The sequence below is a fragment of the Lagopus muta genome, chromosome 7 (assembly GCF_023343835.1).
Source record: "Lagopus muta isolate bLagMut1 chromosome 7, bLagMut1 primary, whole genome shotgun sequence".
Lineage (NCBI taxonomy): Eukaryota > Metazoa > Chordata > Aves > Galliformes > Phasianidae > Lagopus > Lagopus muta.
The window spans coordinates 32781531-33069888 of NC_064439.1; the positions used below are offsets into that span (position 1 = coordinate 32781531).

Consider the following 288358-nt stretch of genomic DNA (forward strand, 5'->3'; position numbering starts at 1 on the left):
TCTTTCTCCAAAGACTGCTGCAGGGATGCCCTTGGGGCTTGCAGGGTGTTACAGGGTTTAAGAATAAAGTAGAAGCAAAGTTACCTTGGAGGATGAAGTCAGCCTACCATAACAGCTTCCCCAGATGGCGTCTTTCATAACTTGAAGAATGAAATGTAAAGGGTTCATTTTGCTAAATCTTCTAAAACAAATGGCTCAGCATTTGTATAATTTTAAAATCAGTGCTTCTTATCTCATTTGTAAAATCAGGACAGATCTCTAAATGGCTCTGAACAAGTGAGTCTCAGAGCTGGATGATTTCTCTCCTCCAGCTGCCTGGCTGTGTTTCTTTCAGGGCTCCTGCAGGTTACTTTGAAGCCACATAACAATTTTGACATGTATAGAGTACAAAATCTGGGACAAATGTGGAAGGTTCTACAGATTCCTCATTGCAGCCAAACAACAAGGCTAGAAATAGGAATTGTTATACATTTGTTACAACTTCCCGGTATGAGTTATATTGATGACATTATCATTTAAATACACTTAAAAGTAACTTCTCCCTGCTGTAAATTAAGAGCAAAAGCTCACAAGCTCTATTGCTATCTAGAGTGATGTCTTTTGCAGCAATTATCTGACAGGAAAACTGCAGGGTGAGAAAGCAGTCTTTGTTTTCTGTGGTTCACGCAGTCTCTGTGCTGGATTGCCCCTGTAGGCACCCCGGGATCCCGCATTGCAGCCCTGCCCACGGGAAGAAAATCTGCCCGCACTCCGCTGGAGGGCTCCTCTTACTTGATCGGGCAGGTCACTGTGAGCTCTGCAAAGCATTCCTTTCCCCTTGGATGGTGCAGGATATTTCCCCTTGCTAATTCTAGCCAGTCCCGGAGGCTGGAAGTGCCAAGAGAATGCAAGTGCAGATATTGAAGCCAGCCTTCTACTCCAGCAGCAGCAAAACATGGTCTGGTTGAAAAAAAAAAGAAAAAAAAAAAAGTTATAGATCTTGAATAATTTCTTAACTTCCAACTTTCTATCTAATCTGTTCTTTAACAATATGAATTGCAACAGTGTCATGCCTTTTTTCTTTCTTTTTTTTTTTTTCAGCACATTGCCATCCAGAGGTTTAAAGGCACTGTACCAGCAGGCAGCTAGTGTTACTCTAGCTCAGACACCTGCAGTAACTCAGGAATGGAGGAATGGGGTTTTCTGACCACATACAGGCATCTGTGTGGTATCCAAGGTAATCCTCCAGGCATCTTTCAGACCTAGTAGAGAGAAAGTGGCACTTATAGCTCACAGTTCCTCTCTTTGCAACATAGATGTCTGCATCAAATGCATTGTTTTCATGTGCCTATTTCTCTCCACTGGTTATGGAGAGACTGAGATGGAGATGCTGAGGATGCTTGAGGTCAAGTTGTTATGTATGCATCATACAGTGCAGAACTTCTCAAATTAATATGCGTGAGCAGATGTAAGGTAGGAAGGAGCACATCACCTCAGCAGAGTTTTGTGTGTAGTGAAAGGCATGGCAGTTTAGCACAGGAGCAATGCCATTTCTTCCAGCATATGCGTGGGTATCTCTGTCCAGCTCTGCATGGTGCCATGTACATAGGCATAGTATTTTGTGTGGCACAGCTGAGACATATGCTTGGCCAAGGCATAATGTTTGGAGGCAGTGAACTTAAAAGCTAGCGTGTGATTTTACATACCTATAGGCATGTTGTTAAATCAAATACTTTCTCTCCAGGGGGCAGGAGTTTTTTTGCAAAAGTAGATAGTACACTGGTAATTGTCCTTCTTCCCCCAGGTGGAAAATCATAGAATGAATTGGGTTGGAAGGGACTTCAAAAATCATCTACTTAAAACCTCCTGCTGTGCACAGGGTTGCCAACCACTAAATCAGGCGCTAGATGAGGCTGCCCAGGGCCCCATCCAGCCTGGCCTGGAGCACATGCAGGGATGAGACATCCACAAATGTCTCCTTTCAAGTTGGCAGAGGACAGTTCCCCTGGAATGATTTTGATATAAGGTGTAGGCCTTATTTATCAACACACCTCTGGGAAACTATAAGATCTTCCCTCTTCTCCCATATCAGTTCACATTTCTCTCGAAGTAAAACTTTATTTTAAACAACTGGTTTTTATGGAAGAAGGTTCATGGAGCTGTTATAAAGCACTTCAGGCTGTAACTTACACTTGTTTCTGAGGCTTCACTTTTATTGCTTCAAAAAATTCTCATATGAGCTCATTTTAGAATTGAGTACTTCAAAGGTTGTTCGGTCCATGTTCCTTAGAGGCTGCCTGTGCAGCCCTATAATTTTTTCCCATGTTCTATTCTCTCTCTCTTTTTTTTTCTTTTTTTTTTTTCCCCTTTCATCCTTATTAACTGGAAAACACCAAAGGGATTTTCACACACCAAAATGAATAGTCTTGCAATATTCTAGCAAGGTTACTGTAAAATCACAGTCCATAGTGCATATGCATTTTCATGTTCATACTCTATCAGGAGGTCCATGAACTGGTCTTGCTAGCTTAGCTCGCTTGCTGTAGATCTGCAGGTGGAACTATCTGATAAAGCCCTCCAAAGGGGATTTGAGCTAAATGAGAAATAATTATTTTACTAACTGTGATTTATCACACAGGTAAAGTCTCCCATCAAAAACCACAGCCTATAGAGTTTTTGAAAAGGAGTGAAGGAAAGAAAGGATCACTGCCAGTCTGTATGTAGTCTGATAATTTCTGTTTCCTTCTCCCTTTCTACCAAATATAAGGGCATATCTGGTAGAGTGATGGGCTTGATCTCTCTAATACATCTTGCAACTGGGGTCCTCACTGCGAGGTTCAACTGCCTGAGTTGTGGGACTGCATTATCTGTTTGGAAGTTGTGCTAACATTGCCTTATCAACTCTTGCAAAATGGATTTTGCAGTCAGTCTTGTCACATGTGTGAACAGAAGAGCTAGTATGGAATTATAAAATTGCCTAAAGTGTGCATTGAGAAAGAAACCTAAATATTTCCATAATTCTACACTTACACAATAACACAAACACCATCCTCAAAGTACTTTTTTTCCTGTGGCTTCAGTTTATTTCCTTTTTTTTCAGCAGTGAAATAGGAGTGAAAACTGAAAAGAGGTTGCCAGAAGAAGTCCGTAAGAAAAGAGGATAGGAAGGTCTTGATTGAAAAATTAAGTATGTGTGAAAGCAGTAGTAACTATCTGAAACTTCACAGAGATAGAAACTTCACAGAAATTTCTCTCTGTGAAGAAAACCTAACTTTTGCCTAAAGACTTGGATAGTAAGTCAGGGAAAATTATGACACGGTTATAATGGCCTTCATGGTATTAGCATGTACTTGGAAAGACGAATCCTTTAGTAATACAGCTTTCTGAGAGGAGCTCCTGACTCTGATCTGAGGCAGGTGGTGCACTGTGAGGATCTGTTAATCTCTTAGGGTGAAAGTGTCTTTCCAGAAGTGCTCTGCATTTCCAAGCACCAAAGCCATAACCCATTAACACTTGATTGGAAGCAGTCATTGATACTGCTAACTGATAAAACCTGCCTTTGCAGGAATTCAGCTACCCCAATAGTATGGTTATGTTGTGATGATGATCACTGCTGTAGACTGGGTGCTCTGAGGTATAAGTAGACCTGTTCAGTTGATACAAGATGCCTATAGCATGTCTGTTGTACAGGCAGGTAAACTGTAATAAGTTTGGTGATGCTGTATGCAAATATTATTATTGGGTTGACTCTTCAGGCTTTCTGTGTACTGGATTATATTATCTATAACATTAGAAGATGTTAACACGTTCTGATTAATTCTGAAATAAGGGTATTTTTTCACTGTTCTGGTATAAATCTTGGTGAATTTCTCATCCTCCACGAGAGGTCTAAGGAATTATATATGCATATGTTTACTAGACCATCAAAACAGCTTATGTAAGAAATACTCATTTTAGAAACTGAGGCAATTATATGTTGAGGTAGCTTTTTTAAAAAAAAAAATTCTAACTTTTCATACAGAGAATTCATTATTCATGACTCTCAGTAATTGAAAATGAGATAAATTGTATTAATTAAAAATGCAGAAATCAGAATCTGTAGCGCAGTCCCAAAAGAATGACCTTGCAGTTACAAGTTGCACTGTGGATATAAATACATATGTGTTTATTTCCTGGCTTTTCCATCAATTTAGCATGACTTGGGATATATCATGTCAGCTGGGATTTTAAACAAGAGGCCACAGGTATAACACACTTAAAGGTCACTGCAGTTAGTGAGATTCTGGGTATCTCCAGACTGTTTAAAAAATTTAGACTTCAAATTTGTTGTCTTTATCTTCTTGTCTGTAATTTCAACACAATATTACATCTGTGTAAGAATCCTGAGAGAAGAATGAGCGGAATAACGTGCATGTGTCTGACTTTTCCTTATTTGCTTGCTTTCTAAGATAAATATTCCCTAAAGGGATATGATGCGAAGAGGGTGTGTGCAGCATAGCTTGAAATTGAAGTCCTTTTAAAGTATTTTTGATTGGACAGCTGAAAAACTGGAGGCAGTCAATATCACTACTTGCTCTAGGAAATCTCAGCCAAGATTTTTTCATTTTTCCCAGAAGAGCTATGGCCAAGATGGCTGAGGCTTGAAAGCTGTGTATTTACATAAGCGCAAGTTACAAATCTGTGGTTTTTAGGGATGTTTGAATTTCACCGCTTTACACTTGCAGCATGTTACAAGTTGCTGTGAGTTGTTCGCAGATTGTGAATGTACAGCCTGTGGAGAATTACTCCTTAACTTGACTCCTTCTTTTTAGGAAAGTAATAGTTTTTCATGTGCGCTGGATTGTAGTATTCTTATTTGAAGTTATGAATAGGTCACTGCCAGAAATTAGTGGCTGGGAATTGTTTCATCTTGATGCACTGCCTCCTTAATGGAGACAATAATCCACCAGCCAGAAAGGATGCTTTCTTTAATGCAGTGTGGCAGTCTTTTTCAAGGTGGTTTCTGGAGAGTTTCATCCTGAGACATACATCCTTCAGGATGGAAAGAAATGTCAGGAGCATTCCCTGCTGTTTGCATGTGCACTTGCCTGTTGGCAGGTGCTGCTCAGTTGATTCTGAATAGCATGGTCACATCCCTGCCTGTCTTGGGGCTTCTCTGAGATGCCGCTGCTTGAACTGCTGCTTATGGGTATGGATGCAGGCAGGTTGTTGTTTCTCACTTTCATGCAGCAGATGTTCTGTAGGGTGCAGTTTGTGTCACGGACTTGAGGGATGAACACCTCACAAATACCTCTGGGTGCTTTTTCCTTTCACCTAAGTGGTGGGGAAGGTTGAGATCACTGCTTCTGTGCTCAGGGCAGGCAGACACATGAGAAAAAGTCAAGGACCTCTTTTGGACTCTCTTCAGTGGTAACCCTTCTCTTGGGTCCAGACCTCTTGATTGACCCAATGGTTCAGGCACTTCTGGGATAGACACCAAACCCAGGCTAGAGGGTCTATGGGAGGGGGAGCAGCTCAAAACACTGCTTTGTTTTTCTTTGTTTGGGATGCCTGCCAAGCAGTCTGTGGGCTGCCTCTCTCCTGGTCAGATGCATGAATTACCAGGGCACAGCCCTCAGGTGGGAGGAGAGCATCAGTGTGGTTGACAATTCAGAACCACTGCTGTGCATGGCTCACTTATGACTCCAGACCTTGGTGATGGCTTCTGCTTTAACAACACTTCAGAAGAAATCAAAGATAAGCATGGCTTCCCTTCCCAGCGATATGTGCAGCTCCCAGGGGACTGCAAGGAGCTGTGTTGGGGCCACTGTTCCAGACTCAGAAGGCCCATGTGTGTCATTGAGCTCCTCCATAAGGAACGTGCTGGGCAGGTATCACTAGCTCCTAATGAGAATGATCCTCCTCGGGAAGCAAAGCATGTTTCATACAGTTGTGGTTGGGCAATGCCATCTCGATAACATCCAGAACAAGCTGAGAAGGGCCCAATTTGTTGATGGTATCTGCAGCAGATCCTAATTTGTTAGCCATACCTGCAGTGCACACATCCCTCCAGGTCCTCCAGCAGATGTAGACTAAAATACTTGGCCTCAAAAAAGGCTTTGCTTAACTTTTTTAAGCTGCACTTCTGGTCCATAGTTATAGTTGTTATGGCAGAGTGTAAGGGCCACTAGAATACAGGAGCGCTCATTTTAATATCTGCAACTTCTTTGAGTATTTTTTTTCTAAGCTACTGATAAGTTTGAGAAAATCCTTGCTTACTCCTTATGGCCCATTTAAAGTCTAGTTGTGTTGTGCTTGTGTGGGAGCTGTTGAGTCACGGCCTGAACCACTGATTGACCACCTGAGGCAAGCACTGAGTCAGCCATAGAGCACAGGTGAAGGCGATTCAGCTGTGTGACCAGAAGGGGTGGAGCCTGGCTGCATCTCTCCTAGACCCCATTTAAGGGCTGTCTGCCACTAGGAAGGGTCTCTTTCTGGAGATCTCTCCTCTGTGGAGTCTTTTCTGTGAACCTACATTTTGGATGCAGGTGAGAGTTCTTTCCCTGCTTGTTTCTTTTCCCATTTTCACCATGATAATCTTTCTAGCTGTAATACCAACTGTAATGTGTGCTACATAAGGATGAGGTGGAAAACTTAAACTTGAATACAAAATTCAAGAGCCCTTATTTTAACAGTAGATGACTGCATCTTTGTGTTTGTATAAAACATACCTAAGAGCTTAAATCCAAATGAAACTTGCCTGAAATTGGTTGTTAAGCTGCTGTCAGTAAATGTTGTTACAGGATGGTGAGAAACTAAGAGTGTCTGAAGATAAGGGATACGTAGTGGAGATTTCCAGAAGTAGTTTTGGACATTTGGAGTTTGAAGTGCTGCAGATCAGCTTGCCCTTGATTGTTAGGACTGTAGAGAAGAGTTTTCAGTTTTTAGCGTTTCTTGTGCCGAGTGCTGCCTGAGGGGGTGTGCAGGCTGCCAATGTTCTCAGCAGAGATTTGTTACACCAAAGGATTTTATCTTACACTAAGAACAGTGAATGTTGAGGCGTGATTCAGGAGTTTTGGTCTTTTTGAAGAAAGAGAAGTTACCAACTATAAAAAAAAGCTTTACAAAATTTAATTATAAAAGGGTGAAAGTTAATAATTAACAGCTTGTAGCAGAGTTATTAATGGCCTCATTTTTCTATGTAATGAAAGTCTTAAGTTGTCCTGTGTGTTAGTTATGAAGCCAAAAAGTAAAAAGTGAGATTGATCTTAATTTCAAATTATTTTAAATACACAGAATTGCAAAATTGTATCTATAAAGTATGAAAATTCGGTGCACAGAGTTTTAGTTTAAGGATTATTTTATATAATAAAATGGAAGGAGAATTTGGGCTGGCAGAATTTTCAAAGCCCGTGTTAAAGCCCCTAACTGCTTCTGGTATGAAAGTCAGCTAAGCAGCTTTGTGTTATTGTTTCCCCCAGGATATCTTTTATGCTTTCTTTTTTTCTTCCTTCCCTTTGGAAGTCCAAGTGTTTATTTGCATGCAAGGTAGGTGAATTCTTTTATCTATTTGTGTATCATAAACCAAAGCAATTAGCATACTGCAGTTACAGTATACTTAAAAAACAAAACAGCCCTTCAAAACCCTCAGTCAATATTATTCCTGGAGGGAAAACTCTTAATTAAATTGTATGCAAACTATAACAATAGGCAAAGTTGTTTGGTGTTTTATAATAACTGTTGGGGGTGGGAGGGGGGGCGAGGGGGAAAGAGTGAAAAAAGTAACTGTAGCATGGAGCTTTGCATGCCATTAACCCAAGGATAGAAATGAGGTCAGCCTTTGAAGGGACAGACAACATGCTTATCTGCCAACATTGGAAAGTCCCAAAAGATTAGCTTATTTGCCAGATGTTACTGGGAGTTCATCATTGACACCCTCCATTTCACGGGCTTCATTTCTCACCACAGTTGCAGTTGCCTTTTCTGCCCTTTATAGGCTTCCTGTAGATCTTCTCCAGTACATAACACTTGCATTTTTCCTCAATTGTTGTGTTGTTGTTTTTTTTTTAATTTCACTTCACAGCAATAGACATGATGAACCATCTTAACTTGAGGAGATTGATCTGCAGACTCTGTTTTCCTTTCGTACATCCACAATAAAGCTCTTGGTGTAAGAACTACTGGCAAGAAGCATAGCAGCTTCCACAGTGCTGGGAATGGTGTTGTGCTTGTGAAAGGGTTTGCAGAAGACAGAGGACCCACTTCACTTAACACTATTAACCTTTGGGAGAGGAGTGAAAATTGGGACAGGCTGACAAGCCATGCATTTTCTGATCCGTCTTTTTCCCCTTTTTCCTGGCAAATAGCTGTATATACAATTCTAAGCATCCTGTACGTAGTGATTAGTAAATCACTAGGGCATCGCATATTGCACTGTAGTGGCATTAAGTTTGTAACCCTCTGAAACCTAGTAATGAGAGAGCAGGTGCAGTTAATAATGTCCGTAAGAGTCTGGAATGGAGTCCTCTGAGTGTATCTTCTCCTTTAAATCTTGTGTTTGCTGGTAAATATTGATTTCAGCTAATGGTGGTTTTAACTTCTATGTGCATGTTGTGTGCCTCAAGGGACCATGTCCCAAACAGGGAGAAGCCAAGACTTGCTCATAAAGGAAAAAAAAAAACAGAGCAAATACATTTTTTCCTTTAAAACGCTAGCTCTTAGTGTTTGTCTCTTGAAACAAGGTTCCTGCCACTGCTGTTACTGCAGTTTTTTTTGCAGTTCTCTCCACCTCTTTGTGGAGGACGATTTGAGATGGACGATGACTTATGTAGAGAGAGGGTATCATCACTACTCTGAACAACCAATCAAAGGTTGGTTGAACCTTTGAGATTGTAGAGTTTTCTTCAGACCTTTTAAGGTGTCTTTTTGAATCCTGTTCTAAGATTTTTCTCCCTTTCTATCTTTTTGCTGTTCCACCACCCACAGCAGTCTAAATCTTCTAGCATAAGCACTTAAGTTGAATACCTAATGGGATAGTTGTTAACATTGGGATGACTGTGAGATTGACTAGCCATAGACACTTGACATTTTCTTTAACATTTGGCATGTTGAATCTGTAGACTTAGATTTTGGTTTTACTTAGCAGATCTGGGTTTTTCCAACAGTAAAGAAGCTAGCAGAAAAATTGAAAGTAGGTAAAATGGAGAAGTGATATAGATGGTGTTTCCGTCTGCTGGTGTGTGAAATGTTCATTGTCAAATAGTGACTCTTCCTTGTATTGCCTGTGTTTGTGGCTATATTGCTACAGCCCGTGTTGCTGCTGCTGCATGTTCTATGAAGCAAGCGTCTGCATTGTCAGCAAGGTTGTAGTCAGGTCTTGTGCTGTTTCAAACTTGTAATGAGAGAAAGCAGGTATTAGGCCTGTTCTGCAAATGACATCAGTGGGGGACAGTTGCAAAGCTACAAGCCTGGAAGGCTTCCAGGAGAGGCAGTCCCTGCTTGGTCAGTTGCAGAGTGTAAAAGAACCATAATATTCCTTGAAGTGCTTTTGCAGAGTTGAAGTAACAGATATCTTTCCCTATAAAGATCTGATTTCTCCTATGGAATATTTCTGTGCTGAGATAACTTTCATGAACTTAAAGTGCTTTTTTTTTTAAAAAAAAATTTGCTCTCCACCTTTGTTTTCTTATTTCCTTTTATTTTGTCTTCTGTTGCTTGTGCTTAATAACCCCATGGTTATTTTCATAAAACAGCAAATCCTCTATACCAAGAAAATCCATGCCAGTTTTCACATACTGATGTGGAGAGCCTAGGCGATGTGTATTAATAATCTAAACTTGTGCATCTTCTCTAGACTTAAGATAAATCTCATCCAGTGAAGAGGACAAATTGTGCACTCTACCAAATGTTCCTGTCTTGTGTGGATGGAATACAATGTTGGATTCTAACTCTGTTGTATGGGAAGGCAGCAGGTCATCTGCTCTCTATTTTGAGTTTCTTTTTCAGAAGAATCCTTTTACTTTTTTCCTCTTTTCTTGGTTTTGTACACAGTGGTCTGCAGGCCTCATTTCCACTTTCTCCATCTCATTTCCACTGGTGGCTCCCTGTGTCCAGCCCCTTTGGGGTGCTGCTTTCTCCCAGTTCCCTTGCTCCTTGACCCTTGAGTTTTTCAAACTTCATTCTTCCTCCCTTTGGAAGAAACTTCCTGCCTTTGTTTCCCTTTTCAGTTTGGTTACTCTCAGTTCTACTTATTCTCTCTTTATAAGAAAGAAGAAGATCTGCAAGAGACAGGTATTAGGTTTTCCTTGATTACAGAAACGGTGTTTTACGGGGCCAAATACCGAGTGGGAAAGCAAGAACACTTCTGCCTCTGGTCTGGAGACAGATGGGTATACCTGGAAGAGAGAGTGACGGGGAGAGCCTTTGGAATGTTGGGAAGCCTTCCCAGCACTGGGTTTTGTTCATACAGGCAGTAAACAAACTGAGTAGCTCTTTAAAAAGAACTGAGGTATGCAAGCTTGAAAATGCAGTATTTTTGGTACTCTGTCTTCAGCTGATCCTGAAGCATGCTGCTGGCCAGCACAGGTGGCAGGGGACATCAGTACCAGCAACACACCCTGTGCCACACAGACAGTGATCTCTGCTGCCAGCCATGGGGATGGAACCCAATGTGGCTCACTGTTGGGGCAATTCACACATCAACCACTTTTTGAGAGTGCTCTGCTCTGCCTGAAGATTTATGGGGCTCTCCTCTTTTAAAACAAATGAATAAAGGCCCAAGCTGAGTGTTTTTCCACATATAAATGTCATAAATGTAATGACAAAGACTTCACTGGAGTACTAGTGGGGGCTTGAGCCCCAGCTCAAATGTGTATCACATTAAAGGCCTTCTTGGGGACTCCAGACACAAATTACTTTCCAGCATCCAGAACCATTTGGAAATGTTTTAATTCTGAAACGGGGGGGTTCTAATGGAAATGCTGACAGACCCTCTGTTGTAGCAGCTGGAGCAGGCAGGGCTGTGATAATGAGCCCTGTATGTGTGCATGTGGAAAGCATGATGCTAGCCTCAGAAAGCAAGCACTTCCACTGGGTGCTCCATGCAGATGAAAACACCGTGCACCATTTCAGCACAATGCTACTTAACATTGGTTTGCTCATGCAAGGGCATATTGAGAGCAACTGTAGGCATTAACCCTGCATATGCTATGCTTCCAAAACCAACAAGTCGTAATAGCATTTGCAATAACCCTGTAATTATCTGTAAATAGTCCTGTGCTGAAGAGCTGCCACTAGCATTTTAAAGCACTGCATGTGTCCAAGGGTTTCTTTGATATTCACAAGTGCACCATAACTACATTTCCTCTCACTTCTCGTGCATTGTGACCATGACCCTAAGAAATAGGTGATGCTTCATTTATTGCTCATGTCTCTGCATAGTGGCTGAGGATTTTGTGCTTGTGTTTGGCAATCTCGGTGACCTCGGTCACAGCAGCCTGAAGAAACCTGTCCTGCAAATGTGCCCAGGTGATTAATTTCAACAAACAGGTTGCTCGTATGAGCATAATTACTCACTCGTGCAAATGACAGGATTGGTGCTCTGACCTGTACCAGGCACATGGTAGTACACCTCCCCACCGGTTCTTTTTCACTGTTAATCAGAGGACTGAAAAGCTTGCAACGTTTAGACAGCTTGAGGTTGGAGGCTGAAATGTCACTTTTAAAAGAGGGTTAAAAAGGTCGCACAGCTGCAAATAATAATAGCCCAATGAAAATCAGACTCTTACTGCAGCCCACTTCAAGAATAACATTGAAACAGGAAACAAGCCTGCTTGATGTTTTTACCAGTAAGGCAATAAGATTACTGCTGAGTTTAAAAAGGGGGAGAGGGAGTCAGAAAGGAGTGTGCTTTCTTGGTGTCCATTGTTAGAGGTATTTTTCTGATCCAGAAGGGACAGTTGTGGGGTTCTGCTTGAAGAGTGTGAGAGCACGGCATGCTTCTCCTGGATGCTGCTGGGAAGGAATCTAACTTGTTGCTGCGCTCTGAGAGTGGTTTTGTTTCTTCTGTTTGCTTTATATTTCTTTCTTCTCTTCTTCCACGCCTCACTGCAGGCTTCAGCTTTATTATTTACAATAAAAATGTTTAGAAGCATCTTATGCAGAAGTTAAGAAATAGAAGAACACGTTGGCTTGCTGCAGTGCTTACTTCCTCCTAGATGTGGCATGGCTTGGAGAAATCTTTCTACGTTTCTTCTATATTTTTATTTATTTTTATAGCTGGAATACCTTAGCTGCTTCTGAGCAGGGTGATGTTTCAGAAGAGTGGCAGGCTACAGCAGTGTAGCAGATTTCCTCACTTCTACATTCAGCCAATAAGGCTCTTTACATGGTCACAATAGGGCAATAAATGCTGACAGATGTTGTTAACATCTCTATTAAAATTCAACCCCCTTTTCTGCTGCATTAAGCATTCATATCTATATCTATTGTTAATAAAACCAGGACTAATGTGGACAAATCAACATTATTGCTCACTTATGTTTGTAACTCTTTGAAGAGGCCGTGCAGTTGAAATAGGCTGAATTATCAATAACATGAATAAAAATAAGGCAGGGCAATTCTTAACCTTTTCAGTCATCACAGATTTGCCTGATATTCTTTGTGTGCATTCATTGTGGCAGTCAAGTGAGTACTGTGGAAGGTGCGTGAGTGTAACTTGAATATTTAAGACCCTGAAGGTTAATAAGCACCTTAATTTAGATGGAAAGGTTGCCGTGATTTATTTTTATTAGGTGCAGTAGATATGTTGCCATTGCTTGCGTGATTTCCTTCGTACATGCTGAACCACCTGCAAGGCTGTACAGAAGGAAACTTGCGTTGTGTGGCCCTGCACGCTTTCTCTAAAGGCAGCAGGCAGCTTCTTTCACTCATTTATTCTTCTAAGTGATTCAATGTGATTACAGCCACAACTACAGTGATGGCATTAGATATGAATATGAATTCTGCATAGTGCAACTTGACTTGAGGGCATCGCACTATCTGGTAACTTGTTTTATGGATCACGTCACACAAGGCAGTATCCCGGAGGGCACACATGGTAGGGCCATTCTGGATTATTTATTTTGTTATCTTTTTCTTAATGCTAGCCTCTAAAATAGTCTGCAAAGAGCGATTCTGGGGAACCAGCAGTTGCTCATACATTTGTTGTGAACAATTACTTGATGTTGGATCTGACACTTTCTCAGAGTACTGGGGATAAAATCCAAGTCCATGTTTTCCTCAGTCAATTCCAACATTCTGGATGCTGATGTGCACCATGTATTGCTTTGGTGCTTGTCCCATATTGTCTACCTAGATAACCCTGGTAATTATATAATTGTATGTACTTATGGATTTAGGGATTAAGTCGCAGTGCTCAAAGAGAGCAGGGAAGTCTTACATGTTCAGTACTCAATTAGAAAACAAAATCCAAATAATTTATGGCAACATATTAAAATTCACTCGGACGCTTGGGACCAGAATTGTTGTTCTCTGTTTTCTCTAAGTACCATCCATTGTTCTGCTATTGAAAATGCAGTTGTCACTGTCCCCTGAGGAGGGGAGGAAGAGGTAACATAAACATTTGGCAGAGCTTCAGTTGCAGGAGTAATTGAGATCTCAGATAAAGCCTTTTTTTCCTTTTTATTCTGTGAAAAGGTCTTTAGGAAAGACAACATTGCAGGGTCACATACCATAAATAGAGGTGGATTTAAAAATCAAACTAGCTGGGGTTTTGTTTTTGTTTTTGTGGGGGTTTGTTTGTTTAGTCAGTTATCTCTCTGCTTGCTGTTTCTCTCAGGCAGGATAGCATTAATTCAGAGAATTTTTATTGCTTCACCTCAGAAGAGCCTGTCTATACACAGACTGGAACTGAAATAACTGAAATTAGCAGAAATTTAACACTTTAAGTTATTTTAATGTAAGTCTTGATGTAAACACGCTCTTTCATTTCTGATTATGAGTGTCCTATTTCAGTTTAACGGAGATGTAAGTTAAATCAAAACAGGATATGAATAATTTTAAGGGAGTAAATCAGGTACAATTGTAGCAACTTCAGTTCTAGCCTGGTGTAGCTGGATAGCTGAGCTGGGGTCTTTCTTACCACCTGACTGCATTTGGTGCAATGAATCGTCTGTCTCAGGCCAGGATTTAGTGGAGATGTTTGTATCAAGAAAACCAGTTGGTGCTAATCAGCACCTTGAGGGGTGGGATCCTTGTGGAGGTTAAAGGTGAAATGAAACAGGAATGGGAGTCAGTGAAGGTGGTAAAGGAAGCTCTGTTGCCTTCCTTTTCTTTTTTTGGCCATAGGTAGGAAATACACTCTTAGTCCAATGCTGTTCACTGGAGTAAACTATATTGAAAAGGAAATGGTCATCATCTAAAAGTTTTGTTTCTACAAAAAACTTACATTACTGAAGATAATCACTGTAATTACAGGTCTGGGCTGACATTTGAGTTAACAGTGCATTTATTGTTTGCTCTTGGAAATAAAGTCTACCTAAAATTAAGATTAAGTGTGGTTAAAATATTCCTGATAATCTGAAGTGACACACTGATTTTAGAAATTGATGGCAAAATAGAATAATTTCAGTTCTTGTACTGCACATTTTTGTTCCCTTAGGATCAAATTCTGCTTCTCTACTAGGGTATTCATTTTTGTTCTACAAGAGATTCACACAAACACAACTCTAATGTTTGTGTAAGCGTGGTTATGGCAAGACTGAATTTTAAGGGATTTAAAGCCAAAGTTGTAGATGGTGCTGTAAGGTGGGTCAACTACTTCCAAATCACGTTGCCAATTGTAATAACAGGCTCCAAAGATTCAGCAAGAAGAAATTTGTTTATTTTAAGTCCTAGGCTGTTACTAAGAAATGATTTTTGCTCACGCTGGTCAGGGCCACTCTGGGAACATTGACCCAAATCAGCCACATTGCTGTGTTCTGAGGGCAAATGCTTTCCTCCTGCCTTATTTACTTAAGACCCAGGGGCTCTTCCCCAGGCTTTGGAGCTTAATTACCGGGCTGTGACTGCTATGGTGAAGTTGCAGTTTTAATCAAAGCTTCTGGAGCTCCGTAGGACCTAGTTGATCTTTTAAAGGGTGTTGATGCGTCTTAGTCTGGTGCATATCCAGGCCCTGCATATAATACATTTAAGTTATTAATATTGAACAGTATGGACAAAGAACTTTGAAAAGTGGGCTCGTTCTCAGAAATAACCTAGACGTCTGGTTTTAATGTTGTTCAGGAGGAACTGAAGAAGGAAAGGTAAAAACCCTTAATTCGAGATATTTCTGAGCAGACACGGTCTTATCTAATAACAACACTGAACATATGCTTTTTCTCAGAGGTGGGATTTCTGCTGCTAAAGCCTAGTGAGCATTTTTTTCTTTCTTCAGAGTAAATGTGTGCTCAGGAAGGAGTAATTAGAGCTTAGACTTAGAGAGCCTGCTAAATATTAGCAAATGCAGTACTGTAAGGATGACACTTTGCTCTGCTTTTTTTGGGGGGCTTTGAAATGAAAACAAAAACTGTCAAGATTGCACATCGCATGTATTCGTGATGTTCAGAATGTATATATTCATAGGTTCCCTTTCTTTCCCCTTCCCCCTTTTAACATGTAGATTTATGAGGAATCAAAGATGAACTTGGAGCAGGAGAGGCCTTTTGTCTGCAGTGCCCCAGGCTGCTCACAGGTGAGTGGAGTCAGCGGTGATATTAATTGAGTCCTCAGCACTAGCTCTGGCTTGCATGCCTCCTGATATATTAGCACATGTCTAATAATAATGTGGGTTGTTTTTTTTTTTTAAGTCCTTTCTGCCCCTCAATTTCCTCCTTGCTCCACATGATGTTACTAAAAAATATTTAAGGCAGACATAACAGCGATTTAAGACTGAGTTGGTAGAACGCTTCTCAAGCTTCTGTTCCTTCCCTTGTCTCATCCTAATGTTTCAAGCCAGCTATTGCAAATTCCTTAATGGTTAGTATGAGGGGACACACTAAGCAAGATGCGTTTGTCTTTTTTCTGCTCATATGTGGATGCAATATGTTATATTTCATACTATGTTGATACTATATTGATATTAAGACTCTCCTGATGTCTTTAAATTCTTAAATACAATGCTACTTTTTTTTTTTTTTTTTTAAATCTTTGAGAGATTTACTCTACTAAATATTCTCCATTGAAAGCGCAGCCTATAGATGAATTCTGCCCCAGGACGCACATGTGGGATTCCTGTTGGCTGGCAACCTGCCATGTGCTTCTGAGGATATAATCTGACCTGTAATGTGAGATGTTTTATTTAAAAAAACCCAACCAAACAAAAAACCTGAAGTGACAAGGATTTAAGCTGCTGAGATGTTTAATTGGACTTAAGAGTTTCTTCTGCAGCACCAATACCATCATCTCTTCCTGTTCAGTGCCAAGGGAAGAAGTTCCGTGTGTGGCACTTCCCATCCTAATTGGTTTAGTGAAGAGCTTGCAAGGAAAACTTTGAGGCAAGGACATATTTTGTGCTTTTGCCACAGGCTTCCTGTATGCATCTGTTTTAAGTGATTTAGCTTACCCATTTCTCAGATTCCTCCTCTCTTAATGAGGGTAATATTTCCTTCTATGTTTAAGGTTTTCAGCTGGCTCATATTTTTACAATCCCATAGGTTCTTATGGTGGAACAATGGGCTAACAAAGTACTGTGTGAGTATCACCAGAATGTAGGCGTTTCTGTCAGCAGCTGAACTAAGAAAAAGGAGAATTCTGAGAATGAAGGCTGAGCAGCTTTGCTGCTCGTCTAAGCAGGAGCCTTTCTATAGATGCTGGAGTGCATCTTTCTGATTGTCCCTCTGACCAAGGACTTGTGCCTTCAGCCCTGCACAGCCAAAGTTAAGCTTCCACTGGACTATTCTCTCACAGAGATAGTATAATAACATCTGAGTCTTACGGTCAAAATTGAACTTTTTGTTGAATTCCAGAACAAACTTCCACTCAAATCAGTGGACTTAAGTGTTTTCAGTCAGTGGTGGGGAGCTAATCCTCCCAACAAACTCATTTATGTGCTCAGAGACACTATTTTGTTGTATGCAATTGCAATTTGGGAAGGCATTAAGGTTTAAGTTCCCACTCCAAAGCATGATCTCTGATTGCCGTGAATGTGGAATTGACACAAGTGTGTTTTGTAGCAAGATGCCTGATGGCTTCTCCACCAGTGAGTGTGGATGCCTGTCCGAGGATGTTGATGTTCTGCATAAGAAAGTAGTTTACAAAAAAAGACACAAGAACCTGGGCTGGAGGAATAGCTTCTCCTCATTCACACAAAGCCCTCTTTAAGCTTGGCTGCTTTCACTCTGGAGACAAAGCATGGTGTTCCATGAAGGGAAATACTTTATTTTTTGTCTCACAATTTCATTGAGCAAAGTCTTTCATAAATTCCGTTTGTTCTTAACATAAATTTCTAGTGCTGCATTTCTTCCAGATGAGTAAGCAATGAACCAGGATTTCACAGTGAGGAAAAGGTCTTGGGGATTTTTTTTTTTTTTTTCCAGGGAACTCATTTCCATTACTTATGTTGCTTTGTCTGTGGGCTTAAAGTCTCAGAAGGTGTATTCTACTGCAACTATTTATACCATAGCCACAAGCAAAGTCACTTAGCCAAGAATATATACTGTATTTACAGACTTATGTCACTTTAACTCTGTCATTGCTAGTTTTTGACAGTCACTATGTACCTGTTGCTTTAAAAATCTGCTTTTAATATATAATATAGCTTAGACACACACGTGTGTGCATATCTATCTATCTATCTATATATGTATGTATGTATGTATTTTTTTTTTTCCCAAGCTATGGTGAAACACCTCTTGGTCTTTACTAGTCCTGAACTAACTCTGTTAAAACTACTACAGTAGTTCTGCAGATTCACTTAGTGAAGGAAACTTTACTGAATTTTAACTTAGCAAACTATGTATTCAAGTGTTCCAACATCTTTTCAAGCTTTCTCTCCTTTGTCTTGGTCAAAATGAGCTGTTTGTTGTAAAATTCTGCTGTCAGAACCTATTAGTACAGCTATTAATAGCATAAAAAAACAGAGCACTTCTCTGCGTGACAAAGGGGAGGAAGATAATTTACTATTGTGAAGGATCACCAATAATTGTAAGGTATTGAGCACCTTTGCACCAACAGTTTGATGTCAGTGTATTGGTTTTCCACAAATAAAGAAACATTTTTGCCTGAATGTTTCTAGGTAGGGAAGAGCTGGCTTTTGTGACTATTCATAGGAGTTCAGGAGATAGGTTGCAGAAAGACACAAAAGCAGAAAAATCCAGTGAAGTGATTTAAGATGCGCTCATTACTTTGCATTTGCCGTGGGCTAAAGGCATACACAATAGCAGTTATCACAGTTCCTCAGGCGTGTGGTGACTTGTGAAGCTCTGGTAGTGGAGCCTGTGTCCCAGACCCTTAAAACCCAAACTTGATCTTGCTACATTTTCAAGCAAATATGTGAACCCTTGCTGTTTGTAACTCCAGTGAGAACTTCTTCAAATATATTTCTAAGGAGAGTACTGATGTTTGTTACTTACGCTCACATTTACAAATTGTCTGTGGCTGTTCTTGTGCCATTTGGACACAATTCTAGCAGGATACATTTCTTTCAAAGTCTCATTTTTAAAATTCTGACTAATGCCAAAAGTTTATTAGAGAATTAAATTCTTTTTTTTTTTCTTCCTCTCTCTGTTTTTGCCTGACAGCGTTTTCCAACAGAGGATCATCTGATGATTCACAGGCACAAACATGAAATGACTTTGAAGTTTCCTTCAATAAAAACAGATAATATGTTATCAGGTAAGAAGACGTGAATTCAAGAGTCAAGAGAACTATTCAGATGATGTTGGAAGTATGACTTCTACTGGAGAGCTAGTGGCAAAATACCTCAGAGGTTGTTGTTTTTTTTTGTTTTAAAAAGCTCAAATGAAACAACAAGTAGAGGTAAAATAATCTAGAATGTGTATCTTTGGACAAAATGACAGCTGCCATTCTTATGCCATCCCCCAGGTATGGCAAGAGAGGGAAAGAAATTGTTAAACCTCCACCATGCTGGTAGCTCTATCAGTGACTCCCTTGTCAACATGACAATGAAATATGGGCACTTAAGTGCATGTCACCTGGAAGCCAGCAGTGAGCGTGTTAATGAAGTGCATTTGTGCCGTTCCTGTAAGGCTCACTATTTTAAGTTTGACAGGCTCCCTTCAGCAGCTGGAACAGGCCACATCATGTGAATCACCTTTATAAAGGCCTGCCCACTGTAAATAGCTGTAAATCCTTCAGCTGAAGAAAGGTAAATCAGGGGGTAATATCCAGTATTCTTTCTCCCTAGAATTAAGTCTCTCTCTCATCACTTCCCCCCATCGCACACAGACGTTATACAGAACTATGTTTACGTACAATTACAGTCATTAGCTTCTTAAGTGCTTTTCTTACATTCTGGTCTGAGTAACCACACAGTGGTTGCTTGCTGACAATCAACAACTGCCAGGTAAGGTCAAACTAATGTTAGTCTTACCATTTCTTTCCTCACCTATTCACTTTCCTATTGTATATTCCTTGAACTATCATAACAAATCCTTAAGAATAACATCATTAGGATTTGTCAGGCTTTGAAGTAGTTGTAGAGAAAGACTGCAATGGACGTGTGTGTGGATGTTAACCCTTTTTTTTTTTTTTAATTTCTTGTTTGAAATAGGTTTTTCAAGGTTAATTGTTCTTATCGTAATCTAGGAGTGTCTGCTTAGCAAAAATTCCTCCATCTATTGTCATTTCAGGTACCTCCTGTATCATGATTAAGAGGTTCTTCCTCACTGGTTGATTAAACACTTAATTTTTATGAAAATTATAGTTCACTAGTGATGGTTTGCAAATATTTGATTTGGATTTTGCTGGGGACTTTAGGTACCTGTGAGAAATCAGAGAACTAATCCCAAACAGATTTTAGCTTTTTCCTTATTCTTGAAGATGCCATAGTGGACTAAGATTACTATGAACCAGAACTCAGCACATGGAAGAGCAGGGCTTGTGCAGCAGGTGCATAGCAGTTGTGCCCACAGAATCCTGTGTTTGGTTGGCAGCACGAATGAGAAAGTGCTGCTCTTGCACTAGACAGTGTCCTCTGGCAGTGAAACTGCTTGAAAACATCTGTACTGTGAACACGTTCGCTCTGTGAAAGTGCTTAGTTTTGTTAGAACTTTGTTTGGCAAGAGTTGTGCTCTAGGGCAGTTTCTAAAGAGTATATTTGGTCCCCTGAGTAGAGTAGTTCCATTTATGTTTGGTAACTTCTGTGATTCTGCTCCTTCCAATGGATTGCTTTCCAAGGCAAAATGCATGAACTGGTTTACGCCACTGCTACCAATAGTGAGGGCCCTTTACATGCAGACAGCTAACTAAGTATGTACAAGTGCAGAATTTTGTGACCATTTTGGCTACAGATTGTTTCTGAGGGATGTATTGTTTGTGCTTTGTGTATGAATATCCTCTGTAATAATGAGAGTGAAAAGCTATATGTGTTCTCAGAGATTATGGCAAATATGTCAGCAACTTGATACTTTGTGTATGGCTTTTTTTTTTGTTCTCTTGGTGGATTTGTTCGTCATTATGCAGTCCTTGGTATCGAAGCATTGCAGACCTCCTCTCTCCAGAGAGACACTGAAAAATGTTTGTTTTGTTACCCACCTAAACCCCGGGGAAATCTACATACCTTAAAGTTTAAGATGTTTTATTCTTAGATTGCGTAGTGAACAATTAATGGGGAACAATTATATGGGGAAAAAAGAAACAGGCATCTTTCTTAAACATTTGCCTTCATCTTCCTGGTGTTTTTTTTTTTTCTTTTTTCTTTTTTTTTCCAGTTTTGCTCATTCTATTTTATTATTTCTTTTTTTTTCTTTAAATTTTCTGCCATTAGTAATTTCAAAGAACTGCAGCAGCAATTGCCCTATAATAAGCAAGATGCAGCATTACTAACTGATGCTGCTTTTCTTTTTTTATTTCTTCCCTTTTTAAGCTGTGTAGAAGTGAGTCTCTTCTTTTTTTTTCCCCAGTTGTGTACTATAATTTAACGTGGCACTTCGTGTTTGATTCCATTCATTATTTCAGAAAGAATGTGAAAAAAATTTGTACGTAATTAGTGCATACAAAATAATGGGCTGCATGCTTTCAGATAGCCATTACATTATCGTCTGTGCTTCAAGACGTAGTTCATCACCCATTCTGATGGTTAATCTCATATCAGTGATACTTAGTATGCACTAAGCACATCTTATCAGAACCATTATTGGCAATATATACTAAAAAACCTTGAGGGGTGCTTGATCTTGTACCAGCACAGCATGCAAACCAAACAAAATATGATTCAGGAAGTAGGAACATGTTTCTTATGTAAAATCTGTTAAGATCTGGAATATTGATTTGCAAGTGAAAGTTAAAATTATGAGCTATATATAAAGGTAGATATTGTTCTGTAGGTGGAGTCAGCATTTAATAAAAACATTTCCATGACCTAATTGAAATTATTGATTCTATTTTGACTCATTTGGTGTGTTTAGCAAAGAGCTCACTATGTTATCAAATAGCTCCACTACATTTACTTCAATTCTTTGAAGTTTTTGCTGGCTGAAGAACAAATTTTATGGTATCTGGCAATTTTTGAACTAATTCAGAAACTTCAAGTACATGGACAGAATCACACAGAATCACAGAATTGCAGAGGTTGGAAAGGACCTCAAGAGATCATTGAGTTCAACTCCTCTTCTAAAGCAGATACCCTACAATAGGTCACACAGATGGGTGTCCTGATGGATCTTTGAATATCTCCATAGAAGAAGATTTCACAACTTCTCTGAGCAGCCTGTTCCAGTGCTCCATCACCCTTACCACAGTTAAAACAGATTTATGTTCTCTGATGTTATAAATGGATAGAAGGTCCTTAAGAGGCATTTCATTATAGTCAAGAGATTCTTCTGTTGGATAATTTGATGTTCATTTAAAAAGACAGGAAAAAAAAAAAAAAAAAGTAATGTTATTTATTATTCCTTCTTGTGTGCATTTTATTTTACAACCTTGCTGTAGTGAGAGCCATGGACAGTTTCCACTTGCAGCTTTATTAGCCAAAGGAGAGCTGTTCAAGTTAACATGGAATATCTTGTGTAACTTTTCTAGGTTAGTCATTCCTGTAGGAAACTTTGTAGTTAGGTTGACTGAAATAGACATCATCTTTGCTGTTGTGCTAACTGCACTTTACATTGCTTTGAAACTCTGTAGTTTGATGTGCATGTCAAAGCTTTTTTGTTTTTGAAATATTAATGCCTGGTGACAGATTGTTCCCTCCAGGTAAGTTCTGGCAGCTGTGTGGGACTGAACTTTGGGAGGGAAGGACACTGAGATTCCCTACATATCAAATTTTAGAAGGGTCTGAAACCCTACCACCTTTGTGGAGGAGAAGGTCTCCCTCAAAATGCTGCTACCAGATGTAGGCTAGGTTTACCTGTATGGAAACTTTGTTTTATTTCTGAGCTTTTGGTAGTAAAGCCCACTGTACACAGTCAAACACAATCAATCTCTAGATAAAAAAGAGGGTATGCCAAAGGCAGTGCAAATGTATTACTTTTCCAGGTAATGCCCATGCCAGTGAGGTAATTTATGTCTTCCTTGATCAACTCATCTTCTTTCTCATTGTGATTTACGTGGGGAGGTTTATCTAGAATGAATGTAGTAGAGTGCAAAATGATTGGATGTAAGGAAATATAGTTTCATTTGATTGCTTGTACTCTTCTTTGTCCCTCACTTTGCCTAACAATGAAATGTCAGTTGCACTTTTTTCTTCAAAAACTCACATGAGCAAGCTCTGAGAAAAGATTGAAGACACGCTGTACATGTTATGTGCACCTTGACAGAAAGTCCAATCAGCACTTTAAATAGTTTATCTTTTAGCAGTAAAGTTCATGGGGAGCCTTCTACTGTGAGGGTAGTTTGGCCAGGTGCACCTGGGCCCACTTCTTCCTCTTCTACTCTTGTACTTGTCACTTACTTGATGTCTCATGACCTTGAGCTTCTTAGTACACTTGGGTGGTAGTTTGCTGCATCAATGAAGAAACTTTACTGAATTTCTCAGGACATTAGTCTTTCCTTGTTGCTGCTTGATGGGCAGCCCTTCAAATTTCATTGCTAGTGCTGTTAGTCAGACTTTGTTATCATTGTGTGAAAGTATAACATGGGTAAGTATATAACTTCAACAAAGCCCACAGCTGAACAAGCCAAATGGCTGTTATTACTGCACATCAGACTAAACATTTTTTTTTAAAAGATGAAGAATCAAGTTACACTTTGGAGCTGTGCTGTTAGATTGCTTTTATTGAGGATGAATAATGTTTGCAGTAGTTTAATGTTCAATACAAACTCTGAACTTTCGAAGTTTTTCTTTTTCCTTTTTTTTTTTTTTCTTCTTTTTCTTCTTTTTTTTCTTATCTTTCAAATCAAAGCTTGTTTCACATAGCTTTCCTTTTGGTTCTTCAGTTCTTTTGTTAGTGGATATCATGTTTTAAAGTTTTCATTCATGCTTTGAGAGGTAGAATTCTGGGATTTGATGGTTTTACAAAATGATGATTTACTTGATGATTTAAATGAACTATATGCTGCAAACTAACATGGCATTTCCTGGGATGGTACTTAGAAAGGCTGTTATTTTGAAAGTAAAATATTGAGACTGAGTGTCCTTTCTGAGGCTGTTATCTTGGTAATTAAAATGAAAACAAATCAACCAACACACACATGCACACAGACTCAACCACACAGACAAACATAGTGAATACCTGAAGGATTCTTTTTCTTTACTAAGTAAAAATTTCCTATTGCCTTACAGTGTATACATTCAGTGTGCTCAGAGAACAAAGATGCATCGCTCCAAACACTGAAGACATATTTTTCAAAATGTTCAGCAGCCCAAATATATTCTGTGTGTGAAGTTAAAGTCAAAATCTGATTGCTGACCTTTCTGCTTTAAGAAGGCATAGGTTACCCTGGGATCTGCATAGACTAGACCTCCTGGTCTTACATTAACACTTCTATGTATCTACTTACACTTTTTGGGCTTATTTAAACTTTGTTTCTTGCAGCTTTTCTGTCTATGATTACGTTATTAGAGAGGCTGATGGTTCATCTGAGTAATAGGCTGAACAAAATATTTATTGCCCAGTTTGAAGCAGGATGGGTTCTGTGTTTAAGCTAGTGGTAAAGGCTAGATAGAATTAACTTGCTAAGTAATGGGCTGATGGCACATTTAGGTAGATGAGAAACCTGAAAGACAAGGAAATGATTGCTGGCAGCAGCTTGGGATGGAAAGACTTTTGTTTAAACAATGGGACCTGATTGGGATGGCCAGTCAATTTAGCAGCTGGATATCTAGGGTTAACCCTGAGTGAGCCAAATCCCAAGATGCTCTCAGTTAAAAATGCAGTTTGGGCCATTGAAAGTCAGGCCTGTGTGGATAACACTGTGCGTGCAGGACAGCTTTGTACAGTAATGCATGTCCTCAGCAGGAATGCTGAGTGTAGTGCTAGCTATGTCTGAGTTTTAGTCCAGATGGGTCTGGCACATCCACTTGCTGAATTACAACAAATCAGAGCCCTGTTCTCAGTGAGCCTTCAATAGTTGTGGGCGCTAGTGATAGCAACAAAAGGTTTGTTTGTACCAAACAGGGAACAGTGAGGTCAGGCACAAGCTGTTGGAACTATTAATGCATTTTTAAGTGCTGAGAATTAGGAATATTTTATTAATTCTAGGAGACCTGAATGTGTAACTTATGCTAGGGTCTCCTTTGTAATATTCTTCCCAATTAAAACATGAGGGCGCACCTAATTTGTGCTTAAGGGTAATTGTAGTGTTGAGTAAACTCTTCTGCAAATTCTTCCATCACCTAAGGAAGAGCTTGTTTTCCAGGGGCTGAATAGTTGTGGTAGGAGCAAACAAAGTCCAATGGGTTTGGTAGATGTGAGGTCTTGAAATAAGTGGATGCAGTATAATTATTGTGCAAAATAAAGTCTTGATGCTTTAAAGTCTGGATCCTCATCAGTTTTGCTGTCGTACAAACACAGAGGTTTCATGGACTTCTGGTTTCTACAGATGCTGAAGGATGAACAAAGCAGAAAGTTGTCTCTTGGTTTATATCTCGCTGAGCTGTCTTCCAGGAGGCTTTGTGGCTGGAGTTAATGATGGTACTTTCATGGTATTTTTTTCCCTCTCTTGACAGAGAGGAGAGGAAAGAGGGACAGTCTGTTTTAATAAAATCACATTTAGAATTCTTGCCAGTCTGATTTTTGAATCATAGAAGCTACAGCGACTGTACAGGAAGACTGATGTAGTCATTGAAGATTACCATGTCAATATGTTGGTGATCTAAATAATGTAGTTCAACTACCAGCTTTAATGCTTTTAGATAATGAAGCAGTTAATTGATAAGACTGGGTGTAGCCCACTGCAGATAACAAAACAGAGCAGATTATCTCAGTCTGCTTGTGATACAGAAGACACACTCTTCCTGCACATAGAAGAAAGCAATATGAAGCCTTCGTATGTTTTCTCTGGATGGTTTGTTTTCACTGTTAAAATTATTTATTTAATGGAGAACTTTTTTCTTTCTGTCTTACATTTATAGAATAGATGCTGAACAGACCAAAAACAATTATATTGGTTTCTGTTACACATGCCTTATAATCAACTTGTTACCCATTAATTTGCTGATGTAATCTATTAAAGTAATTCCTGATTTCTTGAACAACTGTACATCTTGATGAGAAAAAACGAGACCTTATTCATGGTAAGGTAGATACCCTGCACCTCCTTCCCCTTCGTCACACAGAAAAAATTATGTATATATGTCTGTATATCTGGATTCAAGCAACTACAGAGAAACTTAGGATTTTTAGTTTTGATGAATGTGGTGCTATTGGCTTGTTTATTGTGAAACCCTGGTTTCTCATCTCAGTCATGAAAATGATACCTTGCTTATTTGATATGAATATGCCACTTCTAAAAATAAGATGTTTCATGTATTTGCCTCACATTCAAATATCTACGTGCCTTTTATGTCAGACTTGGCAAAGATTATTTTTATATTTTTCTACAAGGTAGTCATGTTTTTTTTGCTAAAGTAATACTTGGTTTATCTCTCCTTCTTTTCAGTACACTTCACTTCCACTGCAAATTGCAGTCCATAGTCCAAAGGTATTCCTGGTGAAACTGTACTGAGATCAGTAAGGTTACTCCCAGAGAACAGTTTGGCACTTCTTGTTTAGGGTATGGACCTGTACAGTGGCAAGTGCCCTCAGGCTCCATAGTGTCAGCAACTCATTGACTTGGCCTCTTATGCTGAGTTCTTGTGAGATTCTTGGAAAGTCTTGTGCTTCTGCCTGGTAATACAGTAATCAAAAAACTGTGAAAACTAATAGATAAATACGTGCACATTCCCAAACACTTGAGTTTTGTTTCCTTTACGCTCACAAGTATAATGCTCAAGCCAAAAGAAATAAACCAGAATTTTAACATTAAGGATTTGCCTTTTGTGTTATCTCAGTTTGTTCCATCAAAAATATAAATGCAAACCCATGTGCTAGCCCGTATATTACTTAAGAAAGTCAAGCCTGTAGAACTATGCCTTCTACAGGTAGAAATCAGCTTCACTGTGGCTTTTTGGGGCAGAAGATGGATTCCAATTGCTTATTTTTCAAGTGGAAACTGCATTTCTTCTCGAATGCATTCATTTTTTGCTGCTTTTTGTTTAGGGTTTGCTGTGTGTTTCTATTCTGATCATGTGATGTTTATTGTGTCTGGTAACTATTCCCTGTCATGGTGAAATACTGGATCTAAATTGAACTTAGCTAGGTGCAAGATACTAAATTTTTCTTCCAGAGTTCAGCTGAAGTGGGATGCTTTCTTCTGAGGTCAGAATTGGCCCGGTATAGGCAATGGGATTAGTATGACACAGTTTTCCTTCTTTAAAGAATGAGTTTCAGACAATAGAGTAGTTGTCTATGAGTATGCAGAAGTTGATTTTTCAAGACAGTTCAGTCTTTCCATAAAATTAGGTACTCCAAAGCAGTTTGAGCTGGAACATGGAAGTGAGAAAAAGAAAGTGCCACGCAAGAGAAGGTTTTGTTAATGTGGTTCTGTACTGTAGTTCTGGGAGGATGCTGATGTGCAGTAGCAAAGAACTTGCCCCAGAATGAATGGTGTTGCCTCAGAGCTGGTCTTTGAAGAGACGATAGTTCCCAAGTTTGGGCTTGACTTTTCATTTAATGGACAAGGACCAGCCAAAGTCATTGCTTAAGCAACACCCTACAGAGCACTTTAGCTCATCTGTCCTGCAGGTTTTTGAAAAGAAGATGAAAATCTTGTACCTGCTTGAGTTCCTACAGCCTGTGAGATTCAAAATAATCTTGCCCTACCCTGGGTTTTTTGAGAGGGCAAAAATATTCCTAGAGATGCAGAAAACTTAAAAATCTTTTTAGTCCAGATCTCATAGTTTATATGTATTATGAATGACTTTTAGGTATAAAACAGATATGGATGCTTCTTTGGGGTCAGAGTTTATTTTTCCTTGATGCTGTTTCATTTCTTTGAAAATTGCACTAGAAGCAGAACTTCATACCGTGGCTAACACCCCATGTGTTTCAGAGACGTGCTCATTGGAGGTGTTTTTTCACGCTCTGAAGGCATGAGTTAGTGCATGTCTGCCACATTTACCTGCATGCTGCAGTGTAAATGTGCATTATAATGCGGTCTGTGCGCTGTTTTGCACGCAGCTATTATTGGAAGTTTATGCATAGTTATAATGACCATTTCCACATGTGAAGGATATACTTTTGTGTTACATGCTCTGTGAAAATCTGGCCTGTTTTCTTTCTGGTTGAACGATGACTGCTGCCTGCTTTCAGACACTGCTGGCAAGCACTGTCTGTCTGCAGTGCACAGTGTCAGACTTCAGTGCTGTGTGGTTTGCTTTTAATGATGGTGCGGTAGGAGTGGGGCAGCCTGGAAAGGTTAGCTAGAACCTCTTTCTTTTTTTTCTTTTTTTTGGCAGACTGTCTCCCTTTACTTCAAATAGTAAATATCAGCGATCGTTTCTTTTCATATTCTCAGATCAGACTCCTACACCGACACGCTTTCTGAAGAACTGTGAGGAAGTGGGCCTCTTCAATGACATCGACTGCTCCTTAGAGCACGAGTTTAGGAAGGCACAAGAAGAAGAAAACAACAAAAGGGTGAGTTTCACCAGGCAGAACCTTTCCTCCCCTTAACAGTCGTGGTGAAAGCAGACTGAACTCTGTTACCAGCTCGTAACCTTTGGGTTAGAAACTAGGTGGCACTCTAAGTTGTGACATGCTTTTCAAACGATCCTAGCAGTTGACAAAAGAAACCCCAAACCAACAAAAAAAGCAAGCATTAAGTTTCTAAAAGTGTGTAATGTGTTTGCCAGCGTTTGATTCCAAGTCTCTGCTTTTAAGTAAACTATAATAAAAACCACACACCTCTTGAGGGAGAGGCTTGGGAAAATTATATCATCTTTTGAAGTGAGGATTGCAGACTTGCTGAAATACATTACAGGGAAGTGCGAATTATGAGAAGACATTTAGTTTAAAAAGCAGTGCTGATCTATCCTCTGCATCACAGTGGATCCTTGGATTTAGCTGTCATTGCTGCCAGCTTTGTTGTGCGTCTTTATTTATCACAAAGTATTCATGCTGGGGTTGGGGATGGGAATTTAGCTTAGTAGATAATGTATCAATTTTGCAGTAGTTGTTCTATTACTTTTAGTGTTTTTAAATTCATGTTGAGTTATATAGGCCACTCTTTACCAGATTTTGCATGTTTGTGCGTCTGAAGGTTGTTACATTGTTTTGTGGCATCCTAAAGAGATGTTAAAACTTTCAAGGAACTGTGAAATAGCTCAATACACTACAGAGCAAAGAGGTAATGCATGAAATTTTAACTTTTCAAATATGCATCCAGTGATCTGGTTGCTTCTGAGAACTGAAACACATTACTGAACACATTCTGCAGTACTTGGAAATTCATACGCTATGTCCCCTGCCATTGCGGTTCTCCGCCTATTGGACATTGTGTTGTTTGACTTAACTCTCACAGTAATCTGTTTGTCTAACTTGAACATTAACTGGTACATAGGCTAAAAGTATGGAAAGAAGATCACACAGCAGCTATGGTGCTACAGCCAGAAGGCACTTCTCCTTAGCGCATGCCTCAGCGTTAGTTTCATGTGTCTGTGTCTCCAACTGCAACTGCTTCCTATATAGGTGTTGCTTCTTGTAGCTGCTGTATATTGCATCACTTGCTTTGCTGTCCAATTCAAAATTCATACATGTGAGACGTGTGCCTGAGTCGATGCTTGGGATTGTGAAATCTGGAGGTAGCAGCATTTAGGGATCTTTGAAATACTTTGATGTCTGCGAAGTGAAGGCATTAGAGCACTTTTTGGAAGAAGTGGGAGCACTAGTTGCTGAGATAAAGAGAGGAAGAGCGGGGATATAGAAAGAATATGGGAAGAGAATCTAGAAATTTGTGGCTTATGAGGAGGAAGATGGGGGAAGATACAAGAGAAGAGGAGAGAGACTGTGACATAGTAAAATGAGCAAGTACAAAGTCCAAATATGAGAGTCCAAGTTGTGGTCAAAGGCTGGGAAAATATCCCAGACTGACCTCTGATCCTCACAGCTTTACGCATATGATGAATGTGAGGAAACAGAATTATAATATAATAAATGTATCTAATTGTACGCTTTAGTTGTTTCTTGTGTGTTGCAGAGGGGAGAACTGGCCAACATCAAGGGAATCTATGTGTTCCTACATCTCTGCAAAGTATCAGTACTGAAGAGGATTCTTAGGTGGTACTTTCTGTATGGCACTTGTTTTTGGGAACTGGAAATATGTAGAAATCTACTGATGTGAACTTCTGTGCAACTAGTTGTAAATTATGAGGTTTGGTGTTCCAGAGTCCACTTCAGCTCACAAAAAGTAGTTGCATAATGTGATTAAAGCCTACGAAAGGGCATCGGGTTACCTGATGATACTAGGTGTCTAGTGACCTCGGGATGTCTTATTCTGCACTCCTTCTATCGATCTGTTCAGCTTTTCAGTGGTGATCTTAAGGGTTCAGATGGATGACAGGAGGAGGGAGAAATCATTTAAATAAAAATTTAAAGAAAGGTTAAATTCACACTGGTTACCTAAACCTGTAACATTCATACTGTGTTTTCAATTAGTCTGCTGTACGTTCATTCTTACATTACCAACTGACAGGTAGGATTTTGAAGTGGGTCCCAGCAGGGCTTTATGCAAATGCTAGAGACAAAGGCCACAAAAGAAAAGGGACTCCTCTATAACTATTACTAACAAAATGCTTCTAGCAGCCTGTACCTGGAGTAAGTGCAAAGTAGTATTTTCCTAATGGACCTACCAGTGCTTGGAGATCAATACCAGCAGAAAACTTACTCATGGCACAGAAAGGTCTTGTGAAAATATTTTTGTCAGGTTAATTTCTTTGCACTCTGAAAGAAAGTTTTGTTTATTTTAGTATATCGCTGTGGCTTAGCACACAGCATGACACTGAAATCTTGTAAGAGAAAAACACTTCTTTTTTTTTTTTCCTTTCTTGGGAGTCATCATTTGAAAACTCAAAAGATACAATCCAGTTAGCCTCTTTCTCCTTCTTTCCCTCTTTATTTATTTATTTATTTATTTATTTCAAGAAAGTGGGAGCCTGTGGGTAATCTATGAAAATTTGTTGCAATTACGCTGGTTAAGTGGGTTGGTGACAACCCAAATTAGCTGTGAAGTGCTGAGAGAACACTTCTAGGAACAGTATGTGTACCTGTAGCAGAAATGCTAATGACTCAAACCAGTGATTGAACACCTGGTGGGAAGGCAGAGCCAACTCAGGGGAGCTCAGGTGTAAGCAATGCACTTGAGTGAGCCAGGATTTACCTCTTCCCAGACCTTATTGAAGGGTAGGCAGTGGAGGCAAGGGTATCTCTCTGGAGATCACTGTGTCCCTGAGGTCAGAAGGTAAGCAGTTTCTTTCTTTTATTTCTGTGCCTGTGGCTGTTGCATTTGAGCAGGTCTTTATTTGCTGTAGCCTGGGGTCGTGCTGCTGTGCTGTCATTGCTATGCTTTCCAATTCCATTGCTTTACCCTTCTGGGAAAGGTAGTACTGAGGTACTGCATGTGCATTAATATCCCAGTTGTTTGACCTGGAACAAATCACTGTCTCTCTGTGTAAAGTGAGAGTAGTGTCTCTTTCTGCCTCTTATACTTGATGTGTCTTACCTGCAAAGACTGTAAGCTCATCTATGAAGGGTCATCTTCTAAAATACACTTGGATTAGTCTTCTTGGGGACTGAGTGGACTTAATAATGATGATGATGCCCTGGACTTGAACTGAAATGAGAAAGACAAGAAGAAGCTTTTTACAAGGGTCTGTAGTTGTAGAACAAGGGATAATGGTTTTAAACTGTAAGAGGGGAGACTTAGATTAGAATTTAGGAGGAAATTCTTTACTCAGAGATTGGTGAAGTAGTGGCAGGAGCTGCCCAGAGAAGCTGTGGATGCTCCATTCCTGGAGGTGCTTGAGGCCAGTTTGGATGGGGCCCTGGACAGGCTGATCCAGGGGAAGATGACCTTGCCCACGGCAAGTGGTTGGAATTAGATGGTCTTTACATGTCCCTGTAGCCTTAAAAATTCTATGAAATGAAACTATCAGCTTGTTTGGTCACTTTGATTACCCATACCATTAAATATTAGCACAAGGTCTCTTCCAAGAATGACCCAATGCTTGACAGCAAAGAATGCTAGAGATTAGAAAGAAATACGCTGGTAATCCTATGGGAGAGGTTTTCTGTATCGTCTTAACAGCACTCTTCCTGACACAAACTTGTCAAACTCACTACCAAAATTAATATAGGTAAAAGCTATAAAGTTTCCACTTTCAGAAGAGTAAATACTACAGCTCTTAGGAACTTGAGGTTTGCAGCACTGACAGCTCTGCCATAGGCAAAATTTGCAACCCAGGTCAACAAAGTAGAATATGCTGGCACCTTTTCGTGCTAGCTGTATGTTTTAGGCTTTCAATGCTCTGAGCATTTAAGTATCTAAGGAACTTGTGATGGGTTATACCTGCAAATACGGCCATTTCTGCTGCTGGATAAGCCCTGCTGCCACATCATGCTTTGAGCATTATGTTTGGGTCTGAGGAAATTGTCAAGGATGGGAGGGGTTAGGATTCATTTCTGAACAACTGGACCTGCTTTATTAAAATGCATCATGCCTCACTTTCCTGCATGGAATAAGACAGAATGGAATTACGCTCAGTAACATGTAGAATATCACATAAAGTAACCTTTAGAAGCAGTGAGTTGAATGTTTTCAACATGAAAGTATTTTTAAAATAATAACTCCTGTTGGAATTTGCATGCATTGCTTGTGAAGGCATATCCTGTCATTTTGAAATCTTCTAATCAGTGTTCAATGCATCAAGATAATATGTAAACAATTACTCACATCTAGAGTCCGACTATAATGTGGGAAGTTCACGACCAGTTCAGAAAGCTCATAGCCAGCAAGTTCTCTGCTTGACTTAATGCTTCTGTTCTAGGCATGCTGTTCCACCATAGGCACCTTTCTGCTAGAAAAGTATCAGCAAAATGAAATAGTCCAGTGGAGAAATAAATTATGGTCAAATATGTTCATGTGATTAAAGTGCAAAACACAGAGTCGTGTTTTAAGAACATTTTTTTTCTTTCTTTCTTTCTTTTTTTTTCTTTTGCTTCAGTTTTCTAGTATTGCAGCATAAGATATCTGCAAGTTGAACTTGAGTATGGTCTTGTGAGAAGTAGTGTCAGTGCTGTAGTGTGGTGATGAGGAATGGTATAACTTCCGAGCATGTGCCCTGCCTCTACAGCAATCCTGTTAGCTTCCTTCTTCCCTTGAAAATATGCTAAACCTTAGGGGGCTGGTTGAGGTGAAACAAGAATATTGTTCATGTACACGTTTCAGAGACGAGTGTTTAGAAACAACTGTATTTCACTTATGAAATATTACAAACCAACGAACTCATAAGCAAGTCTTCTTCCAGAACGCTTTTCAATCCTCATTGATTGGCATGTTGTACACCCGAAGAAAACAAAGGCCTGTGTCTAAATACTACTTAATAGTTTTTAAATTATGCAATCATAAACACACATGCACACTTATTTAAACATGTCAGAAGAATCATAGTTTTTTTCAAGTCAGGTTCCTTCTGACTGCTTATTCTCCTCTTATGACTGAATGTATTATGTGGTGGGTTGTATAACAGAAGAAAAATAAGACTAAGAAAGATTTATGTTAATATAGTACTTAAATGCCAGGGTACAATTGTATTTTTTTTCCTACAATTCCTACAGTTGTAGGAATAGTAATAGCTTCAACTGTTGCTTTATCAATCAGTTAAGCTGTTGTCAATAACTCAAAATTCTAAAATTCAAAATCCAAAATATTACCCCAGACTCAGATTGAAGTGTAATAGTTCTCAATTTTTGAATGTAACATCTGTATGTGTGTTGAAGTATCTTAATTTCATAGCATTTCTTTTGCGTGGTGTATTCAAGTACTGTAAAGATACTCTATCACCCTGTATCAGAAGTTCTCCAATGGGTTGAGTTTTCATATGTGCTAATTCCATCAAGTTAAAAAGTCTTTCTCATCTACTTTTGGGCTTACAGTTGGTTTATAGTCACCTTTATCTAAATTAACTTTTGCAACATTCTTATAGAGAAGGAGAATGCTCTTTTTCTTATCTTCTAAGGAAAAGGAGATTGCAGAAGATGCTGTTTTCCAGAACTCTTTCATAGCAGTACACCAGGCTCCTGAAAGAATTGCAAGCATTGAGTGATATTTCCAAGGGAGTTGGGTCCTTTCCACTGTTCCACCAAGCAGTTTTCTGTGTCTTTCGGTTCCTAAAATATCTTTAGCACTGTAACCCCAAAAGATTGATAGGGATCTTCAAAGGCATTTTGGTGTCTTGCTCTCACTGAAATAAAGCAGGAGCAAATCACTGAGCTACCATAAAGGATCTGGACTCAAGTGATGTGCTAAAAATTGCAGAGGAAGTCTGTGGCAGAGCCTCGGATTGATTCCATATCTCCGCAGTCTCAGCACAGGGCATCGCGCAAACCATGTGTGTTAAAGATTTATCAGCTGTTATTCAGCGTTGCTAAAGACAGGAAGAATGCTCTCCTCCTCTCTCCAGATGGGTAGACTTGCTATACTTCAGCTGCTTTTCTTAACTTGTGGTGCTTTCATAGTAGACATGTGGTGATGCATTTTATATAGGAATTCTGCAGTTGGCACTTTGGTCCAGTGACTTTGAGTCATGTTTTGAGCATATATCTGTAGTTGAGACACTTATTCCAGGCACTTTGTTAGCATGCTGAACTGTTACAGAGCTGTGCAGAAAAACTTTCAAGACAACAGAGTTCATAACATGACCTTGCAAAAATATTTGGAGGAATGGGCTTTAACTTCACTTGTTTCTGTCAGTACATTTTATTTTCTGCTGGCAGGCAGGTCTGTCTTATCTTCTTCTGTTGCAATGGAGCGTATTTGAATGGATTTTTGTATTTAGATCCTCATACTCTGAGGGAAGGCCTGAATGCTTTTCCAGCCTATATTATGCAGAAAGGCAATATTTGAGGGCATACGTTTTTGATTGAGCTAAATCTCCTTAGCCATAATCCTTCCATGTTCTTCTGAATTCCAGCTGATGAATCACCCTGCAGAGCTCAGTCAGGGCAGTCCACTTTCCTTCTGCTTCATATTGTCTCTGTCCCAGTGAAGTTGAGTCACTCTCCTGTAATGTTTGGGTTTTAGTTGTGTTTTGTATATTTTGGCTATCCCCAAAAAAGGAAGACTGCCTGATTTCATTCTGATATTTCGTTCAGAACAACATTGCATAGCTGTTGTGTGTTTTGCCTTGGTCTTCCTATGGATGTTTTTAATGGCACAGCTTTCTTGGTACATGCTTAGATTACAGCAGCATGGACTGGATGGCATCTGATGAAGGGATAAACCTTGCTTCTAGTAGTGTTTTCAGTAAGTCTGTCTTTTAGGTAAAGCCTGTAAATCTTGGCAATCTCCTTAGAGCTTACATTCTGCTATTAAATACAAACTCTGGTCCCAAGAGCCAAATTTTAAGTGGACTGCAGCCTATTGGGTTGGTTAGGTAATAAGATACTGCTGATATATTTCAGAGCAAGGTGCACTTTTATTTTATTTATGAAGATAGACATGCTGGTTGAGGGCTTAATCACAGCTGATAAATCATTTTAAGAAAGTCTATTAGAACCATATGCTTATTCCTTGTATTAATATGGTATGTCTGTTTCTAGTCTAATAAGTCAGGGTCTCTTCCCCTCTTCCTTCTCCCTGCCTGGTGTGTGAACTATTTATCTGTTTAACTGATATTGCTTGCTTGGGGGCATTTCTGTTTTTAAGAGGTATCATTAATAAAAGGTGAGCAGAAGAGAGAGAAATTCTCACTCTCCAGTGAGAATGGGAGAGCTGCACGTTTTCGGTCATCTTTGTGTAGGAGGAATTTCAGAGCAAAGGTCCAAAAGCTGAGAATGGGAAACCTATCAATTAAAGACTGGAGAACCATGGCATGGCCTTCACTCAGCATAAGGTTGTCATTTTGGCCCAGGTGGTTGCAATCCTGGAGCTCCAGGGCTGTGAGGGGGTGGGTATGCAGACATTTTGGTTACCTCACCTTTCCCTCCCTCAGAAAGGGCTGCTGTGGGAACAGGTTCCATGGCCATCTAATGAGATCCACATTGGCAGTTACTTTGTGCCAAGTCCTATTTATTATTAATTGGTGGTTCACTTGCAGATCTTTCCTATTATTTATTGATTATACCTCTATATATTTATTATTTTGCCAAAATTCAAATGCTAATAATTTCCTGACTTATTTTTTGCTTGCAAACTTTGTCTGCTGTCAAAGTGGACACAGTTATAAGATTTCAAAACAGCAACGAGTTTTAATGTTGACTGGATTTCTTTCACATTTTGCACATGGCAGTCATCTATTTATAAACCTCCATAGGGACTCCTAAACCTTTACAGTTGGGTTTCTCCCCCTTCACCCCCTTTTCTCCCTTGCTCCCCCAAGGCAAATCTTGTGTTTTTGGCATAAAGACAATGATGGTGATTGTTGTATGGATAAAATATCTACACGCTAAGTACTGTGGGTAAGGTTTTTTTTTTTTTTTTCTTAAATTTGTACCTCAAGCAAAATAAATTGGAAGTTAGAAGCATCCAAGAGAATAAGGGTATTTTAATCGTAAAGTAGGAGGTCCTGGTATGAGTTTCTGGTAGCCTTTAGTGTTACAAAATGAGAAATAAGAAACTTGCTTTACAGCAGTTGTGTAGCATGACCCTTTTCCAATACTGCACAATATTATTCTCTTACTAAAAGCCACCAAACTTGATCATTAGAACTGAAGTGCTTCAGAGTAACTGAAGGAGTAGTGGTTAAGAGAAGCCAGAACAACTGAGCATGTACTACAGTAGTTAAACGATTACTACTTTTGGATGCATCATTTCATACCTTGTGGGGGCAGCTCCACTGACCCTAATGGAATTTGAAGTTTTTTTAGTCTATTGCAGCTATGCAAAGATCTGAAGGAAGAATAAGTCTTTCCTCAGAGATGAGAAAAAAATCTCAGTTCATGGAGAGATGTGAAGTATCTGATTACTTAGCTGAGATCCTGCTAATATGTCTGGCTCTTTTAAAAACCATACCAGAGATGCAGAAATATACATTTTAACTATTGTTCTTTCTCTCACATGCTTCTTTACAGAAGTTGCCAAATCCTCTCTTATCAAATAAATATCAGTTTGCTTTCTTCCTTGAAATGTGTGTGGCTTGCTTGGTCCCCGGGAGGATAACAGACATTAGTTTGCCACGTGAATGTACATGTCAAAGTGCAGATCTGCCAGCCAGTCTGGGGCTGGGCAAGGAGAATGAACTCAGTGTTACAAACAGCCTCTTTTGAATTTCTACAACCTATTAGTCACAGCAAGCTGCCCTTATTGATTTTGGTAAGAGAGGTCACTTTTAATCCTCTAAAGTGGAGAGAGCTACATGCACTCTCCATAGCATAACATTAAAATTGACAGAGCTCTGCATCACTTCTATGAAAACGCCCTAAACCTAGATGGATTATTGCCTTGCTTTTCAATGGCTACAAGCTGCTAAGAAGACTGTGCTACCCCAGAATTTGTATAAAAGATTCAAAGTACTTGATAAGGAAAGCCCAGCCAAAAAAAAAAAAAAAAAGCTGAGAAAATGTGAGCACAATTTATTTAAAAAAAAAAAAAAAAAAAAAAAAAAAAAAAGCTGTCCCTGAAGAAAATGGACATTAGTCTTAAAGTTTAATTCACCTTTAAAAAAAAATAATTAAAAATCAATAGAGAAGTTGAGATTATCATATAAAAGAATAAACAAGAACTGACTTTATTTTATGATTATGAGAGGAACTTTTTCTGGTTGATGGCCCTTGCCAGTTTTGTTTGTTTTTAAAAGAACTAAATCTTTGAATACAATGCATGTAGTCCCACTTGAATCCTAAGGGTGCCTCAAAACAAACACCAGAGGTGAACTCTCAGCAGTTTTCTTTTTCATCTTTGTTATCCCTGTCCTGACCCTCTTTTTCCTGCCTAATGATTGTTTGCAGCGTACTGTTATTAAGTGAAATCATCTTGAGGGAAAAATATGCTCAGTGGGGATAGAAAAATTGTTGTGCTTCTGGAGAAGTCTTTTTTTTTCCCTTTCTTTGGAATTCTGGAAAATGACTACTGCCCCTCTTGATTTTATGCCAGAAGTTATTTGGAAACTTTTTAAAAAATGTTTTACTCATTTTCTGAGTCTCAGTAAAAGACGTACAATGTAAATTTTAAGGAAACTTGTTACCTTGTCCTTTAAGCTTTGTATTCTCTCTTTTCATTTGTTGTGGCTTTTTAATCGCTCCTCCCACTGTAGCAAAATGGATTTTGTTTTGACCCTGTTCTCCAACAACAAACAGCAGTTGGTCTTTTCTGCTGTGCATCATTTTTCTAAAGGAGGTCTGTTGATATCAACTGAAAGAAGCTGTAGTTCAGGTAGAAGTGCCCAAGTTACAATCACAAAACAAATCATATTCTGCATGCAAGCATGTTTTCCTCCCTCTCCTCCTAGAAAGCCTGAGAGATGAGTGAGAGGCGAGGTTGGTAAAAACCTGTGATGCTGTTCACCGATGAAAGACACACAGGCTCTAGACTATTTGCTTCTCACTTAGAAAGGGAATTTCTAACCTGAAGAGACAACTGCAAAAGGAAGTGCAGTAAAAAAAAAAAAAAAAACAAAAAACCAAAAAAACAACCCTGAACAAACACAAAAATAGTTCACCACCAATATAAAAAGATGCACATTAAGGGAGTACTGCTCAGGCAGTCTCTGAGCCATACAGGCTCCAAGTGTAATGCATATAATGATGGAGGTTCTTGACTTCCATGCCACAGCACCTTTCAGTTGGCTAAAAGTGCCCTACAGTCATTAGCTAATTAGGTCACTCAGTTCCTTCTCAACAGACATTAAAGTAAATGTGTGTGTGCAGTGTGGCTTGCCCGCTTGTGTTAAGAGAGATTTGTTCTTTCTCCTCTTCTTCCCTTGTTTGAGGAGAGGTTTCTCTTTATTTTTTGCTTTGTTCTCTGTGCTTGCTGTTGGAACAGAAAGGAAGCTGGGTATCTTTTGGCTTCACCACTTCTCACTGAGAAGTGGTATGGCAGTGGCACATGGAAGAAAGCTGCCCCATCTGCTCATTTTGTGTTTTTATCAGCAGTATTTTTTTTCTTTGTCTCAGACCTCATTTTTTTCTAGCAATTAGGAAAATAAAATATATTACCTGTCATTCCTACTGATGGTAGAGTCTGATTTTGGAGTCATCCCTCGTGTCCTAACACTGTATGGGAGAGAGGAGGCAGGAAAGTATGGGTTGCTGAAGGGGGGAAAGGTGTGAAAAGAAGTACTAATCACCAATACTTATATAAGAGTATATATATAAAATACTTATTCCTGACCTGAAGTCAGGACCTGGTTAGGAAAATGAAGGGGAATGTTCACAGTGAAGAAGAGGAACAGCAACATCAATTAGATGGAGAGCTGAGGAGTATCCATCGAAATAAGAGTTTGAAGATCATAGAATCATAGATGCTTTGGGCTTCTCTGTGATGCTGATTTTCACCTGTTTCCCATTCACCAGCACTGGCACAGTTTTGCCATACTTCACAGCTGCTGCTTTCTTATAGTTCATTTCCAAGTAGGCCTTGTTCATGGAGTGGAGCATGATCAGATTGCTCACTTTGCTGAAGGGCTGCACGTTTTTTTTAAGGTCCTGGTCTGAAAAGCCGCTGTCTAGTAAATTGGGTGTCTGAAGGACCTTCCTACAATTCAGTAATTCCTCTCTCAACAGCCAGATATACAGAGCAGCCTGAGGACTGCTGGGCACTGCAGGCGGATGATTTGATGATGAAATTATGCCTTGTGGAAACTGAGTCAGTTTCTCCTCTTAATGTTGAATAGAGATGTAGAGCTGCATCCCTTGACAAGAGCAAGATGGAGATGTTCAGCTGATAAGTATTAGAATATTTTTCTGAAAAAGAGAGAGAGAAGGGATATTGTTGTTTCTGCTTTCAGTTGTTTTGAAATGTATTTGATTTTCCTCATACTCTTATCTCAGGTCTTCATATCCCATGGCATGTAATATCTCTGTAAGGCTTGTTTCTCTAATGACAAGTAGTTACCATAGTTCCCATTAATACTATCTTTTAGTTCCAATACAGTAAACTCATGCACATGTGCATGCCAACATAGACATTTCATGAAAACTAGGAAAGGCATTAAGTGTATTACGCCTTAGCACATAAGTTCTTACTTTGTGGATTATTGTTTGGCCTGAATCTTTTTCAGGTACACTTTCCCTATCCCAGTGCCTTTTCTTTGCTTCATCCATCTCAGCCAGTTAAATGTGTATATCAATGCTTTTCTGAAATGAGGCCAAAGACCATCTACTTAAATAGTTCTTAAACATGTGGCTAACTTCAAGCATGTGTATAGGGGCTTGTTGAAGAGATGGTTTGCTGAATCAGGACTTCCCAAATTGCAGCCAATCTTCTGTTTTAATGCATCTTTGTTACTGCCTTGTATAAAATATAGGTAGCTATTGTTACTTGAGCTCTGTAGGTGAAAAAAGTTGCAGTTTAGTTGACGGTTGTCTAAGAATAAAAATAATCTTTCAACTGCTCTTCTGTTACAACTTTCTTTTTTAAAATCCCTTCTAATATATTTTTTTCCATTTGTGAAACATAATTAATTGCAATTTCATGTTGTGATTAAAAAACTTATTTTTCTAGTGAAATGCTCATTAACCTGGTCCATTAAGAAAGTAATTTCTTTCTACTTTCTTTTCTTGAGACTTTGTTTTCAAACAAGATGTGGCACAGAGGTAGTAGTAGATATGCATTATTATTGACTAAATTAATGTGAAACACATGTCTAGTCTTCTGCATAAATTTTTGTTATATCCTCAGAAAACAGTTTTAAAGAACAATAAAATTAACATCTCACTGACTTTTCCATTCACTGGCATCCTTCTGTATTCAGATGAGATAAGGATGCCTGTCCCATGTTGTTTTGGTTTGTTTTCTCCATCCAGGATGGGAGGTAGTGTGGGGTGAAAACAGGTTCCGCAAAGCAGATGCATCTGTGAGAAGATGAAGGCAAGGGAAAAGGGGCAATAAGGGATATGTTTCAAAGTGCTTCTTAGTATATTGTTAGCAATGGAGGGCTCAAACCGGCTTCCTGGTGGCAGTCTGAGTAAAAACAAGACCAAACACTTTACTATTGTAGTTGAGTCACTTAGTAGTGTTTCACAACAGAGTGCAACTTCCCTTGTATTTATGTAAGACGGTAAGACTCAAAAAATATAATTGGGCTTTCCTTCTTTTTCCTCACTGCTTTTCAATATTCGCTTCCTCACATTCCATCTTCAAAACAGTTAATCCGTATCCCCTTCTTGAATAGCATTATCGTGACAACACAGCAGTGAAAAGAACCAAGGCTGCGGGACTTCTAACAATACCAGAGGAACAGGAATGCCCTGAAAAAAATGTGCTCTCATCCAGCTGCCCTTCATATTGTTGTCTCCCTATCCAATTTACTAGAGAATTTCCCACTGGCTCTTGGCTTGTTCCCAAATGAGAATGTAATCTTTTAAAGATTACACTCCATAATGCAGGGACAAGGAGCTCTTTATTAACTGGGATGGGGAGTCACTTGCTATTAGGAAGGGGAGAGGGATGGGCTGTAGCAGTGTTTTGTGAGCTCTGCTTGCTGCCCCTTTATGTTTCCTCAGTGATAGGATGGCAGGTTGGGAGTGGGAAACTGCCGCAGCTGCACTGTAGAAAAATAATTGAATGTAGGTTATGATTATGGCAATTACTTTTATAATGCAGGGGATTATACCATAACTATTACATTGCCAACAAGATTAAATTACCTAATACTGCAGCATGGTTTGTTGTTTTTTTTTTTTTTTTTTTTTTTTTTTTTTTTTTAAAAAAAAAGTAAAGAATCTCTGCTTGTTCTGAAGTTGATGCATTTAAAGACTAGTGATACAGTGTAAAAGAGCCTAGAAACTAAGGAATTTGAAGTGCTGCCTGTACAGACACTGTTTGGATCAGATTCCCATCTCTTCGATTTCAATGAGCAACTCTAGCTAGACACCCTCATCCCCCTTTTGCTGTGTGAAGCAATGTAATACTCCAGTAATTTTAAATGCTCCCTTTCTCTGCTATCAAGCAGAGAGGCTTCCACCATTTACAGTTAGTTCAAAGATAATTAAAAGTTTTACTTGTAATAGAGAATTTTAAAAACTTCATGAAGGGACCACGTTTTTCTCATGTGGACTCACTGAACTGATTGGAATGCCTCAGCAGCAAATTGTTTTCACATTATACGCTCCTTTTACTATGTATTTTAAAGATGTGGTTTAATACAGAAGGTATATGTACATAATGTAATCGGTGCTAAGTCACTTCTAGCATGGATTGAGTTTTGCTGAACCTGGTAGAGTCTACATAGTGTGATCCATGGCTGCATCCATAAAAAGGTTGTAGATGAGACTGTTTCATAAGAGTAGTGTGGATATAGCCTTATGCATATATCCATGCTGCTTGTGGTAGTATGCACTCGTGGTAGGAGTATAAGCTACGTTAATTATGCAGCAAGAGCAGTTTCCCTTTGTTCATCATCTGGAAAATGAGTAGAAAATTAAATTTTGTAGACATCAGAAATATATCACATGTTGGTCATTACCAGAAAATTAAGTGGTTTGATGGAAGATCTAATGTTCTGATTCTGAAAAGAAATGTAGGTGAGCAATATTTTTCTATATATACATTGATTTTCTGTGTTATGTCCTGAATGATAACTTCTGTTGTATACACATTTAAGTTTTCTCACATTTACTGTGCCTTACAAAAATACCTGTTACCACACAAAACTAGTCAATATGTTGGGAAAGATGAGATGTACATTTATAAATCAACTCATCCTCCTTTTATTTCCTAATGATGACCTAGATTGTGGATAACAAGTTTAAGTCAAACAGGAATGGTTTTACTAAAATATAGCTTTCAGTTTAGTCTGGCCCAAAACTGCACATATCTGGGATAAAGTAGCCCAAAAAGTTAGCTTATTTTTTTCTTCTTTGAAGTGCAACTGGTACTGCAGATAGTCTTAGCTTGCCATAAATATGAAGGAGAATGCGTTTTCTTAAACCATCAATACACAGGGAGAAAAGCACGTAAGGGTCAATTACTATGCTTTACTTGATGGACAGTAGTTTATTAAATTGCTGTGACACAACTTTTTTCAATAATTTGTTTATCAAGTTGCAGTGAAACATATTGAGGAAACTTCTGATCTTGCCAGCAGTTAAAAGAACCAGATCTCATGAATCTTTCTCGTGATGCAATATGGACTATAAAGTACTTGTGTGAAGTATGGTATTTGCTGCCTGTCTGCAGACCAGTGTTCTGATTCCATCTTTAAATAACTCTGTAATGCACAGAACTCCTAAATTATGAGCCTTATTTTTACACTGAATGTTTTCAGTTGAATGATCTTTTTGTTGCTTTGAAACAATACTTATTTTTGTACATGGGTATAACTTAGAAAAGATATTGCAGTTTCCTTTCAGTGATTTTGTTGGTTGATGTAGTGACATGGCACTAGTGTCTAGCAAGTGAATCCATTCCTGTGGTGTTTTCAAAAGCATATGAGAAACCATATGTTTTCATAGGAAAACAGCTGTTACCAAGCATATGCTTTCTTAGATAGAGTGACAGTTATTAAAAGAGCAAGATACAGCCATGACCGGCCTTTTAAGTCAAATAAAGCTGGTGAGAACTGTTGCTTTGAACGTGCAGTGGTGCTGCATGTAGATACTGCCATGTAGAGTTGTAACTGGAAGGAGAAAGAGAGATTAATGTTTGTAGTCTGCAGCTTGGAGGAGACAATATAAATCTCTGTCCTGCTTTGAGCTGTGAATGCCTCTGTAGGAGTTATAGTAACAGACAAATTAGCATAATGTAATTGGTTGGCAAGGTCAGCTCCTCTCTAGGAGCATTAGTAATGTTTACTGCAAGAAGAAACATACCAAGTATTGTAGGGTAGTGCGTTGTCTGTCCTTTTTGGAGGAAGAATAATCATTTTGGACTCCCTACATCAGTCTGTCCAGATCCTAATAATATCTTATTAGAATTCAGACTATCATATTTCTGCCTTAAAGCAAATATTCTAGGAGAACAATATTCTCTACTATCACACAATTTTTTATTTATTTTTTTTTTTTTTTAACTTTGAACTTTGAGTTTACATTTCTTTTATTTCTCTCTATAATGGATAGGTTTTCTTTGAATGATTAACTTATGCATCACTGACAATACTTAATAAATCTTACTGGGAGGGTTAAAGTTTCTGGGCTTACTGTGTGAGACATAATTCTTAAATATGAATAAACTAACTGACTTTTTTGTTGGTATTTTTTGAAAGCATGAAACTAGGTAGAATTCTGGGCCAACTCAAGTAATCCAACCTCACAGGTTTCAGCTTTGCAAACACTTTCACAACTGCATGTCAGAGACGTGAGTTGGTGCCCCCTTTTAGAGGAGACCTTGTGCTGAGTCACAGATAGAATTGGCTTTTAAGCTTTTTGATCTTGAATCTGATAACTTGTGCCAAGTATTTGAGAAGAGTTTAAGCATTCAGTTGTAAGATATTTGGGAAATGACTCTTGCAGTATGACATTGGGCTTGCATTACCTTTTCCTGTATGCTTATTGCTGGCAATGCTGAAGGCAATTATATTTAGATGCAATCTTCAGTTTAAGTTTTTATAATACTGTCTGTGATGAGGCTTTGTACCACAGTAATTTTCCTAGAGACAGTCTAAAACATGCACAGTATCACCTTCAGAGTGCTATCTTACTAGAAAACCTATTTCCTTATGCTCAGACAATGGAACCAAATGGATTTCCAGAACATAGTCCTTTCTGTGGTCTTCTGATGATGAAGAAAAATCCAGCAGCAATTCTTGGACTCCACAGCACTTATACTTTGTGCCCTGTGTAGTGATAACTTCTAATCTTTGGTTAAGTAGGTTTACAATGAGTAGGCTTGTTACTGTGTTCTAGGGTAAGATGTTCTTTAATGCCAGCACACTCTTATTTAGCCATTTGTAAGAATGGGGTTTTGGTGCTGCTTATTCCTTCTGTCCCTCAACTTTCAGCTCTTGAGTAGCTTCAGTTGTAGACATACCACTGTCCTTCTCTTTATAGGCAAAATCTGCTGCGTGGAGAAAAGTGTTCAGGAAAAATAATGTTTCTCTGTGGTCTTCAAGTATGAATTCTTGCCCCGTTTCTTTCATGGCTCAGCTGAAACTCCTGCTTTCCATCATTTAAATTAAGTTTTGCCTCCTTGCACAATGCTGTCTGTCCAGCTGGATTACATCATTACAGGTGGGCCAATTACTTAGGAAAGGAAGATGAGCATTCTGGCTCCTCAGGTACAATGAGGCCTCACCAAAGCATTTCAGAACTGTGTGATACTCTGAAGGAACTTGCGTAATTTCCCCAGGATGGCTCCACACCGCATTTAATTAATGTGACTGGAAGCGTGTACAACTGGATGATTGTCTGGTAGCATTATCAAATATAGTGCTGCTTGTTTGTCGTTCTCTCTGTTTACTCCAGTCAAAAGGGAAGCTGAGCAAAATGTGTCCTACTTTGAGACGTTGGTACTCCACTACCACCAGCATGTAATCTCAGTAAGATTTTTTTTTCAGTCTAGAGGACTTGTGATTTTTATTGCCCAGATTTGGATGTAGAACCAGAATTACTTAAATTGGATACAATTTTCTGCAGATGATCTGTCCTCTGTAGAATAGATCTTGCAATGCTGCCTGGATGCAACATTTTTTACATGTCATTCTCTGTTTTCCCGTTGCTAATCACCAAAGAACTGTTGTTTATTTTTGCTGTTTTGCTTAGGTATTGGTGTCTGGGTTATGATCTTATCATTTCTGTGATGCTGGAATTCAAATGCATTCTACTCTGAATTTTTATGGAGCTGTGTGTACTTGTTTCTTTGCCCCTCAAAATCCCCTCCATTATGCAGCTGCTGTATTATTTTGCCTTTCTAGGTATACTGTGCGGTCTCTAAAAGCTTGTCACTTCCAAGCGCTCTCTAGGTGAAGATACTCATCTAGTTTTAGATGTAAGTCAGAAGAATATGGAGTCATTTGAAGTTATGCAGAAATTCTTGTAGAATGAGAAAGATGGCTCTGCTGTTCCCAGTGTTCCTGACCTGCAGAGCACCTCTGGAGCCCAAAGAGTTGCATTTCTGATCTCTTTCTCTTGTCCTGAGAAGATTTCTAGCTTCGCACCACCTTGGTCACTAAGTTTACTTGCTGTAACTCCTCTTTCAGCAATCCCTGCAAGCTGTAACTTTCAGACCAAAATTGCACACCTTTGCGGACAGTAAACCCTGCTGTTTCCAGGACCCTTGTTGGTTTCTTGCTCTTCTGCTCTTGTTGGTTTTTTATCAAGTCTGTCTGCAGCTGCAGGAGGTAACTGCCTGAACTGCTTCCAAATAATGAGCCTAGTTCTCTAAATTCTTTTGGACCAAGATCTAGACTGCACTGGTTCTCATCTCCTGAATGTCAGCTGAAAGTTGATTGAAACAGTTATGCACACAAATGCACGCTTGCTTTTGTCATTACCTCCCAGAAGGTTTGATGCATTAACTTGGTTAACTTGGCTTGATGCTTTGGTGTTTGTTGTATAATTTGCACTGACCAAAACTATTTGCTTCCTGCCAGTTCACTTGCCAACCCAAACCACTGGTAGGACCTATGACACGTTTTATGAAGCAGATGCTCGGTCTGGATGTTTTTTGATACCAACATTGACCTTGATTCCTGGGCCTTTCCTGGTAGTTTGTGTTAGTCTCTATGTAGAACTAGCCAGCCAGGCCCAACATAACTGTTGCAGTGGATGTGAGTTAAAAGAATATTTTGGAGGTGTATTTTATTACCAAGGTAGCAGCATTTCCACTTGACTTCTTAGCAGAAAAGTTAAGCCTTCTGGTTTTCTGCTTGAAACTGCCTGAATGGAAAATCACTGGCTGTTTTGTTGCTACCATCCCTGCTCTCCTTTACCAAGTGCTCTGTCTAAAAAAATGCTCTAGTTATTGAATGCAGTCAAGCAGCCACTGCTGTAACTCATGCATGATGCCAATAACTTATGCCAGTGAAATCAATGATGAGAATTTCAAAGAAGCTTTAAATAAAATATAACAAATTTAAATGCCAAAGTGCTGTCTCTGGGAATCTGCTATTAACAGATTATAAATGGTTTGCATAATGTTGAAAAGCCTAGTGCATTCAGTTAGTGTTATCAAAGGCTTGTTTAAAGCAGTTGCTGGAGGACTGCTGCCCTCCCCCTCAGCTTTCTGTTTCATGATGGATAAAAACAAAAAACTCCTTACAATAAAGAAAGGAAAACCAGGTTTCAACTACCCTCTGACTGGCCTCCAAATCTGGCAGCTGCTTTTGGGTGTCTAATTGCCTCTCCTTCAAAACTTGACACGCACCTACTTTGAGAAAGTTCTTTGAGTACCTATTTTATATGGGCATTGTCTCTAATTTACAAAAATTAAATGATAAATCTGAGTTGAGCTTATAATACTGTTGCTGACTTTTGTTTTTCCTTAGAAACAAACAAACAAACCACAAAACACTACCAACAACAAAACAATTTCCTTCTTTCTGAATCTATGGTCAAGTATTAGACATAGAAAAACTATGTAAAGTAGTGGATAAAACATTTAACTGGGAGAAAGAGCCCTTCCATTGACTCCTGAGTTTTGGCTATGCATATTGCTTTTCCCTCATTTCTCTTTCTTTGCTCTTTCTCTGGACTGTAAGGCTTGTGTGCAAGTATAGCCAACCGATATGTCTATACAGATTTCCACACAATAAGGCCTTAATTTCAGTTGAGGCCTCTAGGAATTGCACCTAGTATGTGTACTAGCAAATCTCTTCTACTTTCAAGGTTTCTTACTAGTCCTTCTCCATTTGAATTCATGGCAAGCTCACTTGTTTAGAGCAATCTAATGGGACCATAATTGGGTCCCCAAGATAACATTACAGATATAAGCCAGTTTTTCCTAAGACAAAGTTCTGCAGAGAATGTATTTTCTTCTAAACATACTTTTTATGAAAAGGTTTGCTGTTTTGTGTTTATTGATGTTCCGTCTGTTCTAGAGAGTACGTTTGAGAAAAACTAGCTCCAGCATGGCATATAATGTTTCATTAGCAAGCGTAACTTTGTTTATTTGTTTTTTTTTTTAAATTGTATTTAGAAAAGGAAATCAGTTTGCACCATTGACATGCTGCCAAGTTCCTGTTTATAAAAGTCACAATAGGCAACTTGGAAGAAACAAAATAGTGAGTTTATGGCTTTTGCATAAAGTATGACAAACTATATAGGGCTAAGCAGACAGCTGTGATTCACCTATTTTGCAGCTTTCCAGTTAGCAGGATGGGATGTATTGTTAGCAGTGCAAAATGCCCCAAGTGACCCAAATGAGGCTATAGACAGTATTACTGATGCTTATTTAAGCAGAAGAAGCTCTTTGTGCTATAATGCTTAAATTGCTATCTTGGCCAATTAATTGTATCTGGAATGAGCAACCCTGAGGAGAATGCAAGATATTTGTAGGAAACTTCAAGACATAAGCATGCAATCTGATGTCATCTTTTCTCACAGAGAAACTATTTTCTTTCAAACTCTGGTGACACCAGTCTTCCAAAATTTCCTTCTCCCTTAAAATATGCTCATTGCATTTCCTTTATATCACACTTTTTTTTTTTTTCTTTCCTCTGAGTGGTTTATCATGGATACATCTGGTACACACCACATATTGCTTGCTGCGTGTGTAAAGAAGGCCTGGTGTGTTAAAAACTCAGCCTGAAACAGTCATGATGAAGAGGGCATGAGGAGGATAGTGGGGGAAGAGGGGAGGGAATCCTGGAAGACAAGGGTCATCTTTCAGTATTCATTTCTTCTGGTAATTAGAGGGCACCACTGAATGTCTGTAATTAGATCATGTCACAAAAATTAAGATAAAAGACCAAAAATTCTAGATCCCCTGCATTTCGTTCATAATATCAGAGGACTCGGAGCGTTTGTTTAAACTGGCAGTCAAAGTGGTGGATAGGCAGGGAGGCTTAACAAGACTCTGCAAGAAGTTCATATGCATTTTCCTCAGAAGGTGGAAGGAAGAGAGCAGTGGAGGTGACTGTGCATTTCAGGTACTGAGGGGCAGAGGCAAAGTGGAAAGGCACATCAGAGGTCAGCTGCATTGCACTGACTTTGTGCAGGGCTGTCACTCGTGAGGCAATGGTCTGAAGGGGATTTGTAGTACTTACATGGGCCCTGTGGATTTCAAGGCATGGTGGTGACTGCCGCAGCCTTCAGATGGCTTGGCTTAGCACTTCATAGGCTGTCCTGCATCTTGTGCCATGCTTCTCAGCGTCACTGCGTAGTTTGCTAGGGATTAGTGGGCTGAGATAGCATTTGAATCACTTAGTGCATCTCAGAACGTCTTGCTGATAACATAACAGCTATCCTATCCAAGGAAATAGGATAAAAAGAATGAAATGTTTTTTTATAAAGGTTTTTTTTGTTTGTTTTTGTGCCTCTTTAGCAGCAAACGTCATGTCTACACTAGAGAATAATTCATATTTACTTAAAAGAAAAAATAAAGTTTCCCTGCATTTTTGAGCGTAGATATTTGGATAAAATTTTACAAAATTATCCACTGTGGCTTTTTTAAAAGAGCATTTTTCAAAAAGGACTTGGGCTGCCTGAGTCCATAGATGCTTTTAGAAATGTTATCTTTGTTGTCAGGAAATTCTAGCCACGGTGCTCTAAAGCAGTATGTGGGCAGCGTTTAAACTCTGGCCTGTGAACCGCTGGTGGTCGCAAAGCTGTGGTAAGTCATCTGCAGCTGCTCTGTGGAGTCATCTTGCCTTAATTACACAATTTATGATAAGAGTACGGAGTGGTCTGTGAGAAATTCAGCGGGTTGACAGAGGTCTCTGATCCAAAAAATTTAAATCCAGCGGCAGAGACTGATAAGTACAGATTCAAAGCTTTATGATTTCAGGGAGAGCAATGTTTCCCTTTTTCCCCCATCTGCCTGTCATTACTTGTCACTTTTGAGTAAAGAGTTTAATTTCTCTTTAAATTTTTTACCCCTAAGGAGATCAGCCTGATAACATTTGACTGAGCAGTGCTTGGGGTTACTCTCAGTGCTCCTGCCCTCTGCGTCCCTGCACCGAGGGGACAGCGAGCTGTGTTCAGTGTGGGGGGAAGCAGCAGCCAAAAGAGACCTGGGGGCGGGGAAGAGTTCTGCGTATGTCATGCCTGCTTTATTTTTGTTTGTTTGTTTGTTTTAAATGTGCCATTTCTATCAGGTAGCTGCTGCGTATTTGCCTGCCTTTGGAGTGTTTTGAGAAGTAGATCCTTTGGCATGTGTCACCCTCATTCAGTGACTTCGTGCCTCTCGCTAAGTGGGAAAGTTAAATGGGTTTTAGTACTCTGTGATAAGATCTTCCTAGTGCTTTGTCCCTGTGCTTAGTGTTATTACACAGTGTTTTCCAATAGTTCTTTTCTGTGTCCTTTCCCTGCCTTAGTGCTTTTTCTCATTCAAGCCATACAGATGTTACAGTTTAAAAAAAGAATAAGTATTGCATTTCATTCTCCAGCAAGCTTCCTCTCTTGCACAATGATCCTTCTTTTTTTTTAAATTTACATCTTCAAAATACATTTTTCCCCCTCTCTATAATACTTTATCTGCTTTAGTAACCTGAATTTTGTTCTACCTTGTTTTTTTGTTTTTTTGTTTTTCCTCCCAGATCCTCTGCTGTGTTTATTAGTGTTATGTGGGCAATGTGCTTAGTTTTATACTTAGGATGGTTGGGATACTGCATATTAGTAGCAAATGAAATAGTGAAATAGTTGTGATGAACTGGTGTGAGGATGTTTTCCATTCATATTGATTTAAATAATGAGAAAATTGGTGCTGTTTCTGAGAAGATTTGGTAATGTTTGCTTTGTGATTATCTTTCTCTTTTGTCAGGATAGAATTCATGAAGGATCATTAATTTTGACAAGAGTCTCTATGTGATTAAAATAATTTTGAAACAGGCTATTATTTCCCATATTCAGCCTATTTTCTTTATTACTAGGTCATAAATTTGATTCTATTTCTCTTGAATTATTTAACAATATTTAAAGTTGCTGCTTGGGAAAGCAGAGGTAAATGATTTTTTTCCAGGAAAAGGGCAAAAATGTGCTTTTGTCTTTATTCAGATCAATTGGATTATTTCTCTTTTTTTTTTCTGCAGCAAATACCTTCTGACTTAAGAATTTTTATAATATTCTAGAGAATGGGCTTTATGTATTATTGGTTTTAGGTCATGGATCCATTTATCAGAGAACTTTTAGAACAAACCTAAATGACTTCTCAGTTTGTATCAAAGTGGTATTTATAACTTCCATTAAACTTCATTAAGAAAGAATCATCAGAGAATATAAGGTAGCTTCAGAAACTAGCTCTGATAAAAACACAACAAACAGTCTGAAACTCAGAATATTCCAATGGATAGTAACAGGTTTTGTTTCCATTTTGTTCATCCTGTGCCTTCAGGAGATGGGGATGTGTGATTATGGGTGATGTTGTAAAATGGATGGATGTTTCTCTGGAAGAGATGGGGTTCAGCAGAAATGGTGACTGCCCAGAGCCATAGGGTGTATTTTTGCCTATGTCTACAGAGCCATCATTTCTCTGCTGCGCTTGCCAACAGGGCGTGTGTTCTTGTGGAGTGATGTGTAATTCTCTCCATGAGCACATGGAAGCATGACTTTAAGAAGTTTTTATCCTTAAAAAAAAAAAAAAAAAAAAAAGCATTGCCTATCCAAAGTTAAATGGTTGCATGTGGGAGAAAAATGCTTAAATGTTCTCTTGATTGAAGCTAAAAGGAGAAATACTCTCAAAGTGGTGAGAAGTTAAGCTGATGATGATCTATTCCTTTTCCTCTTGCAGTTGGAAAGGTTGAGAATGAATACAGCTAAACAGTTTGTGGATGGTTTTGTTTTTTTTTCTTCATATTATTTATTTTAACTTGAATGTTAAATACTGCTGCAGAATACAGCATAGGCACACTGGCAAAGGCAGCATTTCTATAAAAGTTCTTTAGTGTCCTAATCCTAGTTTCTGCTCCAGAGGGAGTGGCTGGGAACTTTGGTATGGTGTGAAACTTAGTCCAAGAGGAAATAAATTCCCAGCTCCTGTTGTGAGTGGCCTGTTCTCTATATGAACACTTCAGGCCACTTGTAATAAAATGAAAAATAGTAGTAAGCCCATATGACCTCTTCTAGAACAGTTGTGAAGGCCTTTGAGAAAACTCCAAACGTCGTACTCTCTCTGAGTATGCACAGGCCTCAGTAGTGTTAAAAGCAGGAGGAAAGCTCTGTGTCACGACTCCTGTTGACAGCTCCTCCTCACTGGTGTGATGGGAGCTCCCCACCTTGTAGGAACTCATCTTAACCATCAGCTCAAGAGCTGGAAGAGAATGAAAAGGGCAGTTAAAGTGACGGGTTATCCATGGATATCTGGTGGAAGAGTACGTAGAACTCCTTAAAAGTAGAAGCAGCCTTAAAAGTAGAAGCAGCAGCTGTTTAACTATGATGGTCTCTGTTTCAGTCAATGCTGCTGAATTTTACCTTCTTTTATAAGAGCCAGAAGTCATGCCTGCACTACAACGTCTATATCCTCTCAGAACTCATGTGATGCAGAAGACTGTTTCAAGAATTTTGAAAGTCATCTGCATCACGTGTGCAATGGTTTGATGTGCTGGTGGCATAGCGTCTTTTTGTGTGTTGCGATCCATGTGACCAAATCAGACAAGCTTAGGGTCAGAGCTGCTGTGCGTTATCTTCCTGCCATCTTTCAGAGTGTAGGCCTTGTCATTTAGGTATGAACTTGCTTGAACTCCTCTGCGAATTTACAAGCATCTCACCAATGTAAATTGTTCTGAGTTTGCCAAATCCCTCTCCTGTGAATGCAAGAGTCATGCGGAGTTTGACATTTTGTTAGGAAATCTTTGGCTTTCTTTTAGCAACTCTGTGTATACTAAGTATAGTTCCTACCAACAACAGCACTTGCACTACGAAGAAGAATGGACATGTGAACACACTGACGAGCTTTTACTTTGTTTTTTCTTCCAAAGTTCAGCCTACTTGCTGAAGAAATAGTGTATTGGAATTGGCTAAAATTTTGAGGTAGCGTCACAAGTGTATGCTTGTAAGCCAGCAATTATAATGTCTTAAGTGCTATCAAAAGTTTTCATACCTTTGTAGCTCAAACCACTCACACTTTTGAGAGCTCTGAAATCATAGGCGAAACAGGTAAAAATAAGGAAAAGAAAATGGGAACACTGAATCTAGGAACTGGGGAATGTGAAATCAAATCTTTAAATTCTGTCAGTTTTGAATCCTGAAGTAGATGTGGCTGTGATTTATTTTGTTTGGGCATGTTTGTTTGTTTGTTTGTTTGCTTTTGTTTTTGTTTCCCCCATCAGAAAACACAAATCCATTCGAGACATTTTTATAGGAATGTGCTAGGTCAAGGGGAAAACTTATTTTGGAAAAGATTCAATATATTGAAGTTTATTACTACCTGATGGTCATAATATATTACTGGGCTATGAAAAACTGTAGTTAAAGTCCTTGGTCTGAATTCCTCTTGCAATCCATGCTCCAAAGTGAATACTGGCTATTCTCCTGCTGGACCTGATTCATATTGTGTAAATTATTTACTAGAACAAGAGCTCAGATGGGTGAGTAATCTGGCTGTATGGCTGTAGGCAGTCTCTCTGCTTTTTTATTTAAAATCAAACAGCCAATCCATCAATAAATCAACCCATCTATTTATCTAAAAATGAATTGGGAGATAGGAGGATGACAGCTGTGGACTTCCATGTGTAGACCCTTTATTTATTGTCTCCTTTTCCATGAAGAATGTCATTTAAAGGGCTTACTCTTGTTTTGGTTCAAAATCCAATCTTTTGTTTAGCTATGGAATTCAATATATTGTTTATCTTGCTCGTCCCCCACATTTGAGCAGAGATTTGAGTTTCATTTTTCACCAGCTTTTTCTATCACTATCTTGTGTTTTGTGTGTTTCCGAAACACACTTTTTCTGAATGAAATTTAACATTTGTTTTCAATCCTGATTATTACAGTGGTCAAGAAGTGAGCCTTGGTGGCAGAGTGTGAGTGTAGAGATGTGTTGGGTTTTTTTTTTCCTTATCCTCAGCCTTGCATTTGGTGGCAATGGAAAGTTTCTTTTCTTCTTGCTGCTAGAAGTCCACATGTTGATACCTGATAGGAAAAAAAAAAAAAAGGCATTAATATTGCTGTATTTTTCATATGCATACACTGTGGGTTATCTCTGGCTTGAGATTTTTGTTTGTTTTTAAATGCAGGCCAAGTCAAACCCTGCGGTTTAGCAACAGTGTGTATTGTGTATGTAGGGATAATAAAAGACAAGCTTCATTCCAGTGTTCGTTCCTTAGTATCATCCTGTTCTCTTGTGGCTTGTTCACTTTGAAGATATGAATTATCTGTGATTTTTTTTCCTAAGAACTTTTGAAGAGCTCATAGCTACCTGAAGCAAAGGTTAGACATGTGAAAATACGGTGCTATTATTCTAGACCTTTGGAATATTATTGCTCTGCAAAATATATGTAGGCTATTAGAAATGGCTGTTTCATGATATACCGCACGCTGCTTGTTACTTCAGGACTATAAAGCTTGATCTGCTTGTCAGTCTAAGCAGACCTAGTACACAGTAAACAACCCACACAGTAAATCAAAGTGCCATGCACTCACCACAGAAGTCATTTTCAAACAAAACATATATCACATTGAGTCAAAAGAATGTGTGTTAAATATCCCCATTATAAAACATAAGTCAAAATCACAGAAGAGTGATTAGTCAACTTGCAGGTATTTTTCCATTCATATTGCCCAGCAAAAGTAAATAGTTATTTTTCATTACTTTATAGTTGTTTATTACAAAAAGATGTATTGATGTGGGATTTGCTGGGAGTCAATAACTTTTCATATTGTTGATGCTTTCAGATTTCTAGTTGTTCCCTGGTAGGACTCACAGACAATGTACATTTTGTCTGCAATCTCCCTTTTTCCTTCCTTTCGCAGAATATCTCCATGCATAACGCAGTTGGAGGAGCAATGGCAGGACCTGGATCTCACCAGCTGACAAATACAAGGATGCCGAACCACGACACCAGTGTTGTGATTCAACAAGCCATGCCATCTCCGCAGTCCAGTTCTGTCATCACACAAGCACCTTCCACAAATCGACAGATTGGGTAAGTCTGTTACCTTTCTTTTCATTTCTCCATTTTTCTGGATCCAGCATTTGCATGCAGTACAAGATGTTGTCCTATTGGTTTTGCACTTGATCCTGCCAGCATACAGCAAGAATCACTTCAGTATACATTCCTGTGGGAAAACAGCCATAACACGACATCTACTACAGACCCGTCACTTTGATTCAGCAGGGACAGAGCGCAGTACTTGTAGGAAAGTCCTACTTTCTCCTATGGGAAAAAAAAAAAATAAAAAAAAAATTGCTTACAGTCAAAGTTCCTGTTCCTATAACTGTTCTAAACAGGCAGATGCCGAATTTCAGAAGCTGATCATTCCACTTTTTTCAGCAGGAGTTCTGGGTGTAGGTACTTGGTGTGTATGAAGAGGGCTACCAGGAAAAAAAACAAGTTCACTAGGATAAACAGTTTGGCACAAGACCTCTGAGCAGTTTGTAACCATGGATCTGAATTTATTCCCTCAGATTGACAGTATGGATGCTCACAGTTTTGGCTTCAATGTCTACTTCCAGCAGACATGAAGTCTTCATAAATCATGATAACTCATTTTTAATTATACAGAAACTGCCCAGTTTGAGGGTGTTTTGTTTTTTTTTTGTCACACCATTCTACGAATTTAGACTTTTTTATGCATGAAAACATGTGGATACGAAGATAAATCAATGGACTGAGAATGAAGCAGTGGTCTAGATTCATTAACTGTCATTTGTAACTTGGTCACATCCATTATATGATAAGTGCAAAAGCAGTCTCCATCCCCAGTCATTGTCTGAATAATTGATGAGCAACTTGCTGTTTCTTTGGAGTAAGGCTGACAAGTGAAATCCTGGCATTGAAATCTCAAAGTCCAGTTATTCTTTAGTTTTCTTTCAAGATTCTCTGTGTCTGGTGCAGAAGATTGATTTCAGGCTTTTCATTTCTCGGTGTCCCGGTGGCAGGGATGGGCTGTGGTGCTGACTGCTCCAGAAGTGTTACACACAACAACATTCCCATCCACAGTTCCAGCTTGCCAGTACTCTTGGCAAGGCTCCTTTACTTCCCCTTTTCCTATTGTTTCAGGATTTAGTTATTAATACAGAAATCAGCTAGTATCGGTGTAGTAAAAATATCTGATAGTTGTGCCTTCATACATGTTATGTATCAACAAAACACTGTGTTCACTGCAATAGTTTCACTTGTGAAACTGTAAGTTTTTATCTTACGCGTGTCCCGCTCTGTTTGAAGATGGGCTGACAGAAGGGAGAAGTAAGGAAAGTTTATTTTCCAGTATTAGAAAGAAAAACAGCTAATTCCATTATCTGGTTAAGGTTGATAAAGCTGTTGTTCTAATTGTGAATTAATAGGTCTAGTGGTAATAATGATCCTAATTAAAAACAAAAACAAGAATAAAACCCAACCAATTTTTAATACTCAGTAATGAGGTGTTTTATATAAGACTTTGTTTGGCTTCCAAACAGTTGTTTCTATATAATGAGGAAAAAAACTGCATGTGGTTTTGCAAGACCCTGCCAGTCAGGTTTTCAGATTGCATTGTTTCAGGGCCATGGTGATTAGAATCTCCAGAGTTGGAAGGATTGAGGATAAAAAGGTCTGTTTCCTAGTCACTGGTGAGTGTCTCGTTTGGGAAACTTTTGTCATGACATATCTTAATTCTCCATGTGACTGATTCCCACAAATGTTTCCAAACTCTGAGTCTAAAGCTGCTCTGTTAGGAGGCAGTTGTCAGTGTTTAGTCTCTGTGTGAGCTGGTGTGTGAATGAGACTTATGGTATGACCTCCAGCACACTCCCTTCCCCATTCTTGCCTCTTCCTAGGAGGCTTTTTTTTTTTTTTTTTTTTTAAGTGGTGTGTCCTAGGAGATAATTGCTGCATTTTGGACTTCATCTACTTGCCAAATTGTTGAGCATCCCTGTTTGCCCTCTTTTCCTTCAGTCTTTTCCCTGTGGTGTCTGCTATGTTTGCTGAAAGAACGTATCTTGTCATTTCCATTTATCTTCATCTTATCCTTCTAAATATGCTAAGAATTATATCCAAGAATCATTGTGGGGAATAAGGGCTTGACAGTGGTTCCAGTATTAGGCAATTGAAGATAAATCCAGATGGATTCAGAAAATGTTTATGAGTTCTGCAAAGTTCGGTGGTTTTAGTTTGATCGTCTTTTCTTTTTTTGTTGTTTTTTAACAAGCCTAAATTCTGAGGTGCTCAAGTAAGTGGTTTTGGGTTGGGCTCTCCCTCCTTTTTAAGACATCTGAAGTTGCCCCAAAGGGTAGATGAGTCTTTACCATGGAGAATTGTGCCAGGGAATGGCCTTTTTAATGAGCAATAAAAACAGCAGAGAGCAACTGGAGCACTGAGTTCTGTAAGAGCAGGATCAAGCCCTAAAGGTTATATAGAACCATCTTGTAGCAATATTCTGATTTTTATCACAACCACAAATATTTTAGTGTCAGACTACGGCCAAGCCACCTGCAAATGTTTGTGATGGCCTTACTCCAATGAAAACAGGGAACAGCAATGAAAGTCTTCATTGAGACCTTGCTCATAGACTGTGCTCCAGTAACAAAGAATGGAACCCACCTGTGCCCCCACACAACTTGCTTCATGGGGGAGGAGTTGGGTGAGTTTGCAGCAGCTGAAGTTCCTGAGGGATGTCATTTCCCCTTCCTTTCTCCTCCCTCCGTTTCTCTCCATACCTCTCTTTTTCCTGTCTTCTACTCTGCCTCTGAGGGATTGCCTATAAATGAGATATTGACACAAGGCATGGGAAAACATGACAGAATGAGTGCTGCTGGGCAAGCCTTACTGGCACAGTGCATATACACACATTGTTTCAGGTATTAAACTTCAGCTACTACTGAGCAGGCATCCAGCCAGGTTAATCAGAGAAAGGGAAGAGCATGAAGAGTAATAACTTAAAAAATGAGGCAGGGTTCAGCCTCACTTTCCTCTCGCTATATACCTTATGGAGAGCAAGCAGCAACATTATTGTTGCAGCAAACTGGTGGATAGCCATAAAGGTCTGAGATAGCATTTACACAGCGAGGCAGCCTCCTGGCTACCCCTCCTCCCTCCCCCACCAAGTTTTTAGCATGTGGGAGGAATGCTGCAACTAGTAACTACTTGTGCTGATGAAAAATCAGTTGAGGAACACTTTGCAGTGAAGGGTGTCTCTGGCTGATTAATAGCACATCATTTGGAGATAAGATACGTGGAGGAAAAGCAGTAAGGCATATGGAGGAAGGAGAGAAAAAATGATATGAGACATGCATTTGTCAAAAGTATAGAAAGGTAAGCCGAATCGGCTCAAGATACCGGACTCTGAATTAGTGTGTATGATAGCTATGTTTGTCTCTTTAAAAAAAGCAAATTCATTATTTTCAGTGACAAAGCATTCAGCAATGGATCTGAAAACTACGGTTAGACAAATTAGCCAGTGCAGCACTCTAATTGTTTTACTTGAGCGTACTTTTTGCTAGCCAAGGTATCTTGTAAACCTGTGAGGGCTTTCTAGCTGTTGCAGCCTAATAGATCCACTTCACTGGAGAAGGTAAACTTGCTGCTGTTTTTCAAGTTAGTAGCAGACATAACTAGTAATTGTTCCAACTTGAAACACATTGGTACAGTTCTATAGCTAAAAGGAAACGCAGGAGGATTCATGGTTGTCACAGATCCAGAAAGTTGTTAACACTGTACTTAAGGCAGAGGGAGATGTGAGTCCAGCTTCAATGAGCTCAGACTCCAAAGTGGACATAGAGCATTAACCATGTGATGCAGATTATCTTTTTTCAAAGTGGTGCAGAGCATTTTAATGAAGATAAGATGGTCTTTTGGCACAGCATAAGAAGGAAAAAATTGCAACCACATTTGATGAAATGCAAGCAGGTAGGAGAAGGCAACAGGAGGAACTTCGGAGATGCCTTTGGTTCCTTTATGTACTAAGAATATGGTACCAATAGGAGGGCAGCCTTTTAGTTCCATGTGCAGCACGGATTTTAACACCTATGCATTTCCTTCTTGTTCCTCTCCTCTGTCACGCTGCCGTACATCTCTCTTTGTTTCCAGTTTATAATCCCAGGAAGCCTTGGATAAATGCCTCTGTTCCAATTCATGTATATGGAGATACCATAGTACGTTGTGAGATGAGAAGAAAATGGGAGAGATGAAGTACTAAGTGTTCTCTTGACTATTAGATCAAGTCCATTCTGTAGCCTTGGTTGTGAAAGTTGTAAGAACAGCCAGCAGATCAGTAAAAGGGGAGGAAAAGGAAAAAGTGGGAAAAGGAAAGCATCTAACAGTGTTATTCTGTCCAAGAATATATATATTTTTGTCTTTGTACTGGAGGTTGGAGCTATATTCCCCATTTAAATGCTTCTGCATTTTTTAAATTGTTTATTAGTTTTTTGTTTATTGCTTATTATTTTATAAAAATCTGTTGTTTATGCCAATAGATTTTTTTTTTTTTAATCGTTCTTTTTACTACACTGGCCTCAGCCAACCTTACCACAGAATCCTATCATGCTACATGTGCACAACAGCCAGAAAACTGTGAACCCCAGGGCTTGTTTCCTAGGAAGCTATTACAAGTGAGCCATTCACAGAAACAAATTGTCTCCTACCTGATGGCTAGTCAACAATGATGTGAGAGAAAACACCTGGGAGATAGATCCCTTTGAGCTATTTCTTCCCTTTTGGCTAGCTGCTGCCCAGGGCCACGTGTTTACCTGCATGCTTAGCTATGCTGGTCTGTGTGTGACATTGGGAAGCTCTGTTTGCTTCTTCTCAGCCTCCCCTGCTGTGTACATGGACATGTTCAGGAGCTGCTGACTAAATCTCTCCTGACACTGCTGAGTCAGGAGGAAAAAAAAACAACAGCATCAGTGTTTCAGACACAGCACAAAGGGGTGATTGTTAATGACGTCTCCTATATCCCAAAGTGCATTCTCCTATACAAAACCATGACACCTCCCAAAAACTTTCTTGCTGTAAGGACTGGGGAGAAGTTGGAAGTACTGATATATATCCAGATGACTTTCAGGGGACTGAAAGGAAGATCATTAGCTATGTAATAAATAGCCTGTCAGCCAGGAATGGAGGCAGTTTAGTGTGCTTCTTATTTGACTTTTGAAGTCCACTCTTATCCTGAGAATTACATGCTAGTTATACATATTGGTTAAATCTATTAATGCATGAGGTATGGCGTGCCCTGTGCTTTCTGTTTAACAAAAGTCTTAAGCTGATTAGAAATATTACCTATTCATAACAACAGTAAAAACTGTGTCAAAGATATTGTGTGACTTCCCGTCCGCTGATGCTTTGTATTATCATCTTTTGCTGTGAAGAGGAAGTAGACATCTCTCTCTCCTGATGGTTGTTTCAGACAGGTAGTGATGCCACATTATAGAGAATTTCTATATTATTGTTTTCTAAGAAATGGATCATGAAAATTTGTCCAACCCAAGAACCATAGGGAGCAAAGTCAGAATAGGTGACTGCGTAACTGTGACTGAACAGAAATAAGAAGCTTTCACAGGCACAGATTGACTCTTGTATCAGAGTAAATCATAGAATCATAGAATGGCTTAGGTTGGAAGGGACCTTAAAAATCATCCAGTTCCAACTTTCTGCTGTTGGCAGGGCTGCCACCCACCAACTCGAGCTGCCCAGGGTCCCGTCCAGCCTGACCTTAAGTGCTTCCAGGGTTGGGGCACCACAGCTTTCTGGGCAGCTGTGCCAGTGCCTCACTACCCTCTGTAAAGAATTTTTTCCTAACATCTAACCTAAACCTCCTCTCTTTGAGTTTGAAGCCATTACACCTTGATCTATCACTGTCAGACCATGTGAAAAGGCACTTCCACCCTTAATTATAAGCTCCCTTCAAGTACAAGAAAGCAGCAGTGAGATCTCTACTGCTCCAGTCCAAGCTAAACATACCCAGGTCCCTCAGCCATTCTTCACTGGAGAGGAATTCCCTCAAGATAGGACTTCAAAATAGGACTTAAATATGATATACAGAGAATATCATTTCTTAGTTTTAGTGGTTAGTATCTCTTATGTACATACCTCCAGTGTATATATATATATTACACACAGTGTATAAATCTTCTTTAAAGGCGTCCTCAAAATTTATAGTCAGATATTCTGATTTATATGGCTCTTTGAACTGAAACAGATGTAAAATCATTTTGGGATAGAAGAGGATCTCAGAGTTGCAGTGGGTTTGATGCAACAGATCAAGCTTTCCTATACCAGAAATGATCATTAGAGTTCTGCACAGCCGAATCACATAGCTCTGTTCTTCATCACAAGTTTGCACTTAATCTTCCCTGATGCGTGGTTCTAGTGTGTGTTTTATCCAAGTGTCAGCATGTTTGACAGGTAACTAAGCTGCAATAAAACACTAACTAAAACAATGCAGACCTTGTTAGGTGTAAGGTTTTATTTTCTTTTTATTAAGAGAATAATGTTCAAGTTCCAGAGAAAAAAAACTTCTTTAGAGATGCTCCATCATGCCATGTCACTTCAGCGAAGGGCTTAAATGTTTGGTGAGGGTGGCAAAATGACTGTGAGTGACTAAAAAGTGAAGCACTTTATGTGCAAATGACTGTGATAAATGTCATTGCTCACTAACAGGTGATAGCTGTGTGTGTTTCAAAAAGGGAATTGGTATCGTTGTGGTAAACCTCAATTTTAAATGCTTTGTCTTCTATGTGTATTTTTTGGTACTCTTTCAAAGGGATGTAAAACAGTGAGAAATAGTGTTAATGATTTATTATTTTTTTTCTTTTTGAAGCTGGAAGTTTGCTGAAAAGCAATGGCAAGTGCTTGTGGACAAACACAGAAACTGTTAAACTATGCATGTAGACGATTTTACTATCTGTGAAAGTAGACCTCCCTGTTAATTGATGAGTTGAGTTTAGAAATCAATGGTATGGTATATATTTTGAGCAATGTTTTGTAACAGACTGCCCACATCAGCAAAGTGGAAGTGGTGATTAGGTAGAACCAGCAGGTAGACTGAGAAGTGTTCACTTTGAGTGCAGGAAAAGTGTTCCTTGGAATAGGAAATAAACTAGAGAACGTGCTTTAGAAACATTTACTGTTATGAGCATCTGTATTCTGCCAACAGAGACCTTTATTCTGAGCTCATATAAATGAAGTGGAATTTTGCCAGTAAAAAAGAGGGAGTTGTGTTAGACGAGTTGTAAGATCCAGGTCCTAATTGGTTTATGAAACGAAGGGGGCAATCTTTGAGCTATTACCGGCTTCCTCTGCTGTAAGTGAAGTGAATCCCAGCTGTTCTGATAGGGTCCATAAAAACTTGGCAGGGTAATAAATGTTTTTAGTGGACAGTCCTCAAACGATCAGAATCCAAATCTCTAGCTTATTTGACAGTCTTTATAGAATTGCATATACTTCCTGGGGAATTCTGATTTATATTTATAGCACTTTTATCTAATTCATTAACCATAGCATCTAGGCTGACCAGTGCTGTAAACATTAGGACACTGAGTAACATTCATGGCTTCAACTACAAATTGAAGCACAGTGTGTACGTATCACAGATATGAGAAGAAGATTGTGCATGTTGTTTCTTTTCTCCCTTCCCTTGCTCTTATTTTTTTCACTTTGTATCCTCATCTTTTTTTTTTTTTATTTTTTGAGATTACAAAAAAAAAAAAACACAGCATGAAATGGTTCTAGATACATTTTTTTTTTTTTCCTCTAATGTTTCTAATCTTATAATTTTATGCAAATGCTAACTTTCAGGCTTTGTAAATTTTCTTCAAAAAACTCGCAGTTTTCTGGAGCTGGTTGGATATGTCAGTCCTGACTTCTCAGTAGAGCTGTTGTTCTGAACCATTTGTTCAGCTCCTGGGGGGGTAGAGTGTGTTTATTTACATCTAAGAGTCAAAGATACCATTCCCTGAAGATGCCAGGCACAGGCTCAAGTCCAAGCTGTTGTTTTTGAAATTGTATGTATTGAGGAATTCACCATTTTCCAGGAAGGCCATTCAGTGGTTGTTTTGAAATCTGTACTACTTCTTGCCTTTGCTGGTGTTAAATATTTTTACTTAGCGGCTGGATGTCTTTAAATATATATACTTTTAATTATTCCCAGAAATGTCTAATTTTCCAGGCTAAGATAAAATGATTCCACTTTTAAAAGTAAGATGACTTAAAAATTACGCAGATAGCATCGTGAGAAGTTTCTTAAAGAATGAAGAGTTGGGTTTCTGTGTTGGCTGGCCTTGGAACTTATGAGTGTCCGTTTTCATATCTGTATCTGGGTATTTATACAACATACTGAGTGAAGTTTCTCTCTGCATGTCAGTCCTTATATGCCAGATGTTGCTTTTAGATGTTGCTTAGACTTCTGTCTCTAGTGTCTAGAAAGCTGCCATGCCACTGCACTTCAGGTGCAAGGTGATGTCTCTGATGCCTCTGGTATTAAAGGAATGCAGCCAGGAAGAAGGAGAATATCTATCTCTATCTTCTGACAGGTGGTTTCTCATACCATATGTTCGTGTCCTGTAACATGCTGTAAGGATGTTCGTGTATTGCATAGGAAGAGAGATGAACAGATCTGAATGGTGCTGTCATGGAGCACCTGGACAGAGCTGCTCAGGGAAAGCTTCCCTGACGTGCTCATGGGTGATGCTTTTGTTTTCACTAAGTGTTTTTGCACTACTGCTGGCAACTGCAGCCGGAGACATGAGCAGCTGACTGTTCCTGAAGGACACTCTTTTTAGATAAGCTGGACTTCATTAATTCGTTATCACTGCAAGTTGTTGATGCAACTTCTTAGGGTGGCACAAATAATTAAGCATTCTGAAAGTGACAAAAAGTATCAGTAGTCTTCAAGTATTCAGTCAAACAAGAAACTCGGTTAAAATCAGCAGGCTGTAATGGATGGCTGACTCTGGATGAGTTACTGATTCGAAGAAATGAGCTGGAACTGATAAATAAGACCAATTTTGAACCAATTTCCTATAATTTCTCTCACATAATACTCTCAGTTTTTGCTTATTTCAAGTGGTTCCATTTGCCGGAGGTTACATGGCACAGGTATTAAACTAAGTCTGTACTGAAGATACATGGTTTGAACACGTGAAATCAGAGCTGGTTATTGTGTCCAACAAAAGGAAGGGTCTTGTGGAAAACTTTACTTCTTTAGAATTTCCTCTTTAGTGTTGTTTAATTTCTTTTTTCCGTGCAGTCCATTCCAGGCCCACAGAGAAAGGAGACCTAGAACGCCTTTGAGTTGTTTGTGACCTGTGGGAAGTAAAATATGAAGCTGAATAATATTTTTAATGTGAATTAGTGAAAAAAAACTGGAAGAATGCATTCGCTGAGTTCCCTTTATGCCATACTAATTTGATGTGGAGAAAGATAGGGATTCTGGGCTCTGCAACAGGGAAGAATCCATTCTTGCTTCCAGATTTTCCCCTGGCTTCTATATAGTTCTGTTGTTCCAACAAGAAAGTTGTGACTCAAAGGATTTATTCTAAATCTGTATAAAACACAATTAGCAATGTTCATTCCAGAAGCCATCAAGTGAAAATATATTTCTCCATGGGGAAAGCTGGGGTCCCTTCCAGTCTGATCTTTTTCTGTATACAACCTAGGGGTGTGGATGTTCTGCTGCATGTTAATGCAATGTCAAGGGTTGTGGGCCCTTAACTCCTATAAAGCAGATGTTAGAAGAAATACTCAATCAAAGCAGAACTCATGAATGTAGAGAGAAGCAAAAAATTGTTATACAAAATAAAACAAGTTGGGAGCAAAAAAATAAAAGCAAATATATATATATATATATAAAAAATATGTATATATTAAACCTCAAAGGAAAAAAGTCAATTTTTGATTTAAAAGAAATATCCATGGAATACTCAGTGTTCCTTATGACCAAGTTGGGAAGTTGCTAAGATGTGTCCTTGATGACAGTGTAAATGACTCCAAGCCAGAAAAACTATGTTGACAATAAAAACTTCCTGCTCAGTGTACGTTTCCTTCTTGCTCCTTCTGCTTGTTCATTATTTGAACAGAAAAATGGAGACGCCCCTGCCATGTTTACAGGCCCTGCCTTGTTATTTGTATGATGTACAGAGAGTTGAAAGCTGAATAGCCATCACTGTATATTGGAAAAACCTGGAACTAATTAGGGGACCTCATTTGTTAGTGCTTGTGTGTTCGGTGGTGGAAATAACTGGAGAGAACAGTTCCACCAATGAAGAGGAGTGCTTAGTAATGGAACTATAGGAAAATGAAAGAGGCAGCAAGAGTTTTGGGGCATTGGCATGAAAAATGTTAACTTGATGAAATGTATTACATTGGTTTGTAAGGTTTTTTTCTTTTGTGTGTGTATGTGTGTTTTAGTGGGGATAAGACAATTCAATTTGTCTGAAATAGGTAACGGCTTGTAATGTTTTTACTTGTTAATGATTTACTTTCTTGACTGAAACTTATGAATTGCAATGAAAGTTTCAGTTAAGCAATTTTCAGTATTGGGCTATATCATTGTATTAGTGTGTCTACTTTGGTCCTTTCTGTGACATTTTCTTCAAGGAATTATGAGAACTATGTATCCTTTTCATGCTACTTTTTCAAATCCATGCTGTGCATTCCAAAACCAAGAAAGCAAGCTAGTCAAGCAAAGGGGCTTTTTTGCTACTCCTTTTCTCCCTACAGTTCTTCTGAGCTGTCTGCTTAATGCTGAATTTTAGCAAAGCTGCTCCCACAAGTTGTGATAGGTTTTTGTTTACATGTTGTGTCACAGTTCAAGAACATAAAGTCCTGTTGTATAGTGCCTTCCTTACTGTTGCTAAGATGCATTGTAGTTGTCTGGGTGGGAAGCAATAGTAACGTCACTTCACTCCAGAAAGGCATAGTTGGTGAGTAAATGAGAAGTCGTCATTAATGCAACCCTATGTATTGTGTAAAAAACAAACAAACAACACAACAACAACAACAAACGAAACAATCAAACCCAACAATCTGAAATCAGGTGAAGATCAGTCTTGGAAGATTTCAGGTTTTGTTGTAGTTTCTGTTTGCGGTTCCTTCTGTGTCCTGTACCATGTCCTGGATACGTTTTTTTGTCTGACATTTGATGTGACAGCATAAGGCATTTGTGTGTATGTGCACATGCTCCTGCAAGTTTTTTAAGATACGAGAGCACTTAAGGTTGTTCCTAGATGCTCATCCCCTCCAGTCCTCTGGTTTTGCAGAGTTTCAAGGGGAGGTGATTTTTTACTAGAAGTTGTGACACTTCCAGTTCAGTGGTGGCTCCAGGGTTCAGGCTTGTAGCCTCAAAATAAACTAGACTAAAGGGTCATTACTGTCAAGAATAAAGCCATATATTGTAACTGAGAGTAATCAGTTTGGAACGCATTTGCAGATTCTTTGTATTAGCTTTATCAAGTTGGGCCATCAGAGAGCAGATAGACAGGTAAGACCGAAAGACCTCTGAACCCAATTAAAATTGTACCACAAAGAAATCAAATTCATGTGGTTTACATTTCGGAAAGTTACATTTGGTGGGCTGTACTTACTTTTATTCTGTAACCTAATGCAGACCATGCAAACATTTGAAACGCTTTTAACAGTTAAACCAGCTCAAATAACACAGAACCAGAGCAGCAATAAAGAATGAATTAAGACTGATTGCAACTACAGCCAATTTTTTTTTTTCTGCTTAAAGAAATATAAATGAATGATATATTTAAAAACATTATATATAGTAATTTTGTCTTCAGGTTTTAGCACTGCAATAGCCATTCTCTTATCTTTTAAAGCAAATGTTTTGTTTGAAAAGCAATTCTAAACCCACAGGCTTTTATTTGTGGTGTAAGAGTAAGTCTGGATGTACAGTGGAACCACTGCTATTCCCACTGATGCACATAGTTTGGGGATTGGTCATACTGCTCTGAGATAATTCTGAGGAGCCGACATTTAAGATACTTGGCAAAGCAAGGCCATGAGTATGCGAGGATAAGAAAATAGGTGTTTTATTTGCAGTCCCTTTTGTGAAAACCAGTAGACATGTTCATTCACGAACACTCTCCGCTCGCTGACATTAGATAGACGTTATGTATGGAGCAAGCCTTCAGCTGGTGCAGTCTGGTATGTGTTTAGTTCCTCTGTTTTCTGAACAAAGACTCCTGAAGCCTTCAGAATATTGGGCTGGAGGTGCCAGTGCCAAGTGTGCCTAAACACTCCTTCTAAATTCGGGAGAATGATACTTTGCATCCATGGGGAAGAAAATGGCTGGCTTAGTTAGCACTCAGACCATTCAGTAGATCAGTCTTCTCATTGTTTCCATCATAACAACAATTTTCCAGGACATTGGGAGGTCTTCCTGGCATTGGGGAAGGCGATCAAGCCAACAGCTGTTGTCTGTGTTGCATTCTGTCCTAGCGGAAGAACTTCCTAGGGCCCCAACCCTTTCCTTGCATCTCCAAGACACTGAAAAGCAAATCCCATGCCATTCTGCTTTTTTGGCACAGAGCCACCTGGCTATCAGCAGCTGAGCCCAGCTTCCTGGCTCCATCCTACAACTGCTATCCTGAGTGGATACAGCTTGTTTTCCCCAGCAGCTGTCCTGATGTGTCCATGCAGCAGCTTTCCTCACTGTTTCTAGTGCAGAGCTGGCCGCTGTGTCATCTTTGCAGTCCCTCTTTCCCAAAAGATTTTAGGGCTGATGTGGTGGAGAGCATGTTCTGGCATGGGGCTCTCACCTGGCCTCGCTGAACCCCTAAGGCTGTGTATCATTGAGATTATTTTTGTGGCTGCTCTTCTTTCCATGGGACACGGAATTCAATTAGCGTTCAGGAGGGCTCTCCCCCTCTCTGGGGGGAACAGCTTGAAGATCTGCTGTCATGATTGCTTTTCAGAGGCAGATCATTAAAGAGGAAAGATCTGTATTGATTTAAAAACAAACAAATGAAAAAAAAAAACCAACTATTTTTAAAATCTTAATTGAAGGTAATGCAAAATACTTTTTTTCTTTAAAGAAATATTGGCTATATAACCATTTCTAATCAGTGGCTGATGCACTGCTCCTGCAGTGCAAGCTCTTTTAAGGTGTTAGCATGGGGAGCTTGGACTGCTGTGGCCCCTTCTCAGAAATGGTGGGACTGGAAGAAAATCTCCAGCTGAACAGATATGTAGACATTGTTCTAGAGATGGGAACCAAAACTGTCAGAATGGAGAAGAGTCTACTCCCTGCTCTCTCACTTTTGTTTTATGAGCTTGGCAGGTAGTTCAGGATGCTTGTGCTGATTCTCCGGGAGAAGTATCTCAGTCCCAGCAAATATTTTTTTCCTATTTTTTTTCTTTTCCAGTTTTAATCATGTTTGCTCTTGCTGGAGAGTTGTTGGTGCCTGTAGTTGAGATTTTTCTCTGAATGAAAGGATTAGAAAGATACTGAAAAAAGGAGATAGGCAGGAGGTGCAGAAGCATAGGAGCTGGGACTAGTAGCTATTCCAGTGTTGTTCTCTTTTGTCTGTACACGGAGGAACAACAGGCTTACTTTGAAAGGAGAAAATCTATGTTTTGTATGGCAGTTTGTGGCAGTTATTTTCCTTCTGAAAATAACAAGATTAATGAAAGGTTCTAAACTCTGTTTTATGCTTTCATTGATACATAAAGAAATGACTCTTCGAAGTGTCTGTATAAAACAGATAGAAGAGTGGAAGCGGGGCTGGACCCAGGCCCAGAGCATTGAAATGAGAAGGCCACACAACTAGCCATTCAAGTAACTGGCAGCGAAGTGGAGCAGCATTGCAGCCTGTAGTTGTGAGCTCTGTATCCACAGTCCTGTGGCTCTTTCTAAGCACTATCACTTCTCGTGTACCCATGCTGGTTTACTATTTCTGCACAGTACATAACTAGACAATAGACAACACTCAGTTGTATTGTATTTTCATGTGTGGGCTTTGTTCAACTATTGGCAATTTTACTTATCCAAATATAATAATAAATAGTGGGAGTCTAAATGATTAATAGCAGAGCTTGTTGAAACACAAGCGATGTTAGGAATTAGTGTGTTTTCTCTCTCCTTATAATGATCCAAAATTCAAGACTGTGACAAAAAATGAGCACAAGGGATGATCTGGCTCGTGCCTTCCTTTTCAGCAGATGCATCCTTGGGGATAGTTTAAATATCATATTTCATCCTTGTTCTGCACACAGAGTGGAGTGGAAAGTAACTGCTGTTTTTGTATCGAAGGCAGGGAATATGATGGGAGAATAGCTTTGCTAATCCTTCATTTCAGCCTAGCTGAAGCTTCCTATGTCTGTGAGCACAGAAAGCACCGTTGCCTGGTTCCCACACTGAATGACCTGGCTCTCTGGGAAATCTTTGAACTGCATCTCTTTCAGCACCTCTCTGACAGTGCCTTCTGGCAAGCTGTCCTGACTGAGACCTAATGTATGAGAAACATTGCGATGGGACATGCAGGTTCCTATGAAGGCAGAAGGCTTCCTTCTCGCCTGGATGCCTGAGCTCAGTGTCTGATTTTATGTGGAGGGAGTGGTGATAGGGTGGAGGGTGAGAACTGATAAATGCGTTGACTGTGAAACATTTGGAAACACTTGAGCATGAGCGCTTTTCCATTCTTACCCATCTGCTGCTTTCTCTGAGTGCAGGGAAGTGATGGGTGAAAGGCTAAGATCGATTCCTAAAGTTTCCACTTAGCGAAGATGAAGGGTCAGATCCAGGGAAAGCCCAAAGTAAACATATTTTTCAGTTTCTTTCCCTTTCATTTCTTTCCCCTTTGTTAGACAGTTTAGTAATCACTCCAAACTATGGAAAGAAGTTTGGCCTCATCTTTCTTTCTTTCTCCCAACACAAATCTATTTACTCACTGCTAGTCTGAGGGAATGGTTCAGTCCCTGTACTTTCCATGCAGGGGCCATATGCCCCATGATGCTTAAAACTACCTCCTGCCCATCCCTCTGGAGAGACACAGGGGCAGAGCGTACTTTCCTTCTGGGCAGTGATGGAGAGAGAGCCTTGTTGCTCTTCCACCTCAGGAGCTGGTGCTTGGCTTGGTGTGCACAGATGGGCATCTTTCTCTTGTTTGAAAGGAGCAAAGTGCAATTCACAACATTTGAATTTTTACTCAACACATTCATCTTACTGCGGGAGTTAAAAGTTCACAGAATCGAAACTGAACTGTCAGGTAGTGTGTTTGCTTCAACCTTGCTATTTCTTTTCTTTTTATTTTTTTTCTCCTTTCTTTTGCATTGTCCTTTCGCCAAACTTTAAAGAAATACTGTCTGCTTAACAAAGCAGCATTTCATTCCTAGTGTTGTAATACATACAGCAGTCATGGGCAGGCAGATACAGGATTTTAGAGACCCTCAGGGAAGGAAGGAGGGCTGCACAGCCAGCCAGGTCTATACTCTCTGCCTCCAGAAAACTTAATGCAGAAGAGGTTCAGAAATTTCTACGTGAGTATATTTGGGGAAGTCGTAAGAAGACAGCAGACTTCACAGGAAAGCCAGGGTCCATGCTGGTGCAGAATATCCCCTCCTTCTCAAGCCTAATGTGCGTAGTCCGCACTTAGATTCACTCCAAGCCTTGGTAGGGAGCTTGAACTTCTTGACCTGCTGGCCCAGAGATGAGCGTGCATCTAAGTGAGTCTGACAATAAACAGAGAAACTATTAATAAAATTTAGTCTCTGGCACAAGCGATCCCAGCAATGATTTTAGATGAGAGGATGCCTAGTGAGAAGAGAATAGTGGTGACTAAGGGTTAAATAAATGTGGACTGGGCAGGATCCTGCTACGTGATTCTTTTCCATTGTTTGCTGATGAGGTGCAGACGCTTGGCTGTCTTTAAGTGACCTGGAATCTGGAAATACACTGCTTTTAAATGGGGAAAACTGATCTTCAGCGAGATCTTCCTTCACAGCTTCATTTTTGAATACTTAAAGACACCTGTATTTTATGTAATATCAGTTTTAATTTGAGCTAAAATGTGATCGCAGAACCTCCATGAATCTGCAGTAAGTGGAGGAAAAGGCAGTGGTGCAGATTGCTTGTTTTAGCAGCCCTCAAGAAAGCAAGCATGGAGCAGGGGCTGGCAGTCACTGAGATAGAAGCTGGCATGAAAAACAAGTAGGTGCTAAAGAAGGTTCTCAAGGTAGTGCAAATGCTGTGCAGGCCATTACCTGTCCAACCAAGGGCACCTTTGAAAGGATGCCTGCTGGGGTTGGGACAGTACCCATTCGCACAGCATGCTTGGTCTTGTTCCTAGAATAGGCAGCATGGTATTCCATCTCTAATACTGGAAGTCAAGAAGGGCACAGTAAAAGCTTGTTTCTTGGAGGTAATCTACTCTCCTTATATACATAGTGTCCTGGAGGGACACCCAGTAAAATAGACTGGGCAACGAGCAAAGGCAATCTGACAGCCAGCATGCCTGAAAGGTCAGATTAGATTGAACACTTAGCCTTTATCCATTAGCATAAGCTAATAAATCAGGGAAACCAGCAGTGGCCAAGAAATAGCTGTGTCTTTGTAACATAACCATGTCTTAAACCAGATGGAAAGGGCTCCAGGAAATCTGAGGACTCTAGATAATACTCTAGATAATTTGAGAGCTGCTTCTCGGTGACCTCTCTGATAACCTTCACCACGTAAGGATGTTTGCGGGCTAAGATGTTTAGCTATGCTGAGATGACAACTTTATGGGGTAAGAAAAATAGCACAGAGTTTTATTGTTGTTGTTCGGATGTGGGTGCAGCTTTGAAAGGTTGCTGCAGCCTGTCAATAGGGCTTCTTGGAAATTATGATTTTCTGGTTAGGCCTTGGGCTGCATTAATTGTTTAGAGGGTGTTAGTCTTCATCTGTTGTTAATAGGTTGTTAAAAATGAAAAAGACGTGTTCATGGAGCAATCTGTTCTTCTAGTCTAGGAAGTGCACCAGGTGGAAGTTATTTTACGAAGGTTTTACTTTGAAGGGCTGCTGGACAATCTAGTGTTTGCTGATGTGAGAGCATTTGCAGTGCCTTCTCTTAGTCTCTAAACGCCTTTCCAGCTACCCCTTGAGGCCATCACACTGTCCACTAAAGGCCATGGAATTCAGTGAAGCCTTTCCATTAGGGAAAGTTAGAGGGAGTTCCTGCTGATCTACATGGAAAACTTTATTCTCTTCTTTTTAAAAACACTTTGTCTAATTTAATTAATCTGCATGGATATGCCTCCAAAATTCACAATGGTAGAGTCACTTTTACATACTGCAAATTTAACTTGTCCCATGGAAGGAGACTGGTTAAGTGTATTTTACATCTGTTGCACAAGCACTACAAACACTGGCAGTATTTCATAACTTTCCATTAATGAAAGGAATCGTGATGGAAAGCTTCCTCAGATTCTGTTTGCCAATAAGACAGTTTGCATAACACAGTCTAGAGAAAACAAGGAAAAATGCACAGAATATGATGAATGAATCAACACCTTCTAAAGAGATAGAAGAAAGCATGTGATAGCAACGTTGAAAACAAGGGAAAGTATTGTAGGCTTGTACTTCTCTTGATATGAAACTCATTTTCTGAGCATTTTGAAAAGAATGGAGTCTTGATTTAGAGTCTTTTATGGCTAGTGTATTAGAAATAATGAACCCGAATGAGGAAAAAAAAGTGAAGCCTAATACTGTACTGTAGAATAATAATACAACTGTAATCTAGAATAAGACACAAATTTTAATTACAATGTTAATAGGTGTCCTTTTCTGTTTGACATCTGTTTTTTGATCCGGTGGGAGTATGCTGAGGGATGTTTTCAAGCCATGCTGCTAAGGTTTTCTCTGTGTCTGTGAGGGCTAGTAATGTCAGTTTTCTTTTTAAATGGAGCATTAAAGTCACTTTTTTTTCCAGAGCCACTATTGCAAGAACTGAAAACACTGTGAGGCTCTTAGTCGTTCAGAGTCAGCAGATAATAGTGGGAGGAAGAAATGGTCTCTTATGATTGTGGCAATATTTTATTCTTTCCTCTCTCTACTGTAGTTACTTTCCAGCTCTGCTGTGCGGCTTCTTAGATCTTTTACGCAGGTGGCAGAACCAAATGAACTACTATAGAAAAATGGCAGAGAAAATAGATAGAATGACATGTCTCTGAGATGTCAGAGTATCAGTCTGTAGTTTTGGTGTGGACCTTCCGGTGGAGTATGTGCTTTTGCTCTCGCTGTGGCAGCTGTCATCTAAGGATGCCTGGTTTTACCAGGAATTACATGTAAAGGAAAACAGAGAGACTTCTATTTGTGATACAAATGTTGGTGCCTCTTAATTACTGATATAACTGTAAGCATAGGATGTATATGTATATATTATTTCTCTTCAAAAGTGGTAAATTGCCATTGGAGAGGTTAAAAAAAAAAATAATAATGGTAGCTATTGTCAAGTACCTGTTTGCATCATCGTGAAAGCTAATTTGGGTACTTCTTGTTGTTGCTCTTACCTGCTGCAGTTAAGCAGCTTTCAACCCACTGGAGATGATAGAATGGAAAAGATAGTGACCCTGCTTTAAAATGTGCTGTTTCAAAGAAAAAAACTACTGGTAGTTAATCCTCACTCTGGCACAGCTAGCGTGACAGCAAGCACACTCTGCCCCTTTGGGCAGGGAGGGACGCGTCTGGCCGACGTGCTGGCACTGGCAGGCTGCTGGGGACCTGTGTCCAGCCCTCCTGGGCTGAGGGAATGTGCTATGAGAGTCATAGGGCCTTTGGGGATGGGTGGGAAGAAGGAACTGCCTGCTAGCGAGCACATAGTAAAAGACTTGCACAGCTTCGGAAAAGTCTTGGAAAGCAAAGTCCCATATGTTCACGTCATACTACATGAAGTACAACAAACTTGGCTGTGATAGAAATGAATGCTTCTTTTAGTGAACGTATATGTTGATGAAACTTATACAAAGAGTTTGGAGAATAACTAACATGGGCCTAATAAATATCTCAGCATTATGTTGAAGAAATGATTTGGAATTTCAATTGGTTCTTAGTCCTAGTGAAGCTATTAGCAAAACTTTTATTGGTTTCAGCATAACTAAGACATCTCCATTACATACTACATCCTTGATATGTAGTATTTGCACATAAACTTCTTGCAGAAAAAGTCACAACAGACACATTTATCCCAAATGTCCATTTTTGTAAAAGCTGAGGAATGGCACGTGCATTTTATGAGGCATTGCATCTTTAAAGAATATTTTGTGCTGAATTAAGTTAGTTTTTCTGTAATTACTTGTTGTGTTAGAAAGATCACAGCATTCTTTTTCACAGCATTCTCTTTTTGGTTCTTTATTTAGAGTGTGCTCTATGAGAACCCAAATCGGCACAGGATTTTCTGGGCTATGTCACTGGTTGAGAACATTGTTTATCTGACATTTCTTCCTCTTCTATGCAGGTTTCCCCGAGCTCCCTCTGCTTTTCTTCTCCATTCTTGTCTGCCCTTCCTCTTTAGGCTGGATCTTCTCCTGTTTTATTTTTGTTGCTTCTTTAAAGGTGATAGGTATGAAAATCAGAAAGGATGAGAATGTTGATATTAAGCTACATAAGGTGAATTATTTATTTAAAAAAAAAGATCAATTCTCAAAAATTTAATGATTTTGATAAACACTACCCAATTTGGGAACAAAAGAAGCCATTAAAAAAAAAAATTACACCAGAGAATTACTTTTGAACTGTCACTAAATTTACCATAGCTGATTTCTTCTGCTTGCATCATGTTTCAAATCTGTTCTCTCCCTTCTCCAAAGGTCAGGTCAAGGACTGGCATGTGTGGTGCACGTCAAGACCTGTGTCTAAGGATTGAGACTAAGCCACCTCAGCACTTCATTCTTCCCTCCTCACTAGCTGTATAACACCTCTTCTCGGACCTTAACTGTGCCCACTGTTTTGCCACAAAATCTGTGACTGAATCTATTCTCTTTGCTTCATATCTTGCTAGTCAAAATGTTGGTGAAAACTTCAAGAGAATTTTGTTACGGGCTGAAATTTGCCAGAAAAGAGGGAGCAAATGAAATGTTGTAAGATTTAAGTCTGAACTACTTTTGAGGTCATAAGAAATTTGTCTTATGGAGACTTTTTCTCTCCAGGCTTTTACGAGGCAGGTCTGTGTGCAGGTCTGATGCAGCTGAAATAGGCTATGTCAGTTCCAGTACACTGCAAATCTTTGGGATGTGCAAACTTTAGCTGGTTTTGCTGGCTGTGCAGCATGACTTACGTGCTCTTGGTGAAGCCCAAGCTGAACTCACTGAAGCTCAAAGCTACACCCTACTGTTTAGCAAGAACTCAAGATGTGCAGACTTACTTGATTAGCATCATTGCCACAGGTCTTTCAAAAGACTAAATTGGAGTATATTCTTGAGAGGTATTTGACAATTTAAAGAAATTTATCAATTTCACATAGAATTGACTATATTCCTAAATAAATTCTGAAAATGATTGTATTGAAGTCTACTGAACCACGACTGCTCCTTTGTTTATGTTATTTGATGAGGAAGTAACCACATTACTTCCACGCAGGCAAACACAATGCAGTTAAAATTACTGTGACAAGGGAACTGAATTTAAGTCAGGCAGCTGCTTACTACCTCCCTTCATGTAATGATAGAAAGATGCCTTGGCCATGCCAGTGGATTGTGCACCCAGGTGTCTGCGATGGCACACAGCTGCTGCAGAGCACCGTGCCCTGTGCGGGAAGTGCTTTCCTCCCCTCTGCTGTCCTTGCTCTCCCGATAGCTGGATCAGGCCGGCGCGGTGCAGCGTGCCGTATCTCACCCTGCCAGCCTCAGCCCAGCAGTCTCTGACCTTTTGCAGACCTGATATTTGTGAGCTGACAGCCGCTTAGGCCCAGCTTGTGCCAGACTGGTTGTTTTGCCCTGTGATGATGGATGAAAAACATGATGCGGCTCTGATCTGTATAGCGAGCGACATGGCTTGTCAGAGGTCTGGTTTGTAAATAATGGCAGCAGTACTAATAGCAATTAAATAGTATATTTCCTGCAAATCTGTCTTTTTTTCTTTATTTTTCTTCCTTCCATCTCAAATCAGAAACCGGTTAACAAGTAGAACAGCAGATTTCTGCAACAGCACTTCTGTCAAGGAAACATTCTATACCTGATTTAACAGGCTTTAAGGTGTTAGTTGCTGTATGGGTTATTTGGATTTGTGGCATCTATTGGACTTCTTTAAACACAACCTGTGTCAAAATGCCAGGTTTCTCCTTTTGCCCTGCAGCCCCCATTGGAGTAGTTCTGCAGGGCTATTGGCTCTGTGCAGTAGAGCTGACACCTGGGTGGCCCCAGTCCGTGGCTGTGGGGCTTAAGCTGGAAAGTGGGATGAGGGTGTCCTGGTGGCAATGGCTGGGGACAGAGAGCTGTGATGCGGCAGGAGGAGGACGCCAGGGCTGGCTGTGGCCGCGCTCCGTCATACCGCAGGAATCTCTGCCCTGGGTGACGGTCAGTGCCGATTAGGAAAAGGGTAAATGTCAACATTGTTCTGAACTGCTAACTGGAAATATTCCAAGAGCATTTCAGACATGAGACTTTGGAGGTTTTCTCCTCCCAGGCTGCTCTCCCTCCTCCTCCTCCTTCCCCCTCCAACTGCAGTAACTCATTCTGTCAAGGCCTGAGTGCTGTCCCTTCAGACCTTCAGATAAATCCTTTACAGCAACGACTCTAAAAGCTGCCGTAGTGTCTCTTTCTGTCTGTCTGTCTTTCTGTCTTCCCTTCGCCTTCGTTAATTTATACAGGGGAGAGTGTCAGCCTGGTAAGAGGATGGCAGCCCTGTGTACAAGGTGGGGGGAGTGGAGCGGGGGCTGAGAGCCCTGCTTTGACACATGGGGCTTTGCTTTTTTGCAGAGGTCATTAGTGCTCTGCCTATTGACCACAGCTTGATTACGAACACTGTGGAGTGGTGACACTGTGCCAAACCGTTTGGAGAGGAGGCCTGTGTTTTTGCTCCCCTTGTCTGATTTGTTTTAAAATATATTAGTACCAAAAAAGATTTAAAGAAAAATTTATTGCTAGCAAAGAGGGAACGAAGTCCCTGGGGTAGAATAAATAAAATAAAAACATGAGAAGTGCATTTATAGTCCTCCTGAAAATAAGAGTGCAGTCTTAAAAAGGTTTCCTTAAAATGAAAAATGGATGACTGAGTCGCCAACTGCTACTAATCTCAAAGTTAGTGCTTTTGATAGTGACGGCTGTGCTGCTAACTCTTCGTTAGCAAGGGTATTTAGTTGTAGGATAAGAGGGCTTTAGAAAACATTTGCTCCCCTGTGGTTTAGAAATTAGCTTGTGTGTGGAATAAGTGAGCGAAGATGGAACGTATTTTCCATTGCCCCAGTTATTCCTATGCACGTGTGTGTGCTGGTGTGCTTTTGCATGTGCGTGCACACACTAATAGCTTTGCGGTGATGATGGAGGCGATCAAGATGATATAGAATGGAAATACTGTGTGATTTTCTGGAGTCAGCCTTTTAGGACGCCCTTGAAATGGGAAAGGCAATGATTTCTGGAAAGCAGGTTTGCCAGCAGGCTGCAGTTAAGATCCTCAGATGGTATTTACTACAGAAATGCATGTTACTGCGATCTGTTTGAATCTGGAAATGCTTTTTCCCACAAGGGAGAAAACACCTTGTAATAAAACATCTTGTACTTTACTTGTTTATTCAGTGTTATGTCTTTCTAATAAATGGTGGGCTTAGTCTTGTTTGCATTTCTGCTTGTGGAAGATTTTCACTTGACTTCTGTCTTGTAAAATCAGCATCTCGCCTCTAACTCCGATGCCCAGTGTGAGATTTACCATACAAAGCTCAGATGGGTATCTCTGGTAGTCAGGGGGTGCAGCTGTTTATCAGGCGATCTGCAGAGTTGTGAGTCCCAGCAGCAAACGTATAAAACTGTTCTTCCATCTTTAATTGCTGCTTTTTTGGCCCGCATCATACTTTGCCTGAGGGATATATCCAGTGGTCTCCAGAGAGCAGGAACAGAGACACTAAGGTAGAATTACACCAGAGCTGTCCTCCAAGTCTTGCAGAGAAGTAATGCACACCAGTGGAGTGAAGAGCCAGGAAACCCCATGGGCAGGACTTTGCAGCTCAGCTGCCGGATCTGGTTTTTTTTAAGAGAGGCTGGTGATGGGGAAATGAGGCTTTTGAACTGATGGGGGTCCTGCTTATACTCTAGAAAATTGGACTATTTATGTCTAACTGTGCTCTGCTGAAGGGAGTATTGTTTCCTGTTCTTTCCTGGGAGATGTAAGAGAAATTCCTTTTCCCGTATTGTTTGTTGAGCTGTTCTCTCTGTAGGTGAAGTCCTTTGCTGTGACACTGTATGCTTAACTCACCTCACTGCCTTTTGTCAGCTGTTTATGCAGTGTTGAACTCATTAGTGGCTTGTGCCCCTGAGCAATTTCTCAATGCTATTAATAATAATCCTTCATGCAAAATTTATATTTCTAAAACTGAGAGTGCTGATACTAATTAAGCAAACCTCTCATTAGGAACCACAGCAGCATAGAGCCTCAGGAAGAACAGGAGGAAGTGCCTTGAAGTGGAGAGTGTAGGGTTTTAGTCAGTCACCGTATGTCGATTTTAGTTATTTTGCCTCAGAGTAACGCTGGGCATCCTTGGCAGAACGATAGTGCAAGCCTTAGTTGTTGAAACCCCTCCCTCCCAGCACTGTGGCCATGAGAACACCCCAAGTATTTTAAGTTAGCTACGTAGGTCCTATTCTTAACTTTTCATCTCAGCAGATACTTTTCTCATTAGAGCTCAAGAGCCTTCCCTCTAAGGTAATGATGATGTATGTTAAGCTTCACTGTTCAAGTCCCAGCTTGTGCATTTCTAATGTGTTATGACTGTGATCCGTGCAATAGCTGTGCTCAAGTCTTTTTGGGCCGTGTGACTTAATGGCGGTTTTAATTTCCTTCTTCCAGTCCTGTAGCCTGTTCGTGTGTAGGAAATTACTTTGTTTTTCATGTTAATTGATAGCATGACCTGTTTCAGCAATTCACCATCTCAAAGGTATGTCTGAGATCTCCGAATGACTCACTGACATAAATGCACATGAGCTAAAGCCACTTGTGTTACAGAAGGGCCGAAAGCCAAAGCAGAGTGTCTTGCTTTCCAAGATAGCCTTTTAGCCTGTAGGACCGTGAGCCCCGTGGCCCTCTTTGTTAATGACTGCATTGAAGTCTTGTGGCAAACGGTAGGTTGTAAGAGGCGGCCTGCAGGAAGAGTCATGTTAAATTCATGGCCTCTAGCTCACTTGATCAATTGCGAGCTGGTAGACGTTTATTTAAAATTTATACCACATGAATGTCTGAGGTAATAGGTGAATACTGTAAAGGGTTTATTTAAAAAAATATTTTACCAGTGGGGTCTTTGGAGATCAAATATTTCATTTTCAAGGGTGTCCTGAGTATTCAAAGAAGAGGAGGGGGAAGTAAAGAGGGATTTGGATAATGCAAAATACCACATAAAGCAAGATTTTCCAAGGAAAACACCAGGAAGCTTGGTATGAGCATTTAATGTATGCTCGAGTTTTTAAAAGGAAACATTAATGGTGAAACATGCCCTCAAAGGACAAGCCAGCAATAAATTTTGTGTCACAAAATTACCTGTCAGTGAGATTATGTTTAAATAAAGTGGAATTGTTCCTGCTTCTTGAGGGGTTGGGAGAAACTTCATGGGAGAGTGTTCAAAGTATTCAGAATTATGTGCAGAAATCCCGTTAACAATAATGGGATTTGTATGTTCAGCCCAGCTCAAATGGCATTGAAAAATGTGACTGTTGCTTGTTCTTCCCCAAAGCACAGAGATAACAAGGGAGAAATGAAATCTATAATATTTTTCTCAAGATTTTTTTTATTACCTTCCAGACACACTGTATCTCACTAGTAGCCTGCATGTACTTCATCATGATGAAAGCCTACCAGCAATTCTTTCTCACTTTGTTTTTTTTTTTTTCCCTTGGTCACCCATAGGGTGGGAAATAGGAGCAACAACAAAAACCATATAGATTTGACATGTCTGTATTTCCAAAATCTGTGACAATGGGGAATATTCTTGCATACAAATTCAATGAAACAGTGAACATTTTGAATCTCTGAATACCAGTAAAGGAGGTTTGGTGGTTTTGCTTTGTTTATTGTTGTTGTTGTTTTTCCTAACTTCCTTGTGGACTTACTTAAAAAATCAGATTCTGTGTTTTGACATAATGTAGATGAATGAAAGTGAGCCCTTGTAAGTTAGCAAACAGCATAGGGGAAGAAAATCCTCCAAAAGTGGAAGGCAGAGGAAGAAAGGGTAAAAATGCACAATTAAGGCTTAAATATGACTGAACATGTTGCCATGGGATTTGATCTTATCCTATTTACAAGAGAAAACTTATGACTCATGAGTGCTAAATGATCAAGCCATTACTCATGTATGGAGTAAAAAAAAAAAAGGATACCTTTTAAGGGATTTTTAAAAAATAATGATTACTTCCCCATATTTGTGAATACAGAGACATGCTGCAGTTATAAAGCTTAATGCATGCTCAGCTTCTGTGCAGACTTTTTGAAACATGTTTAGCAGTCACTGATTTTTTTTCTTTGGAGCTTTATTCTCTGTCTTTTTTTCTTATTGACCACGCTGACTTGTAACTCTTATTTCACAAAATCACAGAGGTAGAGCCAAAGGCCAGGTAGGATCCATCTAAAGAATCCCTAGTGCCATTCAGGAGGAACATGTAAAAGGTCTTTTTGAGCCATTTTCTTTCCAGTTAGCCTGGGAGGGCTCTGCAGGACCCCAGCACGGTCTGTAGCCAGCGGTCTCCTGTGGAGATCATGATGCCGCTCACCACATACATTTCCTATTGAAGATTTTCAGCTGTGCTTCAGGAGCCTAAAAGACATTAGCCTGGCCCTGCACCCTTTCAAGACACTCTTGACTCTGCGTTATCACCTTGAGGCTATCTGGTCCAGCTTTAGTGCTCTTTTCTCCTTCTGCTAATTACAGTTGACACTTTTATCAATACCACTGCGCGCACTCACAGGGTTATTAAAGGGTAAACACCTCAATATTTTTTTGAACTCTAGATTTTTGTGCTAGGAAGGATCGATGCTTTTATCACGGTATATGTAAAGCTTTAACCTTCTGTACTGCTTACCCTCTGTGGGTTTTAACCATCAGTGGATGTAACCATCAATAGGAAAGAGGTATCTGCATACCAAGTTGTAATCTGATTCAGTGATGGAGGAATCTGCTTAAGAGTTTAGTGTAGACACAGTCACAGGAGAAAATGGCTACTCTTTGTGTAGTAGCTGGGCAGATGTACAAAGATGCATTCATTGAGTGGGGAATGCTATTTTTATTCCATTTGATGCACACTTTCTGTAGTACCACATCTCCTTGGGTGGTTGGTAATTTTATGATGGCCTAAATTGGATTCTGACTGAGCTTAAGATCAGGGGTGCTCAGGATCCCTGAGGTCAAGCCGAATAATAAGCTTTGCATTAGAAGTTATTCATGTTTATCTGAGGTAGCATACGTGAAGTTGTGAGGGTCTGGGAGAAGTGAGTGCCACATTCAAATATTGAATTAAATCTACTTACCATTACAGTGGTGTTTGAATATCCTTTCTCTTCATGCGTATGAATGCATTTCCCTGAAAATCAGAATCTACAAAGAATTCATGGAAATCCTGAAGCAGTTGACCATACTATATTTCCAAAGCAATACTTACATAACTCAGAGAGATGAAACAGCTGGAAGAGAAGTATAAGATTGGTATGTCCATAGAACAAAGGCATCCCAAGATATACAAAAACGCACAGGATGATTTTTTAGCCAAATGAATGCCAGAAGAAAGTGGTCCCCTCTTTGTTGTTAATTTTGCTTCTGTGCCAAACTGTAAAAGTATGTGTGGGAGATTATGGCTTTTCACATACTGGGCAATAAAATTTAGTGTTTCACTTGTTATGATTCTATCTGGCCTATGTCATCCTAAGCATTACAATAATATTCATACATTTCAGTGGTTGCTTCAGTTCTTACAGCCAGGCAAGAAGAGCTACATGCTGCCTCTGACTCCTTGAAACTGTCACACTTAAAATGAGAGTCAGACATTATATTCCCTCCTTCTCTGAATACATGCCCATATTTCTTTGGATTGCAAACCCTAGGGAATCCTTTGAAGTAAATGGAAACGACACAAAGTATGACACATTTGTAGAAAAGCAAAGAATTCTTGCAGCCTGACTTGAATAGAAGATGTATGAGGCATTAATGGAGACTTACTACAATACTACAATTTTACTCTCAAAATTCTGTCAACAGTGTTCTCTTCATGGGGCACATCTATTATCAGTTCTATCAGATTTTTGCTGTGCTAGGAGAAAAAATGTCTATTACTCAACCAGAGATTGTTGCACTTAGCACATGTAGCCCTTGTACAGTGTATTGTCCTTACACCTGTTGATGCTGCAGATAGTTTCCTATGGGATTATGTTATGCTGTTCTGTTATCACAGCAGGTCTGACCCACTTATCCAGAGAGCTCTGCTGGCTGGTGATCACATTGCATTTCTGAACACAGGATTCTAGAGGAGCTGCAGAATCTCTGTTAACCTTTAGGTAACAGGAGCACATGAGATGGCATTTAGGAAACAGTATGGGAATCAGTTGCATTGTGGGAGTTCAGGAGACCCACAATTTTCATGGAGTAACTTCACAGTGGGAGAGCCATGGGACTTGGAGATGTCACCCAAAATCCATTTGAGATCAAGGGGCTTTATCGGGATAGAAAACATTGAGGGAGCCCCTTGTTCAGTGTTGGCAGAACATCACTATAGCCGTGTCATCTGTAGATCAGAGGCCATGAGAAATTATTCCTTAGCAAATGCTTTTTAGTTCTAGTATTCTTTTACTGTGACTACTCAGTACTCAAAGAGCTTTTTTGTAAGTAAAAGAAGCATTAAAACTTCACACATGCTTTAACTTGAGGATGTGGAGAGAATTGTGGATGGCTGCATTGTTCCTGTGAATGAAGCCAATAAACTATTATCCAAACTGTTCTGCTTTGGTGTTGTAGAAGGAAATCAGCCAAACTGCTGGACTTATCTGGCCGTATTGGGTGTCAGCTATGAACAAAATTTTAATTCCAGCTACCAGAGCCATATCTCGTATCTGTTTTCAATGAGTTAGATCAAGCAAGCTTTTTTTCTTTTTCTTCTTCTTCTTTTTTTTTTTTTTTATTTAATCACTCTGCTCTGTGCAAGTGAACTAATGTTAATTGCGTTCTGGATGGCTGTTGGACCTTCCAGCTGTAACAACAAAAAGTAAGATTTTCTTTTTAACATCATACTTCAAAAGTTAAATTAAAAATTCTCCTGCAAAAATAAGAGTGTAATAAATAGAGTGTGCATCAATAAATGTACCAAGGAAGGTCAGTCTGCACCTGATATAATAAAAGTATTTCTCACAAAACCACAGTTCAAAGAAATTCAGCATTTTGTAGTGATTGGTAACTTTTCTGCAGAATTTTAGAATTCACCTATAAGGGTGGAATTTCTGATATATTAATGTCCCATTTACACCACTTCACCTTCATAAAAGGTGCTTACATATATATGAAAACCTGGCCTATTGAAACTTTTGTACACTTAAGATCAGTTATTTATTAAGTTTTACAGGGTGCCATAATGTTTAGGTCTAGTTCTATAGAATTTAGAAGTTTCAATAATTATTAGTGTAAATACGCTAGACACCTGTTGCTTTAATTAACAGCATTTAACACTTTCAGCTGTGTAGTTATGTCTAGATTTATGCTTCCAATTATACAGAAAGCTGCTAAATTACACTGCAAACACCTGGCAACATCTGAACTATCTTCAGACATACTTCTTTTGGGTTGTGATAATTTAACAGGGCAGTAAAATCACTGCCTGATAAAGGACAGCACTCGTGATAAAAGCATCTTGGCCTTGAACTAAGCTGGTACTGTAAGCGAGCTTTTGTTTTCTTTCTGTCTCTCCTTCCCTCCTTGTAGTTTTCTAAATGCTTGTATATAGCTCGTCAGTCACAGATAAATATGTTCTAGTTTACTGTCTTTTAAAAACACTCAGGTTTTAAATTTATGGATCATGTGTATGAATGATTGACTATTTTGCACAAGATTTCTATTTCCCTTATTTCTGAGAAATTTTATATTTCCTTATAAATAAATACATTTTGTTATTATAATTCTAAGATGCTAATATATTGGCTACTGCACCACAGTCTATTGTGAACAAACTGCATGTGTTTCTGTTACGTGATTTCAAAAACGTCTTTGTAGAGTGAATGAGGTGTTTTGGATTTTGAAAACACACATGGTTCTGCAAAGCAAACCAGTAGGATCTAGCAACTTTTAATCAAGAATCACAGAGCAGTCATATGCAATAATTGCTTTGTTTTGGCTATTACCAGGTGTGCTGCGTTGTCTCCCATAGCAGCATTAAATCGTGGAAAACAAAGATATAATCTTGATGTGTTGCAAAAAGATGTGCTTTGATAAGAGAAATGACTTCTCGGGCATCGTGAGATTTGGGTTCCAGTTATCAAACTAAGAATGATGGAGAACTATTGCCTCTACCTACTGATATTGCCCAAGTGGTAAAAAAAATAATAATAATGGATATGCTGATTTCTGCCCCTTAGACTGGAACCATTGCTACAGAAGAGGCACAAAAAAGTGTGAGGTTCTGCTAACTTGAAGTAGATTATACACCATCTGCTAACCCTTTGATGTGCTTGCAGTCTCACTGCTGATCTTGAGAGGGCTTTTTTTTCTTTAAGATGAGAAAGGTAATTATCTAATTATCTAACAGGCACAGAAATGGGTGATGAAAAGCCATAGTCTATTGTCAGAATTGGAGAGATTGTCCACTGCATCTCCCATGGCTCCTGCCTGTTATGACCCAGCTACTGTCACAGCATTGCCTCTGTTAATCCCTATATTTTCAGTTCTAGTGGAATGTAGTAAACTTCTGATTTATTTGTTATTATTCTTATTTGTCATTATTATTCTCTTTATCTATTATTACTACATCTGTATCACAGAAGAGCAAGACACTGCTCAAGAAGAAGCCAGTTTTCCTCCCCTCACTTAAAGATTTCTCTGTCCTTTGTCCATTTTCTGTGTCCCCAAATTGTCGTGCTGCAAAAAAAAAAAGTCTTCTGTCTACAGATACAGCATTTAATTCAGGGTGAGGTTTACTTCATAGCCTAAAAATGGCTCATACTCCTTGATCTGACTCACTGTTGTAGTACAGTCGCTTATAGATCAATTTATTTTTAGAGCCTTGTAGACAGCTTCTATGAGCAGCATTTGTTTCTGATCAAGAGAGGGCTCCAAACTAAAGCATGCTGCTGGAGGGAATGTCCTTTCAGCTTGACCCCTAATATAAGGACCCTCTGACAGTGGTTGGTTTTTTTGCCTTTTGAATGTCTGTTACACTCTTGTGCAAACTTTTTGTGATCAATTTATACAAAAAAAGGGCTTATGTGGACACTCCTATGTCCTATGAAATGCAGGAGTTTTTTTCTTGCTGCTTTGGATGGGGTAATTTCATTAGAGGTGGAAGATTTTGCTCTTCCCTTGGATTTTTTTTTTTTTTTTTTTTTTTTTTTTTCTGAGAGGAGAAATGGGTGTGTGGGGAAGAATTTGCATCAACAACCACGTCACCATCAAGTCATCACTTGGTGTTTAGCAGCTTCGGCTAGTTTGCTAGTTTTGAAAGTGGTTTCCTTTGTTTTCCACCCAGAATTAGAAGGGTTAGAAGCGCTGCTCCCAGCTCTGTACTCACTCAGCCCAATGGAGCAGGTGAATTAATACTTCTTTGTGCATTATCTGACATTTATTGTTTTCTCGATTGGTGGTAAATACTGCAAAGGGTTTATATTGGCATATAGTCACTATTACCTTAGCATGCTTTCTCACAGTTTAATGTCAGATTTAAAATGTTATTCTCAATACATATGGGGTTAAGGCCAAGACAAGCTAATTTTACCTCTTCTTGTAGAAACTATTGCTTCAGCCTTGAACTGTGAACTCTTTTTTAATTCACGGGAGACACCCAGGAGTCAACAGCTAAAGCTGTTGAAGAGAGAAAGGGGAAAAAAAAAAAAAAAAAAAAAGTAACAACAACAAAAAAAAAAGAGGATGAGACCATCTAGAAATATAACCCCCACAGAAACTCTTCTTCCACATCTTCTTGGTGAATGGCTTTGAGTTGTGCTTCTGTCAGGGAGCAGCAAAAAAATGAAGCTCTTTTCAATTCAACAGCTTTTCTATATGGGTTCAGTCTTCAGGAAATAACCTAAAAAAGCAACACTTTGGGTTAGCTAGAAGTTAGCTTAGGAATGTATTCTCATTGTTGCTAGGCATAGCCTGCTAGTGATGAGTGAATCTGGCATGTCCTTTAAAACTTACCAGCTTTCAAATAGAGATTAAAGGCTTTCTCTTAATGGGACGCTGCCTTGCAAATCTAAGTCATTCATAAATGGTCTGCACCAATGAAGATTAAGAACGTGAGATGCTAACATGATATTTCTAGAATTACATGGTTAAACTGTAGAGGCTGTCAAAATACTGTTATAAATTGGACAATATAAATACAGAATCCTTGTGTGATAGCGTATCAGTCATCATCAACAGTTAATTGATTCCTCACTTGTATTTTTATGTCAGTGAGAATATCAGTGATTCTGTAGATCATTTGACTACCTATTAAGTGACCTGAGGATGTAAACTTGAGATTGTTAGTGCCTAGAACTCCTCGAAGTGCTGTACCTGCAGCAGTATGAGGATTGTTTCACTGCCGTTCTGTTTGGCTGACTAATAAGATTTTGAATGAAAAACTGAAACCAAAATTGCTCTATGAAATGTGCAGTGCAGGTAGTAGTTTTTCTTTATGATGTTTTTTGGGCACGCACACGTTTTTAGAAATAATTTCTTACAGAAGTCATTTATTCTTCTTGGGCCATTCTTTTCCCTCATGCACACAACTGCAGAGATGCATGAGCCTTATAAATATAACTTTGAAAGCATTTGTTTCCTGCAAAAATCCATATAAAGATAAATATGTTAGAAGAACACATATAGATTTGCATTCTTGCATACTGTCGTTCTGTGCTACCTCTGGCTATTGCAAGAGCTATTCCCTCCCAGTTTTCCTGATACTAAGTACTCAAATGTTTGGACTGAGGAATCTGCTGGGGCTGCCCCATGCTGACATGCAATCAGTGAGGTTAGAGTGAAGCACTTCAGCATCACGCAACACATGCTCCACAGATAACCCACGAGGAATTTTGGCTGAGTTAGGGTTGTGCTTAGGCTATTCTTACAGCATACTCCCTATACTCTTTTCAGCTAATTGTGAGAGATAATGCTCTCTCCAGACTTTTAGTCTTTTTGTGTATCCCCATAAGAGAATCTAATTAGTGCCTATTATAGTATTGCCTCTGTGAGAAGTCATTTAAATCAGGCTATCAATCTGCTGTCCAGCTGTTAATGATTCAAGCTGAATGTAAACTGATAGCATAGTTTAAGAAGAGCTGTTTATCCCTTTACCAGTTTCCTATGCATCACTTTAAAAGTGTGTGTGATGATATATAGGGTTACCAAATCTGTATTTAGGAACTTGACTTCCAATGGAGACGAACATCTGCAGCTTTCATCAAGTTGTGCTGAAACTGCAGATAATGTCTCTGCAGATCAAGCCCATCTGAATTCTTGAAACAGAATTTCAGATATATGCTCTATGGGCAACTACTACCAGGAATACTTCTTGATCACCTTTGCTTCTCACATATAGCAATGGGCTAACCACAACCACCTTCTTCCTTCTCAATTTAAAATGGGAACTGATATCCCCAACAAGCAATCCAGCTTCCTCTTCAGATTACTAAAGCTTCCTTGATGCGATGGTTGCATACTCAAAGAGTAGTGTGACCACCTTCCTTCCTGACCACACTTCATTAAGGACTCTTTTCACATACTACACTCATTTTTGAGTGAAAAGGAAACTCACAGAGGTTGAGGGAGGTCAAGGCTGTAAGCCAACAATGTAATAAATTTAACTCCAAGCAGGGGCTATGGGAAGGAGATCCAGTAGGAGGTCAGAAGTAACTGGGCAATGGAAAGCTCTTTGAAGTTTGAAACAAATTGATGTAGTTACAAATTTGTCTATATTTTGACCTGTAGGTAGTGGGAGATGGAAATGGAGGTGAACAAAGTATAGGAAGCATGTGAATACCTTAAAAAAGATTTTGTTCATTCCTAAACAATGGTATTTTTAATGGTCATAATTCAGCTACAATTCATGTGCTAGTGCTTCAAGTATATGGCATTTGTCATTTGCACTGATCCATTTTGTCATATCCATTATATTTTCTGTCTGTAATGTACTTCTTGGGTTAAGCTAATATGCTATGGGAATTGCTGAGGAAAAAAAATTTTAACATCAAGCCACAGGCAGCTACTGAGGCAGTGTTGGTGATTTTGGATTCTCATTACTCTGGCTGTGATCTAAAACCTGTTGAAGTGAATGGGAGTCTTTCCACTTTCTTCAATACATTTTAGATCTGTACCCCTCCCCTGTAAGTTGTGTTATATCTAAAACACTGACTATTTAGAAGAAGATAGCAACACAGCTTACATTTCCTAGCTCTGGAGTTTCCTTTAGGCCAAAACTTGTCTTCAAATTCTCTCTCTGCAATGTGTATTCCCACAAAAGGAGATAAAGCTCTTTGTTCCTCTAGAAGTCCCTAGGTGACTAGATTGAACAAACAGAGCAATAATGTTCCCACTGTTTTCCATCACCTACTAAAGTGCAGAACCTTCTGCCTCCCCCAGCGTTTCCATTTCCTCTACTTCCTGTCCTTGCAGATTGAGTAACAAATGCTGAATATTTCCTGAAGTTGACTAATGACAGGACATTGATGTCTGCAGCTGAGCAGTCTGGTTAATGCTGGGGTGAATTCTTGACTGAAAGGAGGTGCTATGGTTGTGTTTACACAGGCCAGAAAACCCCAAACCAACAATATACTTGTATCATTTTAATACCTTTAGTTTATTGAATCAGCTTAGTCTAAATGCCCTGAAGCAAATACACTTCAAATGTCTTTTTATTTATTTCAATATTATTATTGCCTTAACAAAAAGAATGTTATCGTAGGCCAACTCAAGATAGGGTACTGTGATTATAAATTCTTTTTCTCATGTTCTGCTCAATGAAGACCGTTAATGATTGGGAAAATCCAATATTTGAAATGAATGACCTTTAAAATTAAGAGGAGAAGAGAACAAGATCTTTTACAGGTGTAATTAGATTGGGTTCGGTTTACATAAAGTAAGGCTATGCATGCTCTAAGCTAAGGATGTTTAGAACTGTGTTTCTTCAGTCTCCCAGCTATCTTTTACATTGAGGGTGTAACTGCCAAAAAGGGAAAAGAATTGCATGTATTTTAGATTATAGCTTAGGCTTTTCTTCTGAAATGGCTAGACCGTCTCTCCTCTTGGCTATGGGATTTCTTTCTCATAACGTCATTAAAACTTCAATGGCCTTCATTCCTTTTGTGTTGACTGAGATGCATAGATCTTTGTTTCTGTATGTATCAAATTATAATGAATTTCTATAATAAAAAAGTCAAGTAGTGTTATCACTGTACATCTCAACATGATTAGTAATGGTAGTGATGTGATCAGAGAGGGTCTGGTAACAAAGGAAAACAGTCCTACATATTGCTTCCTTAGCTATGCAATAGCTAAGGCTATTGTTTCTTTTGATTCTTATGTCCTTGAGCGCTATCATTTCTGCTTGCTTCAGAGTTAGAAACACCTCTTCGAAGCTGGAAAAAGACCAGAAGCCAAAAAAAGTGGTCAACTGAAAAAATGTAAGCTTTTGAACATGGAAGGGAGAAAGATGGGAAAGAAATTAGTTACGTATTAATGTGATCAAGGAATCACTCCCATGTGATAACAGTGCTATATGAATCTTCAATACAAAATCAGATTCTTGTTTTATGTGTGAATTTAGTTGAAGTGAGCCACACCCAAATGCATGAATATGGCCCCTGGAAAAAAAAATCTCAAGTGGGATTAACTGCTGACACGCTTCAGAAAGCTGTTTCTTTAACACACATGCTTCCTTTGGTGACACTTGCTTGTTTTTGACTAAAATAGTGCTTTATCCTTATTTGGTAAATGAAAGTAAAAGACAGATGTGGGCTGTTGTGTAAATAGTGAGGGATGGAATCCCTCTGACTTTGTGATACACGCAGAACTCTTATGACTACTTCTGGAGCCTATTTTTACTTGCTGTAATCACCCATTATTTCAAATTGAATAATGTGCTTGCCTTTAAATAGGTGAAATTTTTATATGTTGAATATTGCAAAACTAGGAAGAATAGACAGTTTCAGGGAAAAGAAAAAAAAAAAAGGAAAGAAACCAAAAAAGCAATGCATCAAACATACCACATAATCCACAATTCTTTCTTTTTTTTTTTTCTTCTTTTTTTTTTCTTCTTCTTTTTTTTTTTTTTCCCTCAATCTCTTCCATTGCTATTATTATTTTTTCCTTCGCTGTTTGATTCTCCAGTGTGGAGACTTTCAATTGAAAGTTAACAGATGCTATTCCATATAATCTGACTGCTCCTGTGGGGAGCTTGTTTCCACCAGACATTTACAACATCTGTTTGAAGCTGACTTCTTGCTCCTTCTGTTCCATCTCAAATTGGTAGTCCCGATGAGAAGAGATGAGAAGGTACACGTACCCAATGAGGGCTTTGATCCATGATGCCACACACTGACTGACATTTCCACTTACATTGAAACACGCTGCTCTCAGATATATGGTAGTAAACAGAACTGTTCAGCAAGCTAGCACAGATTCTGTTGAGACAAGCATTTTTTTTTTTCCTAAAACTCAGAAATATTTTAAATTGTTTGTACAGCCTGTTGAATCTTCAGTATTCAGTATTTTATTCATCTACAGCATGAAACTTCATGATTTTATTAATATACTAGCACTCTTTTCCCATTGTACTTACTAGAGTTACTGGAGTGAAGCCAGTAGCTTCAGGATTTTTCTCTACACCCAGTTTTGTCACCTCAAATTTATGATATTATAATGTGCATATATAAATTTTTCTTTGTTAACCTTTTTGTACATATTAAATTTTGTCATCGTAACAATTATTTCCATTCTTAGTTAAAAACCCTTCCATTTTAAATGATAACAATTAACGCTACCTCTTTAAATTATGAGGAAACAAAGATCTGTAATTTTCAGAGGGGGGAGGATATTGCATACTTCATCATATTGCATATTGCAATATCCTCCCCCCTCTGAAAATTATCTGAAAATTACATATTGCATACTGCATCACTTTCATAATTTTTAAATAGCCAAAAATAGAAAAAATGCAGAAAAAAGAAAGGATTTCATTTCAGTGACACATAACAGTAATATCTGAAGTTAACTCATATATTTATCTGCTAATACTGATGAACAGAGTCCTCTAGAGCTTTCTCTCCTTTTTTTACTGTTCTCTTTTGTATGCTGACTGATGAAAATAAAGTCATTTCATGCAGCAGTTACAAAGCTTTGATAAGATGTAACTTCTTTTCCTTTTTTCCTCCCTGAAAACCATGTTGGTTTTAATCTGTAAACAGAATGCTATAAAAATGTGGTGAGAAACTTTACTTCTAGACATATCATGTAAAGATGCTGAAGGTCCATAAGAGATTATATACTTTGAAAACCTTTAGCAATTGTACCTGAAGACTTCTCCCTGGCTACTGAGCATGTTGTCTATTCCGTACTGGCTCCTCATGGTTTCATAAGGTATTGAATGCGTAGTCCTCTGAGACAGGATGTTAGAAGTAAATTGGGTCATCTTTCAAAGTAGTTGTGTTCAAGTAATAATTTAGACAAGATTTTAGTAATCCTTCACAAGAATCTGTAAGTCTATATTGAGAATGTGGTTCTTGTTCAAATTAAGTTTGTAATGCTTGAGATAAGATGTAAATGCTCTTTAGGACAAGAAAAAGTAATTGGAGGAGAGAGTACTGTGTTATCAGAGTCCGAGCTTTAGGGATACTTACAGATACGTCATAGCCATCTCAAATATTTTAGCTTCTTAAGATGCATCAAAAGGAAAACACAATCTGAGACTTTTTTCTTTCCTTCCTGAACTTGATTTATCTGGAATTTAATTTGAGATTACACAAAACATACAGAAAATACTAATATACTACTTTTGTTTGTTGTCCTTACTCTTTTTCTAATATTGGTGATTTTCCTCAATTATAACCTGTACTGGTTGCTCTGAAATTAATGTCTCCTGCTTACTTCCATGGAAACAAGTTACAAAAGCACAGTAATACTACTTGAAAGTTATCAGCTACAAAATGCCATTTTTCAACAGCCACCACCATTAGCTATGCAATTTCAAGGGTGATGAGCAAGAGCCAACATTGCCACCATTGTGTCCAATGAACTGAAGCCAATATTCAGCAGTGTGCACACTTCCCTGGTTGTAATCTAATGATTCACGTGGATGAGCTGATTGTGATGCTCTTCATTTTTTGGTATGACAGCTGGCATAGCAGTTCAGAATATGGCTTGCCTTTCACACCGCTGTCACCACTGCCTAAATGCACCAGCCACCACCTCACTGTTCTGACATCACATTCCATAGAACAAAGCCTACGTGAATTTCCCTGTCCTCTTCCAGGCATTCTGCATAGCATCATAGCATGGCAGAGAGAAAGCATGTACTTTTTTTTTTTCAAGATTCAGCCTGTACAACTCGCAGCTCCTTCCCTTTCTAGAAGGTTCCCTTCATGAAAGCTTGGATGTTTAGACAGTCTGGTCACATCCTTTCAGATTCATGGTGGTAGGTCTAGCATCAGTGACATGGATGAATGACTTCAATAAAAAAAGTACAGTGGAACAGTGGAATAGCATCTTCCACAAACCTATTTGTACCATATGTTCTGCCCCAAAATGCTCTTCTAGTAGAACACCCAACCTTGGGCCTTCTGTTTGTTATTAGTAACATTTGCTTTCAGTTCCTCACCATTTTTTTTTTTTTTTTGTGGAGGGGGGGAGGTGTGTGGAATATCTGAAAACAATAACTCTTGTTCATTGACATAAACCGGCTGTCAGTTCCTTGTGGGACCTGGGCTGATAAAAACCAGGGGAAAACTATTTTATTTGCAATGTAAGGAATTTTAGCCTGTGGAGATTTTTAGTTCAACAGCAGTAAAGGTAGGGACAGCAACCCGTGAGGCTGTTAAAGGTTACATTCCCTTCCACCCTCTTTTTTTCCCAGTCCCCTGAGTCATAATTAAAACTCCAGAAAGTGAGAAGCTGTTACTAATACTAACATACAGTTTGGCACAACAGAATCATGCATTTACTGACTCGTGTTTTTTATTTAATTTCATTTTTTATAGGTCATGCTTAAATTTTACTTTACTATTTGGTTTACAAAGGGCTTTTCTGAATCTGAAACTTTTAATTTGATTTGAGAGTTTCCCAGGTATAACAATTATGGAAAAAAACACTTTGTTCAGCTACCTGACAATAATTGTCTCCTAGTGGAACAATTAGGCATTTTAATCAGATGTGCATTTAGTGCTCTCAAACTGAAGATGTTGGAGATAATCTCTTGTGCTTTGTACTGCTTAGGATTTTTCCCAAGAAGTTACCTGGACACAGACATGATCTGATTACCTTTCGTATCTTTCTGAGAGTGATCCAAATTTGAAGAATCTGTTACATAATAATATTTACATATCATCTTTTCCAGCATTTCAGTCTCAAACCCTATACAGTGTTAGTTAGAAGACCCCTAATCAGAAAATAGCTATTGAATTTGGTGGATATAGGCTGAGAATCAACCATGTAGTTCATGCTCATTTGTAAGAAGGACCCTCTGTCAGCATAGGATTCTTTTGGGTATCTGTGGTCTCTTTACAAGTCTGTACCCACTCATGTCTTAACTAACAACTCGTAAGTCTTAGTAAGCCATTCCTCACCAAAAGATGATCATATTTTAAAGATAAGTTGAGGTGGAAGAGACAGCGTAAGAGCTTGTAATTCCCATGTACACGTTCTATTGAGGCAATTTAAACTGGCCAGTGAAATCCTTGGAAAGTCCCTCAGTGAAGGAGAAAGAATTGTTGGCACGTGTTGAATTGCCATATCTTAAAATACACAGCTCCTTTTAAAGTCATCTGTTTAACTGCTGATTACCCTTGACCTTGCAGTCCCATATGATTTCAGCCCAAAGTAATATGAATTGATAAATTAAAAAATAAATATCTCTCATTCTGCAGATACTTTTCAGTGCTTTATAGCCGTTGGAGTTCCTTTTCTTCCTTTCTTGTCAGTGTTGTAACAACACTGAATCTCAGAAAGCCTGGAAAGATATGAGCGTCAGTTCATGTGAGGTTGTACTGTACTCTATTTTTCTTGCTAGTTCTCAGTTTTTCTTCTGTACTGAGATCACAGCGTTTAGATCAACCATTCCCTCTTTCCTGTTTTGATGTTGGTGTGCAAAATATGGCTTACTGTGAAGCAAGAAGTTTTCTGGACTTAACTTCAATACCTCTTGTCAGTGCAAGAGACCAGACAAAAAATGAACATCTCTTGAAAGGCAGCTATAATCCTATAATTCATTGGCTTCTGTCCTCACAGTATTTCCTGGTGCTGCTGTCTGTCCAGCACAACATAAGAAACATGAATTGTGCACAGAACTTGCTTTGCTTTCATCTGAAGAATAGCACGCAAGTGCTAAGTCTTCTGTATAAATTGCAAGTAACCAAAGACTATTAGATCATATTTGCAGAGAACAAGATGATGTAAATTGTCAAAATCAAGTACTTTCCTTCTAGATAACATAACAGAGTATATCTGTTGCCATATTTAATAAGGTAGAACTGAAATTTTGCATTCAGTTACAAGAAAGAAGCTTAAATATATGTGCTTTTTATTGCCTTAGCCACTGAGATTGGAAAAGAGAGTAGAATTACCTGAGAAATTTACCTATCTGTTGCTTCCTGAGTATACTGTTTTTATGCTCATTTTCTACACTATCCAAGCATTCATTTTTAGAAAGAGCAAAATGCAGACCAAGATACCAACTTTGTATCTTCAGCTGCATTTTCACTATCCCGGGGAATGTTTATTTTCATTTGAAAACAAAGTGAACTTCACTAATATTTTAAATTTAAGTAAGAAAATCTTGAGTAGTGTATTGACACGATGCACTTGTTTCTAAAACCTCAGAAGAAATCAAATAAGTATCCAGACTGAATAAACAGCTTATTTACTTTCTGAGTATTTTTAGTTCCTGCTTCTGCCCTCTGTTTGATCTCAGGTTTCTTGATTATTGAATCCTGAGGGTAGGGTCAGAGAACCAGATGTTCTCTCTCTCACTTTCAGTCAGGAGTTGGGAATACTTCCTTCATGTCTTCATAGTTTGTGACCTGTAGACATCACTGTAACATAAGTAATAATAAACACAGTGTTGTGTGCTTGACTGGACTACTATATTTATACTTATTTTAATATAAGGTAAAAATTAGGTTGCTTATCTATCTTAGAAACATCCTACATTCTATATGTATGTAAATATTTCTAATATCTATGTTGTTTTCAGAGTTGTTCCTACGGTGCAGCTGCAAGAGCTTTTTTTACTGGTTTTCCTGTTTGTCTGTGTCAAAAGGGATATTTAAATGTATGCCATCATGAAGGAGTATTAGCAAACCCCCTGATACTGCTGAGCATCTTCTTGTTTTGCAGTGCAGCGCCATTATAGATGGTAGTCTTTAGAGCCATTTACAGTACTGCATCCCAAGCTCCTAGAGCTGTTTGTCTACGTGGCGTGACAGGAGATGGTGCTTGGATTGACATTCCAACACCTTTCTTGTTCATACAGCAAAGCTCCAGCACTGCCAGCTGACACTTTCTTTTCACACTGGAATCCTGTAGTTATAACTCAGTCTCTTTGCACGTCTCAGTTTCTATTTTTAAGCCCCACTAATCCTCAGCTAAGGGCCAGCCTCCATCTGGCCTTACAAGGTTGTGTGGTGGTGAGAGAGGTGTAAGGAACCTTCCCAGGCCTTGTGCAGTCTGCCCCAGAGCTGGGAGCAATGGCTGCCTTAAAAGCAGGAACATCTTGCTCAGTCTGACTTGAATGCAAAGATGATGTGTTGCTGGAGAAAACATCCTCCATGACCTACAAGTGCAGGAGAGACTATGTTCCCTCCCTGAAGAACACTTCTCAAATGGCAGTGTGAATCAAGCTCTCCCTTCCACTCAAGCTTGGTCTGAAACGTGCAGCTGAACTTTGAGGCTTTTAAAATACTTTGAAGGCCCTTACTTCATATGCTTGCCTTCAAGTTAATAGTTGACAGCTCAATCATGGAAATTAGGGCTGTAGTCGCTGCAGCCTTGTGTTTCCCTAAATGACAGGAAAGCAGTGATAATATTGTGGAAGTCATGTTGTGAGCTGGGCAGCAGGCTGAGCGTGCTGAAATGGGTGAGGAAACAGACTTCTGCCTGTTGGAGGAATATTGTTTCTGTTTAAACACTGGGGACAAGGAATCGGGATACCGAGATGGGGATACTTAAGCAAACAAAAAGTTGTTCGTGGAGAGGACTGTCTACTGGCTCAGTGAGGAAGTGGAAAGAGACTTTTCTACTGCAGATTGCTCTGTCTGCCCTGTTGCACCCAAATAGACCATGGAGACTGTTTTACAATCTTCTGAAATAGCTTGCTTATTGGAGCAAGACAGGATCGAGCCTGTTTTCTTATTGCTCTTGGGAATGTTGAAAACCATCCTGACAGCATCTACAGATAAAGAATTATATTACATTTTCCAAAGAAAAGAGGGTTAGCACGCGTAATCACTTCCTGTTGAAGGCTGTTAAATAACCAGCAGAAATATGAGATTTGTGCCCTGGAGAGGACATGGTTTCATGATGCTTTTACAGTCAACGTAGTTGAGAGTGATGTGGTCTTGGGGGATTTTTATGGAACTTTTATTTGCTTGAAAATCTTTGCTCAAGTGTTGAGTAAAGGATTATCAGTTGAATCTGTCTCCTGTTATGTCTGTAGGCAGCCCATCTAGGTCCTGAGCAATGCGGTCTTAGCAGGGTAAGGCCTTTGGCTAACAACAGTTGCAGGAAGGATGGTGGCTTGGAGGCCATGTAGAAGGAAGAGCTAACCCACGGTGGTAGTGAAGGATGTCAGTCTCCTAAGAGGCATGGTGGCTTAAGGACATCGGACTGCTGTGCTGAAAAAACCTCAGGCAGTTTCCATGCCTCTAGGTTTAAAACCCTCCATCCGTTGCCATTAACATTTTGCACAAAAGTAAAACTCAGTTAACTCTTTCTTTAATGTTAAGAATTCACAATTTAATGGCTTCTCATCTCTCTATTTACATCTGTTGGGGCCCACTTTATATCTCATTCCTGTCTCCGTGGTATCTTTGAACACTAGCTGGGGAAGTCTTCTGCAATGCAATCTCACATATAACATATTATATGCAGTCAAAATTGGAGGGCCAGTATCCTGTGCTAGTTAAATTAGGTTTGTTTTCCAATGAATATTTTCCATCAAGCACCAAGCAAATAACTTGAGAGACTCCAATTCTGTATTCAATCACTTGCATAGATACTCAGCAGGAGGGTAAAAGCACTTGTGTTGATGTTGTTTTGTTAAATTCATTAGCTTCAATTACATTATTTCTTTAACTAATACTAAGCTTGTATGAAACAATGAAATATTAGTATCTGCATCAAATTAATTTGAGCAGTGAGTAACAAACTGTGTTTTGGAAGCATCAAGTATTTTAACTCGATTGTTTTCATTTTTAGCAATAGAAATGAGAAAAGTAAATAACTGAAGCCCTGTGTATGAAGAAGCTATTAACAGTGTTTTCTTTTGTTTTGTTTTTTATTACTTTTCTTTATTACCAGAGAATCAAAATACACTATATGTTTTGTATTTCATAAAATTATGTAGGCAATAAAACTTTATGCACAAAGAAACACAGTTTGCACTAATTCCGCAGCATTTCTGTTTCATTTTATGATATACATTTTTGTTTTGCTTTGGAGAGTACTTCCACTGAATTCATGGAACAGTAGGAAACCCACCCACCAGCTAATTTAACCTCTAAAAATTGTCATTCTGCAAGTGAAATAAAAAAGAAGTAGCCTACTGACTATTTTATAGACCTCATTTCTGTTTCCAAGATTATAGTTCATATCCTGTTGAACTTTGATTTTTCTTCTTTTTATCTGTTTGATTTTATAATTCTGCTACTACCCTAAACCAGGAGTGAAGTGCAAAATGATTTATGTGCTTAGAAAATTGATGAACATCTTTATTAAAAAAAAATTTAGACATATCCAGAGGTGTGGGATCTGTTTTAAACAAAGTAAAGAAAAGGCCAGCTTTTCTATTACAGTCAAACGCAAAAGCACAAAATGAGATGGAGGATGCTATAAACCAATGTATATAGTCACTCACAAGCAGCAAGGCTTATGAAGGGCTTGGAGAATATGCCCTAAGAGGAGTGACTGAAGGAACTGGGGCTGCTTAGTCTGGGGAAGAGGAGGCTGAGGGGGAAGACCTTATTGCTCTCCTCAAATACCTGAAAAGTGATTGCAGTGAGAGCGGGGCTGGTCTCTTCTTACTGGTGACAGGTGACAGGACGAAAGGAAATGGTCTTAAGTTGCTCCAGGGTAAGTTTAGGTTGGATATCAGGAAAAACTTCTTTACAGAAAGGGTCGTTAAGCACTGGAATAGGTTCCCCAGGGAGGGTGTTGAGTCATCATCCCTGGATGTGTTTAAAAACCTCTGGATGTGGTGCTCAGGGACTTGATTTAGCGGAGGGTTGTTAGAGTTAGGGATAGTATTGTTAGGTTGTGATTTAAGGTCTTTTCCAACCTGGCAATTCTATGATTCCATGATTCTATTTACCCCTGTGCTTGATCTTGAGGAGAGTGAGACTTCATTGATATGTCTCCTTATCTAGGTAAGGCATTTTGATTTGGCTTAATTACCCTTTTACTTATTGTCTTGTGATCTGTTTTTGATCAACTAAGTCTATTCTATAGAGGTCTTGCTTGATGCTTCTCATTTAGAAAGCCTGACTGGAAGGTGACTGTAATCTTTTATTTTACCTCGTGATGATTTTACTCAAATGTTGGGGTTACTTCTTCAGAGCAGAGTTTCCTCTATCTGTTTTCTTCATTCAGTCACAAATAAGGAAAAACTGAGCAAAACAATGAACTGAATTATTTGAATCCATAAGAGTTTAAGTTTTGTATTTTTCGACGTTTTTATACGTCCCTTTTAATTACTGTGCTTTAGTCCTTGATTGCAATTCATTTAATTTAACATAAGAAAAATACTTTTTGCCCTTGTTCTGCTCCTCTTAAGCACACACAATTTTAAGGCTCTGAGCCTTCATGTTCTTTCACATTATTTATGAACTGAAGAAAACGTGCCTATTTAGAAACAAATACTTACGTGAACTAGACAGCAAAAAGTAAGTTGTAGAGACAAAAGCATTCTGATTTAAGAAAGGATATATCTAAGAGGATATTTCATTCTTGAAAAATATATTTTCATTCTTCTCATTCCTGAAAAGTTCTCATTGTTGGGTTAAATTAAAAAAAAGTTTGTGACAGCATATAAATGTGTGTCATTTGCATATGCAGTTACTTTGACCATGCCAACTAATTTCTGTCTGTGTTTGCACTGAAATGGCGAATAAAAGTCTGTATTTATTTATTAATGTATGTGTAACAGGTGGAGTCTTGACCCAATCAATTACACATGTGATATTAATACAAGCTGGACCCTGCACTGAACTTCTTACAGAAGTTGGGGATTTATCTTTGTGATAAAGATGTATTTCAGGGTGAGTTATGGCATGGTTCCTGCCTAGGTTTTATCTTTGCTTTTATTGTGTGTTAGTCTTCTTCCTTTTGCTCTCCAGGACAGCTGTGTAGCTGGCCCTACTGTTTTGACTGTTCCTGTTTTCAACCCCACAGTAAAAGTTCATATTTTGTTGATACTTGAGTGTCTGGCCTGGGGCATGACAGAAAGAATGATATTCTCCCTTTTCCCAGCATTCTGCCCTGGGCTTGGGTCAAGGCTTAGGGTAGCAGCAAAGGAGCCTTACAGAAAAAAAAACAAAACACAACAATCATCTGCTACTCTTGCACACAAATTCTGCTGAACACTGAGAGATTTTGTATTTGAGTTTTAGCTATCCACTCTATCTGAATGTGTGTAACTTATTTTGTGCCCCAACCTTCATCTTCATTCCCTTCTATTCTAGTGTTGTATAGAGGAAGCCCTGTGTGACTTTTCTGTGGCACGGCAGGTAGTGGATCATTCAACATCAACACTTTAAAATCTGTGATTAAAGGCAGTGTTATATTTGATGTACTTATAGAAGAACTGTGTGAACAGAAAAAGTTATGTGAACTGGTTCTTTACATTGAGAATCAAGTTTTAGTTCTTTGTTTATGAAAAATGATGGAGGAGAAGCTCTCAGTGATGTGATCTTCATGTGTAATCTTTCAGTGTCCTGCCAAAGAGCTCCAAATACCAATACATGAACTGGATTTGCAGTCAATTGACATCCAGCCAGTTTTGACTCAGAGGGTACAGTGCTACTAACTGGATTGTTAACACTGAGCAGTTGGGTTTTCCTAGGAGGCCACTAAGCCAAAAATGTGATCTTGCACAGCAATGCAGTACCTAATGAAGCATGATGAAATCATAATTTTATATGCTGTGATTTCCTTGTGCCTGATCACTTTTACTACTTAGTTGGCCATCAGATCTGGGCTAATTAACTATGCTTCCTAGGCTATGAATTGTGATGATTGCAACATTTGTTTTCTCACTATTTGCAGCTGTTGTCCAACTATGACTGTTATCTGTGGGCTGGGAACATCCATTCTGCAGCTCGTGTTAGCTTCTGCAGGCTGGCTGAGCTCCTATTTCCCTGCAGTCTGTGCAGCACAGAGGTTGAACGAGTTGAGGTTCAAACTAACTTCTGCTGTCGTGACTATGTTGCTTACGGAGCTTGGCCAACATTGCGTCAAACCAACTTGGCATACATAGGAACTTCAGTCAGTGCTGTAGAGACTTAATTCATGGCTATCTGCAAGAATCCAAGTTTAGTATCAGTGTAGCCTGGTAGCTCAAAATTCTCTTTTAAAACAAAGTGCATTGGCTTTGCCATGTCTAAGCTGTTTCTTTACAGACATTCTATGATGTGGTTTTTCAGTCAGCAGTGTACACGAGGGCAATGTAGATGTATTATATACTGACATATATTCAAGTATTTCTTCCTTTTTACAAAATCACTGCAGTGCAACCTTTTTGGCAGCTCAGGCATTTTTCCACACTATGCTGAATAAATAAGTAGTATTCAGAATCAGCAGAACACTGATCTTCAACTACAGCTTGCCAGATCTAAAACAGAGCCTAAACTCCTATCTCCTGCTACTTTCCCCTTAGTGGCCGGAGGTCTGCTTTGGATGGAGTATCTGTCTCATGTTATGGTGATAGGGGGATAGTTGCTGATATTTGAGGATCTCTGTTTTTGCCTGTATAATTCATTTTACAAAATTCTGGCTGGTCAGTCTCCTGTGTAATATAGTGGAACCAATCAGCCATCTTAAACTGGCTGGTTAGATACATGGAAGTACAGCTATTATGCAGTCACACACTCATTCACTGGTGTATCTTGGAAGATATTTTTATTGCTTTATTATGTTTGTAAATCTCTTTCTTTGCACACACTGAACAGTGATTGAGCAGAATGATCAACTGCTAGTTATTATTTGCTGGCCATTTGCTGAGCAGGCATAATAGCCTGCCTAATGCTTTTAAATCTGCTACTGCTGGCATCACTCATTCTGCACCTATCACTTCTTTCATGAAAAATAAGGCACCAAATAAGGGATGTGGACAAGACCATGTCATGTGCAGCTTGAACACTGCCAGTAGTTCCTGCTAATGACATAATACTTGATGCCAATTTTCTGGCTTGCCACCAGCTCTGTAGGCAGTTTTCCAGAGACATGCTTTCCTGTACCCAAATACATCGATTATCTCATGCACTAGAAGTCCAAAAGCAAGCCCAATTTCAAAGGCTGCACTGGAGTGCTTTTCAGCAATGGGTAACAGTGGCAGCCACATTCTATATGTAACGCTTTGGCGAATGTTACTCAAATATGCCTCCTCATCACATCTGGCTCCCGATTGCTTTTTGCTGTGCACCTAGTGTGTGTGTATGCATTTGAATGCATCTTTTCCTCTCTGTGCACTCTGTATCTTCTTTAAAAAAGATCATTCAGATCTCACAGCTGTGTTGAAGGGCTCCGGCGTGTACCAAAAAAAGCACATCTGCGCTGATTCATACAGAAATGTAGAAGACGATATCAGATTGACAGCTCAAGGAGGTCTACCCTGCTGGCCCACATGCAGCTCGCAGTGCTCCCAGGAGAACTTAGGCTGGGTTTCTCAGGCTCCAAGCTGATTAAAACAAGAGGTAATGCTAAGGCTATATCAAGTCTCAATGTTGGGGTTAGGGAAAGAAGCTGACAGCTGTCTTGCAACTGGAGGTAAAAGGGGCACAGATAGCAGCCGCAAGTATGGGAAAATCAGCTATAGGGAGAGATATTAAAGAACAAATTAAATCCTAGTGTTTTAATTCAGGGCATACATAAATTCACAAAATACACATTAAATTCTTGAGTAGACTTCAAAGGCCAAAATTAAGTACCAGAGCACAGTGCTTACTGTTTCTCTAAACAGGGCATTTCCAGTTAGCTAATTTTGGGTGTAATTATTACTTATGTTCTGAACATTATGAGTGCTCCCTGCCATAGGAAACACTTGATATAGACAGCTGCTGTCCTAAAGAGCCAGTAGCACAAGCAGCATCTAACTTTAAACAAGCAGAACTCACTGGGAATAACTAGGATGCGTACTTAGGTGTATCAGCGTTTGTTTTTATACTTGTATAATTGTGTTTAGGATTGTCACAAGTGACCATTTTGGAAAAAGTAGTCTGTGTGGCTTGTCCTTCACTGTCATGTAAAGGAATCGCCTCCTTTTGAGCAGTATGGCTAAAGATAAGCAGTGTGCTGGGAACTAGAAAGAATGTACTGGTATGTGGAAACAAAGGGATTCCAGCAGGAAAAGCAGGCTGAATCTCAATGCCATTGGTGTATCATAGAGATAATTGTCACATCATCACATTATCGCAACAAAAATCTCTTCAGTTTGCAAAATTCCTGTTTGAGATTTCTTGAGGTCTTTTTTGACCCAAACCATAGAAATTTTACAGCAAGACGCAGTATTTTTGTAATGCCATTTCTTTTCCTAAAATGTTACTGTTGCCTTGCAAAGTACTGCAGAGCAGTTTCCAAAGCTCTGGGCAGAACTTTAACCCTGTCACCAAAGTTTGTTGGAAATGTATGAGTAGGTTTTAATGCCCAGTTTAGTTCATATTAAGTCTTGTAAGATCAGAATCTTTTTGAGAATTTTTAATGCTGAATCTGAGGAATGTAGGAAGTTCAGAGCCTTTTAGAGAAGGCACTGATTCTATAATATAATGTAAAGCTACTAAGTCATGTTTGTCAAACTTCACAATTATGCACTGTATGACAGAGTCATCCCTGACTTTAGTCAACAGGACGTGAAATAAACATTAAAACAACTCAGAATTTTTTGGTCCCTTTTGGGTTTTTTAGTTTTCTTTTTTGTTTGTTTGCTTTTCCTTCTTAAGAAGTTGGTAATCTAACTTTCTTAGGAGCGACAATATGGTATAGGTCCTCCAAATATTATGATGTTTAGTGTGGTGATAAATTTTTTGAATGTATTGTTTATTAACTGTATTTTTCAGTGTCCTTTAAGTTGTCCTCTCTGAAAATTGTTTTTGGTGCTAATTAGGAGATTGTGTGGCTTTAGTGGGTTTACTGCACAGTTTGCAGTTAAGGAAGGGTTGAAGTCACTTGGGCTGTAGCCCTGAACTTAACATATCACCCATACAGTCCAAGTTTAATTATCAGAAAATTCAGAAATGCATGGCATATTCTATCACCTTCCTTAATTCCTTGCCTGTCCTTTAGCTGGCTGTGTAGTGGAAATGAAGAGGAATATCGATTGCCACCTCTTTCCAATAACCTCTTGCTTATAAAATGAAGTGCCTTAAGATACTGAGAGTGAATACAACAGCTCGAATGTCTTTTGTAACAGGCAGATCAGTAACTGCTCTTAGGTTACAGGGACTTAGAGCAATGCATAAAATACTTCTTTGTCCGTCATCGCTAAAATCACACTGAATTCTAGAGTCATTCCACCAGTAATTAAGCAAGCTTCATGTCAACCCTTCTAAAAATAAATGTATTTTACAATAAATAAATGAATAAAATTCCATAATCAACCCATAGGACATATAGATTAGTTGCTAGTTATTAAAAGAGCAAAACTATGCTTTGGCCTGATTAGTGTACAGATTTCTACTGTACTCTGCATATGTTTCTATTATGTACTTCAGGTTCTAAAATACTGTCAGTTTTGCATGCTTAATTTAAGTTCCCTTTGACACTGAAGTAGAAGCAATTTAGTGATGTAAACCCAGTTGTAGTCTGCTGTTAGCATTATCAATGCTCCAAAACAGCATTCATGACTGGTAATAGCAAACTCAAGTACTAACATAAAGAAGTGTTAGGAGAACTTCTTCTAGGGAGTATAGTTTCCAGGGAGTTGAGTGTGGGCTATGGTATCAACATGGGTGTCCCAGAACAGTGGTGTAATAGTGGGTTCTGTCTCTGAAAAAAAACCCATGTTTTTAATATTGTTCAGATTTTTTATTCTGATTTTTATTTTTTAGGAATAAAATAAAGCAAAAAATGTTAATGGGGAATATCAGACTTCTCTTTTTAAGCACCACAATATTCCACTGTTGGTTTTATGTTGGACTGAGAAAATAAATAATGATATTCTCATGGAAAACTTTTTTTTTTTTTTTTTTTTTTTTTTTTCCCAAAACTGAATCACAAAAATTCTAGTTTTTCAAAGCAAGCTCCTCTCCCAGATTTGGTAAAATATTTTTAACTACCCCTCACCTACACTTATTAATATTGGTGTGGGTTATTTAGAGATCACAGATAGACTCCATGGCAACTAATGGACAATGTGGCTGAAATGCTCTTTTCCCCCTCTAATTTAATCTCTTTTCTGGGAACTTAGTATCTTTCCTGATATTGTGTTCTGAAAGCACACCAAATGTTTCTGCTGAGTCTGTGCATGTATGAGTCTGATTGATGTGGCTGACATTTCTGTCAGAAGCAGATTTGAGGAATGGGAAATACTGCAGATGAGAACTGTTGCCGGCAGGGATGAGATGCATGTATTCTGGGGATAAAGGAGTGGCTAAGCTGCTTCCTTAAAAGGGAAAATATACCTCCAGAGTGATTTTTACAGCTGTCATCCTGAAAGGAGTCATGAGTCATTTAGAAATTGGTCTTTAAAAGCAAGAAACCTGGGGGAAGGTCTATGCCTTGGACTGTACAGAGCATTTAAGAAACTGAAATAGGCTGAAAGACTGAATGTTGCTTGAAAGATCTTGGGACTTTTTGTTACCAATAGAACTTCTCTGAAGGCTGAAATAAACCTTCTTCTGAAGGCCGGTAGTAAATCTGACATAATTAGTTGAATCTAGAAGTCTACTGAAATCCTGAAAATGCGGTGCTACAAATGTGGTCTTATTTAATTAGCAAATACTTGGGAATAAGAAAGACCTTTCCCCTTTACATTTTGCACACTGACATGAGACACACTTGGGGGAAAGTAGTTAGTCACATTGTGCTATAGGTGTAATTTCACTGTAAAGTTCAATATGAAAAAGTTGTCCCCATTTCTTTAAAACCAACAAGTACACTTGGAGTTGTTTTGTTTTTTTAAAGGTGCTTATTTTAAGAGGCATCATATGTTGAATTGTGGAAGCATAGTCATTGATTCACTGGTGTGTAGTTGGTCTTGTACAGCCATATTGTCTGCTTCTACATATGCAAGCACTGTTGGTGTGCTGCCCCTATTGCTTTTGCAGAAGAGCAGGCAGTAGCATTCTCACACATGAACTCCATCACTGTAAGCATGAGCGATTGTCTGCAAAACCACGGAGGCAACATGGGATGCATACTTACCTGGCTGCCTTGGCTTCTTTATGAATGTCAGCAGAGGATTTAGTCAGTATGATGAGATTACTCTTCTGACTTCCCATGGCAGTTCCCATGGCAATTGTATGTTCTGATGTTGTTGGGCATTCTTTGTGCTTATTTTGAGGATTTTTCCCCCTCAACAACAAAAGGGTAAAGCTATTCTGCAGGACTAATTGCATAAGTGTTGAGAGGGAGGAAATTAGTTTGAGGATCCATAAAAAGCAGAACATTATTGAAGTGAGTTTGTGTAACAAGAAAATAAGACCTTACCTTACAACTTCTTGTTGTTTTGTTTACGTTAATAACCAACAAATTGATTTATACTTGTGATTACGTTTTGTGCTGTCTGGATTCTATTTTTCTCACTAGTGTGGCAGCACAGGTCATATTTTTCTTTTGTCATTTTTGAATTGCTACTTATTTTGTGCTACCAAAAGCTTTCCAAAGCGTGTGGTAAGATAAGCGCTTTGTATTAAAAACAGAGGAAGAATCCCACATGCATGGACGTGCATATAAAACCACTGAGAAAAAGAAAGTTATGAGCACATGATAGTTGCCCCTGAAACAACAGGCAAAGCAGCCAGCTGTGAAGGAAACTAACATGATGTACTAAAGCAGAAACACAATATAATGGGGAAATGCGGTTCTTTGTTCAGATCCGTTTCCTATTAACACTTATAATGTTATGCTTGTGCAAGCCATCCCCTGAGGACCACTTGGTCAGCCTTAAATGAATAACAGTGGAATATGTAAAAACTGCTAGATGCATAAAACTTCTGTGCACCCATAGTTTGTTGTGTGTATGTGTTCCTTTAAAGGAAATCTGAGTTATTTATTGCATGGAAGTTTGAGTTAAAATACTGTTGTGTTGCCAGAGGCCAGCAACTAACAGTGATTTTAAAAGGTGAGAGCAGAATGAGATGAGGGCAATTTGAGCATGATACTTAACGTCTCTCTGGCTATTAATGAAGGAGAAAACTTTTTAGAATCAAGGAGGGGGAAGAGAATTTGACCTGGTGCTCAGCTGTCTGTAGCAGCAAGACAGGCTTCTGTGAGGGGCTGCAAATGGGATGCCCTGTTGAAGTCATCTGTTTCTGTGCTCTGTGGCATATCAGGTGCATGATGGAAGTTCATGGGGAAGGTTGTGATGAAGCTCTCCTTCCTGTTGATAAGGAGTTGAGGTGGAAGATTTAAAATAACACTCTGTATGCCAGATCTCACATCCTTTGGCTAATTTGGGGGTAGTTTAAGCCAGAGGAGCAAATGTTAGTGATTTATGAAAAATATTTTCAACTGAGGAGTGTGGGCATGCAAACAAAGAAAAGATACTGTGAATAGATTGGCTGGACTTGATGATCTTGGAGGTCTTTTCTTACCTAGATGATTCTATTGACTACTTATGTACATAACTTCCTCCGTATAAAGAGATCGTCGTTTCAGGCATTTAAGCATCTATTGTACTTTACTACAAAAGTAATACTGTATACAATACTGCACAGTAAGACTGCAAAATAATTCTGAACAAAGCTGAATGTAACAACCCAGACTGTCATTGACACAATTAGCAATTACATTCCCAAGAAGTAAATACGTTTGTTAACTGACACCTGGATTTCTACACGGTAGGGATGTTTCACTGGCTATGGACTATTTCCCAACTTTGTTCAAAGTTTTTTTGGACTATCCCACTCAGAGCATCACCAACACTGCTTGATACAGAGCTGTGGATCCTAAAGACCTCTGTCATCAAGACAAGTGGATATAACACCAATGATCTGAATGTAAATTGGAATTAAAAAGAGAGATTTTTTCTTGTGTTAGACAGCTGTATGACTTACAAGAATAATTGCTGGCCTTTACATTTGGATGAAGATGAATTCATAATATACTCATATAATAAAGTCTCTTTGGGCAGTTCAGTCCTATTCTGGTGAAGAAAGGGGGCCAGGAAGGGAAGGAAAGCATTAAAAATGAAACAACAGACTCTTCTTGGAGAAACAAACTGGGTGTATCTGACTCCATAAGAGCAAAAGAAATGCATTTTGCATCTCAGCTTTTTAGCCATCTTGTTTATATTCCTCCCAAAGCACAGCTTCAGTGTGGCTGTAATTAAGCAGAATTATTCCCTTCTACGACTCTATTACAAGACGTTGTCTCTGTGCATAGTATTTCTGAACACTCATCATGTCCGTTTCCCCACCCTGAGGTCTGACGAGAGGAGACTGATGAAGTCTGAGCACAGACTTCGAGGGATTTCTAATGGGATGATCAGGAGGTGCGTGTTGAGCTTCAGCACATAAGTCATTTCCAGACTTCAGTTGTTTTAAATCCTAAAGGGCACCTTAGGATTTGTGAAAGATTAGTGAGCAGGGCCTCCCAAATCTGTGCTAATGCTCTTTTTTGATGAAATTGACAGCACCATCAAGAACCTGTCGCGTAAGAGAGATAAATACAATGGAAGAGCAAGCATGGGGAGAAAGCAAGAACTTCTGTGATAACATATTCCCCCTAGATGTCATAGACCATGTACAAATAATGAGCACACTGAAAGAAAGACAGAACCTGGTTAAGTATTGTGTCAGGAGAGCCTGTGATCTCAGGCTATTAAATACTACAGCACTCTTTCAGAGCATCATAATTCAAAAGGAAGGTGACAGTGTGGTAGCTGTGGGCTGCCGCCTGCACGAGGCTGGAATGGAGGGGGGACGTGATCAGAGCATGCTTTGGGATGAAAGGAGGTTATCTCATTTTCATAAGGAAGATAGCTCAAATACCTGCCTTGACCTCTTGTGCTGGAACATGAATTTCAATGAAGGGATAAATGGTGACATCTCACCCGTTCTCCAGTTTTAAGGCTTGGTTTGTGTTACATTAAATCGTGCTTGGAAATCTCTGGTTAATACATTTAGAGAAACAACTCTCAGGAACATCTACCTCCCTTCCTTCCTCCTTAAAACAGTAACAAATCCAAATTGCTAATAAAACATAAGAGCTCAAAGATGTTGTACACAGACCATGTTTCTGGGCTGGTTATTTTTTTTAATGTCAGTTTTCCCACAGCTGTTTGTGTGTTACAGTCATTAAGGTATCAAAACTGTCGAGCCAAGAAGAGGAGAGACTTTTTTTTTTTCTTTGCAGTCTTAAATTGTTTGAATATTTTGTTTAGCGGGGCTCCATTCCGTGTTGCTTTCTGCACAGAAAGTAAAGCTTGTAATCTATCCATACCGTAAATCTCAGTTAAGAGCCATTCATTGAAGAATAAACTGTGCCTTATCCTGTGAGGCTATTTTTCTAACAAATCTGATGATGTGCCTGCAGACTAACAAAGGCGGTGAGCAGACACATGTAGTCATAACTACGCTTTGAAACTCCTTTCCTAAATAGTAGAAAAGATGCATTTTAAAATTTTCACAAGGAATCTAATTTTGACAGCCTTTTTCTGGTTTGAGTCAGTTTGCTAAGTAAATGCGGAGGAGCTGTATTTTTGTTCTGAATTAGAAAGGGAATTGTGGAAGGGAACAGCAGTGTTTTGAAGTAGATATACGTACTGCAGGAAATTAGGTCCTTTTCTCTTGAGCATGGGAGCAATCAAACGACCAAGGATGGCTTCTTCTTCACAACCCCGGGTCCCTGTGCTCAGCGTCCTGACCCCAAAGCATGCTTTTTCTCAGGGTCACAAGCCAGTCTGTGTTAAACTTTCTACCCCTTATGGGTAAGCTGCCTATTCGTCTCTTGCCAATATGGCAATGATCTACCCCAAAAAATGACTTGGCAAAAATTTTCTACCCAGATTATCCAAATTACTGAGGAGTTCTGTGCTGTTTTTTGACTCTCTATTCAGAGGAAAAAAAAAAAAAAAGAAGAAGAGAAAATGGAGGGGAAGTTTCAAGGATATTTAACCTGAAATTCAGCAATGTATTCTGTGAGGCTATGTTAATCTTTAGCTTTCTAGAGCAGAGTGTAAGAGGCCTTGTCAGCTAAAGGGTTGTGAACACTGCAACTTCTGTACTAAGGAGACACTCAAAATGCCTACAACTCTGCCGCTCAGTAGGTTGGTGAGGAAACTCCAGGAAAAGCCGGTGCATTTGCTGAGGTTGTGTTCACAGTTCAGAGAAGGTCTCTTTGTCCCTTTATTATCTCTTTTTTAAATAAGTAAAAATATGATGTGACACTTCTCCAAACTTAAGTAGATTCTTCATCGTTTGTGGCACTGTTTGTTTGTTGATTCAGATGTGAAACTCAGTTTTTTTCTCTGACTTTCCACTGAAAGAAGAGTTCAAAACTCTGGTTATGCCTCTATGGAAACAAAAACAAAAATACCCCCCCCCCCCCCCCCCCCCCCAAAAAAAAAAAAGATCACAAAATTTATTTTGCATAAATTTTTCTGAAGTGTGTAATTTTAGCTGTAATTCCCCTAAAATACCAGCATGGTTTCCTGACAATATCAAATGTGATGTATTTTAAGATTTATTTTTGTTAGGTGTGGACTGGGAATGTTATTATTTTAAACTTGATACAAATAGGAAGAAATCTGTAATACCAAAGCCATAAATATTTTCGTTTCATAAAAATGATGGAACCACTGAACTATATAGCTGCAGGGGACTTCAAGTGTCCATCTAATCCTCTACCTGAAGTAGAATTAAGTAACATCTACATCATTTCTGACAGAAATATCTCTAATGTGTTTTTGACAACCTCCAGAAATGGAGGGCACACATCCCAGCATTCAATTGCTATACTTAACTGCATTTACTTTGAGATAACTTTTTCTTTGATTCTAACCTGAACACTCCTTGAAGCAAATATAAGTTCATTTTGTTTTTGATTCTACTCAGAGTAAATGGGAAAAAATATTGTATTCCTTCTTTCTGTCTTCAGCAGCCTGTCGTGTATTTGAAAACCTGTGATGTCCGCTCTCTGTCTGGTCTTCCACAGTCTAACTAACCTGCTCATTGTGTTCTTGCTCTCTTTTCTGGACTTTCAAGTGTTTCTCTGGAGAGTGGTCTCTGGCTGTGGCCCAGTGTTAACTAGGAACAGTGCTTAAAAGTGGATATGGTGCTTCGATGGAGCTACCAGTGCTGAGGCAAAGGAAGGAATTCGCACACTGAGGGAACTCCGTAATCACTTTGTTTAATAATGTGGGTGAGAGGCAAAAAATTTGCTGTGTTGGTGAGGACCAAAAAGTACAGCAGCGTTTACACACAGTTCCCATTTGAAACAAAACATTTGCAACTGAAAGACTTAGAAATAAATTCTGTCAACTTCTCTAAACTAAATGAGCTCTGCAAAAGGAGGACTGTGCAGCAGTGACTCCTTTTATTTTTCTTTCTTTTCTTCTTTCTTTATTTTTGTTAATTGCAGAATCTATAGCATCCCTAATAAATCATGACAGTGTGACAAATGGCCAGTCTCAGCCTGAAATCCCATTTGGTTAATTGTGTTGCACCTACCAACACTTCCCTTGCAGTTGCTTCGGTGCTGACTCCAGGGGAAGTATGCCACCTACTGAATCACCAGCTCTGCTTCCTGAAGCACCCTGGGATTTCCTTGGAGAGCTCCCAAAAGCATTTGGCCAAGACTAACTCTGTTTAGCTTATGAGAGCAGACCAGATCACAGCCTGAGGCTGTTATGGCTGCTAGCCATATTACTCATTGGGGATGTTTAGTCATGTATCTCTATGAAGGGAAACCATATTGCATTAAATGTCTCAAGTTAGTTCTGCATATATTGTTTGTAAATTGCTTTGTGACCCTTTCTGAGTGGAAAGAGCTACATGTGTATAAAATATTAAGACTTAATGGAGTGTCTATAACATGTATGGATACTTTCAGGTCATTTTTATAATAACCTTTCATGTTATAGCTATATGATTGAAAATGTAATAAAACAGACTGAGAAGGCAGCCTCTTTAAAGTCCTGCTGTTCTGGTACTCAGTTATTCTGATTTCATGGTTGAAAGTCTGTTTTTGATACTTAAATACTGGTAAATCTTCACCAAGGTGGTTGCTTAACAGTAGTGAGCACTAGGATCAACATTGTCCAGCCAAAATGAAAAGTAAAACATTTGCCTGCAATAAGTCCTAATGGACATTTTAATATTAATACATTTAGAAATGGCAGATGGCTTTAGATAATACACCTCATTTTCTCATCTGAGTTCAGACCTCTGATAGGTAGCTTCCAGCAATACTGTGCACATATTAGGAGGGGTTGTAGCTATACTGTATGAGGAATTTACTCCCTCACACTAATATTCGTAGAGGATAAGATCTAAGTAAACTAAATTGGTAGCTGAGTATCCTCACTGCAGGCTGAGCTATGAGGGCTGCTCCAAAAGTAATGCCTCCTATTTTATATGTTGGCTCATAACATCAGAGGTGGATGTTGGTATTATGGCAGTAGAGGTTGAACCTTCCCACCAGTATCCTATTGCATTTTGCTTCTGTCTGGCAGATGGCAGCTGAGGGGCAGTCTGACAAAATGGTATCTGGCATGGAAGTGTGCATGAAGCAGAGGTGTGTAATTGAATTTCTCCACGCAGAAAAAATTGCTCCCACTGATATTTATTGATGCTTGCTGAAAGTTTATGGAGATCAAACAATGGATGTGAGCACAGTGCTGTGCTGAGTGGTACATTTTAGTAGTGATAGGGACATAAGCCATGTTCTGGATGGCTATGAAGATTTTTATGAGCAGAGCATGCAGGCTCTTGTACATCATTGACAAAAATGCACAGCTAATGGTGGTGACTATGCTGAAAAATAGTGTTTTGTAACTGAGAATTTTCTCTATTGAACAGTGTTATTGTTCTCTTTGAATCTGATGTAGTTTGCATGAAAAAAGGTGGCATTAGTTTCTGAGGAACCTACATACATAGTTGATCTGGTTTCAAACGTTCAGACAAACCCTAAATGACCACAGACTGACATGCCTCATATCTCTGCACAAATACCTCAATCTTTGTCTTCATTTTTCTTTTGAAGGTACTATTATGTATGTGGGATCTTGTTCTCTATCAGGTCTTTGATCCTGGCATTAATGCTCCTTATGAATTTACTGCCTGAAGTCTTTTCCACATTGTACCACTGTTTTGAATATATAGAGAAGTGAAAATAAAAAAGCATTAAAGAACTGCTGGCACCTTGTGGTAAACGTTTGAAAAACATTTTTAGTAAGTTTATACTGTAAAAAAGAATTTTCAATTTACTCAGCCATTAAGACTATTTTGGTGAGGAAAAAAAAAAAAAAAAAAAAGGATTCTTGTTGTTTTGTTCTATTTATATCCCTTTGACCTGTGGTCTATTTTCAACCTGCTGCCTGCAGTGCTATCTGGCTAAAAACATGTTTCCTAAAGCAGTTTGTAAAGATGCACTGGTCCTGATTATTTCCAACTGAGATAATTTTGTTAGCAAGCCTCCTGAACAAAAGGCATGACTCCTGAGCAGGAGCACATTCATGTACAGGTGAGAAAGCTTAGCTCAGTGGAAACATGTTTAAACAGAGGAGATAACACAGATGGTCACTTGTGCTGGTTCTACTGCTTGTTAGCTCTGTACAAATAGGCAATATGAAGTTTGTGAGCTGATGGGATTTGAAGAAAGATAAGTTGTGTTGGAAATTTCTCCTCTGAAAAAAGAAATAGCTATGGGCTGGTATTTTTACTGGACAGGAAGTGATAGGGTAGAATGGAGCAGAAGGACCAGGGAGGTCACAGATGTAGCCTGGAGAAGGCTGAGTAAGTGAGAACAGGAAGAATAAAATTGGTATCATTGACTGGGAGAGCCAACAGATTAGATCAAATGTATGTGTGAGAAGACAAAACAGAAAGCTCTTGTATGAAAGCGTTTCTTGTGAATTCGCAGAGCTGAGCTCCAGACAGCATACGAGACTGTCTCTCATCTGTGCTTCTTTCTAAATTCACTAGCACTCTGCAGGTTACAGACCTTTTTCTTAGTCCCTATAAATTTTTTATAGAAGCTGAGCTAGCTGAAGTGAAAAGTAGAGTTGTTTTTCTAAGGTGCATGATTTAAAAGCTTTGCGAGAAAACTTGTGGAAAACATAATTGCCCTAAACAAAACAAGACTTTGAAAGACTTCACCAAATGAAACCTAATTTCTATCAATACCCTCTAAAGCTTTTTTTTTTTGTTTTTCTTCAAGAGGACTGTTTTCATGGAAAAGTTCAACTTTTCCCAGTGTTTCTAAGTGTAGAACTCTTTACGCTTTTCACTGCCTTTATAAAAGACAGAAAAGTGGTTCAAAGAAATATTTTTTAAAATATTCATTATCTGGCAAAGATTAGGCCTTCAGTATTTAGCCTAAAAAGGGAACGCTTTGGAAGGTTTCAGAAGTATCTTTAAAAAAAAATAGAGGAAGGGTTTAGAATGAAAATGAAGATGCAACTGTAAACATAAACACAAATTTTAATGTCATTCATCCTCCAATATTCTTTTAAGTCAGCTTTATCTTTTACATAGTTACACTTCTAATAAATATATAATGCTTTCTGTGTGATAATATCTATTATCTCATTGTATGCTTGTGAGATGCATGCCTGTACGTATGTGTATTATCAGCATAACAGCTAGGTAGATGAAATCACACCAGTGATCCTGGAATTAATTCTGGGTTTGTGCTGTGTTTACCTGATCAACTACCATTTGACTAAATCCATGAGGACACTTTTGGGTACTTGCAGCTTCCTTTTTTTTTTTTTTTTTTCATTTAATAGTAATTGCAAGTAGTTAATACCTTTTGTTTGAACATTATGAAAACACTAGGGAATCAGATGAAACCAAACAGAGATTTCATACACTGGCCTCCAAAGTGGAGAGGAACAAGAACCATACTGATAGCCATTAGATGCTGACTTTGGTGGCTGCCCCTGGCATCCTCACATCTCCTCAAGCTGGAGATACAGAATAGGCAACACTGACAACCAAAGTGAAATTAAAACACAACAAAGTGAAAACATATTAACTGAACCAATAAAAATAATAACATTAATGATAATCAAGCAACCCGACTACAGATTGTGCTCTGAACCTTGCCAAATTTGGGGCTGCTGGCAGGCCACCAAGAACAGCAAATACAACAGACAAGGGCCCCTCATTTGAGAAAGCCTTGCTGCAGTCCCTAGAGAGCTTTTCCCTCCGAACTGACTGCAGAGCATCCCAGCTGGTCCGAACAGACACTGTGGAATTACAGCATGAGATTTCTGTGAAGTAAGATTAAGCTAAACTTGAATCTTGTGTGAATTCAGATTAAATGAAGGGACTCTGTTGTTATTTAGCGAAAACAGTTTCCTTAGTAACCTCAGAGTAAATTTTACTCTGTTGGTATGATGTAATCAGCTGGTTTAACATTTAGAGCTAGTAAAACATGTGCGTATAATTTTTTTTTAGAAGGATGTGTCTAATCACTTTCATTTTGCACTCACTTAGTGCAAACTCAATATTAATAGTTTGCATTGGCTGAGGATTTACAAACAGGCTATGGAGTGTAGCAGTCGGCATGCGATGGCCTGAAAGCTGAAAGGATTGAAGTTTTGTCAGAGTCCTAGATCTTTCCTCCCACACACGCTGGCCACCAGATAAATCATAATGTGTGAGTTTATAGTGGAGTTGGTTCTGGATGTTAAGCAACACCCAGAAGTGAAGTTTGTGAAATAATTTCCTGAGAAAGCAACAGTAGACAGATCGCGACATTAATCAAGTTAGCAAACCATCCATTTTTGTGGCATTCCTGAAAGCTCTTTTAGGAACACCAAAAATTCTACAGAATGATACTTCCCAGTAATGAGGGTAATCAGTACAGAATGGCATGCTGTGCCTTGGAGGGCTTCTTGGTTCTCCAGGGCACAGATGCAAAGTTCTAATACAGATGTGACAGTTGCTAGACACCTGAAATATGTCTTAAATGTTTCAGTAGTATTTCTGATTTTGTGATACTTATTTACACTGTAATTAAAACATTTATCTTAAAACCTTCCAGAAAAGTTGCTTATCCCATTCTACCAGCTCAGAAAAGTCTTAAGTATGGGTGCTTCTTGAAATCTCAAGAACCACAACTAACATGGGGGAGTCTCCTCTAGGAAGCAGGGCAGATAGGCTTCGTTTAGCATGCTTAAAATGAAAGTACAGGTAGTGGAAAGAACCGGGATAGGGTTGAATGGGAAGGTTTTGGGTTGGAAGAGGTTACTTGTGGAGTTTCATGAAGTTTCAATGCAGATCCAGTTTTGTTTCATGTTTCATTAATGACTGTAATGCAAGTTTAAAAAGTGCTGATGATGATGCAGGGTTTGGAGACACTGGCAATACAGAGAAGGACCTGGATATTATACAAAAAAATAAAAAAAAAAGAAAGAAAAGGAGGAAAAAAAACGACCAACAAAAAAAACCTGGATGATCTCTGAGTACTGAACTAATGGTAATGGAATGAAATTCAGTATTAAAAAATGCAAGGCTGTGCCTGGGGGAACTAATAAAAATTTCTAGAAGAAGCAGCAGTTCATCATCTCTGTGCCGTGATGCAGGAGGAGGGCTTGTGAGTAGTTGTAAGTGGTGATGGGCTGACAGCAAACTTCTGTGATGATCTGCTTGCTTTCAAGGTACAGGCACTCTTTAGTAACGTTGGGTCAGGAAGACAGCTTTCCAGGGGCACTGAGAGGTGTTAGGTTGGCATGGTGGATTGATCTGTTAAGAAAATGTGCTGGGGAAGGTGTGGGGAGGATGGTTACAAGAGTCTAGAAAATGAAAGAAAACAGCATCTCAGGAGGAAGTTCCGACTGTGCTAATTAAAGGACAAAGAAAGAGCTGGCACGTTCAAGGCAAAGTGTTAGAAAAATGGTCTTTGCAGCAGCAGTCTGGACAGATATGAAAGAGGTAAAATTGCATTGGTAAAAGCCAGAGAAAATGATGTTGCAACTATTGACGTGCAGGGTGGTGAGACACATGTTCCAGTTATGAAGCAATTACAAGAATATATAAGCCCTGAAGTGGTTTCAGGCTGAATTCAGATTGGCATCTCTGTACAGAATAATTAACATGTGGAAATATGAACATGAGGGACAAAGGCAGCAGAAAGTTTCAAAACCCTGAGAAACTAAGGAAGGAGCAAAGGGAGTTTTGGGGATACGGGTCAGAAATGGTGCAGTCTCAGGGTCTGGAAGGTTAAACACATAACATCCCAGTTAAGCTGGGAAACAGATCTAGGTGCTGCTTTTTTTTGCATCAAAGCCATTCAGACACATTCACAGAAGTTTCCACTCACACTAGAGGGAATCTTGGGCCGTAAGCGAACTCTGCAGGTTCTCAGATGGGTTAGTCATCATTGTTTTAATTTGTTTATCCTGTTTCCATAATAAATCTTTTTTTCTAATTTAAACAAATTAAAATCTAGTTTCTTGGGATTTATAAAATTGAGCTGACTGTTGTTCATTCTTTAGCAGAAAGTTAATCGTCTATCCTTATGTGAAAAATCACCAGGGATGCCAGCGTGCCAGTGCGATTTTTCCAGTACAGAATTCACAGGAGTGCCTCACTGACATGGACTGTGGTCACTAAAGATAAACATGGAGAATTTGGGTTTGCACAGTAGGTAGGACTAGGCTAGAGTCAGAAACTGTCCAAATAGATGCCTGTTTCCAAGTGTAAATTCAGTAGGCACAGTTTGTGTGGAATGCGCTCTTACTCACTGCGTATTTCCATGTACGTGCATGTTTTGTAGTTAGATTTCATTGTTTTTCACTGCAAGACTGGAAAAGTTGTTCATTTTGATTCATAGAAACTGGCATTATAAGTAAAGCAGCATCCTGCACCACCAAATGGAGAAGACAGAAATATTTTCTCTTTCATTTATCATCAAGGCAAAACTGATGGTGTAACTCTGGCTCTGAAGTCAGTAAATGCAGATACTTTCCTTTTAGAGTCCTGAAAGATGTGAATGAGTGTGTGAGAAGTCTGTTTATTTTGAATATGTTCAGAGATAATAGATGGTCATTCTTTTCCAGAAAAAAAGCTTTGGAGGATAAACATTGCATGTAAATCCTAAAAACATAAGTGAGTACAGATGGACCTCACTCACTTTCAGAAAGGATCTCTGAGATAATGAATCTGTGACTGGAGAAGTTGCTATGAAGGAAATTGAACTAGTATTTCCTGCTTAACTCTCATTACCGAGAAGAATGCACCATGAAAAACAGGAAAAAAAATATCAGAAAAGACAACAATTTTTCCCTTTTAAATAGAATGTCTATTCAGGTAATAGCTTTATGTCATCAGCAATAGAATTTTAATTCTTGTGGCTGACTTCTTACACTGGAAACGTTATGTTGCACTTCAGTGGGATCCTGCAGAACAGGAACTTGCAGGCTGGCCCTGAGTTGGGACTCAGTCTCCTTGTTGCAGACTTCTTTGTTTTGTAACAACACATAAAAATTCTAATCTTTACTAAAAGAAGCTGTAGTTTCGGTCTTGAGATGCTGCACATAGATTAAATTCAGACCTTTGGATGGAGCCAAGTTGCAAATGGTACCACTGCTATGAGTTCTCAGCATCCTGACAGCAATTGAATGGTGTTAACTGTGTACCTGAGGACGAGCTGGGGCCAGCAGGATTGCTCAGCTACCTGTAATTCACGGGGCTTCAAAACTAAAGCCAATTTGTCCAGCAAGAGTCCAGCAAATATTTCCCAGTAATCAGATACAGCTGTTTACTTTCATGAAGGACATATTGAACTGTCAGCTGGATTACTAAAAAGAAAGGAGTCATCTTTAGGAACAAGTGACCTTGTGTACATTTCTATGAAATAGCATTGTAAATCAGTGCTGCTGGGTTGAGGGTGATCTGAGTCCTGGAATTCTCCTTCTCCAAATTCAGCTGGGCCCCAGAGCTTTGCCTATTTTTAAAAAGCTTTATTAGAATGCTGGTTATTTTTGTCATGCTGGAAAAATAAAAAAGAGGCTACCAAAACAAAACAAAACAAAAAAAAAACCTGCATGAAGATGATACAGATGATTGTATTAGAGCTTATCTGTACTGTTATTCAGTGCTTACCACACGGTTCTCCACAGCACAAATTTCATTTTGGCATATGAGTTTGCTCTTTTAATCCATACTTTGCAATTTCAGCTTACTTTTGTGGCTTTTAGAAACACAACAAAAAGAACATCAAAAACCAGACCCTTTCTCCTGCTACAGGAGTTGAAATGCAACTATATGGGAAGCAAGTTTTAAACTAGGTCCAAGATAAAGCAAGCCTAAGATAGATAAAACATAATAGATAAAGATAAAACATTAAATATTGAGATATCTGAGATGGGGGATCAAAATATTTAGGATACACAAATGACTGGGTCTTTATGCAACACTAAAAATAGTGATGGCATCATTCTTCACCAAGCATGGACTAATTATCCATTAGAGTAATCAGAATCACACTGGGGGAAAAGAATCTCCTTTTCATTATGGGTGAACAGTACAGATTACACAGCATTTTTAAAATAATTGCAGCTGTTTACTTTTGTCCTTAGTCAACATCTCTTCTCCTCTGTGCTCCTATGCGGGTGGCTGGCGGGCTGCCATCGCCCACGTTAAGGGTGATTGCATTGCTTTACTTTTTATGGCTTGCCTGGGAGGTGCTTTGGGATCTTTTAGGGCGAAAGGTTCTATAGAGATGTAAAACATTATTTATTATTTTGCATAAATTGCTGCGTTATTTGTCTATGGTATTTGTGGTTTACAGCTGTAATAAAATAGCTGGCTCCTTGGACTGGATGACTCATTGGTACATAATTGGGTACAGAGCTCTTCACTTCCAGGTCAGCTGCTCACTGCTGGCCCACAGCTCTTTGGTGAAGGTATATAGGCAATGTTCCATCTATTTTCTCGTGGCTTAATGTCCCAAGCACCAAAACCATGATCCCAAGTGGCATTAACCTGCTTCAGAGCATCACCTGAGAAGAAGTTCTTGTCTTGAGATTGTTCTGGAAAATTTTGGTTAAAATTCATTGCATGAATGTGGAGAAGTCTTACTGCGATACTGTGATACTCATTGCACATATGCATGGTTTGTGGCAGAACATTTGTCTCCAGAGCTTTTCTATCCAAAATTCTCATTCTTTTTCCTTTAATATTTTCAATAGCGCATTTCTAACCTAGCAGTGCATTTGGGCGTATAAGTGAGAGGGAGAGATCTTTGTTCCAGGATTTGGTAAGACTTAGAATATAGAATCATAGACTATCCGGAGTTGGAAGGGGACCCATAAGGATCACTGATTCCAATTCATTTTATTACAGTGCTTAAATGCAGGAGGCATGGGGCAGTTCTCACAAAGCACAATTCTGGATACTTTGCATAGGGCATGGAAAAACCTGCTCTGCTTCTGCCACATCTCAGTGCTGAGCACTTGGGAATGAGTGTCCTTGAAGGAGAGCAGCTTTTTCAGAAGCACCTGAGTGACTTGGTAGTACGTGTCCCACTGTCACATTAGCAATTTGAAAAATGTGCTCATTTCTGAACTTGGTGGATCTCTGCTTTCTTACGTCCTCGCTGGTGACAGCTGACAGGCTCAGAATCCCCAGCCTCTCTGTGTAGGCTCTTGTGAAGATGGTCCCTCTGTCCACTTTACAAACAGGGGACACCCAAGTTGAACTGAACGCTGAGTAACACCACATGGGTTTGCAGTGGTCTGTAACTGAAAAGGTTCACTGGAAGCAATTTGCAAAGAAATCCTTAGGAAACCACCTGGATGGTTATTTTAAATTAAAAAAGGAAGAGATGCCACTTAAAAAAAAATAATTTTTAATACTAGGTTTAAGGTTCCATACATATGATAGTCATTAAAGCTTGTTTAACCCTGAAATTATCTGGCCTCTTCAATTCCACAGGGACTGTTAGGCTCTTGGTTTAGAAATGAAAATGAAAAATAATGTCGGAATGAAAATGAGACTTTCCTGAATGTAGGACCATTATTACAGAATATTTTCTTAATCAAGCCTCTTTAAGAGTGAAGGAGTGGGGAGAAAAATAATCAGGCTACGCTGCTTTCATCCCCAGGCACCGTCATAGTGCTTTGGGCCACTGATCAAAATAGGCACAGGTCAGTCCCAAATGCTGTGTGTGACCCACTCACCTAAAATGCACGTATAGCTGATGATTTGTTCACCAGCCATCTCAGCTGCAGTACACCCAGTTCCTTGCTGCAATATGCTCGTGAGATAATCCCAGTGTGCTCTGACATTTGGGCTCTCGAAGTTCAGAGCTTTCTGGTTGTTCAGAGTGGAAACTTTCAGCAGGAGCAGTGATTTTGTGGAGTTTCTGTTACACCAAACATCTGTGGTGTGCCCCACCACCCTTTCCCTAAGGATGAAACATGCTGCAGGGAGGGTGTTGCAAGCATTCCTGAACCAGACAGCTAAGCTGGAGTCATAACTGTGCTGGCCAGGGCGCTACTTTGAAGAAGGCTCCCATTAGAATTAAAACATCCCACAACTCCCATCACAACAGCCCTATTCTTGAGTGTGGCTGAGCATGGAAATTTAAGGATAGGGGCAGAGAGGGGGGAGAAAGAAAAGACAGAAGAGTAAACAGATAAAGAGGGAGCTGTTGAATGCAAGCGGAATTTCCTTTGAGCACAGGGCATTCTTTATCATTAACTGGTCTGTCACAGGAAGGAAAATGGGAAAACAGTGTTTCCTGTTAGGGGGAAGAAAAAATCAATAGGCCTTGGAAATACCTGCCTGGAAAGAGCCTTTTGTATTCCCACTAGCAAGCACAAATAATTTTTAACTCCTTTGGAGCACAAGCTCTGTTTTAAAGCTGTATGCTTCTTGAAATGAGTCTTTAGTGTAAATACATCATTTAGAAATTACAGGCAGATCAGGCTGTTCGGATCTTTCTCCTTCATGTCAGAAAATGCCTAAATTAAAAAAAACATGTTCTATAATGCAGGGACTGTTTTCTAGGTGCTTTAAGTCTGTGTCTTAAGTTGTTTAAGTTGTGTCTATGTGACCAATAATAATCAAAAGGGCTGTTACCCATACAAATCCAGTCAGTCCTGTAATATGTTGATTAGGATGCTCACAGATGGACAGTGGGTCTGCTCTTGATGATGGTAAACAAAGTTTTCTTTTGTGAAGGGCACATTTGCCAGAGAATTGCTTGAAGCAGGGTGGTAGTACTGCATCATCTTTTGGATTGCACTTTCAATCCAGCAGGCTGCTGGTTGTATGGGTCTTCTACAGGAGTGAGAAGAGGCTGGTTCATTACTAAGGGCTTCAGAAGTGGATGCTTATGGCCAAGCAGAATAACCTCCACCCCTCAGGGCAATAGTTTTTCTCTATGGTGGCAGCTTCCTTCCTTCCAGAGGTGGGCCTGGTGATCTATGTTTGTGGATAGGATATAGCCATATTTCCCATCAGTTTGAAGCTGTTCTGAGCCAGGGATCTGTCCTGAGCTGATGAAAAACTTCACAGCAATGCTAGTGGCGTAAATGGAGGATGAATGCTGAACCTAAGCTGAGCAGTTCGGCAGTATAAAAATAAGAAGACAAAATAAAAAGAAGAGGGAGAGAGGGAAGGCAACCTCCTAGACATGCACAGAAAAAGGGCTGGAAGTCACCTTTTTTTATAATGGAGAGGGAGAAGTGAGCTGAGCTTGAAGCAAAACTATCGGCAAAGCTGGAATTAAAAGAAAGCTTTAAGAATGATCTAACTTTTATTTTATTACATTACAGAAGACAAAAAATCAATAGCTGGTAATTCAGACATAAATGAGTTATACGGGCCATTGACACAATGGACCAAACTTTATAACAACCACATCTGATGCTGTCAAGCCACAGGCTTCAGTGGCGCCAGTAATAATTATGGCCGATCACCTCTAATTCAGAGCTGCCTTGCTTGATAAAGGTGTCACTCTGAGTGGCTGCAGCATCAATATCAATTGAGGGTGTCACCCAGCAGGTCAGTCTGCTGCAGAGATCTGCTCTTTTTTAATTGAATAGGAGAAACCCTTCGTTTCTCTCCTCCTCTCTATCTTTGAAATTCATATGTACCTTAAACACAAATCATTGGAGTTCATGGCTGAAACTACTTGAATTCAAGACTGAACCATGACTGAAGCTAGCCATGCTGATCCATAGAAGCACATTCTGGAGATAATTTATAACCCTAAGAGCATCTCGGGGAGGAAACTTTGCTACTTTACAATAATCTCTTTGCCTTGCTGTATAAGGAACATTAAATCACTGCTGGGATCAATTAACGAAACCTTCCCCACAAACTCTTGTTGATAAAATGCTGCTAGGCAATAGAAATTACTTTTCTGTAAATTCCATCATTATAAGGAAGAAAACACATTGACTGATATGTTTTCCTGTTGTTTTATGAATGTGGGGGATAGATGTTTTCACTGACTGCTCTAAAACTGAATTTCTGAGACAATGGGTGAGGCGACTTTGTAAAATATGCTGAAATTTTTGATCTATAAAGCAAGGAGCCGCTTTTAAACACCTCTCCAGTATTTCAGATGCCATTAATGCATGCATCTCTGTAGTCTGGCAATACAAACTGATATGCATATCAGCACACGTATGGGTATTGAGATATTGTCATGTATTGCTGTTATTGCTCAGGCTTTGCATTCTTGTGCAGAACTGCCACTTTTTACAGTTGAATACAATTAATTGTAAGTAATGAATGGTGAAAAAACTTCTGTGAGAGAGGACACGTGAGGCATTTCAGCTATGGTTGCTGCAGTGTATACCATTAGCAGGAGTTGGACTCTGCCATACGATGCTGAGCAGTCAGCACCACAGTGGCTGATGCCAGTGCACGTGAAAGCTTTTGTTTTCAAAAATTTTTCACTGGTTCCACTTAGAAACATTCTCTACCCTTAAAAAAAAGCCATGCATGTCAAACTTGTGAAATAAACACCAGAGAGGGATTGTTTCAGATGCGGGGTAAACAATAGCAGCACTGCAGCTCGTTTGGTTCATAAGTTCACAGTGCTGTATGGCTTGAGGCTTTTCTGCTACTATTAAAGTAGCAGAGAAAGTGCCTTGCACCGGTAAGTCTACAGATGCACTAAGAAACAGCCCTGTAGTCCCCATTCAAAAACTCAGGGCTCGATTCCAGGCCTTCATGTGCCAGCTCTGTGCGGTTAAGGGGGGAGAAAGCTCAGTGCAGTGGCACAACCTGCAAAATCAGTGCTGTGCACTCTGCCGGACCTAAACGAACATGCTGTGTCTGCTTCAAATCTTCTCTGCTGCCCCCCGGCTCTATCTCCTCCTCTCCCAATTGCCGGATCCTCTTGAAGCCTGTAACACGCGGGCATTTGAGCACGAGTGCGTTTTGTGTAGGATCTCCCGGTCAGCCTTGTCAATCAAACCAGCCCCATCCCTGGGCTTCCCTGCAATCCCGCAGGCAGCTGCGCAGGCCGTTCAGAGGCGGCACTGTTTCTTTCTCTGTTTACTCGTTTCCAATGGCAATTGCACCACCAAGTCTCAGTACGTCTGGAACTCGGCCTGGGGCTGTTTTGGTTACATTGAAGTTTTTGCTTCAGCTCTGCCAGATTTAAATGGTGACTTCACCAGCACTGAGCTAAAAAGGAGAAAAGGGGAGGAGGGAGGCAGAGCAGTGAGCGGGAGCGAACGAGGGAGAGGGCCAGCGCATTACATCATCATTTGGACGGGAATCAAATGGGAAGGATATGACTCACTCGGGCTAGTTAAGCTTTGGCTCAAGTTCTACATACACTCATTCCAGGGCTCTCATGTTCTGCACCTCAGCAGGGAATTCAGGCTCAGTGATGTCCATGAGGTTTGTTTTTAATTTTCTTTTCCTTTTCTGATTCCTATATACTTTTTTCCCCCGTCGCCTTCCTCCTCCTCTTCTCCTCCCCTTCCTCATCTCCCTTTCCCACTCTTCCACTTCGACAGAGTTTGTTTTCTGGTGTGTGTAACCCCGACTGTTAGCAGCAGAAGCTGATTCTTAACCCAACCAAACCCAAACAAGGAGCGCAGCAAACTTGAGAGAAGTTTTTATTTTCTTCCTTTTTTTTTTTTTTCCCCATCATTGTGTGGCTTCTAATCGGAGGAGACGGGGAGAGAGTTAAAATGCAGGAACCAATCGTTTCAATGGTGATGTAATGCTGGAACTGCAGGGTTGTTAAGTAATGTGAGAGGAAGGGGGTCAGGGTTGCAAAGCATTTACCTGCTGTCAAGGGGGTTTAAGTTTATTATCAATTGCAATGACTGTAACTGGCTTCAGACTGCACTCTCTAATTATTCACAGACTCCCCTTTTTTATCTTTTATTATTAAAAGTAAAACTATATCACAGTATTTTTAAAAATGTGATATTATCACAGCTGCAAATTATTTTCCACTAGGGTTTTTTTTTTTTTTTAATGGTTTGAAAGCGGGTGTCTCTTTCACAAAAAGCCCAAGGAGAGCAAAAAGAAAAGAGAAAGGCAAAGAGAAAAGGGGTGGTTCTCCGAGCGTAGTGCCGAATTGAAAGTGCATGAAAAGAGCAGTTCAGCCTCTGCCCGGCAGTGAGTAAAGGGTCCTATCACTGCAGTTCCACAGCAGAGAATGCAACACGAAAGGAGGCAATTTGCAAAGCCTGTCCTGAGGATCCTCAGTGATTTGTGTCTAACACTTGTCAGCATCTTTCTCATGGTTATTTCAGCCTGGGCTCACTGCTTTCTCGCAGTGTCTGGGACCACTGAGGTCCCGATCCTGTGTGACAGATTGGAATGCAACGGATGTGCCCTTCAAAAGTACCTGCGAGTTGGGACGGCTGCCCATGGTAGTTTCCTTTGCAGGACAGAGCACTGTGCTTGTCTTAGTGAATCTGTCTCCCTGCAGACCCTTGAGCCTTTTGTTCACATTTCCAATAATTTCTGGGGTTGAGGGCAGAGAAGAAGTTACCTCCTCCCCAAGCTCACACGTTAATATTAGGGTGGCAATGAGGAGTACAACGTCGAGACCCCTTCTCAGATTGTGCTTGTGTGTAGATGTGGGGTGAACAGGAGATGCCAGGTGGTGTCCTCGGGACACCCGTTCTGCCTGAATCAGGTTTCTGTGTCAGGAGCTGCTCCTGGGATCCTGGTCTCGGAAGTGCCCCCTTCAGGGAATTCCTCTCACAGAGAGAAATGCTGCATCGGTGTCCACTGGAACGGCAGCGCTCCAGAGATTTACTTGGCTAACTACAGATAGCCTAAAATGCTGCTCCTGGGGGTTTGGTGATTTTATTTATTTACTTATTTATTTTTAAGCTTGTGTTGGCCCCTGTGTTCATCCCCAGAATACCCGAACGCATTGCTTTGCTGGGATCACAAACCTTTACCTCTGAGCAGGACAAGAGCCCCTCCCCATCCTCTGTAAAGCCATCTTGCACCTAGCTGTAACCCAGAAGTTTTCCTAAATGCTCTGATTTCCAGGCTCTTCAGTCAACTGCTCAAGCACAAACAGTTGCTCAAGCGCCAAACTTTTATCATTTGAGAGCTGAATGTAAGGCCGCACCCGGCTCTGGCCCACACTGCAGTGCAGATATACCATATGGGTTAGATTGCGCAGTGCTCTGCTGAGGATGTGTGGGTTGTGGAGGGAGCTATGCTGCTGCAGGAGTTCCCGTAGGATTTCTGACTCATATTTTCTCCTAGAAATGTTGGGAAGTGCAACTCCACAAACCATCAGAGTAAAGCAGTGTAGATTCTTCCCTTTGCCTGCCTTCGGATGCTGGTTGGACTGTACTCTTTCTCTTCCTGCCTCTTCTGGCTGGACACTTTGTGAAGGAAGTCTGTCAGTGTTGTCTTAGACAGTGTCTAGTCATATTGGCAAGGTGCTGGGCAGAAGATGGCAGGCTTTATCATGCTCCATCTTTTCCTGCACATCCTTGCTACTTCTCTATCAATATTCATACAAAATGCATAGTGCAGCATGCCCTGGAAGTCCATAGAGATGGGTTTATCATCAGCTGGTACTATCTATTCATATTTTACCTGAGGGGGAGGGCAGCAGAGGAGAATGTAATGATGCTTGGGATGCTTCGGGCTGACTGATGACCCTGCCTTATGCTCACAACCTTCACAAAGCAGCCACGTCTTGCCACTCTGCTGATTCCTGCTTGGAGAAGCTAGGTAGAGGATGTGAAGATGTAAGTCCTTCCCTCCCAAAAATGCATTGCATCTCTAAGTTACGATTTACTTCTGCTACTTACCTGATTTCAATGCGCTACCACAGAGGGAATAGTTTTAAATGCTTCTTTCAAAAAATTGCTGTTGTAAATTCCATATGCATATGTACACGTGTATGTATAAAAATCTCCTGTGCCTATTGAAGCAATAAAGTGTATAATTAATGAGGTATAACTGTTCTGAAGAGAGCCAGACAGCTCTGACAAGTGCTTTTGAACTGCACATTTGTTTTGGCCAAAAATTTATAGCTGCTGCCCCTTCTGAATTCCTCCACTGCCTGTCTTGCACTGTGTAGAGCCACATGCAGGTATGGCTGTGGGCTCACAGCTCTGCAACCAGAGGTTGGCGGCTCTGGCTGTCGGCCTCTCCGCATTTGAAGCTGGGCCTTCTGGCAGGAGGATTTTCTTATTGAAGGATGATATCTTTAGAGACCTGATTTTTTAAATAGCAGCCAAGAGAAATGTTAGCAGTGCTCTGTAAACGAGCATCAGAAGATATATTCAGAAGCACATGTAACCTGTCAAACAAACCAGAGGCCAAACACACCAAAGCTCGTAAGCAGTGTTTGCACTGGAGGTTGACCGCGCGTGGTCGGCCTCTGAAGAAAGGCAATTTGCTCAAAGCAGGGCCTGGCTGGAAGAGTCCCAATACATTTTCCCCACCACGATCCCAAGGAACATTTCCGCCTTTGTTGTTTTATGTGTGCGTTGGCAGACTATCCTCTCTATACGCTGTGTGATCTTAAGCAGTAATTTGGTGCTCCTTAGCTGGTCTCTGCATGCACAAAGGAATTGACTCTGTAGTTGCTGTACAGAAGCATGAGGTACAAGTAGGAAGATATATTTTCAGTTCATTGAGCGTGATTCACTCCATCACTGTGCTCTTCAGTTTTCTTAACTCTGCAGTAAGACTACTTCCTTTAAATTGTTGAGGAAGACTGCTTGTATTTGTGAAGCCCAATGAAATTTTCAAACACAGGATACTGAAGAAAGCATATGTGATCATCAGAGATACTGTAGAGTGTTTTCTCCATGTATAATACGTGTTGAACAGGAATTGTAAGCAAGGTGGACTGCCTTCCCCAGCGAAGTCAAGATATGAGATCTGTATGTTTAACATGCTGCCTTGCTCTGAGTTGAGTTAGGTGTGCTCCACAGTAAGCCTTCTTCCGAGTTTTCCCCCTCCAAAGGGAGCTTCGTTAAGTCCTGCTCTAAAAATATGTGCCTGGAGCTGGGATGAATGCTTGGGTCAAAGGAGGACACTTCTGGGGAACAGGTGGCTCTAGCAGTGGTGGCCTCGTGTCACATTTTGCACACAGGGGCACAAGGACTAAGTCGCTTTGCACTTCAGTGAGGATGCTGGGGCAGGAGGGGGCTTGGCTGCCCTTCCCTGTCTCGCTCTGTTCTCCTTCCCCACCCATCTTTTGCTCGTCCTGCACATGCCTGGGCCACGTTCAGCCCAAACTGTTGAGATCAGCTTTGCTGAAAATTACACTTCAGATTAAAATACAAGTTACATTCCTTCAGTTTGAACTGAATGTTGGGTCTTTCTCTGCAGCTATAGATAAGCCAGATATGAAGGTAATTACATCTCATTCCTATCTGACTCTCTTATTCGCCATAATCTCTTTTAATCCCTTTGATACTCATCATAATAATGTTAATCTTAATGAACTCATTTGGTATTAATGCGGATGTGATTTGTAAGCTCAGAACAGGCTTGCCATCCTTGCTTAGAGTTCATTAATATCCACTTAACTGTGTTTACACTCTCTTTCTCCTGCAAATGGACTTGCATATCTTTGTCTTCCACCTAGTTGATGTGGCAATTTCCTTAGTGGAACTCTGTTTCCATACTCACGTTTGTGTTTCCTTTCTATTTCTCTGCCTATTTATACAATCCCAAGGAGAGGAGTGATGGAAACACTGCATCCATCTGGTAATGACTCTTACCCCATCGCTTACTCAATTCTTCCACCTTCACATCAAAATTGAAAGAACCCTTATCCTCTTGGTTCTTACTCATGTAGCATTTCTTTTCAGATTGCCTCAGAAATATTACCTTACTATAGCCTTCATTTTATTCTCTCAGAGGGTGAATAAGCAGGAGACACAACCCCTACTCTTGGCAAAGAGACAAACTTCATTGCTTACTACTATATTCTCCCCAAGTGCTCTGTTTATGGGTGGGGTACTTTGCCCAAACAGTTTCCGTTGTGACCAGCCAATTCTAGTGAGGGAGGACTACGTTCAGATTTTGAACCTGATCCAAAGCTTATTGCAGTGGATGGGAGTGCTGCTTTGACAGGCTCTGGAGAAAGTCTGTATCACTCCTTTGAGCACCCACGTACTTTTCAAAATCTCTAGTTTTAGGATGCGCTCTCCTGAAAAACTACTTCTTCTGTCACACTAACTCCAGGGATTGATGAATCTGGGATTCCCATTATGAGGTGATTTCCTCCTCACGTGGGTGCTTGAATTTGTTTTCAAATGTGGCATGGAATTTCTGTGTTGTGGAGCTTGCTGTCTATTCACTCCACTTCCTTCAAACACATTTTTAAGGCCTTGATTGTCCAATACCATGAATGATTTTTCAGCTCCAGTGACACAAATTTTGCTTTATAGGGCTTTTGGATTCTGGCACAGCCAGAAAAGTATCACTTACTTAACAGAACGTTGTTTATTCCATGACTGCTTCCGTTCTTTATTTTATGTCTTGATATTTCCTTGTAGGTTTCTATGTTAAAATGAATAACTGTACTGAAAACTTCTCAATTCCAATTTACTGAAAGATTTCTGCACATTATAATAAAACCAGCCATCAGTTAAGATAACTTCCAAGTCAAGTGTGAGAACTGTAGTCTCTCAGATCAGCATAAGCTGCATGTGTGTGGTGGTCTTTATTCCAGCATAGTGTCTTTCATTCAAAGGCATCACAGAGTAGTTTGCACACTGCAGTCATTACTCAAATATTAAGTCAGACATATTGAAGTTCTTTATTAGCATGAATACAAGATGCACTCACACAAACAAAGAAGTGGAGGGTTTTATTGCAGGTACGTACAGCTCTTGTGCTGCTACGTGACCGTGAAGAATAGGGGACAATTTGGTTCAGATGGACACTGCTTTCTACAGATCAATAAATCTGTACCCACTAACGGCACCTAAGTAATAATAATAAAAGTTCATTACATTTTCTCTAAATGTCAACTAATTATCACAAGGTCTGTCAAAAATAAAGCTACTAGAAGGTTTTACCACGCTGGAAAAGCCCATCAGCGACAGTAATTTTATATGTCAGTTTTAACATGAGGTATTTTTTTCCAAACTGAGTCTTAAAAACCAGAACAGAAAAAACTTACTGGAGCAGATCCTCTCTTGACCTCAGCTTGAGTGCACTCATCATCAAAAAAATTCCAGTACTTTTTTTCTTTGTTGTCATTCAGTTTCCAGATCTGCGTGAATTTTTCTTTATTTCAGTTAAGGATGCGGTCTGTATTTCTGCTGTACTATTAATGCAGGAGTTCTCATTTTTCTAGATACTATTTAGCTTTCTGACATACTGTGAATAAGTGAGTATATTTTTAAGTTCATTTAGAAGATTGACTGAAAAATCAAAATAGAGACTAAGATAAGGTTCAGTTTAGAGACTGATTGAAGAGACAGATTTCTTGCCATTGGAATCCTCTGATGACTGATATCTTCTGTGGCCATTTGTATGAGACAGCCATGTGTTGCACAAAGTGCAGTTTAGCACAGAAATCCCTCTGTGTGGATTTATGTATGTGCATATATGGACACACACACGTGTTTGAGGATGCAAAGCAAAATGAACTTCTGTAATTCCTAAACTATCCTACCAGAAGATTTATCACATGAACAAGATTCCAAGTTTCATGACTTAAGGCAGTGATGTGTATGTAAATGCAAGTATGAATGGCAGTTTCTTTCTTTTTGAAATTGAAACCTGCCAAAACTTTGTCCCATTTCAAGTTTATGCGGAATGAGAAATCAAAGTGTGGGCAAAAAATCAGACAACAGCTAAAGAGGGACATTGCTCTGTATGAGTGTTCTGTTTGGGTTTCACTTGCTAATTCTGTGTCGCATGGAACTTTCTCAGTTCAGGGGAAAACCTGTTAACATCTACTGCAAATTGGCAGTTATTGTAATGTATTGAGTGAACAGATTATGAAGTGACTTCCCTTTAGTGATTACTATCATTTTCTCATTTAAATTGCTTTGACAAGACTTTGTAGTTCCCTGTGAAAGTGTTACAACACTTATGGAAATGTACAGAATCCTACTAGTGCTGGTTATGAAGTTATAGGGAGAAAATAATATTACAGAAAAAAATGAGTTGAAAAAGATGAATTAATAGAGATCTGTTTAGAAAAGTGGAATGTGCTTGACTGAAATGTTTCAGTTTTGGTTCAGTATTCCTAAAATGCGGTCTTTTGACAATTAACAACTGTTTAAAAAGAAATTAAGAATTGTTTCAAGGGAAAATACTTTCCCTTTGCAAATCTGGAATTGTTACTGCTGAGAAATACCTTTTTGTGTGTATGTTTGTTTTGCTTAAAAAAGGTCTTAAAAATACAGTTTCTGACTGTATTTTTTGTTTTCCACTGTGCACTGGAAAATGATTGAGCTTTGTACATTTTATTTTTGGCTTGATTTCCAAGGTCTATTCTAAATATTTCTGTTGCTTCTGATTATTCTATATTTCTGTTGGAAAATGCCTGGGAGGTGTGGAGAATAGCAAATGGTGAAGCAGACAGTAATATTCTGGCTGTCTATACATGTGGTATACATTCTGGATTTTTAAATGTCAGTCTCAGATTGTTCACCTAGTGCCTGAGACAAACTCCTGACTGATAGTGCAGCCAGCATCAGCGCTATCTGATGTCTCCTTTTCTTTCCTTAAAAAACAGCTCTTTATCTCAGGGAGACTTGATTTAAGGTAGCAATGCTCCAGGAGGGGGATGTTTTTGAGTGCAGATCTGATCAAGCTGTCTGGAGGAAGGATGTGAGCCTGCTGCTTCCCTATACAGCCCTGAGCACTGGCTGGTGGATTGCAGCAGCACATCTGCATTGGCATGTGTCTCCCGTGCACAGTAATTGTAAAATAGGACAAACATAAGATATAATAATTAACTGATTGGCTCAGGGTCAGATATTTGGGTTGGCCTACAAAAGCCCCAGAGGACTCAGAAAGACTGTAGGGAGAAGAAAAACATTTTGCAGTCAGAGAAACTCTTGGTCAGTGTAGGATGAAGTCTGCTTTGTCTGTGGAATGGCTCTGAGCAGGTGGTGCCCCCAGACATGTTCCTGAGTGAGCAATGGCTTGAGACACTGCTGCAGAGGTAGTCTGGAGAGCTGCATGGAGAGCAGATGCAATTGCTAATGTATTCCCTAGGCCGAAGGGAAGGCACAACAGAAGAAGCAGAGAGTAGGGACCTCAGTTTGCTTTGCACAGAGACATCAAAAGAGGGATCTAATTGCAACCTTCACCTGCTTACAGGATAGTTACTCAAAGGACAGGGTCTCCCCAATTTGTGGCATGAAGACAAAAGGTAACAGTCACAAGTTTCAGCAAGAGACGTTCCCATGGGACCAAAGATAGGAAAGATTCCTGCACAAGGAGGTGGGGAAGCCCTGCAACAGGCAGCAGGGATGTGTAATCCCCATGGCTGGAGGTATTCAAAATTTGCTCAAGTAAGGCTCCAAGAAACCTGCTCCAAAAATTCCGATCCTATGCAGCCAGTAGAAGAGTTTTAACTGTGGACTTTGAATTGCTGTTATTGAGGACAGGATGAGCTGCACTTCACAATTCTTCATTTCCTAGGTTTCCCATCATTCTGTAAAGGCCATCACATAGGTTACAGGAGGCAGCTGATAAACCAGTGAAGATGAGACAGGAATCCTGACACCAACCTTTTTTAGCTGAAATGGGAACCAAAATGAAGCAAAATAAATTTTTGCTTTACAAACAGCTGTTTGAATAAGTATCTATATTTTCTGCTCATAGTCAAGAATTGTAAAAAATTCTAAAAGGTTTGAGAAAATCCATATCTTAGGTATTTAGAAACCAATAAGCTGCTTAAAGTACCTTTCTTTTTTTTCCTTTTTACAAAAATAGATCATCTAAACTGTAACAAGCAGAACAGGCCTTCATAGTATTTTTCAGCATATTTTGCAAAATGAGGAGATAGGGTAATTTTTCAGCCTTCTGAGCTTTGTCCATCCCATCACTGTGTAGGGGATCCATTTGCTAATATTGCTGTAAGCTCAAAGGTATGTTTTACAGGAGCTTAGCTAGCAAAAGCTGTTCCCACTTTAAAGGTAATGGCACATTAATGCCTTTTTGCAGTGAACTCCCTATATACCTCATATCTGTCCATTAACTAATGACCATCCAATATGCTGTCACTAATACCACAGACAAAATTATGCCTTGCCCCTCTGAATGCTCCGTTATTTTACTGTTGCAAAATTAATTATTTATTGGGGAACATAATGTAAAGACTGTGAAACAGTCACTGGACATGAGTGTCCACTGACACTCTGCCTCAACCTCGTAGTCACCTTGAGTTAAAAGGCTCGGAGGATGCTATTGTTCATCGTAATGACATTACAGAAAGCACAACCTACAGCACACGGCCTGGCTCTCAGTACACCTCTGTCACCTTGTTTACTGCCATCCTTCCGCCTTGTTTGCATCCTCTTTTGTTGTAATGAGGGCAAGATTTGCTCTTTTAAAGGGCTGTGTCTGACGGTTCGGTAAATGTCAAAGACGGTTTTGTACCGCTGTCAGGAGAGTGGCAAAAATGTCCTGGCTGGAGGAGCTAATCCTGCGGAAAACAAAACAGAAAGTCCCATACTTTCCTGCAGAATACACTATTTTCCTTTTTCATTAAAAATGTCATTCCCACCCAGTTGATTTATTAAGGGAGCTAATCAGTCGTCCAATAAGATAGTTTTGAAAGCACCCAGGTTACATTTTTATTAATGCATCGGTATTGATGTTCAGGTTTATAACAAGCTGATAAAACCATTTAGAAAAATCACAAAGAAGAGACAGAAAAAAAAATCATTTGGAATATCAGCTTGTTTTTAACAGAAGAGGAAATGAAAGAAAGCTGACAGATTTAAGGGTTCTTTTGTGTCACTGGTGTGTCTGTGGCAGGTGAGCTGTATCTCATTCTCCATGGAGAACGAAGTAGTTGACTTAGAGACTGAAATTAAAAATAATAGTGTAAGTTAACTCAATGTTACTTAATTTTGCAACTATTTATTGTTAAAAAAAAAAGAAAAAAGAAAAAAAGAAAAACACAGGATTTTTAAAAATGAACTCTTTAAAATTAGGTAAATGTCCAAATTAGTGCATCAGTTCAAAACAGAACATTTAAAAAGCTTGCTTTTCCAAATATCAGTTATCTATCTATAAGATTTACTAAATAGTATTCTTTTAGTGAATTTAATATTTTTGGTTTATCTGAAAATGCTGTGTTTGGCAAATTTTGTATTTGACCAGGAAAAAGAAAAGTTCAGCTGTGGCTTTTGAGCTCGGCTGTAATTTTCTGTGTAAATCGTGTCTGTTACAACGCAAGTGAATTCACTGTGATATAAAGGAAGCATGTTTAATTTGCACTTAACTCTGTAGATTACTGAATCCTCTGTCCTAATATAACTTTAGGTTGATACCAGGAGCCTCTAGGAAAGTTTTTTGTTATTTCTAACACTAGCATAGCACCATTCATGTTGGCAAAAGTAAGGGGCTTAGTGCAGAACACACTTTCGCAACTTGATTTTTTCCATCGAACCCTTGTCCTCACAGTGTGGGCTGTATGGCCAGCAGTGCACTGTGCTGTACTTTGTCATCTCTTCTGTTGCTAGGATGAGTTATGATGACCAAAGATGTGAGGTTTGTAAGACTCAAGAATATTAAAAGGGGCCACGTACATTCATGTAGCTAAATGCTCACAGGATTGGAGATTAGATGTCCACAGAGGGTGATTGAAAAAACTTATTTTCCTGTCAGTGACAGGTTAAAAATAATCTGTTTGGTGACCGTATTCCCTGGAGTTTAGGTGGCTTATGATTTTTTCTATCCGGGGTCTTGATAACTTGAAACACCAAAGGGAGCTGAATTGGTTTTACTGTCACATAGTCTGGAGGACTGGCGCTCAGTAGAGCGTGTATCAGTGGATGCCCAAAATGTTCGCCACGTTTCAAAATCATGTTTCTGTTCTGATGGGAAATTTCACAGTTTTTTCCACCATTTTTCTTCAGAGAAGAGCCAGAAGTTAATAAGAAAGTCTGGAAAACTCCATTTTAAGGTCGCATTCTCAAAGTCATAAAATGCAGGTCCTTTGGGTGAGAGAGACTAAGTGTATTAAATATTAAACACAGCGTTCTGGATGGATTATTGTTTTTTAATGGTCATTTTCCTCAGAAAAGAACATAGCTGAAAAATATGCAGCCTTGAGTAAGTCTAGAGAAATCTATCAAAACCTGTATAATTTGTGATGGTTTTTGTGCTTTGTGAATAGCACAGTTCTGGCTGTGATACATCCTGATTGCTATCATTTTTACCCAGTAATGTGGGGTTCTCATTTGGTTATTTCTCCTTGCACTGATCCTTGATACGTTGCTTAAAAAAGAAGTCTGAATAGTTGAACCATATGTTTATATCATAGCTCTTAATGTCAAAATTTTAATTGATTTTCCCATATTCGGGGTTAGGAGGGGGATGTATCATGTTCCACAACGTCATAAAAACAAAAATATTTAAAATATGTTTCAAATAAAATGAGGGGGGAGAAGAAAAAATGCTTAACTTAGAAAAGATGTGGGATTCATTAACAAAGGAAAATACTGGCCACGGACCAACGGCAAGCCAAATGTTTTGCCAGCAGTTTGCAGTTCACAGTCATCATTGCATGTCACTCTGCCTCCTGCACCAGCCCCTCCAACCATATATGCCTTCCTTTTAAAGAGAAACCTGTCTGGTTTGAGTTGAATAAATTAATTTGGGTTTACTTAGTTTAAAAACAAAAAATATAGAGGGCCTAATTTTATTTCATTATGCCTGTGGGTAAAGCAATCCAAGGTAATTACAACCACAGTGCTGGTTGCTCTATCTTAATTAAAGAGGATTTTTTGCACATAGGCTTTTGCACGACATAATAAAATAGTTTGTGGTCTGGCTAGGCTCAGTGTCACAAGAGCATACTCACTTTAGAAATTGTCTGGCTTTTCCAAAAGCTGAGGTCTTTCCATGAAGGAGGAAGCATAGAGGTGTCTCAGCAGAGAACAGGTAGTTTACAATCCTTCCTATTTAATGTAAGGGCACAATCATAGATCATGCAGTGAACATTTCATACAGCCTCTTGCACTAAGTAGCATGCTTGTCAGCAGCAATGAATGTGGACTTCAGTGAGACTTCAAAAAGTTGTATGCATTGGTTACACTGAGCTGTGACCAAACCTCTTATTTCTGCAATGTTTTGGGTTCTTTGGATTTTTTTTTTTTGTTTGTTTGTTTCCTTTGCAAATAGATATGATTTATTGCTTAGCAAATCTTTTTACAGAAAAGGTATCAAAGGCTTAAATAATGCACTTGGGATAGTGATTAAAACAACAAAAAAAACACCAGCTCAAATCCCAACAAGCATGTTTGTGATGCCCTGTTATTAGAAAAGTCAAAGGAGGTATGCTTACTGCTTGCATAAATCATATAGTGTTGTAAAAACACTGTCTCGAGGATGATTAAGGGTAAGTGATTTTCATTACTACATTAAGTTCTCCTTTCTATTGCGGTTCTTTTTATATCATATCAAGTTTGGCTCTTTACTTATGCTGCTTTAAAAAGCACCAGTGCCTCAATTACTTAAAACGTGACGCAGTGCATTGATTCAGAAAGATGGCAACACAAGCCAGCTTTATTTAATATTCATGAACCTGATTGGCACGCATCCTTTCTTGGGTGCTCTGTCTTGAGCAGTTGGTAAAACGGGTTGAATTCACTTTTGCAAATAACCATGAACCAAACCCTTAGAGTGCTCAAGTGAGTAGAATGTCCTTTCCTCCAACAAGTTCCCCCTGCACACCTGGAGGTAATGCCTTCACACAAGTTCCCTTGTCTTGGATGCGCGTCATCTACCTTGACTGAGTATAAATCAAACTGGATAGTGAGAGTTGCTGACTGTCCTTGGCTGAGCTCACTTTGCAAGGACAAGGTTCATAATATTTCTGAACCTCTCAAGAAAAGTATCAAGGTTGGAATAAGGAGCATCCAGACATTTTGCTCACTGACAAGCAGTGGATTTCCTTTCTCTGTTGGGGATTCTCCTGTGGCAAATTTAGCTTCAACTGCTCAGGCTGACAGTTTCACCCAAACCTGCATTTATGGAGCTGCATTGCACCCTGTGCCAGGACTGCAGATAAGGGGAGGGCAGCCCTCAGCAGCACATGGATTGCTCTACAGCACTGCTCGCAGAGGCTTCTCTTGGGATATGGAGAAGTGGAACGTGTGGTGCTTGACAAAGCTCTCTCTAGGCATGGACCAGGTCCTTGGCATCACATGTGTAGGATTGGAACTGTGATTATAGATGTCTGAGCTTTCTACAGGTCTTTATACCAAGAATTATGGATGTGTAAATGGAGGGAATTAGCCTAGAGGTGGACCAGAGAAATGTTTAGCCTTACACATAAATTCAAAACATGAACAAATTGATTTACTTCCTTCTCTGTGGTGATATGAAGCAACAATATCCAAACACTATCTGAGAGCACAGCTGCCGAAGAAGCACTTCACAACGAACTCAGAGGGGCATCCCTGTGGCGGCCTCAGCTGAGGTGCTAATGATTTCATAACCTGGGCTTTTATTATGTAAGCTATAAAACCTGCTGAGATGGCTCAGCACGATGGTGCCTGCTGCCAGGGCAGGAATCAGGGTGCAGTGGTGGATCAATAACAGGTTTCCGTGTGGAACAGATCTGTACTGGATGTTTTACATACATGGCTTTGAAAATACAAGAAAGCAGCCACTTTCGATTTCCATTTGTATTAGAGACTTCTCATGAGTATCTGAAATAGACATTTATTGTGACCATAACCCTACTGCAAATTAAAATCAGATTTCAAGTCCCCTGTGAAAAAGGAGCTCATGATAATGTATGGAGATGTCAGAAATGATAGTAAATGACACTTAACTCTAAACGCTAAATACTGTGCTTATCCATGGCTTAGAGTTAAATCTACAGTGGAAATAAGACCAGGAGCTGTGCAAAGTTTACAGAGGTGTGGGGGAGGCTCCCAATAGATGTACAGCCATGAGCTAAAGAATAAACAGCTGGTAGTATGTGTCTGCGAAATGCAAAGTATCTTGCATGTATACTGCTGCATTTTCTTCTTTTAAGCCACAGGTTACCTTTGTTACATATCCTACACAGTCTGGACCAGATTGTGTGTGATGCTGTTGATTCTGATAGTTGATTTGTTGCTATAGGGAAAGAAATAAAATACAAATTTCTGAGTTGCTCTAAAAGTCACGCCTCTGAGTATGCCTGTTCTTAAACTCTTAATTTCTCATCAGATTTTATGTGGAGCTATTCAGAGGATTTGTTATCTGGTAGGCTGACACCAGGCTTAAACCCAGGCTTCCTAAACGAGGGAGAGACCACGGAAAAAAACCCAAAAACAAATACAAAACAAAACTGATCCAAAATCCAACTTTGCTGCTGTTCTTTGCACTCGTCATATTTGCCTTTAGTATTGAAAATAAATAAATAAAAAATGAAAGAGCAACAATAGAAAATGCACAGTGGAGCGAGTAAGCCATGGCTTCCGACACTTGGATGTGAGCCACACTCACTGCTGTGCAAATTCCTGCTGCTCTCTGAGCTGAGATCATATTGTTGGAGATGGCAAGTGTATAGAGCACAGATCTGTATCTTTCCTCCATTGCTAACTATTAACAGTAAAAAATAAATGCAGGTGATGCAACAGGCTTTGTTCAGGCCTATTTCTGTGACTGCTGGGATATTTTAACCAGATCAATCAAATGTCTGGCTTCCTGAGGGCCAAACCAAATAGATTTTATGCTATTGTAAACTGTGTGGAGCTGCCACTTTGTTTAAGTAAATTTAACATTTTTCACACATTCACCTGCATTGTGTAGACATGTTTTAGGCTGCATGTGTGACAAACACTTCACTTATTTTACGGGAGACTTAAAGAAAACAACAACTCTTCTTCCTGTTCTCCTCCTTCTCGCTCTTTCTCTTCCTTAGTTAACAAATAATCCTTGAATAATCCTTTTCTTCTGCCCTTCCAGCAGGAAGAAGAAAATTAAAAAAAAAAACCCAAACAACTAATGTTTCTTGAATGTCAACATGTCAGGCCAGCAGGAGAAACGAATTACATTGTCAAAGACCTTCCACTGACAACTCCAGGGTAGCAATTCCCACAGTTTAAATCTGGAAACTCTTAAGGCAAATGCTGCAGTTGATTTCAGTGGTTGTGGTGGCACTCCACTGAAAAGCAGCTCTTGAGATTGGTTTTCACAACATTGGTCAGGCAGTGTAAGGCACAGCTACGATTACGCTTGCCTTCATGGAAGGGCCAGGGTCAGACCTGCAGACTTGGTCTTTGTTTGGCCGGACAACTGGGGTCACTTCAGCATTGCAACTGCAGCTGGAGTAGTCCTTCTAGCCTAGTGGGTTTGGTCTCTTCAAACTGTTATGTACAAAGATAGTTTCTCCTTACCTGGCAATGCTGAAAACTGGAGTGAATGAGAGAAATGTACATTCAGAGTTTTAAATTCACTTCTTTCAGTTTTTCACTTGATTCATTTCTTTCCTGGAATAGTAGTTTTATGTTAGCTAAAGCTCTGTTTCAGCAGTAGTCTTCAGCAGGGAAAGTGGGGAGAAAAAATGAAACAGTGCAAACTCAGTCTTCATGGAGTCTATGAACACTTTTCACATTAAAGACACGTGAGATTAAAACAAAACAAACAGAAAAAACCCAGCCAGTGTGTCAGTTCATACTATGACTCTTGGAAGTTGACAGAGCTTGCCCTGAAGTTCTGCTTGCTCTGAAGTTCAGAGCTTGCTCTTGGAAGTTGCCCTGAGCTTGCTACATGACTGATTCTTGGTCCTTAAGCCCTTTACTCTAAATTGGTTCAGGATATGTTCTGTTAGTCTTCCACCAGAGTTAGGTTTGGGGAAAGCATTTCCTCTTTGACCCAAATTTTTTCTCATAACAAAAATGAAAAAAAAACAACAAACAAACCAACAAAGCAGCTACAAAACACCAAACCAGAAATATCAATACAAATTGGAATGTAAAGTTTTAAAATAAGCTTTGCTTTGTTCATTTGTTTTTCTTGGTGCAATGTAGTGTGTCATTAACACACGTCAGTCAGCACTTCAGGGTATAATTTAAGATCGTGTCTTCATAGATGTCATATATTTCGCAGGCCTGATTTGGTTTTAAATGAATGCAACAGCATGGCTCCTATGAGCTTCAATGGCAAGAGTATCATGTCCAAGGAAATATCTGCCCCAGTAGGACCAATCTCTCCTCCTTTTTCTCTATTGTATGGGCTGTACAAGTCAAATAGGATGAAAACAAAAAGTAGTGGAAAGCTAGATTGCAGGATAGCATATTTGCTTCAGTGACAGTATCACGAAGAGCAGCAAGGGTAGCATTTGGCCAGCGCCTGCAAGAGAAATGCTATGAACCTTGCGGTGATCCTCCTGCTTCACTTCAGAAGCTAATCGCCACCAGGGGTCAGGAGAAGTTGCTCGGTAGTGGTCTACAGATGTCAAGGTGTAAGGGGGGGAATTTTTTTTTGAAGCATACAACATTGATCACTGTCAAAGCTTGTTTTATAACTAGATATAATACATGTTATATGCTGTGTGTTTATGTGCATTTGGATATAAGTGAGATTCCCAATTGATTTAAGTCCACTGTCTTTGGCAAAGCTACGTGTTTTACACCATTGAGAATTGGCTTTACTACTGTTAATGGGTTCAAGCTTCTCTTATTGTTTTCTCAAATTATCCTGGTAACTGTGTTATATCTTGAACTCTCTGTATTTATAGTTCGTATTTCCTCCATGATGTCTTGTTCATAAACAAGCACATTTTGAAGATCACTAGGTAGACTATTATGCAGAGGTGTTTAGGAGAGAAGTTTTGCATATTCTGGCTGAAAAAAAGAAAATGTTGAAATACTTTTGATTCTTATTCCAAAGAACCGTTCAAGAGAGGCAACAAATTCCTGTTTAAAAACAAACCAAAATAAAACTAGTAGTTTTATACATTTGCCTTTCCATATTTTATCTCATTTTTGCTTACATTTATTTAAAATATTTCAGAATAGTAACAGTCCTTTCTGCTTAAGCTGGAGATTACAAAAAAAAAAAAAAAAAAAAAAGTGCTCGGTATCTGACTGACATTATGGACCATTTAGAATTGCTGTTTTTTATTACGAATTTTGGCTGCTTTGTATGCATATTTTTAAAACTAAGATTTAAGATTTACATGTTATCTGGAACCTGATCTATAGCTTGAAAGGCTACTGTAGCCACAATAAGAATGAAAATAACCCTGAACTGATGAAAATTCAACTCTGAGCACCCAAAGTGGTAATGACTGCAATAGTAGCTTTGTCGATATTTATAAATCAATGCAAACCAGAACTGGATGTTTTAATTTACTACAGTTTCAATGTAACTGATACTCTCAAGTTTAGAGCTTTAAGCTTTGTGAAGTGCAATGTTATTTCAGGGCATGCATCCAATTTTTAAAACATTATATAGATTGAAGACAGATGAGCTTTTCAGAATTATTTTAGGCCTATTTTGATTGAATGCCTGAGATGCAGTTTCCAGTGGAAATTAATTGCATTGATGTGAAAACAAATGAACTCTAACCTCAAAATTAGCTGCAGGTTCTTGCTCAAACCAGTGCTTTAAAAGGGAGAGAGTGGGCACAGATAGTGGCTGTAAGACACTGTGACAATGTACATTTTGTTGCAAGAATAAAATAACCTTTTTTCACTGCCCGCTTGCTTTTGCTGTCTCTGTGTGCATACATGCATAGAGAGAGAAATTTCCCCAGTGGTTTGTGTCTGCACGTGTGGACAATGGCCGCAATGTGCTATTGCTTTTTCCTCTTGCACACTGCTGGAAAACAGGGCCCATCCTTACAGGGTTGTGTCAGCAGCTGAACTTGGGTAAAATCTGCACCTGTAGCCTTCTGTCATTTGCCTCAAGAATTTTGGAGCACACTGTTGAGTAATATATGCTTTTCTGGGGGGTTTTAAGTAGCAGCTAAGGTGATTTCTAACCTTTGGTAAGTTTGCCTGAGCTATGGAAAAAATGTTGAAGATGAGTTTGGGATTCTTGTTTACTCAACTGATGTTCTCAATCTAGCACCTCTGGTTGATATGCAGGCAGAGAGAGCAATGTGTCCTTAAATGAGGAGAGCAGTCACTGTTGGCTTGGGGCTGAAGCTGTTTTCAATGACTTTGTTCCTTCTGCCTTAAGATTCACCTCTCTCCTGGGCTTCTCATCAACTGCATTAATACAGCTGTAGGGTGGGAATTTTAGCATATTTAGAAGAAGATGAAGCATGTGCAAAGGCTCCTTCCAGAAGTGTCTTATGTTCATTTTGGCTTTTATGAATGTTTGAAAGGAATCAGTGTTGGGGTTGAGGTGGGAAGAGGATTACTGAAGATACAGAGCTACGAGCAATATTTTCACACTTGTAGGTGACTTGCAAAAACCATAATTGAGAGTCCCCCCTCGTGTACATACTCCTCTCCTTTCTCCTTCACTGCCATCCCTGAAATGAGAGATTTGAGACACTGAAAAAGCATGGGGCAGTTAGCACACAAGTGCTGACTTTATTTGTGGCTATAGTGAGATCTTGACTGTACAAGAGCATGTGTTGTGGCTGAAGGGAAGTAGTGAGCATGAGGGACTGTGTGTGCTATTTCTGTGGTATTTTTGTTAAAGGATGAGATTAAGGACTGGATTTTGGTCTGCTGTTCATTGCATATCAACTTTTCCAAGCTTCTAATTTTCTTTTACTTGTTTGGTATGGCATTTAAGAAGTTGAGCTTGTATTTTCTTAAATAATATCTTCTGAAAAATTTCTTACATACATGTTAACTTTGTAGTATTTTCAGTGTTAAGGGTAGAATTTGAATCTCTCCTCATATGAAAATACCTACTTGATTTTCCTCAGTAGTGACTTTGAGCAAAGTACATTTCCATATTGCGTACAGCACGTCTGTGTCTTGTCAGCTTTAAAACTGAATCTGCTGAAGTCAGATGCTGTCACTTTTCACAGAGACTGTTTTGACTAGTTAAGCCTTTTTCTGGCAAAATTGTGGACAAAATGGTGCTACAGGTCCTACCGTATAGTTATGCCAGTGTATGCAGCCAGTTTTATCCCAGCATGACCTTCAAACTCAGCAACATCCAGAGCTACTATCTTTGGCTTTGTACCAGTTGTAGATGACAAAAATGAGTGAGAAGCTGACGGATAAAGTTTTATTCAGTTTCATGGATATGGAAAGGAAGAAATGTAAAGATTCCCAAAATCATGGAGTGTTTGAGGCAGGAAGGGATCTCAGGAGGCCGTGTGGTCCAATAGCCCTGCTCGAGTGGCATCACCGAGAGCTGCTTCACCTAGGGCCGTGCCCAAATGGCTTTTGAATATCAGGATTTGTCCCAGTTTTTAATAAGGTTGCTGAATGTTTGTTTTGGGGTGGCCAGGTCTTTTTTTTTCTGCCCTGTGGCCCAGGGCAAATTTGTTTCTGTACAAACTTGAGTTACGTGCCTGAAGTGAGTTACCCATGGTTGGAAACCAGTCTGAGATTTTAGGCTATTCCCTTGAGCAGCAACTGTTTTAATTCAGGACTTTCTCTTTGAACACATCAAACTTTCTTCTCTAACTTTTACGGCATTGGATGTGGGAGCGCATGAGGAGACTTTGGGGAATAGAAAGTCACAAGATGTTAAGCCATGCAGAGCATAAAATTTTCAAGTAGTCCTTTCTGCCTGAAGATGAATGAGAAGATCAGCAAGTGCATCTTTCTTAGGCACTCAAGCAGGCAAACATCTCTGGAACACAGAGGCATAAAACTGCTGCTGCAGCATCCATCATTCTGTTGAGGACAGTGAAAACAAGTGCTGTCATCTTTGACATTTTAATTGAAAAGAAAGCTTACACAGATTTCGACCTTAAGCAGTGTGTTTATACAAGTGTATACAGAGAAATAATCTGTCAGTTCAGAGCAGACTCATTGCTATAGGAGTTGGTTTAGTAACCGAACAATCCAACATTAGCTCACACACCTTGCCCTGTTCCATGCCTCAATAAGTTTTAGTAGAAATACTTTGCCTAGAGGCATGCAGTTATTAAAAAAGAGGCTCAGCTTGCTTAAAGTCTGGAATTATTAGCTCATGGTAACAAGCCTGCACTGGAGAAACTGTTGGTTCTTTGTTTTCGTGACTCTGCTGTAATTCACCATCTTATTTTCAGACACAAAATTCTGCTTTGTTTGGGAAGTTTTTTTTTTAAAAAAAGGAACTAAAAAAAAAAGGGAAAAATAGTCACTTCAAAAAGGTTCTTTTTTCATTTTTATTATAAAGCAGGGTTTGCAAGGAACTTTTATCATACTATTTCAATTACATTTCACTGCTCTGAATACTAAGTGTGAATAGAAACAGAAATTTAATGATTTGTTTTGCTGTATTTTCAGTGTTGGAATCTGCTGGTACGCAGTACCCACTAAGAGCTCTCCAAGTACTCTCTCAACCCAGTAATATTAAAAGGCATTTTTTCATCATCCTTTTTGTGACGTATTATCCTTTTCACATGCAGAGTTACGAAAGTTGAGTAAAAGCCATTTGCACTGCTGGGAAGTGTCTGTGAATGTCCAGCTGCTGCATTCAGTTGAGCAAAGAAGGGTCTGACACCTTTGCATAGCAACCTGGCAAGCAGTTGCTTGGTGCTCAGTTGTCACTTCACTTTTGTCTGGATGCTGGGGATAGGACTCTTTGCAGTCTTTTAATCTGGTGATATTTTTTCTCAATGAGCTTTACATTTTCAAGTTTTCATGAATTTTCCAGGCTGGAGCCTTAAGCCTTATCCTTAAAAAGAACAGACATATTAGAAAGCGTCTGTGCAAGTTTTATTGCTGCTATTATTCCTGTTTTTAGGTCAGCTGCCATTACCTGCCTTTTCAGTATTACTGCCACCTTTTTTCTTCAATGAAAACCAATTCACTTTTATTTGTGGTGATACAGAGTCGTTTATTTTCCTGAAGAACTAAGGTTTTGGTCCTCTTGAGCTGGGAGAACGTGATAGCAATGGGATTGGTCTGGCATTGTGGCTTGCCTTCATGATTAAGTGTTCTGCCATGTTTGTGCTGCAGGTTTTTTATTTTTATCCCGTGTTTTTTTTTTTTTTTTAATTACAAGAATATGTTTTTATATGAGGTAGCTCTTTATAGTCCCTCAAACCTGCCTTTCACTGTCTTTCCTTGTTTTGCTTTAACCGTGTCATTATCCTCCATGTATCATTTGTGAGTTCCAGCTGTGCGCATAACATTGTGTGGAACATAAACTTCTTATAGACTACAGGAGGCTGTAGTCTAAGAAACCATTCTAGCTTTTCTTATTTTTCTTGTAATGGATCAGGCAATAAGACCCAGTGAAATATTTAGAGGGAAAGGAAGATTGAAACCAGCAGTTTCTAAGACCTGTGAGAGCCAAAAGGCAAATGTTAATGGGTTCTCTGAGGCTTCCAAGGACCTGCTGGTCCTTCTACTTACGCTTAATTTGCAGAGGTTCCTTGAGCATGTGTTCAGGAAATGTAGGTGGTGTTAATGCAATTGGAGTTTCTAAAGGCAAGTTTCATCATTGACTAAATCCTTAAACAGAGTTTGGGCCACATTACAGCAGTGGGGCTACTGATTTGAGGGGCTTCTCTCCTGCAGGCTCAGGTGAAAAGTACAGCATTCTTAGCATATTTTGGAGGCATTTTTGCACAGATTTCTTGTATCTTCCTGTACATACATCCATTCTTTATTTATTTATTTTTACTGCTTTCCTCTTTCCCATCAGTTAGATGTTCTGTCCCTTTGGATTAGAACTATTGAGCAAGAATGCATTTCTGATGGAGTTACTTTGTTCCCATGGAACACCTACTCACATGACATCAAAGAATACATGAACTGAGAAGAAACATCTCTTTTCTGGCTTTTGACTATGTACATATCATTTCATATGGCTGCCCATTACTGCATTCCTTCTACCTCTGTGACAAAGTACGGCTTGTTACCTTACTTGTGCCAGCTCTCCTCAAACACTTAAGTTGACTTTCTCTTTACTTCTGAATGAAGCTTCTTGTCTTTAAGCATTTTCACAGCTTAGCCTTATCTTATCTCACTCCTCCAGCTTCTCATTACAGCGTCAGGCATCACTTTCCCTTTGCCAGTGTATTTAACATCAGCTAGTTTCTCAGGCTGCCATCTCTTCTTCTCCAACCTTGGGAAAATCCTTAAGGTAACACCTATGTAGAAACATATATACACTGTTTAAAAATCTCTACAGAAGCATTGCAAAGTCATCGAAGTTATAAGCCACAGTTTTCCCTCTCTGGAGTATTGCCCTTCCCGTGTCTCAATCTTAGTTACTCCCTTCCTCTTACAAACTTCCTCAGCCCTAACATATCTGAGCTTATACGAGTTAAATAAAAAAACATACAAAGAAACAATAAAACAACCAGAGGAGCGCCACTAAACTGTCTCCAACTCTCTAGCATATTTATTCGCTTCCATGTTCTGTCTCTGTCTTCAACTTTTCATCTGTTTTGTGTCTCTAGATTGTAAACATGCTGTGTAAGAATTGTCGCTTATCTGTGTTTGCACAGTGCCAGGCTCAATGGGGTCCTGGTCCCAGCTGGGACCTTTGGGCACCACCACAGTATAAATGTCTGCTCCTGATAATAATAATCTGCCCACATCATGTAGATGTCTGAATTGTCTGAGAAATACAAACAAGGATCTTTACTAGGTTGGCAATGATCCATTAATTTTAGGTGCCAGTTTTCTTTTCTCTTGAGCATGATTTGGCTCTCTGGAAAAAAAAAAAAAAAACACACACAAAAAAACAACTGGTGACATAAGGCTCCTATTTCTTGGAAAGCTTGGCTCTCTTATGATTCTGTGATTAAATAGTTGTTAAACGTGGGATATGGCAGGTCAGGTGAGGTCCCTGGAACTATGCAAGATATTCCAAGTACTTGTCTAAAGCTTTGTTCTTGCTTTCCTTTGCTTTTGTTTTTGCTTTCCTACTCTGAATGACAAATGCATACACTGAAATTAGAGCAGTGGTATTTTCTGGAGGAGAACACATCTCAAATAATGGACCACATATGAGGAAAGCCATAGCTGGATTGATAAACTAAAGTAATGGCAGTGAATCACATAGCAGCAGAAGCTGTAGGTGAGTCAATTCCTCTACTCAGTACACTTCCCTCGAGTTAAAACACCCCCTCCACCTCTTTGCCCTCTGGCTAATTTTTCAAATATAGGAGGCCATGTTCAGGTTAGCTACTCTGCCCTCAATAGCTGCTGTGGAAGTGGTCTGAAGCTGGTCTGTAGAACCACGTGCTTCAGTGAATTTACTGTTTACCAGTGAAAAATGTTATGGTAATGGTAGCCAGTGGTCCATGAGACTTTCAGAGTCTTGACCATTGCCAACAGCGCTCATTCTCAGCTTGGGTGCTTCTTCCCAAAGGCAGCCCAAACCACATGCACATAGTGACATACCTTGAATGGACCTAGGATGCTGATGTACAGTGATTGTTCTTAATTGTATTGATCATAGTAAGCCATTGCTGCCTTTATGTCCCATGTTTCTCTGTTGCTTCCATTTTTTATCCCCCATTTTATCCTTTATCTTTAAGTATCTTGGGGCAGAACCTCACTTTGGCTTCTACATCAAGACTTCCAGGCACTGTTGTAATAATTATGTATATATATACATATGTATATATAAAAAAAATCAAAGTCTGGGCAAGTCTGTGTTGTGTAACGAGTGTGGTTCAGAAATCCCTGAGCCAGTGCTGTCCCAACGTGGCAAATTGCCACAGCACAGCCAACCACTTATGGGCTCTTCTGTACGAGCTGGCTGGGTCTGGAGGCCATCGAAAATCAAGAGAGGAGTTCATTTGCTCAAATGCACCTCCAGATACGTATGGCTCTTTTTTTTCCCAATGAAGAGCTAGGTATGCTGGAACAAGCTGGGTGGTGGTGTAGCTATTCTTGCTGACCTTGCATAAATGCTACATGCAGGAGAGTAAGGAGTGGGAGAGGGGGCGTGGTAAGACCCACTGACCGTGAGTGCTCTGTCTTAATAGAAAACATATGGCAGTGATGCTTTAAATAGCATTCGCCCTCTGCACATTGGCCTGAATGATCTGTGTCAGTACTGACCTAATCTCATGAGAGCTCAGCACCAAATTGTCATCTGCAGAAATTATCCTTGATGAATACAAGTTAAAGGAAGCCTGATCTTTTAATAGACAAATGTAGTGTTAAGTCATCAGACGATCTAGAATACTGGGTCGGAGAGGAGTTGCATCATAGCAGACAGAATATTTGGTATTAATCAAGGAGGCCCATAGCAAAGCATATAACGTGAATATTTGGTTACATTAGTGGATTTATCTTTAATTGTTGGATAGAGTCATATGATAGAACACGATCGAGTCACCATAGCTTAGCAGGGTACCGCCCATCTGCTTAAATGTTAGCAGAGATGAGTCACAGTGTTAGCACAACTGTGCAGAGGGAGGAGAGCCAACACGGTCAGTTAGAGCAGCAACATGTGGTATTCTACTAAGCCACCGTACAGATATCCATCCAGGCCCAAAGAGATGGCATACAAGTCCTGACTGAGATCCCATTGTGTCCAACAGCAGGATCCTGTGGGAACAAGATGAAAATTCTTAAAAGTTGGGAAAAACCCCACAGATGGCCAGTTTTTCAGTGAGGTTGAGTGCTTGCCAGTTCTCTATTTTATCCATCCTTTATCTGTGGGCTGTTTGCCCAGCGACCCTATTTATTTGGCTGCATAGGTGCCAAGGAATTAAAACCCTTCAGTCAGCAGTATTGATGGACAGGCTGCAGGCTGCATGATGCATCTTCTCAGCATTTGTGAAGAGAGAAGCAGTCAATGTATCCAACATTAAGTAACAATTACAAGCTCTGACTGACACTCTTTGCTGCAGGTTAGAGAGCAACAACAAAAGCGATTGTGTTGTCCTTAGAAGATGAAGAAATGTCTTAGAAATAGACAAATTGAGTTTCTCAGCCTGTGTATGTATAGGTTCTCTGCCACAAATGTTCCCTGAGCTCACAGTGCAATAGGAGTGCATATTAATCAATGACCTGTGCTCAGTGTGGAAGCAACAGAAGTATCTGTGAGCAGTGCCAATGTCAGGCTGCCCCAATGGAGATCTGAGCCTGGTGTGCATTATGTAGCGCTTTTACTGATGGCAGGAGTGGTGCAGACTTTTCAACAAGGAAGTCAGCTTTGAAGCACGGGGTTTCTCTGACTGCTCTGCAGCTCTTTGCAAAAACACACTTGGGAGCAAATCTGTAGTTTAGCAAAAAGAAATACCTGAAGTACAGGATTTTTTTTTTTTTTCCTCTAGCTGAGTGTAAAGCATATGCAGACCCCCAAAGCAAGGCAGCTCTGAAGGTGAAACTGGGGACAGAGAAGAACCTTCCTTGCCATTTTAATAAATACTAATAATTCCCTTTTGCCCGAGTCCCATATTCCCAAACTCATTAAAGCAATTTTGGAAATGTTTTTGGCTCTGTAGCATATTTAAGCAAGACTCAAACTGTGCAGTCCCTTGAGAATCATGTGCGCAAATTACGTAGGTCAGGCAAAGCTAAGTTTCTGTCAAACAGCCTAACACCTAAGGTTATTACGAAACCAGTGAATTGTACAAAAGATCCGTATGTGGAACAGTCTCTGAATGATTAAGTGAGGAGGGGGCTGTTGTCATGGCATTTGTTTTACTTTGGTCACACGAAAACTCAAGTGATATTTTAATGATGTTTTCCTCCTGTTACCCAGCGCAGTTCCCTGTAGGCTGTGTCTCAGCTAGTGGACCCGTGTGGCAGTACAACAGCACTATCCCTTCTCCTTGTTTGCCATCCTTGGGAGGAAGCCCAAGGCTTGTTCCCAGCAGGGATTGTAGCAAATCTGATATCTTTCTTACATTCAGACTGGTGTTTTCCTCCTTTCCCTCTTTCCCTAGCCTGTCACTGAATCTACTTTTCTGACCCTGTCCTAATTATTTGTTGCCCCCTCTACTCAAATGAGTGCTGGTGCAGGGAACAGCTGCATTTTAGTTGGAGAGTAGGATAGGTTGGGGACTGTGTTCTTTATCTTCGAGCTCTTTCTCCTGCACAGCACCCATTTCACCTACACTACCTACACAACACCCCCGGCTCAGTGATGCGATGACAGGCCATAGTGTTCCTTCACCCATAAGGTGATCTGCGTTTGATGACAGCACTTCTTGCACACACACCCCTCATGGGTTTATATCACATATTTGGGAGACACTGTCTTGAGTTTCTTCGGGTGTATGAAGATGTAATGCACATCATGTTCCTCCAGTAGATAACCAGGGAGAGCTTTTTGTCTGTATGTAAGCTACTTTTGTTACTATTGTGTGGTTTGTTTTTTTTTTTTCTTCTGAATAAGTACTGTATGTGTCTGGAAGGATTTTTTAAACATCCTTGAAAACACAGGCTTCTTCTCTTCATGGAGAAACAAGACAAAAGGATGGGTTCATGATTTGCAGCTGCCAAGGAGAGGGCAGCTGAGGACAGAGGGGTGGGACACAAGGGTGTCTGGTGCAAGGGAATGGGCAGGACAAGGACTCGGAGGTGGCATTGTTAGGGTTGAAATGCTTCTGGGAGAGAGCGAGCTTTAAGAGAGGAGGGTTGAAGAACTGAAAATCCAGGGATGGGAAATAGTGGGGAGCTTTGGGCAAGTGAGGTTGGGAGGTTTGAACTCCTGGCAGGAGAGGATGAGGCCTGCAGAGGAAGCTGATATTTCCATGAGACAGGCACCAGTTTTGGGAGGCTGGCTATGGTTTCTTCCGTTTGGGATGTCTGAATGCCATTGCTTACAGCTTTGGCCTCTTTGCCTGTTACTAGATAAATGGCAGGACAGCTAATGTCAGAAGAGAGGTGTATCCATTCATGGTTTCCAGTGTTGCTTACAATTGAAAGTGCAAGAAGCCCCATGGTTGGGTGTGGTGTAGTTCAGTTAAGTGGGAGAAGTGGGCTTCCCTTTGCAGCTCTGAGGTTGACTCCGCTTTCCTGACCTGAGTCTGAGGCTTTTCTGGCTAGATGTAGTTTTGTCTCTGAGGCAAAAGATGCTTTTGCCAAGGGTGAAAAATCCCTGATATTCAGAGATTCCAAACATCTTCAGACTCTTCCCTTGCTCCCCCCTGTAGAGGCTCTTCGAACTGCCCAGTTTTGTCCTCTTCTCCCTGTTCCTTCCTGTACCTTTAGGATTATCTCTTGTCTAATGAACAGTGTAAGCAGTGTATGACAATGCAGAGTGTTCTACTCTGTGCAACTTTAACATGTTTAAATAGCAGTCCCAGCTTTCTTTAATCCATTAATTTTATGGTTCTTCTATGTTAATAGGCCTACATGTACTTTTTCCCTCTGCTGTACTTAAAAAATATATTTCTAAATCTGTTAAACTCCTTCTGCCAAAATATCTCACTCTGATTTTTTATGTTCTTTCCTTTTTACCTTTAAATGTAGTTAATCTGAATGAAATTTTACTGATTAATTTTTACTAATTTTCTTTCTTCCCTACTCTCTCAGCACCCATTTCTGTGTTCTGGTGGCATTCTAACTGGACCTTGCTTTGGAGCGAATGCTTGGTAGAATTTTACAAGAGAGAATGTCAAGAGATGAATTGACATACTCGTTTTGGAATATTTTATTTACAAGTCATAAAGCTTCAAAATTAATATGTGTGCTAAATTTTCTGTTTTGGTCTGCATGGTGATCATCCAAATATTTTCATTTCTGGGGGTAGAATTTGCAGGAACATACTAATGTAGCTCGCAAGGAAATTATCGTGTTTTATCAGTAGAAATCTTGTACTGACCATTGTGAGATGCAGAGGTGCAAAGGCTCAGGCCTGATGTTAGGATTATATTCATGCTCTCTCAGATGAACTGTACCAGTTCTTTAACCAATATATAGTAAGGGGAGTGTGAGCCATCTGTTTCTTGAAAACTTTCTGTCCTCTTGATTTGTGCAGGAGAGGAAAATGCTGGACTGGCTTATCTGTGCCTGCTTGTCTAGAATTGTCTTTTCCCATCAGCGGCTGACAGTGTAAGACTTGTTTTAGTCTCTGTAGCCCATGACAGTTTTCTTTCCTTTTCTCCTAGGCCTGTCCCAGGTTCTCTGTCTTCACTATTGCATCTGCACAACCGACAAAGACAGCCTATGCCAGCCTCTATGCCTGGCACCCTGCCCAACCCTACTATGCCCGGATCTTCTGCTGTACTCATGCCTGTAAGTTTTGTTGGCTTTTTATTATTACTATTAGTGGTTATGGCAGTGTTTGTTTTCATTTTCTTTCAGCCTATGAAGAGGTGAAAGTGTCGAATTGTCAATAAATAAATAAATAAATAAAAAATCAGAGTGTAATGAGCTAAATAAGCTGCAGAAGCTGGACCATTTTCTGTGCTTTGTCTTGCACAAGAGCATTTCTTATGCAGTTAATGGAATGTTAATTAGTGTGAGAGCGATTAGAAACAGTTTACATGATACTACAGTTTCTGGTTCTCACACTTGGTCGTGTTTGTGAGATCAGTATGTCTGTGCTGAACAAAAAGATTTTACTAAAGTCAGACAAAACTGGAAAAGTTGTGTGCATGGGTTATGCTAACAAACTCAGAAGTAATCCTTTTCAGGAGTGGTAACCTACCCTCAATTTTAACAGCCCTTTCAGGGCTGTTAATCCTACCCCTTATTTGGGTAGATAAGGGATGAAAATGAGTAAAGAGGCCTAGGGAAGAGAGGCATGTGTGAGAAGTTTCTGCTTCATCACACAATGTTCAGTTTAGAGGGCAACCTGAAAGTAAGCAGATATGAGTGAGAGGCAAGTGCTGCTTGTTCTGGCACTTCTGAGGCAAGGGGGACATTCTGAGGGTAAGAAGATTCAGGTTGGCTGCTATGTAAGCAGTAGTTAATAAGCTGTAAATTATTAACTTACCAATAACATTCTTCTGGAGCATCGACCAGGAAGTTCAGCCCAAAAGTGTAAGAAATACCACTGTAGACAGTTCTGATTTTTAGGGTTTTTTTGGGCATAACTGCTGATGAACCTGAAATGGAGCAAAAATCCCAATTTAGGGTAAGTTCAGGACATTGGGTTACTGCTGGGAAGCTCTTTGAGCTGCTGTACTTGCACAAAAACAGGTGAGAACCTCTCAGACATGATTCCTCCTGTCCACAGCCTTCCAAAGGGAATTTGGACAAGGTCACTGTGGGGACTGCTTCTGTCTTGCAGACAGTGTTGTGACCTACTGTAGAGCCGGTGGGAATTGGGTACTGGTGTTTATCCTGCAGGTGACCAGCACCCATTTGTGCTGAGGTCATGGACAATGGGAGTCACTACCTGATCATGGTGCACAAAAAGTAGCTCCCCTATCTGGAATAGCTCAGGAAGCTCCACGAACTGCTTTCTTCCATGAGCTGACGATTCAAAGATTGGGCCGAGTTGAGGCAGGATGATGCAGCACCTGCCTGAAAGCAGCACCGTAACCCTACTTGTCACCTTGACCCTTCTGGGTGAAGACCAGTTGTGTAACAGCAGTATTTTGAGGGATAGCACTATAGGAAATTATTTTATCCAGACCTTACTGACATTAGGTTTCAATTGAAAACTGTGTCCCTCACTCAAATGGTGAATTTAACTTGCAGAAAGTGCTCTGCATAGCCAGAAGGAGTTCTGCTTTGTTTTTTTGCTGCGTCAGCAGTACATGAAAGCTTCCCGTACAAGACATATGGAAAAGTCCTCTCAGCTGGTCAATCTGAGTGGAGGAAAATGAGCCAATTCATTTTCCATATACTCAAGATTGTAGATTTTTATTTATGTTTTTAACAGGCTAAGTTGCACTGCATTGACAGGAGAAGCCACAGCTTTATACAGTGATGCTTTTAAAACCACTTAACTCCAAGTGTTGTTATACTGAAAGGAAGAAAATCATTACAAAAAAGCACAAACCTGGGGTGTCTGCTACATTTGTTTAGTAAAGAATCCTTTTCCTTATAATTGGCTATGAGTTGTCAGGGCCGACTCTGATGAAACACACGCCTGAGTGCATACACACATGCAATTCACGACACAGATTGTTATTTTTCCAGTCTTGACTTGAAGAAATAAAGCTGAGTCCATTTAAGTAGAAACCGGGCATAAATTCTTGCAAATGTCTGTAGACACTTTGAAACCTTTCTTTTTTTCTGTTTCTTTTAAAAGATGGAGCGACAAATGTCAATGAACTCCAACATCATGGGAATGCAGGGGCCAAACCTCAACAACCCTTGTGCTTCACCTCAAGTCCCCCCAATGCATTCAGAAGCCAAAATGGTAAAATGGAAAATTTTTTGAAATTATTTTGTTTTCTTATACTCCTCCTGCACGCTGGCTACCCAGACAGTGGGGGATGTAGCCAGACACTGCTTACTTCATTCTTAGTCATACGTTACACTCTTTTTAATACGCTGCAGTAAATTGCCTTTGTGTCAGTTTAGTATATGAACTTTCAAGATGTTACCAGTCCTAGCTGAACTCTCAGTGAGACAACTGAATTACAGAGTGGGCTCTCTGATCTGAACCGTGCTAAATGGGATTTTTGGTGCAGATTAGTGGAATTTAAGCGAGTGATCTGGCTGGTTCTCTGGTGGTGTCTGTACTCCAAGACTTAGCTTGAAGAAAATTCCCAGTCAGTGGTGATGTAAAAGGTGTCTGATGTGGAGAGTAGAATGTATGTAGTCCTTGTTTATTTCCAGATTAGCACATAGTGTGTCAATGTAATACTAGAGTTAGAAGAACACACCAAATGACATATGTAAAAACACAGTATTCTCTTTTGCTTAATTGCAACAAAGGTGTTCCCATCAGAAAGAATGACCAGAATTCAGACTAAAGTAACTTAGTGATGGGATCTAAATGTCACAGTGTTTTTCAGAATGCATATACTGAGGTCAAGGCTTCTCAGATGTATGCAGAGATATAGAATTAATGTAGGTAAACTAAGCTACAAGTGGCAAGTGTTCTTCATTTTTATATGCACTTTCATTGAGGAATTTGGCACTGATAACCTGGGACTTAGTGTTGAAACGCCTAGGCTTTTCTAGTTTCGGAGCTGCAATTTACTGGCTAGTAGAAACACGAGGACAGAGGTTTGCAGTTTAACTCTGTAGAGTTTTTATCCTCTCAAGATATCTCATTGTAGTGGAAAATAAGAGTGATTTCACTGAACTTCTTTCAGTGGCGTTGTGCCAAGGTAAAATTGTCATAAGTGAGAGAATGAAATCAAGCTGACAAAGATTAAGCAACCACATGTTTTTATATATTTCTACTTTGAATGTTTGGTACAGCTTTTAATGTTGTCATCTATCCTGAGGCAAAGAAAAATATCTTCTTGTCTCTAGGCATGGTGCATGCATGAGACTCTTGGTTAAAAGCAGCAAAATATACAATCTCTGTTTTCTTAGATCAGATAGGTCACGCCTTCACCTCGCTGTTGGTCTGGGTTAGGCTGTTAACCCAACCTCTGTTAACACCCCGTCTAAAACCACACTCCATAAACATGCAGCCAGTTGGCCAGCAGAGCAGCAATGGCCAAAAACTCTGGCTGTCCCGTCCAAGGAAAACCTGTGGTCAAGAGTTCTCTCTGCGCTGTACCACACAGTGACGGTGACATGCCAAATGGCAACAGCATCTGCAGCAGAGCTTGTTAAAAACTTTTTGGAATAGGCAAGTGTTTTTTCAACTCAAGCAAAGCTGAGCCAAGCTAAATACTCCTTGGCTGAATAAATCCCAAACTGGCATCTGTTTTGGGACTAAAGTTTCTGTAGTTTACTCCCCCCATCTCACACCCCCTGCCTTTTCTTTACTGGAAATGTGCGGCTACTTAAGAACAAGATTAAATTAGTGGTGTGTATGGTGAAAATTCTGCACTTTAATATTTGAAACTGTATATTAATGCAAATTATCTTTTTAATCTGAATAAATAGGTTTTGTCCCTAAACCTAACATATAATCGTACGGCTCTTTCGGATAGAAATTGCCATCAGTTCCGAAATACTGTGTAGTGAGCACAGAGCACATTCACTTCCAGTGGGTTTTCTACCACTATTCCAGAGATGGAAAAAATCCACACACATTAACTCTTTAAAGTAAGAGGCATAATTCAGAGCTCCAGGATCATTCTTCTTCTCTAGTGTGGTTTTGTTGTTGGTTGCTGGTTTTTTTTTTTTTTGATTGGTTGATTTTTTTAGTAGTCTATATTTTATTTTTACACTTTGTTTTAATGTGAGCACACCTACAATGTGTAAAGCTTCCTTTATCCAGTGCTTTGAACAATATGAATCTATCAGCAATATCCTGTATGACCTGAAGGTGAAAAAATATAAAAAATTTAAAATGAAATTATTTCCTATATGTGTACTCATGAATTACAAATTTGAATCATCAGTATTACAGGCATCTTTGCTCTTATTACTAACTATTTCACTTTCACTCAAAGAATAAGAGCTTGCACATTCTGTTTTTTTATTTTATTTTATTTTATTAAAGTGGAAAGTGAGAGTTCTTAGTGCCTTACTGGATTGCATTGTGCATTAGGAAGGAATTTTAAATTTCATTAGGCTCTGCTAGTGCCATTACTGATGGTGAATCCAGTGCTGCATATGTTCTATTTGGCTGGCCACACACGGATCACAGTATGTATGTGCTGAGCACTGAAAGAAGCCATCTATGCTGCTCACAGCTAGTGCCTGTAGTAACTGGAGAACTCTGGGGGAGTGTGAGCCTGATTTATCAGTCATCCAAATCTGTGGCAGAGGGATCAGCATTTTCTTTGTGCTTACATGAAGGAATGCAGGACGGGCTCCTCTGGATGGGAGACCCAGATGTGATACCAAATCCTTCTGTCCTCACGCATGTGGACATGTGTACCTGAGTCATGCAAGCTCTTTTTAGTATGAAGAAGTAATGCTACTTGGTGACTTGTGTAATTTAATTTGCTTCTTTAAAATAAATATGAACAAATAATGTAATTATAGATACCATATGATGCCAGGCTTTCCAGAAACAGCAGATAGATAGCAAAGTCTTTACTCCCTTGATTGGTCTATAATCAGTTTGTAGAAAGAAGTGGAAGTAAGCCTGTTAGAGACATACATATATGGACAGATACACACATATATGTGTTGCATTCATTTTATGTTTCTATAATAAGCAATTTGTTTATTAATTTGTGTTACCTGGCATATAGAAAGTCATAGGGCTGCCACCAAAGAAGCTCATTTACTGTTCTCATGTTTATTCTGGTGAATGTTACTTTAGGTATTAAAATATTGTAGATGACATTCCAGAACTAATTTAATTTATCATAACAATCTCAGTTTCTCTCAGTGTGCCTCTCAATTAAGTTATCACCTAATGCTTTAAAACTGTCCTGATAAATGAGTGAGTGAACATTTAAGTCAGTACAACTTAGACTGACAGTGGAGAGGATAAGACCTTTATGCTGCCCACCAAGGACAACCATTGATTTTGTGTTAAGATATATTGCATTGGAAAGGAGAGGAAACATATAGCTATAAGTGTACATGGTAAAAATATGCAGAATAGTACATGTAGCATATTAACATGTGGTTCGGTAGGCTGAGGATTTTAGGAACTCAGAGTTGTTGGCTGTGCCTTTCCTTTAATATATTGCTTACAGTTTGGTTTGCAGTTTCAGAGTATCCAAGGTTTTATAACTGGGAAGTGCAATACCATGTGGGTTACCTGAGTGAAAGATAAACAGCGTACACGAGACCACTGGAAAGCAATGTGACCACAGTTCTTTTCAGTAGAGCCGATACCTCTCCATCTGAACATTGTAAGGCATGGGTCTTTAGCTATAGAGATTTATGAGCTCTGAAAGGAAACATAAGAGGCGGGCTGGCAATGAAAATAATCTGACTTTATAATACAGTTTTTGGTTTGACCTGTTCACTTTTTCATTTTCCCCCTCCCTCTGCCCCTGGCCAGATACATAGTTTTATAAAATTTGAATAAAATGTAATATGTGTACTTTGGCTGTGCCTGCCTTCCTAATAGAATCCACGCAGTTCTTGTGAAGAAAAGTTCTTTTCATATCAGAAGTTGCATAGACTGGCGTTTTTACCTTGTACACATTTCTAGTTTGAGCAGTAATGATAAGGAAATTAACTTGAAAGTGTCTATCAGTTGTAAGAGGAAAAACATAAAAGAAAAATAATGAACCAGTAATGAGCATGCTCATAATTAGACTGGTAACATGTTCATATTAATTGAACCTTCTAATCTGCCTAAGAATGTTGAGAAACTCTGAGGGAAGAGAAGGAGGCAAAAGGTAGAAGAAACAACAGTTAGCCATTTGTCATCAGAGCTACAATTTATTCAATTTAAGGTGACTTAAGGGTCCAGGTCCCAGGTGGTGGCTGTGAAAATCCCAGTCCATCCCTTGGAAAGGCAGACCTGGCTCAGGTGCCTTTGATATTTTAGAAATAACTTCTGTTTCTATGCTTGTGAGCTGTGGTGGTGCAAGGGGAGAACATCAGGGTATGCTCTTATGCCCTGCCCCTGATGATGCTCAGCTGAGCCATTTCTGCTGGTGTACAGGGAAATAAAAATTCTGTTTCAGTTCCAGTGACATCTTGGGACAGCTCATGAGACTATTTGGGAAGGAAATTTTGGCTGGTTTCAAACAGTGGGGCCAGGTCTATGAGGTTTTGATGCTGATTTCAGGCTGGAGGCTGGTGCAGAGATCCAGGGCCACTGAGGTTCAGCTGTTGATATTTCAACAGGAAGTACTGGCTGGAAGTATTTAGTTATCTCTAATAAATGGCTTGAAGTCTGTGTTTTCATATCAAGCTGAGTGGGAAAGGAAATGCTGAAACTGAGCAAAACACACTGCTTTTGGGCTAGTTTTCCTAGCATGGGTTCTGAATCACTAAGCAGAAAGAAAAATGTCATTTCTCCATAGAGCTCTCAGCAGCAATTTCTCATGTTGTTCTCAACAGAGCAACAAAAACTGTATGAGGGAAGAAATGCAAAAGAAAGTCTTCCAATTAAAAATAAATAAACAAATAAAAAGAAAAAAAAGTTGTCAGAATTTCCTCTGTCAGTAACTGAGAAATGTTTTCATGAAAGAAGAGATAGTTAAACTGTTGACAAAACTCACTGTTCTGAAACTGTATCTCCTATTACATTGGCACTTATGTTTGTAAGTCGCCAAAGCCAAGCTTTCAGCATGCTCCTGATCTACACTTCAAATCCTCCCTGGGCAGTAGCTTTGCCTGCAGACAGTATGCCTTGCTGTGGATTAAGGTATTAACGTTATGGGTGAAGCTATTCATATTTTGTTTTGTTTACTGAAACAGGACCTCGTAGCCGTCATGCCTAAATGCAGGATTATGAACTAGACTCAGTAGAAACTAATTCTTCTTAAGCTGTCAGTGGCTCAGTAAGTGAAATAGAGAAGAGAGCTGATTCAGTTGCTCATAGCTGCTGTGGATACGTGTTGAATATTTGATCTCGCTTCCACTGAGTGCAAATGAATCGCGCAAGTTGTAACAATTCCTTGCATTTTTCTTTCTTTGTGTCACTGTATCCTGCAGTGATCTTATCGGTGCTATTTCCCTAGAAGAACTTAGATTTTTGTTATTTTGTTTGCCTTTATTCAGCTGGGTGTTTGAATGATCTCTCTCCCCCACCCAGACGCCCTCACCAACTGTCCACCCTTTCTCCTTCGTCCCGTTCCTCCACCACCCTCTCTTTTCTCCTAGGATTTACCATCTTCGTACATTTGTTTCTCTTTTCTCCCTTTCCCTCCGGTGTCCACCCTGATTTTGTAACCATAGCAATAAACGAAATACAATCCTAATGTTTGCTTGCCGTAGCTATCGGCTACCCCACACATGAACTGCTGGGTCTGGTTCTTGTGTGTTTGTTGTAAGGTTTTGAAACTTAAGTCTGATGCGTCTGTATAAGTGAGGGTGACTTGTTTGGTGCTGAGCTCCCTTCCAGAAAAGATTTTGTTTGCGTAAACTTGAATGTAAGTGGGAGCTGGTACAAATTAAAAGCAAATCGTTATGATACTGAGACCAGAAAAAAAGGAAATTATAAAAATAAAAACCGGATTGTGTTACAGGGAAGTTCTGCTTCACAAAGATAGATTTCAGCCTTTTGCTTGGAATTTGTACAGCTTTCACTCTCCAAGCTTTATTCAAGAGCCACAAATAGTGGAAGTTGTTTTACACTTTGAGCTGCCATGCCTTCAGTCTCGTGTCTGCTTGGGATGTGCATGTGCACCTCATTACAAGCAAATGGGCTGGAGGGTGAGGGGCTGGTGTTAGAGCCTTTACCAAGAGGGACACGAGAGCTAGAAGCAAAATCTCATGGCAGTAAATCTCTTCTTCATGGACAGGCTTAAAAGGCATTTTCAAAAAACTGTGCAGTAGCTAATGAAGGAGTTTGTTAATTATGATAGCATTCCTGAGAGATAAATAATTGTAGTCTGTTGAAGAACTGAAAGAGAAAAGTGAATTGACTTGCTTGAGGCTATGCAATCTGTCAGTGGAAGAATGGAAACAAATATAGAAGAATTTCTGTCTGCTGCTTCCAGAAAATGCAGCCTCTGTCTGAATTTATGTACGTAAAATTAGTGTAAGTTAATATTCATTATTAATCCTTCCGTATTAATGTGGTTATTGAAATGCAGAGGACTTAGAGGAGGTGCATACTCATATTTAAGACTAAAATCCACATAGCTACGATGGTTTATGTTTGAATCTAATGCCTCTGAAATTTCCTGAACTTTGCTGATGAGATTCTGGCTCAGAATGACAAAAATTAACTGATCTTCCGAGACTTCTGTCATCCGAGATGATGGAAGCCTTGTGAGATCAGCTTCCCTGGCACTGTGGCTTTCACTGAAGTCTCAGGAGAGCATTTACTTTCGCATAATGTCAACCATATCCAAACCAAGACTGGCGGATACCCCTGTAGAGCTCGTTCGAAGATCACAGGCATATTTGAAATGCTGCTACAAGCTGTGTTCAGCCTGAGGAAATGCTCGCAGCATTTGTTGTTTCTTCTGTCAAATGTGGCCAGTGACACTTTTCAGCGGCGGGAGGGTTATATACTGTCTTCCAGATGTTCATTAGTACAACTTTTCTGATTTACGTCTGGAGAGTTATCAAGGAGGTGATTTAAAAAGTGGGGCAGACCGGGTCTCCCACCCTGGAATCACTTAGGCTGCAAACTTTGCTCTGCTTGTGGTTTTTGCTAGCAAATTTCTGGCCAGTAACATTTATCTGAGATTTTAGAGCATGAAAAGCCATGAATAATCTTCCCAAATGTGCTCTGTACCGTATGGGAGTGTAGTGTGGCTGGTCATGTTCTCTCTGAGGTTTGTATTCTGCTTATACTACAAGTCCTGCATAGCTTACCTATGGGGCCAGATTATCTTTACTCCAGATATTTTGCTCATGTGCTGAGAACTCTTTGCAGTCTCTCTGGCAGCGTGGCTACCTCCACATTACTCTGCTTCAGATAATTTACTGCATTTGTGTGACTTACATGACAAAAAAGACAGAAAGCAAAGTACTTGATGTAACTGAAATAATTTCTGATGAATATTGCAGAGGCATGGGAACATGGACTTTGACCAGCTAAAGGTGAACTTCAAAGATTTGATTAAACGGCTATCAGTCTTTCAGAAATAGACCTCAGTTTATGCAAAACCTCCTTCCCTTAGTCATGGGTGTGCTATTTTTTCTCCTATTTAACACACTGAGGACACATTGATACCTACTAATTACTGTATTGAAAGACAGACCCAAAATCTTATTTTTTTATGGTATCAAATTATTCATTTAGTAGCAATATTACTACAGAAGGACTTTGATTCAGGGTAGTTACTTCCATGAGCGTGCATTTTCATTTATGAAATCTTGGCTTTAAATAATGTTCTTACCAAAAAAAAAAAAAAAAAAAAAAGCCACCTCTACTAGCCACTATTTCTCAGTGTAGCAGAAATCATTAAAAACAACTAATCACCTTTACCCTACAGCTCAACTTCCTCTCTACTCTCTTCTCCTCTGCAGTTTAATATTCCAGAAGAAGTGTTCAGAAAGGAAACAAGGTCCATAAGCAGTTTAAAATAGAATTTCACATTCTTCTAATTTTAAAAATCAGAGGCAATGATTTTGGGATAGTTGAAAAATGCTTCTAAAATTTGGTCCTGATTCTCAATGGCTGTAAACCTGTGTAAATTCAATGACTTCATAGAAACTCATTTTTCCATCACCTGGAGATCCAGTTTACATTTCTCAATTTTAGAATCTTTCTTTAGGTGGGCTCTGGACCTTCCAGAGTTTGATACTGCCAGATAAGTGTTTCTTTTGGTTTTAAGGTAATTCTTTTGTTTTGGATACAGTATATATTTGACTCTTGTTTTTAGCACACTTGTATTTGCATGCTTCCAGCTTCTTATGGGAACTTCTATAATCTTCCAGCTTTGCTTCCTACAAGCATTTATTACATAATGTTTAAAGATAAATTACTTTAGTCCCCCAAACAATGTCAGATTATTTTATAATTGATTCATCATACCACACAGTCTCTGGGTGGCTTGACTGTCCTCTGTCAGTCAGTGACAAGTATTGATACCTGTCCCTGGTGACTCATAATGAAAGATTGCCAGATATTTCTTTGAAGCTGATGGATGATTCATGGTATTATATTTAGGCCACATTATTTTGGAATGCTTACATTAGGCTAAAAGCCACCTCTGAGTGTACATGTGCAAACATAGACTACATTTTTATTTTCCCATCTGGAAATACCTGTGAAGCCCAGCGCTGTTTTCAAGTCGCAAGAAATATTGTTATATTTTTATTATGATATTTCAGTTCACACTCATGCTAATATGAAAAGTTTAGTAATGGCATATCCTCAACGCTGCCCTCAAATGCCAAGGTTACACATGAAGTCCAATGGGATCTTGCAAATGTTTAAACTTTTATTAAAGCCCAAAGCCCAAAATAGACTTTACTAGACCTGTACAAATTATTTTAAATTATGTAAATATTTTTAATATGTCTGGCTTCTGACAGAACACTACTATGCACCAAAGTATGACATTTGCCTTACTCTGCCAACTTTCACTTTTTTTTCTTCTTCCCAAAATATCTAGCATCATTACTGGGTTTGACTAGAGTCTGCTTTATGTGCTGCTGGTAGTTCAGGAGAAATATATGCTAAGTGAATGGACTGTGTTCCATGACTGTTAACAGAGGCTTTTTAGGATAAGCTTAAGCATGAACTTTAGTTTGGCTGCCAACACCGCAGCCAGAAGACACCCAAGATAAGGTGGGGGGTGAAATCTTGATCTGTTTTTGATCTGATGGACATGTACAGCTGCTCTAAGGCTGGTGCTGGTGTTCAGGCTGTGTGTGTGTGTTGGAGAAAGCCATTTATCTGTGTGGGTTGTTTTTTTGTGTGTGGCAGATACTGCTCCAACTTCATTGCTAAAGTGAATATTCTTTTGGGATCCCTCTTAAATGAAATAAATCCCACCAAAGCATTCATATCGGGATGTGTATGAAATCTGGTCTGCCTGGGAACTCAATTTAAACAAGAAGCAGTAGGAGGAGGAGCAGGAGCATTAGTGCTAACAATCTGAGGAGCTGTCAAATGTCAGCAGGTGTGCCTGTTTGTGCATACATGCATGTATGTAACTTTATTCTTTTCTCTGTGTTTTTTTCCTTCTTTATTCCATGCATGTCTACTGGACAGGTAAAATTTTATCTACGCCTATGTGACTAACTTTGCTTATCTCTTTCTTTGTGCACGTCCTTATCTGTCATTAAAAAAAATTTCTCCTGAAATACTTTAGAATGTTGAAGAACAATAAAGAACTGAAAATTCACATATATTACCCAGAAATCGTTTAAAAACACTTACTGGGGATGACTACCATTTCCACAAACGATGGGAAATGTGTTCTGCCACATCAGTTTGCAGAGAGTTGTCAGTCTCCTAAACGATGTTAGTGGTGGATTAGTTTGATTGGAAACTTGATCAGAAACTTGATCAAGCGATGTTTGAATTAGCCGAATGAAGAAATCCCAGAGGTAATCTAGGGTTTATGCTAGAATTTGTATATAGCTACATTGCTGTCTGAGAATTGAAATAGGAATGAATTTCTCTAGGTGAATTTGTGGTTACTGGGATTGTCCAAGGAAATCCAAATCCTTCATTTCAGAAAACAAGGTAGCTTGATCCAATTTTAAAGGATTTAGAAAGTAAATACTTCAATTTCTACTACACTTAAAATTCAAGATGTTATGCTAGACATCATAAAACTGGTAAATATGAGGGTAGCTCAGTACTGCCCACAGAAATCCCAGTAAAGCTGCTTTGACTTGCAGTACTTGCCTTGCATGTACTCCTCTCTCAGACCAACCCCAGGGCTTCTGACCACCCCAAACTGGGCAATAACCACTGGATGAATTCACTGCTCCTTACTTTAGTAGTCCACTTTTTGGATTGTCCCTTGTACAAAGAAAACAACAGACACCAGAAATACGTATTTCACTGGTGTGAGTGAGATTTTTATGGTCTCAAGCAGAAGTGAAACTCTCTTGAGCTTGATGTGTAACAGTAAGCAGCCAGAATGGCATCCTGGATATCTTTAACCGTGAGTGGTGTAGGTTGTGCTGACCTGAGATGTCTTGCTTTCAGAAACACGCTGTGCCAGCCGTAACAGTAGGGGAGAAATCATGATGCTCACACAGCTGAGAAGTGGCATTTGCCGGACTGATACTATCTCTGTTCTTTGTTTCTTGGTGGAATATTTTCATCAAATGTGGTGAACTGATACCAACAGTGTTGCATCCAGGCTCAGTAAACCCAAAGCCAGTGCTGAGCAGCTGTGGTCCAGAGTGGGGAGAGAGAGAGCATCCTTGAGACTCTTTGCTCTTCATTTACACACCCAGCAGATACTGTCAGCATGGTATCAGTGAATGCTGTACCTGCCCACTCAATCTCACGTGCCATGTGATCTCCTGTAATAAATTATGCACTTAAAGGAGCAATAACAATGGCTGAGATTCTTGCAACGAGGAGAATCACATTACCAGAAGTACCAAAAAGGCTGATTAAAATTAAATTGTAGCAGACAGCAGTTGTGTTACAAAGGAAAGCTCTATTACAGCCAACTCACTTTCTTTGCTAACCTCTGACTTATTTATTTCTCCTGCATGCTGCAGTCTGCATGCTTTTTCTGGTTGTAATGAGCATTAATTGATTAGCTGGATCTATGAAGAGCTTGAGCACTCGTAAGTACCATCCCAGTGGGTACACAACTGAATAGTTTATGAGGTAATTAGTATTTTAATGCCTTTTCTAATGAGCCTTTTCAGTAATGAAATCTCATGAGAACATTATCAGTTCATATATATTTCTTCAGACACAACAGAAGGTAAGCTAATGGTATTAAGAGATTTTAAAGCTAGTTTATAAAATGTTTTTCAGTGACTTATTTTTGAATACATGCCTTGGTTCATTTTGCTTTATTAAAAAAAAAAAGCCATCTTAATTTTTCCTGCTGCTCTGTCTTTTGCACTCCTCCATCCTGACAAAATTCTTACAATATACTGCAATTTCAAATAATTGGGATAATTTCTCGGGCTGCTACCCGATCTCCTCCGCTCAGCTGTAAGTAAATAATACCGTACTGTCTGAGCATGTTGTTTCAGATGTGTTCTCATCCTGGAAAAACAAACAACTCTGTGCCTGGCTGCGCAGCGCCTAGGATTTATGACTCTGTCAAGTTTGAGAGAATGACCAACCTCTACAAAGATTTTCAATGTCAAGTTGAGCCTGGAAAGCAGCACTGAGCTTGCAGTCCTACAGGCAATCTTACTTGACCTCCTTCTTCAGGTTCATTGGATGGACTTTACTCACAGTTTGGAGGACAAGTGCTTTGCATTGCATTTTCTTTCTCTGGTATTTGAAATAACAGGAAGAGCTGGGAAGAGTTTTTTAGTGTGTGAATTATTTTGTAGTTGTAGTTGTAGTGTGGCTTATTTTGTAGTTGGTCCTGGAGACTTAATTTTTACTTTCTGGAGATCACGAGGCATCAACAGCTTTTCATGTTCTCATGTATTAGGGCTTACTTCATCCATGTGGGAAGTGCAGTCTTGTCCTGAGTGGGGCTGTTGCAGCAATTTAATAGCAATGCTGTGAAACAGCCTAGGCCAAAGGATGAAGCATGTATATTTTGGAAACCTGTTTCACAAATTCAAATTAGTTTTACTTAGTTTAAATGGTATACGCCTTAAAATACTTTGGAAAATTAATTTGGAGGTACAGATGTACAAATCCTATTTAACTCTAGGAACTGTAGCAGTAAAGCTCTAAGAAATTCGCTTGTATGGATCTTATTATATAATGCAAGATGTAATGGGCCTAATTCACCCTTTGGGTATCTTTAATGGTGTCAGCACAGCTTTGCAAGGGATGGATTTGGCCAGGGGACATCAACACTATAAAACCTTACTGTCTTCCACTGGTATTTCTCCAAAGCTTTACTGAGCCATTCACTGTGATATATTAACTCCTAGTACTTTTTGATGACTCTGACTTAGTAGTAGTATGCATATTGTTTTGTCAAATGAATACATACTGCCCGACTTTCAGTTAGGGTAGCTGTAAGAGCCCCACCTTTTCCAACATATAGAAGTGCTGTCATTTGACTACATATATTTGATCTTTTAATACCATGAAGAATTAGCAACACTTAGGAAATGAAGAACGCCCAAGGCTGATCACTGCTTTCCACATCTCTTGCCATCTCCACACCCTTTTGCAACATGAGCCTGGAGGGCCTGACAGCTCAGGAGAGGTCCAGAACTCCTCTGTTAGCCCAAGGCAGCACCCACAGTGCATGGTGCTCACCCATATGACATGGAGGAGCCCTCTTGCTCATGCACAGTCAGACGTGCTGTTGGGATGGAAGCTAAGCAGCCTCACCTCTTCTTCTGCTGAGATGTGGTGGCCTGTTACATCCACTGAATATACAAAATAGATCAGTTTTGACTGCATTGCCCTCAGGGGTCAGCCAGCCACCCCTGCTGCTCTGCGACCCTTGGCAGGGTCAGCTGATCAAGGTCCGGGTCTCTACAGCACCAAGAGAAGGAAGTTTGAGGGAGAAAGTGCACATCAGGTTACCAGCCCATGAGCAGAAGAAATGTATCCGCAGAGAAATATTTTGGTTTCCATTCTGGAAAGTTCATAGAGGGTGTTTCTGCTCTGTATTCAGAAGCTTCCTTAGGAGAAAAATGACCTGTAAGTTGTCTGAGCATAAGAGCTGTGAGCTGTTTTCCTCTGATGGCCTTTGAACTCTGCTAAAGCCATCTTCAAGCATTAATGGAGCACGGTCAGGGTTAAATTGAGGGAGGTGTAAACCAATTGTCAGATCTTGCTTTTGATTTTGTTAATACTTTTTAAAAATCGAAGTAGGCTGGAATTGTTTTGCTTGCTTTTTCAGAGACTGTGCTTTTGTTTGGTCCTTTCTGAGTCATCACCTGTCTTTGCCAAGACTTTACTGCATGTAGGAAAAGATATACTAGTGATGCACCATGGAATGCACAAAGCTTTTGTGTCAATTGCACTGACCTTATGATCCTTCCAGCTTCATTTTTTCCCCATATCTGCTCCTGAGCAGGTCTGCATCCATCTCTGTTCTGAGAGTGTGGAAGCACCAAGCCTAGGCACTTTATTGGCATAAAAGCTCAGCACGCTACTTCAGATACATTTAGATTCATCTTTTTACCTTTCATTAAGGTACATAATAATATGTAGTATGTATAAATATATATATAATCTCTTCAGTGATTGCCATAAAAATAGGGGAGGGAGAAGTACACACTGAAGAAATGTCTTGCTTCTATGAGGAATACGTGAAAGAGCAAAAGGTGCTAAGAGAAAAGAAAGTTTGGCACTTTCTATTTCCTTCTCTTTGTGTGTGCCATGAGGTCATGATTAATGGTTTCTGTGATGTTCAGAGGGCAGGAATCAAGTCTATGTCCAATTCAGGAAGACCTCTGAATTGGCTGGACCCAGGGGAACCTGCAGCTCAGGTCTGGAAGGACCCGTGATGTCATTTTGTGTGGCCAGGGGGAACACAGCTATTGCTTTTTTAGGCTTTATTCTTGGATAGTATTAAGGTGTGTGAGGATATTTTTTGTTCTCCTAGACATATTTGAAAGATTAATTCTGCTCTGAGCAATGGAAAGATTCCCCTTTCCTTGAGGGAGGCTCTTTAGAACTGGGGGAGTCTTCGTCTCCTGTTGAGGGTTTAAATGCAGCAGTACCACCAGAAAGACTCCAGACTTTGCTGATGCATTTCTTGTGATGCAAACTGAGTTCAAAGAAATGGAAAACTGTAACTTTACTTGAAATTAAATTACTATGAGATGGATAAATTTGCACAGCAGAGAAATATGATATTTTGACATTTATTCATGGCTTTCCCGGGGTGTCTTGGGCTGTATAAACTCACTGCTATTGTGTTAGTGAAATCCTAGATTCCCTGAAGCCATAACTGTGACTGGGATTTAACTTCTTTTGCTTTGAAGAAAGAAGAGAAAAAGTAAATTTATTACACTACCAGTGTAGCTCCCATCAGTTCCACACATAAAGGAAGAAGAAGCAGAATAAATGGTGGACAAAAGCATAATTTCTTTCCAAATGATGTGCATTTTAAGAATATGTTTTTCTATTTTCTATTTCTTGAAGGGGGAGTGGGGCTGAATGCCTTCTTTTTCTTCAGTCCTTTTGTTTTAGTAAAAGAAGATGCTATTGAAAACATGCTAGATAGTCTGTCTGGTGTCCTGGAAGAGGTGTGCAGGAGATATGCTATCTCTTTTTTGCTTTTAAGCTAAATGAATGCATTAAAATGCATGGATAGTTTAAGCAGCGTCTTCTCAGTGTATCTTATTTTCGAGCATGCCACTAAGCTTTAACTCAGAATAATTGTGTGCTGTGTTTATAGTTCAGACTAGATAACATTTAGTTATATTTACCTATTATGCTTGGCTAATAGATGACAGACTGAAATTAAAACACAGGGAACCCAGACAATAAACATCCCAATTCACAGACAGAATATAAGTCTTTGTACTTCTTTATAGTATGATTTCAGCATCTAATTAAGCAGATGCTAAAGTAGTTTGGGGACCCAAGTTTTAAATTAGTACGTTAACTTACTGTGCCATATCAGCATGAGTTTCAGTGCCAAAATTTGAATTTATAGTAAGGAGCAAATATTTGGGATGAAAAATATGACATAAATTAAACTACCTTAAAAAAAAAAGTCAGGAATAAAGTGTTACCAAGCTGAAAATTCAGAAAATGGCTATATATCTTACCACTATTTCAGAGAAGATAGAGCAAAGAGTATGCATGAATTTCATCATTAGTGCTGAATTGTTTTATGGAAATACGTTGCTGTTTTGCATTTGGGCATTATCCTTATTACTAAACTGGAATGTATCCTCTCTTATCCTTATCAGAAATGTTGAAGTCAAGTGCTTGTCCCAGTGAATTTTCGGGCGTGAGGAATAGCTTGTGGCATATAATTTAAATTAGATGAATATGCTAACTGATGTGTAAATGATATAAAAATCAGAAACGTCTTACACATTATGTTTCATTACAGATATCACTGCCTTAATTTGCTAACCGTTTTACTCCCGAGCAAAGAAAAAGATTTCTGGATTTGTAAATGGAGCTGAAACCACTGGTTTCGCAGTATGAGGGCCACCCCGAGCACAATGTTCACATTAATCTTTGCTCCTTATACAGCCTGCTGGAGCTGCCTGCCAGAGCTAATGAGTGCATTCTGACTCCACCGTGTTAGGCTGCTACAAAATACAAAGGCTGGTCACAAATTACAGTTTGTCTGATGGCTTTAGATGTAAGCATTAGAAAAACATTTGCTGAACAGCAATAATTAGTTGGCTATCGAGGGAAGTTTTACAGATTGCTAGGGAGCATTGAGGCAAATGTGGCGTTCTGTGGGAAAAAGCCTGTTGCCTGTCTACTAATTAAGAAAAAGCAAAAAAGATGCTTTAGTAGCATGACTTCTAAAGGTGAGACCAAAACACAGCATTACTACAAAACCCAAATAAGCTTAGTCTTTAGTGCAAGTACTGTAGTGCTTCAGGAATACCATTTTTCCTTAATCAAGCAACAAGAAAGATCTCAGCAAAGAGATGTTCCTGGCTTGGATCATGCTTGCACTTAAACAAGTGGATTCTATTTTAGCTTAAACCTTAACAGTTAAATGAGAAGAAGACTCACAACTGGCGCAGAGGAACTCAGCAAATCACCAGGCAGCCTCAGCTGCTGAGACGCTTTCGTTCTTTAGCAATGAACTCATACCTTGTGCTTTTGTATTCTCGGGGAGAAGAATCCGTAGTTCAGAGAGCTGCTAGAAACAGCATGGTTAAATGAAGCCCAACAGTAAGCAATTCGTGTTACTGAAGCATGTCATTGAAATTTGGCACAAGTGCTGGCTCTGAGCTTGTGCTGTAGACTTGTTTTAAGTGCTTGTCATCCCATAGATACTGCTGCAAATGTTCTGTACTGTTTCTCCTTTCCTGCGCTGTCCGGGAGAGTGAGTAAAATAATAAGTCTCTGCGTTTTCATTTGTTTTACTTTGAGTTTTCTGTGCTTTTGTTTCAGTAGCATGGCTATCAGATGAATGAGGTTGTATCCATGCCAGGATAGATGCAAAACAGCCCATTACTTCATTGTGTGGTTGGTTTGCTTGTTTGTTTTAAAAGTTTGCATGTACTCATGAATGCAAGGGGATGATAGCATCTAATAACTGTAGTGCTGGCGGGAGGGATACAAACTCACTCACACAGCCTGCCAAGGTGCCTCTCGTTTGACTGCAACTTCTATTTTTCCCTACACTTGTCCTGCCGCTGCAGCACGGAACTGGAGAGCAGCTTTAAGGCACTCAAACCTGGCATATGTGGCAAGACCACCAAATTAATCTTCCTTTTTGATGCGATTAAGTTTTGACTGCTGTGTTGACATGTCTGGTGCCAAGCCATTGAGCAGGGGTTTCCTGCTGTGAAAGTCCCCGATTCCACTTCTGCATTAGTGCAATGGGAGGGATATTATTCCCTTCCCAAGCTGATCGTTCTGGGAAAGATTTTAAGAGAAGACTGCCAAGAGCAGAAAGTATGAATAGATTAACAAACACTGGTAATCCTTGCTTTGCAGAAAGAATGGCTTGGTTCTTTATATTTAGACGCTTGTTTCAATAGTGCAGAGGAATGTAAGAATATCCTAGAAAGCTGGTAATGGTTTTAGTGCTTCACTGACATTTACCTATAGGTCAGAGTATTAACTAAAGGTGTTGTGATAAGGGCTTCATCGGGTGCCCATATCCTGTAGGCACAGAGTCAGGCGTTGTGTGGGATTTCTGTAGGACAGCTGGTGGTGTGACTTTTGTGACTTGGGCAACAGGGGCTGGCTGCTCATTAAACAACCCATTTTTAAAGGGTTTATTTACCAACACTAATTAAAATACCTGGAGTTACTAAATTATCTCATTAGTTAAGATAATCCGCAAGGTTATTTTCCTTTTATTGGGTTGCTAGGGGTACATAATGCATCAATACGTGTAGAAGTGTTCAATGAGATTGCCAGATTTTTTGAAAGATAAATAGTTTTAATGCTTCAGATGTAGAATCCAATTGGCTAAGGAATTGGCCACAGTCTAAAAACGTGACATCATTCTTGGCAACCGATAAAGATATATTTATGCTAACAGACACTATATAAAAAGTGCACTATACTACCTCTAAGCGAAAAATCTGTCTAAGAATAATGAAATGCTTTTTAATTGAGAATAGTTTTTAAAAGAAGTGCAGTTTACTGACCAGCCTTGTGTGAGCCTGCTTAATTCTATGCATTTGTTCTTTTCTGTTTTTTATCTAAATGCATTCAATACATGTGATGTACTGATACTTTTAAATCAATACCATCGTTAGTAGATAAATATAATTATTGCTCATTAATTCTTCCATCAAATCCATGTCTGTGTAATAGACATACTGTAATTGTCTTCTTGAGTCCAATGACATACTTTGACTTTCAGCAATTACATTTTAACTTAATTCCAATGGCTGATTAAAACCATGTGTATTCAGGTTTAAATAGATGTGCTTGCTACGGGGTTGTTAAACCTGCAGAAAATATGTTTTTAATAATCCATTAGTATTTAATTAGCATGCAGTAACTGTCTTATTAAATCTGAATTAAATCTTTATTTGAGGCGTGTAATTGAAAGCGCCACTGGGTAAAATCTAATCTGTCAGGGACGAATTTGCTTGGAATAACAACTCCAAATTTTTCTTCTCTGAAGTTTGCAGGGTCGTCCCAAACATTTGCTTAATCATCACAGTGGAATCTTGCAACAATCAGTTTTCTGCAACTGCAGCATTTGAAATGCTTTTTGGGTCAGAGTTGTCATCTTTTGAGAGTTCCTCTTGATTTGAAAGATGATTCTCTGCATGGAAGATGAAGAATTCTTAAACCTTTACCAGATGCCAAAATGTGTGTAGGGACCGAGTGAATGTTCCCCACCAGCCAGGGAAGGAGGGGAGCTCGTTTGCAATGCACACCATGTGGTTAGGTGTCCCTCGGCACCTGAGCGCACACTCAGAAACATGAAAGTGAGTTTTTTTGGTGACTGTACCTCTTTATAATAGCAGAGTTATTAGCATACGTTGCTATGTTTGAGCGATCACACAGCACAGCTGGTGGGAGCAAATTGCAGTACATGGGACTATTTACTTTACAGAAATTATGACACTTTCCACTGTTCGGCAATGATGGATCCAGAATCCATCCAGAAATGTCAATTCGTAAGTACTACTGGTGGATTTGCTTCAGCAAGGCAGCTGTAGGCGTCTGTGTAAATTATCAAACTGTACTGCTTGTAAAATTCTAAACATCATTGGTTTGAGATTAATAGCTACTCAGATCCCTGTAAAGATGTGTTTAATTAACTGGCTAGCAAATTTATAGCAAAAATCTCCTCTCAGATCTGCTTTGCAGAATCCAAGTCTGCTATTCCCCATTCTCATTACAACCCTGTCTCTCTTTGACAGTAAGTAGGAAACTGCGAACACAGAAAGTGCAAGATATGAGATCTGTGATCTGTGCCTCACCAGGTGAGGCACAGGAGATAATTTTTCTGAGATGGTATGTATCAACTTCAGTCTGCTCTGGGTGCTTGTCTCCATGGACATCGAGGCCCCAGTTGGGAACTAACCTTTACTTTATTCGTATAATTTCTGTTGTCTTAGTATTGTCAATGTTTTTGTGAACCTGAGGAGGCTCAGCAGATAGGGATTTGGCTGCAAGGAATGGGGTAGATTCCAGATCACCGTCTGGGGAGACCAGTGGGCACAAGACTGTGGTTAGGAATGGAGTAAGATTGATGTGGCTGGAGGGCAGGGAGGAGCAGCAAAATATTTTCCTTATTTCCTAGCCAGTGTTGGCCAGCAACAGCTCTACTGTTGACAGACCTCAGTTCCTGTGTTGTGATGGACAGACTGACATGTTTGGGGTCAGTTCTGTCCCTACCCTATCTGCCTGCGAGATGGAAATTCAACTCACTCCTCCATTTTTATTTACAAGCTGAGGAGAATAAAGGTAAAAGAGCATCAAAGGAAGATGGAAAGAGGGAACTTCCTAGGGGAAAGAATAAGTGAGAGGAGCTACAGGCAGAAATGTGAACTTTGAAGGAGGATGGAAATTTGTGAAGAAACTGGCCACAAGGAGAAGTGAACACAGAAGGGCATCAGGGCTCACTTGAATTAGGCCAAAGAAGATTACGTGTCAGTGATGGTAAGAATCCTTAGGACTAGCACAGCCAGATTAAAATACTCCTTTTATTTGTGTACATTTATGACAAGGTCATGACAAATGTACTGTGAACATAAATTGAGATCAGTTTGTCTGAACTTAGACACTGCTACCGGGCACTCATGCAAATCAGACCACTCTCCCTTTGGTGCAGAAAAGTCTCACAATTTTTGTAAATAGTTCTATTTTGCTGCAGTTTTCTTCCACCAGCTGTTTTATATGATGGGCTATGTGGAGCAACGTGTGATATAGCATCAAAACCATGGGTAGCAGAATTCAGCAAGATCACCTAATCCCTGCAGTAGTAACCACCTAAGCACATGAGATATACTTTACTCAAATGACTAAACCCCATGGAATTGTTTAGAGTCGACACTGAGACGTTGGAATGGCAGGGAGATAGCTAGGGAGAATGGCTGAGCAGAGGAAATAGGGTACAAATTTATTTAATTGTTCATCTTCATCATTTGAAATTGGTGTATGTCAGGGCTAGCAATGCAAACTATCTGGGATTTATTTACATGGCCCAATTTGAGACACCTGTCTAAATCAGAAACCAAAGCTTATAATAGAGTTAATGGAGCACTTATATTAAGAGCTAATTACAGTTTAAGTTCTATTCATAGCTCTCTGGAGGCAGCAGGAGACCAGTGGCAGCTGTGACTCCCAGCCAGGTGACTGAATCCAGTGGTGCAAATACACTCTCAGCCCAGCTTCAGAAGGTTCATCAGTGGTACATTCTGCTGTTTTCATTGCTACGTGTGCATGTGGCTGAAAACTGCATGTCTCTGAGAGGAATACAGTAATTGCTTAATGAGATACCATACATGTTGTAGTACATTTGCGTGTGCTCTCTTTCCCATTCTGGCTAATATTTTTAGGCAAAAGAAGCTGCTGTGGGATCACTGAGGCCAAAGATATTAACACGGTTATCAAAGAAACCACTGCACGTGGTTCGTTACATATGTTATTTTCACTGTTAGTCTATAAAATTGGGATTATTAAAAAATAAAAAAAAAAAGTCTCTCCCAAATTGCAAAAAGTAGAAGAATTTGGCTTTCATTTCTAATCAAACAGGCTAAATATTCATGTTTATGTGCCTAAATGAAACTTTTGTATGCAGTCTTCCACCCCATCTGCATGAATAGTAGCATTGTAACAGGATGAGGTCACTGCAGAAGGGAAAGTGAGGTAAGAACACAGCTGAATCTACAGCCTCTCTGCTACATGGTGCACCAGCTTGTGCTTGAAGGCACACGGTGTTTTTCCCGAGCCAGAGCCACTGCGGGCACTGCCTGCAGAGCCGAATACCTCTCACAGAGCTCTAGATGCATTCCTGACTCTACTGTATGGTCTGATGCACAGTATATGGTTTCCTCTGCTTTTACAAACTGCTCTTCAGAGACCTCTTTACACATCTAATGTAAGTGAAAATCCATATGGTTTATTTTAAAGCCTTCATTTTAAAAAAATAAACAGTTATCAGGCCTCATTCTGCTCTGACTTATGTGGCGTAAATCCTGAGCAGTCCCTTTGTAACATTCGCTGATGTTCAGGATTTATGCCAGCATCAGGGAAGCAGCGTTGGGCCCATCAAAGGTTTCTTTCCCCCTCACTCTTTTAAAAAGAAATGACTCAACTATATAAAGACTGATGGCTTCCTATTGGCGTCACCTTTGTACCCAGTGGGAACTCTTACAAATATACAGTGTGGCACATCCTGGTGTGCATGTCTGAGAACCGGGCAGGGGAAGGGCGACATAGCAAAGCGGTACTCCAAGGAGTGTGAGATTTGCTAAATCTGTATGTCAGTTCATATTTTACCTATTCCTTGTATTAACTTTAAAAGCCACATAAACGGGTTGCCAAGGGTACACTGGCAAACTGCCTCTCCTCACCCACCATCGTAATTAGAGCTCTGAGAGCTTGGAAAAACCTGCCTGGTGAGCAAGCCCTTCTTGCCCTTTTTCCACAAGTCTCTCCAAGCTCACAAACCTGGGTAGAACTTAGAGCAGCTGCTGTTTCCAACAAGACTGTCCATCCTGCTTCACCACCCAGCGTGGGAGCCAAAGGGGCTCTGCTTTCATCCCACGCTGCCTCTTGCTGCTTCAGCTTCCCGGTATGGCTCCATGAGTTCCCAATGTATTTGTCTGGAAAGGAAACAAAATCTTGCTCAAGGTCTCCTCTGCCTCCCGCTGCTCTTCTTGACTTGGATTTACAGGAGCAACTTCTTTCTATCTCACATATCAAACTCTAAATTCAAGGTCAGACTTCTACACCATTTGTCTGCTCAAGAGTAGGCGCTCCATATATTCCTGCTGCAGATGGTTTCTGATTGATCTACACAGAAATTCTGGTTCTTTGTTTTCTCCTTTGGTTTTGTTATCTATTGGGTTTTTTTGTTTGGTTGGTTGTTTTAATTTTTTTTTCCGTCACCTCACAGATAATGCATTAAAAATATGCACTTAAAAATATTTTCAAAGTAAACTCAAGAAAGTTTTAGAAAACCTTTCAAGATAATTTGATACCTTCATCTTTTCCAGCTCTGGAAAACCACCTTGGAACTGGTGAGGCAGACAGAAAAATCGGGATATTTCCGTAGGAAAATGCTTTTCCTAGCTATTGTGTATCTCCCTGAGCCCAGACCTCATTCTGAGTTGCTAAGGATGACCTCTCTGAAAGGAGGTTGTAGCGAGGTGGGGCTTTGCCTCTTCTCCCAGGTTGCAGCGATAAGACAAGAGGTAATGGGCTTAAGTTGAGCCAGGGGAGATTCAGGTTGGATATATGGAAAAATTTCTTCTCAGAAGGAGAGGTTATGCATTGGAACAGTCTGCTCAGGGAGGTGGTGCAGTCACCATTCCTGGAGCTGTTCAAGAACCATGGAGATGTGGCACTGAGGGACATGGTTAGTGGACATGGTGGAGATGGGTAGGTGGCTGGACTATGTGATCGTAGTGGTCTTTTCCAACCTCAATGATTCTGTGATTCTATGACTGGTGTATATGAGTACTCCCTAAACAGGGCTAAGAGGTCTTTTATTTCTTGTTCATGAAACATCAAACACACTTTTTTTTCTTCTCTCCCCTACCAAATCTGATTTACTGAACAGCACTGGTGCCAGCCCTCTCTCATATGTAGTTTCAGGCCTGCATGGGTGTCAGAAAATCTGAATGTCAGTTATCTGCAAATGGTTGGCTACTCCTGACATCTGCACTTCTCCTCTTGGAGGGAACTTTTTGGGGGTTTGGATTGTACTGGCACAGGAGGAGAGAGAGGGAGAGGTATGAGCTGGGAGAGATACGAGCCAGGAGAGTGAGTGAATGAGAGACTGGTGGAGGGTTGAGAAATACCTAGAAGTTGGGTAGCAAGTGAAGCAGGAGCTAGAAAAGAAGAAAGCATAATTGCATAAGACCCTGCAAAAGGAAAAGAGAGGGATAAGCATCGGGGTAATGCTTCAAATAGCTACTTTCACGATCTGGAAGCTGGGTGCGCAGCAGAAGATGTTTTCAGGAAGTGTAATGCTTGTGCTTCTTTCCAGTCCTGCTCTTTGGTGTAACTTGGCTCTGACCAGTTGAGGAAAAGAAAGGTTATGGGGCAGAAGGGAGAGGAAACTCATGTGGCTGGTGGAAGGAGTGGGTGCTGCATTCCCCTTCCTCTCATTCCTCTTCCTGCCTTTGGCCACCTGTCAGCTTCCCCTCTCCCCCCACACTCAACCTCATCCGCTCCAAACCCTCCTTTGGTCCTAAAATCCTTTTTCAAGCCCTGCCTTTTTGTACTCTAATCGTATTTTCTGGTGACTTTTCTTTTTTTTTTTTTCTTTCCCAACTGCCTGTGTCCTGTTTTCCTCTGACTTTGGCATGGCTGGGAGGAATTCAGACACTTGCAGCCTGAGCACAAATGAGCCTTTTGCTTCCAGGTCAGTAGTTCAACTCCAGCCCACAGTTCACAAGCTGGAAAAGGTTTGGTGCTCTGGAGCTTGAGCCCAAAGCACTGGTTGGTGGTCTTGCTGGGCTCCAGAGCAGACAGGTGTCCAAAGGGCCACCAGTCCTAATTAGCATCCTTGCTGGCAGCCCCACAGTGGGGCCAAGGGCTACACGGGCACTGAGCCGGCAGTACCCTGCCTGGGTGGTCTGGGAGCTGGCTGGCAAGGGGACGAGGCTGCTGCTGTCATGTTGTGCCTGCTCTGTAAACAGAGACGTTTAGCTTTGAGCTGCTGCTCCCACAGCTTTGATTTCACTTGTTGTTGTTTCTTTTTCCTTTTTGTACCTTTTTTTTTTTTTTTTTTACCTTGAATTAATTAAACTTGAAGAAAACTAGTGGATTAGACATGTGGAGCATTTATAAAGACACAGCTCAGAGAGGGATGTCTCATTTGGGGGCCAGATGGAGGTGAGTATACTGGTGATACTGGGAACAACTGTCCAGGGCTCTCCAAACTTTTGAATTTAAATGATTTTTGTCTCCCAGGCACTGGCAGGCAAGCTGCCTGCCTGTCCTCATTGCATTCACCCTTGTGCTTGTGCAGCACCAGTGACTGAAACTTGGAGCAGGGTTTTGCCTTGGTTTATGATGTTCCTGCACCACCTATCTGTTTCTACCTGCATGATAGTTTCAAAAATAAATAAATAAATACAGCTTTGCGGGGTTTTTACAAGCATTTCTGGAAGCTGTAAGGAATCTTATTTTAAATAGGTACGCTTGCATTCCTTTTAGGAACTTTCCCCTTTCCAAGTGATTTGTATTCATGCAGCCTCCAGGCATGCTGATCCCACGGTGGGAGAGGGTCATATGGTGCTGCAGAACAGCATTGTGACTGTTGGTGGTTGCTGCACAATGCTCCTTTCCTTCTCCTGCTCCAGCCCTTTGCATGTATAATGCAACAGCTCAGGTAGAATTGTTTTGAGTTGGAATAGTTATCTGGTCCCACTCCCCTGCAGTGAACAGGGACACCTACAGCCAGATCATGTTGCTCAGAGCCCCATCCAGCCTGACCTCAAATGTCTCCAAGGACAAGGCATCCACCACATCTCCAGGCAACCCGCTTCAGTGCCTCACCACCTTTACTGTAAAAAAATACCTTGTTCCAGGTAGCTGCTGAAGGTGAAACCCTGGAGTGAGAGAACTGCAGTAGTGCCCAGTTCTCTGTGCTCACAAAAGCAACTTGAGTAGAATACAAGTGTTAAAGAAATCATCAGTGCTCAGAAGTGTCCTGCCTGATGTGCTCACAGTCTTCAGCCGCTCTGTGAAGTTGTACGTGTTTTCATATTCTTGAGTACCAAATGTCACTGTCCAACTGACTTCAGTGAACTTTTGTCCAGTTGTTCCAGCTGCAACTCTGCCCCATCATCTTTCAAGTAGTAAAAACAAGCCCACAAACGGTTCCCCACCTTTGTTCTGCTTTTGTGACGCTGTTAATCCAAATCCTACCAAGGCCTCCCTGGGTCCAGCTGCTGCCTTTGGATTGTTTAACTGTTACCGTGGTGCTGTCATTGCAGGATATTGTAAAATTTGCTTTTTGGCTTAGCCCAGGTTCTCGTTGCTAATTGTACGTTTTCATCCACAAGTGCCAAGTGCCTGCTTTGGAAAATAAAAACATGAACCCCCTCCCCCACCCATATGCTAAATTCCTAGCTACATAGTAAAGATTGATTGCACGTGTTTATGTGTAATTTTAAAATGGTTCTCTCAGGAAGTGTATGGTCTCTTAGTGGCAAGTTTAAAACCCTTTAATTTTACATAAGTTTATTTATATTAGGGAAAAGGGCCTACAGTACTGAGCAAAACCCCATGATATATAGGGTTCACCCTGAGAATTCTCAGAACAATTTTATATATTTTTATTCCATCAATATGTTCTTTCACAGCTACTAATTAGCTTTGTTAGTTGACTTACAGAAAGGCATATATAAAATGAGGAGTAAGTAATTCCACAGCACTAATAGTATTAATGAAAAGCACGAGGTCTGGAGGCAATTGTAAAAACACTGGTTTGACCAAAAAGTAATTCTCATTTGAATTAGCATGATTAATTACATAGCTTTTCCTTGTCACAGTGCACTGAAATCAAAACAGTCAGGAGATTTTAAAGCTTTTGGTGCATAATTCTGGTATATGTTAGATAAATTAGAAAAAAAATGTATATATAGACTAGGTACACATATGTAAAACTATAAATAAACAGGAAACAGTAAAATGCAGTTCTATTTCTTGTTGATTTTTTTCCTGTTTCCTTTAATTGCCTAGGAAACAAAATGTGAATGCAAATTGGTTTGGATTGCTTGTATGTCATGTAGAGAGCTATTAGGATACCACAGCTTTCACACTAAGTGCCCAATTGGCTTACACTCCCTATGCATTCATGCAGCTTGAGCTATTTTGCCTGGAGGGCTGAAAAAGGAATCACTTTGGTTGTTTCTTTCACAGTACTAACTATAGTATTTGCTTTCTAAATACTCTGACTCTACATACATCACTATTTGCTGCTGCTGATCATGGGCTGAAGAAGCATTTGCTGATGTGTGTAAGAGGATGGCAGAGGGTGTCATCACTTCTTGCCCGTGCATGTGCAGACCCAGATCATGATTTTTTCTGCTTTCAAATACCACGCATCCTTTCAGTGTTCCTGACATGCCCAGGTTTCTGTAGGCCTGCGGTATGCCATGGGTGTTTATTATGTGGAAAAAAAGGAAATCCTGCCAATCCACATCACTAATGCAAGTTTGTCAAATGACATCAGCAGCAGAAGAGAATTTAGTTCTTAACCACATGCAAATAGGTCCCAGACTGTTGGTTATGCCATGATGTCAGCTCTGATTCCTCATCCATTATTTGATGGGCTTCAATGTGTAAATGCCAGATATATTCTCCCTTCCTTTTCTTTCCCTCCCACACAGAACTTCTGGGTTTGTTTTGATTTTATTTGTAGAAAACGTGTTTTAAACAACAAACAAAGCTCCTCAGAAGTTTGTCTCTGGGATCATTTCCTACACCAGGTCTTCTAGTCTTTGCTGTAAGTTTGTATTATTCAGAGCAGTCAATTACTAAAACAGTTTGGATGGTAATTTCCCAAGGGACTGAACTAAGTATGTATAACAGTTCCAGTGTTCTTTATCATGAATTCAGATTATCTTTGTTCATACAATTTACCACATCAGCTTGGCCATGAAAAGCGTTCAGGCACGTCAGACTGCAGGTACATAATGACATGACAGCAAATCAAGTCGTGTTGTGCTGGTGAACGTCAGGTTAGATTTTACAGCATGTCTGTCTGTTTAAAATGGCACAGGCCTCCAGTCTATATAATTTGGAGTACTGGGACATGAAAGTTGTCTCTGCCAGGTCTAGAGGTCAAAGCCAGCAGAGCTATTAAAGGAGTGACTCTTGTCACCTAGCACTATGTGTCTAGTTCGTACTGCACTAAACTCCTCCAGTAACGTGTGATGACTTGCAGGGGATAATTAATCCCTGAGACATGGGATGTTTTGCCCTGTGCAGTGATAATCTAGACATAGTTTAGACTACTGACCCTAATTTTAGATTAATTCTGACCTTTATGATCAAGTAGTTATTACTCTCTAAATGGTGATCACTTCCACTTGAAAAGCATTTCATGCCACTTTCCTTTTTACTGATATCTTTCCCACAGGCACAAGGAGGGCATTGGCATCTGATGCCCTTCTGAGCATGGGGTGCACTCTTCTGCCTACATCTCCCTGGGGCTCTGCCCTAAGAAGGCACTGTATTTATTGCACTTTCAGTGACAAGAATGAGATTTGAAACTGGGACTTTTTTATGACATCTGAATCTGGCCTGGCTTGATTTTTTTCTGATGAGAGTATAGACAAGATGGGAAATAGGAAAACTTATGCAGATGTCATTGGCAATTTGATTTCTTTCTCAACCAGAGGTCGCTGGGTCTCTTAATTTCACACAGTTATGCATACATCAGTTCAAACCATTTCCTTATAAGGTATTATGTAAATAGTATTTCCAACGCGAGGGAATAGAACTCTATTTGCAAAGGCTCTGAGTAAATATACAATACCAGCATAGAAATCAAATTACAAGGATTGATGCATTTCTAATCATGCTCAGTTTAAGTAACTGAGGTACTACGGGCAAGTGAGAGATCCCCCCTAAATCACACAGATGTAATTAATTAATGTCTACATTGCCAAATAAAGGAAAGTATTTTGACAACAATTTTTTGGAACAATTATGAATTGTTCTATCTTACAGCCCCAAAAGGCAAAAGCAGAAATGTAACTACAATACATGGCAGTTTTTCCCCTTATTTTTCCTTTCTGATCAAGTCCTAGCACTCACATAGTCTCTCTCACTGGGAGAAAAGCCAGAAACATTCCCTTTACAAGTGACTTTAAACTATGCATGAGGTGTGTTTTTTCCTTTTGTTTCATGGAAACATCTCTGTGCTGGCAAAGGGCTTAAGTTGAGAGAGTTGTTCTATAAATGCTGTGTTGCCAGGGTTTCAAGACCAGGCCTAGATGGTCCATAAAATGATTTCCTCTTAAACATGCATTCTGCCTTATTAAAAACAGAGGTCATGGCCATCCATTGCGTTGCCATGATGGCGAATCCCTTCTCCTGGGGGATTTATGGGTGGTGGAAGGATCAGCCGCCTGCTACTTCTCCTTTCCTTGGCTGGAGCTCCAGCATGGCAGCAAAACTGAGCCTCAGCGCTGGCTGGCAGGTAGCATGGGGATGTGTGGGGATGTGCTCCTGGGATATTTAGGGGCGTCTCCTGTGTGTGCTGTTGTGCAGTCATGATGGGGACTGTGCCAAGGGCAGTGTGCTTATAGGGAGTGTGCTGCTACGAAAGCTGATGGGGGACAAATCCGTGGTGAGCCCTTCCCTTCACACTCTGGGGCGGTTCAGGCGGCAGTGCTCATACCTCCAGCTCCTCGTGGGAGGGGATCTGATGGAAAATGTTCAAGGCAAAAGTCTGCGAGCAGCAGAGTGTACACTGAGCAGGACTTGGCCTTTAGTTGCAATTTGCAGATACCCGGAGTCATATTCTGAGAATTTACTGCAAGCCCTGGCTGAAGAATTGAACACTGCTCACTGCCTGACAGGCAGCTGCACTGTGACTCTCATTGAGCTTGGCATGCGGCATCCGGGTCCTTGCTGTTGTGGAGATGGACAGGTGCAGGTTTATGAAATTGTGGTCAGCCTGGCTGGGTTGAGCTGTCCTTCAGCAGAGAAGCCACTACTTTATAACACAGACCCTACAAGGGGTTGTATCCCTCGTTCCCTTTGCACATGGAGTTGAGAGAAGAACTCTGGTCTCTCTTCATGTACCACCCCCCCTGCTCTCAAAACATCTTTGCAAATTGATAAATAATTGCTGGACTTCAACAAATCTCTGCGGATTATTGGTTTGAGCAATTCAATATAAATAATCCTTGTGATTAAATGAGTGTTTATGTAAGTTCCAGAACAGTGAATGGGGAGGTTAGCTGTTTATTTCACAAACTTTATATGGTAAAGATATAGGTTGCTGCAGGCTAAAAGGAGAATGCAATTAAGCAAGGAAAGGAATTCAGAGTAAGAATTACTCTTGTGTCTGTTTCAAAACTACCTGGAAAAGCTTGTTGGGCACTTTAATTGAAAGCAGTGTTCTCATGGGTATTTATTCTGATCTCAACAATCAACTTGGTGTGGCACATGTTATGTAGGTTGAGGTTGCTCAGTGCATCTGTTAGGCAGCTGTGTCTTGTACTTTAACTTCTCAGGTGCAAAGAAGTCAGTTACACTTACATACGTTGAGAGAAATTTTCGTCTGACCCTGTTTTTACATGCTTGGAGCCTCACTGCAATTTTGGATTAGTTATGTTTGTGACATAAGCTGAGATGAAAATATCACTTATTCCTTTACTTTCAGGGGGAAAAAGAGGAAGGCCAGTTCACACTGGCCTTGATCCATGCTGAAACCTAATGGCATTGTTCCTCTTTATTTTATGCCAAAGATATATTAAAAACACATCTGCTGTCATATTTTTCAAAATATGTTTCCCCTTTCTTTCATTTTGTTATCTTCAGGAAAAATTTTGGTCTTTAAAAGAGTAGAAAACACAAATCGGGCTACACAGCACTCTGCAAACTGGATTGCTTGCAAATGTAGGCAAATTGTAGCTCACCAAAGTAGTTGCAAGTTCCTCTTCCTTAGTTCCCTCTCTGCCATAGGGATGGGCACACCTTGTGACTTGCTGCATTTCAACAGCAAATGCTGTGAGAATGACAGGATGAATGAGGTGTCAGAAACAAGAGGGGTTAATCATTCTTTGAAAATGCTTGTCTCTTGCAGGGGCTATAAAGGATGTGTAGGTAACAGGTTCTAACAAACTTTTTGGTTGTGGAAGTCAAGTAAGACAAGCTTTTATGTGAGTGATGCTGGATAAAATGGACCAAACCAGCGCATTTTACTTCTGCACAGATTGTCTGTTAATATAGAATATGTCTGTACAGGAAACAATTCCAGCTTGATACTATTTTGGGGATATGATGTGATTGCCCATTAGTTTTCATTGGAGTTCTAGGTGTTTCGTTGGAGTTTAAAGAGAGCAAATGCTGCACACGATATCAAAATTGTGGGCTTTTTTTTAATCTATGTATGAGTATGAATACAGGAGAATATACGTTTTTAGAGTCACTCTGCTAAGAGTCTTAGCAGTAATTTACTAGTACTTCTCAGCACCTCAGAAAGGCTGTTTTAAGAAGCAGCTAGTAAATACACACTCAAGAGTAATTTATTTTGTGTGCTGTTTCACTTACTCCCTTTCCACAAAGATTGGAGGCAAAATATGTGCGGATGTCAATGGGAACAAAGTCAAGTTTATTGTTCAGAATTCTGACCCAGGTTTTGCTTCCTGTTAATAAGAAGTTCAAAGCGGTAGATTATAAAGTCTTTACCTACCATATTACTCACTATTTTCACTGATGCTTTTGTCATTTAATAAAAAAATCTTTCATACCTTACCTAGAGTAATTGGAGACTGGAGATCCATAATGCTCCTGCTATTTCCATGTTTAAGTTGTCACCTAGGAATTTATATCTATACTTAGGATAATGAGATTTAGTGGGGTCATTTTCACTCAGTGAGAATTATATAAATTGTGATTACCCACTTATATTTTATGTGTCTTTTACCTTTTCTTTCATAGATAAATATTTTGTATATTACTACTCATATTCTCTTTATAAAATTCAGCATATTATATATTTAGACAATGGCAACAGCAAGAGATAATATCATTTTTTTGCTATCCTTCTGTTACTCATTGGAGTGCTGTTTGGGGTTGCTTGATCAAAAAGAGCTGAAAGCATAAGTTGCATTTTGAGTGCTGTATTTACTGTTTTCAAATGGTAAAAATGCTCTTGCTGTAATACAAGCAATGGCAGCAAGCACTGGCCATCACAAGAGGCAGTTAAAGCAATTGCATTATCAAAATTACATTTTAAAATTCAAAGAAACATAATAAGTTGCAGTATATGTGATCATTCCCTGAGTGTCTTTTTAAATATCCATTGCAATGCACATATGTTCAGCTTTTTTAATTTCTTTTTTTTCCTTCAAATGTAAAGAATTAGAACCTCTCTCTTCCCTCTCTTTTATAATATTCCTAAATAAACTCAGCAAGACACTGTTTTAGGCTGCTTCCTCAGTTTTATAAGTCTGATCCTAGTAAAGCAAGCAGATAAACCAACTGGGACTTTCATCAATTCCATTTTATGCATTTATCATTCTTGGTCTGGAATCTAATTTATAGATGAGCTGAGCTTTAGCACCATTTGTCCAGACACTGTGGCACATTGGAACACTAATTTTGACTGGGGCTACATAGACTCATACAGGAAAACATATTTGCTGACAGGAAAGATGAGTCCTGCAGTCTTCTCGGATCTACGCACTGTCATTACTAGAAACTTCAGTGTGGGTCAGCCTCCCAGTGAGCACGTAAGCTCCACTGGTGGGCAGCTTTAGGAATTTTAACATTCCTTTTTTATTTGTAACTTGAAACTTTATCCGCTCCTACATGTTCCCATCTAAAGGATCTGAGTTCGGCACACAAATGACACTGCGAATCCAGGACAGAGAGGAAAATTCTCTGCTTGCCCAATGCAAAGTAGGTGAGGGGCTGTATTGGCACCACTGCAGATACCAATTCCTTGTATGATTTTATTTAAAATCCTTTCTCAAAGCCGGTCTGGTAGCCAACGTCAGAAGAATATACTAGCATGGTGATGAGGAATACTGGTATAGCCCATCCTTGCCGTAGGGGTGGCTTCTGTATGGATGTCCCCAGTGGGTTTTTCCTCTGATTCATTGCACCGGGTAGGAAGATGTTAAATACTCAATGTGCTGACCAGTACCATAGTATCCTACCATACCGCCCAGCTGTGTCCTTGTGTACTGGCCCCTTCAGCCCTCCCAGTTCTACCAATGCCTGCTGGAGCGAAAGAAGGATTGCCCTTACCTTTGTGTTTTGTACTGTTGGTGATCTGTGGTGCTTTGAGCAAAGTACTTGCTGAATCTTTGCCATACAGTTTGTAGCAACAAAGAAGGAGAGAGTATTGTGCAAAAAAACATGCACTGACAAACATTCAAAGGATCCGAAACTCCTGCTTGCATTGTATTTTGACAATAGCCTTATTAAATGTGAATCATTCTGTGTATTATTCTTATTACTCATTCACCTCATATTACAGGTTTGGTCCAGGCACTGCTGAACTCTTTCCACTGACTTTACTGGCAGTGGGACCAGGTCTGCAACGCCACATTAAGGCCACTGCATGCCTTCATGGCCATTATGGCCATTCTTCCACATAACATAGAATAAAAATACTGAAAACTCATCTCTCAATATAAGTTAGTTTCTTTTTTACTTTCTTTAACTTGGGGTTTTTTTTTGTGTGTGTGGTTTTTTTTGTTTGGTTGGTTTTTTTTGTCCAAAGAAGATTGACTAATATTGCTAATAACAAGGACACGTATCCTCATAATGATCAACTTGTTTAAGTATTACAAAATATAAAAATAATCTAATGACTTTTGGAGAGGAAGTGTGTACTTTTGTTTTTTACCATGTCCTAATTTGACCTCTGGAGACAAAAACAAAAAAATTCTGGATTAACACACTCAAATTTTAAAAATGTTGCACTGGAAGAAATCTATTGAAAGTGTATATTTGGAAGTATTCAAATATAGTTGTTGTTAAGTGGAAATGGTGTAAGTCTCTTCACAATGAAAATACCACATTCAAGAATGAAGCCAAGTAAATGCAAACTCATGTATAGTTCAGTAACATCTCCATGAGACATCTCTGCGTGTAATATCCTGAATGTGTGTCTTTCTTTTCATAAAATATGGCCAAGGAATTGCGCCCATTAAATGCTAAATTTACTAGCTGGTGTTTTCTGAATCTGGCCCTTATTAAATGTCCAGACAAGCTTGTTGTAGTTTATTTTGTAGGACGTCTGGTTAGAGCATTAAATACAACAAGGAAAAATAAACTTTAAAAATGGTTCAACCCTTGCCCTACTGGGATTTTCTCTCATTGATTGCATGGAAGCAGAAACGGGTCACTCTTTCCAAACGAATTAATCCAAATTTAAAAATTGGATAAAATCATTTTTGCAAGAGTAAGCCTTACCAAGAAATGCTAACATTATTATTTTGATGGTTAATGTTTATGTGAAGTGGATCGGATTAACACAATGCCTCAAAAAATTTCTTACTTTCTTCAGAAGAGGGTACTTTCCTATAGCAGTTAACATTTACTTGTGAAAAGGATATTTAATAACTTTGCAGCATTACTCAGTGAAAGCTCTTGCTTCCATTTGTGGTGGTTTTTTTTGTATGTGATGACCAACCTTTATTTCCCCCAACTAGATATTCTAACTATAGTTCCTTTTCAAATATCATGTGAAAATTTTAGACTTTAAAAGACTAATTTTGTAGAGCATCACAGACTGTGCACGTGCCACTGGAGGGAAAAAAAAAAAGAAAAGAAAATCTGTTTCTTTAATTATTTTTCTCTTTTTCCCATGTTCTGATGCCCTCAGCAAATTCTTAACTTATCATCAGAGTCAGCAGTGTTAGCAAGTAACTTCTTTATTTCTTAAGCAGCCTTGAGTCTAACAGTAATTTCCACATTAATTTTAATTACTCACAGGTTTTTAACAATCTGAGATCACCGAAAGTCAGTATTTTTCCCTGCTACACACAGTAATAGTGATAATATCGTGATAGTTCTCAAGCTTTGCATTTCTCTGTATGATGATGATTGGATCGCCTTTGGTGCCCTGACATCTGAAATATGTCTGTAATACAAGCACCGTAGTGAAATTTTTTAGGAGACCTCAGAAATAGAGTTACTAAAAACTTCATGTGCAGTAGGACTCAGCATGCTGTGATGTTTTCAATAATGTGCTTCTGGTACATTGTGTGCTAAAATTCACGGCATCCCAAAGCAAAAGCCATCAGAGTGGTCGGATTGCCTGTTTTGTCACCCTCTCTCCTTCCCAATTTGGATTCTAGTCCTGAGGACTTATTTGGTTTTGGTTGTTTTGAAGCAGCGGGTTTTGTTAACTTATTGCTCCGTTCAGTCTTAATACACATCAGCTGTCAGCCACTATCCTGCCTGGCTTTTGCCATCTTCCTCTTCCTAATCTTCATGATGTTTTTAATGCTCTGCCTACAGTTGCAAACACTGTCACATCACGTTAAGTAAACTGGGTGAAATATAACCGTTCCATGGTTTTGATTAGTCAAAAAAAAACTAAAGGCTTCTTTCTATCAAGAAGTGGGCTTCTGAGCCACACTTCACTGAAAATGAAATGATTTCCCCTTAAATGGAAATGGAAAAAGAATGAAAATGTATGCAGTGATAATTGCTGTGGTGGTGTTTTTTTTTTTCTTCTCTACATGCTTGCCTCATACAACAGTGGGAGCAAAGTAGCGTCCTTGGCTGGTCACAGTGTGGCTCTTTTGATAGAGCTCAAAGCTGTTCCAGCTCAGGAGTTGTTTGAAGAAGGCAGGATGGGTATGCAAATGTATAGTAAAGTAGTTATTATGTATCGATATTGTCATAGTGCCTGAAGAGCCCAATATATTGTTCAGAGAGTCTGTGGGTGGATGCTGAAGTAATAGGAAATTAACAATGACTGTGGGTGGTAAAACACAAACCTAGAGGTACAAATTCCATGCAGTGGGAGATGTTCGTACTAGCAGGATGAACCAGTAACACAAGCCCTTACTAAATCATCTCCAGAATATGTCTGTAGAACAGCGATTCTTCACATTTTTAAATGAGAATGACATCTCACAGCTGTGAAAAACTGTGCAGATAATATTGCATTCAATTACTGTGTAGACGGTAGGTAGGCAAGTAGGTGGTGGTAGCGGTGTGATAGGTGAGATGAGCAGCAGTTATTGTACAGTAAGTAGTACTTTATGAAATTACAATTTTGTAGTTCTAACTACAAACATATTAATTAGGTGCTAAAATGAATTGGACACTGACTTACAAGTAGAGCCCTGCCTATAGACACTGACCTCCCAGTTGCACAGGAGCAAATATATGTGGTTCCAGGCATTTCAGGGATCTTCTTACAGACCACTGGTTGACTAACACTGCTCCAGGATACATTGGGTCTCATTCTATGGATGTCTGGAATTGACTTCTTACATCTATGTAAAATGAAACCTTTGTTTCTCAGGTGGCAGCATGCTGCGTTTTACACAGGTCCAAATGACTACATGAGATGCAAAGGGAGTTAGACATGCTGTACTTCATGCCAAAGCCTTTAGTGAGCTTGAGCGACTTTTTATACTAAAACCCTTTGAGGTGAAATGTAGCTTTGTACAAAGATTTCCAAACCCACTCAATACCTTAAAACTGGAAAGAGCAGATGCTGGGGAGATGCAAGCACAATCAGGTTTGATTTTCGCTGGAATGTCTCTTTTGTGTGACTGTTCTAGGTAAACTTTCATGGTCCTTCAGTGAATATCAGAGATCCAGGTTCGGTTCAAAGGAAGAAAAGTGCTTTCTACCACAGGATTCCTGCCCCCTCACCCACTACACAGTGCTATATTTTTTGCTAAAAAAGAAAGAAACATGCCAGCTGGATTTATTCCTGCGGTAGCAAGGTTTTCCTTGGAGGTTTCCCGTCTATATACTAACTAGGTTTGACTACGCTTGGCTTACGAGCTTTTGCAGACATCCTTGCCAAGGTGGAATGACTGTAGGCAAAATGAGTGCAGCAGGGAGACAGAGGCAAATAAGTAGGAGTGATCAAAGTCTAGAGATTTGCTGGCAGACACACCTCCTTCCTACGCTCTGCGTCCAGTGGGTCCAGTGCTTTCCCTTCTCCTGTGTATGAATCAACACATCGACACGCATAGTGCCAGAGCAGGGGGTGGGTAGGAGACAGCCTTAGCACTGTACGACAGCTGTTGTTTTGCCAGTATTTTCAGTAGGAAATTCAGGAGAAAACTCTCTTTCTGGACCACAGATCTCATTCAGGTTCACTAATGGCACTGGAAAAGAGAGAACTTAAAAGGGTTCCCTGTGTTTTTATTTTATTTTATTTTTTTTATTGCCTTTAATGCTATTAGGATAGAAGACGCTATGTAGATGTTATAAAAGGCTGGCTTTTAAGGTTTGGTGAAGTTGTCTGCTGCCAGTTCTAGTGAGACACTAGAGGTGGTAAAAAAGTAAATTTGCCAGCAAGAAACATTTATTACTCCATAGCAGAAACTGCTTCCTGTTGAAATGTCAGATTGGCAGAAGCTCTGAAGCTAATTCTCCTCGTTTTCTTCACCAGGCTTTTACAGGAAGGCACTGGTGAGAGCTGATAGATGGCAGGGTAATGTTGCTGTTCTTTTAGAGCTCTTTATTCTTGCTCTCCTCTCCCAAAGTAAGCAGCACGTACACACACTTTTAAGGCTTTTATTTTGTGGCAAAGACCCTAGAAAACAAAATTAACTCAAAACATACAAGGAGGCCTTTAGCCGGCACCATGTGTAACGTTATAGTGCCAGCTGCCGATTTGCAGGGTGGTTGGTGCCTGATTTATAGATTCACATATGGGCTTGAGTGGGTGGGTCACAGCTTTTTGGTGCCTTATTTTCCTTATTTTGTAACTCCAATTAATCATTTCACGGACTGTAGTCACTGTGTCCATCAGCAGGCTCCTGCCCTTGATGGGCTGCATGTTAGTAAATCCTCAAGTGCTGAGCTCCTCCACAGTGCTCGCTCTCCACCCTCTCCTCCTGGTTTCCTTGCTGTGCTAGAGGAGGAGACCCTCTGCCAACTCTTTGAGCTTTCCTTCAGCTGCTGCCTTCACAACAACTATAAACGTTACCAAGCTCTCCCGTTGTTTTTCTATTCCATCTGTATACTCTATACTTGCTTGGAAGTGAACCTTATGGAAATTTCAGGCTTGTGAAAGCCCTCGCAGATATTTCCATTCAAACTGCCATGGTAGCAATAACACAGCATGCTTGCAGCCTGCTGTCCACCTAGTGACCTTGAACTGCTTCACAATGGCTGTGGCCCGATGTGCTGAGTTACCAACTTCAGGAGCAGCGAGGATCTCCTGCTGGATTTGACAGGGGACAAATGGGGTTCAGAGGGCGATCTTTACAGGCATGCTGGTCCAAAAAAGGCACACGTGGGTGTTTGCACAAATGTGCTGTTTTGAGCCCAGTCAATAAAACATTAAAGGAAAGAAGGAGAGAGAGACTTGCTTCAACGAATGTCAGACACATGCAGCAATTCAGCTCTGTAATCTGTGCAGTCAGTGACAACACAAATCACCCATTGTCCTTCACTGTCCTAAATGCCACAATCAGCATTTGCAATCTAGTATTGTATCTCAGTGTCCTTCCAACGCTAATGCAAAACCACATCAGAGTCATATGCAAGGTGACCTGCAAAATGCATATGTTATGCTATTAGTATAACCAGTTGAATTTCTGTGATGCTTTGGGTTTGGGCTTTTTGGACTTGAAGAGACATTTGTAATAGAGAAACATAACCTAGCTGAAAATGGGTAAGAACACACATGGGTATGCATAAGTCCATTAAGTTTGCTGCACCTCTTGCACGTAATTCACACAGTTCAGAGTGCAAAGCGTGTGTGCTTGTGTGAAATAAGCAAAATCATGTTCAAATTTGTGGACTACGCAAATCCTATTACCCAGATTATTAATGTTATCTAGTTCATTCCTGTTTCTTGGTCCAGGATACTGCTTTAGCACAGTATGTTGAGGAAGAAATTGAAATAAGGGAAGATAAAAGGTGTTCTGTGGTTTCTTCTTAATTGGAGACTGGAGGCAAAGTGCCTCCAGATAATTTCTCAAAGAAAAGTCATTGTCTTCTCCCACTCTTGTCATTAATCTCTGAAATTATTGCACAATTTCTGTTTAATGTGTTAAGATTTCTTAATATGTTAAGACAATGTGAAAAGACAAATTTGGACAGGAGGGAGCATGTTTCTGTGAATGCATAATTTTAAAATCCTTGTCTGAAGTCTTCATTTGTCTTGCCAGATTTTTTGCTGTTAAAAACTTAATCAAACTCAGTATAATTAAAAATACGTATTTTTGTAAGGATGATTCATCACAAAATATAGAAACTATAAATATTGAGAGCGATGGTCGTTCAGGTTTTGTCAAAACGTAGATGATTTAATGCTTGTAGATGTCCTAACTAACAGTAAAATCAGGAATTCCCAACAGATAGCTCCCCATATATTTGCAGTTCCCTAATGCTTTATGTGTTCAAAAGGCCTTAATATATTCATGACAGAAAAACGTAAAGGTATTGTAGTGAAACATTCTTAAGTGTAATAGAACACCTGAAGGTACTGCAGTGTGTATGTTTTGCTGCATTGCATGAAGTCTGTTCTATTGCTTCCACACAGTTTGGGATCCCTTTCTCTGAATGTTTCCTGGTTCTATAATTTTAATTTGCATTAGTGTAGCCCCTTTTCAACACAGAGAGTCAACGGGCATCATTTTGAAGAAAGATGTGAGCCTGTGGAGCCCTCATGAAAGTTTTTTTGCTTGGTTTGGTTCATGAAGATTTAAAGGAAGGATAGAAACTAAATCAAAACACAACAAATCTATAAAAGTATTGCTTTAATTTGGAAATCACTCAAGCACTCTATGATATTTCCCAGGTATTTCTTTTATATTTACACCTACTCCAGATTATTTCCATTGGTTGATTGACATGCATAATGGAGTTTCCTACTTTACTACCAGAACTTTTGTCAGCTCTCTTGCTATGCTTTGTGAATTGGAGTCACCAGGTATAGCCACTAGAACTGATTTCTGTATAGATTTGACCCTCATGCTAGTGTGGAATAACTCACTTGGGTAGCCTCGTTGATAGACTCCAATTTCCCAGTAAGAGGGTCACTAGCTAGCTAGCTTTGATTTTCCATTCCAGTTGAGGTGTCAGAGCCGGAGCAGTCCCGTTTTTTGTCCGCTTATCATTCTGAAGTTTTGTAGTCCGTGCAGGTACACACGTTTGTGAGCACTGCATCAGAAACTCCAGCTATTTGAATGCAATGGTGGCATCATTTGTGAAAGCATATTTTTTTTCAGATCACTCCCTCTTTCCCCAAATGGTTCCACATCTAGCTCAGAAGGACATATTTATGAGAGTTGTTATTCTGACTCACTTAGCTGAACAGTATTACACAACTATTTTCTGTCAGTCATGGGATAATATTGCCAAAACCTCTCTGTATCTTTTCCTACACATTTGCTGCTTTTGATGGATAGTCTACTAATCAGCAAGGTGGGAAGTACTGAAGGGGCATCAAAATACAGCCCCTGCTGCTGCAGAGGGTTACTCAAGTGACACGCCATAATTTAGATGCTCAGTAATCAGCTCAGAGCATTGCGACAGTTTGAGCTGTTTTTGTTAATAGAGATGAAATTATGGGTGTAACTAGCTGGCAGTCTTCAAACAGACTTTTGCAAGCTGTTTACTCAGCTGTCTCAGGGCAACAACTTCATACGTGAAGTGAATTCTTCCAGTATCTCTGCTGTAGTATATTTAATTTATCCCATTTTGCCTCAGTGCAAGAGAAACACATTTTGAAAAAAGCAGAATTCATGTCAGATATTGCGCTGCAGATAGGCTGTGACATTAGCTGTGCGGATTGACGTTGTGGGTGAAGATTTTGTTGCTTCAAATTACATTCTTATTTATTTTCGAGTAAGGATCAAAAGGAGGAGGAGGAGGAAAAGATAGAAAAAAAATCACAGTACATCTAGTATATGAACAAAGATGAGTTTCAGATGTAAGTCAACATGAACAAGGCACAGCTTCTGCAATTTGTCTGTATCTAGTTCAAACTAGAATATGCCTAGTTTGAGTGAATATCATTTAATCCAAATGCATCAGTTTGTCAACAGTTTTAAAGTAAACCATTATTATTCCTTTGGTGGGCAAATCCTGTCAGATGTATGTTGCTTTTGATAATGTTACTTCTTAGTCACAAAACAACACATTTATCTCTACCTCAATGATTTTTAGCCAGAAGGAAATAACGGAAAAGATAGCTTTTGGAAAGCATGGAGTTTGAAGACAAATGAAATGATACCGGACTCTCCTTTAAGAATAAGGTTGTTAAACAAGAGAATGAAGTCATCTCTGAATCTTACTAAAATATTACAGAATGCTACTGTACAGGAACAGGAATGTACTGAACAGGAAAAAGAACGCTGATAAAATTAATGGCAAAGAATTAGGGAGAATTTTAAACAGCTTGCAGGTAGCTTTAGCCACCACTATTACATTTCCCCTCGACCTCAAATGTAACGTGAAATAAAATGATAATGCAGTTCTTCTAGCAGCTGTAACAGAGAAGGAAATGATTTTATGGTCTGATTCAGAGATGTGCAGGACACAACTGGCTGTAGTAGTCAATCACAGAGCATGAAGCCAGCCTGCTGCCCTGCAAAGCAGGAAGCATTGCTTTTGGCTAGAACTGTCTGTGCGTCTTGATGAACACGGTGGTCTGATCCATTTCTGGGGCAGGGAGAGAGGAGAAGAGAAGGAGCGAGAAGGAGAAGGCGAGGCAATTGCAAAGAGTGAGGTGAGGTGAGAGATCAATCGATCATTCCCATCAGCTGCACAGAAGACTAACTGCTTTACAATTCACTGGTGTATATAGTATGTCACATCCCTCAGCTCCTGAATAAGAAAGTGTAGCGCTACCACAGTTAGGGCTGAGAGAAGCTTTCTGTCTTTGCTTCATGATGGAGTACATTTGAGCACATAGAGTTATTTTTGATTAAAAAATAAAAAAATAAAAAAGTTTACTGGGTTGCTTTTAATATTGTTTTTTGAAAGTTGGTAATGTCTAGACTGATTTCTTGTATTGCAAAACATGACGAGTGTCCCTCACGCTGCGAAATGTTTCTTGTGATTCATAGGTCCTGGGCACTCGCTTTAAGAACTGGAGCACTTGAGCTATACATTTTCACTGTCATAAAAGTGATAAAATGTGTTAACCTAAACAAAACCGCCTCTGGCTGGCTTCTGAGAGCTCAAACCAGCTGCTCTGCTAACCAGCAGCACTGACATGGCTGGCAAATGGCGGGGGGCAGGTTCTCAGCTACCACGCATCAGCACAGCCCCTGCAGCACATCTCCCCAGCATCCCACAAGCAGAGGCAGGAGGGGAGGGGGCTGCCTGCTTTCTGCTGCCCTCCTGCCTGCAGAAATTCGTCTGCCAGCACCAACTCTAGAGAAGAAAACAAATTGGAAGCAAAAGATATGGGCTACTTTCATAGCTTTGCTTTTCTGGGTGAACAATTTATGAGCTGTGTTTTGACTGTTGAGCAGTTGTTTATAAACCAGGGAGAGAGGAGAGACAAGCAAAATGAAAAGAAAAAAGGAATCAAATAGCTAACCACTCAAATTCAGAATGCCTCTATATATGCCAGGTGATGACAGAGTTGCTTCAGACTTTCCCTTTGAAAGAGCGTAGCTTGCTGCACCGGCCAGCAAAGGAATGAATTTATTAGCTGATGAGAAGCACGAGTACCTCTTTAAGAAGAAATAAAGTGGGAATCAGGTGTAAAGATGTGAGAGATTTCTGCCTTAAAAATGAAGCTTCTGACCAAGTCCATCTTAGAGCTCTGGGGAAGTCACTGCTGAGCTAAAAGTGTAGCAGGCAAAAGAAATCTTTTATTGACCTGTAGGACAAGGTACATCCCTATGTACACCACATGTCCCTATCAGCATCCCTATGTACGCAATCTACTTATCTGAGATATTTATTTCAAATCAGTGAACATGAGATGTGAGAAGAATTACGTGCTTACTGATTTGTTAGATGAGTAGCTTCATTAAATTTTTGTTCGGTTGGCATTAGCTTCCAAAAGCCAACCACGTAGTTAAAGCTTATACATATGTATTCTACTGTCATAGAAGAGATGTTGCCTCTACTAATGCACAGGGAAGCAGATTGTTACTGCATCCTGAGCGCTCACAACACCATAGGCAAGAAAGAGTTAAAGTGAGCAGGACTATTCCCTGTTTGTAGGCGAGTCAGCTCTTGGATTGAGTTTCTGGCTCTGCCACTATGGGTTTATATAATATTGAGGCAATCTCAGAGTTTTAGTTCGCTAATCTATAAACTGGGTCTCATGCTACATTTAATGACACTGGGGGAGCTGCCCAGGGCCTTCATCTGTGTACCAGCACAAAATGCTGGGGCATGGACCCATGTAGAGAGACCAGTCAGCCTTCGTGGCTGGGTCCAGTGTTTACAAAACGCTTTGGGATTCCTGGAAAGCATGAAGTATTATTGTTTAATCACAGCAGATTGTGTCACCGATTTCCAGGCCTGTTGCCTCACAGACCTGGATTAACAAACCGAGTTCTCAGAATATAAAATATTTTAAGTGGCGTGAAATTGTGCCTACTATTAGGGAAGGCTGAGAAATGTTCTAACAGGGATTCAGGCTCTGTGACCACAGGGAGGTTTGTTTTTGCTTGTTACAGAACTGAGTGCTTGTAGCGGAAGATGGTGGCCACCACCTTCCTCACATATGTTAGTTCTTTGCTACATGGCTCTTTATTTTTCCTTGTTGGTTCCATGATTGACAGAGCTGTAGGATTGCCTGTGAATTTATCGAAAACCCAGACTGCTGCTTTACTGAACAAAATTAGCACAGGCCCAGAATTACACAGGACAGCTTTTTATTGAAGTTTAATAGTTTAATTTCATCTTATGCTGTCACACATAGCAGATTTTCTGCAACATGACAGTAAGCGCTTGTTTTTGTTCTTTTTCTGCTCTTGGCAAAGCAAGACCTGCACACTTATGGTTTTTTTTTTTTTTTTTTTGTGACGGTTGCTTATATTTATGATGGCAAGGAGTAAAACATATTGAAACAGTCGTGGTTACATTATTTATAGATGCTGAATGAATATTAAATTAGAAGCAAAGGGGAAACAGAATCACATTCGTTTTGTAACATTGTACAGTAAAGGCCAGGACCGTTCCTGCCAATGCATCTGCAAATGTTTTAGCTCGTAACTGAGACTCAGAGCAGCATTGCTAAACATGGGTGGATGGTATAGTACAGCTGAAGTGTCACCTATTGAATGAAGAACCCCACAGAGAATCTGGCTGGAGTAATTAATGAATCCATTTGGAAAAAGTCAGTGCCCTTCAATTAGCCTGAATGTAGTGAAGCAGATGGGATCCAATCCTCCAGGGAGAAAATTGAGAAAGATCCTAAGAAATACTGCATAGGACTGATTTATCTGGGTAATTATAAGCCTCATTTGCACAAAACTGTTCAATATGGCTGCAGTGAGAAAATTAAGAATTTATAAAATGTTGATATGTGGCCTAAACTATCAGTGGGAGTGGAGTCATCTGTCAGGCAGAATCTCAATTCAGAATGTCAAGCTAATCATCAGCGGGAGAGGCTGAAAGGCAAACTTGGCCAGGGGGCCAGGGGGTGGAGGGGATGCATTTTGAGGGAACCCTTTGTTAAAGGCTCCCATGAGCTCATCTCTGTTGAAACATTCACTGCCATGTTGGTTGGATGGGGTGTCCTGCCTTAAAACATCCTGTCGCATTTTAGGAAGAGAAAGAACATCTAAAGAAACTCAAAGAAAGCAAAAAGGAAAAAAAAAAACAAAGCCCAAATTTTCTTTAAATTCTGGTGTGACGACAGCAGTATTTGGCAGTGTGTGCATCGTGTCCTTATTCCAAGGAGACCCTCTAGCCTTCTGAGCAGTCTTGTGTTTATGCTGAGGCACTGCGGACTATTTGTATGAATGGGAAACTGCACACTGTCTTTTAAAGGATAAGTTGGAAGCCAGCATATCTATGTTGTAACTGTGTTTATGTGTGATAGGGAAGGAAGCCTGACATTTTATAGAAGCAGCAAGAGAAAAATAAATGCTATTTATGATAGCACTGAAATCATGCTGAAATTATTCTCTACAGTTTCTAGGACTGAGAGGGATTTTAGCTTGTTGGGAATCTGCACTCCACTGTCCTGTTTTTTTCATCACTTGGTGTTGTTGGAAACACTTCAGCTCAGGTATCTCCAAGCAGCTTTTTGTTCAACATCTGTATCTGGAGCCTCAGCAGCCTCAGCAGCATTTCTGTGCCAGTCCAAGGCCAGCTTTATTTATCTCCTCTGTATCCCTCTGTTGCTTTCCTATTGCATTCATTGATGAGCAAGATGTATGCTGTGGAATTCTGTGGCCAGAACAGCATGGTGATGAGCTCTGCCTGGAGCCATCAGGGTGACGTGCTGCCATACAGGCCTCCTTCTGGCCCACCAGCCCATAGCCTGAGACCAGCACAGTGCAATCTCTGATGGCATCTTCCAGGACTCTGCTGATAAATAAGCAGGCTAATTGAGTTAATAAAAAGATAGGTCTTTTCACTGCCAGCTGGAGTGCCACCAAAATGTGATAAATTATCTGATGCTGCTTTAAAATCAGAGATAAAAGTCAGCTATTTTTACCTCCCTTTTCCTAATCTTCACCCTATTTCCTCTCCCTCAGTCCCTCCAAGTCCCTGATTTTGTCAGCCTCCATCCTCCTCTCACCTGGTCTTTCATTCTTTGGCGGATCTCCAGGGAGAAGTAGCTGTGAGACAGGAGCTTATGTGGCCAGACAACTAGTGGGTTATTAAAGGCATATACTACCTTTAAAGGTGTATATATATATATATATATATATATATATATAAAGGTTATACTTCAGGCAGTGGTGGGATGCTGAAAATCCCAGTGCTCAGTGGACAGGAGAGATGGACACTGTGGAACACAGGGATGTGTTAGAGGAGCAGGGGTGAAGTGGTTTGCACACACAGGTATGCATCAGAGGGAGCAGGATGCCCCAGCTCCATCCTCCCACTGGCAGCCGCATGTCTGGGGGGGATGCCTGTGCCCCATCTGCCAGAACACAGCCATCTCTGGCCAACCCTGAGATGTGCACTCCTGCAGCTGAGACTGATGTAGCACACAGAGAGTAATGAGAGATGCAGTTATCTATGAGGAGACCAGTCCTAAACTGACTCGTTGGTGTGCCTGCCAAAAGGGGAAACTTAGTCATAACTTTTACCTGAATTTCACAAAGTGAGGTGGGTATGAGGCTTTTTTCATTTCAAATGAGAGGGAAATAATGGGGCATGTGGACTCAGTGATTTCTGTTCCATAAAGTTTGCAGTGAGAAAGCTGGAAAAGTCACCAGCCCCTGAGAGACTGAGAGCTGAGAGGTGCTGTGAAGTGCAGTCACTGAGGAGACTGAGACGCGAATGAGATCACAGCGCTATGATCTTGTTCGGAACATGACTTTTCTTTCTGGTGCATATGTCAAATGAATCAGACAATGGTGGTGTCAGGAAGATGGATAATGCTGCTGGCAAGGCTGGCAGAGGAGACAGGAAGATGTCTTAAGCACCAAAACAGGACGGTATTTATGCCTTTCTCCTGTGCTCATTACAAATACACAAGAAATATTTAAAAAGGAAGGTAGAGCAGTAGCAGGAGCTGTTGGACACACTTCTTTAAATACTCGATTGTCCTGAGGAGGACAGTGAGAAAGGACAGGAGTGCAGCCCTGTAAGCCCACATTACCTGTCCCTCTGCTTCTGGCAGGCGACTTGTGCATGGAAAGGTGTGCATGTCTGTGGGAGACACTTGCTGAGTGTCCTTGCCAAAATCCATATTGTCACAATCAAGTGAGGCAGGATGCTCTCCGTACCTGTCAATGCTGGAAAGGAAATCCTGCTCCTGTTCAGCCACTACAGCTGTGAGTCTAGCCAGGTCTCTGAGCCATGGAAATTTGTTCTGTGTCCTGTGGTGCGTGTAGGACAGCCCAGACCAGCAACCAGCTGTCCAGAAATGGCTGAATGAGTCAATGGCTTACCAAGCAGACAGCATCTTTCCCTTCCCCAGGGAAGGCTGTTTTTCTGTTTGCTCTGACACATTGCTCTGTAAAGTAGTAGTGCCAAAGAGTAATTCTACAGAACAGAAGAGAGTGAGAGGCTGAAATACTGTGTTTTAATAAGTCATTGCTTGTCAGCCGAGCCACAGTAAGAGTGCTGGGATATATTCCTAGCCTCTTCAAACACAAAGAGAACCTATTAGCATAAACCATGCCATGCTCTTTTTTTTTTTTCCCAAAAAGAAGAATATTTCTGAGAGGTTTTTTGTTTTTTTGTTTTTTAGTTATTATTATTATTTCTCATTTTACACAGTAGCTGTGCTGAAGTGTTAAAAATCCTCAAAGAACTGATGGAAAGGCTAGATGATACAGAGTTGAAATGTTCCTTGAGTAGTTGAGTAGAGAATCTCTTCTTTTTGGAGCCTCAGGTAGCCTTGAAACTCAATGTCTCTGACTCAGATGCCACTGGTTAAAAACAGCTGATCCATGCCTGATGGTGAAAAATAAGGCAGCAACTCGAGCTGCACGTGAACAAAGAGAGATGGCCTTATGGATGGAGAACATGGTGAAGGGCAGCAGTCTAGTGGTTGAGGTCAGGAGAACTTTCCACTGGGAAAGGTGGGAAAGCATGAGAGACCTTGCATGAGGTTGTGAAAGAACAGTACATATCAACACTGATACACGTTCAGTGCTAAATAGGCATTATATTCTTGCAGATAGCTGTTGTCATAGATTACAATTCCTCTCCTCTCCTCTCCTCTCCTCTCCTCTCCTCTCCTCTCCTCTCCTCTCCTCTCCTCTCCTCTCCTCTCCTCTCCTCTCCTCTCCTCGTCTGTCCTTTTCATCAAATGCTGGAACTCAGCTTTAGAAAAGTGTGAAATAACCTTTAAGCATATTCTCATTTTATATGTCACTATCCTGTACCTTAAGTTCTAGTCTTTTCTTTAGAAAAAAAAAAAAAAAAAAAAAAAAAGATCCAGGAATGCTTGAAAAATGTTTCGGGAATTACTTAATTTTAGAAATAAAGGGGAAAAATAACTTCATCTGAAACTAAGTGGCAATGAAACAAAGTCTAATTACCTGCATTCAATTCTCCAATCAGGCCAATAGGCTAATGAACATCAATAGTCCTTCACAAAGTGCCCTGGGATCCCAAATGACTGTAAGTGGTCAGGCCTTTGGTTTTGCATTTCAGAGTCTGGTTGGTATAATCTTGAAGCAAAATCTGCAGATCAGATCATAGCCTATACTCAGTCTCTGGATTACTGTGTGTGTGTATGTGTACGCCCTTGAGCACTGCACATCTGGGATGAAATCAAAGCACTTTTAACTGCACATGTATCCCATTTCTGGCTTGCTAGTAGTCCTTTAAATGTGCTGGGTTTAATCCAGGAAAAACGAGTATTCAAAATCACACTAGTGAAGGGGAAAAGGGAAAAAAAAAACACAAAAAAACAACCCAAGTTTTATATACTTGGATGGCATTTTTCTTTGAATATGAATGACTTAATCATAATCACTCTTAGTGAGAGGTGGGTGATGAAAGTTCAGAAATCTTCAGACAGAGAAAGACTTTGAACCTGCCTTTCTCATGTCGTTGGTGTGTATATTATGCCTGTAAGAGGGAAAAAGCAAGCCAGCAGCTTGCATCCTCTGCAAGAAACCAAAATAACTCTTTCAGGGGTCTTGAGATTTCAGAGCAGTATTCTGCTGAGAGGAATTTGTACAGCACTAATCCACTCTGATCTTTGAGTGCGGATTAAAATGCCCAAACCTACAGAGTTTTTCTCAATGTTAAAAAGCACTCTGATTTGAGGCTTTGCTCTGTATCTGGCTTGTATAGTCAAATCCTAAATTTCCTCTGAATTCAATTCCCACTTTTCTCCTTTAATACATTTGTAAGTGTTCATTCTGTGTTCAAGCAAGATATATATAGCAGCATCAGCACTGTGCATGCACTTCCGGCTTTTATTGTTTGGAAGATAGGAACATGATTTTAGAAACCTGGATACAGACTTTGCTTGCAGGAGCAAGGAAGTAATGAGGAATATTCCACATCCAGTGCATAGAAAGGTTTGTTGTTTTCAGCTCTAGAATATGCTGTAATACGGGCATTACAGAAGACATCTGGACATTGCAGGTTCAGGTTCTGTTGACCCCTAGTTTGCCCCTTCTTTGCAGAGTGTAACACTAGACAATTTTTTTGCCACCTCCTTTTCTATGTTTTTCGCAGGTGATAACTTGGCAGGCATGGGAATATAATATTGATAAATCTAGCAGAGTAACTAAGCAAAAGACTATCCATTTGGAGAATGAGGGTGGAGATGAGATATGTGCTTGCCTACTGACAGCAGGGACAGGCAATTAATCCCCACAGTGTCAGGCATTTTGCAGTCAGAAACCTGCCTCTCCAGGGGTAGGTAGCAGCTAAGTAGCAGTTTCACTTCTGGACTCTGGCACACAGAGGGGAAATGAGACAGAAACTGGTTGTATTTTTTGGATCCTTTCATTGGTATTGTATGTTGAAATTATATGACACCATTTGCCAGTAATAAATCATTTTGCTGTCTGTTATGTGATTACATAATTAAATATCCCTTGTCGTGGATACAAATGCAGGGGTTGACTTAGACTTTGTGGGAATTAGGGGTTTGATTTTTTGAACTTTACATTTCCTGACTCCTGTGCAAATCAAGCCCAGTTGTTTAACACTACACTGAGAAATGATTCATGCAATAAGTCGTATACAGTGAGAAGTGCAAACTGTATTTTCAGTGTATTTTCTGTCTTGCTCATAATTTATTTGTTCAGTAAAATACATGCAGAATAGGCATGGAGAATTTAGCATTTCTCTACTGCTCATCCTTATAAAGGTGGTGCATTGCACAGGGATAATGATGCTTATCTCCTTGGTGAGTTGCTTTGAGATGAAGAGGGAAACTTCTAGGTAGAGATGGGCTGTGATCTCTTGTGTTTTCTGTTGTTCCTGAGCCGTTTCCATTCTCAATGAAATGCCATCACCAGAAGATGTTGGCTCTTGCCAAGTACCCCTGGGCCACTCTAGTTGCAACCTGTATTGTATTATTTAAAACTGGCTCTAGTCTGGAGTGGTGTCACTTGTCTTGATGTCATTGGAAAGCCAGACTCCTCCAAGTGCAGCAGCTCTTACAGCTGACCCGTCCTCGAGCAGCATGATGTCTATTAGTTTTATTGTTGGTTTGATTGTTTGCAGTTGGTTCTCACTGCTGCTTTCTGCTGAGGTTTAATTCTGTTTGTGTTTGGAAGGACAAGGGAGCAAATTTGTTGTTTTTGTTAGAAACTAAGCTGTTCTGAAGTCTTGATGATGATCCATTGTTAGTGGTGTTACAAAACCTAAGTGGGCAAGAAAGTACGAAGGAAAGGAAAAGTACAATTCAGATTTGCCAAGCAACGTGAAAATAATTAGAAGATTAGCAGTTTGGCACTGTTTACCAGTAAGCTGTGAATTAAATGCATCCCCCTTTTCTCTTTTCATTAGTGCAACGTGTCACTTCAGTTCTGGATTTCATGTCCTTCTCACACCTCTCACTCCTCCTTCTGTCAAAATGCAGGACTTTATTTTATTGCAGGAGAAATGAAGGAGCAAGCAGTTAATATGGCTTTGGAGACTTTCTAATCACCAGTATCTGAAATGCGGTCATAAGTATCCGCAATTCACTTACTGGGTGGAGATGAATCGCCTCCAATTTGCTTTTACGAACGCGAGTGGAACATTTGGGAACAGTGGTTTCTGTTGTTGACACTGTGAAGTGCTTGTAGGCAGCCAGCTATAAAAGACCAGAGTGACATTTACACGTAAGTTCTCTCATCACCGTCATTGAAGAAAGGATTAAATTCAGTGTGATGCCATGGCATATGCTGAGTGATGTTCTGTTCTTGGCTCTAGCTTCCACCAGCTCAACTCCATGTATTCATCTTGGGTTTGAGAACTGGTGTAAAAAGAAAACTTGATCGTCACAGATGAGAAAGCAATACTGTTGTCACTGAAATCTATGGGATTCTTGCCATAAAGTTTGGCTAATCAAGATTTTCACCTTGAGGTTACTATCTAATCGCAGGAGCGTAGAGCTGTTTATGTCTGTATTGTTCTGATTTCCCACCTCTCTCCAGCCTCTTCCCTGCAGGGAACTTATTGCATCCCTGTATAACAGGCACTAGAATCACTGCCACTAACCAGTGCAAGAAATATCTTTGAGATTATATTCCATCTGACTTCAGGGACCTGATAAAATCTCCTGATACAAATATACCAGACAATGAGCTGATAGTACAGCTGTTCTTGTCTCTAATTCAGCAGAATTTGGGCATGGGGGCTAGAAGAGGAAAAGAGGCTTTTCTGAGTGCAAAGATGCATACTTGTTCAGAGCAATTCAATCCTATTCAAAACCAGATCTCATGCCTGTCCCAATATAAAATTCATCTGGATGATATAATAGTTTGTTGCCTGATGCAGTCATAGAGCACTCAAGTAATAATCTGTAAAACTGGGAGAGATTTTTTTTTGTTTCACCACAAAAAAATAAATGGGAGGAAGTTTTAGTTTATTTTCATGTATATATTATGGCATATACTGTAATATTTATAGTCTGTTGTACTCTAAATACAACTTGTTAAAATGTTATAAATATTTGTATAAATATGAAACTCCCAGAGTGATTTGAGTTGTGAGAAAAGCAACCTCCAAAATAACAGTTCTAATTATCTTTTTTTTTTTTTTCCTTTGAACAAATTGAAATAATCCTGGTAATTTTTGCTAGCAATTTTGGAGAAAGAAAAGTGGGGCTAAAACTAAGACAACCCTGAAATCCATGTCATGATTAAGAAGTATTAGAAAAACAGCAAGATCTTGAGCTGAGGAGTGTTTGGAAAGCTGATATTCTTTTTCATTCACGATCTGAAATTCCTGAAGCCTGTTTTTGGCAGACCACAAATATATTGTGGTTAATGTTGATACAGAGAAAGACACCAAGTAATTCATTGCGCCATAATGTCAGGTTTTAGGATCAGAACAAGCTGTTTCCAGAAAACAGTATTTCCAGTTCAGTGATAGCTTATTTGAGGTGTTAGCTTTATATGATATACAGTGGGATGGCTTTAAACTAAATGTGTCAGTTAAATGTGTAACCACGAGCAATAGCACAGGGAACACTATACTCGTATCTGTGGGGCAATATTTTCCATTGTTTCCATTTCCTTCTAAACATCAAATGTGAGAGTGCATGTTCTTCTGGCTTCCTGTAGGATCAAAAGGGAATTTGCTTTATTTACTCGATCAGAGGCGAAGCAGACTGTGCTCTGTGAAACAGTGTTTCATTCATCTGTCCCAAAGGCAATCATGAATGGAAATGACAGTGATCAGGTGGAAATCTGCTTGTAACTGATGTCGGTTGACGTGTCAGTTTGATCAAATAATAATAACAATAAATCATCTAGGGCCTAAGATTGATGAGTATCTGCATTTCTTGTTGGCTTGAGTGGGAACTCCAGGCTGGTGGGGATTTTTTTAAGACTGCACTTTAAAAAGGTGTGAAGAGGACTGGGTCCTAAGGAACACTGTCACTGAGGTTGGCAGAAGTTTTGCTTTTTGGTGACAGCAGATCTGAGTGATGAGGCCCATCCATCTGGCCCCATGTGCTGCTGAGTGTCCCCAGGCCCCAGTGCGGTCAGTGACACACTTCCCAAAAACCTGAACATCCACAGGATTTGGTCCTGAGTTATAATTTCATTCTAGATTTATTTGACACTAAAACAAAACAGCTGTTTGCAATTAGCACACATAAAAAGAACAATAACAAAAATGCAGCCTTCCCTTCCAGCTCTACATATACCCAGTGCAAAGATCTTGCAAAGTTCTGGTAATTTTTTTCCCCCTGTGCTCCAACTGAAACATCAAAATCAATTGATCTCACTGAAGACTGAATGAAAAAAAAAAATTATGGTTCCCCAAATGTTTCTGATTGGCAGCAGCAACTCGGTAATGAAAGATAAATGTGTGCATGCTGGGCTGTCTCTGCTGCAGATCTGATCTAAGCACAAAGCTGCAGGGACACGAGGGCCAGGCAATGGCTGCTGCTGTGCTGGGACAGGGTGAGGTAGATAGCTGGTTTCTGACCAGGACTCTGATCCAGGGCAGCTGGCCCACCCTCCCATTGGGAACAGTGAACAAGGAGCTTGTAAAATACACAGACCAAATGGAAATGACCCCCATTGACTGAAACCAGCTGCACATCAGACCTCTCACAGTCTCTCTTGATTTGCTATCTTAAATAAATGGATGTGGTAGAAGAGGCTGTGGAAAGAAAACAAAATAATTTATCCTCCTTGAAGTTGCGCCACACTAGTAAGCCACAGTTTTTACAGCTGAAAAAAAACCGATTCTTCACATATTGAGTTTTGAGTTTTTTCTTTTTTCTTTTTTTTTTGCTTTAAAAGTCTGCAGTTTAGAATGCACCAGGCTGCAGGTCAGTTTCAGAGCTTTTTGACAAATATAGCATTGGCAGCTTTTGTTAGGTGTTCATCCTTTGAAAAATGCTGGCTAACACGAGTCTGGTTTTGCACTGCAATTCAGAAAAGAGTTACAATAGCTTTCACTGATGCTTTGGCTTAAGAGCTGAATGCTGCTTCACAATAAAGGTCTTGATCAGTTCTGAAGAAGAATGATGTGCAGAGTGACTTAGCTGGTTCATTTGTTGTTTGGCATATTTTTCTGAATACATTCCTGAGTAACACCTGATATCTGGAGCACTGTGAAGAGCTGTTTAGAATAACCAGTGTAGCACCTGAACTCAGAAGTATGAAGGATGAGTGCTATGCAAGTCTTCCTTTATATCTAGGACAGGTTACTGCTGTGGGTGTTAGACTGAGCTCAGTTTGGACATACAGAATAAGTGCTCAGCAGTAGGGTAAGAGATACTTAACTTTGCTGTCATAATTGCATCAATTTGAGAAGATTGTCAGGTGCCATAGTATAGCAATAATTTGATAGGCTTTCAATGAAGAAACTTATTAAAGTCAGCAATCTAGTTTTCCTTAATACAACTGAGATGTAAATATCTCTTACAAAGTACCTGAAAGTTTTCTTTTTTAAAAAAACTCTTATTCAGCCAGTTGATCGTTAGTGAAACAACATACTGAATTTGAATCAATAAATCTATTAAAATACCTCAGTAGAATGACCTTCGGCAAAAACATTTGGCATACAAAAATTATGGGAAAATATTTTGAATTGATAGTGTTACTTTTTTTTTTTTCCTCCTAAAATTTTTCCTTTTTTTTTTTTTTTTTTTTTTTTTTTTCCCTTTCCCTAATATTTTACCTTTTGTTTTGTTTTGGTTAAGAATATGTTTGCGTTTGATGCAATGTTTGTGCAAATAGAAAAGGGTATACAAGTATACAAACACGGTAACAGTAGTATACAGGTACAGAAAACAGTAGCAACTTTGAACATAGGATCCTTTACCCATTACCTTGCAATAGAGTTGCACAGACAGATGTTATTTCAATATATATTGCAATTCTTATATACAGATCCTGTGTTTCCTGACAATTTGGTTTTGCTTTAAAGACAAAACCAAAATGCAGTTCAGTGCTGGAACAGGCTGCCCAGAGAGTTTGTGGATGTCCCATCCCTGGAGGTGTTCAAGGCCACATTGGATGGGGCCCTGGGCAGCCTGGTCTAGTATTACATATAGAGGTTGATGGCCCTGCCTTCAGTAGGGGAGCTTGGTGATCCTTGCTATCGCTTCCAACCCAAGCCATTCTGTGATTCTGTGATCCTATGGTATTGTGATTACTCTTCCACTTGACAAGAGTTATCCACATTGGCTGTAGGATCTTCTGACTGTTATCTGTGCCCTACAGTGGTTGCCACAGGGAAATGCACACCTCTGTTCCTTCTACCACTACCATTTCTTGCAGCTTTCCTGTATTTCTGGTATAATTCGCAGCTTTGGGGTGACCCTGCAACTGTGCTGAATGGGAACATTTTTTTCTCTGTATTTCAGTTATTTGTCATCTTGGTACACAAGTACCGTACCTCATAGTTCAAAATCTAGCAGCCCTTCCCATTACTCTTTGGTGGTTTCTGATAGAATCTTATTGATATTAAGGAGAGCATTCTCCTGGTCAGAGCTCCAGGACCAACAAAACATGAGGAGAAGAGTTTAGTGCATGATAACGTAGCATATATTTGAACTTTCTGTAAAGAAAAAGGACCAGATTGAGACCACCCTTGCAATTTTCTTGTCTTTCTAATGAAAAAAATAGAAACACAGGTTGAGTGCTCTTACAATTGTAGAATACTTTAAACTTGAACTTTAAAAATACATGTCAATGTGGTGTATTTATCAGTGGTCTTTTAAATAAAATCTATAGTACAAAGGAGAAGAAAACTAAATATCAGACTTTTTTTTCACCTTTATTTTAATCAGACCTTTCTTTTTAAAACTGAAAGAATAACAACTTGATGAAACTAAGGGTACTGAGCTGGTCAAACAGAAAAGAAGGAAAGCAAGTTATTTCTCCTCAGCAGCACAGTAGGAAATGTGCAACTGTTGAGTTTCAATTCATATGTTTACATCTCTACATACTTACAGTGGAAAATTAGATTAGAGCCCAAGGATATATTCTTTCTCAAACTGAAATAAGATGTGTTTTATCAAGGGAACAACAAGAAAAAAAAAATCTCAAAGCACAAGGCACTGGTTCTACATCAGAAATGTTATTCTGAATGCTCTGAACTCCACATATAAATTTTCTTCTTTGCTTTGTTCCAGAGATTGAAGGCAGCACTGACTCATCACCCTGCCGCCATGTCGAACGGGAATATGAACACCATGGGCCACATGATGGAAATGATGAGCTCGCGGCAGGACCAGACGCCACACCATCATATGCACTCACATCCTCATCAACACCAGACACTGCCACCTCACCACTCCTACCCCCACCAGCACCAGCACCCAGCGCACCATCCTCATCCTCAGCCTCATCACCAGCAGAATCACCCCCACCACCACTCCCACTCGCACCTTCATGCACACCCAGCACATCACCAGACCTCGCCGCACCCACCGCTGCATTCGGGCGGACAAGCACAGGTAGACCCTGATGCCATGCTGCATCTCTGAGTTTTGCTGTTATGTGGAGTAAAAGTCTCATGCCTGTGTTGCATCTCACCCTCCAGCTACTTAAAAATGCTGGCTACTGGTGGCAGGGAAGCATAGACTTTAAGGAGAAAATTGTATGAATCAACAACTTGTTTTTCTGCTTCATATTCTTGGCACTTGTAATGTCTTACTTAATAAGGAACTCCAAGTTTTTTCTCTACTCTGATCTCTGCACATTGCCACATTATTCTTTTATGGACAAGGTATATTATGAATCTATGTTCTACACTGTACATTGTGCTTGACCCTAAACTTTTCAGGCCAAGATTTAAAGAGTTGCATGCGTTCTGTGTATAGAAATAGATAGCACAATCTTTAGTGAACTAAAATGGCCACACATACGCATACTCAAAGTAAGGAATTTATGTATGTGTGTGTATGCACAATACGTAAAGAAACAACCTCACTGAACTCAATGGTGTATTTATTTCTTGTCTATATTGCAGATTGTAGAGATAGATAGTTTTAAGGTACACTGGCTTAGAGGAAGAGATAAAGGATTTCAGACCTTGTGAAGGGGATTGCAGCTCCTAGGTGTGGTGTATGATTAGGTAACAGTAATAGGCGATAGTGGGCCTACAGTCATGTCAGGAGAAAGAGACAATGAAGCCAGTTCAAGGAGAGAGATTTAAACTAGGAAAGGAGTTCTAAACTGGATTCAGATGATGTTAAAGGTGTGCAGGTGGGTAGTACATACAATGAGGACAATGAGCCAGACGTAAGAATTTAAATCTGTGAAGTATTGCATTGCTTGCAAATACCTTTCAGACAAGCTCTTAGAAAACATTAAAGAAAATGAGAAGATTTGGCTGACATCCCAGCGTCCCACAACATTAACTATTTACTAACATCTAGCTTTATTATTGCAGAGACTGCAAGCACATGGCATTTCCCCAAAGCATTTGCTAATGTAAAATGAATTGTCAGCTTTAGAGAAACAGTCTAAATAAGAGATCAGCAGACTCCCCTGTGAGAAGATGTCCAGAGCTTTCCTTAGTTTAGTTCAGTTTTTACTTTGTGAATTCAATTATTTTCCCATCTGTTAATGAGTTATTTTCCTTGGAGTTGTTTAAAAACTCCAATAAAGAGACGTTATCTCATACCATAGAAACCAAAAGTAAGCGAATGGCTCTCTAGGGTATCCATAAGAGAGTAAACACTCCATGCATCAGATAAAGGCAACAGGTGAAATCTCACAGATTTGAGGATAAGGCACCAGCCAACGAGCCAATGTGTTAGCTGCTTTTCCTTCTGTGCTGCTGAAGCCATTTTTGAGTCATTCTGATTGGAACAGCCTAGATTCCTTATGGTTTGCTTTCTCTGTTAGCTGGGTACTCCTTGCAGTCAAGCACTGGGGCACGCAGGCCGACTGGCAGCAACAAAGCTGTGTCAGATGTGTCTCAGCACCTCTGAGTCTCTGGAGCGGGGTCTTTGTGGTAACGTGAGCTTTGCAGGGAACACAGTGTCAATGAAGGCAATGGGCCCCAGCAGGGACCAAGTAGGTCTTCACCTTGACCAGAGGTGTAAATGTCACCCAGAGGTTGTGGATGGAGGCAATGGCTGATGGATCTGAGTAGGACTCCTGGGATCATCTGCTTCCCCAGACAGCAGAGCTTTTGCTGCTTGCCTGTTCTCATGGTGCAAAGACAAGAGTGATTTCTGAATACACACATGGGGAGAAAATAATACTTTGCTGAGTAATAAACATAATTATTACTTACTAAGCTCATCCGTAGTCTCCATGGTATTGGCCTCTTTGGAGATCAGATTGCTCCAGCAGATGTTGATTTTATGGTGAATTTTACTACTTCTCAACCTCTTTATTCTTCTGAGACAGACTCTTTGGTTCTAAGCCACCCGCCAAGAAGCCCATGTTGGTGTGGGCCATGTGTTCCAATGACATAAATTCTGTTATTTCACCCCACACTGTTCTGTAATGTCAGCATTCATATCACACTTTTCACCTACCACTTTGACCCAGAGGAGCCCAATGAGCTAAGTTTTGCCAGGATGAATGGATGGGTATTACTTTTGTAGTATGGTGCAAAGAGTGGAGATGAGCATGAGATCAAGGCTAAGTATAATCTTCTAACATATATATTTCTGAGAAAGAGATATTTTACCAAGCTGTAACTGTATTGCTTCAGCTAGTGCAAAAATTGATACTGCCATTTTGGTCACATTAACACCTTTTCATATCAAAATTACCAGAGAGATAGCTGAGGTAGAGCAGAGTTGGGGATGTTTCGTTTTATTACCTGTCCTACATTTGTCTTGACTATGAATATCTGGTAGGCATTTAATAAAAGATAACATTAACATTAATTTAATATATTTATATTAATGCATTAATAATATATTAATATTGATATTTAATATATATTTTCTTTCTTACTAGAGTGTGTTTGTCCATAGGCAGGGTGGGGATGTCCTGTTAGAGAATGATGCTTAGACAGTTACTAAGATGTATTCTAACAGATTGCAGGGCCTCAGAGGTTGGAGGGCAGCTGGTATCCCTCGTTGGCCATCTCCTATGGCAGAGATGGTGGCTGCAGCACAGGGACAACCCCCTGTTGAACAGAGGACTGGAAGCTTAAATTGCAAATGGGAGGACTTCACACATGCTAAAATTTTAAGAATAAGGCAGAAGGTGCAAGGTGGCTTATTTAGTTTTAGAAGCTAGTTGGTTTAGTTTTATTTTTTTCTGCTCCTACAGAAGAGAAATTACCTGTTTGCACAACAGAAAACTGAGAGTAAATTTGGCTTTATGTGAAAAGAATTATCAGATGCACAGTATAATTATATGTAAAATTGCCACTCTAACTGACACAAGTCAGCTGGGAAAAGGAGCAAGTTCTTCTTCAAACTTTGTGGTGAGATTCTAGACAGAGAAGCAACCTTGCAAGATGATAGTATCATTTTAATTGAGACAGACAGATGTGTCAAGCAAACAAATGTTAATTAGTGCAGTTGAAATTTAGGACGCGATCTGACAAAGCTCAGAGTATGTCCACTTACTAAGCCAAAAGGAAGCACCTTGGAGGTTTGGGCCTTTGCTAGAACAGCAAGGTTAATTTTGAGTCAACAATTCAGGTTTCTGGACTCTTCCAGACTCCACTGGTGTAGGAATAGCAGGAGTAGCGCAGATGTCTCCAGCTGTGCTACAGCAATTAGGTCCAAACCCCAAGAAAAACCCAAAGCACAAGGGCCTGGGCACCATGGTGAGGCAGGAAATCAGTCGGAGAGCTTGTTATTCCCAGGCAGCGCCTATTGCCTTTAGAAACACTGAACATGAAGTCTGATACTTGTTCCTCACCACTACATAGGCACGCATTTCATCCAGAAAAGTCAGAGCACAGTCTGGTGGCAGCTGTCTCCATCACAAGCTTCCTCTGAAAGGGCATAGACAAATTATTTTCAGGAGCAAGACTGATATTCTCCTTCAATTGAAAAGGTATTAATATGTGGTTTTCCATATTTTCATAGCAGAGGGGTTGTAAGTGGTTTTCATAATTGCTGTCAAATAACCATAAAAAGGAGTATAGCATGTGTTCAAGAAACATTTAGATGTTGTACTGAGGGACATGGTATAGTGGGAAATATGGGTGATAGGTGGACAGTTGGAGTGGATGATCTTAGAGGTCTTTTCCAACCTTGGTGATTCTGTGATCAAAAAGAGGACAAATAAAAATGCCTGGGGAGGAAACAGCAGTACCTCCATGGGATACCAGCCTTCCTTCAATATCCACATGTGTGTGAACACCTAAATCCTTTATTTCAACTACATCTCATGGGCATTGAGGTCTCCTGGCTCACCACCCTTGCCATAGCTTCGCTGGTGCACTCAGATGGCAGAGCACTTGTATTTCCTGTCTTTAGAGGCTATGAGATACTGAGCAGAGGTGGAAGAGCATGTGTAAAAGAAAAGTCCCAAAATTTCAGAAGCAATTACCAAGGAAACAAGAAGAAAGGAGAGACAGAAATAAGGCCTCTACAGTCTTCTACTTTGATTAAAAGGGTTGCTGAGAGAAACTTGACATTTCAGCTTTGAAATAGATGGTGGCAGAGAAAGTACCTTAGTGAAAGTTTATAAGGACTAGCTGTAAGGGAAAAATATTTTTACTACTAATATTCAGAGAATCATTTCAAAAAAATCTCCCCTTCAACCAATGCAGCCCTTTGCCAGCAGCTAAGATTAGAAGCATCTGGCAGTGTCTTTCAACGCGTGCCTCTCCTCGCCCGCCATCCAACCGGGCGACTGTGGGAGATGCTCCCCATTCCTCAGCCTCGTTCCCTCTTCCTTTCCCCCACCCATTGCCTTATCAATCCTCTACTTAACAGGTTTCACCAGCCGCACAGCAAATGCAGCCCACGCAGACGATACAGCCGCCACAGCCCACTGGAGGCCGCCGGAGAAGGGTGGTGGATGAAGACCCTGATGAGAGGAGGAGGAAATTTCTGGAGAGGAACAGAGCCGCTGCCACACGCTGCAGACAGAAGAGGAAGGTCTGGGTGATGTCACTGGAAAAGAAAGCAGAAGAACTCACCCAGACAAACATGCAGCTTCAGGTGCGAGCCACTGTCTATGCCCCCAAGGACACAGAGGCCCTCTTTGTGCTTGCTGCTGCCCCGGCACTACCGCTGCTGCGTGGGAGCGCGGCACTATCAAAGGCGGTTAGTTGAGGTGTCTGTGCTCCAATTAGAGGAATAATTTCATTTTGGCAGGATAAGCCAGGAAAAAGCTGTCTTGGGATTAGAAGCCTTCACTAGACAGAGCTGTATTTATTTTCTTTTCTTGTCACTGTTTTGTTTTTTAAGTGCCATTACCTTGGCTATAAAGCATTTCTTCAGAGCAGGGCACGTAGGTAAGCCCTAACTCTAAGCCAGTGAGATGGGAGCATAAATCGAAGGGAAGAGAATGAATATAAATTTGAGATTAAAAGCACAGGAATGGTGTCCTTCTTACAGTGTGCACAGAAGTTAGTTTGTGTGTCAGCTTATGGCATCAAATCTGGGAGCCAAGTTGGCCTCAAAAGGAGTTTGTTATAAAATAATGTCAACGACATTCTTCCCAAGTTGTGGATCATTTTTTGTTTTCTTCGATCTCAACTTTTTGTAACAGTGCATTTTATGATTTGTGGCAAACCAAACTCTCTATTTCTCTTCTAGAATGAGGTCTCCATGCTGAAAAATGAGGTAGCACAGCTGAAACAGTTGTTGTTAACGCATAAAGACTGTCCGATAACAGCCATGCAGAAAGAATCACAAGGATATCTAAGTAAGTAGCTAGTATGCTTACTCTGTCTCCACACCACCCGCAGGAAAACACAGTTTCTAGTTCTTCCCTCCAGAATCCCTTGGCCATATTACAACATGAACCTCTCTTCTCAAACATCATCCAAGCCGTCCCATCTCCTGCCCCTATTTATCCAGCCCTGCTTAAAATCCAAAAAGCCACAGTTTGCACCCAGCCCAGCACTGCTGGTCCCTCCCTGTCCCTCCACCCCACAAGGCGATGCGCACGGATGGATGCTGGCTCCCATGTGGAGGATCCCTGTGGAACTCAGAGCTCCAGACCTGCAAGAGTCCTCCTGGGCACAGCGCTGCCAGCACAGTAACATAACTCTCCAAAGGGAAGTTATAAAGGAAAGCATTACAGCCCACTCCAGCGAAAACGGTACTGTGCTCTGACTGTGGCACAGACCAAGCGCGGAGCAGGCTTTCAAGGTTTGTTCTTTTTAACTCTTGTCTTGCCTTTTTATTCTTTTTAAAATCACATCTTATGCCAACATTGAATCAATTCTGTCTAGCTGATGCATTTTACAAGTACGGTAATTTATGGACAAATTCTTTGCTTGGCTCTAGAGTGGCTCAGAAGAGCCTCTGGGTTAATATTTGCTAGATTGCGGCCTTCTCTTAAAATAGAGCCCATTTCTGTCTCGTCTGCATCACTATGCATCTGTCTCTTTAACGGTACTCAAATTAAAAATACATAATTGCATTACATGCCTGTCAACTGTTGCTTGAATTAGATTTTCTGTGATGCAGTGCACTACACTGTAATTCTGATTTCTGCTGGAGCGAATAGAGAATTTAGGCTTTATAAACCTTGAGATACTGGACGTTTTGTACTAGGTGTTGGTTTCATAGCCATTAAGGTTTTGGTGTTTTTTCAAGGTGCTGGCTCCTACCATTGCGTTACCATCAGATGACTGAATGTGCGCTCTGTCCCCCGTCCTTTTCCAGGTCCTGAGAGCAGTCCTCCTGCGAGCCCGGTCCCAGCATGCTCCCAGCAGCAAGTCATCCAGCACAACACCATCACCACCTCCTCCTCCGTCAGCGACGTTGTGGGCAGCTCCACTCTCACGCAGCTTGCCAGCCACAGAACAGACATCAACCCCATCCTTTAAAACGGGTTGATCAGAAACTGCTAGGGGAAAGTGGTAGCATATCAAAACATCCTCTGTGCTAAGGACATTTTTGACCGTAACTCAAGCCTGGAAGATTCCTCAGTTCTTGAAAGACTCTGGCTTTCATTTTTATAGTTATTAAAATGTCTTTTATACTTAGTTACATAAAAGGGAGTTATGCAATTAATATGCTATCAGCTTGAGAAATGCTTTGGTGCTTTCTCCAGTTTTTTTGGTACCAGTTACTTGTTTATAAACCTAACTGTCTCTGTACATAGTCACGTTTTCTTCTCACCAATCTAGCCTGAAGCCTCAGAAATACGGAGTTGTGTTAAACTGCAGCTTGTTAGCCAATGTGAGGCATGAAAAGTATTAAACAGAGTCATATGTAGGTAACTAGGAGTAATTAGGCTATAAATATAGAGAGAGGGCATCTGCTGACAGCATCATAAAATATGAGTTAGAATTGTGCTATCACCAGAACCTCGTCTTTCAACACGGTTACACAGTGTGTGGCTATCGGAACAAACCCAAACCCCAGTAAAGTGCCCTTTTGCCCAGCCATCCTCTTCCAGCTCTCCCCCACCCTGTCCTTTTTGTCCTTCAGTTGTTCTCATAACTCACTTCTCCCTTCCCTAGCCCTCTGCCCTTCTCTTAGCCAGGCTTCCCTCTCCTCCTCCCCCTCTCAGAGAACAGCGATAAACAAGTAAAAACTTCAAGCCTACCTAAAAACTGCCAGCACGGCTGCTGCTTTCACTAGCTCTTCACCCGCAGCTGGGCTGCACCGAGCTTTTCTGTTTTGAAAAATAGAAATGCTCCTGATTTAGTGCTTTTAATAAACAGGGAAAGGCAAAAGCAGTGCAGTTGCAGGTGAAGCAAGATTGAAAGCCAGCTGTGTTGATGCTAGCAGCCGTGTAAGCTGTTGAGGTAAATGGCTGTGGCACAGTGCAGGCATAGCAAGTAACACCTGAGAATTACAGCAATTCTTTAGCGCTGCCAGTCGTTAACACAGCAAATCCATGTAGTATATAATTCAGAAAAGTTCTGTTCCCTAACCTGCTTACATTGTTCTAGCACTGAAAGCTAACAGCCTCAGATTTCACAGGCTATAAATGAAAAATAAATCAGCGTAACCATTCTGACCAGTTGGAAAAATGCCACTTTTAATTACCAAGGCAAGTCCTGGTCTCTGCAGGCATCCCCTTGGATGTACATGGACTGGCTTTGAGCTGGCAGACATCAGTGGAGCTTCGCTGACCATAATGGCACTTACTCCAGTTTACAGCGAGTAAGAAATTGTCTCATAATGACATTAAAAAAAGTTTTATCGAGTGTGCAGCCACTAAAAAGTGCTGCAAGAAAGGCAAATTCCACTGCACTCACTGGATAAAATTCAGTCCTGTAAAGAGGGTCTGTAAAGGGGCTTTATGCCACAATTAAGGGTTTTGTTTGGACTATGTGCCTGCCCCTCAGCACCACGGATTTGCATCCCAGAGTAGTAGCAGTGATTGATGGGGAAATCAGAAGGAGATGATGCCAGTTAATTATGCTTGCCTTTCAGTATCCTGGGACCTGGTTTTGCTCTCAAGGCTGGCAGTGGTGACACCTCCTTCGTCTGCCCCAGGGAACAGGACTGGGCTCTGAATTGGTGATGAACTTTCAGACATTTCAAACTGCATCTTTAATAGCAAAAGATAATTCGTGCTATTCCTAGCAAACACTCCAGCCCAAAATACGCTTCATTCTGAAGTGAGGTTCTTGTCCTCAGCTGCTGTTTCTTGGTTGCGAGAGGAGTCACAGGTTTTAGTAGGGTGACTCTTGTCAGAGCAGGAAAGAGTTAAGCGAGTGCAGTGAGAGGCGCTGTCAGGAGCAGGGCCCTTTTGGAAGGAAAAGCAAAGTTCTGAGGATTGTTTCTGAATTAGTTCTTATCTTGGTAACTAACTTTTACAGTATTCTTGAACAGCTCTCTTTCCATTTATGCAAATACATTCAAAAAAAGATTTTTAATGTACAGTGTAAATCTTGACTTGATTATATAGTCTAAGAACCAAAAAAAAATTAAGAAAAAATACAAATGTAAAGGATTTTCTATTATATTTTAGACAAACATATACTTTTAAAGTGTTTTAAATACTGAATCTATAATTTTTTTTTTAATCTCTGGTTGTAATCGCTAAGTGGTTTTGCTTCATCATGGCTCCCAAAGGAAATTCTTTCAAATATGCAGTCGAGCAAAATGTTCCAGCTGAATATCCACGATGTGAAAGACAAAACAAGCCTTTCCCCTGTGTCTGAATGTCATCCTTCACTGTGAAAAATAAAATGCCATCACAGGGTTAATTTGCAAACTTTCCCTCTATATGGGTAGCACTTAAATATGTTAAAAAAGTAAAAATCTAAGTAGTTGATAACATTAGGATACCCAGTTGAGCTGCACTGCACTAGAATTACAGTTTAGCTTCATTTTGTTCAGTCTCCTCAATTAAAATATTTAGCTGTTAAACTGAAAGCCTCTACTTTAAAAAGGGAAAAAAAAAAAAAAAGGAAAAAAAATACAAAAACCTTGCCTAAGTTTTGTTAAATTCAGCAACTTGACAGTTTGACTGATGTGTATTATATATAGCTCAATTATTTCTTTTTTTAATGCTAACTAGGCAAGCCAACCGCACATGTTGGCCTAAATGTGTAATTACAATGAAATGTCTCCTCTCTATACTATTGGCCTTTAGGTATAATCATTGCTAGTGATGTGGAAATCAGTAAAGGATGAAAAGCTATTTGCTATTGCTTCTTGTAACTCTGTCACAGGTTCACAGGCCAAGCCAACACACAGCATATTTGTATCAGCTCTATTAGTGAAAGGACCAACTGTGCCAGGCACCTTATATCGCTCATCATTTTCACTTCCACCTTACAGCACTCTTGTTTTGCAGGGCAGGGACCCTGCAGCCTTTCCCCAGGCCTTTGGCCGGCTGTGTGCTGGGGCAGCCTGAGGAAGGACTACAGGACAGACCCTGCCCCTCCACCCCAGCGCAGCCTTCCTCTCAGCACATCGTCACCGCGCTCCCCGTGCTCTTTCGTTTGAGGAGAAACCCTGCTTTTCCACCAGCTGCTGCTGGAGTCTGATGTGCTTTTCTCCTTCCTCTCAAGCCCAGCCTGTTGGCAGACTCTGGGCCCCGTCCCACCGCCAGGGACTTGGTGGGGAGCTCCCCTGCTCAGCTTTGCTCAGCACAGGCTTCCTTTGCCGGGAAGAAGCCTGCTCACCTCAAAGATATTTCTGGGGATGGCATTTCTTGTTGCGTGACAGCGGAAGTACGTTGGAAATCTCAGCCACGGACAATTGCAATACTTTTATCAGAAAGAAACTATGCTGTGATCTAGTTCCTTCTCTCCCGGCCCCTTCCCTGGGTAACTTATGCAAGCCATATTCATGACACTGCCTGTGGGAGACAAGTAGTTTGTGTGCTATCATGGTGTGTTTATAAGGACGATGAGGATGATTTATGGAGAATTTTGTGCCGTTTGGAGTTAATTCCTGCTACGAAGCTAAATGTATGCTGCCCATGTTCTGAATAGTGGAAAGTCAATGGTTCAGTGCCTCGGTGCGTGTGGATTTTGTGTGTTAACTGACTCCGTCCTATTAACTAACAAGCCAGCTATAAGTGTTGTTAAATGCCCAACTTTTGAGAATTCATATTTTTTTAAGCGACAATATTTAGCGTTTAAAGGTAGCCTTTTAGTTTAGGCAAAATGTGCTTTTTAGCAGCTAATACCTTTTTTTTAAAAAAAGAAAAAAGCGTATAGAGTGAATTTATGAAAACTCATGAGGACCAAAGCAATTTTAAAACAGGAATCTATTAATTTAGTATTCACATAGAATTTTATAAAGTATTTATTAATAAATGTTATTTTAACACATTCCATTTGAACAGTATTCTTGTACAGAATCTGTTTGGTTTTGTTTTTATTTTTTTTTCCTTTAAAGTTACAATATTAGTTTTGCAATAAAGTGCTCTAGGTGTGTGTGCATCTTAATCTTTCAGGGTCTCAAGCAGAAGACGTCCATCTAAGATGGAAAAGTTTGCTGAGGTCATTTGTACAGAAATTCCTAGAATTAAATGTTTTCCTTAAAGCAGCATCTGCTTTTTTTTTTTTTTTTTTTTTTTTTTTAATAACAGCAAAGCAAATTACAAACCTTCAGTTGTTTCCTTTGCGTTGGGAAATATGCTCTCTTGTTTTAGAAAGCATGGGTCAACATATAACTGGAAAGCCTGCCTTTTATTTTCTCTTTTTTTTTTTTTTAAAGACTGATTATGCCATGGAAGATCTAACACCATTCTTGTTTCTCTTCTAATATCACATAGTGAGTTGCACTATACTGCCTTATCATTGCTCCTTCTGTCCTCTTACTAAGCAGCGTTCCTTAAATGCAGACCATTGAAACTCCATTATGCATCAGATAAAGTTACCGAAGGGGGAAGAAGAAAAAAAGATTGATCTGTAGACATGAAAACTAAACTGTGCCTATAAAACAAAACCAGTTCCAACTAATTAGTTCCTTATTTCTACGTTTCAATTATTTATATTATTTTAAAATTGCACTTTAGCTCTCGCTCTCTTGCTCTCCCTTGTTAAGTCATTTATAATTCTCTTGTAAGATGTTTGCACCAGATACATTTATATGCTTTCACTGGTGGCATATCTACAACTTGTCTCTCACACCTGCCCGAATGGAGAAGCTGAAAACAACCAAGTCTGCAGTGTGACTTAGACTTTACACCCTCTTCATGATAGCATATAAATGTTTAATTATGCAAAGTGTGTGAGGCAGCATCTAAGCTACGTTTTTAATCTCTCATCCTGAGAACCAAAGTGTCCTGTGCGTAATAGCGTAAGGTCAGGAGACTGGCTCTGTGGTGCATGATAATGCACTTTGACTGTTGTCCAACCCACGGCAGCTGTGACGCTGCAGTGATAACAGTGGCCATACTGTGTATTAAAAGTCAAAATCAATAAAATATGTTGCCTTATAACTTGACTAGGGACAGCACCTTTAAAAAAAAAAACCTAACAAAAGAGACTAAAAACTTCTAAGGACAAATAAAGCAATAAAATCTTAAGCGATCTAAACACCAAAAAAAAAAGAAAGTCATTCATTTTTTCATCATCTGAAGTCATCGTCTTATTGCAAAGACTGTTTATATCAGTAATGTTTTTTCAGAGCTTACAGTTATCTGTTTTATCAGTGGCTTTACATATAAAGCTAAATTGCTTACTGTTGTTGGTTTTACATAGCTTTCAAAACTACTTTATAGCAAATCTTGAAACTCTGTGAGGCCAAAAATGTCAGTGTTTGCATACACTCACAATAAGATTGATTCACTAAGTGGAAATCTGATCCTTTCCCAGGCTCTCCTTGGACTGGAATCAATAATTGCAACTTGCTATATTTAGGCTGATGTGAAATACCTGGTATTCAGGATCTCCAGTTCTATATTTATGCAAATTAAGTGTTACTTATGCTAAGTTGCCCTGGGTGGAACTTTTCCTGACCCTCCCCCCAGAACAGCGTGCCAGCCTATGTTGCAAGACCATGAGACCCAAACCTCTTTTTGGCTAAAATATATGCAGCAGTTTTCTGAATGAAGACTGTAAGCTCATTCTGCCATTACAGCGATTGTAGCCGAGTCAGGAAAGAAGGGATGGGGGGCTGATAGTGTATCTGAAGGGAAATGTTTTCCTTGCTGTATTCTAGGAAATTCCAGAGAATTTCTTCCCCCTCACCCATAGGAGCTGGGGTTGCAAAGATATCAGACACAGCCTTTACCATGCTTCCAAAACATTTTGCATGCAAGGTGTGCTCACTCTTCTGAGTAATTGGCACCGAGGGCTTTGCCAACAGCTTTATAATCTGAATCCAGTGTTTCCCAGCCCATGTTGGTGAGCTCTGTACTTTTGTCTGTAACAGCTCAATTTAAACACTGGGTAGCAATCATCCGTGAAAGTCACTTCTTTGGAATATTGTCATTGTCTTGGTTTTAAGGAACTTTTAGCACTGCTTGGAGTAAGCCTAAACTATCGAAGTTTATATATAAATATATATATATTATATTAAAAAAGGTGCTGTCACAGTAAGTTTTGGGCTTGAGGTTGTTTGTATTGTATGCAAAGGTTTTATGTTTGTTTGTCTGTTTTATTCTGTAAAGCAACCACCTTCCTTACCGGAGGGAGATAATTTTTTTTTTGGTACATAAGTGTAAATACCTGCTGCAGCATTTAATATGTTTAATTTTATGTTAAGCTTTTTGTTGCATTGTGAACCCATTATTGTTGCAAATGGACAATGAGTTCATTGAGACTGTTCAACTAGGTCAGATTTTTACATCTCTTTCTAGCTAGAAGAGACAGGATTTTTGTGCATTTGTACAAATGTTAATAATATCACTGCAATTCCAATATAATAAAGCACTCAAATACAAATATTTCCAGTAGTTTGGCTGTGTCTGTAGCCCAGACATTTTATGATACAGATAACTCCTGCAAGTTAACCACGCTGCTCGTCCATTGTTTCTATTCTTGAACAGATCTGGTGGCTCATGCCTTCTTTGTACTTGCCTGACCATGCGAAATCTCTGATCTTCCCCAAAACTGCTGCAGGATTGGGGTGCAGGGCAGCACCCATGTGGCTGCAGGAGCAAGGCCACCCTGCTGACCACACTGCACAGGGCCACCGCGTGTCCACCAGAAGACCTGGGGCCTTGCAGGAGCAAGGTCTCTGAAGGTTTTCCAAGTGCAGAGGCTGCAAAGTCTCAAACAAATAGATTGATGTGGTAGAGCCTAACATAAGGCCTCCGCATAAGGAAGAAACAAGCTGTTATTTTACTTTTCCTTGCAGCTGGAGTGTGCTTATATCAAAATACACTCTATGCTTGTTATCCTGCCAACCTTGCCTCTTGCCAAAAGCTGCCTGGAAATGGATTTCCTGCTGGGCTAATTAGCTCTAATTGTGGTGCCCCTGTTATCTTGCCAACCTCATTTCTCACTATAAATTGGTCCAATACAGACCTTGGCACAACGAACAAATAGTAACCTGAAATTTGTCAGGCTGAACCCATCCTTAGGTTCACACGATGCTATGACTGTGCTGCCGTGCTGGGGCAATGACCTGATGGCTGTGACCACAACCCATAATGTGCAGTCTTGCTGCAGTGACAAGCCTGCCAAGAGAACCTGGTTGTGGTGTCAATCTGCAGGAGATGTCCTAGGCAGTCTGCAGGGATGCTCCTTGGAGGCCTGGCATGGGTGCAGGTCCTGCTGCTCTCCCTCTGGGTTTTCGAAAGGCTGGATCTGGCCAAGAGCACTCGCCCTCCTAAAATGGGTAGGAAAAAGGCAGAGCCATGCCACTGTTCCCATTCTCTCTTTGTAAGTGCCAGAAAATGAGGCTGTAGATGTACGTGGCTCCCTCTCCAAGGGGTTCCTGAAGCCATTTCCCCACACATCAAGGCACAGCATTATCTAGAGTAATTTCTGAGGCCATAAACATCTGAACTGCCTTTTAACAAAGCTGTCACACCACTGCCTAACTGTATTTATACAGCAGAGCTTTTGCTCTGTGACCAAATACTGGAAGAGAATCATAATAACTATAAAAATAGATGCCTCCCATGAAGGCATATCACAGGACTTTGTTATTGTCCTCACAGTTATATTTACACCTGACTGTATGAGCTAAGCAAGATGTATTCAAGCTGAGGTAACACTGCCCTTTGCAGCTGATTCATGGTTTCCCAAACCTGGACACAGCATTTGTTGCTCTTCCAAGCAGTCCGCTGTTACTACTGCTCTCCCCAGGTTGCTCTGGACAGCAGTCATCAAAACAAAGTTATTATTAGAGGAAAATGGATTGGTGATAGCGAAAGCTTCAGCCCCCATCCTTCCTTTGTGGGGAGACAGGCAGATGGAGGATGCATGGGCTCAGTGAGATAGATGCCCTGACTTGCATCAGCCAGACATAGTCTTCCAGCATGAGGATAGAGCAGAAAGCAGACATCTGTGCTTTTTAAGCTGATTTTGGGTTGATTTAAAAAAAAGCTGAGATAGAGAAGAACATGCTTGTGGACTCCAAGTCCTCCAATAGCATGTAGACTCTCAGGCAGCTATAAAAGGGCCACGTCCACCCTAGTCATCCTCATGGGGAACCCCTGAACACAGTGCTTGGGAAGAGGGTAAGAAACAGTGTGGCCAGATTTTCTCCCCCACCAGCAACCCTTGCCACCCATAACTCCAGCACTGCATTGCAGGCCCACCTTTAGACTTGTTGTATGCACCCAAGAGCCGGCACTGCTCAGCTGAAGGCACATTATGGGCTCATTTAGAGGGAGAAAGCTTTACTCCCTGCAAATAGCAACTAGCTACTGAGGCCCCGCTGCAGCCTGGGGACTACTGCTGGAATTACTCTACTGCACACATTTTCATTGCAGAAAGGCAATGGGAAATGTTCTCAAGGTTTAAACTAAAGCTTCCTGAGAGGTAAGTTCAAGGAGTCAAAAAATTAAGCAAGGGAGAGTGGGAAAGGAAGGATCCAAGTTAAAACAGGACCGTCAGCACCCTCTTGATCAGAGCTAGCCAGGGAGGCCTCGGGGCCTCCTGCTGAATTCTTTGGTCTGCTTTGTTATTGCAAGTGGCCTAACTTCTTGTGCCTGACCTACAGAAACAGGGGCATGGGTTTTACCAATGGTAAGCAGGGCATTAATGCTTGTCATTTGCTTAACCCCCCTTCCTGCAGCACTCTTTGCACCATTTTTCCTCCAGCCTGCTCTGTCCTCCAGTGCAACATAAAACCACGTTACGAGGCTGACCCCACAAAGCTGATAAAATATTTAAGAAGTGTGTGCTGATCGTGTTAGGTAAGCAAATACCCTGAGAGACCCACCATTAGTGAACCTAATCAGCCTGTTTCCCAGGGACGTGCTGCAGCACCACATGAGCAGCCTCAGCTTGAGCTGCCCTTCCTAAAGCAGGGGCATGAAAGGCTCTTCAGCAGAGAACTGAGGAATTTGCAACCTGCCTGCTCTGCTACAAAAGCAAGTGATAAAGCTGTAGGCAAACAAAGTGATGATATAGATAGATATACAAGATGCAGCTGTATGAAGTAGATACACAGATGGTACAGATGTGTGTGTATATACAGCAGGTCAGCAGGTGTTTCCATAGGGTGTTGCATTCAGCTGACAGCAGAGCAAGTTAAAAGAAACGCAAATACTTGACATAACTTGTCAGTTCATGTAGGAAATTGAGTCAAGAAATAAAACAAATAAAGACAGAAACAGATTAATTTCAATCCGGGGCCCTTTGGATTATGGTGGATCTCCCAGGGAGGCAGGCGGCTTTGTGCGGAAGGGCTCTACATCCTCCTTTTGCTTTCCTTTTGGCTTCACTAATCACTTTCATTCTGTGCCATGAGATCACACCAGACCAAGTCTCATACCGTAGCGCGGGCTGCTGCTCCAGATGAGTTTTCTTGTTTTGCTGTGGCTTTTCTTCAAGGAGGAGAGCATCGCATGCTGACAGCAGTGCTGCAGCCATACACAGCCCTGCTGCACCTCTCCAGCAGTGTCCCTGCTCCCCAGCTGGACCTGGCAAAGGGACACTTCCAGGACAGGCCGTTGGCTGATGAGGGACAGCAGCTGGCAGAGGAAGTCAAGGACAACTTCTAAATGCAAGCGGCATAGGGAGGAACAAAAAAATATAAATTTTAAATGGATCCAGGCTGGCCTTGGAACAAGGCAGGCAAATGTCCAAGCTTGTCAGAGGGAGTAATGAGGGCATTTAAATGAGATGTGTCACCCACCTGCGACTGTGCCCTGCTGCATGTCCCCGTCACCTCAGGGAGAATGCTATAATTACCCAGGGACGTAGGTAAACATAACCGTCTTCATTTTCCCCCAGCAGCATACAGAGAGGAATAGAGTGACAGAGCAAGGGACAGAAAACAGAAAATGTAAGCAGAGCCCCGCTTCATAGCCCCTTTTCCTGCCCTCAGTAACAGACAATCCGTCAGGGCCCAGCCAGAGGACTTCAGGCCATCTGAGCACCACTGCTGGAGGCACAACCATACAGCTCTGGCTAGACATCCCTGCCCCAAGGAGAAACGGGCTGGTTTGCTTCTTCAAAGCTCTAGCCAAGCTCATCCTCATTACAAGGTCATTATAACAGTGAGGTTCTTCCTATTACGATTTCCTCTTGGATTAGATGGAGATACTTTTCACACTGTAAAAAGATTCTCCAGTTCTGACACATCTTTGTTACTTGTCCAGCTGAGAGCTCATGAGATATGTCACAGCAACACAAAGCTGTATCAGCCTTCAAATAAATGCTACAGCCATGCACAGAGGTGCAGGAAGAGCCCTGCAGCATCATTACCCAAACCCACACATGTTTATAATCCAACTGGTGGGAGGGAAGCATTCCCTTGGCCGTGGATACCACCGATTTTCTCCTTAGGTTCCAATTCTGTAACTCCTATTCATCTGCAGATAAACAAGCTTTTCAGGCAGGGAAAGAGGGCTTTGGGAGCTGGCTCTAAGGCTTTTCATGTATTCAGTTGTCACTTGCCTTTTACATTCAAATTCTGATGGGTCAGGCTTCCTAGACGGTGTCTTTCAACACCTAATAACTCACCCTGCAAGCTCCGGCGCGAATGCACACATCTCCTTATCAAGCTTGAAACAGCTTTTTTAATTATTATTATTTTAAAGACACTGTTCGGTGTTCTCTCCCTCTGCATTTATACTGGTTCCTTCATGAGGATTATTTATGTGGAATTTCTTTCCCATTACGCTGCTGAAAATATCACCATCACCTGTTTCAGCAGCAGATTTCTGGGGTGAACGCAGAAACATTTTGAGGAATTCGATCATCGCCATTTGTTAATGGAAAATCTGGTAACTGAAGTGGGGGTTTTTTAAACCACAATAAATTTTATATTTGTTACTGCTGGATTCCCATTAAACACATTAATTACAGGAATGTTTAATGAAGCAAATAAAAAAAAAAAAAAAGCCAAAACCATTATGTATAGAGCACTGTGAAAAACAAGGTATTCAGCAGAGTGTGTTCTCATATACTCTTAATAAAAGACATTACCTTAAGGTAAAAACCCAATAAAACATACCATAATGTGCTATGGGACCCACCATTGATTTACAATGCATTACTCCTTTAGCAGTAAGCAACGTTTGCACAATACACAGCAAGTTTTTATGTATTTTTACATAAGACTTTCTTCTTCCTAACAAAGATTTATTGAATTTCCCCAGAGCATGTTCATTTTCTAAAAAGTTCTTTGTTTTGCTCTAGTATATTAGTTGTAACAAATGCAAGGATTTCATTCTTTGTTGACACTTGTAGTATTAAAATTGCAAAAAATTGTGAGGGCCAATGTCACAGTATTTTCTATGGAAGTATTACTTTCTGTGTTCTGTAATATCAAATGCAAACAGTTCGGTCAATATCTGCAATTTAGCAAAGCCATAGCACAGTGGCAAAGTCTAGAAATACACGGTCAAATTATAAAGTCCCAGTGTGTAATTCCTCTGAGGAACTATAAATGAGCAACTTTTAACGTAAGTTCCTACCCCTCCAGTTACCCCCAATTTAAATGATGAATATGCAAAACCCGTACCAACCTAACCACTGAAAATGTTAAATTATGCATAACATGATGAACACGGGTTGAAATCCTTTAAGAAATAAAAGAGGATTCCCTGAAATGCGCTTGCCAGTCCTTCACATGTCATCAAAGACTGTTTTTCAAGCACGATGTAATGTCTCATGATATAATGGAACAGTTCTCGGTGTTCTGTGTTAGTCACACTGGCTGTTATAGTTGGCACAGGGTCCTCCCCACGTTCATTCCTCAGAAGGATTGAAAAGTTTCTGTTTGCTCTCTGATTCCCATTCACTCAACTGTGAAATCCCTCAGGACCCCAGCCTGGTTTTGGAAAAGCCCCCTTCTGCCTCAGCCTCACCTGTAATAACGAGAGGGCGACGTACAAGTCCCTCACTCTACAGCTCCATGCACACACATGCAAGGGACCAATCCAATGAAGCCCTGAGGTTTGCCCCTGTACGGACTGTCATTTGTGCAAAACTGTGGCCTCCCGTTGGAATGGTACAAGAGATTTCCAAGGAATAAATGCCTCTCTCCTAGCTTTGGTCACCTGAGAAGCCTCTGCTTGGCAGACAGCAAGTTTCCCCTATGTTTGCACACCTTTGGCAATGCAGAGCAGGGCAGAGCTATCTCCTTCGTTTTGCAGTGCCTAAGGTCAATCAAGGCATTTAGAAGCATGTGGGATGCCAGGACCCACACCACAGCAATGGGATTTCTGCATTTTGTTTTTCACTGGTGCTTTCTAGTGTTAGAGAAAGTAAATGCCCTCCTTGTGCCTGTCCACATGCACTTGGTTTGTGTGAAGGAGATCAGGGTCCATACTCAAAATCAGGTTTACATTAATGGTTACCGCAGCTTTTCAACACCCCTGATCAACTCCAGCAATTTGACATAAAACAACCTCTTATTTAGGCAAGCCAGAGGCTGGGGAATGGGAGGGGAGGGGGAAGGGAAGGGGAGAAGAGGGAAGGGAAGGGAAGGGAAGGGAAGGGAAGGGAAGGGAAGGGAAGGGAAGGGAAGGGAAGGGAAGGGAAGGGAAGGGAAGGGAAGGGAAGGGAAGGGAAGGGAAGGGAAGGGAAGGGAAGGGAAGGGAAGGGAAGGGAAGGGAAGGGAAGGGAAGGGAAGGGAAGGGAAGGGAAGGGAAGGGAAGGGAAGGGAAGGGAAGGGAAGGGAAGGGAAGGGAAGGGAAGGGAAGGGAAGGGAAGGGAAGGGAAGGGAAGGGAAGGGAAGGGAAGGGAAGGGAAGGGAAGGGGGGCTTTGCATTCCACATTCCTTCCATTTTTACTGGTGAACTCTACAAAAGGCTTTGCCCCCTACTCTCAAACCTGTGGCCTTAAATTAAGGTTGTCAGTGAGCTGAGCAAGGCTACCTCTTTCTCCCTTACCAAATAGGCAGATGGCAAGACACAAACTCACATGGTGCCACAGATGCCATCTCTCCTGGGTCAAGCCTGCACTAACCTGAGGTGCTGCTGGCTATGGGCTCCACTGGATGCAGCAGGACATGCTGCCAACATGGCAAGTATCAGCTCAGCTAAGTTGGCATGGACAAACTTAGTGTGGCTTAGCTTGGCAGAGCACAGCTTGGCTTAGCATGGCTCAGCACAGGACTGCTTGGCTCAGCATGGCATGGCACGGCTTAGCTTGGCTGGTGTTGGACTGGCTTAGCATGGCTTGGCATGGCTTGGCAAAGCATGGCTTGGTTGGGTATTGCATGGGTCCGCGTGGCAAGGCAAGGCTCTGGCGCAGCACAGCTCATCTCGACAGATCTTGGACCGGCGTTTAGCATAGTTCAGCATAGTTTGGCGCAGCACGGCTAGCCTGGTCTTGGCCGGACTGAATATGGCTCGGCACGAGTCAGCACAGCACAGCGCGTTCCCTGTCCGGCCGTGCCCCCCTGTGGCGCTCCCGGGAAGCTCAGCCCGCTGCGGGGGCACCTGGGCTTCACTGAGCCACATCCCAGGATGCTGGAGTGATGCTCTGATTTGCGTCGTGATTTGATATATTTTTATTTCCTCTGGACTTCTCTTCAGTTTGGTGGAGAACACCGACGAGCCTCGTGTGTTCATGGGCTCAAATCTCACCCTTCCCTCAGCGCTACCCAAACGGATGGCAAATAGAAAAGTCGACAAGAAAATGCACAGATGAAGGAAGGCTGCCGAGCACCCATCACAGCAGGAGGAAACCTGCCACCTCTCCAAAGGGTATGGGGTGGGCCAAGTGTAACCTGCGTGGGAAATGAGAGAGATGTTGATGGGACCTGGCAGAGGTGTCAGACATAGGCTGAGCTCTGGGAATTGGGAGGAAAGCTGTGTGCTTCAGTGTTTAATTCTTTTTGCTTTGTTTTTCCCACTGCCCTAATCAGCAGTGAGAAATTTGTGTTAATTGGCAATAAATAACAAGGTAAAAATTCCACAAATTGAGACTGTTTCACCTGTGTCACCCCAAGCACATTATATTGGCTGATGTGAAGAAGGAGGCCATCCCCCCCCAGCACCCGTGCCCACCATAAATCTACCCCAGTGCCACACGCCCTGCACTCACCATCCTGAAAACTCCATTATTCACCACAAAAATTACTCATGCATTTGCAAGGATATAATTCATCTTTCTCCAATCTCTGACAGGGATCTGGTGAGTTATCATTTGGGTTATCAATGCTTGAGGCATCAGTGGGAAGAGCAGGCAGTAGAAATCCAAATATTTTTGTCATATGGGACTTCTGAAAGCAACCAGATGAGTTTTGACTACAAAGATTTGAAGGTTCTCAGAGCATTTCCAAAGCAGTGTTCATTTTGGTAAAAGCACTGAGACAAGAGGTTTAGAATGCAAGAGAAATCTCAAATATCTGAAAAAAAGTCTGAGGCTGCACTTGTCTTACAGACAAATCATCTAAGGAAATAAAAGAGACAAATATTGTATTTTTTCACCAGTTAATTGGCTTTCTCCATTTTGCTGAGTTCCAGAAATTTGCTTTTATCGAAGGGATCATTTTTAAGAAAACAATGAAGATATCCTTCCTAATACCCTTCTTTAGAGTGAACGTCCAATGCAGACAGAGCCCAGACAGTTAGAGCAGCCCAGATAGTCATGCTGCTGAAAGTAGGTTCTGCTGCAAACCTGCAAACTGCTTTGAAAAAAGTAGTTATTTGCTCAAAAGCAAAGCTGAAATTCTCCTTCTTCGTACCAATACTCCAATATGACACAAAAGCTACCTGTGCACGGCACTGATTTTTTTATGCCTTCGCTTAACTTTTATTGCTGTGGGACTATTTATGGTAGTGGAGATAAGCACATAAGTCATAAGTGTTTGCAGAAACCAGGCTTATCTCAAGGCTGCATTAGCAGGATTCAGGGCACTCAGCAGACAGGAGTTGCTTTCTCTCAGGAACCACAGGGTGAGCAGCCTCTGAGCTTCAGATCTCCTTTTCCACTCAAACTTTAAAGTTAAAACTTCAAAAGTTTCCACTAAGAACCTTCAGGGATTAATGTAATTCATTCTTTCCTGTCCAAGTTTTACATTGTGAGGCTGTTACGCTGCTCACCGCAACTGCAAGCTCTTGGCCAGAACCAAATGGTTCAGTTTATTTTATCAGCGTGTTTACCTTATTAAAGTAATAACAAAGAAGGATGATTGCATTAATTACTACATCAGACTAGCTGCCACGGCACTCCCCCTCCAACCCTCAAATCAATTAGTTGCATCTGGAACTAAAGTGACCGAAGGGTTTTTCATTGTTATTCTTTATCCCTCTTTGTAAAAAAATCCATTTTGCCATTAACAGTGTCACTTCGAGTGAAAGCCATTGTTCATCACGGAAAGATTTAGATGGTTTCCTAACGTGTGGTAAGAGGTTCAAGGCTTGATTCATGGTTACTCAGAACCTTCTGTAGTGATATATGCCCCGCAAAGTGATTTTAAAATACCTCTATTTTCAACTGATAGCAGTTTAAGCTCCCTTTACCCTGGTGCAATTGGTTACAGGGGTACCAGCAGCATTAAGCCTTGGAGGCTGCCCCATCTTTGTGAACAAGTGATACTACTGGTGTCAGAAAGATGTAGATCCAGCATTAAGAAGATGACCAGAAATAGCAGTCTTGTTTTTATTTTCAGTTCTAGCTTCCAGAAGAAATTATGGTTATGTATTTTATGCAGGGGAGGGACAATACGTCTTCTACCTAATAACTTTTCATCCATTGGACAATTTCAGAAATGAACTGGCAGCTGTTACAAAGCTCCCACAAGTTTTATAATAGGAAGCAGCTGGAGAAATAAGAGGATGAATGCTTGTCCATCAGTCAGGTGGAAAATGAAGATGTGAGCAGAATCCCCCCATTCCAGCCTGTGGCTCAAACTCACGGTTCTCCAGTCCCAGGAAAGCATGGACTAAATGCAATTTATGTGGCACTGAGGACACTGAGAGCTTCTTTATTAGAAGCTGCATGCAGAGATTGCAGCAAGAAGAGCACAGTCTCCTGCAGGGATAAACAGCAGCTCCGTGGGTATTCCCAGCAGTACCCTACCTCTGTCAGTGGCAGCAGTAGGGTCAGAGGATGGCAGTGGAGCTGACTGGTGCTTTCCAGCTGTGGCTTCATCTGAACCATATCATGAGTAGTTCAAAAAGAAAAGGCCTTGAGGCTTCTCTAAGCTAAACCAGATGTTTATGAAGAGCTCACAAGGGCAGAGGACAGCAATACTAAGCCTGTCATCTCCTGTCTTCAGTATACTGCCTACCACCAGCTGCAGCAGCCACTGGGGCTAGAGATTTCCCAACAACTGAATAAATTGCATCGTGTGAAGATCGATCTCACTCTGGTCCCATTGTTCTAACAGTACAAAATGTGTCAGTGCAGCAGAGAATCTATCTGGCTATTCATATCTCTCACAACTTCTAATAGGTATCAGCAAGAAAATGTACTGCTTGTTCCCTTTTCTTGAGAGTGCATACTCCCAAAGACATTCAGTAAGGTTTTTGAGGGAAGATAACATTGCATATTGAACTTAGGTTGGTTGAGATGGGAAAATGCAGGAGAGACCTCTACCCTATGCAGTAGAGGAGGTCTTCACTGCAAAATTATTAAGGTGAGGAAGATTACTATCTGATGTAAGTAACAACCTCAGTGCCACCGTTGCATTCAATTAACAGGAGTAGGAAATTCACTGGTATCTCTGGGTCAAATTCAGTTAGAGGATGCTTTCCATTTCCCTCATTTGGGCCTCATACTCTAAGGGTGGTATTTTACCCCAGAAGAGAAATCGGCACTTCTGTCACAAGCAGAAGCATTTGGTATGCCTCATGTGGGATTTCATTCCTGGATGGAAAAATCTGGGGGGATCAACAGGGTTCCTTTGTTGCCCAGTGATTTAAGGTGTGTTGATTTGCATGACTTCATCTTCCACCTTCCAACACACACGAGTCTTTACTGAATTAACCCAAAGGAAGGAGAGGCAGCAGAGGATTCGGAGAATGGGTCCATCTCATACGGGTTGTCCATGTATGCTGGTATTTACAATATTGGGGAGTTTGTGTGTTTAGCAAGAAAAAGAAAGGAGCCCACCCACCATCTCTGCACCCTGGTGCATGGGGTATTACGCCATGCAAGTAGAAGAGGGTATGTTTGTGTTTAAAAGAGTGTTTCAAAGCCAAGTGTGGTAAAGAAAATACCTAGTGTGATAATAAATCACTTAAGATGTTTACAATCTTACAGAATGGGGATGGTTGAGGATTTTCAAGTTTCACTCCATGTTTTCTTTCAAAGGGACAGGAGGAAAGTTTTTAATTTGTTGTGGAGACATGTAATTTTCATGTTCATGTTGTGTCCTTAATTATGTTATTTAGAGCACTTTCAGCAGAATTTTATTCCATTGCAATACCTTCTAAAATGAAGAATTAGATTCCATGCTGGTTTCTAATGTTAGAAGCATTTTTATCTTAAAGAAAAATTGTGTTCATGCCAGAGCATTTCACTGGGACTCAGGACATGTGAGGAAGAACTCAAGTGCCTAAGCACAGGCACTTAATGAAACAGATGCAAAGTAACCTCTGATGTTCTGATGTTTGAAGACACATCCTCAAGGCTGAAAAATGTGACTATGTCATCCTATAGCACTTTTGCAGCTACTGGAAATGTATGTGAAGGGTAGACAGGATGTCTAAAATGGCACCGCTTACTATGCCTTGGCAATAATGCTGCACACTATTTTCATAGATGACTGCGTAGGACTGAAATTCTTCTGGCTCTAGATTAAATGAGAAACACAAGAAAATACGTATGCATGTCTTGCTTATTTTATCCTAGTCTGTTTCTTGCCATAAACTAAGTTCTGATACAGACCAGTATCTCTTTTGTAGTACTACTACAGTAAGGAATAGTAAATTTTATAGCAATCTTCAGCTCAGTGATTCATCACAAAGCTGTAGATTACATCCTTTAATACAGGCAAGTAATCTTATAAAGTCTTAGATACTCTTCAGGTACTCAGATTTTTTCTTTTCCCCAGTACTGCATGGTATATGACACTGATGGCTATGTGATCAATAAGTGTTCATTCAGAGGCTACAAGGGCAAAACCCTTTGAAAGCAGAGATTAGCAGCAGATTGACCAAAAAAAAAAACCTAAATTGAGTTGGTAAGTGTTTGGTGACATGAACATACACTTCAAAAAGATAAATATCCAGAAAAAATTATGAAAAACCATGGAAAGAAGCAGGTAACTCACACTACTGGCAGGCCAGGAGTGAGTGCAATACTGGTTGGGAACACCAGTTGATATAAAATGGGAGAGGAGACGGCATCTCTATGAAGAAACAGACATCAAGTAGATTGGAGAGTATTTTTTTTTCAGTCCTATTGACTAAACGTATGTGAGTGAAGCAAAAATGCTGAGTCACAGCCTGAACCAGTAATTGAGCACCTGGTGGGAAGGCAGGGCCAACCCTGGGGGGAGCTCAGCTCAAGCAAGGGGATCCACCCCTTCCCAGACCTCATTTAAGGGTTGACAGTGGAGGTGAGGGTGTCTCATTTGGGGGGATCTCTGTCTACCTGAGGCTTTTTCAAAGGCAAGTAGTTTCTGAGTTTTTCTTCTTTCCTCTTTCTTTCTGTGACCATGGCTGCTGCATTTGGGCTTGTCCTTGTTTGCTGCAGCCAAAGGCTTTGCTGCTCTGCTGTTATTGTTGTACTTTCCATCATGTTATAGTGAGTAAGGGGCACTTCCTTCTATTTTGTTGCTGAGACAGATTCATCAGGTGGGAAACTCAGAGGAAAAACCAGGGAAGGAAAGGATGTTTAAAGGCATAAAGATATATTCCAGGAGCATTGGCTTCATGTAACTAGGATATTCCAATTGAGAAGAGTCACTGATCTTCTCAATGTTTTTAGAATAGTTACCCCAGGGAAACACAAGATTAATCAAACTTACGTTCTTGCAAAGGAAAGAAAAACATCTTCAAACAAAATCCATTAGGAACAATTTCATAGACTTTCCTTATTTTATTTGTTTATTTGGCCTAGGAATTGGACTTTTAAATGGAGCAAATGGAGCTTTACTTCTTCTTGGACACTGCAAAGAAGAGGACTAAATTTTACAAAATCATGCAAACTAGAGCTCCTTTGGCTGGCCAGAGTGGTACCATTTCCTATGGTGCCATTTGGAGAAGAACTGTTTAAAGGCTAAATTGTACCTATTACTGGAAGCATGCAGTTCTTGCCAGTGTCACTAGAAATTCCATGTACCAACACAAGTAGTAAATTGTGCTTCATACTTAAAGTGAAAACTGGTGGTAGGGAGGAACTGATTTGTCAGGAACTTGTGCTTTTGTGAGAATGATTGATACCATCATGCATAAAGCAATGAATATTTAAATGGGCTGGGGAATCATCAGCTGATTACTTGATGTTAAAATGTCACTTCAGAACTCTGAGTACCCTTTCAAAGAATTTTCTAACTTTCTTATTCTCTCTGGAGTCATTAGTTATACAATTTTGAGACTCAGTCAAGGGACATGCTCAGTATTTTCTCAAATAGGCAGGAAAATCCAGTTCAAAGTAGTCTACCTAATCTCTCAGCAAATTAATAGACTGGCATATGGGCTTCCTTGGCTAACAGTTTTCACCTGTGACAACTGCAGATAATTATTTTGCCCAAGTGAAACTGATTCTGGGCATTCTCAATGAGAAACCCTCTTTTCCAGGTTCAATTGAACTTGGTATATGTTTCACCCTGGGAACTTAGGTCTTTCATTAAAAAGTTGTATGGCAGTAAGAGCTGACTCTCTGCATTTGAATATTTGTCTCCAAAGAGACAGTAATGGTGGGAGCAAAAGGGCTAATGCTATTCTTTAAAGATGAGCTAAGTTATGTTCTGCCCAAACTTAAGAGCAAAATGAATTTGTGACACTTAGTTTCACTATAACAAGACTACTTGCTATAGCTGGGGGAAAAAAAATAGCTGTGCCATGAGATTTTTTTTTTTAATAAAGGTTGAGGAAATGTTGAACAGTTCTCCTATTTCAGATAGAACTGGCTACAAACTGGCCCTGAAATCTAAAGGCCAATAGAGCTTTGGCGAAATCCACTGTTTTAAAACTGGTGATAGTTGCCCAAATGATAAATCATTGTCAAATGTAAAGTTAGAGCAACATCAAATGAAATCTTATGTTTTTTTCAGGTAAATCTTTGTAAACATGTGTTCTCTTTTGCAAATATCATTAAAAATGACAAAGAAAAAGCTACAGGTTCAAAACTGAAACCAAAGTAAGTGATTTCTGTGGGTTATGTTCATAACCCACCCAGTAGATCAGGTAGGTAATGCCCCCTCCCTGCGCTATGCTCTCTAGGTTGCTGTCATATGTTTTCCTCAATCTGGTCCTGATAACGCACCTCAAGTGCTAGTGATGAGACTTTCCTGTATGGGTTCAGCTGTAATTTCTGAGTCATGTGTCGCTTTCAGTATTGCTCAACTCTTTGCATTCAAAGAAATGTTAGAAGCAAGGAGACAATGACTATGCTGAACTCCTCTTATGTTTTAAGCTACTAACCTTTCGTATCCACTTGAATGATCTGAGACTTAATAAACAGTATACGAAGGAGACAGAACTATAATTGTGGTATTCTGGTAATTTGTTTGATTAACTTGAAGTACAAATGAAAGCTGGCAGATGTTAGGTTATCATCAACAAAAATTCAAACAACACTGAAGTAAGCCTGAAGTGAATGCAGGAGTTACTCCCTAGTTCTCTGAAAGCTTTTCCCAATTGAACTCTACAAATGAGCAAACAGTGAATTTATTTCACTGGATATTGAGTGTGGTAATATTTACTTTGTTATTACAAGTTACCTTTATTGGGCATTGTTGCATCAGCTAATCATTAGCAGGTTTGCACTAAGGACATCTTGTTTAGCAAACCAAAACTATATCTCCTTTATAATGTAAAACAATTGACACGAAGGATTATGGCTATTATATGAGGGTTTGGATTTTGAAAGGAGGAACTGGAATGTGAGAGGCCAGCTGTTGTGCCATCTATGCAAAAGCTAGGGAGGATCAAAGACTGCTCAGTCATGGGGGTGCTGCCTTGAATACCAAAGGCAGGAGGACCCACAGTCCAGACTCTCACTGCCACAGGAGGAAGGGAAGAGGAGCACCACAAGGAAACAGGCTCTAGATTCCATCCATTTTGCTTTTCATTTTCCACCAAAGAATTAATAGAAAAATTAGCAGGTTGGGCACATGCAAAGCTAGTTTCTTGTTTTTGTCATCCTCTTTTTTTTAAAAGAAGTTGTCACTTACTTACATAAACTCTGTTATATATTTTGTGTGGCCCAAGACAGTCCTTCATTCAAAGCAGCCCTTGCACGCCAGTATGTTGAAAAGTCAGGTTTTGGAGGAATGGGTGTTTCTGAAACATTTCAGGGCAATGCTGCAATTAGGGTGCTCATGAAATCAATTTGCCCTATTGTATGTTAAGATATTTATGCTCTTGGAAGAAGTGACAATTTTCAATCCTTGTTTGATTTGGGCAATAATGAGATTATTTCACGTTGGAATAGAGAGCCTTTTTAAATGTTATTTTTTAACCAAATGCACTTGTTGGTGCACATTTAAAGTCACTAATGACTCTTCTTTCTACACATGTGCTGTAGCATTGCCCTTCTATGTCTACAACCATAGTCCCAACATACTCCCCAAAACAGCATGTAATTGCAGCTCAGTTAGCTGGGTGCCCAGATTTTCTGGGTCTATTAGCTCAATACGGATGGTTTACAGAGGTTGTCACCTTGCAGGTGGACAAGGCAGATTTGATAGCCAGTATTTTCCCCATTCATGTGCAGTTCAAGAGGCAGCAGTTGGCTGCTGTTATATGCTTAATCTATCCACACGGAAATTGGTATCTAAAGCCAGAAAAGAGTTATTTTGCCTCTCATTATGTCCACTGCAGTGCTGCTGTTGACTTCAGAGAGGCTGTGAGGTCACCTCATACCTCTTATGTGAGATAAGTACATAGCATGATACCTCTGCTCCCTATGGACAATTTGATATGTGTGTTTCTAAGTTTTGAGAGTAACTGGTTTTTCATTAATTTGGCAGCTAAAGGCAGTAGGATTTGCAAAATAAAAATCTTCATTGCAATCACTTGACAAAAACAAAAGGAAAAAAATATCCTTCAGCCTGATAGGAGAGGAGGAAATACATAGGCTTTCAGTTTTATTTACAATTAAATCAGTATTTAGAGAAGTTTGATAAGGTGTCCAGATAAGCCTAATACTCCATGTGGAATCACAGACCTCCTACTATAAACTTCCCCAGTTTTACTGGGCCACACTTCATTTAACCTCATTTGTATAAATAACACATAGGACTTAATTGCTTTCCACCAAGCAAATATTAGATAAATATTACTGAAATACAACCTGAATTTTGTGCTTTTATTTACGCTACCTTGACAACAACAACAGCTACTTATAAACAAATGTTCTTCAGTACAGAGGTTTAATGTCTGAAAATGTATTTAGTCATGGAGCTTCCAGAGCAATGGGGAAATAATCAGCAAAATACAGCACAATTAAACAAACCATTGAATGTAATCTAATAATTCATATTGCCCCAGATGTTGACTAGATGCTCACCAGATCTCACTTGTGGTGAGGGATTAAAAGGCTGGCTGCAACTTCAATATAAGAAATGCATGTTAGGTCCTAAGGCAAGTTGCTGCCTTGGTCTGCTATCCAAGGATTCAATACTTTTTCTGCTTTTCAAATATGTCTCACATAACACCTCAGTTTTAGAATAACCTAAAACCCAGTGACTTGTGTATGCAAAAGGTACATTTTGTGAAATCAGATTTCCAAAATTGAAACATGTTTGCACTTAAAGAAAGTTAAACAGTATTATTGGGTGGCCCAAACTTTGGCACTGTTCTTCTGATAAACAGAAACATCTTCCCAAAAATCATGTGTTGTGTTCAGTTGGCGTTTTGTAAGATCTTCTAAGGAAAGCCTATTCAATTATTGGAAAGTGCAAGATTACATTTTTATGATGCTTTTCTGGATAGCTCTACTATTCCTGGCCATGCTGTTCCTCAGTAGGGGTCTAACTCATACGAATCTTCTACTGGCCTCATCGAGTTTTTAAGGCAAGTCCAAGGATAAAACAATCAAAAGACCGTGGTTAAAATAAGAGCTTTGTTTAGTAAATACAAATTCAAAGAGGCTTCTGAATCTGGGTGCACCATGCTGGCCTACTTTTCAGAAATGCTCAGCACCTGCAGTTCCCCTTGCAAAAGAGACTGGAGAATGAAACATTCCACACCTCAATTAGCGTACTGAGAGCACAAAAGACTTAATTAACATAAAATCCAATGCAGGGATTTATGCAGATTAACCTTATTTACAGAGTTGAGCTTTAACAGGTGTTTTGTTGTCCTCCCTCCAAGTTCAACAATGTTTAAATTTTTCAGTTAAGCAATCAAACTCAAACAGAAACGAAGTGAAATAAATACAAGGCTCTACTTTCACTGCTCTCACTTCACGAGCATCATTAAATCACACAAAACTGGCTGTCATCATAACAACAAAAAAAAAAGGATGTTTTATAACAAAGGAGAAAAAAATTAAGAATAATCATGCATGTGTAAGAATGCTTTCCAGGGGAGACTGAATACTGAAGGAACTCTTGCAGTCCTTGAAGGAAAGCTTAACATATTGTACCTTCACTCTTGGATTGTCAGCATTAGTCCTTGCCAAATCGTAATTAACATCTGCTGTAGCTAAAGCACCTGATGCCAGATGCAAACTGCTAAGGTCCTTTTAAAATCTTGACCCACAGGTGCAAACAAGAATTTTCCAAGTGAGGGAGGGAGAAGCTCAGGACATGCTCTATAGAATGACTTGCTTAGAAGTTATATATAGTGTTATTTAGCTATGTTGTATATATAATTCTGAAAAGTAATGTTTCTAGATTTTGAAAAGAAGAGATGACAAATCAGGTGGTGTGGACACACCAGGCTATCATGCATCACCACAGTGACTTGGCTTTGTGTCTTCATCTGCATCTGGCACCTTCAGTCAGAGAGGGTGTTTGGCCTATGTCTTACGCAGAGGAAAGGCTTTGTGTTCATTTGGCCTATTTGGTCATTAAATAAGGAGCTTTTTAGGATCACCTGTGAAACATTTTAGATGGTGACACACAAAGCCTGTAAACAGCTGTAAGAAAATAACCTGGAGATCTCCAGTCAAAAATAATTTTCATATTCAGTGAATGGGAAGGTGATCTTAAAGGTGGCAAGAACCAGAACCTCCTCCTAAATTAAAATTCACTGTGGTATCAGCAAGCAAAGCTGTGTGTGTGCATACAAAATTAACACTGTCTGTGAAAATAAATAGCCTTGGCAGCAACACTCCAGAGCCAGAGCGTAATTGGCCTGCATTTTACTCCCGTCTTTTTTCCTTGTAATTTCTTTGTGCTGTGTTTCTTTGTGTAAAGAAGAGCCCATTCAAAGGATTTATAGCCTTTCAGAGAGGAAATTAAACATTCAGTGTCTCTGCATCAGTTGCAAAGAAAGAGATTTGATTTTTAAAATAAATTATGGTTGTTACTAGCGAACACGGTTTATCTGCATATCTTCAGACAATTCTAGTTATTCTTACATGAGAGCCTGACATACAGCCGCTACTGAGCATGGCAGGATGGAGCTTAAAATAGGAAGCCTTTTCTTTCCCCTCCAAGGCATATTCAGCACATGGGGTTCATGTGAACAACGATGAGACAGCACACATTTGTACCTTCCCCCTCACACTCTCATGGATCAGCCTGACGAGGGGACCAGTTCTGGGTTCATAGCATTCCTGCCCCTGCTCCTCCCAACGCTTGATAAAGATGAAGCTTAGTGAACTGATTATGGATATGCTTTTTTTTTTTCTTTTCCTTCCAGACATTGAAACTTCAGAAAAAGTGTATTCTAAATGGGGCCTTAAAAAGCAAGATGAGAGGTTATTCATCACCTCCTGCAAACCGAACTGCATTGAGTGCCTGGTCCTCAAATAGATCTGATCCTGAAAGAGGGAAGGCCTGGGTCCCACAATGGGCTCTGTGTGGCAGCGCCCCTTGCCAACACAAAATCCCATTGATGGCAGTCAAACAATCTCCTCCACTGATGGACATGTAGAGGCCTACCCTGCACTAGCTGTGCCACAAGGTTTTCCAAGAATAGCTACAGTTATTCATCCAAATGGCCCAGAAAGCCGGGGAACAGCTCACATATTCTTGTTGAACATTATAGGCGCAAACATACACTCACTGAGCTAGCTGCAGGCTGAAGAGAGAAAAAACGTGAAGTGCCTAGCTTGATTCTGCCCATTTAGATCCATTTTCTCTGAAAAGTGTGAGAATTAGCCTGGTGATATATAATCATCGCCTCTCTTCTGAAGGTTGCAGTAAATGGAAACAATGAGAAGTGCTAAAGCTAAACCTGACCCCTGGGTAAATTACATAAGCTTCCCCAGTGCCAAAATGTTGTCTGAGGAATTCCTCAGTTTTACACTAACCTGCTGTAATTTTTTTAGGTGTCCCTCAGCTCTCATACCCCTCCCACAGGCAAGTGAGAGCAGGCTTTTTTACTGGGCTTAAGCATTGGGACTGCACTGACAGCAAAAAAAGAACATAGGGAAAAAAGGGCATATTTGTTATGAAACAAAACCAGGACTATTTTTCAATATGAACAACTTAAAGAATGTCACTGTCTCATTTATTGTACAAGCCTTACACAGAATAAAAATAGCTGCTCTCCTTTCCCTGTTGACCATGGCCAGATTTTACTCCTGTTTCATCTTGCCTCATTAGTGCAAGTCAGCTAACCATTAGTTCACCAATGGGCCTTTCTCTTTTCATTTGAAAAATCTAATTAACAGAAAAGGCTCTCTTTGGTTTAAACTCAGCCAAATACTGCCTTATATTTTAAATTAATATACCTGTTTGGGCATATATGTATCTATTTCACATAGCAACATTCCAAGTGCTACAGTAGTAGGGTATTATATTAATAGGATACTTACAGGCTGAATACAAAAGCATTTATTCTGAAGAAACACTGAAGATGACCTGAGCAAGACTGAAGAAGGGAAGGGAACTCATCACTTCTCCTAAAGAGAAAGAGAACAGAACAGAAGAACAGAGTGGGCCCACAAATATTCCAGGAAGTGCCCAGTCTTTTCAAGCCACAAAAGGCTTCGAGGTAGACTCAGTAGTTATGTATAAGGAACATTGTAATCAGCTAAATAATTCCACAGGGAAGAAAAGTCCTTCATGAATGTATTAGAATTCATTAAATGAACCAGTCAGACCACAGCCAAGCAAGGTACAGTTGTTTGAATTTCTGAGATACATTAGACAAGCTTTTTCATCAAAGACTGGAGAAGAAGTTAAGGTGACACTGAGCAAGAGGGAAGGTCTGTCCAGAAAGCAGCAATGAACGTTTCTCAATAGAAGGAGACCATCCAGCACTCTGGTAAAACACTGCTGAGAGCCATGCTGTCCAAGAAATCCTTATAAATGTAGACAGGCTGATAGGCAGTGAGGTAACAAAACTGTTGAGGACAATAAGAGTAAGACACAATTGGGAATGGTGCAGAAACATCAGAGGGTTCTCACACAAAATTCACAGGGAATGTGGTCAGGAAAACCAGCCATTGCTTGTATATTATGTACATGGTGGGGGCTTCTGAACAATTCAAGACCACTTAGGAAAGAGTTTTTGAAGTTAAAATGGCTCTATGAAAATGTTCCAGTTAAGAAAGGCAGGCTGTATTACATAAAATAGCAGAGGGAGAAAGAGTAAAATGGAGAATGTTTCAGAGCTACACCTACAAAATTGATATTGTGCCGTTCTGATTCTGCTCCAACCGAGAAGACATAGATGACCCAGAAAAAGTACAGAGAAGGCAATCCTTATGATTGATGATAAGGTACAGCTGTCGTATCAGGGATGATTAGGGAAATGGATCCTCTGGACCTGATCACAGAGTGGTATGATACAGCCTAATGAGATCATTTGTGCTGAGAATAAGGTAAATAGAAAAAGAAAGATTGCTAATTGTCTTCCAGTCCAAGAACTAAAAGCCACTCTAAAGATATAAGCAACATCAGGTTCAGATAAACAAGAGGAAATAATCTTTCATTCAATGTATTCTTAAGCCATAGAACTGTGCCATAGGTCACTGTGGAGTTCAGATTCATGGAGAAAAATCTGCAGACAGTATCTGAGGCAGTTCCCAATCATGTATAACCACATGTTGGGAGAATATGTCAGGGAAGCATCACTATGTGTCTGTACAGCTAAAACTCTCTCCTAGACCTCTACTTTTGACAAATGTCAGGGACATAATCTAGACACCCATATTTGAATTAAACAACAACAACAAAATCTCATGTGCTAGATTTGCAGGAAAATCAGGACTTCATGTTCTGGAGGAGCATCTTAGAAGACAACTAAAAAGAGACACTGAAGAGGTGTATAAGATAATTCATTATTCATGGAAGAGTTCAAAAGAGAAGTTCCTAATCCCTCTCACAACATGAACTCGAGGCATTCAGTCAATGCTAAGTGTTGACAAAACCATAAGCTGGCTGAAGAAAGCACCTTTCCACACAATGAGCAAGCAGGCTTCAGAATTTACCGCAATAGGAAGCTGTCCAAGCCATGAACTTAGCGAGCGTCAAAAACTAACCAAACATTCATGTGGGTAAGTCATTGCTAATGATTATAACTTTGGACGAGACATTAAAATTCACACTTCCGAGGTTAAGCCTACCCTTACAGCCTAAGGTAAAACCCTAATTTGGGAAGTAAGTCATCTAATGCCTGCATATGCAGGATTCTTATGCATCCCTTCCTTGTCTTGGTCAGACACAGGCATACTTAGGCTGTTGGATGAAACAACAGGCTCCAGATCAGGAACAGTTTTGTGTCTTGCCCTTTTTCTGTGCCAGCTGTCATTTCAAAACTGATTTTTTAAGTATTTTTCCTCTTTTCAGTAAGAATTATAAATAATATTGTATGATGACTTCATGTCCTCTGTGTACCTTGAGGAAACTGGGTGGGAAAGGCAAGGAGGATCCAAAATGATTTATGACCATTTGTATTGGCCTGGAAGTTGATTTATTCTCCATGTCACCGCATCTTTGGTAATAACCATTGCATCCAACCTGTGAGAAAGGGATAGAAATATCATGCCATATAAGAAGGGAAAACAGAAAGGGTCAAAGCAATAAGGAACAGAGCTATTACAGAGTCTGTAAAGTAATACAGTTATGGTACTCGTAAACAGGACTGTGATGCTAACAACAGGCAGCACCAAATGAATACATCCAATTAACAAAAAAATACAGCAGCATAAAGACTCGGGGGGGGGGGGGGGGGGGGGGGAGAAGACAATAAAATTAGCTTATTGAATCTGTTGTGCCTGGATAGTCATACCTCCACAGTTAATAATCCATCTAGTAAAGATTCTCCAGGCTGTGAATGGTGAAAATCATTTCAAAGCAATCAACACAGGTTAAATTTACTCACAAAACTTATTCACACAAAAGTGAAGTCAGTTTAAACCCATACCCCATAGATATGCTTCCAAGTTAAAAATTAAAACAAAATTGATCTCTCCAGAAAGCACCATGTGAAAAGTATTTTGCAACCCAGCAACAATAAATCATTCTGTGAGATGAACTACACAAAGAGTTCAAGTAAATCCGATTAATGTATTCATATAAGCAAAAACGGAAAAACAAAATCCAGTAAATCTAAGCAATTAAAATGGTTTTATATTTTAAAGAGTTTCAAAAAATCACTGTTAATGGCAGCAACAGGCATAATTCACATCCTTTTTTTTTTTCCATATAAGTTGAACATGAGCACTAATTTAGTCAGCTGCATGACCTTCTGACCCAAAGCTGTCAGATTCCATTATCTGCAAACTTAGAAAAGCTGAAATTTGTGGCAAAGGACACCTGCATCACTCCCACTGCCACCAGCCAGTCCCAAGGGCAGGACTCGTGAGCAAGTGGGTGAGGGAGGTGGAAGGAGAAGGACACAGCTAGACAGGACATGGTGAGAGAAGGGAGGTGTCTTCCCAGGAACAGCTATGGAAAGAGACTTCATAGATGATCCTGGAGTAATAAACTTCAGTCCTATCCTCGTTCTCCACCCCTTCCCAAGTTATCACACCCATGACGTTCATAAAGGTGGCCGGAGGCCACATCTGTGAAGTGCCTTAAAATTATGTCATATTATTAAATGTGCATTCTACAAGCCAAAAGGACTCAAATCCTGCAGCTCTAGCGTGTCCAAAATGGTTCAGCTAGGACCAGTGGGAATAATAATATCTGGGTGAGAAGGAAAGAATTTTCTTAAGGAAGAGCATGTACCCAACACCAGGGCAACCGTTGTGAGAGGAAAGGAAAACTCTTATTTTATGCATTTTATGACAGCTATTGCACAAATCTGCCCTCACTTGCTTACTCCCATGGGGTGATACCCTTCTTAGTGATAGTGCATCTTACCACTTTTATTAGCCATTTATCAGCTATCATCTCAAGCTCTTTTTTCATAGAAGTGTAAAGAAATCATACAGGGAGCTCTCACAGCAGCCACCCTTGCCTAGCCATCATTGATGACATTTAGTGCAATCAATCTTATTTCCATCAGTGAAGTAAGGAACTGGGTAACCTTCAGTGCACATAGTTACCAAAATAAGCATTTATAAATGAATATACAATGGACTTATTTAAAAGCAGCACAAAGAGGATTTGAGAGGGTACTGGACTTTATGACTCCAGTATGTGGTTAAAACGGATGGACAAAGAAGTGGGGGGAGACATGAAAGAGTTAGGGAGTTGTAAGGATGGAGTTTTAAGGAGGTTTTCTGGCATGGAAATCAACACGAAGGAAAGAACAAAAAGATCCCTTTGGTCCTTCATTACTAGATTTAAGCCATTTTTATAAAGAATGGAGAAAGGAAAACCTATCCTGCATACATCTGGAGGTCTGGTGATGATTCACTATTCTCATTTCTTTGTGCTAATATGGAAGAAAAAAAGTTCTCAACCCCTCATTCTTCATGCTTCCTGTGCTTACCACCTTTCTTGTGCCAAGGTGCCTATGAGGAACTGGCCCAGGTGGAAGCAGCTGCCCCAGGTATCTTCTTGATTTACCCATCAAGCCACTCAGCTCTCAGATCTGGTCTCCTGTAAGAATATTTATGCCCACGGTGGCATAAGTAGGTAAACTACAACCGAACAATTAAGGGACAGTCAGTGGGAAGGACTGATCCACAGTAACAGGTGAAGACCAGCTGTGCATTACTGTGAGTTAGGAATTTTAAAAGGGAAACAAAATCCCCAAACACTAAAATTGTAAAATTTCGCAAGTACTTGATAGTAATTTGCAACTGAAAATATTATTCCAAAAAGCATAGAAAATAATCATAGAATCACTGGGGTTGGAAAAGATCACTAAGATCTTCTAGTCCATCTGTCAACCCATCCCCACCATAACCATTAATCATGTTCCTCAGGGCCACATCTCCAGGGTTCTTGAACACCTCCAGGAATGGTGACTGCACCACCTCCCAGGGCAGCCTGTTCCAAAAATACAATACAATACATACAGAGTCATGTTCCCACATTCCTAGTTGCCACCTGATTAGAGGCTGAACAGGTTAACTGCCTGGATTTACACTGCCAAAAAGCCTGGAAGAGCATCTTCCACAAGGTAGTTTTTAAGCGAGTCTCTTACTAACTCTCAGTTTAGTCTGTTTCTGCTGGGAGTGTGCTTTGTGAAGCACTTCTGAAGCGTTCTCTTTAAAGTATCAAGATCCCCTGCTGGAGTTAAAGCTCTAAAATGGCTGTCTCTATCTATAGCACAGAATATAAGAGAAAAGCAAAGAAGTTATTGACATTCTTAGAGGAATCAATAGAATTTGGAAGGTTGAAAGGAAAAGGGTACTATAAATTGCATACTTGAATGAATGTAGAATATAATCTATAGCATATATAATTTTGCTAAACTATTGGGGAAAAGAAAGGAAATAAAAAATTATAAGAAAATTATAGCTGGGGAAATTCTGTCAGATCATGTAACCCCGTACCCTGATGCTGCACAAAGACCTCAGGTGCTTTCTCTGCACCCTGCAGACCCCACACCTTCAACAGTCTCAGATATTTTAGACTGCAGTGAGTGCTTTGCAGAAATCAATTGTATTGACTCTATCATTATCAGTATTTTATACTCTGCAGAATGATGTTACAAAAGTGGAAGGAAAAAAAATCACGTATTTTTCACAGTCTATTGTGCATTTCATTCTTAGTTCAACTTTGTTTCTGGTTTCATTTTCATTGTTAACATACCCAAGTGTATGGGAACTGCTGAATCGTGGCCTGAACCTCTGATTGATCACCTGAGGTGAGCCATGAGTCAGCCAGAGGAGCACAGGTGAAGGCAATTCACCTGTGTTGCCGGAAGGGGTGGAGCCTGGCTGCACCTCCCCTAGACCTATTTAAGAGCTGCTACCAGTGGGGGAAGGCTCTCTTTTGGAGATTGCCTTTGCTGGTGTTCTGTGTGTGAGTCCAGGATAGGGGTAAGCTTTCTATTTATTTTCTTTTGTTGTCATAATCTGCTTTACCTAAGTTTTTTTTTTTGTTTGTTTTTTGTTTTTTTGTGATTATAATATCCTAATATTGTTTGATTATACACCAAGTTAATCGTACAGTGAATGCATCAGTTTGCAGGGTTGTTTTTTTTGTTTTTATTTTGTGTTTTTTTTGTTATTTTTGCTGTTTTGATTTTTTTTTAATAGTTTCCCAAAAATCTACTACCAGCTTCAAGTTTTTATTTGCAGAATCTACATATGAATTGAATAATTATACTTTGAGTACATGTTCCTTCATCCATGACATTGAAAAAGGGAGGAACAGGTTCAGACTTCATGTAAAAGCTTCATGTAAACGTGCTACAGAATTCAACTCTGTGAATTTAATCAGGTAATGCCACTACTGATAATATGGCAACTACAATGTGTGAACATCTACATCTTTCTTTCATTCTTGCAATATTTAACAGTTCTCTCTATTCTTTATAACCCTACTGGGGGAGGGGGAAGGAGGGTGGGGAGGAAGGGGAAGATTCCATTAAGGTTGGAAAAGACCTCTAAGATCATCTAGTCCAGTCATCATCAACCCATTAAACCTTGCCAACTAAACCATGTCCCTAAGTGCCACATCTCCACGTTTTCTGACCACCACCAGACCCCATACTGCCACCACCACAGGAACAGTACTTGTGTGATGGTGTGCTTCCCACACCCCTTCTTTCCTTCTCCCAGTTTCCTCATCCAGTCTGGCCTTGCACGGGAAGCCAGTGAGCAGCAGTACTGGTAACATTCTTTAAAACAGATTAATGACCACAAATCTATCTCAAGCTGGGGGGCTGAAAGAAGGGATAGCAGGCAGCAGAGTGCCAATTGAGCATGCAAGCACCTGAAGCTCTGAAGTTAGCACACACACGTTGTTTTGTGGAAATGCTGGCAGAACACATGCGAAGCAGCTTGGATCACCCCAAATCCAAGCAGTTTGTATCCAAAGGAGGCAGTGCCACATTTCTGACTGCTTTCTTCCTTCTAGCACTTTGAGGAGCAGCAGAGGTCACTTCATTATAGCTGTTACTGGCCTCGTTTCTCTGTGCTTCTTCACTACCAAGAAAAACATCGCACCGCAGGAGATATAAGCTTATTTCATTGGCGAGGGGATTCCCACAGCTGTAATAACCGTCAGCACCACTGGGTGGTAGTCGCTTTCTTCAGATGGAGAGCAGAGCCGAGTGGGGGGACTTAGAGCCGGAGACTCCGCCAGAGGCCCTCCTCGGCGCTCCACACCTCGTACGAACCGCAGATTTTGTGGGATCCACACTTTGCCGCAGTCTCAGCTCGTTCAGAGGGCTGTGTGTACCTTGCATCTCTTTTTCAGTGAGTCTACTACTATGGCAAAGAGCAATGCTAGCCATGCTGAGTCCGGACAGCCCACTCCCCGGCACCTGCAAGCAGGTGGTGTCAGTGTTTTGTTAGCGAGCAGAAACACTGGTTGTGTCCTAGCAGGGTCAGCGACTGCGTCTTTCTGCTTCTAAGGTGGAGAAATACGGTGAATATAGAATGACTGGGGATAGCTAAACATGAGAGTAATGCTTATCCTTCTAAGCCCTCTAAACAGGCCGGTGAGTCTTAGTGCAGCCTGTAAAGGAACGTCTTGTGCTGTCAGCTCTAAAGTGTGTCACATTAAAGTCTTACAAGCTGGAGGAGATGTGTTGAGATCGCCTTCAGTTGTCTCACGCTGCTGCAGTGCTGAGCATGTTCCAGCAGTCTGACCGTACTGTGACTCAAGCAAGGGGCATATTTTTTATACTGCAGGTCAAGATTGGCCCAAAGAGGTTTTTTAGCCCCCTACCTCTGGGCCTAGAGTCAGCAGCTCCCTTCCTGTGAGCTGGCAGCAGAATTGGAGCTGGAGGTTTCCAGCACATCAACTTGTGTGCATTTGTGTGATTTGGCTTCTGTGCCATCTCCCCTTCTGCTCGCACTCCCTGAGAAAAGGGCTGTAATTAACGATGCTCCGTGCTCTGTGGATATCTTTATTTAATTAGTATTGTTAAAATAGATGGCAAAAAGCAATCCCTACTCTCCTTTCATGCACACAAAGGGTCCCACAGACAGCAGAACCAGCATTTTCCTGGGAAGCAAACTTTTATGACATGAGGCAGGAATCGTGCATTCCTCAAACACCACAGACAGTCTCTGCGAGCCCGTGTGTGACTGCAGGCAGAAGCAAGAGCCTGAATGCCATTAAGCTGTTGCTCCTCTTGCTGAGCTAGGTCTAGTGTGCTGTTGATTTCTTTCAGCCCAATTGCTGGATTACTACTGTATTGAACAAGGATTGTTTGTTCCTTTTTTTCTCCTCATTGCATTCATTTCCGAATCACGTTAGTCTGGACAATGTATGGAGCTGTCATTGTCAAGGGTCCAATTAGCATGGCAGCAGGAGACCTATCATTCAAAGCAATGTGGAGGAAGTAATTCTGGGGCACGTTTTAAGATTTAAGTGATCTTAAAACATGATCTCACAAATATCTTCCACTTCCCAGGAATGGAGGTTTCAGTACTTTATTCACCCATTAGTCACCCATTTGCTTGGTACCCAAGTAAAGTAACTTACCTGCAAGCATTTAACTACTGGAGCTGAATGCTTTATTACCTTTGTTTCCTTTACATCAAACTGATCTTCTCTAAGAGCCATATATCACTCCCTGGTTAAAAGTACTGATTCTGCTTCAGCACATCAAGGCATTCTATTCTGTAACACAGTTGTACAATACAAGGAAATGAGAGGGGGGACGTCTCCATCTGGCAGATGATCCTCAGAAGTGGAAAAGAAGATGTGCAGGCTTATGCTATTAAACTTTTTGAGCTCAAATGGAATCCAGCTGTGTAGGATCCACTGCATTCTTGCAGTTAACTACTCGCAGGATGTATATTTTCAAACCCTTTATTTTTGTTTTCTTTAATTGTTGGGGCCTGAGATCATAAACGCCTCAGTGTTTCAAAAGTGAAGTGCAGCTCTTGGTAATTTGTTCTAATCGACTGCCATAAGACATGTCTGCTCCATAACCTTGAATGCTTTTTCTCTCCCCTAACAACAGAATATACTTATTGCAAAAAATAAACATCTGGTTTGAATTGAACATCAAATTGCAGTTAGCTTCAAGTGCCAACTATTAAATTACCTCAAATGTGTTATGTTTGAACATGATTTTTCAAGACAGCTAAATTTTTTAACTGTAGCACAAATGCGTGTGTAAAATTACTTTAGGAGATTGATTCCCTTGAAGACCCCCCCCCCTTTTCCTCTTTTTTTTTTTTTTTCATGTGTGTGGCTTGGTCCTTGTTTGCAGTTGCAGTTTCCAGAAAACACTAATCACAAAGTTTCTTACATAGCCAAATATGCCTCATCAGGTGTTAACAGGAAGAAAAGCTCTATGTAGGCCAACATAACATCAACATGCAGAGGGATTGTCACAGCAGTCCAAAACCCAGTAAGTCGGACCAGAAAATCATGTGTAGCAAGATTACATCTGCAGTTTGGTCAGGAGGCAAAACGTTAAAATTGATATCTTCATTTGAAAAAACCCAATCTCTAACAGTATCGGGATGAATATTACAGTCTCATTTGCATTATGCCATTTCAGTCTTACAGCTTTATACAAATTTTGCTTTTTTCATTGAAGTCTCTCTTCATTAAGCTCTCTTTTTGTAAGAGAAATTTCACTTTTTTTTTTGCTTTTCTTTTTTTGTTTAAGTATGTTTCCAGCCCCCTCAGTCATATATATATATATATATATATATATATATATATATATATATATATTTGAACTATTGAAAGCAAATTCAAACAAAGACCAAATCCGCTGTTTTGTTAATGCTCATAATTTCGGTGGGATTGCGACTGACAGAGTTGCTGTGGCTTCTTTATGTTCTGAGGAGGAGGAAAAAAAGTGAATATTTTATTCACTGTGAGAGGGCTGTAAAAGGGGAAGTGTAAATGAAAACCATTTCTACACAGCCCTCCTCCAAACCAAAACAGAGTAGCTGCAAGTGAAGTGCAGACCAATGCTATTATTGTTTACTTCTTCTTCCCAGACGCTGATCAAAGTGAAACTACAAGGAGAATTGAAGAAAAAATAAAACTAAAAAGCACAGATGACTGCAGCTGGGCAAATTGCTGGCAATTACTCTGATGAATTCTAAATTGGACGTGACCCAGTGTCAGTTGTTGTCTATGCTGTGTTCTCATGGGAGGTGATTGTAATTGTTGTGATGCTCAAACAAGATTAGTCCAAGGAGGAAGCAGCAATTATAAAGGTGGGGCCATCTGATCTGAAGTTTAAATGTTACTGAACATTGTTGATGACACTGACTGGTTTTAACTACAACATTTGAGTACTAAAACACAAATTAGGGTTACTGAGAAATAAGAAGAAAGTTTAATCATAACAAAAATCTACGGAATTACTTCATGTACAGCATGGGAAAAACACTGTTGGCATGTGGACAGTAAATATATGAAGAATGACTTCACTGGCCACACATGTTGTTGGCTTGAGTGACAAGCATAAATCCAACAAAGAATACCAAATGGACACTTTTCATTCAAAAAAACAAAATCCTTACTAGCCAACTTCATCACTGCTAGACATTCAAAGTATCCAGGAAGTGGACATATCTGAGCAGCACTCATACTCCAAAATATGTGAGTAGGAGGAAGAAAACAGCATCTTTAACCAGCACTTCTGCTTGTATGACTTTTCCTTGACCATCACTTAGAGAAGTCACCAGATTATAGTCCACGGTAGAATAGCTTCTCAGTTGCTACTTAAGTAATACACATGTCTAGGGCTGAAAGCTGTCAACTCCTTGTTAATTCTATTCTTTAACTTTAGTTTGACAGAGTTATTTCAGTTCATGTTACTTGTTGGCAAACGTGCTGATAGAAAATGCAGTGAAAGCCATTTGGTTTCTTTAAGTACTTTGGAAGAGCTGACACTGGTATTTGTGTTCTTGAGGATAACTGAATGAGGGTGTAACATGAAAGTCACTGCCACAGAAACAGCACAATTGCAAGGAAAAAACAGTAGGGAGGTCAGTCCAGGAGGCAGTGCCCCTTCCCATCAGAAGGGTCATGGGGCACTAAGAAATGAAGGAGCGTTCTGGGACCAGATGTGGTGATTAGGCTGTGGGTAACCAAACAGGCACATAGCTGGTACTATTTGCAATTACACACCCTGACATATAGAAAATGCATTCCAAACATCTGTTCAACTATCAAAGCCAGTTTTAAAAGCAACGTTATTTACTTGCCTTCAATTTTTCCCCCAAAATTCACCTTCCTGTTTATTATTAAATAATTAATATTAATTAATTTATTAAAAATATTAATAGTGAAAGTAAAAAATGGAAGATTCAAAAACCTTAAACTCCTAATTTTCAGCTCAGATGTGTTACATTACATAGAAAGCTGTTCCAAAGTAAGTCCCAAATTCCAGAGGATTCTTTCTACTGCAACATGGAGCAGCTGCTTCTGCTGAAGCTCACGCAAGCAGGCAGATTCTAAGGATCTAAGGTAGGCTAACAACTTTTCTTGCTGAAAGAATTTCTGGAAATCTGTTCCAAGTGGTGTTACAACAAAATTATAGAATAGGATTTAGTATCTGAGCAGGATTATTTCATTACTTTGCAACACGGTACCTATATCCATTCTTTAACATAATCTACTGAACTGGATATGCCTTGAGCAACAGGGATGTTGAAACCTAATAAAGCAACTGTTTTTTATGTCTGTGAAAGTTGTTGGAGACCACAAATTACTCATTTCTGAATAAATATACTTTCAAATTCTATGAAGGAGATGTATAACCTCACTCACCAATTCAAACAAGGATGTTTGGACAAAAGAAAAGAATGAGAAAGCATGTCTTTGCCTTGGGAAAGGGGATCCAAGTAAAACAGGGAGAAAAGTGTCAAAGAAAACTATCTGCCCTAGAAATGCTCCACAATCTTCTGCAGGAACAATAGGTAGTGGGAAAAGGACTGAAGTCATGGATGTTGCAGACTGTTAGGGAAACTCAGGCAGAGAATGTGTGTGCAGAGCTTTGTATAAACATTACCAAACTGTGGAGCTCTTAGAGCAGGTCCAGAGGAGGGCCACTAAGACGATCAGAGGGCTGGAGCACCTCTCCTATGAGGAAAGGTTGAGGGAACTGGGCTTGTTTAGCTTAGAGAAGAGAAGGCTCCGGGAAGACCTCATTGTGGCCTTCCAGTACTTCAAGGGAGCATATAAACAGGAGGGGGAATGGCTGTTTACAAGGATGGATAGTGATAGGACAAGGGAGAATGGTTTTAAACTGAGACAGAGGAGATTTACGTTAGATATTGGGAGGAAGTTTATCACACGGAGGGTGGTGATGCACTGGGACACACTGCCCAAGGAGGTAAATTGTTTGTCCCCAGGGATGAACTTCTGAAGAAACATTCTTGAACCAAAACTTTTCAAGGGGCTTAAATGAGATGGCTGGTAACCCTCTTATTTTCTGAAGCAAGAAGAGAGAAATTGTGTGCAGGAAACTGTTTAGATTTCCTGTGAAAAAAACCCAAAACAGTATAGGTGCTGGCAATCCTCAAAATGTAGTCTATATTTTTTTGTTTTTGTTTTGTTTTGTTTTTCCCCAATAAAATATGAAAACAGAGGAGGAAGAATGAAAGTAGAAGAGTGAAGGAAAGATAGAGAAGGAAATTTTAAATTGAAAGTACAGTCAGTAGAAGAAAACAAAAAAATTATATAAAAGAAACCAAATAAAGCATTAATGGTTGCATTTTACAAAATGCATATAAGTTTGTGCATGTATTTCTTCTTCCCTGAAAATGAGCAGGGCTCCCTTCTCTCTATCCCTAGTTCCAAAAGTCCAAAACTGCCAAAAGTTCAGCTACTATTCTGGACATCCAGTAGTGCATGGAGACCAACTTGGCTATGGTGTCTCTCCTTCCAGCTGCCCCAGGGCCAGGAAGGGCCTGGGATCCTACCAAAATTGCTTACTGCTGAACAATGTAGCTCTGCTGCTGGAGGCAGAAACCTACTGTGCAGATGGGCCATTTTTTCCAAGAAATATCTGTCACCAGAGATCTCTGGCCACTTAGCTGGAAGAGGAGTGGTAGGGAGAGTGTTGAAACAGTGATAAAAATAAAAAAAAAATAAAAGAGAGAGACAGAAAGAGATCTCTATCTCCTGAATGTCAGACAGGGATATAGGAGTGGTATGATTCTGCAGAATGAAGCAATCCTATGGGATCTTCTGGCCTTGACTTTTTATAATGTGGTCACAGATGCTGCATGCTTCAACCCTCCTCCTTCCCCAAGCCCATGTTGGCTGTCCTTCTTGTCCTCACTGCAGTTTTATCTTCAGGAAAAGTCTCTCTGTTATTTTCCCGTTCTTGTCTCCTGGCTCCACAACTGATCCCAAGAATACAGTTTGTCCTCTGGGCTCCTCACCCACACAGCTGTGGTGGAAATCTGGGGGTGCTGCTGCCTGTCTCTTTCCCTGCAGTTGCTCGTCCCTGGCAAGCAGAGGGAGGCTGTCCTCCACATCCCATCCAGCCGGGAGCAGTCTGCAGGGGCTGAGTGCTTGCACACAAGGAAGGACTCTTAAGATCCAAGCAGGAGCAATGGGAAGCAGCAGCAGCAATGAGCAGGCATGCTGCCAGCGTGATACTGAAGGGCCAATTTGAGCCCAACAGCCTCTAGCACGCTGAAGGTCTGAAGCTGAGGCTCCTTAGTGAAGGCTTAATTGTACGGACATACAGCACCATCATCCCAGTCATCATGGCAGCTCAACGTGTGTCTTCCCTTCTATGATGCCTGATGTGTTTGCTCACCTTTTAGAGTGGGATGCCATTTGATACAGGCCTGTTATTTACCCAGTAGAAATTTGTTTCTATCATTTAGGCTTTGTCATTCACAGGTTATCTTGACAGAGAGCAACAGTGTGTACTGCCAGCAGTGCCAATCTCTAGTGCATGTGAGATGGAAGGACAGAAGGAATCAGCGTGCACCAGCAAGCACAGCTGTTACACTAATAGCACTTGTTCTAGCCTAAACTCAGTGTGAAAGTACAGCTTGTTTTCCTCCCACAGCTTTATTCAGCACACCAGTAAACAAGGGAATCACAACCTTACACCTGCACAGGGAACACTGAAATCCTACAGTGTATATGGAAAAAATGCTCAAAGTCAACATGCATCAACGTGCAATAGAATGCTGGCACAAAACTGCAGTCCACTGGGGATATTTTCTGCTTAAGAAACAGTTTTGGAAGGAAAAACGTGTCCCCTATAATGCCTTTTAGTCATTTGTTTTTCTTCATCCTTGCCTATTTTTCTGCTGCTTGAGATGACCCTTGTTGGGAGAATCTAGACAGACTGCTAGAAGTGCCACATTACAAAGAATTCGGGTTTGTGACAGTTAGTTGCTCTTTCTGCTGAATCCTTTTAAAGCAAAAGGGATTGAGTTAATATGTTTTTACTGTATCAGTTCCTCTGCTCTACTGTTTCCCATGGCCTAGCAGAGGAAGTCTGACTGCCAAGTGTTTTCTCATGTTGTTTAATCTGATACAAAAGGTCACCTCAAGTGTCCTTTTGGAATTTGCTCTAGAGCTGAGTATAATAGGTGGCAGCCCCGAGAAGAATGTATGTTGCTAAACTTTAGAAATGTTTGGGGTTTTAGATACAAACAGATGTTTCCTTTTGGTAGCTTCATTTTCCGTGTAATATTCCAACAAGTATAACAGGCGTAGCTGAATCACAGAAGAACATTTTCCAAAAATTAATTAGCTTCACACACTGTGTCACCAGTAATGAGAATATGACTTCACAGTTGGGTGAAAGAAATCAGTAATTGTTTTGTTTAATCAGACCCCAGTTTAAATAGACAACCAATTCTTCTTAATATCCAGAACTAATTTTTGCAGTGAAAGCAGGAAGACAGAAAGACTGACTCATGTTCACGTTTGATGCAAATTGAAATTAGTAAAACTTGGGCTTCCTTGGGATTCACCATGCTACTCCAATTTGTATGCTGTATTTATGTTGATAAACTAAATATAGGAAAAACAAATTAATCTGAATAAACTAGTAAGCAACTAAGTTTTTATGCTGTAAATCTGCAGTCTAGATTTCTTATTAACATATAATAAGCAGTTTTAACTACATTGTCACATTTCTCCAAAATAATCCTTCTCTCCAAAGTGATACTTAGCTTTACGTAACTGCACATGGATAGCCAATAAAATCTTTCTGGATATATGGAGAGGGTTTCTGTCCTCTCAGGACAAACTATTCCGTACTACCTTTTCAGATGCAAAGCACTTGATCTTAAGAGGTTTATATGTGTGAGTCAGTCATAATGACTTCCAAGGAAAGGATGAGTCAGCAATATCCAGAATTTGAGGATACAATAAGGACTGTAGAAATATTAAACAAAAGCTATTAAAAACGCTTCAGCTTTACAACTAAGCACATAGAGCATCAACTCCAGCTACTGATCTCAAAACATACAGAGGTCATTCCATCTCTCTTTGGAGTTCTGATGTAATGACCCATTGGCTGTAGTTATGCTTAAATACTTAAGACAAAGGAAAAAGGGGCCGATTACACAGCAGGAAACAAATAAAGCGAGAAACAAACAAAGAAATAAATAAAAACAAAAGCCATCCCCCAAGGGGACCTGAGAAATACAGGCTAAAGCCAGCAGCATGCAGAGGAGAAGGATGTGCAAAATGAGAACAGTGTTTTGGAGAAGTACGTTGGTTTTGTAGATCCTCTGTGTGATGTATGTATTACTCCTGTCTTGATTATTCAGATTTATGAATAAAACCTCAGTTTCTGACTATTCCTGTCTGATTCTGACTGTTTTAGGTCAAAAAAGGACTGTCTGAAAAACAGGAAGCTACGCAATCCCTTTGATGTGCAAACCCATGCAGGCAATAAAAGCCCCCAACGCTGTCCAGGATGTCAGCATTTTATGGCCTTCTGTAAAGAAACTTAGGAAACTAGGTTCATCCAAAACAGAAAGATCAAATACACAGAACAGGGGAGCTCTGACAGCTATTCCCCTCTCAGGAGAGAGGCAGCAGACTTTCAGAAGAATCAGACCAAATTAGAAATCACTGGGGCTGTCTGCCAGGATTATTGTCAGCTGAATGGTAAAGCTTTAGGCAAGGAACACATTTTCTAAATTCATAATCCTTTCCTCTTGTACTTTGTTCATATGACATAATAACAGCACACATTACAAGCACTGGTTGTTCTGGACAGAAATGCAGACTGAGTGGTTACAGTAGACAGAACAGGTTAAAACTGAGAGTGGGAGATTCAGCTCTTGACAGCTCCTTGCAGATAACAAAGAAGAACAAAAGGCATCAAATAGTTCTTAGGAGTTAAATGGGGATGGTCACACATGAATTTGGGCAGCTATCTATATAATGGATAAAACGCTGAACTGGAATGCCTCCATCGGCCCACCTTTTGTGCATTTTTAAGGCATCATGTTTTCTATGCACCTGCAGCTTCTCAGGCTGGCTGCTCAGCATACCTTAAATACATATTTCAGTTGCTTTTGCTGTGTTACTGCAGAAACTTCCAGCCAAACAGAGAAGGAGGTAATAGCACGGGGGAGAAAACAAAGAATACTCTGGACAAAGAAAACAAAACAAGCAAACAAACTGATATGCCCTATAGGTAAAAAGTCAGTACTGGTGATGTTTTGCACATACTCAAATTGTGCAGCGTTCCCAACCTCAATAGCCAAATGAATATTCCACTGAATACACACAGTCGGATCCTGCCACTGCTGTTCGCCGTTTACAAAGTTCTAATCTAGAAGTTCTTTATTGCAACAATAATAAACAAGTTTTTTAAAAGAAAAAATAAAAAACAACAACTAATCAACCAACCAAAAAAAGTCTCCAACACTTGTTTCAGGTGTTAGGAAACCTTTTATTTTTCCTTTTCCATAGGTGACTGACTGCATATTGCAAATCCTTGTAGATTAAGATGATTTTCTATCATGATAGAAGTGAAAAGCTTAGAAGTACAAAGCTGTATGTGAGAACATCAGCAGTTTTCCAGGTACCGCTGTGCTAACTGGAATGGTTTTCATTTTTAGCGGATTGCATGAAGATGCACCATCGAACTGAAGCCCAGTATGCCTGAGGTGCACTTGCAAGGGTAAATTTAGCCAACAAATGCCTCCAAAATATATGTGTGTTTGTATCGTTACAAGCTAGCAGCTTGGAATTCATTACCATTTTCTGGATGGGACGTGCTCTAAGTACCTCTAAGTAAGATCTTTTTGATGCTGCCTTTAGTGTAAAACCTATTTATAGCTTTACAGTTGTAAAGCCAGCTTAGGTCAATATATATGTGTTACAGAATAAATACATCTTCTCACAGAATCACACAGTCACAGAATCACAGAATGGCCAGGGTTGGAAGGGACTTCAAGGATCATGAATCTCTAACCCCCTTGCCACATGCAGGGCCACCAACCTCCCCATTTAATACTAGCCATTCTAGGAGAAGGATTCTGACCCTGAATGTCTTTTCCATGTGAGCCATGAGAGTGGAAGGAAGGGATGTCTTGAGCTCCTGCTGGGACTCTGCAGTCTCAGTTCTTAGGGATATATCCGGGCCGGAAAACCAGAAGCCTCTGCGCTTGCCTTTGTGCCAGCAGAATCCTATCAGCGAGGTCACAGTGAGTCATTCCAATCACAAACTGCTTCTGAATAAAATAACTTCAATTTAAGCAGAAATTATTTAAAATTCATGTATTCCTTCTTCCTCTTTCTGAGAGCAGACTCCATTTAAAACAGGTGTTATCTCTATTTCAAATCAGACAAAACAAACAAAAATATCTAGAAGAATCCTATCCTCTACTTCTTCCTAATGCAGAGCCTGCTCTACGTCCTCCTCTCCATGCCCACAGTCAAAATTTATGATAGAATTACGTGGGCTAACCAGGAAAAAAACACAAAACCTCCATTATGCTGAGCTTTAAAAACAAGCTAAGAAAAAACAAATAACTGAAAGGATACCAGGCTAAATAGAATATCCCTAATGTGTTTTGCTGAAGGAGAAAGCACAACACTGCTTTTTAAGATGTTCAGAGTTAGGGTTCGGAATTAACAGTGATCATGAAAGATTCCCTCTTTTAGATAATTATCACCTGAGAAAGGTGTCTCCATGCCAGTTAACACTCAAGCTCATCTCTTCAAGCTGTATTTTTTCTTTTTTTCTTTCCTTTAGAGAAAGAGAGATTATTACACATGGATTATCAAATTAAAAATAAATATACCTTGAAGATCCAACACTGCGATATACACCAGATTGTAAATTATCATACATTCTCTTCAAATTCTTAGATTGTTCCTTGTTAATAAACATCCTTACTGTGTTTTCAGGCAGTTTTTTTCCAGCTATTTATTTATACTTTATTATCCATTTAAATTCCTATAGCCTTGTTTGTGAAAACAAATGAAATATAGATGTATTTATAAAAACATAGCAAAGAGCATTTATGTAAATAAATGTCCCTGCAATGATAGTAAGATAAATATTTGTGTTCGAAGACAATTGACTATTTTTCTACAGGAATTTAATTTCTATGGGAATTAAAACGTGTTTTTGAGAAAAGTCAACTTTTTATGGCTAAAAACACAACAACAGTATTGGGACAGGCAGCCAAAACTATGATATATTTAGAATAGAGCAAAAAGAACAAATCCAGCATCCAACATACACAGTTTCCTAACATTTAGACCATATTTCTACATAACAATTATCAGATTATAGATAACATCTATAGCAGCATCTCTCAAAAGAGTAGCCCAGATGAAAAATCAAGTATCTCACCGTATATACACAGTTTGGCTACTTGGTTTTAAAACTCAGTTTTTTAAAGCAAAGTTGCACTTGTGGACCTTGCACACCATACATACATCCTTGTTGGTCAAATAAATATGGCTTTAGGAAGTGAGAGAGTATTTCTCTTACTCAATGAAGTACTTTTCTGCAACTACATTGTACTGTGGAAAGAAACTGCAATTTAAATGTAGGTTTACTAATTAAATAATTATCCTGACAGAACTGAAGTAGACTCCTCTTCTTCCTATCAGTTCCTCACCTTCTCAGTCTCTCCCAGGAAACAGTAAGAAGGGAAAGGTAGGTTCAGTTTGCAGATCATTAACAATGTTCCAGTAAAGGTATGAACTCCTCCATATAGGATTTTAGTCTAATGAGAATAGTCTAGCTTTTCTTGGATTGAGGACACGTGGGATGCCAAGAGTATCTGAGACTCTTTAAGCAGCTTCCTGTCTCTGGCTGCATTTTTCCTGCCTCTGCACTGCACCCCTGCATATTGCCACTACCACTTGTGCAAATTGAGCAGGATCAAAGAAACTGAGCTGGCCCAAAAAAATCAGGGAGAAGAGGGGTAATGGGAAAGGTTATTTTCCTGGAGGATTAATTTTGGAGTTCACCTTCCAGCTGCACAAACAGCACTAGCTGACAGCAGAGAAGGGCCAGGGACTGTGAGAGTGAGCAGGAGGTGGGCAGAGGCAGCTGAAACAGCCAGGGCTGCTGCAGGGAAACCCTCCTACCACTTGGGAATCTCCTGCAGTAGTCCACTGAATTGGATAGGACATGATTTTCAGCCTGTGATAGATAACTTGCCCAGTGATTGCTTACTGGTGGAAGGGTGCTCCGTTCGCTCTTCCTCAGGTTTCCTAGACTCCTGCAGGAGACATGGCAGTAAAACTTTCTGATAGAAGGAACATTCTGATCACAAACTGATAGCATACACACCCATTCAGAAAGGGCTGTTTTTTACAGTCATTCTATTAAAAAGACCTTACCTTAAAAATGACACAGGTACATCAAAATACTACTGGTAAAAATAGAGCCATGTAAAATTAATAACATTCAGTTGCCAAATGTCACTGACATTTCTATTTCCTTGACCACCTGCTAGTCCAGACACCCCTGCCAAAAAAAAAAAAAAAGAAAAAAAAAAGAAAAAAAAAGAGCTGTAACATCTGTGCATACAGCTTAAGTATTCCTAAAGTTACAGTACATGTAACTTCTACAGAATCACCACATCAACTTTTTTTTTGTTAGGAAGATCTACATATTTACTTCTCCCAGGCTGGAACAACCAACCATTTCATTCCTGAAATTCAGAAAGAATCAGTGAATTCTTTCTGTGAAAGAATCAGTGAAAGAATTCTTAACTAAAACAACAGATATATGTCAATATGACATATTTGTATCAGTAGCCTGATAATACTGAATTGATATTATCTCACTCATAATTTTCAATTTTGTTTAGAAAGGATCATTAGTTCTTAAATGTAACAGCATCTGATTATTCTGCCTTGGGCCAGTGGTTTATCTGTCACAGAAATTATCATTTTAATTATTTTAGTGTTTGTACTATCCTAACATAGTACAACCCAAATAAACAACATGATGTATGGTGGAAAGGTGTGAGAGAATGAACTAAGAGAAACTCTGAAGAGCTGCAATCATAAAAATAAGCAGTCCTAGTAATACCAGGAAGTTACAGCTAGTCCATATATCTCAGATCACTCTTCAATCAATATAACACACCAGTTTTCCTTCAGCAAATGGATTTATTGATGTAACTTTTTATAACCATGTACAGCATCTATGCATCTCCCATTGGAAGAATATCCAGCGATAGAGCTAATGTTAGTGTAACACACAGCTTTACCCAACAATTCTCATTACATTTCTAACAACAAACAGTGGTGTACTCCACAGATGGTCATAAATGGCCAAAGAACCCAGATGATCAAAAGAATAGAAATGTAAGACTCTGATCAAAAAATAAAGAATGATTCTGGATTCCTTCGCTTTAAATTTTGTTCAGTGCTGTGTTCTGTAAGCGCTATGAATTTTATTCCACATACCAACAACTGATCTTGGCCTTTGATATTCACCAAAACTGCTGCCTGTCAAAATGAAAATCTGAAGGGCTTTTTGCTGCTGACTCGGGAATCAAACTAAAGTTAACTCTGAATTTTTCTCTCCGTTTAATAGGCAAAGGTCAAGACAAACTATCTAGTTCCTTTCCACTCCCCCTGATTGAATAAAAATCCCTCCAAACTTTAAAGTCTTGTTCTCTCCATTCAGCCACTGAATTCCAATTGAAGTTAGCAGTTACCAAGGTCTTTTGTAAACAGTTGATCATCTCAAAAGAAAGAAAAACTCCAAATTGTCTACTTGCAATTATGGTAATAAAGAACTTGTAGTCACAAACATCTCATGTCAGTGATGAACGTGTGAGATGAATGTTTCCAAAGACCACCAATTACCTCCTTCCAGCCATTCAGTTCAATGAGAGTTCATCTGAGGTTGCACATTAAATTCAAAGGAGAACAAGTAGTATCAGTGGTCTCAACAATTTACCAAACTCCATCTAGAACATTTGCATTTAAAGTGTAACCACAGTTTGGACATTTTTAATTAGTTCATTTTTAGACCACACAGAGAGAATTATTTATGTAAACTAAGCCACCATATCTAATAGTAACATAACAACATTCTGTAAATATTTAAGAAAGTAAAACTCCAAGAAAGTAGAGAGCAATTGATCATAAAATGATTAGCATTGCTCTACTAAGAGAAACAAAATTCCAATCAAAAGGAAAAACAAAAACAAAGCACACATACAGCTTAAACTTAATATACTACTGCACAAGAGTTTAACTTTAGTACTGCTCACTCAGCTACACAACACATAGAATCTAGATTAATATACAAAAATGTTTTATTTCACAGTGAGGTACATAAAGCTTCTAACTTTAGTAGGCTAAGGCTAAGAAAAGATTGCCTGTTATGATAGAGTTTCACATTTCTGACATATCCATAACAATTACTGTGAAGAAAGGCACCAATATTATTTATTCATTGACAGTTTGCTTCTGCATCCACTCCTTGAGGAATGAAGATGGATTATCTGAGGGTCAGTGACCTACTGACCATCATGGACCCAGAGAACTAAAACACACATTCATGCGTACAAGTACCCAACAGCATTTATTTAAAAAAAAAAATATCAAAAAAAGCTCGTTTGTAAACATATTACAAAATTCTGTTAGTTTTTTTCCTAGTGGTGTCAGCAATATATTCCTGTAAAACTAACCAGCTGTATTATTGTTTCCCGTTTACAAACAAATAAGAGAACACGCTTGTGCACATTAAATTGCCTCACATTCGAGTTAAAAAGGCACAGCATTCAAACCATCCAGCATGATACGGGCATTCCCAGCCCTCCGACTGACCTCCCGGCTGTATGGTTCGAGAGTAACAACATAGAAGAAAGACATTTAGTACAAATTGTTTATTAAGAAGGGCTTGCGCCTTGAAATGTCAGTTCAGACCATCCTTGTGCAGGGATGGGATGCTGTCAACTGCAGTCTGGGAAAACCACCTGTAAAATGTGACACTTAAATGTATGTTGGCATACATTTGGCAGAAGAATTGGCACAGCTGCTGTCGGTGGTAGTTCCCTCACACCAAGGCACGGGTAAGGTCACAGATGAGTTGTTTTAATGGGTTAGTGATGGTTTGCAAGGAAACAGACCTCGAAGGTGAGTAAACAAGCCCTCCACTGCCAATAGTCCCCTGCTTGGGCTATGGGCCTGGTGGTGGGTGAAGGCAGCGGCAACACCATAGCTCTCCCTCTTGCAGGCCGTGACCTTAGGGAGATGCATCACCCCCTCACCGACCAATGGTCGTCTCATCCGCTGCAGCTCCAGGCAGGCCAGCTGGGAGGCAGGCCTTCAGGCACAGGGCAGCTGGGAGCTGTAATTCAGCAGCTCAGTCGGCGAAGCGCTGCAGCAGGTGGTCATCACCATGCCGGGTGCTGCCACTGTCTACAAAGCGCTCGCAGGGGAACTCTATGAGGTCGGCCTCGCTGAGTGCACAAGCAGCACCACGGGGTGGACGGTGGGACTGGAAGCCCGAGAAGTCGGCGGACACACCGGTGCCCATGGAGCGGAGCGGCCGGCGGGTGGAGTAGAGCTGCCGTACATGAACGGGAGCCGCCTTCCGCCGCCGCCGCCCCAGCACCTTCTTCCGAAGCAGGCGGGAGGCCCAGGCGGCCAGCGCAGCAAAGAGCAGCAGCGCGTTGACCGCCAGCAGCACCAGCGTGAGGAGTTGCTGGTCGGGGCCGCGGGGCCCGCCCGCCGCCGCCGCACCGCCCTCGGGCAGGGTGACCAGCCCCGCACAGTGGTCCCGCGGCGCCACTGGGCACACGCGGCCGCCGAGCACACCCTCGACGCACACAAGGTAGGGGGTGTCCGGGCGCAGCTCTCGCAGCGTGGCGGCTGGCTCGCCGCGCTCCGGCAGATAGACGAAGCGCTGGAACTTGACGGCCGCGCCGAAGCGGTCGAAGAGCAGGCGGAAGCGCGCGGGGCCCAGCAGGCGGGGGCTACGGTGAGGCCGCACGGCCCAGCGCACCGTCACCGAGCTGGAGCCCACCGCTTCCACCGACAGGTTGCAGAGGAACAGCTTGTTGAAGTCGCACGGGTCAGACACCAGTGGTGGCACGCCGGAGGATGGCACAGAGCGGGGCTTGCCGCCGCGCCGTGGCCAGGCCACGCTGGGTGGTACCGGCCCCCAGGCCTTTGGGCGAGCAGGCGGCGGCGTGGGGCTGGGAGCCTCCGCCGCGCCCTCTGATGCCGCAGTCTCGTCTTCAGGCGCCTCCAGCAGGCGGGCAGTGGAGGCAGACGGAGGAGGCGCGCCCGGGGGCCCACGAGCCAACCCCACGGCCCTGCTGCTATTGGCACCCAGCCCCTCAGCGGCCGGCGGTGGGGATGCAGAGGGAGAGGCGCCGTCGAGGCAGGCGCTGCCGTCGGGCGGCGGCGGCAGCTGGCTGTCCTGCAGGTAGTCGAGGTACTTGCCAGCCAAGGCAGGCGGCAGGTGGCACTGCACGAAGACGGTGAGCAGGCGGCCCTGCGAGTGCCAGGACCCCAGCCAGTGCTTGAGGCCGCGGAGGCGGCAGTCGCAGCTCCAGACGTTCCCTTCCAGCTCCAGGCGGTAGAGAGCCGGGCTGGAGGCGAAGACCTCACCGGGGAGCGTGGCCAGTGCGTTGTCTCGCAGGCTGAGCTCCCGCAGGTGGCCAAGACGGCCAAAAGTGGTGGGGTGCAAGGCGGTCAGCGCGTTGCGGCTCAGATCCAGCGTCTCCAGGCTGCTGAGCGGCTCCAGAAGCGTGGCAGGAATATGGCTCAGCTGGTTACCCTCGAGGCGCAGCTCTTTCAGCGAGCCCAGCCCCGTGAAGGTGTCTGGTGCCAGGTGAGCCAGTCGGTTGCCACTGAGTGAGAGCTTGGCCAAGGCGGACAGGTGCCGAAAAAGCCCCCCTGCCAGCTGCTGCAGGCTGTTGCTGGCCAGCAGCAGGGTGTGCAGGGAACGCAGCGGGCCAAAGAGTTCCGGGTGACGAAGGGAGCTCTGCTGGTTCCCAGAGAGGTTAAGGAAGCGCAGCCTGGCCAGGCCGGTGAACGCCCCACGGCTCAGCCAGCGGATCCGGTTGGACTCCAGATGCAGGTAGAGCAAATTGGGCAGCTCCGAGAAGGTGGAGTCGCCCAGCGAGCCCAGCTCGTTGCCGTCCAGGCGCAGCTTGACCAGGCTGCTGAGGCCAGAGAAGGAGGCGGTGCTGAGGCGGCCAATCTCGTTGGCATTCACGTAGAGGATGCGCAGCTTGGCCAGCGCACTGAGCGTGCCGGGGGCAAGTGCAGGCAGCAGGTTGTTGCCCAGGTAGAGCTCCTCCAGCCGGCCCAAGCGCTCAAAGGCCTTGGGATGCAGCGAGCGGATCCGGTTGTACTGCAGGTCCAGGCGCTGGAGCCCGGCCAAGCGGTGGAAGTCAAAGGCAGAGATGTTTGCGATGAAGTTGCCTCCCAGGCTGTAGGTGAGGACATCCTGGGGCTCGGCGGCCTTGGGCACGGAGCGCAGGCCCCGGTTGGTGCACAGGAGGTGCTGGTGCTGCTGGCAGTCGCACGGCTCGGGGCAGATGGGCTCGGCCGCGGGCAGCAGCAGCAGGAAGACCGCGACGGAGCCCCACGGCACCATCAGGCGGAACCGGCGCCGCGCCCCCATCCCGGGACGAGCTGAGGGCTGCTTCCCCCGGCGGCTTTGTGTCCCTCCGGCATCCCACTGCTCCCCGGCGGCTGCTAATCGGCCCCTCCTCTGCTCCGCTCAGGACCGGGCTCCGCGCTAGGCGGGCGGGCGCCGCGGCCGGTGCGGGTCGCGGTGCTCGACACCATGGGCTCCCGTCACCGGAGCCGGCCGGGGCGGGGAGCGGCGGGAGGGCGGCGGGTGCCGGGCTCTGCCAGGGGCCGGTGCCGCAGAACGGAGCCGAGCGGCCGCCCGCTGCTCCGCCGGCTCTACCGGGGGCGGAGGGGGCGGGCGGAGCGCGGGGATGGGGCGGGCGGGGCGGGGGGAGCCGGAGAAAGACGAGCTCAGAAAGTGACCGAGAAAAACTCAGCGGAAATTCGTACTTCCCACACTGTGCCCTGGGGGAGCGGAGGATCGGATGGAGCGGGGGAGATGGAGCGCGGCAGGGAGGGAAGGGAAGGGGGCGGGAGCCCGCGGCCCGTCCTGGCTCGGCCCGGCCCCGGCAGCGAGCTGGGGCCAAAGTGGGAAAGTGGGAATTGGAACCGGCTGCGGCCGCCTAACGCCACATGGGCTGCAGACAGAGCTGCGCATCGGGAGGGGGAAGGGAGGAGGAGCACGCGAGCCACCCCCACCGCCCTCTCTCTTTTGCAGGTCGCGTTTAGGAACCTGCCAAAAGCAATAGTTACGGTTTGCCCCAGATTAAGGGCTGGGTTTTGTTTCAGCAGATGGGCAGTCGGAAGAAGCAGCCACCCGTAGCACCTCAAGGAATGAGTTTTCCTTCATCCTCTGCACCAGCCTGCTCGGGAGGTTCCCGGCACAGCGGCCAATGAAGATGTAGCTCAGCATCTTCAGCTCCATGAGGGTCTTTGGATGCTCTGTTGAAATAAACTCAGTTTTTCCAAAATTTCTCTCAGCAGTATCGAAACTCCAAGTGAAAGGAAAGTGTCAGAAAGCATGCTGAAAAGCAAGGAGGCTATGTACCCGTCCATTCACTGCCTTGTTTTTCTTTGCTGTTGGCATGGGTTTTATTTCCTAAGATACTGCCAGCGGGGTAAATGAGTGTGTATGGGCAGGAGGAAATGAGTATGTATGCAAGCTGTTTAAAGCTGTCACATACAACAAGAGAAGGGAGATAATGCCCAAAGTGCCATGTTGAAAATCCCATAAATACTTTGGAAACTGTGAAGTTGTGCCCAACCGTATACATTTGAATACACTTCTGGATCATGCCTGTTCTCACACCAGAAAGAAGGCTTCATATAGTGGTGGCTGTGTTTGTAGTGGCAGTATCAATGTGAGCAGATAGTGTGGTACAGGACTTTGTGCTGAGGCCTTGTTGCCCACGATTATGGAGAGGAACTACTTGGAGCTAACTCTGACTTAGTTCTTCGGTCTTGTGGTTGGAGGTTAAAAATCACACTCCAAATCTGCTCCAAGGATGAAGCAAAGTATTCTGCGTGGAGACTGTCATCAGATTTGCTTCAAAAGCACAGTATCAGGCAGAAGAAATCTTGAAGAAAAGTCATGAATCAGTCAATGAACTATCTCTATGAGCATCTTGATTCTTAGCTCCTGTAGTTACATGAGGCTTTATGAAGGGGAATAATTTTGTAGTGGTTACTGTGTTGTGCTGCTATGGGAAGTCATGTTTAGGACAGGAGAGGACATTTTAGATAACCTGGACAAATTCTGCAAATCAAGTGAGCAGCTATGAATTATCATGTGCTCTGTGGGAAAACCCAGTGTGAATAACAGTTTACTGGAATATAGTTATGGCAAGGTGGGTTGGTTAAAGGGAGTTTGAATTTAAAGCTAGAGAGGTGTGTGTTTTGTTGGTGTGTTTTGTTTTGTTTTGTTTTGTGAGAAATGACAATTACAGCAGACAGTCTTGATAGTCTAGAAGAGTAAGCAAAAAATATCCTAACTATACCCCAAACTCTACTCAGAGGCAAAGATGCCATAGCATATTGCCATCAAAAATGAAAAATTTCTAGTTAAAAATAGTGGTGATCAGAGTTGTCAGATTCCAAATCCTGTTGACTCCTGGAGATTTTTCTGCTATCTTGTCATCAAACAAGCATGTTCTTAGATATTTTATTTAGAATTGTGGAATTGTGTAGTAAATTGTTGCTGCATTGTTTTCTGGGGATAAGCAGAAGTTTATTTGTTGAGTTTCTGGCTTGACTGTACATGCTTCATTTTGAGCAGTATGATCAGTTAGGCATTTTTTCCTACAGTGAGTCTAAGCAAGTTTCACATGATGAATTTTTTGCTGTCCTTTTTTTCTTCTTTTTCTGTGTTACAAAAGATTTTCTCCCAGCATTTGTTCGTCATACTGATGCCCATGGATAAGAATCCAGAGCTTTTAGCTCTTATTTACTGAATATATATCGCTTGCCTGGTTTTTTCTTTTCAGTGTCTGTCATATCGAGTCTAATATTAAGGACAAGGTAGAGCGTTCTCATTGCTACAAAGACTGTATTTCTTTTCTTACTCTCAAAACTACTATAGTACTGGGGAAGACACCCTCTCTAAGTTTTGTTTAATTGCAAGTAAAGCATAATCAAGAAACGATTTTTTTTTTCCTCCAACAAATTTGGTTAACTGTGGTGTGCTTTAAAAAGTGAAATTTGTGGAAACCATTCTGTATAACGGTATGCTTATTTTCAATTCCTTTGGGTTTCTTTTTTTGAAACACACTTGAAAGTTCAAGGGCAATTTATGAACTGTCCTTCCTGTAGAAGCACTGTAGATCTTTTTCTGTTCGTGTGTCATTGCAAATACTTCAGATTTAAGTCAAATTATGTCTTTTGCAGTGGCATTGCTTTTGATTTATGTGTTCTAACACTTAGCCAACATTGTTGTTTTCACTGGGTTTTGGGGAATTGTGTGTGTCAGAATTTTTGTTGAAAAATCAGTGGTGATGCTTAGGAAGAAGAATCATCATGTGCTTGTTCTTTCTCTGAAAATATCTTAAATCAGCAGCAGAATGCACAAATACACAGTGCTTTTATTCTGATCATTTTTTTTAAATTCAGGTAGGAAATTGTTATTCAAAGTATATTAGGAACACAGCTGTTCTGAAAAAAAAATGCCACATTTGTTTTCCTACTTTGGAATAGAACTTTGTAACTGCAGGAGTTCTTGTTTCTTTATGCAAGCACACAGTAACATTTTAAATGTGTGATTGAGAAATAGTAATCATTTACCACAAACTGAAAAAATAATCTGACTACGAAAAACGGTTGGAAGATAACTACAAAAGCAGTATCTTTTTAAGTTTATCTCAAAGTACACCTTCATTATTAAAATTTAAAGCATGAGGACTTCTAAGAGGCATGAATAAATTGCAAAACCAGAAGTGCTCTCTTTCCTCTGATATATATCTATACCCGTGATGACTGTGAGAAAACTGACCTTAAATCAGGATTTCTTTCATGACTAAATAGTATCCATATGGTTGTTGTACCAAAGACTTTGGGACTTTTTTGTTGTTTTGTTTTTAATTTTTGAGAGATGTTATCTGCGTACTGATTAGAGGGGCTGGTGGTTAAACATGGTGAATACATATTTGTAGGAGGAATACAAAATGGAGTGAAAGGAGCAGCATAGTGTGCCCTATCCCAGCATATACTCTCCATGTGGCAATACCCTTTGAAGAAGGAAGAATTGCTTTCTCTTGATTCTGTAACAGGAGAATACTTGGTGCCAAACTGGTAAGTTTAAGGCCGATAGCTCATAAATTTGTGTAGTTATTGGGCATGATAATGAGAGCTTTATCTCTCAGAAGAGCAATTTTCCATTAGGTCTGTTCAGTTCCACTGCCCACTAAACATCAAGGGTGTTCTCATTTGAATTTATACAAAACATTTCTAGAAGTTTTAGCTTTAGACTTTGTTTCTTACTGAGCTGAGTGGCTTAACAACACAATTAAACAATTTGACTTAAGAGTCACAATTCTCATATAAAACAAGACAGAAAGCTTTTGTAAATTGGTATATGGAATGCACATGTTTTGTTGGTTACAATAAAAAAAGCCTAACTTGCAGTTATTTGACTTCCAGTGTCACTGGAGATTGTGGTATACATCCTAACTCAGTCGGCATAAATACATAACCTGTGAATTTTCAGATAAAATGTAGAGGTGCAATCAAAATTTTTGATAATGTACCTTTACCATAAGCCCCATCTTAAAAGATAGAAATACCTTTCACTTCACAGCTACGCTTTATTCATGTCATAACTTTTTGGCAGTACACACATTTGTGAGCAGCCATTTTCAAGGATGAAGCACAGGAAGAGTAAAATTTAATCAGAAATCTCTGACAAACACCTTGGAAGCTCACAAAGAATGGCAACCACTGCCATCAAACCGGCCTGATGCGTTGGTTCCACAAAATCAAGGTCACATATCCCGCTAGTTTTATGGTTTTGTTGCTTTCTTTCTTTGTATGTTTTAATTAAAAATAAAAAAAAAGTTTTGATGCTTATGTACATAGATTATACATTTTATGTATAATGCTCTGCTCTGAAAGTCATGCCTCCTATTTTATGATGTTGTCCAGTGATGTCAGAGGTGGATTTTGGTGTACAGCATCACAGATTGAACCTTCTAACCAATATTACGTTATATGTTGTTGCCATGTGACAGATGGCAGCGGAGGGGCAGTCTGACAAAATAGCATCTGATACGGAAACAAAGATGAAGCAAAGGTGTGGAATGGAATTCATTCATTTGAGAAAAAAATTTCTCCCACTGACGTTCACTGGTGCTTGTTGAATATTTCTGGAGACCAAATAGTAGATGTCAGCACAGTAGGGCAGTGGTGATGCATTTCAGCAGTGGCAGTGGTGACAGTGCCAGCAGGTCCCCTCTGCTGCTACAGATTGTTTCAAGCGTGGTACGCAGGCTCTTGTTCATCCCTAGTGAAAATGCACAGTGAAAATCCCTAGTGAAAATGATGGAGACCACATTGAAAAAACAGAGTTTTGTAGCTAAGAATTTGATCTGCTAAATAGTGTTATTGTGTGCTTTGTTTCTGTTGTAGTTTCCATTGAAATAATTAAAGGTATTCAGAGCAACCTTTGTAGAAAAGCCCTAGAAAATTCATTTTCACTCAGTGCTGTCCAGGCAAGCCAAATTGGACATGGATTAAATCATCTTTTAAGTGGTCACCATTTAGGTACCATTCTGTACATCAGTGCCAGTAATGCAAATACCATAGTGTAGGAAAACATGAGAATTCTAGTGATAAATGTGGTAATATTTTTACCTTTAAAATTGCACAAACAGTTGATGTGTAATGTGTTGTGTAATTTACACTGGTTGCACTTAGAGTTGTAATTCACATTTTAAATAAAACTTCTTCCTGATATGGTGGTTTGTGCTCATTCATAATGAAATGTCACTTGTGACATCCAGTTCTTCAGAAATAAAGCATGACTCCCAGAGCAACAGTTATTATCATATGCTTGTTCTGCTCCATGGAAGGAAAGCCACCAGATGTTTAATAGATATCTGCTCCCATTATCCATAGAGGCCTGTGGGCTATAAGGCTCTGCTAGTTGCAAATACCATTAAATCTTTACTGAACTAAACATCTGAGTGAACTATTTGTGTTTTATGGCAAGACGCTAGTCTAGATGTGCTTTTAGCATCGAGGGTGTGTTCAGTCAAACAACCAAAACCCAGTGAGAATTTCACACAGTGTAGGCTATTCCTCTTGGACTTCCTCTGGGCAGGTAGTTCCAGGATTTTGTATTAACTATAGTAATTGATTACTTCATGTATATTAAATTGCCCAAGAGGTTTCAAATCTGGCTTTGGGGTTTCCCTGTATAGGCGGTGTTAAACAAATTGCACATTTGTATGTTCTGTCTCTGCAAGTGAAAATAAGCTAGCTCCGTTTATACAGTTAGATGCAAATCAAGAGAAGGGTGCTGTTGCTAATGTTAGTACTTCATAACAATGAAGAAAGTGTTAGAAATCTGAATTCTGATGTGTAGCAATCTCTTCTGGTATGGATCTTTTATCACTGGCTTTCATCCAGTAAATAGGGTGAGTCATAGTTGCAAAAGTCCAACCAATTATGTAGCTAATGCATTAGCCAACGCTTACTTCTTGAGAGAGAAACTCTTTAACAGAAGTACTTATTTTTGTGTAGTTCTACATCTGTGACAGGAAGAAAGGAGAGAACCCTATTTGTGTCAGGATAAGAGTGGTGTAATTCATGTGAAACAAATGCTTATGTAGCTTTTGTAGGGCTAATTAGCAGTGTCTGCAATTCTTTCGTATTATTATCTGTTTATATACTGAATCTTTGCAGTACTGTTAGACCAGTTTTTCCATAACTGGGTAACAAATCAGGCAAGTGTTCTTGCAAACATTTTCTTCTTCTTTTTCTCCATAAAAGGATATGTGTACTTAACAGCAATCTCATTTATAATGGGTAATGCTCTCTTGCCGTGCTATTAATGTGATAGATACTCTTTTCTATTCCAATCATCCCATTATTTGGAGAGTCTGTAGACAAAAACTGTAACACAAAATAGCACTTGGAGCAGGACTCTGTTTACCAACTGGTAAAAAATGTTCTGATAGACATGTACATAAACAGAAAATATTCACCGTTTACTGTTAATTGACTTTTACAGTGTATCAGGTTAGAAGGGATCTTTCAGTGTCATTTAGACCAGCCTCCCAGCTATATCTAGTTGCTCTGAGCTCTGTCAAGTCTCCTCAAGTCATCCTCATGGGGTGGAGGTATTGGAGTGCCTCTGGTCAGCCAATTTATGATGAAAAAATTGTTGCTCTATGTGGTCACAATTTTCCATGTTACAACTTCTGTTGATAGCTTCTTGTCCTGCTCCCATGGCCTCTGAGAACAGTGTGATTTAGTCTCCTTTTTACCTTCCTTTGCTTACGGCTAAGCAAATTCTTTTCTTCGAGCTCCTCCTCATGCACTGACATGTATACTGGGCTAGCTTCAATATGTCAATGTCTTTCTTGTACTGAGGTAGCCAAAACCCAGGGGTCAGTAAGGCGGTCATGAGACCGGAGCATCTCTCATGAAGAAACGCTGAGAGAGCTGGGACTGTTGAGCATGGAGAAGAGGAGGCTCTGGGGATCTCATCAGTGTGCATAAATATCTAAAGGGAGAGTATAAAGAAAATGGAGCATGACTTTTTTGTGGTTTTCAGTGCCAGGACAACAGGCAAACTGGGCTCAAACTGGAACAAAGGAGGTTCTATTTGAACATCAGGAAACAGTTCGTTACTGTACAGGTGACTGAGCACTGGCACAGGCTGCCCAGAGAGGCTGTGGATTCTCCTTGGAGATCTTCAAAAGTCACCTGGGCATGGTTCTGGGCATCCTGCTCTGTGTGACCCTGTAGGGGATGTGGACATGATGACCAGAGGTCTCTTCCAACCTCAGTCGTTACACCATTCAAAAACTGAGCACAGTACTTCCATGTGTTTACAAAGGTCCTTTATGTGCTCAGAAATGACATCCAGGAGGATCAGAGGCAATGCTAAGTTCCATGTAGTGGTTTGGATCCTCATTGTTCTCCTTGAAAATGGCATTTTGCCCATCATCGGGAACCCCTCTTAATTCCTATGATCATATGAAGTTAGTAGTGAGCAGTCTTGTGATGAAATCAATCAAAATGCAGCTTGTTTGGAACCTTGAATTTGCATATGTGCAATTATCTTTAGTGGTCCTTGACTTGATCATCTATGTTGTGGGCAATGCTTCACTCCCACATGTCCTGCTACTAAGATGGAGCTGGGAGACCTAAGGAAAATCCTTACCAGTAAAATGGTAAAATAAAATGGAGGTGCAAAGGCATTAGGTAGTTTTTATTTTTCCATCTCCTTTACCATTAGGTCCCTGCTCCGTTGAGCAGTGGTTTCACCTTTTCACTATGTAGTTATTGTTTTGCTGCCAGTATTGAAGCCTTCCTCATTTTTGCTTTTCACATCTGTAGCTAGTTTCAGCTCCAGCCGAGCTTTGACTTCTTATGTCTGCATCCTGCATACTTAAGCAATGTCTTCCTTTCTCAAGATAGTCTGATTCTTCACCCATCTTCGGTCATTCTCTGCCGTACTTGCTTGGCTTCCTCAGTGTCTGAACTTGTGCTTTGAGGAGGGTGTCCTTGAAAATCTGCCAGCTTTTCTGTGTCCTTCACTGCATTATCCCATGAGTCCTGCCAAGCGGCTCTCTGAACAAAGCAAGGTCTGCTTTCATGAAGACCAGGACTGTAACTGATATGACTGGTCTTTCTCACTCAGGATTTTAAACTCTGCAGCATTATGGTTATTGCAACTAAGGTTCCCTTTGACATCCACATCCCCACAGGGTTCTTGTCTATTCAGGGAAGCAGGTCTAACAAACTCGGTTTGTCAGTCACCTGTATCAAGAAGTTGGCATTAACATGCTTCATCCACATGTGCCCACAATACCTGATTTTAGTGTAAAAGAATCTTAAGTAGTTGAAAACTACATTAGACTTTATGTGTCTGACCCACTAGTTTTGTTTTTGTTGTTCTCTTTTTATGTTTTAATTAATATATGTATCTAGAGATATATGTGTATATATATATGTGGCTATTTACGAGGGTGGATAGCAATAGGAGAAGGAGAAATGGTTTTAAACTGAGATGGGAGGTTAGGTTAGATATTAAAAGGAAGTTTTTCACACAGAGGGTGGTGACACACTGGAAGAGGTTGCCCAAGGAAATTGTGGATTCCCAATCCCTGGAAGCATTCAAGGCCAGGCTGGATGTGGCTCTGGGCAGCCTGGTCTGCTGGTTGGCAATCCTACCCATGGCAGGGGGATTGACACTAGATGACCTTTGATGTCCTTTTCAACCCAGGCCATTCTATGATTCTATGATATAAAAGTTTTGTTAACTCTGTTATACATTTTATAGGCAGTCCAAGATATTTCTTTTCACTTAATGCAGCCCAGGCAAACCAAGAGATTGGATGCTCATGTTAGATTCTGAACTGGAGTTACTCAGCATACCTTTGATATCAACAGAGCCATGAGGTCATGTGATTTCACCAAGGATATGTCCTCAAGGGATTTTAAAGAAAGTATTTAAACATATGACTAAGTTAGAAACACTGTTAGAAACACTAGTGACAGTTAGAAACACTGTCTTGATCATTGGGTTTAGTTATCTGTTATCAGAGTAAAGAGCAACATGAGTCCTTTTACATCTTTTCAAGAAATTGCTTTGTTGTTTTTTTTTTCGTTGTTGTTGTTGTTCCTTTTGCTGCTACTGGAAGCATCTCAGAACTTTCTGACAGTGGCAGGCAACTTTCCAGTTTTTGATATAACTTCCTCCTGTTTAGTATTCATCCTCTTGAGGATCTAAATTGTCCTTTAAAGTAAAATGCTCCGCTTTTCTCCTGACATTTTAGTGTTCTGATATTTATAAAGGACCCAGTTCTCTCCCTTCTGGCTCTTTTGCTGTGATAAACAATGCAACCTGGCTTAAGCTGCTGTGAACAGATAGACTCAATTCCCCTGTGGATGCCAGTGTGTTTTGTCCCCATCTGAGTTACTCTGTGTTAGATGTAAATGATGGAAATCTACATGCAGCTCCAGTTAAAGGCTCTGTTGTGCCTGAAAAAAGTTTTTTATGCTTAAAATTATGATTGGTTTGCTATCACTGAAGGCCATTTCATTCTTCCCTCTTCACTAACATGTCCATTTGTAGTGATATTTAAATGGTGACTTTGCTACATTTAATTGAAAAATCGACGACATTGTCAGCGCTTCTTAGTTCCACATCTTTGCTGTATATGGCTGTGTGTGGTACTATGTGTAATCATTTTTAGTGAAAATTAATTTAGTAAGACTGCATTAAATCATCATTTAGTCTTAAGCACCAAACATTTCTGTATAAATTGATCTGTGGAATATATGTGTATTTAGAGTGGCAGATGTAAGCATTCTTTCTTTAACTTAACACTGGAGGCAATAATCCTTTGGAGCAGGGAAAAATGTATTTTTGATCTTGTATTGCAAATGGCTCTGTGCAAACACTTTCATTTGTGTAAGTGCCTTGGTAAAGTGTTGGCAGAATTTTTCAAAATGTTTATTAATTAAATTGAGAGAATCTATAAAAACAAAGTAAAAGCAAAAGCATTGCAGTTCTTATATTCTTTCTATTTGTATAAATATTTTTCTTCTGATTACACTGTACTTAATACCACATGATTAAATGTTGTTTTGGATCAAAGCTGTTGCTAATGCTGTAGCTGAGACTTGTTTAAAGTGGTCAATTTATTGGTAATATCCAGTTAGACATCACAGTACTGGGTTACAAGTTACTTCAGTTAAATATGTTCAGTTAGTTCAAAAGAGGAATAAGTAATGCTGTATAGTATTAGGGACAGAAAAAGATACTTGCCATGACAAGTAGCTTGATGTGTAGAGCTGGTGAGTAAAGGTTTGTAAGAATACCTAGTATAAATTATACGGTACTCTGATACTCTTAGAGTCTAGAAACATGGGCTAGGTGATAACAGTGTAAGGTGAAGTGTATGGGAACTGTTAATCACGGCCTGAGCCTCTGATTGACCACCTGAGGCAAGCACTGAGTCAGCCATGGAGCACAGGTGAAGGCGATTCAGCTGTGCCACCCCAAGGGGTGGAACCTGGCTGCACCTCTCCTAGACCCCATTTAAGGGCTGACTGCCACTAGGAAGGATCTCTTCTGGAGTTTACATTGCTGTAGGCTGATGGCACTATATTTTTCTTAATGTACTATATAAGGAGCACACCCAGATCTAAAATATTTTTTATTTTCTGTATCCTCCCAGGTATCACCTGATGCTTGTGCTTGAGAGTCACTGCCTTCTGGTAACTCTGGAGTTACTTGGGCAGTGGATGCTGAGTGATGTTCTAAACTGAGTATTCTTTCTGATTTGGAAGTTCTACTTATTTCTCATGTAGCACGTTGCTGTTAGAATATAAATTTCTGTAGTCATATAAGATATCATTTCTGTTTCTTGCATAACACAAGTAGAATACCATGGAGTAGTGTCTTGACAGGGCTTGTGCAGCAAGTCTGCTTCAATTAGACCTAGTAAAACTAATTGTCAGGAAAAAACCATAAACTAATGCTGGATATGTAGATATCTTCATCAGTATTGTTCTGTTAGGGTTGTTTTAACTCTTTTTTTTTTTTTTTTTTTCTTTTCATTCCCATCTGGTTTTTTTACCATGATGGATAGCATTTGTGCACAAATTCAGTAAAATAATCCTGTATGAAAATTAACATCCTGGAAGTAATAAAACTTAATAGAAGCCATGTCTGTGATAGATTGCTTATTAACAGTATCTGTAGAATCAGTGCAAACATATCATGTTACAGATATCGTGTTCTTCATATAGGCTTCAGAGGCAGAGGAAGGGAATAAGGGCAGAAGGTAGAGCTGCAGACATAAAATCTTTTTGGTGTATGCATTTTCTGGTATTTTCAGGATTCTTACAGTCACTCTCAGCTGATGGTTTTTATACCATAGTTTATTACTGTAATTGGCTGTAATTGCTGCAATAGCTTGGAGGTAACTGCGCAGCTTTAGTTACTATATTCATAGTATATAAACGCTGCTTTCTTGAATTCATTCTTATAAAAGAAAGGAAAGGTGTATGAGTTATGCCAGCAGAGTACTTGTTTAACACAATCTGGTGCTATCCAGCCTTGTCTGATTTACATATAATATACTGATCTAGGTGGAATCCCTACAATATACTTGTGTCTAAGGTATGACACAAACATACTTTTCTTAAGGGAAAATTACTAATTGATTTGCAATAAGTGCAGAATGCTGGATTTGTATTGATTTCTCTGCCTCAGTGAGTCACCAGGTAAACCAAAATTTACAGCCTGATCTTTCAGAGGTGTAGTTTATCAAAGTGCTACAGGCTCCTCCTTACACGGGTTGAAATGCTGGCACTTCAACAGGCTACGTTTTTATTCACTCGCTCTGTAAGCATTTTAAAATCTTTCCTAACCTGAAGAGCTACGTATGTGGCTGAATTACCATGAAATATAAGACTTTTTTTTTTTAATATGTGTTTATTTCTCACTGGTAACAATGAGACGTTCAAAATCTGAAATATAATAGGAATGGAGGAAGAGAATGGTCACAACTTTTTAGTTGTACCATCAATATTGTTTGTGCTGTAAAACAAATGAGAATGTGAAATAGGTCATTCATTAAGACTTTCTGGGGACTTAACCACGTGTAGTAGCCATGTTATAAGGCATTTAATATTCAGCATGAATTATAGTGATAGCAGCTTTTGTCTTTAACAGAGCTCTATTGAAATAACCAAGAACTTTACCTGAAATTATGATGAAATCATGAAATCCATGGAATTGTTATTTTCATACTTGGAAGTATCACATGAAGTTTAGTTTGTGCATTGAAGAATTGCTGAGAAATGATCCTGCAGATAACAAACAATAAAAATATTTTATGGCATAATTAATATGAATGCAATACATTTAGGAATTTACAAGCTAAAATAAGCAAACTGAAATATCACTTATCAAAAGAAAAACTCTATTAATAGATCAGAAATAACTGAAACAGAAATAGTGGAAGAATTCCTACTGTTTGTCATTCAATACAGCATAAAGGCTGTAGGGTTTTTTTTCATGTCAGGAACCTTCAAACTTCCCTGTCTCAATGAAAACTCATTTTTTTCCCCATTTCAGGAAGAAGTTTTCAACTGCATTGGTGGAATAAACACATAAAATGGGGTGCAAATGGAACTGTTCCTTCTCTTTAGGAATCTCAAGTAGGAAATACCAATGACAGTGAGCTTAGACCACACTGTGTCTCTTCATACAAGTAAGAAAGATTCTTGGGCCTTGCTCTTATTTTAAAGACATGCATCTGGTGAGGGGAAAAAAACACAGAAAACAAAAATGTAGTAGATTGAAAAAAAATACGTACTAAGGTCAGTGTTATGTTTGTGTTTGAAATAGATATATATGTTAAAATTGAGTAAAAAAATACAAGGACTTCAATTGATAAACATGGAGGTAATGTCCAAGTTTCTGAAGGAAGAAATATCGCAAGGAATGAGGTTGTCTTTAAGCAGAAAGATCTTCAGGTTACAATTTCAACTGAAATAGGCATTAAATAATGAAACATTGTAAGCTGTACTTGGATAAGGAAGTACAAGAGTAGAGATTTCTGTGTTCTGTCTGGCCTTAATTGCCCTCAGGAGTCACAGCAATGCCAATATGTGAGGAGAAAATGGCTTCTGAGGTAAATCCAATGCTATGTTTAAGTATTTTACAGTAGGGCTGTTGTTGTTGCTCAGATTTGACTGACAGACAGGAGGATCTACTGTGTCAAAATACTGAGGTGACAAAAACAAACTGAAAACATTAGAGAGGAAGATGCAGAGTACCCTATTCTACTGCATTTGTGAATGCCTTCTTTTATTTGCTGGTGTCCACAAGCTTTCCTTTTTCCTTTTCTTCCTCCTTTTTCTCCCTTTTCTTTTTTCTTATTTTTTTTTTTCCCTTATTCCTCTTCTTGTCCTTCATCTTTCTCTCCCAGAACAAGATTTAGAGTGATCCGTTAAAATGTCAGATATGCTTATTTTTGACACCCCTCTTAATTCTTTCCTTGTATTTAGATATGCATTCTCATTTTCTGGAAAGTTAACTTAATTCTATGGTAAAGGAAGATTAATATGTTCTTTATGTACCGCCACTTTCGGTTCACTATAAAGCTGCAGCCTGATCAGCTATTTCTGTTGGCACAAAACAGAGCTGGACTTCTGCCTAGAGTAGCACAATCTTTTTATTTGCTGGAGAAACAGCTAGTCACTGCCTCAGCTATATGATACTCTGCCTACTGCTATGCAGGGATGTAGTTGCTCACTGTCTGTGCTTGTGCCCACATCTCTAAAGCTTGATGATGTCCACACATTATCATTTCATTTCTTTTGCAACACTTCTTTGTATTTCTGGGGTTTTTTTTTTAATGCGTTTCTGTTGGTTTCTTTCCACTTCGTGCTCTCAGCTGGTGCCTGACTTGACTACTTGCTTGCAGTTGTCATGCCAACTCCCAAGCCTGGAAACTCAAGTAGAAAGAGGATTTTTCTTTTTTCTTTTTTCTTTTTTTTTTTTTTTGTGTCAAGTACTTACTTCAGTTACTAGGCTGCATGAACTGAATGCATAAGTACTGGCAAACAGCTCTGTGACTTTGGTCTGACACTTAAATTTCTAAATATTCATTTCTGCTTCAGGAGGATGTTTTTTCATCCTTTCCTTAATCCTTACTGATTGCCCACATGCTGAAAATCAGGAAAATTAGAAATAGATCTTTCAAGTAGGGAAAGGATTTTATAGTCTGGTCATTGCATTTTTCTTATTTAAACAGAACTACAGACATATTTTAAATGCCCTGCATATTAATGATTTTTGAAAAATCCACAGGCCTGCTCAGTCCTTCTGAAAAAATTACAGAATTTGATTTGCTTTACATGCTGAGTCAGTCCAGGTTTATACATATCAGCTCTCCAAATAACCCAGTGAAAAATACAAGAGAGGCACAGGAAATTAAAAATGCAAACACTTAACTCCTTATACAGAGCTCGTATGTAGTTACTATGCCTTGTTATTAATGCCTGTAACAAAGATGTAGCTCTGTGAAATAACTGCTGTCCAGAATAAACAGTACTTTTAATAGCTTTGCTGTAATTGACAGCTACATTCACATGTGAATTTTATATTGGAAAACATAATGTGCTTAAAGGGAATTGGTATAAAGAGGAAGAAACATGGAAACTTCATCTCTGACAATATTGTTCTTTGGAGATTCCTGTAGGTAAGTTTGTTCTAGGTTTCACAGGAACCACCTGTATGAATCATGTAGTATTACATCTAATGTGTGTCCTGAGTTTCTCAAATTCAAAAGTTGTGATTTATCTTTGAAGAAATTTAATGTATAAATACTTACTGTAACTCATTACAGTTCACACATGAAAATTGAGCTTTCCTGTCTGCAAACTTTTTTTGAGAATGTGCATTTATTTTTCATGAAGGATTTCAGAGACTAAAATAAACTGGCTCAGTTTTGTCACAGTTGGTTAACAGTAATTTCCTCTTCTTCTACTGTATCAGGCAAGTCTGTTTGTTTTAACTGAGCCTGGTCTGAAGTGGAAGACTTTTAAGCTGCTCTGAAAAAGGCAAGAAACCTTAAATACCAAAAGAAGTTTTAATCTAGCGGGCAGCTGTTTGGATCAGCATCCTAAAGCTATATTACACATTATCTTACACTTGGGCCACCTTGCAATAATCTCAGATATTTCAGTCCTAATATTGGAGACTGTTGTTTATCTAAAGCATTGGGTTTTTGTTTTTGTTTTTGAGGTAAGAAAATATCAGTATTCAACTTGCACTGGGCCTGGGTAAGAAGAGAGGAGTAGGGAGTCATATGGTCAGTAACTCCAGGCCTTAGTGATTATAACCACACAATAGACTCCTAATCTAACAGCATCTAGAGACCATCTCTTACCAACACAGACTACAGAAGTTTGCAAAATGGGCCAATTTATAAACTGCTGTAAGAAAGCATTGAAAATATTGAGATGTTGTGGTAGCACAATCTTTAGTCAACTGTTTCTTCTGGATCTTAAGAAGTATAGAATGCACACTACAGTGGAAGACAAAATCCTCCAAGGACTTGTTTTTCTGATCCTAATTCAGGTGAGTTTTTAAGTTGTTGTGTGGACAAGGTGAAACAGGATGTTCTTGGGAGATTTTAATATTTTGAGGAGCATCAGCACAACCTAACTTCTTAATTTCTTCCTATGCTTTCCATCCTAATACTTGATGATGAGGCAGAGGATTTAAAAAATGTACAAAAGCATGACCAAGCCTTATGATGTCCTAAGTTGTTTACATTCTATATCTGTCAAGAGGAAATAAACCCTTGATCTTCTATGATAGGAATGTCGCTTGAAAAGCAGCACAACTTTCACATCATTGGTACTTACTTGATGTTGCGTTTTATGCAGCTTTTCCTAACTAGATTTACTGTGAGAAGATCCTGGAATGGGAGGAGAAAAGGTCAATTAGAAGAGTTAATCAGCTGGAATGCTGAGAACCATTGCTCTGAAGGCCTCTCATCTGCATGGCTCCATCAAATACACTTTGCTGAGGAAAGGACATCTTGTTTGTTTTGGCCATGATTCGTGTGAGCAGAGATAGCAAAAAGCCGGGGAATCCAACTGGATAAAGAACATCTGCAAATGATGTTCTGTTAATGCGCATTTTATCCAAAGAAGCCTCAGTGCTCGGTCTCAGCTCCAGCTTCGGCCACACATGTTGCTTCATCAGGTTCATTCAGAACCAGCTTTGGTTCCCCTTAAACAAAGAGGTTGCAGGGTCATCATGCTATTTCATAGTAATACCTGCAGCTGTTTAGTGGAAATCTAGTTGAGATTTATTTGAAATCTGTTCTTGAAATATCTTAAACTGATTGTGGATTTAGTCAAGTCTCTTGCTGCTTGATTCTTGCTTATATTTCTTTGTTTTTCTTTTGCTCAAAATGATAGGCTGAATTCAGTTTGGACAATTTCATGTTCTGCAGAGATACTCTGCATGGACTCATAGGTGATATCCAAGAAGGTATTGTTACAATATGCTGTATGAATCTTCTGTCTCAAGGATTGAACTGTAGGTTTAGGTTATCTTTTTTGCAAGCTTATTTTGGTGAAGAGAAAAAGAGATTAATTATGGAGCAACCTGTGACACTTGTGGCGTATATTTTTTATGGCATATTATCCAACAAGGTAAGTAATATATTTATGACCAGTTTCGTTAGCAGATGTTTATATCTACAGTGTTCCTTCATTGGAATTTGGATTATGATAATAGTAAGTTAAGGTAATAGTAAGATAATATTTATTTTACTGTAATTTAGTTCATTCTTAAAGATATTTAACATTTGCAGAGTTGTTTCAAATCAATTTTTATGAATCAAAGAGTTTAACATGAATTATTACTGGCATAATAAACCATAATGAAATAATCAAGTAGGCTTTCTTAATTTCAGAGCTTTCTGACTTTCTGAGCTGTTGAGTAAATGCAAACCTTTTTTTCCTCTTTTATGGTTGCTTCTGTGTAAGGAATCCCCGTGACCTGGTTTAGAGCAAATGTTTATTGGTTCTTTTTTTGTCTCCTGTGATGTTCTTTCATCTCCTTTTATTAATCTTACTGTGTTAAATTGATAGGGGAAAAAAACATGTTCTTTCTTGGCACTCATCTGCTGTTCACTAAGACCTGAGTGCCATATTTCTATACTATAAAGAACATAAAAGAACACAGTGAGATTTCCAATATCTTTTCATTTTTTGTGTGATTTCTGTTCTCTTTATAACTCTAGTGTATCAAACTGACTTGTCAGCGGTCTGGATCCTTTGGGGAAAAGAAAGGTTAACACTGAGATTTAGCTCTTTGTACATATATATCACAAGTGTATAAAAATGTCGTTTTGTAAAAACACAGTTCTAAATTATTTTGTCAAAATTGTCCGATATCCTCAAAAGCTGGTCCTCTGTCAGCTGAGAGCTCTGGTTGTCCTTTAGTTGAATATAGAGACTGTTTTCCACTGAAGAAACATGGAGAATCTAGAAATTGTGCAGAATGGACCTTATTACACATTTGCCACCTGGTACCCATTGCCTTTACCTGCACAGGACTACAGTAAGGGAATCTGCAACAACTGTCCACAGAACCTAAACTCAGTTGCCTTTCCCAGACCTGTTGTGACTACAGCTCACCAGTCATTATCAACTGAAAGTATGGCCTTACAATCTCTGAAATTTCTTTTTCAGGATAAAATACCTTGTGAATGTCAAAATGATGTGCAGTCAACTCTCTGCAGCACCTCTAAACACATCATGCTGAAGTCCCCGTCTTTAGGAACCCAAACTCTTCCATCCATCCTGGCCTGACTTCTACGCCTGTTGTGCATCCCTTAGTATGGGAGAATACCACAAATCTTTCACTGTCTGGGAGGTGTCAGTAACTCAGTGTCTCCACGTCAGGCAGAGGCAGAATCCTTTGATTCAACAGGTAGTTTTTCCTGCTGAGCTGCCTTTTAATGCCTGTTACTGAACGTGCCTTTGCAACCTGCTGAAATGCAGAGAAAGTTTTGCTTACCTCTAAAACGTGGCACAAAAAAAAAGTATAGGCTGAAGTTTCTGAATTCCTTTGTTTAGTTAGAAGAGTGTTTACAGCTAATAATTATGGAATATGGTATCAAATGCCTTTAAATAATGCACAAACAGTGAATAATACAAAGAAAGTCTATGATGTTAGTGGCTTTAAATTTTTTTTCCTCATATACTTAAAGGACTTCTGTATCACTGAAAAAGTCCTACCCTTAAGCAAATAGATTATTATTATGAAAATTAATTATGCCCCATAATTTGCTTTGCTAAGTTTGTTTTAATGTGGTAATCATGTCAAAAAGTATGATTAACTCAGTACATGCTACATTGCATTCAGCTTCAGCAAAGTTAAATGCATCAAGTGTCAAATGACTTCTGAATGATTCTTCCATCTATATATAAACATGAGCAAAGGAATCCTTCTGTTAGCTAATCTTTATTGTTTAAAGGCAAGTAAGATCCTCTAAGGAAGAATAAAAGAGAGTCTGATTTACATTAGAGAATGCTAGCCTTCCTTTAACTTCTCTACAATGTTCTTGTCTAGCAGTGCGTATGTTAACTCCCATGTCATTAGTTTTGTTGTATTTAGATTAATCATGGAAAGGCTTGGGTTGGAAGGGACGTTTAAAAATCATCCAGTTCTGACCCCCTGCCATGGACAGGGCTGTTACCTACCAATTCAGGTTTTCTAGGGCCCCTCCAACAAGATCTTGAGCACCTCCAGGGATGGGGCATCCACAGTTTCTCTGGGTAGCTGTGCCAGTGCCTCACTACCCTCTCTGTGAAAAATTTCCCTCTGACTTCTGATCTAAATCTTCCCTCTTATAGTTTAAAAGCATTCCTCCTTATCCTATCACTATCTAATTCAAACTCATGAAGTATACATTTAATATATATATCTTTTATCCAGCTAATTTTTACTTGATCAATTAAATTCTCTAAATTCTGAAATAATATCTGACTTTCTAAGGTAAAGATTTTCTTTTCTGGAGTGATGCTTAAAAGGAATATTTATTTCCATGGGAATATAAGATGTATTTTAAGATCTCCAGGATCTGAGGTTTCTGGTGTTCACACCAAGTAAGAAGAAAATGCAGGAAGAGGAACATCACTGCGTTACATTGTCCTTTGCCTTGACACTGACTGAGATCATTCAGACTTCAAAGGGTGAGGGAAAGTTCAGCTTTCATGCTAGATCATTTTTGGGCCATGCTCCCAGGATTTGCCAGCTATGCCAATTTTTAAGGCACACACTGTAAGATAATGTTAACAGAAAGCAAACCACAGCCACCACATTCATTTTCCTTTGGCTGGGGGGTCAGTTTAAATCCCTAGAGAAGCCTGTCCTGCATCCTTGCAGACAGCCCTCTCCCTGCTAATCCAATCATTACCATGACCGGAAGCATGCTGCTTGCTGCACTGTGAATTTCCAGATTTTTGCCCTAACTGTTGAACTGCAGGTACACCAGGCACAAGGCAACTGTCTCTGGGAAATGAGCAAATAGCTGCAGCTGCTCTCAACTATGCTGCAGAGGAATGCACACTGCTGGGAGAAGTTGTGCCAGCACTGCTTGTGCACTGCAGCTCAACTGGTGCTCTTGTAAGAAACAGGAACAACACTGGGATGCAGTATCAGCTCACATTTACTGTGACTCAGATGTCCTTTTTGACTTCTGTGTTAGTATAGAATCATAGAGCTGTTATGGTTGGACCCCTCACTGCCACATATACACTGTTTTTGAACACCTCCAGTAATGGTGACTCTACCACCTCCCTGGGCAGCCTGTGCCACTGCATCATCACTCATTCCAACAAATTTTTCCTAATATCCAACCTGAGCCTCCCCTGGTGCAACTTGAGGCCATTACCTCTTGTCCTATCGCTGTTTCCTAGGAGAAGAGGCCAAAATCTCCTTTCAGGCAGCTGTAGAGAGTGATGA

At 40.2% G+C, this 288358-nt stretch overlaps 2 protein-coding genes and 1 long non-coding RNA gene across 5 annotated transcripts; 2 read left to right on the top strand and 1 right to left on the bottom strand.

Annotated features, from left to right (window-relative positions):
• The first annotated feature begins 6413 nt into the window (after window positions 1-6413).
• CREB5 (cAMP responsive element binding protein 5) lies at window positions 6414-223659 on the top strand. 3 transcript variants are annotated; one of them, XR_007378239.1, is made up of 11 exons: window positions 6414-6506; window positions 15617-15688; window positions 18735-18828; window positions 28168-28289; window positions 55026-55198; window positions 153256-153403; window positions 155373-155483; window positions 210397-210720; window positions 215131-215358; window positions 215959-216516; window positions 217036-217115. XR_007378239.1 is itself a non-coding variant. In XM_048951683.1 (11 exons), exons 1-11 carry the CDS (start codon window positions 6501-6503, stop codon window positions 217197-217199), a joined length of 1530 nt encoding a protein of 509 aa, XP_048807640.1. In that variant the 5' UTR covers window positions 6414-6500; the 3' UTR covers window positions 217200-223659. The 3 variants fall into 3 exon arrangements, 2 of the variants coding, with proteins under 2 accessions (XP_048807640.1, XP_048807641.1); XM_048951683.1 differs by having other exon boundaries at window positions 153277-153403; window positions 215959-216067; window positions 217036-223659; XM_048951684.1 differs by lacking the exons at window positions 6414-6506; window positions 15617-15688; window positions 18735-18828; window positions 28168-28289; window positions 55026-55198 and adding an exon at window positions 125200-125363 and having other exon boundaries at window positions 153277-153403; window positions 215959-216067; window positions 217036-223659.
• Window positions 223660-248955: 25296 nt separating this feature from the next.
• Window positions 248956-250976, top strand: LOC125696101 (uncharacterized). Its single transcript, XR_007378187.1, has 3 exons — window positions 248956-248993; window positions 249255-249396; window positions 250036-250976. It is a non-coding gene; the product is annotated as an uncharacterized LOC125696101 (long non-coding RNA).
• Window positions 250977-263652: 12676 nt separating this feature from the next.
• On the bottom strand, window positions 263653-268462 carry TRIL (TLR4 interactor with leucine rich repeats). The gene has a single exon (XM_048951355.1). It carries the CDS (start codon window positions 268172-268174, stop codon window positions 265901-265903), a length of 2274 nt encoding a protein of 757 aa, XP_048807312.1. The 5' UTR covers window positions 268175-268462; the 3' UTR covers window positions 263653-265900.
• Window positions 268463-288358: the final 19896 nt, after the last annotated feature.

Bases quoted from the DNA above. Each gene is read 5' to 3' on its own strand.
- CREB5 (XM_048951683.1), top strand. The intron at 15,689-18,734 runs GTGAGTGGAGTC...TTTGCCTGACAG, and splicing joins GTGCCCCAGGCTGCTCACAG to CGTTTTCCAACAGAGGATCA. The intron at 215,359-215,958 runs GTGCGAGCCACT...TTTCTCTTCTAG, and splicing joins AGACAAACATGCAGCTTCAG to AATGAGGTCTCCATGCTGAA.
- TRIL (XM_048951355.1), bottom strand. From the start codon at position 268,174: ATGGGGGCGCGGCGCCGGTTCCGCCTGATGGTGCCGTGGGGCTCCGTC.